The 243,442-nt window shown below is 48.1% G+C and overlaps 10 protein-coding genes across 13 annotated transcripts; 6 read left to right on the top strand and 4 right to left on the bottom strand.

The window, feature by feature from the left end:
• Positions 1-4,707: 4,707 nt before the first annotated feature.
• On the top strand, positions 4,708-11,562 carry PGF (placental growth factor). Its single transcript, XM_066552034.1, has 7 exons — positions 4,708-4,798; positions 4,950-4,989; positions 5,633-5,829; positions 7,270-7,346; positions 8,980-9,009; positions 9,100-9,162; positions 9,866-11,562. The coding sequence occupies exons 1-7, from the start codon at positions 4,733-4,735 to the stop codon at positions 9,885-9,887; spliced, it is 495 nt and encodes a 164-aa protein (XP_066408131.1). The 5' UTR covers positions 4,708-4,732; the 3' UTR covers positions 9,888-11,562.
• A 3,824-nt stretch (positions 11,563-15,386) lies between these two features.
• RPS6KL1 (ribosomal protein S6 kinase like 1) lies at positions 15,387-23,255 on the top strand. Of its 2 annotated transcripts, XM_066552350.1 has the most exons (11): positions 15,602-15,717; positions 15,913-16,037; positions 16,162-16,300; positions 16,881-16,973; positions 17,762-17,809; positions 18,545-18,677; positions 20,036-20,932; positions 21,756-21,845; positions 21,999-22,081; positions 22,366-22,461; positions 22,587-23,255. In XM_066552350.1, exons 3-11 carry the CDS (start codon positions 16,175-16,177, stop codon positions 22,695-22,697), a joined length of 1,677 nt encoding a protein of 558 aa, XP_066408447.1. In that variant the 5' UTR covers positions 15,602-15,717; positions 15,913-16,037; positions 16,162-16,174; the 3' UTR covers positions 22,698-23,255. The 2 variants fall into 2 exon arrangements, with proteins under 2 accessions (XP_066408446.1, XP_066408447.1); XM_066552349.1 differs by lacking the exon at positions 16,162-16,300 and having other exon boundaries at positions 15,387-15,624.
• A 2,433-nt stretch (positions 23,256-25,688) lies between these two features.
• DLST (dihydrolipoamide S-succinyltransferase) lies at positions 25,689-41,649 on the bottom strand. The gene is made up of 15 exons (XM_066552359.1): positions 41,527-41,649; positions 37,016-37,049; positions 35,803-35,851; positions 34,689-34,744; positions 34,260-34,334; positions 33,819-33,874; positions 33,012-33,123; positions 32,371-32,526; positions 32,010-32,095; positions 31,249-31,346; positions 29,259-29,389; positions 28,621-28,694; positions 27,681-27,764; positions 26,992-27,159; positions 25,689-26,546 (listed from the first exon to the last, which is right to left on the bottom strand). The coding sequence occupies exons 1-15, from the start codon at positions 41,593-41,595 to the stop codon at positions 26,412-26,414; spliced, it is 1,383 nt and encodes a 460-aa protein (XP_066408456.1). The 5' UTR covers positions 41,596-41,649; the 3' UTR covers positions 25,689-26,411.
• Positions 41,650-46,590: 4,941 nt separating this feature from the next.
• Positions 46,591-49,979, top strand: PROX2 (prospero homeobox 2). The gene is given in 5 exon segments (XM_066552546.1): positions 46,591-46,601; positions 46,880-48,366; positions 48,937-49,157; positions 49,497-49,694; positions 49,794-49,979. Coding segments are annotated over 5 exon segments (2,103 nt in total).
• A 15,903-nt stretch (positions 49,980-65,882) lies between these two features.
• On the bottom strand, positions 65,883-101,731 carry YLPM1 (YLP motif containing 1). 3 transcript variants are annotated; one of them, XM_066551362.1, is made up of 21 exons: positions 100,703-101,731; positions 95,408-95,644; positions 94,306-94,500; positions 92,328-93,070; positions 87,939-90,251; positions 85,454-85,559; positions 82,648-82,891; positions 81,359-81,451; positions 80,816-80,990; positions 80,512-80,657; positions 79,979-80,166; positions 79,268-79,330; positions 78,849-78,968; positions 78,381-78,557; positions 78,086-78,169; positions 77,776-77,859; positions 76,242-76,328; positions 73,217-73,268; positions 68,290-68,420; positions 66,655-66,834; positions 65,883-66,285 (listed from the first exon to the last, which is right to left on the bottom strand). In XM_066551362.1, the coding sequence occupies exons 1-20, from the start codon at positions 101,729-101,731 to the stop codon at positions 66,688-66,690; spliced, it is 6,414 nt and encodes a 2,137-aa protein (XP_066407459.1). In that variant the 3' UTR covers positions 65,883-66,285; positions 66,655-66,687. The 3 variants fall into 3 exon arrangements, 2 of the variants coding, with proteins under 2 accessions (XP_066407459.1, XP_066407460.1); XM_066551363.1 differs by having other exon boundaries at positions 79,979-80,133; XR_010783774.1 differs by lacking the exons at positions 65,883-66,285; positions 73,217-73,268 and having other exon boundaries at positions 66,722-66,834.
• Positions 101,732-107,324: 5,593 nt separating this feature from the next.
• Positions 107,325-112,361, bottom strand: FCF1 (FCF1 rRNA-processing protein). The gene is made up of 8 exons (XM_066551893.1): positions 112,311-112,361; positions 112,155-112,222; positions 111,945-112,016; positions 111,530-111,678; positions 111,045-111,117; positions 110,611-110,698; positions 110,064-110,158; positions 107,325-107,950 (listed from the first exon to the last, which is right to left on the bottom strand). Exons 1-8 carry the CDS (start codon positions 112,311-112,313, stop codon positions 107,902-107,904), a joined length of 597 nt encoding a protein of 198 aa, XP_066407990.1. The 5' UTR covers positions 112,314-112,361; the 3' UTR covers positions 107,325-107,901.
• A 33-nt stretch (positions 112,362-112,394) lies between these two features.
• Positions 112,395-135,347, top strand: AREL1 (apoptosis resistant E3 ubiquitin protein ligase 1). Its single transcript, XM_066551972.1, has 20 exons — positions 112,395-112,456; positions 117,322-117,583; positions 118,738-118,797; positions 119,452-119,678; positions 121,299-121,536; positions 122,520-122,689; positions 122,768-122,948; positions 123,641-123,888; positions 125,613-125,690; positions 126,197-126,338; positions 126,748-126,869; positions 128,590-128,665; positions 129,063-129,172; positions 129,690-129,869; positions 130,019-130,144; positions 130,333-130,462; positions 130,544-130,602; positions 130,793-130,882; positions 131,850-132,025; positions 132,204-135,347. The coding sequence occupies exons 2-20, from the start codon at positions 117,493-117,495 to the stop codon at positions 132,304-132,306; spliced, it is 2,607 nt and encodes an 868-aa protein (XP_066408069.1). The 5' UTR covers positions 112,395-112,456; positions 117,322-117,492; the 3' UTR covers positions 132,307-135,347.
• A 29,843-nt stretch (positions 135,348-165,190) lies between these two features.
• LTBP2 (latent transforming growth factor beta binding protein 2) lies at positions 165,191-227,342 on the top strand (the record flags this gene model as incomplete). The annotated part of the gene is made up of 34 exons (XM_066552095.1): positions 165,191-165,263; positions 170,914-171,160; positions 189,049-189,230; positions 190,554-190,724; positions 192,291-192,491; positions 192,827-193,095; positions 194,634-194,736; positions 203,288-203,362; positions 206,304-206,426; positions 206,887-207,051; positions 207,879-208,109; positions 208,667-208,689; positions 210,366-210,405; positions 210,822-210,908; positions 211,934-212,059; positions 212,242-212,370; positions 212,768-212,887; positions 213,838-213,957; positions 214,163-214,285; positions 214,485-214,610; positions 216,971-217,093; positions 217,397-217,522; positions 217,620-217,742; positions 217,885-218,016; positions 218,977-219,102; positions 219,824-219,967; positions 220,237-220,428; positions 220,551-220,631; positions 221,233-221,361; positions 221,596-221,736; positions 221,981-222,148; positions 222,636-222,899; positions 223,137-223,286; positions 226,474-227,342. Coding segments are annotated over 34 exons (4,800 nt in total), but the record flags the coding sequence as incomplete, so codon positions are not given.
• A 625-nt stretch (positions 227,343-227,967) lies between these two features.
• Positions 227,968-230,050, bottom strand: NPC2 (NPC intracellular cholesterol transporter 2). Its single transcript, XM_066552160.1, has 4 exons — positions 229,926-230,050; positions 229,738-229,845; positions 229,386-229,558; positions 227,968-228,754 (listed from the first exon to the last, which is right to left on the bottom strand). Exons 1-4 carry the CDS (start codon positions 230,008-230,010, stop codon positions 228,668-228,670), a joined length of 453 nt encoding a protein of 150 aa, XP_066408257.1. The 5' UTR covers positions 230,011-230,050; the 3' UTR covers positions 227,968-228,667.
• Positions 230,051-234,380: 4,330 nt separating this feature from the next.
• Positions 234,381-235,793, top strand: ISCA2 (iron-sulfur cluster assembly 2). The gene is made up of 4 exons (XM_066552164.1): positions 234,381-234,472; positions 234,634-234,802; positions 234,942-235,057; positions 235,251-235,793. The coding sequence occupies exons 1-4, from the start codon at positions 234,387-234,389 to the stop codon at positions 235,423-235,425; spliced, it is 546 nt and encodes a 181-aa protein (XP_066408261.1). The 5' UTR covers positions 234,381-234,386; the 3' UTR covers positions 235,426-235,793.
• The last annotated feature ends 7,649 nt before the right edge of the window (positions 235,794-243,442 follow it).

Raw genomic sequence — 243,442 nt, 5'->3', positions numbered from 1 at the left:
GTTGGGTTCCAGTTTGGCAGAGGAGAAAAGCGCCTGGCAGCCCCTGCCCACCGACAGGCTGGGCTGGGAAAGCTGGAGAGCAGGGGCAGCAGCAGCAGAGCAGCAGTCGGTTTGTGCCTGTGTGCCTCTCCCCTTGTTCAGTGTTCACTGCCTTTTCCCCAGGGTAGATGAAATGTGATTAATGTGCAGAATATGCTTGGTTCTCTGGTGGAAAAGTAACCTCTGTGTCTTTCCTGAGGAGAGGGCTGCTCAGCTCCTGCTGGGAGAATCTCACCCCTCCCACGGTTGCCATTCCCTGTGCCTCCGGCCGGTGCGAGCCCAGGGTGTTCTGTCTCTGCCGGTGGCAGAAGGTCATGCACACTGCTGCACCAGTCTGTCCTGCTCTCAGCCTTGTTTTTCCCAAGCACAGCACTCTACAGCTGCTGGAGAGAAATTCCTGCAGGCTTTCTGGGACTTGAAGCTGCAGCTCCCACCCAGGGCTTCAGGAGAGGAGCTTGGGCAGAGCAGGGTGAGCTGTGCTGTGATTACTGTCTCCGCTTCCTACTCTGGTCTCTCAGGCATTTGGTGTGCATGGGGCTGCTGTTTTGGCATGGTGACTGTGCTCGCTGTCAGGGCTGCTGACTGAACGCTTACCTGTAGATGCCCACGTATGCTTGGGGCTGTGGTGTGGCTCTCCAGTGCCTCATCCTGCTCCAGGGCTGTGCTTTTCTGCAAACACCCATGGCCTGGCCAGTCCCCACAGCATGGGGCTGCCCAGCCGCTGCCACTGAGCACTGAGCCGAGTGGCACTAGGTCTGCCAACACTGATCTGTTCCTGGAATGCTGGCTGGACGAGGGCCGCACACACCCAACCCAGGGCTTGGGTCTGGCAGTCTCAGGGACACCCTTCTTGGTAGCATCGTCCCCACAAGGGATTAGTGTCTGAAAGCAGGACCCAGGCTTGCCAAGGATTCCCCTTGCCTGGGTTCTTTGCCGGGAGTGCTCTCAGGCAGTCCTGGTGCTCATCCCATGTCCCTCCAAAACTCACGTCTGACCTAGGCCAGCCTGCAGTGCCCATGACCCGTGGGGAACAGACCCTGCTGTCCCCAGGCATGGAGCTGGACTGTCAGGTGCCTGCAGGTTTGGTTGTGGGTCCCCAGGGAGGCTGAGCTCCCCTCCCCAGGAACCAAAACAAACAGCAGAGTTCCTGCCACGTGCGGCCGGCACTGACTAAGGCCGGACGCTTCCGTGGGCCGCGGGCCGGGGCTGGGGGCCGCCACCATCGGGGTGCACAGCCCGGCCCATTTCCCCCTATTGTCAGTCTCCCCCTCGGCAAACACATCCCCCTGCACACCTGGGCTGGGACAGGCGCTGACGCCACCGCAGCAGCCGCCAGGGACAGGGGATGTGCTGCCGAGGGCATCTCGGAGTTGGAGCGGCTGCAGCACAGCTCTGAGGAGTCCTTCGGGGCCCAGGTGCCCAGGCAGGTTGTTTGCAAGCTGTTTCCTTGAGGAGCAGCCCTGATTGTTCAGGGGTCATTGGTGCAGCTCTGTTTGCCTGCAAGGGCATTGGAGATCCCTGCATTTCTCAGAAGTCAGCAGCAGTCGGCTGAGAGAGAGGCCTGGGTTACCTGTGCCAAGAGGCTGGAGCTGGGGATGCCCCAGCCAGCCCATTCCCATCCTCATTCTCACTGCGGAGATACAAACTGCAGATGATTGACCTGGTTTATCTCAGCGCTAGCATGGACTGACTCTGTGCTAGTGGAGCTTAGGAGACTCTCAGAGAAGAGATCACAGAAGCAGAGAAAGCAATCAAACAGCGAGGGTGAGACCTGGGGGCTCTGGGATGATGGGCAGGTGTGAGGAGCCCAGTGCCCTACATCCTCCTGCTGCTTTGACCTCAGGAGTCCTGTCACAATGCAGGATATAGGGAGCTGCTGGTGGGGTTCTTGCCTACTGGGGTCAAACACAAGAGTGTGACTGTGCTGGGCACTGGATCATGGATGGACTGGCCCTTCCCTTGGTAGAAGCCTATAGCTTTGACGAGACTGAGTTATCTGTCCTAAATAGCAGCAGAACAAAAATAATGCCCTAAGGATGTCAGAGGTGTTCTCCGAGGGCTTCAGGGGTGACACAGGAGGTCCTGGCTGCAGTCAGTTTAAGAATGATGCAGGGACAAGTTTTTATTGGGTTCTTTCCATGTGAGATGCCAAAGGTGAGATTTTGCAGAGCATAAGATGCCCGTGAGAGAACTCTGATGCTGACATGGGGCTGTTTTATGGAAAAGATTACTTAGGAGGGACCTTCCAGCAATGAGCAGGGTGGGGTTTGCAGGGAAGAGCAGCTGCTTGCTCTGGGCTCCTTCAATGCCCCTGGGCAGCCAGGGCCCCTGCTCTTGCCCCTCACCCTGAAGGTGTAGGAGGCATGGAGGTGACCCTGTTCCCTGGCAGGGCTGTGCCATGGCATGCTTGCAGCTGAGTGCCAGGGCTGGCCTTCCCCACCTGACAGCCAGGGCTCACCCACAGCAAGGACACTCCATCATTCCCCACCCACCTCCTTCCTCAGCTCGGTGAGCAGGGCAGGGAGGTGGCACCAACAGTGCCATATTCGAGGTGATGCTCCCAGTCAGCAGCCACTGCGTGGGGCTCACTGCAGGGAGGCATTTGCTCTTTAAGGAAATGTCTCTGTTTGCCTCATGTCCCTGGCTGGTTCCCTGAGCTTCCTCTGTCCCTTGCTCCCAAATGCGTAACTCTGCTCCCCAGAGCCGAGTGGGAGGCGGCGTAAGGGACATGCTCGTGCATTTATAGCATCGACCTCCAGCCCTGTCCTGCAGCTGGGGAAGGGCACATTTGGCCCCCCAGGGAGGAGCATGGCAGAGGGGAAAGCCAGCAGCTGTGACCCCAGCCAGCTTGATGTTTCTCCCATATGCAGGAGGATGTTGCTGATCACAGGTTACCGGTGTCCAAATATTATTCCTCTTCTCCTGTCTCTGTTCCACATTGCCTAGAAAGTGGATGCTCATCCCAGGAATGTAAACTCTGCCCAAGGCCTCTGAGGAAATAGCTTCAGACTAGGAACAGGACTGCACTCAGCAATTAAGGGCTGGTCTCCCCAGCCACACAGCTCCTGGGGGAGAGCCCTTTGCTCCAGCGCCAGAGGCTGGCCTTGTGTCTGAGAGGTGGCCCCAAGGGACCTTCCTGCAAGGACAGGCATGAGGCCCCGTGTGGTCACAGTCTTTGCAATAACAGGATTCTCTCTGTCCAGTGAGTTGGCAGCAGCTGCTGCTCAGGGTGGCCTCTGCTCTCGGGTGGGAGGAAATGCTCTCTTCACCCCATCTCACAACCATCCCTGGGGAAGTGGGAAGGGGGTCCCCTTGGCCCAGGAGGGTCTGTAGGGTGGCAGAGGGAGACCACAGGCACGCTCCAGTGACCACTTTGAGGATGTTACCTGCTTTTTGCTGCCCGGCCAGGAGAAGGAGCATGAACAGGCACTGACACTGCCACAGCAGCCCCAGCAGCTGCTGAGTTGGTGCTGAGTGATGAACTGCAGCACACCCTCCCCGCGGTGGGGCTGGGAATTCTCTGTGCTTATCTCTGCAGCATCTCCATGCTAATTTGCCAGGCCTTGCTCCAGCAGCTTTGTGACACACTCAGTGGTACCAATGCCTAGAAGCTCCTGACTGAGCCCAGCTCCTGCTGATGCCTGAGTCACCGCCACTTGCATGGCCCAGTGGGGCTGAGGACAGGCAGCTGGCATGTCCTGCATCCCCTGGGGACAGATCCCACAGGGTTGGGAGCAGATCGCTGGCATCCTCATGCTGCAGGGACAGACCTCACATGGTGTTGGGTAGGGAAGCCCTGAAGCAGCCTCCCCACTCTCCCAGGAGGACGTGAATCCTGGCACGGACACAGAGCTCGTTATTTCCCTGGGACCTGCAGCCGTGGGGGATCGTGTTGCCTGTCGGCATCTCATCACACCTCCCATAGTTCCAGCTTCCCTGGCCTCTGGGTCTTAAAAATAGAACAGAAAAGGCCAACAGAGCTCCTTTGGGTTGGCAGAAGGGTTTGACCCAAGACCTGCTGTGCCCCCTTCCCTTCCAAGCTGTAGACCAGAACGAGGATGCTGTCCCTGAGGCTGGGGGGGCTGGAAACCCTTTGGCAGGGGTCCAACGGCAGGGGCTGATGGAACAGGCACAGGGCAGCTTAAGGGGGAAGAGGGTGGGTGGACAGGCATGGGAAGTTTGGGTGGGAACAGGGCATCAGTAGAGGAATGAAGAGGATGGTGGGAAAGGGGCTGTTGTATGGGGGCAGGAGCCAGGTGGGCACACGGGTGGATGGGCATGGGGCAGCGAAAACAGCAAGCCGAGAAGCCCAGCACAGCCCCGGTGGTTCCCGCCGGCCGGGGATTCATCGGGCACGGGACGGTGAATGGAAGCGCCGGGAGAGCCCGATGGAGCGGTGACCGGAGGCGGTGCGGGGGCGCTGGAGGAGAGGGCTCCGCCGCGTCCGGGAGCACCGGCCGTGCCCGCGGCCGCCGGGGCCGGGCACCTGCTCCCGCCCCGCGGCGGGGCCGGGGCGGGGCGGCGGCGGGGCGGTGGCGGTGAAATACGGCGGCGGAGCGGGGCGCGCTCCCATGGCCCGGCGGCGGCGGAGGCGGCACGGCGGGGCCGGCGGCCCGGCGGCGGGGGCGGCATGCCGGGGGCGGCAGGGCGGTAGTGGCGGCGCCGAGTCTGTACCGGGGCGGCGGGAGCGGCGATGCGGCTGCTCGGCGCCTTCCTGCGGCTGCTGGTGGCCGGGACGCTGGGGGCACCGCCCGCCCCGGTGAGAGCCGAGGGGCGGGAGGGGGGTCGGAGCACGGGGCGGCCGCCCGGGGCGGCCGCGAAGGCCGGGACGGCTCCTCCCGGCGCTGGGCGGGGGGCGGCAGCGGATCACCCCGTGCTGCCCCCCCAGAGCTCGCCTTTCCCTCCTGCAGGCCCCGGAGGAACGGGGAACCGTCAGCACGGAGTCTCCCGGTGAGTTGGTAATGGGCGGCCGCCGGTGCCCCGGCTGGGAGGGGGCAGCAACCCAGGGAAGGCTTCGCGCAAGGCCGGGGCGCGTTGGGTACTACCCGGGTCTGTGTTACCTCTGGAGCCCCGTGGTGACAGCCGGGAAGGTAGCCGGGAGCTGTGCCGAGGCTCGGAGCAACCTGACGCCCCCAGCCGTCCTCGGGCACCGGGTACCGCCGCGGGCCGGAGCGGAGCGCAGCCCAGTCCCTAAAGTGCAGCCCCTCCGGTGCCGGCATGCGGGGTGCCGGGCGAGAGAGCTCCACTTCAGCTCTCCCTGCTGGAAAGCCCCAGGGGACGGCTGTCCGGCCGGGCGAGGTGCGGGGGAGCCCCTTCGCGGCGGAGATTGGGGGTGAGCAGAGAGCCTGGGCAGGAGACGGAGCTGGCGGATAGAGGGAGAAAGAGCCTGTCGGGACGGCTGTGTGAGCCCCCGCACAGTGATGTGCACAGTACAGTGACGGACTTACTGGGAGCACAAAGTGGTCCTTTGCTTCCCTGTGCTCCGTGGTGGCTGCAGGACCCCCCCGCGGCTGCTGCACCTGCCCGGCAGCGGCCCGGCTGGGCTCTGCCTCCCTGGGCGCCTCCTGACAGTCCCTATCCCTGTCACTTGCAGTCCTTACCTTTCGGGAGATCTGGAATCGTAGTTTCTGCCGGCCTCTGGAGCAGCTGGTGGACGTCATTACCGAATTCCCCAACGAGGTGGAGTACATTTTCAGACCCTCCTGCGTCTCCCTGCAGCGCTGCGGAGGCTGTTGTGGGGACGAGGGTCTTCGCTGCGTGCCCGTGGAGACGAGCACGGTCACCATGCAGGTACGAGCTGCTGCCGCTGCGGGGCCGGGCCACATGGCTGGAGGGGGGCTCACCGAGCGCCGGGAAGTGAACTTGCAGCTTTGCATCCTCTAGGCATTGTAGCAGTGTGGCTAGCAAGGGAGAGGGCTTACAACTGCTGAAATGCAAGCCAAGCCAGTAGGGTCCCTCTGCCTGCTCTTTGGGCTTGGCCCAGAGGTCAGGTGTCACCCCTGGTGGTACTGGCCTCACTCCCTCCTCCCCTGACTTCTCTCTGTGTGGTCTGTCTGACTCATTGCTGTCATTTTTCCAGACCTTTCCTGTCCTGTGGTGGGGCTGGGGGGGTGTTTCAGTTAGCTGTGGCTGCCTATTGGGACAAAGCAGGTACTACCCTTGAATCAAGGGAGGAGTGAGGCTCTCCTCTGTCAGGTGATGCTCGGGGTGGTGCTGACATGGATGCCCCCACACTGGGGCATGGTGAGCATGAAGGGCTGAGCCAACCGAGTTTTGAGTCACCCCTGTGTGAGCTGTGAGATGCGGGGTGGGAGGTCCTGGGATGTTCAACTCTTCCCCATGTACCAGGCAGCAGCTGTCCTCACACTGCAGCCCCTGCACTGAGCTGCCAGAGATCAACCTGCTGATGCTGCAGGGACCAGGGAAATGCTCTGCTTTGCCATGGATTATGGACTAGGGAATGCCTGCAATAAACCACCAGTGATTTTGGTCTCTGAGGCTGAAAGTGTGTTGGAAGGCAAGATGGCAAAAAGCTCTTGGCTGGGGTGGATCAAAAGCCTGGTGTGAACAGGAGGCAGCTCCCCAAGCACAGGTCTCCCTCTGTGGGAGGGATCCTGCTGCTGTGTGCAGAGTGGAAATGCCAGACACTTCCGCAGGGGCTAGTGTGGATCACAGCAATGATGAATGTATCCTGTAAGGCCCTTGGATGACCAACCTGAACTTCAGGCTGGGCTGTGACATGTAACGGTGCAAATCCTGTACCCCTGGGCTGGAGAGGCACTGTGGTACTGACTCCAGTCAATTCCAACTCAGTGCTGTAGGAAAAGTGTCCAGGAGGAGGCAGCAGCAGTGGGATTGGCCTGAAAAACACAACTGGGAGGATATTTCTGTCAGAGAAGGGAGGTGTGCAAAGGGGTCAGATATGTGAAAATTATCCAGAAAGGTAGAGACTGAAAAATCTTTTCTAAGGCTGGGAACTCCCAGGACCATGGGACTTAAATTAAAGCCCTGAAGACAAGGGGTGGCACTGGCAGAGCCTCCCAAGCTGCCGGGGCAGCTGGGCCTGGCCAGTGCTGCCTACGTGTGGAGGTGGACTCTGTTGTTGGAGGTCTCGAGGAACAGGTTAGACATGCATCTTCCCAAGAACCTAGGGTGGCAAGGCAGTGGCTCAGGAGTCTTTCCAGCCCCCTCCTGCCACTGCCTGAGAAGTAACCTTTGCTCTTCTTTCAGCTCCTGAAGATAAAGCCAAACGGGGAGGCACCCTATGTGGAGATGGCGTTCACCGAGCACAAGCAGTGCGAGTGCAGGTAGGGACTCCTGGGTTCAAGCACGAGCAAGCCTGCCAGCTCACCCTGTGTGTGGTGCAGGGGCACTCTCTGGGCACCCTGGCTGGGCTGGCACCCCTCTTGCTGTCTTTGCACTAGGGCTTGCTGGTGCTTGTGGCCCTTGTCCAGCTGCAGGCTGCAGCACATCTCTGCACCTGCTCCCTGCAGACAACAGGGCGTGTGCCATTGTGAACACAGGTCAGGCTCCATGCACTGTCTGCAGGGCTGTGCTCCCCAAGCCTGCAGCTGCCTTGGCATGCCTGGTCTATGCTCCTTTAGCCAGAGGATCTGCCTGTGGGTAATGGAGCAAGGCTGGTGGCTCTGTGGCAGCAGTTTGGTGTGTGATAGCATGTCCAAGGTGGTGGCTCTGCAGGGAGCTCCATGGCTTGGCATGCCTGGATGTGACTGTGGCCCAAAGAGAAAGCTCAATAGCTGAGTCTTGGGGCCACCATTTAAGGGAGACTACCCCATACAGACCTGGGGATACAGCAAAGGTTTACATCCAAGCCAACAAATGAAAGCTTAAAACACACAGTGCCAGCCTGGCCTGGATATGCAGTGCTGGCCTGGAATGGATGCACAGCACCTGCCTGCCGCAGGCTTCTGGCACCTGTCAACCCCCTGGGGTGCTCACTGTGTCCCAAAAGTGGTGAAAGCCTGGGCAGGATGGGGCCTCTGCAGTGCTGTGGGAGCAGCTCTGGTGCTGCCTGCAGCTGGTCCTTGCTGTAGAGACTCCAGCACTGCCTGCATGGGGGGCCCTGGTCATCACTCTTCATCGTGATCCAAGGGTGATTTAGTATTGTGAAAACTGGGGGATGAGTGTCCTGCTGGGCAGCCATTAGACATGATCCTTTCCTGGAAGAAGATCCTGAGGATTCCCAGATTGGTATTCCCCTGCAGCTTTATGAGCAGCTGTACTGGAGCAAACCCAGCTCCACATGGTCTCTGTCAGTAGATGCAGAAGGGAGAATGGGAAGAAGCAGATATATTACTTGCCTCCTTCTCTGCTTCCAGCTATTTCCCATGCAGGGAATTTCCTAAGCCTTTTGTGCTTTTCCTCCCTAGGGTAACTTTCAGGGGATCTCCTATGAGCACTTGTGCAGGCTGCCCTCTGAAGCAGTTTTTGGCTTCTTCCTAATCTGCTTTCCACACCTGTACATCACTGCCTTTTGTAGTTAGTGTAGGTGTGGCAGATGTCCTGGCTGTGACCCCCACAGGGGAGGTAGGTCATGGCTGAGAACCCGCTACCAGAACTTTGCAGCAAATCCCCCATGTTTGTCACTCAGGATGCTCCACCTTGTTTCACTATGGGATGTGAAACCTGCCACTGGGAGCAGCTAAGGCTGAGCTTGCCCTCCCCAGACTCACTGGCAAAATGTCACATCCCAAGCCAACCAGCCCCTTTGCTGTCTCTGCCTGCTCTCTGCCTGCTGCAACCAGCTCCTGACTGAGGGCTTGATAAGGTCAAGAGAAGAGATATTTTGTCTGTTTTAAACATGAATGATGACAGGTAGATTGTGCAGTGTATTGGGGCATGTCCTGGGGCCAGCTCATGCAGCTCAACATGCAGCATTGCCCAATAACCACTTCTCTCTGTCATTTTCCCACTCTGCAGGCCCCGGCAGGACCTGATGAGGCTGGGAAGGTAAGTGACACCAGGGGCTTTGTTACTGGCTGGGATTGTGGGTCTCATCTCCCACTCATCAACTCTTCTTGTGGTACTTTCCTTCTGAAGGAGGAGGTCCAAGGGCCGAGGTAAGAGAAGACAAGACAAGAAGGGACGGAAAGACTGTGAACTGTAAGTGAGCAGGGGCAGGTATGGGTGGTGTCTTCTGGGTTAATTTTCTTGGGATGTGTCTTCATTAAGCATTTAGATCTTTACTGACACTGTGAGCAGTGAAGGGTTTGTGCAGAGCAGACACAGAAGTAAGCAGGAGGGGACAGTGGCTGTGGGGAAACAGGCCTCCTGCCGAAGACTCAGGAGGTACCTGGTAGTCTCCAGGCTCAGCAGCTCGAAGCTGGGCAGAATGGGGATGGATGGGCTTGGTGACTTGATGGTGTTTTGCTCTATTGCCATCACAGACCGTGCTGGATTTCATGGATCCATGAATTTCCAGTTTCAGCCTCATCTTGCTGCCAGTTGTGTCCTTACTGCTGTCCTTGACTGATTGTTGTTTGGGTAACTCTACTCTTTCCATCCTTTATCTCACTTTCTCAAACTCCTTGCTGTAACAGCACAGGCTGGACTCATTGTGGGCACTTTTGAGGTGTGACACCTGTGGCCAGCAGTTTGCTCTAGCATTTCCCCCTTTTGTCTGAAGGCTGCTGTTGGGGGCTCAGCAGTGCCAGCCCCACCACCCTCACTGCTCCCCACGAAGAGGCTGCCTGCAGGCCCTACCCCTGCAGTTGTGTGTCCCAGGCACAAAGAGGGGGGGCCCAGGGCAGAGCAGGTGAGGCTCCCGTGCTGGCAGTGCTCACCCCGTGCCCTGCTCTCTTTGCAGATGTGGCACACCCCGCAGGTAGCCCCTGCCCTGCCCCAGCCCTGCTCCCACCACTGGGCTGAGCCAGCTGCCCTTGTCCCCAGCGCGGGCACCTGTGGAGTCGTGTCCCTCCAAGCTGCAGCGGGAGCAGGACTCCAGCACGGAAGAGCTGACTGTTACTCTTGCTTGGCCCTGGTGGGAGCACAGCCTGGCACCAAGGACTCCCTTGCCCCATCCGCCCCACTGGCAGCAAGAGAAAAGGACTTGTGACCTGGGGCTGAAGATGAGGAGCTCAAGCAGTGTGCTGGTGTTTGAGGACATTCTAGGGACAATGAGGAGCTAAGCTGGTGCATGTGCTGCTGGAACTGGCTGGGGAGGACAGCATGATGTGGCAGTGAGTGGAGATGGCTCACAAGGCTGCACCTGCAAAACCTCTCTGTCCTGCCAGCACTCTGCAGCTGGGGAGGAAGGAAACCTGGGGCAGGCAAGGCTGTAGGGCTGCATCCGTCCAAGTTTTGGCACGGGGCAGCCCGGGCAGGTGCCAGGGATCTTGCCTGGGAAGCTGTTCTGCTTGGGAACAGGAGGGAACTGGGCTCCTCATGTATTCACAGCTGCATCTCAGCTTTGCCCTGCTCAATAAAAGCTGGTCAGACATGGGAGCTGGCAGCTCCTGTCTGCTTTCCAACAAGGCAGGGGAACTTCCCCATGGGCACCCACTCAGGCTGGAATAGGGCAGTGACCCAGGGTTTGTCCCCATCACCAATCCTGCAGCACCAAGGGACTGCCCTTGGTGTGCTGCTGGAGATGAGCAACCAGCAGGTTGCTCCCTGGGCTGGGGGCTGTTCTTGTACTGGAGTTCAGCTGGGTACTGGGAGACCCTTGGGTGAGCTGCTCTTCCCCTCCACACCACAGTGTGGGACTGGTACCTCTCCCTGTACACCCTGCCCATCCTGTTCTCACCCCTTCTCTTTTTTTGTTTGAAAGCTTCAAACAAAAGACTGGAGGGCAAGATCTGCAAAGGTTTCAAGGTTACCCTTAAATGATGGGACCTGTGGTTTATCCTGCTCTGAGGAACAAGAGTGGAGCCTAACACAGCAAGAATTGGGGTCCAGGGTGGCTCCTAGCCACACCTGACAGGGCTGCCTATGATAGGGGTTACATTATGACTCTCCATAATGCTGGTGTTGCCTGAGGCTGGGGACATGGGGACAGGGCAGAAACCTGCCAGGGAAAGCTGGAGGTGGGTGTTGAGGTTAGTGAACCTGCATACTGCCATCATATAGCAGGGAATTGACTGTGTGAGTTGTAATTGTGCAGCTAGGCATATTGTTCAGGAGCTTGCTGGATCCTTTTGGATCCCATTTCCAGGCATCTATAGTGTCCCGGAGCACAGCAAACATGGCCTTTGCCTCAAAAATAGCTCATGAAGTTCCTCCTTCACTACCTCACAGATGAGGGGAACTCGCTGCTCCCCTTCCCATATCACTCAAAGTCTGTGTGGACCATGTGCTGGCCTGGTCCCCACAGGCTTTCCCTATCACTGTGTGTCATTTCTGCCTGGCTGGCTCTACTCTGAGGCCAAGGAGGACCAAGTGCAGCACTTGAGGATGTATGTGATGGTTTCTGTATTGTCTTTAATACCCCGGTAGTATTACATGTTTAAAAAAGGAAGCTACATAAATCAAGTATGTTAATTAATAAAAATAAGTTTATCAAGACTCATGCTTAGGATTAAAACAAATTCAAACACACTAACACACAGTGGCTTTTCCTGTACACAGTTCCTGGTGTCTCTTTGGCCACTGTCTGGCACTGAGATATTCCAGGCAGTTCTGCCCATCAGACGTGGCAGGGCCAGACCTCTGCCTTGCACAGACCCCTGTGTTGCTTCTCTCCCTCCATCACTCGGGTGCTGTTTGTGGCCTTGTCCCCTGCTCCTCCCGTGGCATGGGGTGCTGGATAGCAAGAATGTGAGTGCTGGGAGGGATATGGCTGTCCCACTGCAGCCATGATGAGCGGAATAGCTGGGGCAGGTCTGGAGCAAGGGGAAACATCGCTTACACAAGAGGTTTGGGAGCTGCAGCTCCAGCTGTCAGGGCTCCCTCCAGCTCCATGGAGGTAACAGGAACCTAATGAGCCCTAGCCCATGAAGTTCCTGTGATTGCTGCAGGCATCACATGCCCAGGGGAGTGCTAGCTCCTTTCCCTGTCCCTGCCAGAGGGGAGAGTCCTCAGACCCTCCTCACTCCAGGGTGGCAGGGACTGCCAGCAGGATCTCCCACCCAATGGAAGGATGAGGATCAGGGTGGGGGACTGCTGCTCTGAGGGGCAGAGGGGTTCCTGGCTTCAGGGCTTGCGTCCAATGCCCATGTTTCCTCTCAAGGGGACCCACCACTGTCTGCCTGTCCCTCTGTGTGGTCCCACTTGTAGCTTTTTTTATACCACTAGCTCCTGGGAGCTCTCCTTGGCCACAGCAGATGTGTGAGCACTCTGACAAGATCAGCTACATCTACAGAACCCCATGTCCCCAGGTACTACAGTGCAGGGCTGTAGGTGCCCTTGTGAAGGGACCCTGACATACCCCAGCCCCAAAGACAGCAGCATCCACCATGGACAGGCAGTAAACATGTTCCAGCCCCAGTGCTCCCAAATCCCTCATCCTTTCCCTGCCTGAGAACCCCTTGCAGCTGTCCCACAGAGCCCAGGAACAACACACCACTGGGTTATCAGTGTCCCTGGGCTCCCTGTGTCTTCCAGCCTTACAGGGCAAAGGTTTGTTTAATAAGGCTTTAGGAGCTGCAGCAAGATGGTTTAGGAGGATAATTATAGGGAGACAAAACATAAAGCAGCCTCATGAACCAGGAAAAAAATTTTACATTTTTTGGGAAGTAACTGTAAAGGTGATGTGGGCATTGGCCCAGAGATGTAGCATTGTAGCTGATGAAGCCCTGATGTTGAAGCTTCCCTGTCACCTCTGGTGTCCCTGAGCACAAGCTGCCATCAGAGCACTGCCACCCAGCAGTGTCTTCCAGCCATGCCCAGGCAGGTCTCCTGCATGTCTCCATGCAAATAAAGAAACACTGAGGTCCTAACTTCTTGATTGTGACTTACAAGTCTTTTGCACCCTCACAAAATTTGGCATAATCCTGCCTGTTGAAGCCAATGATGTTTGCAGTCTCAGCATATTTTAAGCTTTTACCAGCTCTCATGTGTCAATTTTAGCTTGTGAGAAAAAAGGCAGCTCTCACTCCTCTCCCTGCTCTTTGTCTGTGCTGGTTCTGCTTTGGCAGTTCCCACTTCCCAACAAGGAGTACAAGCTCTTCAACAGGTTAATCTAAAAGTAATCCCCCAAATTTAAGGTACTCTGTCCAGCACTGACATGGAAACCTGGAAGCCCACAGGTAAAGGCAGTTGTGCCTCAGGGCTGGTACAAGTCTTCTTCCCTTGCAAGGCTTTTCCTCACAGGAGCATCCTTGAAGCACTCCCCACTGATGCCTTTGGCTCACTCTCTTCTGGCTGCTCCGGACATGTTCAATTAAGAACTTAACTGAGTTTTATACCCTCCTGGTGACTCCTCTTCCCACATCTCCCTGCCACCATCACCTCAATATCCAAACCACTCTACAGATAGATTGTGCTGGATTTTGTGGTTTTCCTGTGCTCTGTCCTCTCCAGGCCCACACAGATCTGCTGAAGCCAGGCAGGTGAGTTGTGCCAGCAGCACCCCTGCTCTCATCCCTGGCTCTCCTTCACTTCTTGCCTGCTCAGACTTTTCACTTCAAGGAGAAGCCTCCAGTCTCTGGTGGGAATTAAAAGACCACAAAGACTGTGGGGTGTAAATAGGGCAGAAAAAATTGGTCTCTGTTAGGCAGAGGCTGGAAAAGGAACCTGGAAGTGTTTTGAGAAGAAACCAAAGAACCAAGTACATCAATTGTGTTTGGGCAGGAAGTTGTCTTACAAAGCAGATGGCTTTGCATCCTCCTAGACCTGGCCTCTGAGGAACAGTCAATACTTTCATACTCCCAAAGAAATGGTCTTTGTAAGAGAGACAGTGTTTGGTGCTGGATGCTGAGCTGAGCTGTGGGCACGGGCTTTACTGCCCTGTGCTGTTGTTCACAGGCTGGGCTGTGCACAAGAGCTGCCCAGGGCACCTGAGCCCAGGGAGGTCCCCTACAAGTGTGTGCAAGGTAACCACAGGTCTGGCACAAAGGGGTGCCCCCTCTGCCAGTCTCACAGCAAGTACCAGGTCCAGCAGGAGCTGGACACAGTGACTGACCAGGCTGGTGTGGCTGTGATGGCACAGCACAGGGCCAGCTCCTGACAGAATGAAAACCCCCATCTTAGGATCTTTTCCTGTTGTAGTGGGACATACACATAGGTTAGCAAGGGATGGACAAAGATGCAGGGGCCTCCCTCTTCCCAGGCAATCTTAGAACAGTTTTTCCAAGGGTATCCCTTAGCTTTCATTCCAGCCCTTCTCCCTTTGCAGGTCCCCTGCCATGCCAGTGGTAAGGCAGTTATTTCATCTGGGACCAACCATCCCACAGACACAGCAAACCAGCTGGCCAGTTGGTAGTAACCACTTGAGCACTCCTGGTTCAGCAAATATCCTTCACTAAGAAGTGCAATGATCTAGCAGGCCCTGCAAGGCCTTCTGGCCTTCCAAAAAGCCAGGCCAGGAGGGCAGGAATACATGTTTCTAGAATAAGCCAAAGACCAGTATTTTTCACACACAAAGCATTTGTTAACCACCAGCTGGGATATTGATTACGCTGTCATTTTGCTGCACCTTAATGCACTTGTGCTGATCCTCCCTGTGCTGTAGATTTAGAATAAGTTGGTAAAACCCGAAGAGTCTGCAAGAGCTGGTAGGTCTGGCTGAGAGCTCAGTGTCAGGGCCAATGGCACTCACTTGAAATAGGAAATCGGGAAGAGCCAGGGGTACCCTGGGCTGGCCGTGGTGAAGTGGCAAGACACTCACCATTGTAACTGTGGCAGTGGGGAGCTGCTGGTATGGGTGCACCTGTCGGCTGGATGGCAGCAACAAAGGCTAATTAAAACACAGCTAATTAAGCGTTATGGGAGGAAGGAAACACGGCTGCGAAGGCACAATTTAATGAACGGGAGCTTGGTTAATTAAGGGCAATTAATGGTGAATAAGGATGATAATAAAGCTAGTGGAGCGACGCCTACCGCGCGTTAACGGGGAGGTGGAGCGCCTGCCTCGGGCGGGGGCGGGACCCCGGCGGGGGGACCCGGGCACGGATCCCGCGGGGGGCGATGATGATGATGATGATGATGATGATGATGATGATGATGATCTCATCCGCGGCCAATCAGCACCGCCCGCCCCTGCCGCGCCCCTGCCGCCCCGCCCGGCGGCGCCGGGGGATGCTGGCGGCGGCGCTGCCCGGGCGCGGTACGGCGGGGCTGGGGGACCGGGGCCCGTGCCGGGGGGGGCACCGCGGGTAAGCGGAGGGGCCGGGGCGGGCGTCGCTCCCCGGCGGAGCGCGCAGCCCCGCTGCCGGTGTCCCGGCGGGGCCATGAGCCGCGCGGAGGCCGAGCCGTGCTCCCGGGCGCTGGCGCAGGCCCGCGTCTACCTGGGGCAGCTGCGGGGCCGCGTGGCGCCCGCGGGGCCCGAGGGCGGCGGGCGCCGGGATTACCTGGTGGAGGCGGCGCGGCAGCTGCGGCTGGCGCTGGAGCGCGACGTCAGCGAGGACTACGAGGAGGCCTTCAACCACTACCAGAACGGCGTGGACGTGCTGCTCCGCGGCGTGCAGGGTGTGTGCGGCCTCCCGGGGGCAGCGGACCGGGGCATCCCTCCGGGGACACCAGCAGGGGCACTGGGGCATTCATACCTGTGAGAGGGCCAAGGTATCCCTGCAGGGAGAATGACGAGGGGACGGGAAAATCCCGCTAGGGGGTGTGTTGAGGGCACTGGGGCATCTGTCCAGGGAGTGCATCCCTACCGGGAGAAGGGCGAGAGGGCTGGGACATCCCCTGGGGACTGTGGCCAGTCCTTCGGGGCCGAGCCAGGCCCCTCACAGCCACCCTTTGCACCGGCCGCAGTTGACCCCAACAAGGAGCGGCGGGAGGCCGTGAAGCGGAAGATCACCCAGTACCTGCGGCGCGCCGAGGAAATCTTCAATTGCCACCTGCAGCGGGCGGCGGGGGGCGGCAGCACCGCTGCCACGGTGAGGGGCTGGCGTGGGGCCGCGCGGGGGGACGACAGCGGTGCCGTGACACCGGGAAACGGGGTGGGGATGGGGACACGCAGATAAAGCAGCCCCAGTGGTCCTCCACGTCTGCCTCTGCCAGATACCACGCTAAGATGTGTGGAGAAAACAGCAGGCACACGGAGCTGCCGAGGGTCCTGACCTGCCAGTGGCTGCAAGGGAGCTGGCAGCTCTTCGCCCTGCCTGGATCAAGGAGCCGAGGTGGGCCCAGGCTCCCCAAGGTGCTTCCAGGACCCCACCCTCCAAAGTGTGTATGCTTAGCTTGCTGCCACCATAGTGGGTATGGACATTTTTGTGGAGACTGAAGCCACTGCAGGGAACCATCCTGTCAAATGTTAGAAATGTCCTCTTCCCATCTGTCATTGTTTCCATCTGCATGGAAACCAAAGGCAGTGGCTGCTTTCTGCATTGTGGGAAGGAGGTGGTTAAAGAAGGGAGAGGGGAGTGAGGCAGGGCAAGGTCAGAGCCTAGTGGGAAGAATGCAGGGAGAAAGACAACTACCTTCCACACAGATCTCCTTAATGTTGAAACAGTCCAGGTCTAGCTTCAAATTTTGGTGTGATTTTTAAATCTGCTGCAAGTGCAAGCTTTCCCTAGAAAATAGATAAATCCAGGGGTTGGCCAAGAAAATAGTTCAGCTGATGTTAGAAATGAATCATGGCCATTGGAGTGTTTTCTTTGCACGTTGACCAGCTGGGCAGTATTTCTGTGTACTCTGGAAAATGCAGGGGCTTTTTTCAGCCACTGTAAAGAACAACAGCATTTCTAGGTCCTACCTCCTCTTCCCTTACCACCCTGCAGGGCTACAGCAGCCTGCGCTTCCGGCCCATCAGGACACTGAGCTCAGCAGTGGAGAACCTGAGACGGTGCAAGGTTGTGGGAGTGATTGATAAGGTAATGACTTCACCTGGAGAGGGGGGGTGAGGCTGGGGCTGGACCAGAGGGAGCATAAGCTGGAGGGTCCTAGCAGCTGGAATGGGGGTGCCAGCCCTAGCACGTCCATCAAGCGATGTTGGGGTATCCATCCACACCATTCCCACCCAGAAAAATTCATAGAAGAGGACTCAAGACCTCTTAAGGAGTTGATTGGGAAATCTGTTAATGTTCCTATCACTTTTGCTTACCATACCTCCCAAGATATTGACAGGAAGGTTTATGCACCTCGTTCTTTCCCACATATGGAATTGTGTTTTGTGCCCAGGTGTCACAATGGTGGCCTCCTGTGGATAATCTAGACTTCAGCAAAAGCTGAACTGTCTGGAAATAAACTAATTAGAAGTTCATTATCTTGGAGTGAAGGTGCCAGACTTACTGTATCCACACACACGGCACATTGCTCTCCACTACTGTTCACACATCTCAGTTTGTCAGGACTGACGGGATCCTCCTGTCCTGCCAAGGCCCAGTTTGAGCCCAGAAAGAGCACTGTGAAACCCTTCAGCGTGAAGGAAATAAAACTGGCATGGAAGCCTCCTCTTGGTTTAATTCCTGCTTCTTGGCTGCATGGCTATCTCCTTGCCAATAACCTGTGTTTTGCCTTTCAAAAACAGGGGTCTGAGCCTCACAAAACTCTTCCAGTTGGGTGGGAGTTTGTTACAGTTCCAGAGATGAGACCCTTGGGTCATTCCTGTAGGCTGTGTGTTGGGTCACCACTTCTGACCATTCTGTATGTACTGTCCCAGGTGCAGATTGTCCAGGATCCAGCCACTGGTGAGACCTTTATACTCAAGGTGAGTGTTTTCAGTTCCATCTGCCTGCTTCTCCCTCTCAGGCTGGGGCCACCTTGTCCAAGCTGATGGCTGGGGCAGATGAGAGGATGACAAATAGCAGCTCTCAGAGGCTGGATGAAGTTCATGGTTCAAAAATCTTCTTTTGGCTGCCTCAACCACCCTCTGTGATCAAAAGGGAAGTAGTTCTCCTTGGCCATCCATTTCTCTGACTTTTAACACTTCAAGCCTGTGTGAAACTGAGTCAACCCCTGAAACAAGTTGTGAGAGGTGCTCATTACAAGTCCTAGAGTATTTTTCAGTGTCCTTGGAACTAACAATGAAGTACTTCATTAACTGTACAAGGAGGATCTGGCACAAGAGGGAGAAGCATAATTTCCAGGGGAGGAGGAGAAAGGGTTGGAATGGCAGGTTCTTCCTGAAGGGAGCAGGGTGGTTGCAGAGGAGTCAGTGCTTTGGAGCAGCTGTGCCCTCTGGGTCCCACAGTGCAGATGGGGAGTGCCCTACCTTGGCAGAGCTTTGCAGAGCCCTGCCTTCTCACAGCTGGGTGCTGGGGACTGACAGAGCTGTAGGAGCCACAAGTTTGTGCAGATGGGGGAGCTCCATCAGGGGTGACCTGGGAGCAGCCATGGGGCTTGGCAGAAGGCACATTCTGCCTGGCCTCCAGCCCTGCCAGGTGCTAGGCTGCACAGAGTCCAAGTCCTGCCATGCTATACCCATCTGCCTGTCCCTCCTCAGAGCCTCCCCAAATCCCATGTTGAGACCCGTGCGCGACAGACCATCATCCCTCATGGGGTCCCCTTCATGGTCAAGCTGTTGTGCTACTATGTGAGTGAGGACTCCATCTTCCTCCATCTGGAGCACGTGCAGGGTGAGTGAGGACAGCCTTGCCTTCCATCTGTGAAACATCCTGGTTTATCCCAAACTGTCCTTTCTTTAAAGCCCAAAGTATGTTTCTCCTCCTGTTTTGGGACTGTTTTTTATGGTGATAATTTAAGCTGTCTTCTCCACAGAAGGGTGGTGGGTACCAGGGCTTGGAGACTTAGTGAACAGAGAAGTTCAGCTGTGAATTGCAGAAGTTTGATAAGAACTGGCTGGGGATGTAACCTAGAAATGGGCCTGTGGAGACCCACAAGAAGAAAGAAATTGTGTGTGGATGTGTTATACAGAAACCAGCCTCAGTCTTTAGAGAGATGAGCCACTGTGCCTCATGGGAGGAGCAGTCATGCCTTTGGGTAATGAAGTTGATGTGATTCAGCATCTTGGAAAGAAAAACCTCTCCATTTTACTGGCATTGTCTGACCATAACAGGAAGGTGATGGAGAAGGAAAACGAAGTGAGGTAGTTCACCTGACTTGTAGAACAAAACCATCTTTTGACAAGACCTTTATGAAACTTTTTTTTTTTTTTTTGGTTACAAAAGGTGAGACTGGATTTTGAGATCATACCAAAGAGAGGAAATGGAAAATTAGGGCTTAAAGGGCAGTGAGCATACTGGGGTTTGGTACATTGAGGAGGCTTACTTGAGGCTGTCCCAGATCCTGGTGAAGAAGTGTATGACAAGGTGGAGGCTTGTCCATGGAACTTGTTTACTCTGCTGGTTGAATGGATGTGTAGGGAGCAGCAGCTGGAGTCCAGTAACAACAAATGGAGGCTGATGTGGAGAACAGGCTCAACTCCTTGTGCACTGCTATAGGCTGAGTTTGCAGAAAGAAGCCAGCACTGAATGTAGTGAGGCTGGGAAGCCCTGGCAACATGCTGTGGGCACCAGGGTCTGCTGCTCTGGCTCCTTGCTGATCCATGGCCTTGTGCCATGCTGTGGGACCTCTCTGGCATTTCTGTCACACAGGAAGGAAAGGCTTTCAGGGGGAAGTGGGGATGGCAGTGGGGTCAGGAGCATGTGTGAATATGCTGCTTGTCTGTGACATGCAAGTGGCAGAGGTGGGATCAAAGAGACTCTGTAGAATGGGGAGAGGGCTGCTAAAGGAGGAGGGAATGGGACTTAGGTGTGCCAGGTCCCAGGGAAGCTGTGGCATTGGGCATGGTGTGCTTGTAGGGCAGGGGTGCATTCTGCATAGACTTGAGCTTTGCTGCTGGGGAGATTTTATGATGCTCCATCATGACCCCACTATGTGGGCTTTGGCCTGGGCCCCTGATTGGGCCATGTCAGCAGTGGGGGAACCAGAGATAATTTCTGCCTCATCACTTGTTCTCCTTTCTGCTTTCCAGGGGGGACACTGTGGTCTCACCTCCGCTCCAAGTACTGTGTCCAGCAGGACTGTGCTGGTTCAAACACCATTCAAGCCCTCCAGCACCACGGCACTGAGGATGGTGTGGGAAACTCCCAGGGTGGCAGCCAAGTATCCATCCTCCCTGTTTGGACAGGCAGTGGCCTCCCAGGCTCTGTGAACTACCAAGTATTGGGAAACACTGATGCCTCACTCCCTCAGGAGCAGTCCCCTGGCCCCACAGACTCTGGCTCAGGGAACCACTGCCAGCTTCTCCTGGCTCCTGCTGGTGGCAGTGGGGCTGCACCTGGAGGACAGGATCTGAGTGTGACACAGACTGTGTCTGGTGGTGTGGACCATTTTCCAGCAGCATCAGCCAAATGCCCTGGCCAGGGCCTGGTTGTCTACCCATGGAATGATCTAACCAGCAGCACAGGCTGCATATCTGAGAGAACAGCCTCCCCACAAGGCCCCAGCTTTCCCCAGGGGCTTGTCCCTGTACCAAAGACTGTGAGAGGGGGCCAGCCAGGGGCAGGGCAGCTGCCAACTAAGAAAGTGTCTGAGGCCTCCCAGGCTCAGCCCCTCCTGACCCTGGGTGAGAGGCAGCTTCCTGCAGGAGTTGCCCTGTCCAGCTCTGGCAAACACAGTGTGCCTGACCCAGCCGTGTGGGAGCCCTCTTGGGGAGTAAGCCTGACCTGTGGCTGCCTCAGCAAACAGCCACCATCAGGACAATGCAGGGCTTTGGCTTCCCATGGGCACAGCCGGAGAGCCTGGGCTGTGAAGGAAGAGCAGGTGCAGCTGTGGGCAGCAGAAATCCTCCTGGCCTTGGAGGGACTTCACCAACAGGGTGTATTGTGCCGGGACCTCAACCCCAGGAACCTGCTGCTTGATTCAGCTGGTAGGTAATGCCCCATGCTGCTGCCCCAAGGAGGAGGAAATTGGTCTCCCAGCTGGGAGACTGCTGCTTCACCCATTTCCAGAAGATGTGGACTTTCTTGTGTTTGCTTTGGAGGAGGGTGGGAGTCTGGGAAGGTTTAGTATTTCTGAAATTGGAAGTTTGATCTCACTTAGGTTTTCCAAGTAATTATTACAAAAGATGGCTCTGCAGCAGGAGAGTCAAGGGCCATAGCCACAGAAATGCATTGCCCCTGCTCCCACGTGGGGGTTGGCTGCCTGGGAAATCCCAGTCTGGGGAAGCTGAGACCAGCTGAACAGTGTCTGAGGTTAGTGGGACTAGTGGGTTATTTTCCCCTGCTTATAGTAACTGCCTGCTGGGGATGTTCTGGAGCTGTCCCATCCCTCTGAGCCATCTTGCTGTCAGTGCAAGTCCCTGCTCAGCTGGCAGCATCTGGAACAAATTGGAGAGCTATAAATTGCTTAAGAAAAGAAAAATGCAGAGAGTTGTGCAAGGAGAAAGCTAACCTTCTCCCCCCCTTCCCCTTTAAAGCCTTCTTCTTCCCTCACCACAGCCTGCAGTGAGATCTGGGAGCTTGGAGCCTGCCCAAGCAGTCTTACCTGTTGTGCACCTGGGGCAAGCACTGGGAGGCCAGTAGAGGGTGTGTGGTGCCAGGGGATGCTCAGTTCCTCTGTGCTCAGGGCATGACAGGCCCCTAGTGCCCTGGCTGCTCCCAGGGGCAGGGATATGGCTTGGCTTTGTGCTATGACCAGAGTCCCCAGTCTTTCCTAATACTCCTGCTTTTGACTCTGGTGCTGCTCTGCAGGTCATGTCCGTCTCACCTTCTTTGGCCAGTGGACAGAGGTGGAGCCCCAGTACTGCAGCCAGGCACGGGAAGAGCTGTACAGTGCTCCAGGTAAGGGATGTGTCCCCTGGCTTCTCCAGCTCGCTGCACAGTGCCTCAAATTAGACAGAGGGGGCTTCTGCAGGCAGTGAGATGTGTCCAGCACAGTGTGGTCACTGGTGCTCCCTGTCTCCAGCTCTAACCCCTCTCTGTCTCTTTCTGCAGAAGTGGGGGGGATCGTGGACCCCACTGAAGCAGCTGACTGCTGGAGCTTTGGCTCTCTCCTGTATGAGTTGCTGACAGGAGTGGTAAGAGGCTGAGGAGCTCTATAAGGAGGACAGGGGAGGAGGAGGCTTAAGGGCTGCCAGCTGTGTGGGGCTGGGAGGGTGCCTTGCCCTGCTGGCACCTCAGTTCTTGGCCAGGTTCCTTTAGACATGCGATTCCCAGTGCCTGTGCATGGTCTCTGGGTGTTAAGGGCCCTGGCTCTTAAATGCTACTGTGTAGAACTGGGGTTGTGTGGCAATGAAGATTCAACAGGGTGCTCCAACTCTCCTTGGTGCCTCTGCTTACCATCACCCTCTGCCTCCTGCAGCCACTCTCCCAAAATCATCCATCAGGGATTCAGCCTCACACCCAGCTGTATCTGCCAAAGGGCCTCAGCCTGGCTGCTACATCGCTGCTCACTGAGGTGAGGGGCTCAGGTGGATGGGGGGGAGAATGGGAATAGAGGTTGGGGAAAGGCAGGGTCCAGCCTGGAACCATTTCCAGTGTCCTCCTCTCCCCATCCTCCTGTCCCATTGCTTTTCTCTGCAGCTCCTGCAGTACAATCCCAAACGACGCTTGGGCTCTGGAAGAGGCGGCATAACAAAGCTGAAGTCTCACTCCTTCTTCAGCACAGTCCCCTGGAACAAGCTGGTGGGCTAGGCAGTCTCTCCTTCCCCCAGGGAGCTGGGCCCTGGGCTACTTCCCTGGCACTTGTGGCACTGGCAGCACTGCCTGCTGGGGAAGGCTTGCCTCAAGGGCTGCCCTGAGCTGGGGGACACGAGATTCTGCAGCCTTACATGTCCTTCTGTCTCTGCTTCTGTTTGCTCCATCTCCAAAGAGGAGGCGTCAGGCTGGACCTGTCTTCTCCAGGTCCTCCCTGGGGGGAACAGGACCCTGGGTGCACTTCCAGGAAGTGGTGGTGTTCCCCTTCTTGGGGCATCTCTTCTTCAGCTCAGCACCCTGCCCTGGAACTCCCTCCCTGTGTTTTTTATCTCTGCTGCTACCACAGTGACCCCCCTGCTCTGTTACGTTTTGTGGCTTTCAAATGCAGCCCCCCTGGGCCCTGCTGGCTGGAGCCCAAGCCTGCGGTCTCTGCCCCTCCCTGACTGCATGTGTGTGTGTGTGTGTGTGGGGGTCATCCCTGCTGCAGGGGTGACACAAGGAGCCCTCTGCTCTTCTCTCCCTGGCCCTCTGAAAAAAATAAACTACTCAGTATCACTTAGAGAATTGTCCTTTTCTTTCTGAGCTGCATCAGCCAGATGTAGGCCAAGTCTGCTGAGTGACAGAGAGCCCCAGATGTGTTTCTGAAACCTGCCTGGGCGCCCTGGGTTGGTGTCACCCCCAGCCATGCGCACCCTGCAGCCAAACCCCAGAAGGTGGCAGCAAGTGTCTGGCCTTCTGTCCTTGTGCTGCTGCCTGCCTCACAGCCTCCCAGGTCTGCACAGCTGTTTGGCTGCAGCTCAGACGTGGGAGAAATGCCTGGGTTGTCTTCCAGCCCTTTGTCATTGTTAGGTGTTGTGGCTCCAGCCTTCCATCCTTCAGCCTTCCAGAATCTTTGTACATGTGGCCTCCTTTCACCTGGCAGGACAGCAGCCCTGCCAACCATGCTTTGAGCACCCTCACTGCTGGTGGACCACACAGTGAGGGTTTAAAGGGGGGAACTCTGAGAGCCAGCACAGAGGGAAGGAGGCTACATGTATAAAGATTCTGGATTAAAGAAAAAGCACAAACACATGTGTCTGCTGACAGCCCAAGGTGGAGGCTGCTGTGCTCAGTGGTGCAAGTAAAAGCTACAGGCTCAAGGATGAGGTGGCAATGGCAGCAGTTCGGTTCTGGCCCTCCTCTCCCAGCACCCCTCACACTGCTCACTTATCTCCCATAGCAAGGAACGACTGGTACCACAGACACGTCTCTGTGGCTGCTGGTTCCAGCTCCTGCCTGCCCACAACAGCAGACACCCTCCCAGGCAGCAGCAGGAGTGCTCATCCACCAGAGGGAAGCAAAGCTCTGGAGAAACTCATCTACACCAGCAAAGGTGGACACCTCAATTGCTGTGCAGAAACTGGAGGACTGAGCAGGAGCAGCTGAGCCTGGGGCTTTTCCTCGCCATGGCAGCCTGCACTGGCTGAACCCTCTAGCTGCACCCTTGCACCCCTGTCCACCAGCTTCCTAGTCCTGTGATTCAGGGGAGGTTCAGGAGGAAGGACCCTGTGTCCAAAGCCACAGCATGGCATCTTGCAACTCAGTGCCATGGGTGTCACCCAAAGAGTCAAAAGAAGTTTCAAGCACTACTCTCTTACAGCAAGCCTTGACAGGGCAGATTAAATAAAGCAGTTTGCATAATTTTAAGAGTTTGACTGTATGTTCCCTTCCTGATTGGTTCGAAGGCTTCATTTATTGCAGCTCCAGACAAAATAAAGGCTTCCCCAGGCTCATGTACAAAGTCAAGGCAGACCCTCTGTATCCTAAACCAGCAGAGAGGCTGAGTGCAAGCAGCATTTTTTAATCAAAACCTTCCCTTTCACTCAACTTATTTGTGCAAGAATTAGACTCTCTACCCTTCCCAGAACAAGGAAGGGATTTTTCCTCTCCCCCTAACCTACCTTAGCCAGGGCCAAGCAAAAAAGCTGACTCTGCACTCTGTTTTTGTCCCTAGCTGCCAGGAAAATGAAGGCATCAGTACCAGGAACTGCCCTCCCTTTCATCTGCTTTGCAGCTGTGAGTGCAATCATTTTCTGTTAGAAGGGGTTGCCCTCTTCAGCTGTAGCTGGGAAGGGTAAACCATCTCTGAAGTTGATGTCAGAGCTGGGAAAACCCTGCCATGATTCAGAAATGATTTTGTGTTGTCCCAACGAGGACATCTTGCTAGGGAAACACCCAGCACCACAGACAGGTTACACTGTCCCTTGTTCTTGTTTCCTTTCTCCCTCTGCAACAGCCTTTCCACACTTGCATGAATTCCAACTCTTCCATTGCAGCAGTAAAAATTCAACTTCTTAAAAACTTTATGAGCCTGTCTCAGGTCTCTCTCTTGTCCATCATGCCCTTTAGCTAATACTGGGAATTCCTCACCATCTATTACAGTTCTGTTGCTAAAAAAGGATGACTTCCAACCCTAAAAACCTCTTTGCTGGGAAAAGCTAATTCTTTGGCAGAGAGTTTGAGGCCACCAGTGTTCACAGGCAGAGAAGACTCAATTTAATACCACCAGCAATGGGCTCAGCTCCCATTGCCTCTTTTCTCTCACCACCAGATAACAGGACTCTTGCACTACACTCAGGATGCTGCTGATGCCAGAGTCCTCACCCACTCAAACACACCCCACCTTGCAGTCGTTGCACAGTTTTATTTCATTTAAAATCCGCTGTGTTAAATATTTTTGTTACAAGTTCTGTGTAGGGGGTAAGAGTAATAGACTCTGCAGGCACTAGCAACCCCCTCACCCCTCAATTCATGTGTGCGCTATCGGATTCAGAACTGCCCCCCTCCCCCCAAACCAGCACCCGTGGGCTGGGATGTACATTTCAGTGAAAGGCCTGGCCCCCCAGCTGGGTGTGGGCTGGGAGCACGCAGGAAGCCAGCAGTCACACCCAGTGAGCTGTGTGCCAAGGACAGCTGCTGGGGGCTGGTTCTCACCCCCCTGTCGGGCATGTAATGGTGAAAGGGCTGTCCCCAGGAACAGTGCTGCCTCCACAGAGGTCACGGGCTCTGCCCACCCCAACAAGAACATTCACACCACCGTGACTGGGCTGGTGAGAGACAATCGCCAAGGGAAAGTAGGGGAGTTGCCACCCTGTGTTACTGTCTGTGGAGGGAGTGTAACCAGGGCACTGCCAGAAGCATGACACCTACCTCAAGCCCTGCTCTGACCAAAACTTTTCCTGCAAGTGGCCTCGGGGTCAGACCCTTGCAAGGCTGATGAGTGTGAAATATTTTCAAGCAAAACATGGACAGTAGCCTTTCCTGTCCTCTCCCTCCCAGGAACCTCAGTGCTAGGCAGTAAAGCTGAACCTGCCATGGAGGGGCAGGGAAGGGTACCCTAGCACAGCAGCAGCAAGCAGTTTCCAGTGGTATAGGACAAGCTGGAGGTGAGCGTTTGGTGCTGTGAGGGAGAGGATGCCACACAGATGGCTCTGGAAAGGCAATGCCATTCAGTGGTTGGCCCACTGCACGGCAAGTTCTCGTGAGATAGTAAACCTTCATTAAACAAAATAAGAAAGGAGGTAGGAGCTATTCCTGTAATTCCCTTTGGAACAGCTCCAATCACAGCGGAGGGAGAAAGACTGGAATGACCCCTGCCAGTTCCTGAATGCCCTGCATCGTCCCTGCTGGTGCTGCCCTGTCCTGGGTGGGTTGTGTGGGGGTGTGGCTGCCCTACAGGTCGAGCAGCAGCACGCGGGGATCCTCCACCGCTGCCTTGATCTTGCGCAGGAAGGTGACGGCCTCTCTGCCGTCGATGAGCCGGTGATCGTAGGTCAGCGCCACGTACATCATCGGCCGCACCTCGATCTGGGCAGGGACAGGGTTAGTGAGCTCAGTGCTCCTGCCTGCATGCTCCCCTCCTGTGAACTCAGGGAAGACCTGGCTTTTTCCCACCCCAGGCCCTCCTGGATTTGTCCTGCATGGCAAAATTATCTACCCACCCACCCAGGATGGGTCCATGCCACATATGAGATAAGGGCTCTTCCTGGAACCGCTCCCTATCACAAAGGCTACAAGCTCCTCCTTCCCACACCTAAGATTATAACCAGTTTGCCCACTCACAGATAGGACAAAGTCCCCTGCACAGCTCAGGCAAGTACCAGGGCCAGCAAAGGTGCCCTATACCCATTAGTCTCTGCTCCTTCTTCACACTGAAGTGTTTCAGAAGTGACACCAACCCCTTAGAAAAAGGTCCTCAGTCTGCTGAGCCCTGTCCTTTGTTCCCTAAAACCTCCTGTGCAGGTCCACCTACCTTGCCTCCCACAGCCACAGGCCTGTCAAAGATGGCATGCATGCCTAAGATGGCAGACTGGGGTGGGTTAATGATAGGTGTTCCAAAGAGTGACCCAAAAACCCCACCATTGCTGATTGTGAAAGTGCCACCATCCATGTCTTCAATGGCCAGTTCATTCTTCCGTGCCTAGAAGTAAAAATAAGGTCTTAGAAAGCCACACAGACCACACAGAGCAAACAACGAGGGTTTGGACATCCACTCTTTCCAGGAATACTGATTGCAAGAGCTTTGCTTATTGATTTGTTCAGCTGAAAACCAACACAAATTGCTCAAAAATGCATCCTGTCTTTAGAGTGAGCATCTAGTGGCTTTGGGGAAGGATTCTCTCGCTTTGCTTCCAACTCCTGCTTTTGCAGGAGACAGACACAGGGACTTCTACCCCAGGGCAGTTCAGCCTTGGCCTCTGAAGACAAAGGTGAAGATACACCATGTCTCTAATGTAGACTGCAGTCTTCTGGATGGGCAACGAGTAGAGCTGTCCTAGAAGGCAAAGGCACAGCCAGCCATGTAACTGGATCACTCCCCACAGCACAACTCAGTGTGTTAGAGGTCAGAGATGATGACACAGAGACCAAATCAATACATGCCAATCCAGCATTTCCAGTTCTTTCCATTCCTCCCAACCCTCTTCAGAAAAATTTCCTTACCTTTTCCCCCAACTCGTAGATAGCACGCTCTATGTCAGCAAAGTTCATGTTTTCTACATTCCTAACCACAGGGACCACCAGACCCTGGGGAGAAGCAAAGTCCATGAATAGCAAATTCAGTGCAGCAACACACAGATAGCTGTCATGCAGCAGGAATCTGGACACAGCCCCAGAGAGCTCCTGCCTCCTCCTTGGCCCACAGCAGCTGGTTGGCAGAGCTGCCTCACACCCTGGTAGCCTGACAGGAAACCTGGCATGACACACATCAAAGGCTGACACCTTAAATTGAGCAATCATCTTTGCCTTTGCTAGCCTATCTCATAAATCAACCAGGTCTGTCTGGAGCCAGCTCCACATTGATAAATTCCCAGGTAAGGCACTGGGAGATTTCAGCTGGCACCTCTTTCTCTCACCTCTTTTTGCTGGGCCTCCCCTAGACTTCGGGAGAAGACAGTGACAGAACTTCAGTCCTTGTCAAACCTCTGCTTCATAGCAGAACCTTCTAATCAAGAAGGTAATTGACTAATTCAACATCTGTAACTCCATCCCATACTCTCCCTGGACAGAAACATCTCTGTGGAACAGCACAGCAAAGTTAGCCAGAGGACAGGACGTTCAGAGATTTTAGTGCCTATGTCATGGATTCATGACAACAAAGGGGTTCCCTAACCTGGCCCTACTCATTAACAACTGAGATCTATATTGACCCAGTTACCAGATCTCTTATTAAGATGAATGTAGTGGTAGAATATTCTTGGTCCTCCACCTTCCCTCAAAACCCATCTCAGCAGTCCATAATGCAGCAGGTGTCTCATTTACAGAATCAGTCTTATCAGTTAATTTCTGCTGCAGCAGAGCACAAAGCTGAGCTGACTCAAAGTATATGATCATCCCATATGAAAGGCTGCAGGAAGCATGGACAAAGCTCCAAGGTACCTACCCGGGGAGTTGCTACAGCAACACTGATGTCCACATAGTCCCTGTACACAATCTCTTTGGTCGTGTCATCAATCACTAGAAAGAGAAAAATCTTGTGTTACATATGCAGAAACTAAGATCAAAGGTTTGACTAGCTAAAAAATCATAACAACTTGCTCACATCTAGCTTAAACATAACTCCAGAGAAGAATGATTCCTTGCTGTACCTGTGGGAGAGGCACCAGGACAGACAGAAAGAAAACAGTCCACACTGCTCAGTCCTCCTCAGTTATTTTCCCCTTGGTTATTCTGTTCTTCTGTTCCAGCAAGCACCTCTGACATGCCCAGGAACTGCACTGCGCCTACAGGAGTCACCTGTACACAACCAGCAGGCTCTGCCCTCTGCAGGCTGCATATGCACGGCCCCAGCCTCACCCCTGGTCACCCCTTCTTAATCGAGCCCCTCTTGGCAAGCTGACCTCTACCTATGTAAGTGGCTTTAGCAAAATCAGCAGCAGCATGCAGGACTGTCCCCATGCTTTCTGTGCATTTGACTTGCTTCTCCAAGCTACTACTCCTGCCATGGACTTGGCCATTGCCTTTACCCCATTTTGCAATGGTCCCTAGATATGCAAGTCACCAGCAAGGGTCACCACTCACCTGCATTCACAACAGGCTGGTCCTGCAGAGCAAAGGCTGCAGCTTTCACAAAAGCTGACATGAAACCTAGCTTCAGGTTGTGCTTTTTCAGAAAGGTATCCTTGTGTACAGCTCTCATCTCCCGGATGTTGCTGTGAAACACACAGTAACGCTGGTAAACCGGGAGTCCAAGAAAACACCATTCCCTCTGAGTAACAGATTTCAGGGCCAGCCCCAAGGATGCAAATCTGCACCACCAAATGGGAGACCTCCAGTCTGCTGCAAAAGCCTTCACATGTGACATAAACATGGATCTAAGGTTCCTGCCAAAGGATCAAACAGAAACTGGTCCTGGACCACGAGCTCCACAGCCAGGGTAAACCTGCAAGGCCCACACTGCCAAGAACAGAAGTAAGGTGTGGCATGGTATATTTCCTGCTTAGGCCTGATGCTGCCACCTATTCTCTGGAGACAACAGTGCTCATACCAGTGTGGCACCACAGACAGCAAATGCAGGTGTGGCTGGACTGACACAGAAGGGTGAAAAACCAGAATTTGGCAAAAGCAGTAAACATGCAGGAAGTAAAATCAAAGTGATCAAAGGAAAAGACCTCAACCACTCTGCAAATTCAGCACCAGACAGCACAACACCACTTTTGTACCCAACTCTCTGGCTTTAGGAGTTGACCGAACATTAAAGGAATTTTCCCAGGAGCTTATGGTAGTGGGTGCCAGTCCACCCATAGCTCTTGACCAGACAAATCACGTTTTCCCACTGTTTCTATTAATCAAAATTGAGGCCATTTACAAAACATCAACCAAGCTGTGGCAAAAAGCTCTGCCTATTCTAGCCTAACATCAGATGCTGTGGAATTGCATAGTTCATCCCTTCCCCCTTCAGAAACCTTCAGTCTTTGAAGAGACATTTTCACCAAGGAGCAGGATTTTCCATGGTTTAGAGTGTTTGTTTTCCTGTGTCTAACCTTGTTTAGAGTTAGGATTACGACCCAAAGACATTAGTGCCTCCCAAGACACAAGGGCTGCAGCCATGAGAATACAACCTGCTATGGAACTGCCTCATTAAGGCCTCCTCCTTTCAGACACTGACCCCCGTGGGAAGCAAGAGGCCCCAGCATAGGTCTTCACAAATCAACTTCACAGTAATCAATCCAAACCACATTACCAGATGCAATGAGAGCCCCAGGCTGGCGTAAAGCGACACCTCAATGAGCCTCTGAGAGGAGATAAAGCTGCAGCACTTCCCTCCAATCAAGATTATTTTGCCAGCCTTATTGTTCTGAGACCCAAATATTTACATGTTTTCTCTTAAGGAGTAGCATAGGATTTCACAAGGCAATTTGATTTGAGCACAATTTCCCCTTAATGCACTGTAACATAAGCTGCCCACCCTCCAAAGACATTAGTGTGCTCACTCCATGCAAGCACTTGAGTCAGGAGCCCCCCACCTGCTTGAGAGGATGGGGAAGGGTGCTGGTCTGTCTCTAGAAAGCTGTACCATCTGACAGCAAAGGCCTTAGGCCTAAGCAATGCCCACCTGAAAGGCTGATGAGCCCTGGAGAACCAACTCACTGCAAGTTAAACACCTCCAAAAGCAGTAACCTAGTGGAGTGGCAGAAAGCAGATGCTGTATCTTGCTGTCTTCTAACAGCGACTATATGCAAGTGATACTAGCCCCTTCTGGTCTTCTGCTCAACATTTACCTGTCTTCTACCAAAAAGCCCACAGAAGAGGAATCAGAAACTACCCCTATTACAAGTAGCAGGTGACTCCCAAGGAACAGGCCATTAGGAAGCTCTGTACCCCCTCATACCACAACACCAATGTGGTTCTGAAGAAGCTGCACAGACTGTGGTACATACCTAAGAAAGAGGGCCCAAAAGACTTGCTGCCAATCTCTCCAAAGAAAACCTGCAAGGTTTTGACTGCTATTTAAAGATTACTGCCTTAATCTGTTTCTACTCATAAAGGGAAAAAGAGGTTTACTCCTCACCTCATATCAATCTCATTGAAAGTGGTCAGCATGGCACAAGTATTCTGAGCCTCTTTCAGCCGCTGAGCAATACGCTGACGCATCCTATTCATTTTCACCTGCAAATTAAAAAGGTATAAGCAGAAGTTGCCTAAAGCTCATCTAAGGGCAAAATGCACAAGAAACTCAAAAGGCTCTCCTCTTGCCATCTGATTGACTAGATGCCTAGGGCCAAGGTTTTCACTCTAAGTCAGGAGACAATAGGCTGAGGAGTTTATTTCACTGCTCAGCTCAACACACAGTTCACTTGAAAAGCAGTGCTGAAATGCATCACAGTACAGCTACTTCTGACCTCTGCATTCCTCAACACCTCCAAGCATGCATAGGTGTCCATGTGGCTAACGTGAGAAGGGCAAGACTGCTAAGAAAGCAGGTTGCTCAACCATGCTCTCTTAAGAATGCACAAGGCAGTTTCAGCAGCCTCAACCCTTTGCTGAGGGCTTGTGGACAAACCAAGCAGATCACACTGAGTCCTTCTGTCCCGAGTCAGCATAACTCAAGACAAGACTTTTGCCTAGAAAAGACCCATGCCAGATAGGTCCAGGCTCTTTCTCCACACCACCTGTAAGCAGTTCCTGCATGTAGAGAATTTTCCCACCTCTCACAGCCCTACTGAGCTGGGTGTGTACAGGTGGATATGGACACATCCGGCAAGCTCCAGCCAGAACAGATTATCACCTAGCAACAGAAGTGCTGGCAAGGTCCCTGCTCCCACAGCTTACCCTATGCTCTGATCTGGCACCTTTGGTGGGCACTGCCTCCCCAGGAGGGGCTGCCGCTGGGGCTGCAGCCGGCTTCACAGCAGACACTGAGGGGAAAAAACACATCAGTCAAAAACAGAAGCCAGGTAGAAAAAGCCCTGAAAGTGTATTTGAGCTCCTTGCTTAAGTGACACAGCATGGAAGCAGCCTTGAATTAGGCTGGGAAGGTGCTAGGCATAGTTGAGCAGTCCAGTCTGGAGCAAGCAGGGTCGTACTGCAGGAGGCCTTCACCACAAATGCCTCTGTTTGATGTCTTTAACCTTATACACTGTCCCCTCAAGCAGAGAGACTCGAGAACAGGAACAAATGGCTGTTGCCTCACCTGGTTTGCTGTCGATGGGCTGAGTTGACACAGGCGGCACTGGTGGCATTGTAGTGGGAATCGGTGCTGCAGCAGGGGGAGGAGCAGGTGCAGCTGCAGGTTCAGGGGCTGCAGGAGGAGGAGGGGCTGCTGCTGGTTTAGCCTTGGCAGGAGCAGCTGAAAGACAAGGAAGAACCATGGTAAGGGCACCAGCTTCCACTGGCAGAGATCTGTGAGTCCAACCAACCTAACAAAAGTAAACCCTCAGGCAGAGTGCCTTTATGTTCTCAGCACTACTGAGCTGACAGAAATCACCAAAAGAGAAAGCGATTGTGAAAGTGTTTTACTCATCAACATCCTTGACCTCCTCGCTGGAGGAGGCTGGATGCTACAGAGAAGAGGGCACAGAAGGGAGTTAGGGGAATTCTCAACTAGTTATAGCTAACAGTTTAGTCTCCTCCAGAGGGAACAAAAGATAAGATCCCCCTCAGAAGGACTAAAATTATGCTTTTCTAATGGACAACAGAATAGGAGTATTTTCTCAGGATCCCTCTACAATGCTTTGCTAAGTGCTAAAAGGCATTTTATTCTAAATGCTTAAATCTTCAGAAAAAACCTGGTGGAAGCACAAGGCCCATGCAAGTTACACATGCCTGACTTACCTCCAGTTTTCCTGAGTTTGAATAGAGGTGTCCCCCCTTCCACTTTGCCACCATCGGGTACCAGAAGGGCTTCAATCACACCAGCTGCTGGGGCTGGAACTTGCACTGATGTCTGAAAAAAAAGAAAGTCAGTGAAATTCTCCCAAACATCAGTTGGAGACCAAGTGCCCAAGAGAAGATGCCAGTATGTGCAGATACACATTGCAATTTGGCACAGACAGCAGCTGTGTCTCACATTATTTGCACCAGTTTTCACACCCTCCACCAGGATTTTGTGCCAATAGTTAGAAGCTTTAGGAGATGCTGGCAGTGTAATGTATAGCCTGATTTCCAGGGTACAGTCAAGAACTACCCACTGCCAGCATCTTCCTGATGGCAAAGCTGAAAACAGAACTCAGCAGAGAATTCAGCAAGAACTTCAAGGCTTAACAGTCCTTTCAGGAGTGGATGAATGTAAAGCCTAAATTTTAAACTATCTGAAGACAACCTATGGCTGGCAGATTTCTCCTTTGTTTAGGCACAAACAGGTTTCAAAACTCAAAGCACTCAAATCAGAAGGAGAAGTAAAATTACAGCTCCAATAAACAACACCACCAGTGATGATTAATCAAATGGATGAATAAGGGTTATCAAGAATTCTCACTTAAGGCACAGCAAGTTTTATACTAGATGAGAAAAGCTTTTCTCCATGAAGAGAGCAGGAGACACAGTCAGGGCCCTGCAGGCTCTAGGAGCTCTTAGCAGGAGAGAAGCCATACAGGGTACCTGTTACAGAACTAGAAAAAGTTTTGGTCCAGGAACTCCTACCTTGTCTGTTTCAATCTCACACACCACTTCATCTTCCGCCACTGTGTCTCCAACAGCTGAATGACAGATATGAAGACCACTGTGAGGAGGGAGGTGTGCTCTGGCCTCCCCTCTTTACCCACAGCAGTTTCCCACACTAACCCATAACTTCTTCATCCCACTTCTCCACAACTTCTAAAGAAAAGACTAGCTCAAGCAATCTACTGCACAGTTAAGAGTCTGATTCCAGCTTAGACATCTCCCTTCATCCAACATTACCCCGACAGAGAGGTGATGAGGCAGTAACTGCAATTCTTAACCCCTTAGGAGAGCTGCAATTAAATGCCTCATTTGTCACAGACTGAAAGGCACAGAGCAGGATGTCAGCCAGTGAACTGTAATGCATCCCCAAGGTGTCCAACACAGCAGTAACAGCGATGAGAATTTCAGGCAATTGCTTACCTTTCTCCCACCTGACATCTCCTTCTGTGACTGACTCTGCAAAGGCTGGTGTGTTCACCGTAACCACGTCATCCCCTGTGAGAGAGACAAACAGACTTGACTGCTTTCAGAGCTAAAAATTTATGGTACTGCTTCATTCTTGTCATCACGACTCTGCTAAAGGGGGTAGGCCATCAGACATCAATTGCTGTCCGTCTCCTTTCTTCAACATTGATCAACATTTAATCACCCGAGAAATTCATATCTGACCGAAAGCCACATTGTGACTGGAATCCAGACAAAATCTTTAGGGCCCTGGGGATATAAACCCTGAGTCATCCATGCAGGCAGGACAGCAGTGAGCCTTGACCAAGGATGGAAGGTAGCTGCTGGCAGGACAGCAAGAGGTAGCAAAAGAAGCATCACGCTGATTCCTGCCTTCTTACTTACTATGTACCGCAGTGGTTCTGAAGTAGCGGACAGTGAAGACACTGGAGCTATTTACTCTGCAGAAAGAGAGAAAAGTATGAACACAGCAGAACATTCCTCTGCAGGCTGCCAGCACCAAGCTCAAGTACAGAATTTACACTTGCTTAACTGATGTGAAAGGCTGCTCAGCTGTTCTGATGTATTTGGTGCAAAGGACTCCTATTTACTATTCAAGCTGCAACAATCCAGCTAGAAAGGAAGCATTACATCCTACCATCACTTCTGCTCTCAGAAACTCAGTGAGAACTGACACTTATGGAATTTCCATTTAGACAGACAACCCAACAGAACCCTCATAGTTTAAATACTGATTAAAGGGTGACCTGGCCAGCCCATACAATGCCCAAGACTAGTGCAGCAACCATTTTTTGTTAAACCTCCAGATTAGGACTGTCATCTCTACAGAAGTTGTTAGATTGCTCCAAAATAAAAGAAAAGCACCATAAATTGCCTATGGCAATGCATCCAAAAACTAGCTATTTCTCTCCACCATGTTTCTTCACAGGGAGCTGGCAATCCCAATCCTAAGGATGATTTTTATATCTACTGACATCATATTTTCAAAACTGAAAAGAACGTGCTTTAGCATTTCCTCTAGCATGGGCTACTTTGAACAAACAAAGGATTTCAAAGTATTTCAGGCTTTTATGCATGTACTCTTAAGGTTATTTCCCCAAATACATTTTTATAAGACCACCTCATTAGTGCAAACCCTGATATATGAACAACAGTGCTGTGAATGACCCCACTTCTCCCAAGAGAAGATCTACCAGGAGACCATCATAGAGCAAACAACACCTCTAGTCAGATAATCAGAGTAGAAATCCATTTATCGCTGGTTTCCTCACTCCTGTCCCTTCCCTGTCCCAGTACCTGGTTGCAGACAGAGCTTGTTTTCAGTTCCCAACCTGCAAAACCTAGATTTTTTTTTAGGGCTAACTCCATACTGCTACAATGTGCACAAGGATTTCATGACAGCCAACCATATTCTGTTCCTCAGACCTCAAATCTTATCATGGCTGGAGCAAGAGCAACCCCAGTCTCCCCACATGACAGTTTTCCTGTGGATACTTACATAAGCTTCCTGCTGTTTGTGTAAGCCAGTCCTTGGCTCCCAGACACACCTGTGAATGAGAAAGGAGTTATATTATGCAGTTGTCCAACCCTCAAGTATCCTCATCAGATAAAAGAAAGCAGAGGACACTGTTGCCCACCCTGAAAGAAGTTTGGGACCAAATGGGGAATATATCCATGCTGAGACACCTCAGTGCCATCAAACCAGCCCAGAGCTTGCCAAGAACAGTGGTTTTGTCTTCATCTAGATTTATAGGGATGGGGAAAACAGTTATAGCTTGACAACAAAGATAATAATGATAACATTGAAATGGGAAAACGAAGCAGAGCATTCAGAGCAAAATCAGGAAAGAGCTATGAGGAACCACCTCCAGAACTGCTGAGTATCCACACCCATATGAAGTATGGAGCAAGGTATCAGCTCTGCAAGAGGCACCCCAGAAAGTCTCGCAGCCCAGAGACAGCTAAGGAGGAAAAAAAGGACTGAAAAGAGAGTGTGGGGCAGAGAATTGAGCCACCATCATCTCTCTTCTCTGCTCACTCCCTGTCCAGAGAAAATTAGTTTCCAAAACTCACAATAGGGAAATATTTGCACAGCTTCCCAGTTTCACATACCCCACTGTCCCCTTCCCACACTGCTCGTATGCCCTGACACTGCATTTTTTATTATGAGCTGGACTCCTGTCCTTTGTCACAGGGCACTGGGCAGTCTTCCAGAATGATCTTAAAGAGAGTCAGCGTAGTAACTGGAGGACATAATTATCTCAAATTACACAATGCCAGAGGGAAGAACCATTTCCTCACTTGATTTTTTAAAAAAGCAGCACAATTTCTACAGCACAGCTAGAAAAAACCAGAGCTCTAAGGAAAAACAGTTTAAGCATCGAAGTGGAGTTCACAGGCACACCAGATCTGACATGTCACTTAATATTCATCCATTATTTTCAAGGGAGCTTTTTAGAGAGCTAGGGCTCTGCAACAGCATGTGCTTTGAGCACTGCAATGCCTGAAATACACTGTGCTGCTGCTGTGAAACCTTCACCAGAGCCAAATGGATCAGGCAGCATGTACCTCAGGCAAGGGAGGCACTCCCATGGAAACTTAGCTCATTCCACTGCTTCTTCACTACAGACTGACAGAAACAAACCCCAATCAGACCTATCACCAACCTCCATCATCAGCTCTGTTCTTTCTAGGTAAAGTGTAAGACTCACCAGACAGAGGGGATCTTGCCAGAGTACAGTTCCCCTGTCAGAGAGAAAAGGATGTATCAGTATTGCAAGAAGACAAACCCATCCTAGAAGGACTTTGTTTTTTCCCTGAGATCTGAATCAGACACAGGATCCACCATTCCCATGCTCCAGTCTGCAGGCATGCCACTTTCCCACAGTGTGCTAGAGCAGGAGAATACCTATGCCCTTCTTTATCCTTTGTCTCCTCCCAGGGTGCTTTATGATGCAGTGATGTTAAATTTGGTGCTTGCATCTTCCAGTTCTTGGTCCAGAAGTTTTGACCTTCTCATGCACTTTCCTCTTTAAGAAGGAACAGATTTCCAATAGAATTTGCTATGAATGAGAAGATAAAGGATACCTACTGGATATGATGATAAAACATCCCATGATGTTTACTCCTACAGTCATGAATGCAGCATCTAGGGGTTTTAAAATTTTTTTCTGAAGCTACAGAGCCTTTGAACTCCCGAAGACCAGAATTCCTCTCGGTGGCAAAATTTCTACTGCTGTCAGTTAGTCAGGAATTCCACATTCTTTGATGTTTCACTTCATACCTGTGTTGATGTTTCACTTCATACCTGTGTAATCATTGACTGCATTCCTAGCTCAGCTTAACAGAGCTCAAAAGTAGAACACATTTCAAAATATTCAATTTCAAAAAATTCAATTACTTCCCTCTACTGTTATTACATATTTCTCTCACATCAAACCTGCAGGATTGGAGAAGATAAGAACTCTTTAAAAGCAATTGGAAAATAGCACTGTAGCCATGATGGAAATGCACTTTACTGACTTAGAATGACCAGCAACTCAAGGGCTCAAAGCACCCTTATCCAACAGCTAAGTTAAAAGTTAGATTTCCTTCACACCTTCAGGATCTGAAGTTTGCATACAAGCCCTGATTTCAGCTTCAGCAAAGCAAGCAGGATGGGATATAACTGACCTTAAATATCAAAATAATTTGAGGAGCTGTGTGGCAAGACAACAGAGACCAAAGACCAGCAATATACTTAAGCTTGGCACACCATCTACAGGACTGACTGCTGCAGCATACAAAAACAGATTCAATGAACACTTTGTATCAAAACTAAGAGGCCTGGAATCAAGCCCTTGGTAGTTTAATTATCCAAGTTTATAAATGGATTTTACTTGTTGGATATTAACTCAGAGACAACTCAATGATCAATGGGCAATTCAACAGGGTTATAATTAGCTGTGCTGAGGATGCAGGCAGCCAGTCTGACTTACTGCTAAGCTCCAGCACAACACCATGCAGCCACCCTGCTCGCCACTTCACTGCAGGGATCAGTGATCCTGAACCAACAGTGCTGCAAAACCAGCTTGTGGCAGGGCCTGCTGAGCCCCTGCCCCAAGTCAGGCTGGGTAAGGGAAAGCAGGAAGCACTGTGCAGACTTGGCAGAGTCATCTTGAATGCTACAATGCCTAATCTTGGTGCAGCACTGACCCTGCTAATTCAGATCTGGTTTGTGTAAAGCCAACTCTAAGCCAGGATCAGCAAGACAAACTCCAGTTTAACTCCACTGGGTCAGCTCTCTAGAGCACCACAATCCTCAGCACTCTGTATTGATCATATTTTTCCCACTTTCTGTAGTGTCCCAGATAGCATGGAGTCAATCACAAATTGAGTATCAAGCAACCTGAGTTCCCCTTTATCCATTAATGTTTCCCTGGGTGCTTTAAGTGGTTAAAGTCATTCCTTGCATGCCAGACAATAAATTGTTAAGAAAGGAACAGCCTCAGACTGATGCAAAACCAGACAATTCTATTTGCTCAGGACCAGCAAACGTGGAGTGAAAACAAAAATAAAAGTTTAGAAGGTCTGTCCTAAAAATAATCACTGTGAGAAAACATCTGCAGCTCTCTTCCACCAGTGGTGTCAAGTCTGTGTTCTACAACTGCAGCAAAATTAAGGAAAAAAATGGTATCACTCTACCCTTTGCCTTTAAGATTAAGAAATTAGGGTAAGAGTTTAATGTGATGAGGAAGCCAGTAATAAAAGATACTGTGATTTCTCTGGCTTACATTCTGCAGAACTGCTGTGTGTCTGTATCTTAACCACAGTACCTCAGATGAACACGCAGCTTCAGGAGACACTGGACAGGGCTGCTTCCTGTTCCCTTTTGCCCCTGAAGGAATCCTTCTGATTGCACCTCTTCCTGGATCACTTGGCTAAATTTGCCCTCTGCCTTCTATTAGAGCTTTTTCAGCGAGAATGGAAATGTTTCAGTTTTGCCACGTGGCATTAGCACTTTGGGTCAGTTTAAAAAGACAGCCTTCATTTGGGGAAAAAAAAAGTCTTGGTCTAATTAGCCAGTGACTCATGTACCAAGTGATTAATATTTCCCTCTCATTTCACATGACTTCTCAGAATTGTTTTTATAACTGTTATTATGTCGAAGTGACCCTGACATGCGCTGCCCAGGCCACACCTTTCAAGGAGCCATCACCTTCCAGCAGGTCACTACACACTGAAATAAAGGATGGCATACATCAGCTACAGCAACAGCCTGTATACCAACAGTAGGGACCAGGTCAGGCAAGGAATCTGATGAACTTGACAGTACAGCTCATTTCAACAGAGGCACACCAGAAGGCCAGTGCTGTGCAGCTCCAACAACAGGCACAGCAGCAATTGGTTCTCCAGCCATGGCTTCTTGAGAGCAAAGCAGCTGCTGCTTTGACAAGGATGAGCACAAAGCCCTGCTACACACAAAAACCCCACTGCATGGCTTTCATGGGTATCAAAACATTATATACAGCACCGGAGGGTAGATGCTGAGATGGGATGGAGATAACAATGCTGAGTGGTGGATACTGTTACTAACAGGCTCAGAACTCTTCCAGCATGAGGGGAGGATCAAACAGGGAAGAAGAAGTTCTTTACCAACTCCTGCTCAGATAAACAGAAGAATTTGATTCTCAAAGCATTTTACACAGCTCCTGATCAAATCTATCTTTTCCAGACTAGCTTTTCTCTGGACTTTTTCACGTAGCCTTCAAGGTCTGCCTACCCCTGCCCTGACTCTTACGTGCTACAGGCTATTGATGCACATTCATGGTTTCTACTTGATATGAATTCAGGACCTCTTCTTTTACAGTCAGTCAAAACCCAGTCAACCTTTCCTCATCCTCAGTGACTCCACTCTTCTCCAATTCAATCCTCCACTTCTGAATTTTGTACATGTCTACTGTGCTCACATCTGCCATCAGAGGTTTGCCAAGTCCTGGAATTTTTTTCCATCTCTCCAAAAAGCCTGCATTACATCATAATCAGAATTTACTTCCTATATCACTGTTCAAATGGAGATCAAACTACTACTATAACTCTTCCAGTACATCTAACAGGTTAACTAGCATTCATCCTAAAACCTCCTGATTTTCAGACTAGTTTTGTAAAAGGCTTGAATATTCCACCTGACTTCTTTCTGTTCTTTATAATTACACAGCACCACTGAGAGCTGACAAAGGTCAAATATCACTAAAATGCCACTTTAATAAGCTTGTGTAAACTGCATTATAATCAATTTGTCTCTACATTTCAAACTGTAGCTTATACAGGTATCAACAACAGGTAAGTTGTTCATAACACAGTTTTACGTGTATACGCACACATTTATAACACAAAGGTGTCTTTACATTACGATCGGTTGTCAACACTTGCTCGCCTACATTTGCAGGATGTCTAAAATCAAGACTCATGCTCAAAGGCTCCAGCTGGTCAGGGGAAGAGAAGCGATCCTTCCCATCCCGAGGGTATGCACACATATGTGTGTGCACATGGAGCTGGGCATGTTTGCTGTTCAAACGGAAGATGTGTGCGGCAGGACACAGGACCCAGCTGGCCAAGGGCAGCCCCAGGGTTAAGCAGCTCCCGGCTCTGTCAGCCCCCGCTGCAGTCAGCAGAGGTTACCACCCTTTGCAGCGGTTCAATGACTGCCCTGAGAACCGAGCACAGAATTTACACAACAAACCGCACACCGGTTTGTGGCCGATCCTGCACCGGGCGCACCCCGGCCGGGGGGGTCTCTGCCAGCGCAGGCCGGTGGCTGCCAGCAGCGAGGGCCCCGAACGCGACAGCCACTGACAGGCGGGGACGGCAGAGCCCGAGAGCGGCGGCGCTCGGAAGCCCTTCCCGCGGGTCAGCCCTGCCCGGTGCCGGGCGCCACCGCCCTTCCCGCGGGTCAGCCCGGCCCGGTGCCGGGCGCCACCGCCCTTCCCGCGGGGCCGGGCCTGGCAGCGGGGCAGCGGCACCCGCGGGGAAGGGGCAGCGCCGCGCTCACCGCGGCCCCTGCTGCGGAACAGCCTCGCCGCCCCTTCCCGTGCCCGGCCCCGCCGTGTCCCCGGGGCGGCGGTGCCCAGCGCCAGGCAGCAGGGGACGCGTCCCGGTGCCCTTGGCGCCGCCGACCTCGCCCGCCCGGCCGCCGCCCTCCCTCGCTGCCCCGCTCCCCGCGGCCGGTGCCCGCGGGCCGTACCTGTCGGAGGGCGCGCAGCGAGCGGCCCAGCGCGCGGCCGAAGCAGCGGGACCGCCACAGCGGCACCATCGCGGCGGCGGCGGCGGCGGCGGCGGCGGGAGGGGCCGCAGGGCGGACACCGGAACCAGGCCCGGCGCGAGGCGGAAGCGCGGGGGGCCGGACCAAGCGCCCAGAGCGGGGGGAGCAGCCGGGGCGGGACCATCGCGGCGGGGCCGGGCTGTGGGGCCGGGCCGGGCCGGGCCGGGCTGCGGGGCTGTGGGGCTGCGGGGCAGGGCCGGGCCGGGCTGCGGGGCTGTGGGGCCGGGCTGGGCTGCGGGGCCGGGCTGTGGAACAGGGCCGGACTGTGGGGCACGGCCGGGCTGCGGGGCAGGGCCAGGCGGGACGGGGCCTGCTCATAATATTGCTGTGTGTTACCATATACGTAATAATATAGGTATTAACACATCCTTTATAATATATGTGATATTGAATACTATTACTTGTAGATGACATACATATATCTCTGTATTACATATGCTTATATAAACACGTATGCGTACATATAGATGTTATTATACGTAATGGCATATATATATGTGTAATAAATAACCCCGTGCATTACGAAGAGTGCCGTTTCATGACGCTGTGCTCTGAAGCAGCCCTGGGTCGCTGCAGGGCAGCTGTGGACGTGTTTTCCCTGCTCACCTTGGCAAACCGCGGTGCTGAGCCGGTGTGTGGTGACATTGCCGCAGGCATCACCCCGTGGGATGCTGCATGGTTAGAATGACCTCATTAGGTCATTCATCATGGCAAACAGGAAAATGAGCCCACAAGTAAGCCCTGTTCTTCAGCTGCACTCTGTATGTTGAAAACATTTGAGAATTCCCCAGCTAGCTTCTGTTTTCTGACTGCTTCCAGGCAGGGAACCACAGGTGGAGGAAAACCCAAGGAACCTATTTACAGATTCTGAGAACCAGCTCAGGATAGTTACAAAGGGCTGTCTGGCAGCCAGGCATCTCTCAAGGAGCCAAGTCTGGATTATGCACATGCGCTTAATTTAGCCACTGCTTAATAATACATGAATGGTTAACTTCAAGCTTCAAAATATGAGATCATTTTCAAAGGAAAGAGGTTGAATAAAAATCAACAGGGGATAGTCTCCGAGGCTTTGAGGATGAGCTGACTGCTCTAATAAAAGGTAACTGAGCCAGAAAGGCTCTCTGCCAGGGATTTCTCTGTGATCTGTCTTTCGAAGACAGATCTTGTTGTTGTTCTTGCCTTGAACAGTATTGACCACCTGATGTCAACTGCCTTTAACCACAGCCTCCTGCCTCCCCAGTGAATACACCAGGCATTGCCATGCTCAGTTAGCCTGTGGAAGCACAGTAGATGAAGCCCCAGGAGTGGCATGCATGGCTAGGCTTTGCCCACCCACCCACAGCTCCTGCATGAGGAGAAGTGTCTGACAACCACTGGTGTGCTGCTGGGGCAGGTGGGTTTGTCCTGGGGCTGGGGCGAGGATGTGCTCAGCTGGGAGCGATGCCAGCTCTGCTGGTGCTGTCTGTAAAGCACCCTGTGACAAACAAGGGACTCCCTGCTGCTGCTTCTCCTGTTGTCCCACTTTTTGCCCATGTCCTATGCTGTAGACCTCCAGGACAGCCAAATTGCCTCCGTGCCCGCATGGTGTGGGATGTGGGAAATACCTGGCTACCTTCCATGGAAGATGGGTAGCTGGTGGGATCTGGGCCAGCTCCTTCCTTGCCTGTGGCACGGCTTGTCAGCCTGCTGTATTTGCATTGTCTCACCAACATTTCACTATCCTGGGTCCTGAATGGGGCTTCCGGCCAAATTCCAGGCCAAAATTGCTCCTCTGGGCCTCTGCCCACCTGGGCAGCCAGCAGCTCGGCACCTGATAGCCCTTGCCTGTCTGGTTCCAGGGGCTACGACTGCGGCACACAGCAGGGAAGGTGGCCGGACGCTGGTGTTGGACCTGACCTCCTGGCTGTCCATCTGCATATTCAGAAGTCGTTTCCAGCTGGTTGGCTGCCTCCGGCCTCCCCACTCCCTCTTTAAAGGCCCTGAGCGCGGCGGGAGGACGCGCCGGCACTGCCTCTGTGGCTCCCGGCGCTCCCGGGGCTGCCCTCGGGCACCGCGCTCCCCGCGCTCCCGGGGCTCCCGGAGCTGCCCTCGGGCACCGCGCCTCCGGGGCTCCCGGGGCTGCTTTTGGGCACCGTGCTCCCCGCGCTCCCGGTGCTCCCGGGGCTGCCCTCGGGCACCGCGCTCCCCGCGCTCCCGGGGCTGCCCTCGGGCACCGCGCTCCCCGCGCTCCCGGGGCTCCCGGAGCTGCCCTCGGGCACCGCGCCTCCGGGGCTCCCGGGGCTGCTTTTGGGCACCGCGCTCCCCGCGCTCCCGGGGCTGCCCTCGGGCACCGCGCTCCCCGCGCTCTCGGTGCTCCCGGGGCTGCCCTCGGGCACCGCGCTCCCGGGGCTGCCCGCGGCTCGGCTCGGGCACCGGTGCCCCCGGCCAGAGCCATGCGGTGGCCGGGGAAGGCTCTGCGGGGAATTGCCGTCCGGAGGGACAGCCCGCGGCTCCGTGCACGGCTGTCCCACCGAGGAGCACCCAGGGAGCCCACGAGGGGCGGCTTCAATTTTGGAGAAGGCACACTGCCCTCGTCTTCTGAGCATCTTCGTTCCGTTCCTTTTTCTTCAGGTAGGAGGAGTCTCGGCTGCTTTTTAGTGTTCTGGAGGGTGGCACTAGTGAAAGCTGCCAGTAAGAGTGGGAACCAAAGCACGCACCCGCTAACTTCGTGGGGAAAGAGCTGCATCAGCAGGAGGAGTTTGCTTAGGGCAGCACCTGCTGGTCCGGCGGTGCCGGGGATGCTGCGAGGGGGAGCCAGCGCCACCCACACCAGGCTGCCGTGGCCTGGGACAGGAGGCTCTGCTCCCTCCCTCCAAATCTCCAGAAGAAAGACCGTGATGCTGGAAATCTCAAGCAGGTGGAGGTCACCTTGCCAGCTCTGAGTTGATCTGTTTAAAAGGGATGTATCACAGGTTCCAGGGGACTGGGAAACCTGAGCCCAGGGGACAGGCAAGCTCCTGACTGACCCTGCTGTTGAGCACAGCAGATGAGAGAAATTGTGAGCAAGTGCCAAAATAAGGTGTTTCTGTAGAAAAACAGTGAGGTTACAGGACCACACCACTGAGGAAGGATTAAGGCTGGATGGAATCTGTGACTGCAGTGTGTTTGCTGTGTGACTGTGCTGGGTGCAGAGGGCAGGCTGAGAGGCAGCTGCAGGCAATGGTCAAGCTTGTAACACAAGGGCAAGGCAGGATGGTGAGAGCTGCTGGCACCCCACCCTTGTGCTGGCTGAGGATAAACTGAGCAGTTTGAAAGGCCCTACACCAGACTCTTAGGAAAATGAAACCCTAATGGTGTGGATGGGTGGGGAGGCAACACAGATCAACATGTGGTGTCAGATAACCCAGAAAATACTTGGTTTGTCAAGACTATGGCTCTGCAAAAGGTAGAGTCTCCCAGGCACCTGCCTGGAATTCAGGGTGTTTGAAGAAAGGCAACCTGCTAAAAACCCCTGAGAAGAAACCCATTTTCTACACTGCCTGGAGGACTTGACCTGGAGCAGCTACAGGGACAGGAGACTGATGGTGTTGAAAATGATCAGGTATTTCTGGGAACAGCAAAAGAATCTCAGACTTTAAAAGGTGTCCGGAAAAGACAAGAGCTGTCCTAATTTAGCTGTGCAAAGCTGCTGCTAATTAATGTGGATAAGGAAGAAACATCCCTCAGGGATGGTTACTGTGTAATCGCCTAGGATACAATGTTTTACACTTTTGCAAAGCTGTGCAAGGGGGGAATGAGCGGAGGGGGTGAATCCCTGCTTGGAGCCAGCATGACAATTTTAAGCCTGAGGCTGCTGGCTCAGTATTTTTTCTCTTCCCTGATAATCCCCATCCTCATTTATTTTATTCAGTGTTTTGCCAAGCCCTTAGGAACCCCATGTTGCATTAGCCTGAACATCTCGATGCATCTTGCTCACAGCAGGTCACACTGCACTTTTACCCTCTCTGTGCCCTCCTCCACCAGGCTCTTTGTGCTGGCCCAGCCCCAGGTGCTGCCACCCTTCCCCGAGCCCTGGGGGCTCTGTGGGGGTGTTGGGGCCAGCAGAGCTGGCAGCACCCATGGCCTAGCTGGCTGTGTCAATACCTTCACCAGGGATGCAGCTGCTCCTCTGCACTCTGCCAGCACCCAGGAGCACCAAACCCACCCTTTGCCCAGGTGTACGTGGCAAAGGGCTCTGCCTGCTGCTCCCTGCCCTCACAGCAGAGTCCACAAGCCCAGAGGGCAGTCTCCCCAAATGCCTCTGGTGCAGATGCAGCTGGTGATGTGGGAAGTTTGTGCTGCCAGGCACTGCCGGGCCCAAAGCAGGTTGTGAAAAATGCCAATCACCTGTTTTTAAAATTTTAAAAGTTTAATAGTAATAAAATGGTTATAAAAATAGTAATACAATTAGAGTAATAATAATTTGGACAATTTGGATTAGGACAATATGAGACAATAGAAACAAAGAGTTATGGACATCCAGGTACCTTTTTCTGGGCAGCATAAGCCCAAAAAAGGACCCTCGTTAACAAAGGATTAACCCTTAAAAACAATAACCTGTTGCATATTCATACACTTCATACATGATGCATAAATTCCATTCAAATACAGGATTCTGTCTGGTCATTGTAAATTTCTTCCTCTGAATCCTAACAGTGCCTTCGAGGTGGGAAGAAGATCATTTCTTCTGATAAGAGGGCAATAAATTCTTTTTCTCTGAAAGATTCAGGTGTCTTGTGGCTGCTATCGTGCTGCGAGTCCTTTCTTAAAAAAAAGTATTCTACATAGCATAATTTCTATTCTAACATTTTTTTCATAACCTAAAACTATATTTAACACACTACTTAAAAGAATTAATACAGCATTACTTTCTAACACAACACATATAATATTAATTTTAATATTTGTGAAAAGCCATTAATAAAATATGCATTTTTCACAAGGTGAAATGTACTCTGGGCACGATGAATGCCTAGCTGGTAGGTGGGTGGTGGGGTGGTGCCCAGGGCATTGCTGCTGTCGTGTGACATCTGGCAGTCTGCTCACAGGTTTTGCAGTGCCTGGAGGTTTCTGTCTGAGTCATTCCCTGGTGAAATAGTTTTTGCAGGGGAGCAGGGATGCCATAGATATCTGGGAGAAAAAAAAATCTCTGGCCCTGTGCTTGGAAAACTGCTCTGTATGAGGTCTTCTTTCTTGCTCTTTCTCCAGTTCCACAGCACTAGCAGGCTGAAACATCAAACATCTGGAAGCCTGCCAGTCTGTCCAGGCAGGAAGAAGATACGATGGACAGCAGGACTGGCTTTGAGCGGGATAGAGACCATGCCACTTCAGGGCATGGCCAGGGGCTGAAATTGGAGCCCTGTTTCCAGACTAACTCTCTCTTGCCTTCCCCCAGTGCATCCCTGATTCCACAGCTCCTCAGCCACACAATGGTTGGCAGGAACATGGATCCCACCATTCTTTTCCCTTCCTCTCAGGCAGTGGCCCTGCCTCATGACTACAAATGTGGTGCATGTCCTGGAGAAGAAGCACAAGCCCTGGCTTTCCCCAGGACCCGTGTCCCAGCTCCCCTGCCCTGTGCTGGTGGTGGGGATGAGCTCTCCAACCAGCACCCACGGGAGCAGCTCTGTGACCAGCACCTACGAGCCAAGCGGGCCAGGGTGGAGAGCATCATCCAGGGCATGAGCCTCCCACCAACCCCGCAGGCATCTGACACGAGCCTGGAGGCAGCTTTTGGGCATGAGAGGGAAAGGGGTGGGGAAATGCCCCAGGAGAGCAAGAGGAAGCCAAGAGTGCCCCAGCAGGGCATGGGGGCAGCTGGAAGAGTGGCTCCCACAGGGGGCAGCTCCCATGCCAAGGGCTGCCAGCAGCTGAAAGAGCAGCTCTGCTTCTTAGAGCAGCAGCTGAGGTGGCTTCAGGAGAAGTTCTACCAAGTCTGTGACTCTGAGGATGCTGCCCAAACACAGGAAGATTCAGAGAAAGTGCAGCCACTGCCTGGAAAGCCTGAAGACAGACTGAACAAGGACAGTGCCACTGCCACCAGCAACCCATGCCGAGTGCCTCTCAGGAGGAGTGTCCTGGAGGCGTGTGGGCTGGAGGAGGCTGAGGACAGAGGTGACACAGGTGGCCTGCCCTCGTCAGTGAGGGTACTCTCACAGGCACTGAAGCACGAGCTGTCTGTGGTGACATGCCAGGTAGTGGACTCTGTCCTGAAGACTCTCTGGCCAAAGGCAGACAGCCACATCCAGAAGCAGCTCCACAGCCTTCCAATGCTGGGGTCAGATGCCAGGAGAGAGTATTCTGCTGGTAGGAAATGCAGAAAGCCACTTGCTAAGCCATCTGCCATGAATGCACCAGGCTCCCTGGGCTCACCCCAGGCTGAGGCCCTGACAGGAGCTTTGGGGAAGAGCCTGGGTTCTTATGCTGCCTCCTTCAGCTCAAAGGGGGTCAGAAAATCCTCTCGGGTACCCAGCATGGGTTATTCCCTGGGCTCAGCCACGCCTGTCCAGCACAGCCAGCTGCTGAGCCAGCTGTTGGGCTATGGCCAGCACAGCCCCTGGGGCAGCGACTCTTGTGAGAGCCCATCTGCTCTGGAGAGGGGTTGTCCAGAGCCCCTCAAGCTGTCCTGGGGATCTGTTAAACTGAGGTCATCGATTGCGAGACAGCAGCAGCACCATCCCCTGCCCCTGAGCCCTGCCAGCATGGAGAGCCTGGCACTGCTGCCAGCTGGCAGGGATGGCCATGGTGAGCTGCCAGCTGCAAATGATGGAACACCCTTTGCCTCGACCCACATATCCTTTGGGGGCAGCTAGAGGTCCCTGGGGAATGTGGTCCCCTTGTCCTCTGGAGCCCTGTCCTCAGCTTGGCACTGCCCCTGCTGGTCACCACAGGGCCAAGGTCCCTGCTGCTCCATAGGGGCTAAACAGGTGTGGGCAGGAAAGGAGCCCTAAGCCACGGAGGGGCACTGCCACTCCTCAGGGTTGGCTAGATGCTGTAGCATAGCTGTGGGTACAAGCCAGGAGCTACCAAGCCTCCTCTTGGGCTGTACTGGGAGTCCTGTCATCTTAAACCATGAGCAGGAGTCTCATAGAAATTCTGGCTCTCACAAGACTGTGAAGTGCTGTGGGGAGCATTAGCTTCCTCAGGGATTCTCAAGGAAAAAACCAGAGGCTGTCCAGCCAAGGATGAACCCCCTCTGCCCCCCTTACAGGCCATGAGTAGCTATTGAGGGCACTGGGCATGGTGTGTCAGGGGTGGTGCTCAGGGACATGCCGAGCTCGGGATTGGCTACGTGCAGGCTTTCCTTGACCCCAGGGCAGATACAGGAGGCGCTGACCCCCGGGCACCTGAAGAAGGCCAAGCTGATGTTTTTCTTCACCCGCTACCCCAGCTCCACTCTGCTGAAGACCTACTTCCTTGACGTGCAGGTAAAAGAGCAGCAGCCAGAACTGCTGCTGGGCAGGGCTCCCATGTGGTGTGGCACCTAGCCTGCCTCCCTGGGAACCATGAGGAAAGGGCTGCTCTTGTGTCCCCCTATCCTGCTGGCAGGAGATGGGGGACAGCACCCATTTATTTCAGCATGGGCTGCCCAGGAGCAGGTGCACAGGGTGGTGGCAGACATGGGCTGTCAGCTCTTCACTCTGTGCAATCGAGTTATTCAGATTAAAGCACCCCATGAATGTGCCTTCTCACTGCAGTGCAGCTGGGATCCGAATCTCAGTGCGGAGAACACCTGGGACACGCTGATGTCATTGCCCCAACTTGGGGCAGGGCTGGGTTTGGGCCAGTCCAGCAGCGCCTGGCTGGGTGTGCAGGGGCTCGTGGGGAGGGAGGATCCAAGCTGGCCTAACACCATCCTCTGGCTGTCCCCCCACCAGTTCAGCCGCTGCATCACCTCCCAGCTCATCAAGTGGTTCAGCAACTTCCGTGAGTTTTACTACATCCAGGTGGAGAAGTTTGCCCGGCAGGCCCTGCTGGAGGGTGTTGTGGATGCTTGCACTCTCCAGGTCTCCCGGGACTCAGAGCTCTTCCGTGCCCTCAACATGCACTACAACAAGGGGAATGACTTTGAGGTGAGGAGGGGGATGGGGGAAAGGGGGTGGTGGTGTTTGTGGGGGTCAGGAGGCACCATGACATGGTGGTGTCACTGGCTGATGCCTGTCTTGCTGCAGGTGCCAGGGCGCTTCCTGGAGGTGGCCAGCCTGACACTACAGGAGTTCTTCAGTGCCGTCAGGGCAGGCAAGGATGCTGACCCCTCCTGGAAGAAACCCATTTACAAAATCATTTCCAAACTGGACAGTGACATCCCAGAAGGGTTCAAAGCTGCTGGCTGCTCTCAGGAACTGCTCCACAGCTGAGTCTCTGTGAAAGCAGCCCTGGGTTGTGTGTGCAGCCACCATGTGCACCTCATGGGCACTCTGTACAGTACCTGTTTTTTGGGGTATTTTCTCTCTGAGAGCCATGCACTCTCTGTAAGACAGCTCCTTAGGCGAGGCCTATCACTTGCCTCATGTGCTGGGATTTTATGCTGCATTGCATATGCTGCATTATGTGCATTTTATTCTGCTGCTCAGAACTGGTGAGGACCACCAGAAGGGAGGGACAGAGATGAAGCCATCAGGTTGGAGCCTGAGAAGTTGCCCTGTCCCAGCTCTCCCTATGATCCTGACTGAGCTGCCTTCATTCTCTCTTCCAGAGGGTCAAAAACCAGGGCAAACAGCCTTGCTGTTTATAAAACAGGAAGAGGTCCTAGTAGTGGGCAAAGTTTCCTTGGCACAGCAGACTAGCGGATGTACTGAGTCCAAAAGCATGACTCAGATTCTGTCCAGATACAACACACCAGTGTCCAAAGAAAACAGCTGGTGAATTCCAGCGCTTCAAGCACTCCATGGGGATAGCTGTTCCTGTCTGGGATATGTAAAAACTATGTTTGTTGTAGCCAACAAGAATAACAGTCTCCTCCACCTCCCCTGTGCTGTTAGACCAGACCCCCCCGTGCAGCTGTGTGCTGTGGCCAAGCAGTGTGTGCTCTCCAGCAGTGTTCTCTGGCATGCTGGAGCTGAGCAGGGTGCACAGCCAGCTCTGCTTGGCACTCCAAAGAGCCTCCATCAGCTCATCACCTGGGAGAACAGCTCCATGTTAAACACCCATCCACGTTCCCTCACATCATGCTCCTGCTTGCAAAACTGCCCCAAGCATCTCTGTTCTGTACTCTGCCCCTGGTGAAAGAGGAGAATGTGATTTGAGATCCATTAGTCCCTGTGGGTTTAACACAAGCTGGGGAAGAACTGGGCCTTGACATCTACAACCACATTGCTGTAAGGGCTGTAAACTCAAGGAAGTTTCTTTACCCTGTGGTCAAGACTTAGAGACCACTTTTCTACCTGATGGAGAAGTGTTTTGTGTTAAGAGCTCTCTAATCCTGACAGTGGTGGCAGTGGAGAGGAAAAGGCTGTGAAGAGGAGGGAGTCCTGACAGAGGCATGGCATGAGGGCACTGGGCGGGCAGTGGTGAGCCACAAGATACTCACACAAAACCCTCAGGGAGAAGAAGACTGGGAAAAGGCCAAGTTAATTTTGGGTGTGCTGTAAGATGTCAGCTGGTACTAGAGTGCAGCAAGTGACTCTTGAGAGGAGAATCACAGCTCCAGCATCAGACAAGTGCATGGGGTGATCCACAGGCAATGCATCTGCAGGAGTAAAGAAGTGGAAACATCAGGACATAATGGGGAGCTCCGAAATAGGGGCAGTTTGATAATGGTTCCCCCCATTACAAGTGTGGCCATGCAGATTTCCTGCTTCTTTTTGTATATTTATTTCTCCAAGTTTGTATATTTTACAACACCAACACCAAATTTACATTATTCCTTTTAAAATAAACACATTGTTTAAGCTACCCCTTTACATCCCTGAAGACCTATTTGATGATGTCTGTTCTAAAGAGTTATCCTAGAAATTTCTGGCTTTTTGTTGGGAAAAATAACACTGCAGAAAAAGGGCAGTCTTTCTGCCAGCACCTCTGTGGGGTCAAGCAGGCCCCACTAACCAACACCAGCTCCTTTAAACCTGCCCCCTCATCCCAGTGCCTCATGGTTAGTCTGCTCTGAAGTGCAACTTGTGAGGATCAGGAAGGGGGGCTGGAGGCACACAGAGCCATATCCCAAAGCTTAAGGGTCTGGACTCAAATGTACAACATCAGATAAATGCTGCTGGTAGTACCATGAATGTGCCATTCCTGCAGGCAATAATGACCCCAGAGCCTAAATAATGCTTTGGATAAGCAAAACCAAAGCTGCTGGAAAGGGGAATGATGGCTGGCTCAGGGAAGGGTCAGCAAATTCATCTGTTCGAGCTAAATAATTAGGGAACATAAGGTACAGGTTTACTGGAGGCATCCTGCTGAAACAAAGCCTTTCACACAGAGTTCCTGGTGGGGGTAGCAGTTTCTTGCTTCCTGTGGTAACATGCAAGTCCATGAGTGTCAGTAAAACAGCAGATGGGGGACTGAGGACAAGACAGTGCCCCAAATCGCAGTCACGCAGTGGCTGAGGTTGTAGGAGATGTCTGGAGGTCATCTTGTCAAACCCCCTGCTCCAGCAGGGCCACTGAGATGGCTGCCCAGGACCATGTCAGAGGGGTTTTAAGTGTCTCTAAGGAGGGAATGTTCGTGAAAGGGTCCTTCCCTCAAACACACATTAATGAAGACATTTAACAGGACTGGACTATTTGCAGCAGTATTTTTGCTCCAGTGGTTGCCCTATAATTACAAGTGGGAACTAAAGAGCTGTGTATTACACTGTTTTTTGGGAAATGTGGGCCAGTATGACCACGACAAACAGCATCTGGCACTAGTTATCCTTTGCCTGTGATGAGGTCTCCCTACTTGTATCCATGGGTTCAATTCTACCCATGTAGATTTCCCATCCAACAAAGATGATAAAAAAACCCCCAAGAAACCCCAAAATAGACAAACAAAAAACCCCCACAACATCCCCCCCAAAACAACAACAACAAAACCAAAACAAACCCCCAGAAAACAAAACAAAAAGGCCCCCAGCACGGCTAGACTGCAAAGGACTCAAGATTACAGGCCACTTGAACCATTGGCTGGCATCTTTTTAACCTCTGTCTACCTTCAGCCAAGTGCGACAGAGACCACAGAAGTGTCAGAGGTGCAGAGGTAGAATCTGCCCATCTTTTTGTCACCCTGTGGTCCTCCTGCAAGCAGAGATCCTGCCTGGGGAGCCTGGAGTGCAGCTGTCTCCTCCAGGGCCACTTGTCTGTTTGGAAGCAAGGGGGTTGCACTCAGACAAGCACAACTCTGCTGCTGAAGCCGAGTGAGCTGAATCAAAGAGCCTTGTGCTCCTATGAGAGCCTTGGAGAGCAGCAGCCAGCTGAGAAAGAAGGAACTCACACTGCCTTCCCTCCTACCTAAGTCACAAAGTACTGATATGGAGAAGGCAGTACATCTGCTGGGAGGTGGGGAAGCTGGAATTACTCCAGGGGCAATGGAGCCTGAAGAGCGAGGGAAATAGGGCGTGAATTCCAACACTGTCCAGTTACTGGTGGGGTTCTGCAGGGCTACAGTCTCTTCAACATCTCAATGACTTAGACTCAGGATCAAAAGAATACTCAGAATACTAAGTTTGCCAGTGTTAACTCCCTTGAGGGCAGAGAGGTCCTGCATAGAGACCTCAACAAATCAGACAGATGGGCACCAGTTGTATGAAGCTGAACAAGGGCAAGAGGTGGACTCTGCACCTGGGATGGGGTAAGCCTGGTTGTGTGTCTCCACCATCCTCAGAAGGTGAAGCAGAGGGGCAGGCACTGATTTCTTCTCTGGTGACCAGTGACAGGACTTGAGGAAATGGCATGAGGCTGAGTCAGTTTAGGTTAGATATCAGGAAAAGGTGTTTTACCCCGGGGGTGGTTGGAAACTGACACAGACTCCCAAGGGAAGTGGTCACAGCCCCAGGCTTAACAGCATTCAAGAATTATTTGAACAATCTCTCAGACATGGTGTAACTCTTGGGGTGTCCTGGGCAGAGAGGGGAGTTGAATTGGATGATCCTGATGAGTCCTTTCCAACTCAGCATATTCTGTGCTTCTTTGAAATGAAGGTTTCACTACCTGTGCTGTGCAGGGTGTGGTGTGTAACATCATTTATGTTCTAGTTGTACCCAAGACATAGAAGCTAGTTTTCAAACAAAGCCTAATGGGTGCCACTACAGAGAGAGTCCTACTGAAAAAGTGAGTCTGCCTGGAGGGCTGAGGGGAGAAGGGAGAGCTGCTGCCCACACAGAGACTATGGTCATGACTCCCAGGCTTGCTGGGCTCTTTCTTCACCATTTCCCACTAATTAGCCAAGGAAGTAATTTGGGTAGTGCAGTCACTACTGCTGAGTTTCATCTTTAAATAAAAAAATCCTTTCCTTCCCTCTATCCAAATTTCTGTGGTATATGCAAAAAGCCCACAGGCACTCATAACTATCTCCTCCGGGAATAATTCCTCAGGGCTATCCTTTTACATTTCCAATTGCATTCCCAGCCCATCCACAACACATGAGTCTACACAGCTATACAGCAGCAAAGGCTGCTAAATATTTAAAATCACTGATTCCTGCCTCCAGGCTGTGGCTGCTGAAAGACAGAGGTGTGACCACACTGACTAAGCTGGCAAGGGCCTGACAGCCCTTATGTACTCCTCTATATTAATACCTACCATAAGAGCCCTTATTACTCACATGTAGCTAAGTAGAGCTTGAAGAAGTTCCTACTGAATGTTTGCCCTATATGCCAAAATAGTTTGGGGGAAATTGACAATAAAATAGAAGAAATAAACAAAAATATGTTTAATGACTTGCATGTGTCTACAGTGACTGAACCAGCCCTAGAAGGTCCCAGATCAAAAAATGTTTGTGAAAGGGTCCTTCCCTTGAACACACATGTCAGATTCTTATTTGACATCAGGGCAGCTCTCCACATAAGTATCCCTTAGTGAGCCAGTGGTCCATGTTCATGAAAACTCAGTATTTGCTGTCCCATTATAAGCACTGGAAGGACAGATTAATACAGTGTACAATTACCACATTTGAGAGATGTGACTTTCCACTGGAGAAGACAGCCCTTCCTCTGCCTCTTGTGCACAGTGCTGCCTGTGCTGCAGACCTAGCACCACCTGGGGAGAAGGTGAAGCAATGCATGGAGACTGTGGAGAGCAGTCCTGAGAATAAAACAGGCTGTGGGTCACTCAGGACAGACTGGTATGTCTAGCTGATAGCAAAAGCTTTTTCCTTTTGCACACCCAGAAATAATGTATTAGTTGAACCATGGACCAGGACATGTGAACTGGGGCTCTGGCAGGTGCCATTGCAGAGCAGCAGCCAGGTGAGCTGTTCTCCCTTGACTTACTCAATGAAAGCCCTGTTTTGCCAGTGGGAAAGGAGCCACAGAGTCATGGCTGCCCTGGCTCATCAGCACAAAAGCTCAGGTGCAGAGATGAGCACGCTGGAGAAGGGAGGCTGGAGCTTTGCCCAGACATGACACCATAGGCTGGACACCATGACAGGGAGGCCATCCTGTAACCCAGGGGCTTTTGAGGGAGATACTCTGATCAAGGGCACACAAAGCAGTGAGCACAGCCAGCCTCTGCTGGAAGCTGTCTCCACCACCCAAACCCCACAGGCTGGTGCTTGTCCTGGATGGGGGTGGCTGGGGTAGGAGAAGAGGACAGACAGGCTGTGAGAGAAAAAGCACACATGTCCATGCATACACATACACCAAACCAATAAATCAGTTTTTAAAGCAGGCCTGATACAGAAGGATTGAGAATGGCTATTCAAGTAAAACCAGGGAGAGCTGTGCACAGATCTGAAGGAAAAGCAGATTTAAGTCAGCACTCAACACTTGTGAGGACAGAGCTCATATTCATATACTAATTCCTTCTTATCTAATGATACTGGTTGCTGGGTGGCAGGTGAAGTCCGATGTTCAATTTTTTCCTTTTTCTGGTAACATACAAACTTTAGACCTAAAATTTGAGAAAATTTCTGTTTTTCTTTCCTTTAGATAGTGTTTAGCATTTTACAGCAAGCAATCCCACCTCTGTCATCATCTTCTGCAGTATTTCTACAGGCTTTCCAAATTTAGTCATGTTATTTGGCACTAGGCTTTTGATTAAAAGTTTATAGGGTAATTTTCACTTTATGTACAAGGGCTAAACACTGTTCTTGTTTTTGCTAATCCAATAAAGCAGGCACTACAGATGACCTACTAAGCAACTCTTAATGACACAGCATAAAGTCCAACTAGCATGAACTGAAATGGCAGCTTTCCTCCTGGTGTTTATTGCTTTCTCTCTAGTTGTTTTACTAGATTTAAAAGGATAATTTTTAAATGTGCCAGTCTGTACCCAACAGCTCAATATTTTTATCTTACTGCAATCATAGAAAATAAGCAGGTAAAACTAAGTGGTGATGTGAAAAGGTGAGTATATGAAAACTACAAATAGAGGAAAAAAATGTGACACTTCAAGGAAGATATTTTACTGCATTTTCCAAAGCACATTTGTGTCACCCATAGCTTTACACAAAGAAATGATAAAAAATACTTTGTATTTTTTAAAAAAATACCTAACATGTACACATATAAACATATATCTATACATCTCAATAGAAAACCTCTCCTCATTTGGTTCTCAGAGAGCAAACACAGAATATACAACAGCTTAAGTAATTGTTTTTTATGTCTAGTTTCCAGGGTTTCAAGAAAAAGTAACCATAAGGAGAATAATAAAAGCCACTAAGAATTCAGGCTCAAGGGAAAAAAGAGGCCAGCCCTATAGATCTCTGCATGTACTGAGTCCCTATTATTGGCATTGCAACCTGTGCTGAAATACAAACAATTACAAAGGCTGGTTTTAGATAAAATGCTTTTGGGATAGTACCTACAGTTACAAAGAGGTAATGCTGTAAAATGGTGTTTTTAAAACCCAGAGTGCTTGCCCCTCTTGCACAATCATTATAAAGCTGAACTATCACCTGTTCATGTTTCCCAATGTCCCAGGCTGCAGCTGTGAGCCCAAAATCTTCAGTTTGTTGGAAGGCTGTGCCCATACAATGGCATTTCCTTCTGAGCACAGAAAACCAGGTGCTTTTTACTTGGCAGTGCTCTTCAAATAACCTCTTGGGAAAGCACAAGCTCCAGTGTAGCACCCAGAGTCACCGCTGCTGTCAGAGCTCCACTGCTCTGTGACTTCAAACAAAACATTTTTTCTGTGACTTCAAACAAAACATTTTTTCTGTGACTTCAAACAAACCACTTATTCTGCAGCTATCTAACCCCTGAGCTTCACAGCAATCACCTCCATTTCTGACTAAACTTTTAATAAGCAATGTAATCCAAAACACCAGGGCAATTCTTACAGGAACTGGAAGGATCAGGAAGTAAGAAACATCATCTCCGTAACGGTCTCGTCAGTGGCAGCATTCATGGCACAGTTCTTGGCTGTAATGAAGTTGTAGCAGACCAGGCCAAGGCGGGAGTGTGTGATCTGGTGAGAAATGTTCTGCTTCAAAAACTTCACAGAGCTTTGATTATTTATTGAAATGTACAGAAGTGACAATACCATACTCACCCATGTGTCAGCATGTAACTGGAGACACGTCCATTAACACTGTATGACTTGCTTGTGTAAGCATCTTCCAAACTGCAATGTAACCAGGATGCTGCTGGCAATGTTTTCTGCATTTGAATAGTCATACTAACCAGGGAAACAAAATCCTTGCAGGTCCTGGGCTTACTCATAAAGATGACTGCACGTCATTTTTTAGAAGGGGCCACCTCATGCCAGGCGGAATTACCTTTGGACTGGTGTTTCTTGACAAGCTACACTGGAGAAGATTGCAGTGGCACAGAGCATCTGCTTGGTGCAGAACAAATTGTTGTTGTGTGAACTATTGAATAGCAAAGACCAAACTACATAATCATCCTTCTCTTGAGCTGCTGTAAGGCTGTTTCTATAAAACTGCTTTGGGTATTTCAAGCAAAAAAAAAAGTAATTTCTTTCCTTTACACCCTCAGCAACACCAATGACTATCCCATTCCCTGGTAACTAGTGGTATTGATATACTCCAACACCACACCACCATTGGTGATGATTTGCCTCCAAATTTATTGCCAATGAAAAGCAAGTTTAGCTCTTCACTGTGTCATGAATCACAGGCCAACACTTATGTGGGAATACTCTAACTTGACAAATAATGAGTATCAAGGCCTCAGTCAGTAACCACAGTTATCAATACAAGATCTTACCTCTCTTAATATTACTGTGTGGCCTGTTATGTTAGCCACAGCCAACCATCCACCTCAGGGCCATCCAACTGTTTTTTCTGCAGAGGCTGTTCTCTGGCAAATAGTGGCAGTAGCGGTCCTTTGTAGAGCAGCTTCTTATTGTAAACGATGCTGGAACCAGTGAGGGAGGTATTCTTTGGGAGCATTGCACTGACATCACCCAAAAGCAGTATGTAGTGCCCCAAAGGCCTATTCAGAAAATTTTACTGTGCCTTGCATCATCCCTGAGACATAGCCATGATCCAAGGATCTTGCTGCTTTGGCAGTTCACAAAACTCAGTTCACCATTTCTCAAAGCTGCTCCTGTAAGCCTTTTGTGCCAGTTCAATTGTATTTATTCAGTCTATTATTGAATGGAATTCAGTCTATTATTGAATATGTTTGCAACCATTCAGTGACTTTTTCCACGGGAAATAAACCATAGAATTGCAAGTCCACACCCAAAACATAACATCTCTAGCACACTGAAAGCTAAAGCCAAGAAAGGATTCTCAGACTTAGAAAATAATAATTAATAAATCTGGGGGAGAAGGAGGTAGAGAGGATAGAGAAATGCAAGTACTGTTGATGTAACTCAGATATCATGCAGGTGTAAAACAGAAATCTGTAGAAGTAATGACAAGGGAAGTATGGCGTTCCAAAAAATCCAGTCCTACCTGGGAAAAATCTACATGTGATAGCTCTAAATCCTGGTACAAATAAAGGAGCACTGAGAATTAACAGGGAGGAAGGTTTTGTGCAGATGCCTCTCCAGTGTCTGTTTTTCCCCATAAGATATTTAAACACAGCTGTAGCACTGGGAATGTGTCCTGCCATGACAACTGATTTCTGCACTGATAAGATTGAGCACACAGTTATGTTATCAATACACTTGACCATACCATGCCTTCAGACACTGGGTGTGCCTCAGCACATGAATCCACATCCCACACAGTTCCAAATGACAAGACACTCATCCATCATCCTGCACAAAGATGGAGCATTCCCCCAAATGCAAATGGAAGAGGGAGATCCAAAAGATCAGTAAAAGAATTGCTTTAAAGGCACCTGAATATTCTTCTCAAGCTACATCTGAACCATATACACTGCAACGAGACTACAACAGGTAGGCTTTGGAGTAAAAATGAGGCTGTTTATGGCCAAGTTAACTTCAGGGCCATCCCTTCAGCCTTACAGCAGACTTTCTCTGGCTATTGAGAGAAGGGAAAGGAGATACAGATAGTTATATTCTTAATAAAGCAACATGTAGATTGCCGACTTCTCGGAAAAGAATATTCATGTTCCTCCTAACTGTAAAGTACCTCCTGCAAACTGTGCAGCACTCATACTGCACATTGAATAGGTTTGCACAAACAGTTGGCATTAGAGCTGCAAGTTTGTTCCATTGTGACAGATCTCCATAGTGCCTCTGGATCCAGCTGAAGTTCTGAGCCTTCTTAGCAGAGAAAAATTAGCAGGTTCTTCTACAAGAAGTATCCTTAGTGTTTTGGCTTGGATACTTATCCTTATTTTTCTTCACTCCAAGAAGAAAAAATCCAAAACCAAAACCCACAAAAGATGCAATAAGAAACTCTGGAAGGCTTCAGAAGCATTATTTCTTACTACAATATATTTAAAGACTTAACACTCCAAAAGCAGATATTAGAAAGTTAAAACCCATTTTCCATTAGAAGTCAGCAGTTGTAAAGGTTTTTAGGAGGATATATATGACCATTTAATTTTGATGCCTCTCACTAAAGCAGAAGAAAGATCTTGTTCCATGTTTATACTCTGCAGGTTCAATGAAGCACAAAATCTTGACTGTGACCTGCAAGTGATATTCTACACAACAGCACAATGTTAATCACTGATTTTTTTTTCATAAAAAGTAGCCTTTCTCTCATGAAGTAGAAGTTACTGGTTTATAACTGTATCAGGCAATATGAAACCAGAAAAATTAAATTATTGTGTAATCAATATAATGTTTTTTCCCCCAATTTAATCCTAACATGAATTCAATGCTTTAGTGCCATCTGATTGTCATTACCTGAAAACTCTTGATTTCTGTGTGACTAATTGAGGAGATCTGGTACCAGACTAGTTGATCTGTCCACACCTTCAAAGAAAAGAATTTGGCAACTGTAGTTCAATGGAAATTGGACCTCAAAGCATAGCAGTAAAGACTCATCACTTGCACGAGAGTTTTGAACATCCACAGATGAATACATTGAAACAATGTAGGTGCTGGTCAGCAAGGTTTTCTGCCCTTCAAACAGTAATATGGTCTCCTCAAAAAACCAGAAGCCACATACATACAAAGGCTTGTACCTGGGTCAGTAACAGCAGTCAAAACTTTTATTACTATTTGCATCAAACTTACCAAAACAGAAAAAAACCCCCCTGAACTGCTGTTTAAGATATCTTGTCATCCACATACAGTGTATGTCACCACTGAAGTAATTTTAAATAGAAATACTGAGTTTCTGCAATTAAAAGCTATTTACACTCTGACACAGGAAGACTCGCTGCTCTGTTCCAGTCCTGTGCTAATTGCAGAGAATTAACATCCTACAAGATTTAAACACAAAACATTTTAGATTTCAAAGACTTTTTTCTTTCCTTTGGTAATGTTTCAGTTTACATGTAACCCTTAAAAAGCTTCTTCAAGACAAACTGCTTTCTAAATCAGCTTGCTCAACTATACTCTTGACCTGCAGGCAAAAAATGGCAGGGATTAATTTAAGATTCTCCTCCATAAACATACTTGCAGCCAGTAGCTAAATCAGACATCTCAGACAGTGGAGCTGCTAGCACATTCTACCCACACAAGACAGATTCCAGCTCTGATAATTAGAGTAAAAGTACCTGAACTCCTTTTCCTTCTTTGGGTTTGGTTTTTTCCCCCCCAAGGACCACTGCAGTTATAATTTCTCTCCAAAGACAGCAACATCACAGGAATTGATGATGACAACCTTGCAGTCTTCAGGTATTTTTAAGAGTACTAACTGTTCAAACAGTAACTTCATATAGGAATATACTGGTAGCAGCAGACAGTTCAGATGCCCTCCTAAAGCACAGCACAAGGAATTTCTTGTGTAAAGCTGAACATCCATTCACACAGGTGTATATTGATCAGTTATGGAAACAAAAGTTGTCCCTGTACACACGTACAAGGGAAACAGTACAGAGAAACACTTGACTGACAGACACTCCAGAGCACAAGGCGTAGGGAGAGGTCTCCCCTCCCAAAAAGATTCAATCTGAGAGTTCTATGAGGTAGAAAAATCTTAGGAAAAAATGAAACTGTGTCATTTCCACCAAGACAACTTTACACCTTTGGTTTTGCATATTGAAATACTAAATCCTACAATTCAAAGAGACTAGAGCCTCCTGTCAAGAAACAGAATAGAATATATAAGCAATTTCAAAACACTTTTGCCTCTCCATTTGCACTAACTTGCTGCCTTTGTTTGGTTACAGTACTTCAGCTTACCTGATTTAAGCAAAATTGTGAATAAAAATACATTCTTCTTCCAAAAAGTATTAATCAGCTAGAAGGTGATAATTCATCTGAATGGAATATTGTTGTTACTAATTTTCCAATCTACATGCAAGAGGAAGACTTAAGGCTCCAGGCTGCAGACTCAGTACCATGCAAATTTGGAAGAGAAATCGCAGTTGCTGGAACACTTCAGATGTAAGAATAAAACAAAGCAGTTTCATCATGAAGAAGTAAGTGATTAATCTTGAGCAAAAATTATAAGTGTTCCTTAGAGTAAACAGTCCTTTAGTTTGTTGAAGGATTCTGACTCACGCATGTAGAAATAGATGAACAGAAGACAAAACAATTTTGATTTAAGTTTTACAAGAGAATAACGATGATTGCCCTAGAGGTTCAAAACCAGAAATGTGCCATTCATATTTTAAATTCTATGAAACTTTTGTTCTTTGTCTTCTCATTTCTATTATGACAAGAAAACTAAGTATAACCACAGTTTAAGAATAGCTGATGCTCCAAGTGTACAGATCTCAAGTGAGATGGTCACCTCTGCTCCTCAAATATTTTTCCTCATAGTATGCAAGTTGTCCTGCTGCAGTTTGATCACAAATGGTCAGTGGACCCAAGATCAGAATTTAGAACTCATTTTCCAGAAGTAATCTGGGAAACATTAAACAGTGAAGTGAGACATAACAGAAAGTACCATGTATCCATCACTATTTAGCTTCCTGAGGATGCATGCCATGCAAACATTCCATAAGCAAAGAAATGCAGTATTGCTTCTCCTTTCCAGTCCTTGAATGCTGAATTACAATACTCCCAGGAGAGCTCCAGGCCTTCAGTTCAGTCAGCTCACAGCTAACTAGCTGCATGCTGCCAGAGACACCACGAACTTCATAGCAAAAAAGCATATTTTGCTTCCAAACCCAGTTCAACCATATTTCTTCAAATCCCAAGGTCTGTCCAGTACTGCGTGGGTGGCAGCAACATGAGATGGCCCAGTCTGCTAAGGGAAATTGTGTCCTAAGGGCAAAAAAAGATTCACCGTGACAGCTGCATTTATATAAATGAACAAAGTATTTTTTCTTCTAGTAATAATAAATTTGTTTAGATGACAGCAAGGTGTCCCACAGGCAGAATTACTTCATTCTTTTCAAAAGGATTTTCAAAGTGTTCCGATGATGCTGAAATCTCAAATTGGGAAAAAGTAATTTTGGCTGTGAGGTCATGTTCTTCTCTCTCACTTGAAAGCACACTACCAACAGACTATACTTCTGTAGGAATCACACTTTCTAATATGACTCGCAATTTACAGTTCTATGATAGTTTTTAACCATTCAACTGCATTAGAGTGGGCTTTTTGGGGATAGGTTCATATATATTTCAGTGTAATGTTACAATTCCACTTTTCCAATTCAACTCTTTCAGAAAAGATTCTACTGAAATCCTCTCAGTATCCCCATTATTACCTAAATGGTTGCTCAGAGATTAGAAGGCTTCTGAAAATATTTTAAACAATGCCTTACAAAGAGAAAAGAGCAGTGATGTAGTCTATGTATCGACAAGCAAGGAAAAACTAATGGACAGGCTTTTTCAAAGATGACTGAAGCAAAGTCCAAAAAATGCCAAACCCAACTTGATGTGTGAAAAGTAAAACTAACTTGTACCAATACCAATTCTTCCCTTCAAAAGACTGGGAACTAATAATGCAAGGTAAGTTATTTATCTTTGTTGATGTAAACATTTGAGGAAACAGAAAAACAAATTTCTAGAACTGACCTAATACTCTCAGCTATTATTTCACTCTTTCTTCCCTAGTCCGACCATCACACTCCATGAGCAATCCTACAGTAAAACACAAGTGACTGAAGATGACAACGGTGCTCTATTCACATAGCACAGCATGTTGCACATTCCCTTCTAAAAACCACATGTACTTCTCTCATGAGACAGGTAGCTTCAATATTAAAAAAGCAAACTGACTTGAAAAAACTGAAGTGTCATAAGAAACTATAATTCACAGAAAATACTGTTTTAACAGTCAACTTTGCTGAGAAGGTAGCAACTCCATTCTGCAGTAGCTGATGTTTTTTCAGAGCTGAATTTTTCAATGTGATGCACAGAAACAGCTAACTTAGAGTTAGCACAGTTGCATGCATGGTCAAAGACGGATCACTACATGAGAGTGCTAGATGCATATCTTCCTATTTAGATATCAATGAAAGCTGGAATTCATTCTGCTCAGTATTGTGAAAGGTTCTACTGACAATTTCAGCAAGCATAAGAGTAAGAGCTAAATCAGGATCAAGACAATGTATTCTGTACTTAAGGACTTCCCAGACAAAAGCAAAATCACTAATCACCAACCTCTGGTTAGGAGCCAAGCAAGGGACTAGCTAGCTATTCTCAGTTCTGCCAGCAGCAATGATGAATTTTTCCTTTTTGCTTGATTTCTTCAGTCACTGAATGTCTGGAGTATGTAGAATCTGCTATAGGTTGTAGTTCTGGCATAAGTTATTTTCTTTCAGAGCCACTTCCCATCAAGAAGTTGAAGAGTGATTTGCTAAGTGTTCAAACCAACTGAAACAAATGGCAAAGATTACGGATATATTGCTATTTCTGTACAAAAGAAGGGGAAAACAACTGAACTTCAGGAAAACAACAAAACCCAAGCCCTTCAGCCTTTTCTGGTCAAACAGTCTGACAACAGTCCACAATGGTATGTTTTCATAACTGAATTTTGCTTTAAACTTCAAGACTGATATATTTTCTGTCAGTTCTCATCAGAGTAAAGTGTATTTTTATGTATATTCTCTGCTCATTTTTCTTTAGTTCTACATGCACCACAGAATAAACAGCATGACATAACCTCTCAGTATTATCTGCTAAAATAATTTCAAAATTTGTAAAACCAGTAGACAATATTATAACTTCTGACAGACACTATCCATTTGAATGCTCCAGAAGTACTCTTTAGTCTGAAAAGAAAAATGTTAGAAAAGGATCTGGTACAGTTGTATTACCAAAAATACAGATAAAATCACTATCAGTTCTTAAGAGTCAAGAAGCAGCATCAACTCACAGTGTGCCACAAGAACTACAGTTTTGTTATAAAAAACTGAGTATAGACTGAAACCCATTTTACACATACCTGAGAGTAACTTATCCAAAGTGAAGCTCACCTGATTTCCACAGCAATACACAGTACTCATTTCTTGTTAACTATTAGTTTTCTTTTGTCAACAATTCTCCGTCACAATTCAAAGAGTACTTACTGAGCAACGTTTTAGAAGCATATATGCTATGTAAAGTAAGTGTATGCAGAAAATGTACATTTAATACCTTCTATTTTAAAAATGCTGCATTCAGGGAGCTCAATTTTCTTGTATTAAACATATTTGGGGCATAATACAAGTTCAGCTATTCCCCTTGTTTACTGAAGAACTTTTAATCATGCACCATGGAGAAGGCTGAGAAGCAGCCAATAAACCAAAACATTAGAATGGCAAACAAACCCATCTATTACAACCATGCTCTCCTTTAACAACCTAAACTATACCACCACACCAGAACAAGCTGATTTACCAACCTAGATGCAAAGTACAATGTAATCACACAACAGAGAAGGAAAATTCAGGACTTCATTTTCTTTCCTCAGAAAGATCAGGAGAAAAATTCAATTCAATATTAAAACAGCAATTATTTTCAAATTTAAAATTCCTGCTATGACATCGTAAATGCAAAGCATTTGCTTTGAAACCTGTGAGGACAAAAGAAAGTTTTCACCAGCAAACTCAATGCTCTGCAGAAGCATCTATGAAGAATCTGTACCACTTTTAGTAGTGTGGACTGTTAGTCACTCATCTTTTTTTGCATCAAGCTTAACGTATTTATCAAAGGAAAAGAAGGGTATAACTTCTGGTCTTTGTCACTTCTTTTAATGATGTATCTCTATGACTCAGTAGACTTATGAATGGAATTAAATACCCTGATAGGGATTAGTGTTGAATAAAAGACATAAGAAGACCAAATTTTCTAGGCTGTCCCTCAGAAAATTCTATAGTACCTGTTTTCATATAGAGCATTAAAGACAAGTTTTTCATACACTGCTACCTTGAACATTACAAAACCACCCAACAGAATTCATACTCACGTAGTAACGAAAATTTGACATAACTGAGAAACTAGGATCCAAACATAATGATATTCCTGCTTTCCAGGAACATGAACTCCTAAAGGCCAGCAAGACCAGAGGTCTTAATGGATCTGTCTATGAGAAGAAGAGCAGGTGAAAAACCTAGAAGACAGGACACATTCCAGAATATGAGCACAGTATGTCTTCCAGGTAAGGATGGTTCTGAGCACTAACATGTGAACACAGACCACATTCAAAACGTCAAACAAAAACCATACTACATGGTCCACCAAGAACACTGAGTTTATAGTGAAATTTATTGTTCTGCTTCCTAATACAATAAGCTACAAGGTACATACAGTATAAAACGAGAACATCCACAGAGCAAAGGTGATAAACATTCTGTGATGGTACAGTGGAGGTAACATCTGTCTAATCCTTCCACTTTATCCCACAAGGAGCAGCTAAAACTACTGACCCTCCCCCTCCCTCCCCTCCAAAAATATTAAAAAGTAAACTTTCTCTCTCACTTAGGAATAGTGGGATTCAATGAGTTTTTTGAGGGCACTGCCAGTTATCTGCCAGTATCTCAAGAAAATTGCTGAAATTAAAGTAACAAAGAAAAACTGTGAAGGTGGGAGTGACATGACCCATGCAAGATGCTCATGACACCTTGGTTCACTTCTCCGCAGAGCAAATGGCCTGTAAAGAAAGGAAAAGTTTGTTATGTCATGTAAACCAGCAATTAACATGGTTAGAATTAAGATATAATAAGCAACATCTGAACTCAACAGGACTAATAGGCACACAGCTAAACTACTCTAAATGGAACCACAAGCTTCCTGTAATAAGGCTGGGAGATCTGAGAGCTGATAATCCTTCCCCCTTTATTGTCAGGTGCTGTACAGAAGGGTGCATGTCAACATAGGCACAGCTGACACCTACTATACAAAGTTTCAAATCAAATAACCTTGTCTGGGAGAATTCTAACAATGGGGTGAACTCAGCCTCAACTCTTGAAAAACAGCAAGGCTACAAACATTGATGGAACAATGGAAGATGAATATTTACCTTAAAGGCACAAAAATCCACTTAACCACTTTTTCATATATACTTGGTGCGGTTGAGGGCTCTCTCAGCAAGGTGACCACTTTCATCTGTTATCTTCTCCCAGTCAGTCTGTCCAACAACAAAACCGATGGCCCTTTTCCTGTCAGCATCTTTTTTTTCTTCTAGATCTGCCCATCGTACCTATGGAGAACATCCTATCAGTACAATAATCTTCCAAGAAATCCAGGTATGAATCTAGGCTTTCCACTGCAAGTAAGAATACAAGAATACTAATTTCTACTAATTTTCCTTAGAACAGGTAAGTATTATTTTTTTTCTGATAGGTAAAGAGGGAAATTATTTTTAACTGAATGGACCAGGTGTTCTACAGAGTAGACAAAAGGTATAGATGATAAGCTTTTTCCATTTCAGTGCTACAGCTCTGAGAGTTGAAGTGTAACTACTACAATTATTTCTCTGTTCAAAGCAACACTTTCTGCGGGAAGAATTATCCAAGACTGTTTTATTTACTGTTACTATTTATTATTATTTACTGTTTTATTTTTCTGGGAAATCTGTCTTTCAAATGCACAATGGAAACATCTAGAAGATGACTATGAAACTACAGAAAGACAGTGTTAAAGAGCAAGTCAGCAATGAATAAATGAATGAAGGACAGTTTTTCTTATCTATCTTCCATGATATATTTATATTTAAAATTTTCCACTATTTCTTTACACTAAGTACCTTTTTCATACATAAGTTATTTCCCCATCTTACATCTCCTTATCTGCACTGCACCTCTTCGTGGCCAACACAGATCCCTTTAATTTATCCTGCTTAACATACACAGTGACACTGCCAAAACAAGACACCAATGGGAGGGAGAGCAACACGAAGGAGGGAGGGAGAGGTGCAATGAAGAAGGGCTCCAGGCTAGAAACTCAGCTGAAACACACCATTGCAGGACAATAAAAAACAGTAAGTGAAAAGCTCTTCTCTGCACACTGATTAGTCTCACTCAGGCCTGTGTGTTACTGGGAAATGTAGCCTTATCAATTATCCGCCAGCACCTCCCTATCCTCAGTCTACTTGGATTTCCCCTGACATTTCTGCTGATAAGCAATGTCAGTTTTCCTCCACCATCATCTCCTCTGCTAGTGCCTTAAGTACCTCCATTTCTCTCAGACATCAAGTACTATCAATTTTCTATTTGACATTACAGAGCAAAACAATACCCAAACACTGACAGCTAATTCAGATTACTGCTAGTGGCAAAAGCTGGTCTTTCTATTTTGCAGAGAGGAAAAAAAAAAAACATTACCACCTCCTTCTATTACATCTTTCATCTCCCTCTATGATTTTCCCCTTTTTTCATGACAGAATTTAAACATGCAGCACTTGGTATTCAGACCGTGTCATGCATAGTTAATCTGTATTATCTACAATTCCTAGCTCTGTTATAACTAATATGTTTACCTCTGGAAGACCCTACTTGCAGGCATAATTTCTTACAGAATCTAATGGAACAGCAAAATGAAAAGGGAGTCAATGAAATTCCCATATTCACAGACAATGAATGACTTGATATAAGCTCTCTTTCACAGAGACCATTAAAGGGTTATATACAGAGAGTGTCATTTGAAAATTTATTACCCTTTTCTTTCCAGGTTCAGAAGCACGTGTATCATAGTCATCTGGAAGCTGCAGATAATCTTCTATTCTGCTGGCAATTGCTTCCCAGTCACGTTTTCTCTTAGTGCCAGTCCGCAAACCATCCAGTTTGTCTGAGAACAAACACAGAGCCTCAGTGTTAAGGGAGATTATTTTTTCTATTATTCACACAAACAAGACGAGAGTGGAAAAGTTTTTAAAAGAACGAGCAGCAGAATTTGTACATCCAGCTTGTCTTGATAGGTGCAATGATGGGAGTTGAAATAAACTAAAGAAGACTCAACACAGTTTTCAAGTTTTATTGATCTTTCATGTTAACTGTGTGGCAATAACACCCAGTGTTGTTTTCTATATGAGGGAGAAAAGGTTTGCTCTTCCAGATCTACATGGAGTCTGCCCTTACAGGTACAACATAGCCAACAATAGCTGGGAACCACAGATCCATCTTTCTGTATTTGAACACAATACTAAAAGGTGTAGCATTTTTCCCAAATTTGGCGATCAATACTGTGTCAAACATTGCATACATGCAGTTTCAGGGAACAAGTGGCAATTATATAACTTAATGCATCAAAGACAAGTTTTTGAGATACTGTTTCTGCTAAACAAAAACGCTCCTTAGAAAGCCTGATCCTCCCCTTTCTTTTTCTCTCCCCATAAGGCAAACCACTTAAAAAGTCTTCCAGGACTGGGAGAAAAATATCTCAATCTTTTCTTTCATGGTGTAAGAGGTCGGTCATGAATATTTGAACAGTACATTTGTCCAACAGTCCTCATTTTCTTCTTTTTCTTATTGAACCGATACATGAGGAGAAACAATTCCGTTCCTAGGTTCTAAAATTTTGTTCCACTTTAGACACTTATTCTCAGTAAAGAAAACAACACCTTCTTGAAATTATGTGGCAAACTGTCTTTGGAAAGGAGATGAAACATTCATTGGAAGATTATGAACAACAAAGCACGAAAAGGAAAACCGGCTCTACAAGTCAAAGGAAATTCTGTTACTTCTGTCGATGTAAACTACCAATTTATAAGTAAACAATTCAAGTATGTGTAGAAGGAACACTATTCTTGGCAATTACATTCATTAAACCATTACCAGTGATGTTAGAAATACTGTTTCAGAAGTCACTGTTGTAATTAAATTCACCCAAAAAGGCCTCAGAAATAGACCAAATACAAGGCAGCATTATTTTCTGGATAGCAGAAGATGATATTCAAAGGTATGTACTTAAAGAAACTCAGTTCAGAGATGAGTTTTTTTACTTAATATGGGAGAGAGAAGAGTAACAATGGAGATAATGTGAGGCAATGGTACTGTAGACATGCTAGTATAATTTAAAGTCCATAAACTAATGAAGTTATTTCTCCCTCACACACCTCAAAACCTTTTAAAGACTCCACCTCTGCCCCATTTCCCTGGAACAGATACAGAACTTCTTCTAATAAAACATTATAATCCCCCTGCTTCTTAAAATAGCCAACATTTAAGAAAAATGTTTGGAATATTTGTATCTATTACATTATTTAGTTAAGGTTCTTCTTTTGCTCTAAGTTAAATCTGCCAAATTTGATGCTCAATCTCCATAGAAAGGCGACACTCCCTCTAGAAGACAAAATTGATTTATACAATATTCCTCTATTACTCCAGCTACATTCAATAAGTGTAGATAATTTGTGGCATTCAGCATTTTCCAGAAAAGAATAACATTGAAAAGGAGATCAACAAACTCATTGAGGAGCATTTAGGAACATGAAAAAGTGAAAACGTAGGAGTTCTCTGTTGGCAAGTACCTGTAGACAGACATATTCCTGTTGGAAGGAAGCTATGATACAAGCTCACCTCATTACCAATGTGAAAGTAAGTTAAGTTTCCCACTCCCTGCTGCACACCAAACAACTGAAAACATTGCCAAGAAATGTGTAATGCCCAAATGTCAGTACAGAGCTCAGAAGCTGTTCTGAATATGCAGTTCCTCTCTGTCCCTTTTTGTTACTGCTACACAGGATTTATTTTAAAAAGATATGTCCTTTCATTATTTGAAGCTGGACTGCTTTTCCAGAGAGGTCTGCTTCCATCCATACTATTGCAGTTCAAGGTACATGTGTCATGCAGCAGACACTACACAAATGTCAAAAACCTGCCACAAAGGATTATTTCAGAATGTTCTTTTCTGAAAATGAGACAAGGTGTCATTTTGTAACACTGTGCTTATGATTATTTATGGCTGATGATTATTTAGTGTTAAACTACTGAACATCATTTTATCATTTCATGTTTAAAAACAACAAAGCAGAAGCATTTCTGAAAACCCACAAAACTTAAAAACTCACCTTTAAAATTTTTAAAGTAACATGTGAAAGCAACTAATTTAATTAGCTCCTTCAAAATCTAAATAAATGAATCAGTTAAATTTTGCCCTTGTTATACAAAAGCCATGAAGTTTTATGTAGAATCCCATTTGTATTCTAGAGCAAATTGTACAACAGTATCAAAGTTTCAGGTACACCAGAGCCCATTTCTCCATTCCTGAAAGTTTGTAGAACTTGCCACTAAGCCACACCTTGAAACAAAGGACTGCACTAAACACTACAGTCAAATTTTAAAAATTAGAGTCGATTACTTTAAATTTCAACATAAGAACCTTTGTGCATTATGCACTGAGAAGACCCATGAATAGACTTTCAGAATGAAATTATGGCTGTGCACAGCATATAAGGAAAGGATAAATCACACACGTACTCAAGAGGAATGTAAGAATAAAGTAAATCTGTGCTAAAGCGAGAGCTCTGGGTCATATGCTTGGCAATTGTCACAAGTCAGTGTTTGCAGTTAGAACTCAAACTTTTCAGACATTTTCTGAGGTTTATTACAATCAGCAAGACCTTACTGTGCTCTCCTGTAAACAACATCTACTCAGAAAGAAAATAAAAAAAAAGCAAAACAAGACTCAGAGCATAATTTTTGGAGTCTGCACGTACATCATTCTGCAAATGTGTGCCCTCTGGGACTAAAGCAATAAACCTAATGGGCAGGCCAGCTCCCAGGAAATAACTCAGTCTTGGAGTAAGTAATGCACACCACAGCTTACATGCCTTTCCAGAAATAATTATAATTGATCATCTACAATGAAGCCTTATTGTGAATTAAATATAGTAACTCTTATTCACAGACTGCAAGTGCTTCTAATGTACTCCTTAAGCTAAATGTTGACTGTCCTGGCAGAGTAATTTTCCAAAGAAACTGCATTTTTTTACATAGGAATGCCTGGCTTTTTTAAAACCTAAGTTCTGTCAGAATTTATTTTTAATCTATAGACTTATATATATATATGAAACTGAATCTAGAGGGTAGTAATAAAAGTAAAATTGTAAATGTGGATTTAATAGAAAGCCCTTCTCAGCACCTGGATCTGTTAGCATCTGTCTTCCAGTATGCTAACATCCAGTCTGTTAAAGGATTATTTCAACAGCTTTGCAAGTATCTTTAGCATAAAAGCGACTCTGCTGCTTGCTCCCCATTTTACATTTAAGTGGAGACCATAAAAAAATCGTGTTTTTTACATGATGGAGTTTTCATTATGGAAGGAAACATAACACAGTTCTTAGCATGAACTTCAGAAATAATTTTACATTATTAAATAAATCATTGCTTAAAAGAAAAATGCAGACCAATCCTAGCTTAATTGTCTAACTGTCTAGCTGTTTGGTATGCCAAAATCATAGAGTACAAGGTGCCTCTGCTTGTACTGCAGGTGCCACATCAACAATATAATCCACAACTATTTCTATGACTTAAAAGAGAGCACAGCAGGAGAAGAGATGGTGTAGCTAAGCCCTTAACAGCAAAAGGTGAAAGGCTGTTTTATGCAAACTAGACCTCCAAACTCTATTTCTATGGTGCAGTTGCGATTTTGGTTATTGGAAAGTTATGATGCACAGGGCTGTACCACACATGAAGAAGCAAACCACAAAATGTTAAGAAATGCTGTGTCCCATTTAGCTATTTGTGACTTCTCATGGACATGATACAAAAAGAGCAGTTCTAAGCAGACTGCCTAGATAAAACCTTCATTTAGAACTTATACTGTTCAGTAAAAAAAACCCCCACAACAAAACTGATCATAATGACCAGAAACCCCCTTCCATGAATAATCCTTTCACCATAGCTGTGGTGCACGCATTTCTGCCTGAAAGTTGCTTTTGACTTTGACAGAATCCTAATATCAGCACTATGAGAACAAAAAAGTACAGCAAAAATTGTGTCCTTGTGCTCCTGGAAAGTCCATTTTACATGCTACTAAGAAGAATTCTATTGCTCCCCTGGAACTGCAAAGCATAATGAACTTTAAACTTTTCAATGCCTAAGATGCTGAAAAGATATACTGACACCTAATCATTCAGAACCAATTTCAAAGCATGCCACTACTTTGTCCTCACAGATGTTAATTTTGAAAAGTGAGAAGCATCTTCAATTCAGTTCAGCTATGAGGCATGTCTCCAAGAATGCAAGAAGTTACTGATGACACTTAGGAAAAAAGGTATGCAATATGAAAGAGAGTACAGTGTGATGTGAGTTGACTCTTTGCTTATATATAAATAATAAACACAGAAAGATGAAGAATATAAATACTGTTTTTTTCAAATTTGAAGACAAAGTACTTTCCTTGACCAAATGAAACAACAATTAATGAATATATAATAGTGATGATTAGAAAGTAGTAAAGTCTCCTGCCTCTAGCAGAAGATGAATTCCTGTTCTGTATAGACGCTTTTGCAGTTTCAGACACATGTATGAAATCAACGCATTTATTTGTCTTTGCAAGGAGGCACAGTAAAAACAAAAATTCAAGTCTTGCACATATCATTAGATACCAACTATAAGAAACAGGAAAAAATAAATACCCACCTAGCTTTGCCTCAGAAGTGTCCATCTCCCATTTGCTTTTCGGAATGTAACCCTAAATCATACACAGAAAGAAGCTCGGAGGATTAGAGAGAGACACACATGCATATCACTTTTGAACTGGAAACAGCATTACAATGGGAGTTCAAGGTATTTCTTTTTGTAAGGCACAATTCTCATTATCAGATGGAGACCAATTACTCGGTATTTCAGAACTTCTGCATCCACTTGCCATTCAGTGATTTCAGTAGCCCTTGCAAATCATTACAAGAGTGCTGCCCTCTGCAAACACAGAACTCCAGAATGAGTCTGACAGACAGCAAACGCACACTGAAGTGTGCAGTTACTGTATTGGATTATTCCAGGTGGCAAAGTCACACAACTTTCAGGCATAAAGAATATTCAAAGCTTTACAAACACAAATGAAAACGTTACCATAAGTTTTTATGAACACATTCCCAGATTTAGTACACAAAAGTTTCACTTACTCCTTTTGAAGGGACATACTAAATTAATGTATGAGTGGTTAATCCACAATTAAACAATTTTTTTTGTTTAAATGAGAGAATCTGCTGAGCCACTAGGATTTAAGTATTACTTTTCATTTTAAAATAGTGCTCTTAGTGCAATGATTCTTATAAAACAATTTTGCCCTACAAATAATGTCACCATGTGTAATGATCTTTAGCCAGTTTATTCTTTGTAAATGAGCATAATGAAAATAAATTTGGCAAAAAGGTATTTATTTTAGTTAGCCTCTTGTTGTATTTTCTTTTTATATTCTTTGACAAGTAAATTGTTACTAAGCAACCCTCATTTCAGCTGTTCAGTTTTGGTATAAAAGTACTTATGTTCCTCTGCAACCACATAAAAAAGCTCAAGGTAGTAAATGGAAGCCCTCCAAGAGAATTTAATTATTTTTTAGAATGTTTTTTAACAGAGAGGGAAAAGAACTACTCTAGAAGATTTCAAGAAGAAAACAAACAATCCACAAACCAGTTTTATTACACTAACTTCTTTCCTGCTTTATTTATAGGTTGCTTCCACTGTGGTAAAAATATATGTGTATTTGTTAATACTATGTGTTACTAAATTCGTGTATTCCAGTAAATTCCAGAGAGCCACACTGCATTTGATTATATTCAGCACTGCTCTTAAAAAAATCCTTGAATGACCTTTTTCTATCAAACATATATCAGTGACTCGAGGTTATCGGATCTCTGGATTTTCTTGGTTTTAATCAAATTTGTAATTAATGCAAACCAAAACAGTTTGTGCTGCAATGTCTCCTTGTAACAAATAAATAAACTTCATGTATATACATATGTTTATACATTTAAACCAAGTTGCACTTTAAAGCTTGCTCAGAGAGTTTACACCACAGCTAAAAGCCTGCATTAAACAAAGTGATGTGGGATACACTGGTGAGAACACTAAGTTAAATGTATCAGTAATTCATACCATCAAGCACAGAAAAGCAGGAATTGTCTGAATGCTACAAACAATCCTATGGGAGTTGATAATAGCAAGAAGAGTGACTTTGATGGTGTGAAATGGCCTATTGTGTGCCGAATCTATACAATATCCTGGTTCTCAAATAGGATAAGCAAAGATTCAGACTTTATCCTTTGATACAAGACAGTTGGATATTTCAAAGACATCTGCCAGATGGCAGGAGCTTCAGACCTCCCTTTTCTCACAGGATTAAATGCAGCAAAATGAATTGCATAACCCTTATCAAATGTTCTCAAAAGGGCAAGAGATAGTGAATACAGTGTCCTGTTCCACTTTCTGTCTGACATAATTCTCTGAGATTAGCCATCTGACTGAATTCAAGAGATTACCCACAGCAGATAATGCTCTTTTTCATATCTTGTGCATCTGAATAGAACACATTCGTATATGCAGATTACTTTTTGCTTTCTCTTTGTCCCAAAGAAAAGGCCTATTGTTATAAGTGCTGTACATTAGGACACTCTCCAGAACCCATAAACACACACATACACACACAGAGTTATGCACAGATGTCTCAAAAGCTAAAGACAACTTTTTCTTTTAACTATAGCTCATGGAAACAGGACTAGCAGCCATATTCTTGTAAACATGGATGCATCTTTGAAATGTTCTAACCACACTTTATGCAGTCTCATTTTCTGCGCCAAAGAATAATTTAGTAAAGAGAATAAATCAGTCATGTTGAAAGAAACAGATGTTTATTAGAATCCACTTTTCCTAAGCTTTTTAAAATTCTGATTTCAATTGCTTTCTGATCTGCCACTCCTGACAAATAGTAAATTTCCATCAAGGAAAAACACTTTGCTCAACTCAAACATTTTTGGTTACTTCCTGTTTATTGAACTTTAACTGCTTGGTTGTGGGCACCAAGATTTGAGACATTCAGCTCATCAAGCACAGACCAGTTGCAGCTCCAACACATACCAAGAAGTTACAGCAGGAAGCCTTTCGTAGCCTTTTAAATACATACCTAAAAAAGCCAGCCCTCAGGGCAATCCTGTAACCTTTATTTATCCAAGAGACCTAATGCCTCACCTTGGAAATTCCACCTGACAAACAAAGTCAGTCAACCGTGGCAGAAAAAGCAGTCTTCATAACTGTTACTATATACTGTGACAGTTGAGGAGAGTTCTTTAGACACATGAAAGGAAATAAGCTAAATTAATCTTTGCCCATTGTTCCCATCCCTCCACTTTGTGTCATTCTTAGATTATCTGGAAGACAGCGCTATTATGTACTGCAATTTAAAATATCTCTATGAGGCATGTTATCATGCTCTATAGACAATACTGTTTGTAGCACATACTCACATATTCTTAGAAATAAATTAGGAAGAAATAATAGGATTTATCATTAAAGTTCTCCTAGAAATGTTTAAGTAAAAAACTGCTAGAAACATGTGTGTTAAGATCGCACTGCTAAGAACGGCAATGGGTTGGCATTTGTAAGACTGAGATTCTCTCTCAGACACATTAATGAACAATTTGTTAGGGATGGCTGATGTGTCTCCTACCAGTTCACTTTCTTCTTCCTCTGCTGTGTCCTTCTTTGCTTCTTCTTTCTGGTCTTCAATATTTGCATCAAAATCCTCCATCTCCACCTGTTCCAAAGCACATGCACAGACTTACAGGGCAGTGTCTGGATTTTAATTATTTTCTTTTTAACAGAATAAGTAGAGATGTCCAAATTCAAATTGAAAAGAAAGGATTCATCTTTGAAAGTATGATGATGCAATATATATGAACCCTGTATCCATTCTGGCTTTCGTAAGAAGCACATTCTCTTCTAGCAACAGAGTGACAAAGAATATTCTTTACAAAGATTTTCTGGGGAAAAGCAAAAATTTTTCATTCCTTCCTTCACATGCATTCATTGTGTTACCACTATCTGTGACAGCAAGATACTTCTCTTGCTTCCCACACAATCACATTTCAAAACTTGCAATCTCAGAAAAAGTTCTTAAACTTGCCATTTTTATATACCTGGAATGGCTACCTCTGCATAGAACACCACTACTGAGCCTTTATCTTTTATGGTTTTTTTTTTAATCACAGTAAAGAATAATAGTAACCACAGAGTTCAGCATAACAACAGAAGAATGAAGACATAACATCTAACTCTGCTCATCTAATGCAATACTGTCTGGGCTCCACAGCTGTACTGGGGACCCATGCATATACTCTGGAATATGTAGAACTCCCCAAGTCTGTACAGTCCTTTACATAATTTGCAACACCTTGTAAATCCCAATCTGCTGTTCTCTGAGCCTACTTTAGAGTGGAACCTTTTGCTGTCCTCTTGAAGATTACTATTTTCCAGTACAAAGAATTTGGAGATGTAATAATAACTTGCTAACATTGCGACAACCTGCAAAGACCCTCTGTCTACTTCAGCAGTTCATCCGTTTCTATGGCTGTGTCAGGAGCTGTTCCAACAGCAACAAGACATGGTTTATTCACAAAGACCACACAACTAAACACTAATTTATGCCCACAGCTCCTCACAACTGCTGAAGAAGGCAACAATACAGTAAGCTGATACACCAAAGATGCATGTCATGGCAAACTGCAAATGAAATGAAAAGGCAATTACAGCCTTCTGCTACATGTTATTTATTTCTTCATTCTCTGCTAAACACCTGTATTTCTCAAAACAAGGACCATGTTCAAATTTGTTTATTTCCTTATCTTACTTTCTCCAACTACTTTCTCAAAATGTGATCTAAATAACTCAGTAACCTGTAAAAAGTGCTGAGCTTCATCTAAAAGTACAAAGTTTCTCTTTAATCTCCTTAATTGATATTCAACAGTTGCTAAGAGCAAAGTGACTTTTGCTCAAAGATGCCCAAGTCTGAGCTTCAAAAAGGTGATAAAAGGTAAAAATATACATTCATGTTTGGGGTAATTCATAATAACAAAATACACTTTCCTGACAGTGATTCTGGCTTTCTAAAGTGCCTTGCTGTGATCACATCTTTGTCAGCTTCATATTTTCAGTAAAGTCACATTGACCTAATCTGCAGTTTTAACAAGCACAGAGATTCTCACCTCTTCAATAGCAGCATCCTGCAACAGAGAACGAATGTCCAGGCGCATCATGTGGCGTGGTGCTGCCTCCCAGTGATCAGACATCTAACAAAACACACAAAAATGAAGCACCTCTAAAAATCTAACAGATTCATTGGAAAATTTGGTTCCTGATTGCTAACAGGATGTATCTGTACTTCAGTAATTTTAATCAATCCCATGAAATAACTACCAGTATTTCTTAGAGGAAAAGTGTAAGCATTATGTAGTCTATAGTTTTCAAACAACAGCAGCCCCAAAGCACAGTATGACTCCAGATGTATATAGTTACCCTGCTGATATCCTTTAGCTTGCGCCCATGAATATTCCTCTTGGAACACGTCTGGTTATCTGCACTCATTTCAGCTAAGTACACCTAAAAAGAAAAAGACTATTAAATATTGTAAATTTTTGGAGCTCTTTGTCTACCTTGTGATACACCCTGCATTTGTACACTTAAAGAAAGGTAAATTTGTAACTGTAAACCACAGCATTTTTCCTGAATGTGGGCGACTTTTCCATTCAAAAGTTTAGAAACATCAGCATATGGCTGTCAGCAAGTTCAAATGCTATTTAGGCTCCATTACCTCAAATCCCTTTGTTTTTGCAGCACTCCAAAACTGTTCAAAGTGTCGCACTCTATCATTGATAGCATCAAGGATAATGAAGGGAAAGAAGCCGTCGTCCAAGGTCTTTTTGAAAGTTTTAAACATGCTGGTACGGTAGGTCTCCTCCATATCAGCCTCATATTCATACTCCATCACCTTTACCAAGGACAAAAGTATTAAGAAAGAGGACATCTATAAAATGGCTAAATTCAACACCTGAATGGCATGACCAGAAAGTACACTGGTGTGGGAAAAACACCTTTCAGGACAGTTTTTAAGAATTTGCTCATACCACCCTAATATAACTCTAAGTTATATTGGCTTGTTTTGAAAAACAGCCCAGAGACCTCTGCACTCTTCCCAACCCACAGACTGGAATTCTGATTGCCACTGTTTTTCCAGAATGTCTTGTTTCTTTGTCAAGAAAAGCAACAGAATTAAGACTACCTTCTTTTTAACTTTTTTTCCTGTATCTGGGTCTCTCTCCTCTTTCTCCACTTCAGTGATAAAGTAGTCATCCAGGCTGAGCACTCTTGGTGCAGGTCCTCCACATTCTACCTCCTTATCCTGGGAAGAAAGCAAAAAAAAGCATATACATTTGCTGTAAAAATTCCATTCTGCTACACTTCAAAATACTTCAAAATCTTAAAAATATTTTTGGTCAACAGCAGTTCCCTGCTCAATAGTAAAAACAAGAAGAGAGTAGTATCCCTCCTGCTTGCTAATACTGGTGGAGATTCACATAGCAAATGAAGACATGGAACATGAAATAACAACAGACTTGAATTCTAGGCAAACAGAAAGCAAACAGTAGAAGCACATGTAAAAGACAAGCAGCGCTACACAGTGAGTGCCTGTTTACATACCCTGATGAGTTTTGCTACATGTGTCTTTCCACTGCCAGGTAACCCTCTCATGATGATCACAATCTGAAACAAAGATCATGTAAGCAGATATGATACTGTACTATATTAACAGACTCTTTTTTGCAAATATTTTCTTCTGGAGAATTATGTGCTGTGGGCTCACAACACATAATTCTCCAGAATTTTGCATATCATCAAGCACTCACTGTCTGTTTTAGAAACCAGGCTGTGAGAAATGGTAGTAGTTGCACCTAATTCAGAGTTTTTGATGTTAATCACCACAGCAGTTTAGGCTGCATGGTATAGATCTGGCTCAGTTCACTAACTTCTTTCATTCAACTGAATGAAACTTACCTAAATGTTTTATAGCCTAAATTGTGTTCTTTCTTATATAATATGGTGCATTGCCAAATCGCTGGGTAAAGACAAGTTTTTCCCCTGATACATCAAAAACCAAAGTGAAGACCTCAGAAGACGGCAAAATACCTTAATATTACACACTAATTTGCTTTGAGCATTCCAATGAAGTTTACCACCTCTGTGGACTCCTAATAGCTATGCTACAACACTCCAGGTGTTTGCAAAGGAACCAAGCTAATTTCCAGAGCTTCCTCAAATGGACACTTGTTCCCAACATATTACATCCACCAGCATTCTATCTGAATACAGACCTTGTTCAAACCGATTGCTGCTTTCAGAATGTAGACTCACCCTCTCTGGCCTGCTATCCCGTCCTGGTGGCTTTAAAATATCATCTACATTTTTAGATTCTGGCTTCCTTTCTACTCGTGGAGCAGGTGGTGGCTGACGAGGCATCGATGGAGCAGAAATAGGAATCCTTTCCTCAGGGTAATTTCTACGATCACCTTCAAATTCCAGTGTTTGGACAGAAGAATTTTCTTAGTTCAGTAAAATAAAAAAATTAGGATGTTCTGAGCTGATTTAAACACCTTCATTATTTTAACTTAAATTAACAGATATGTCCTCATAAATAATTAAAATTTCTAATCTTAAACCTACTGCAATCAAAGACAGTTTTTAGCAGAGTATATAATGGTTTCATTCATGATCTCAACACCACAGAGAAACAAAACTAAATACCACCACCTAAAGAGATTTTCCTGAATTATATATTTTGAACAAACAAATACTGCAAATCAATCTTCTACCAATTAATCTTCACCTCTGCAAGTCCATTATTTTTTATAATATTCTAGCAAGACTTTAAGGTAGAGAAACGGTACCTCCAAACATAGAAGGCCCATGATCATATGCTGGACGATCTGTCTTTCGTTCATATGGTGGTCTGTCAAAACCACCTCGCCTGGAGGATGGATGGTCCTTCTTGTCACGGTAAGACTGAGTCCTTGAAGGTGTGGTAGGAAGAACCCTGCCAAAAAAGTATTTAGTGTATTTTGTGTATTTTTGTGAATTTCCACTGTGGATTCCAGAGTGAAAGGAACATGTACCTCAGAGGCAAAATGGACAGCCTGATACACAATACAGCCTCAACTGTATTGATGTCCATAGTGTTCCAAAACCACGTACCTATCGTCTCGGGGATGCCGCTCCTTGTCAAACCTCTCTCGTTCATAGTCCACAGAGCCTCGATCTCTGTGCAATTCCCGCTCCCTCTTGAAATCCCGATGATCTGTGCTGGAATTACCCTGACGCTCAAAATAAGGCTCACGATCTCTTTCTCTATTGTAGCGACCTGGATGCTCTGAAGGGAGAAACCCATAGAAATCCAAACTACTGTTTTGGAAAAAGAAGGCAACAGGTAAGAGTGCAAAAAAAGTATATGGTATGTGAGCTAGGATGCACTTTATCAGACACTCTTTTCTAAACTGTACAAGAGACAACCATACCATGAAGTCCTACTTAAAGCTACAAACTGAGTTTTTAAAGTGGCTAGGTTATTGACTGCAGTACTCCTCTTGAAAATATAAACTGTTAATCTTATGGACCTCTGAAGAAAATAAAGTGGTTCTAGCTTAAACAAGAGTTACTTAATTTGAACAAGCTTTTAGCATCTTACAACTTTTCTTAAGAGCTAACTAACTCTTTGAAAGCTAGCCAAGCACCTCCTACCTTTTTGAAATGTTTGCCTGTCCGGTAGAGGTTCTGGACGAAGGGTTACCCTCTCCCCATATGGAATCTGTTCCACTTTACTCGTGGTTATATCTGGTTGAAAATAAAAAAAAAATCCTAAGGTTTTAAAACACATGTCTTGTATTTTCTTTCCTCTTGAAAAGTAATCAGTCAAAAGTGACTAGAACAAACTACCATAATTTCTTTTAGTGGAAAATGCAAAAAGAGCTTTATATAAATAAACAGCACCATGGTTTTTAAAGGATGAAGTGGGTTTGTGTGTGTGTATGTAAACCACTCCATCTCAACAATGGGACTTCTGCCTTTTCTGGTGAGTTCAGGTAGCATGCAGTGTCAAAAAATTCTAAACATTAAAATGCTCTGTAAGTTTTAATAACTCACAGAGTTACTGTAATGTCAAGAATAGTAACTGAAAGTCTCACAACAATGACATTTTTCAAACAGCTTTTAGCAAAACATCTACTTAATGGAACAGATATGGCTTCCAGTCCTGTTATGGTACTTTAGAGAGAGAAAAAACAGTCTTTAAATGACAATACACAATTTAAGAACTTCTTTATGACATGATTTCACTCCTCTTAAAGGAGGGAGATCAATTCTATTAAGAACTAGTGTTGAATTTTAGCCTTGGTAAGCTCAATAGTAAAAAGCAGAGCCCTCCACTATTTACCTATGTGTTAAACAACTGTATAGGGTGCATGCCCTTCAGAACCAGACTCTGCCTCCCCCTCTGCCTAGAGGGTACCTCACACCCATTATGCAGTATATAAATAATGCAAACACCAGCCACATTCTGTTTTAAGTCACATCTAAGAACTCTAACCATCTGAAGTACCTTCTAGCCCAGTTATTTCCATACTCACCTACAAAGGGATTAAAGGAAAGTAACACTATCAACCTAAATACAGAACATAACTAGAAGCACATGGGTGCTTCTAGTAAGTACAATAATAAACATTGTACTTACTAGAAGCACCCATGGCTATACACCATTCATGGAATAGTAACCATAGAATATATACTGTTCACCAACATGAAATAGCTCTTTCTAAAAGCATCAAGAAAAACACTAAACTCAGAGTCATAACTGGTTAAAGGTTAGAGACTCCTTATAACTGATCAGCATTACATCATTAATGCACACAAGCCTACACATCAACTGCAGAACATGCATACTTTGCATGGCACACTCCTTAAAAAAAAAACAACAAAACATCAGGAGGACTAATTAGCTCTTTGATACATATCAAATGCACTGTGATACCCACCTCGCCCATGGCCATAATCCACCGTTTGCTGAATGATGGGTGCTTTGGGAACCGCTGGAATAACCGGAGAAAGGGACACTGGTACAGCTGGTGGAATGGAGGTGTGGACAGCAGGTACCTTCACGGGTGAGGACACAGGGGGAGGCATCATGGACTCCTGCTTACACAGCTCGTACTCCATATTGGCACCTTTATCCTCATTTGTGTCCCACAGTCCGTGGAAAGAGTCCTCATCCCAGCGTTCCTGTTCCACAGCAGAAGGTGATGGTTTTAAAGACTGACCATGACTTGGGGTTGTAGTTGGAGTAGAAAGTGGAGCATGTGACCTTGTCATAGGTGTAGTAGGCCTTGCCAGTGGGGCACTTGGTCTTGCCACAGGGGTGGACTGTCTGAACAACACAGGAGGCTTTATAATAACAGCAGGAGAAGGTTTAATAGCTTGGGCTTCTAGTGGTGCCTCTGAAGATAGCTGAGAAGAGACCTAGATGCAGAAAGCACTTTTAATGTAGATCTGCAAACTAACCTTCTCTCATCCTCAGTATGTGCAATGGCAGTTGGTAGTCAAACCATACACATTTTCTAGAACCTCCATGAAGGTGCTACAGGTAGGAAGACTATTTTTTAAAACTGGTGGCCTGATTTAATTTTGCATTTTCTCGCTATGTGAAGGCTTAAACACTACTGATTTTCTTCAAAATAACCTTACCAATTTTAGCTCCAGTAGGCCTATCTCAGTTCAAATGGGTCTACTGTTTATTTCCAAAGACTCCTGCTGTCTGCAAAGATTCCTGCTGTCTGTGTGAAGGCTGAAAATCTGAAAGTAGGGCAGCTTGGTGAGATGCAAAAGGATTGATAAAGCCAGTTGTGGAAACCACTGGAAAAATTCAGAGAGGAGAAATACCTGGAAAAACCTTAATAAAATAAATATTGGAAGAACATAAGAAATTGGAAGGTCTTGCCTAGTCAAAAACCAAACCAAACCAAATCCTTCATGAACCAAACATCCACAAGAAACCCCACACATTACAAGACTTTTCAGCATCAGAGCAGATGCCAAGTTACAGACAGCCTTATTAGCAACATAAAACAAAAATTGCACGACGGTTGTAGATACAAAGGTGAGCTCTGTAATAACATCTCAAAGTCATGGCAGAAATATCTGGAAGGAAGAATTCCATGAAAGACAAAAGTTGTTTGAAAACCTCTAGGCAGACAAGTGAAGTAGTCTGAGATATTTTATTTTGATATTTTCTAACTTCCTAAAGGCATCAACATATCTTGGTAGCAAACCAGCTCCATTATTTTACTTTACAGACACTGTAAACAAGGAAGAGGTCACCTAAGCAAAAAGAAAACTTGCAGTGCCTCATTCATTGCATAACACTTCCCTGGACGGAGGGACAAAAAAAGGTTGGTCTGGCTAAATGTCAGAGCCAGAAGACCTTATGGCTAAATTTATTGGTGTGAGTAACTTTGGGGTTAAGATGTGATGAAGAACAAAGATGGTGCATCAACTCAGATGTCTCCTCCAATACACATTTAACAAAACTGTTTACTCATTCTAGGAATGATTTATAAACCTGAGTTAGCACGACTGCAGAAGTTCAGTTGATTTCTGAATTATCAAAAAACCCAAATATAAGCATCTGAGAACAGTTACCAGAACTGCACAGGAAATTAAGCAGTAGAGGAGTAGTTGCATCACAACAGGATGGAGGTACACAAACATGAGTTTCCAGGCACTTCATTATATTCTAGAAGGTAATAAAAATTCCCAATAAAAACAGCAAACAGAAGGCTAATGCCCATGCTACATTGAAATATCTCCATTTCTGACAGATGTATCCTCAAGTTTTCCCAACTTCAAAGAGGAGATAGCTCCTGGAGTAGGAAAAGCAGTGCAAATTGAAAGAACTTAAGCAAAGAAAAATAGGGTCTTCTTGTGAACCTTACGTCCCTGTTTTGGGAGAGCTCACCTCTTTTCGCACATTATCCTACAGCAATGTAGACTGTTTTATGTGCAACCATCCCTGATGGGTCATACTCAGAAGACATGGTGGACTTGTAGGTGTAGAAGAAGGGATTACAAGGGTCCTCGCCCCTGATAAGTCACAGCTGTACTAATTACCAAAGAAGAATAGCCTTGCCCTTAATGGGGTCTGACTAATAAAGGTAAGTGTGATAGAAGGCATGGGTTGGCCACTCAGGGAGAGCCTTGAGGAAGAGGACCTTGAGGAGGTAGAGAAGGCCTGAGGAAGAAGGAATGATCCAGAGAGACACAAAGAAGAACAAAACAAGGAAGAGAGTTGCTGCTGCAAAAGATCTGCTGCGAGGTCAGTCTGGGTCTGATAGAGTCTACTGTTGGAGCCTGCAGTCATAGCTGAGCTAGGTAAAAGCCTGCAGTCAGAGGCAGCAATGAAATACTTGCAGTCCTATTCCAGCAGGAAATAGCCAGCAGTCAGTCTGTCAGAGAAGCCAACAGCAGGAGTTTGCTGTAGTCAGAGTCGGGATGGCTAAGCTGTAAAGAAGAATAAACCAGGACCCTTTTCAGGTTTTAAATGAGAGTCCGTGCCTTGGCTCATTTCAACCCCTAACGAGAGGTCTGCTGCAACAGACTGAGCAGAAAATGCTTTGGAAAATTTAAAGAAACGAAGAAGTTGTTTTGCCTCAACAGAAGATAGCTAAGGTTGTAAGGATTGCTGGGAAAGCACTCCAGAGAGAAATTTGACCATCAGTGTGTAGAACTGGTTCAACATACATAAACAGTAATTGCTACCAACATGTCATCAGTGTAAGATGAATTTACCTGAAAGGCACCTGGCCTTGTGCTTGTGCTCTGTGATCTTGGAGAGTCTTGGGTGGAAATGTCAGGTTTGAACTCCTTCAACTTCTGTAGCTGTTCTTTTTGCTCCCTGCACATGCATCATAAGAAAGTGTTATCAGTCTATAGCTTAAATGAAAAATTAAAGAAATCAATGCTCATGGTGAGAACATGTATTACACTAGTACCAGAGACGAAACCAAAAGAAGAAAAGAAAAGGACACAGCAGGCTTTATATGGGCAATGCTGTGATTCAGAAATCCCTGTTTCACATCCACCTGCCTAATGGAGGCATTTAGTGTATTAGCTGCACGCTTTTTGATCACAAGTTTCCTGAGACATGTAGTTATGCTTTTGTGCTTTGCCAGAATCACTCCATTTGAACAGTAAAGAGAAAAGCTGATCTTTGGTTTTTGTCAACACCTTCTGCAAGCAAGAAACCCCTTAGAAACACATACCTAAGTGCTCTCAGTTACTTGCTCTGGTTCACATGGTAACAGGATTGAGGCCAACAAAGCACAAGAGATTCCAATATATAAAAAACCAAACAATGAGTCTAACTTTTGCTTCTTTGGTTTATATATCAAAATGCTATTTAATACACAACCAATACATACTCTACAGAGCAGAGAACAGGTTCAGTTGTGAGTACTACAATCACTGGATTACAAAGTTCTAGTGAATATGATTTCCTTTCCCTTCAGTTTTTGTTAGCATTTTTTAATCTAGGTTTTTCAATTGCTAATAACTCTGTGTATTGAAGCAGTTTCTAAATGAAACTGCTAGGAATGGGATACCTCTGTAACAAGGCATAACAGAAACCACACTAACCAGTAATGCATCAGTTCAGTGTTCAGCAGAAGGGGAACTTGGCTCAAAGAAAAGAATCCTCAGCATTTTGTAAATACAAAAGAGTAAACTGAGCACTACACTAGATCACAAATACAGAGCAGGCTGCAGCTGAGACCATGTTGTTTTACACACAATAAAAGCAAAGCCAGATGAAGGCTTTAGTTTTGGAGATGAAAGCAGTTATATACCACACTACTGGTGTAACTCTTGGCTCAAAAAATCCCCATAAAAATTAATAAGTAATCTCCATAAAGTTGTTCCTACTGTTCAGACTTAAATCATTTGCCCATAAGAAACTAATGAGAAGTACCAGTGTAATTAATTTGAAGATTACTCTCATATTCTGTTAAAAATCAGTATCATGTTTATATTTCCCCTTTTTACTGGCTTTGAAAGATGCATATGTAACTACTTTTTACATAAAACATTTTAGTGACTATGTTTAAATTATTCAAGCCCTAATAAATTTCTCTCATAGTGATTCTCAAACTATGTTCCTTAGCCTAAGTGACTGGCTTGCAGCTAGACACAAAAAACAGCAAAACATATGCTGGGCAACAGAGGCAATGGGAAAGTCAGGAAGCTGAAAATAATGTTACTCCAAACTTTTAGCAAATACTACTTTATAACACAGACTTCACAGTTAATAACACCATTGAATTAATCTGACTGTAGTAAGTTATTAAATTATTCAGAATAAAAGTTCTCCCTTTAAAAAAAATTATTTTTCTTGCATTTTGGCATGCATCTAAGACCTTCTATATGGGACAGGTGCTCAGCAATCTTACAAATCTGAAAACAAAACAGTCTGAAGAAAAGTGCAAAACATCTCTATCATGAAATGGATTGAGTTGGGACTTTAAAAATCATCTAGTTCCAGCCTTCCTTTCACTAGATTAGGTTGCTGAAAGCCTCATACAGCCCCATCTCTCCTATTACCAATTTCATAATAAACACTTATTACAGCCTTAGGAAGTCTAGTAGCTGCTTTCTAAAAATGCAGTCTTGATAAACTCTTGCATTCATATCTTCCTAACTGTTATATCACTCCTTTTATGCTGATTCCCAGAACTTAAGATCAACCGAATTTGAGAAAATTGTTCACTGACAATATTTGGTTTCAAATGAGGACTCTCTGTAAAAAACCAAACAAACGAACAAAAACCCACCTATGTTTTAACTTAAAAGTGAGCAATATAAAAAAATTAGGTCTTAAGAACTACATTAATGTAGGTCTTGAGGGGTAAGTACTAAAAAGCAATTATCACTAAGCTCATCTGATACTACCAAAAATACTGAAAAACAATTATCCACATGTTTATTTGAGGATAACAAAAAGATTGATGAGATGATGGGACAGTTCTCTTCCTGGAAAGTGGAGCACATGGAGCATGTGCTCCATACATGGAGCACCATATTCACAGGGAAAGGGACAATCATCTATTTAAGAAAAAAGTCCATCTACAAAAACTGTGGTAAAAGTACTCCAAATAACTTCTTCCACATGAGCTCCTACTATCATGCTGCAGGTAAAAGAAATGAAGCCATTACTGTGTTGATTCAAATGGATCCCACAGAATGGGATTCCTATTCAAAATCACAGAACCAGGTAACTCACCGAAGCATTTTGAGCTCCTGGGCAGCCTTCAGAATTATCTCATGCTGTCTTTGGCTTAGGACCATCACTCCTCCCAAGGACTGGTCAGAGTCCAGGTTTGAATCTGCTCCCAGCATATCAGAGGAATGTGAAGGGGGAGGAAGGGATGTATCTGAGTGGTCATCCAGGGACCTCAGTCTCTCTCCATCATCTGGATACCACCTATCTGACAAGCGTTCCCTCTCCCAGTCAGTCCTTTCAGGAAGGTAGTCTTGCTTCTCCCGCCACGTGTCATATCTCTCCGGATATTCTCGAATCCTAAGCTCGCCCCTGTCTCGGAGATCTCTGTCATAATGATCTCTGTTCCTATCGTCCCTCCACCTATCTTCACGATACCTGTCCAGAGGTGGAAGGGGTGGTAATGGTGGTAGAGGGGGGATATCCAGGTCACGATTCCCCATTTCTCTGTTATCCATAGGTCTCATGTCCCAGTCTCTATCCCATTCTTTGTCTAAATCTTGATCATAAATATCTGAGGATCTTCCAGTTCTATCTAGATCTCTCTCCAGTTCCCTTTCTCTTGGCCTTTTCCAGTCATCCCACCACGAATCTCGTCTGTCGTGATCAGATGATAAAGGAGGTAGTGGTGGTAGGGGAGACAATGGAGGCAGTGAATGGTGGGATTGCAACCTGTCATCTCGATCATACACATGTACAGAATCATCCTGATAATCAGAGTTGTGATCTCTCCAGTATTGTTCTCTTTCCCACTCATCCAACTGCTCATGCTCCAAAGACGGGTCATCTTGACTATCTAAAGGAAATTCCTCCTGCATTGTATCATCTTCGTGACCCCAAGAACCCCTGAATGTTTCATCTCGATGGTACGGAGGCAATTTGTCAGGGTCGTCTCCTAGGTGAATGGGTTTACCCATACTGCCTGTTTCAGATCTTCCTGCTTCCCTCTCATGGCTATCTCCCCTTCTGATGGGACATCTCTCCCGGCTACCTGCCCGCCTGCCCAGGTCCCTCTCCCGGCTACCTGCCCGCCTGATGGGGACCCTCTCCCGGCTACCTGCCCGCCTGACGGGGACCCTCTCCCGGCTACCCGCCCGCCGCATGGGCTCCCTCTCCCGGCTACCTGCCCGCCGCATGGGCTCTCTTTCCCGGCTAGAGGCGCGTCTCACCGGGCCTCTCTCCCGGCTTCCTGCCCGTCCCCTGTCCCAGCTGCCTGTCCGTCCAGGTGGCTCTCTGTCTCGGTTAGAAAATACCCTCTCATGGCTATCTGACCGTCCACCCAGCCCCCTCTCTCGGCTGCCTGACTGTCCATCTGGCATCCTCTCCCTGCTGCCTGACCGTCTATCTGGCATCCTCTCCCTGCTGTCTGCCCTCCTGAACGCTCCCCTGCCACGGATGGATGGCTGCCTAGCCTGCCCCCTGCCTCTGTATACGTATCCTCTACCACGGCCATCGTCCATCCTGCCCATTCCCCGGCCATGGCCATCGTCCATCCTGCCCATTCCCCAACCACCGTCCATCCTTCCCATTCCCCGGCCACCATCCATCCTTCCCATTCCCCGGCCACGGCCCATTCCCCAGCCGCGGCCATCCCCCTGCCCTCTGCCACGGCCCCTTCCTCTGCTTCCTGGTCCCTTTCCTCTATCTTCATGCATGAATGGCCCTTTTCCTCTGCCTTCTGGTCCAGGTAGGCCCTGGGTGCTATCTGAAGCAGTCAACTGGCCATCTGGTGAATCCAAATCCTCATTTCCTTCTGCAGGGGGTACTGTATTCTGGTTCTGAATAGGTGGGGAGGGTGCCTTGGACTCTTCTACTTGCTGGTTGGGATCATGTGAACTCCATGTCCACTTTTTAGGAGGGTCTGAACTAGGTTCTTTGACTTCAGCTTTGGATGGCTCCTGTTGAGTGTTTGTCAGGTCCTCATTTGGCTCAATGGGACCTGTACTCTGTGCGTCAGGAGTAGACTCAGTTCTGCTTACAGACTGCTGATCACCAGCTGTGTCTGTAAAAGGTTCTTTGCTTTCTGACTGTGAGTCTACCTGTGTCTGCTGCTGCTGCTGCTGTCCCAAATGAGGCCTGGGCCCCATCCACCGTGGACCACTAGGTCGGGAACCGTGTCCATGTGATGCATTTGCTGTATAAAATTGTCCTGCTGGTCCTCGTGGGATAGAGCCCCATCTACTTGAAGACTGTCCATCTGTATTCTGTCGGTCGAAACGTGACCTGTATCCTTCTGAGCGCTGGGAATCAAAACGAGGTCCTCTCTGCCTTGAGCCTTCAAACTTGTCATATCCTCTTCCTCGAGGTCCGTCAAATCTACAGATGACACAACAGTAAATGTTATTCAGATGAACATGTCATATTAAAGTCCTATAGATTAATTTCACACAAAATAGAGAACTCATGTCTAAAGTCAAGTTGCTTAGATGTCTGGGATTCACAGTTGTACATCACTAGATGAATCAGGAAGGCCAAAGCATGGCCATCAGCCAGAAAAGAAAGGTCACAGAAAGTGTACCCCTTGGATAAACACAACTGGCAAACTGGTAAAAATGCATGAGGAAAAGACTCGGATACTCAACAACTTTTTTGCCTTAGTCTTCACTGACAACCCTACGCGCCTCCTGAGTGGATGGACTGCAAAACAGGCACTAGGGGTGCAAAGTCACTCCCACAATAAGAGAAGATCAGGTTCATGATGACCTGAAGAACCTGAATATATGTAAGTCTAGGGGACTTGATGAGATACATCCCAGAATACTCAGGGAATTTGCTACCATACTTGCCAAGCCATGATATCTAGAAAATGGTGACAGTCAGTGAAGTACCTGGCAACTGCGAGAAGGAAAATACTGCATCTGTTTTAAAAGAGAGTAGAAAGAAGGACCCTGGAAACTAACCTGTGAGTCTCACCTCTGCCTGGGAAGATCATCCAAGAAGCTAGGCCAAGGCACATGGAGGACAGGGAGGTTATTGGAGACAACCAGCACGGATTCATCAAGGGCAAGCTCTGCCTGATCAACCCAGTGGCCTTCTATGATGGATTGACTAATGGATAAAGGAAGGGCTATCGATGTCATCTGTCTGGACTTTTTTAAGGCCTTTTCTGTGCACCCCCAAAACATCCTTCTTTCTAAAGAGATGGATTTGATGGATGGGACTATTTAGTGGATGAGGAACTGGCAGGATGGTCGCATCTAGAGGATAGGGGACAATGGCTCAACGTCCAGACACAGATCAGTGATACGTGTGTCCCTCAGATGACTGGACACTGTTTTTATCTTCATCAATGACGTAGACAGTGGCACTGAGTGCACCTTCAGCAAGTTTGCAGAGGACACCAAACACTGAGTGGTGTGGGTGACATGCCTGATGGACAGGATGCCATCCAGAGGTGCCTAGAAAAGTTTGAGAAGTAGGCCCATGTGAACACATGAGGGAACCTCATGTGGCCAAGTACAAGGGTCAGGGCAGCCCCCGGTCTCAGTATAGGCTGGGTGATGGAATTGAGAGCAGCCCTGCCAAGAAGGACTTGGGATTACAGTGGATGAAAAGCTGGACATGAACCAGAAATGTCTGCTCACAGCCCAGAAAGACAACCTGGGCCTGAGCTCTAAACCAACACACATAAAAGACATGCACTAGCAAGTAATGAAAACAGTCTGTTCAGAACTGTAAATCCAACAAATCCCCAGAACAGAAACACTTTTTAAAAACTACCAGGAGGTAAAAATGATTCATTTATATAAAGCTCATGTACATTGCTAGCAATTCACAAATTATTATTCATGATTGATCACTTTGGAAGCAAAGAGAAGGGGAATAACCACGAAGATATTACTGTAAAGTCTAGCAGAGTACACAAGGATAGAAACAATTGAGCAGAACACCACTGCCCTTTGATTGTGCAGACATCACACCAACCCATCTAGAACTAACCAGCAGATAGAACAGATGTTGTTTTTAAACCCTGGTATCATGTATTAAAGAAAAACACTCAAAAAACCAAGATCTTGGATTAAATTATATAGCAGGTATAAAATCAGCAAAGACATAAAATATTTACAACAGCTTTCCTATTTTCAAAGAAGGAGCATTGTGTCTTTGTGACTAAAAAGGGGCAGCATCCTCAAGCACTTTACCCCCCCCCAAAAAAAAAGCAAACTACTCTAGATTATGCTCAGGTGAAAGCCATCTATGTATCCTTGCTTTAAAAATATAAATACAGAGAGTATGTATGGTGTACATACATTAAAAACAAAACCTCCACTGAAATACACACTTCCCACAACCTCAAAAAGATTTGAGAAAAAGATATATATTTCATTTCTTAATAAATCTCTGAAAATCTTGTAGCCTGGAATATGTATAAATCAACAAAAATTTTCTTACCTAGGGCCTCTAGGGCCTTCAAAACGTGCTGATCTGGGAGGATCTGGAAGCAATCCACCTGACCTCACTGGTTTATCCTGCACAACAGGCGTGTGTGTCGAAGACACTGCAGAAGTGCCTTTCAGTTCCCCACACTGCTGTTCAGATGAAATATTTACAGTTTGTTTACTAAGATGACCTTGCGATTTTCCATGGTCAGATGAGCCAAAGGATGAACCTGCTTGAGAATGGTAAGGTGAATAGCTAGTTGAACTAGCTATTTTTGATGCATAGGTACCAGGGGTGGGAAGGAGGGCTGGCCTTGGTGTTTCAGTAGCTTGACTGCTTTGAGAACCAGATCCTGAAGGGACAGAGGAATTGGATAACTGAGAAACAGAAGAGAGAGGCGGGGGAACCAGTGGAGGTGTAGTTGAAGGTAAAGTTGGAGGCATAATAGGAATGCCACCTTGACCAGTTTGGGAATATGGAATAAATGGAGGTGGCAGCGACACATTTGCAGGATATTGATTCTTCAGATTTTGGAGTGAGGTCACTTTTTCCTGCAGATGTGACTGAGTAACCTTCATCTGTTCATCCCATGCTTTCCACTGTTTCTCATATTCTTGAAGCTGGTCTTTGTGAGGGTAGGTTTGAAGCTGATGCTGCCACTGCTGGTTCATTGATCGCTCCCAATCTTTATGAAGCTGCTGGAACTGTTTTTGCTGTGCCTCATAATGTCGCAGCTGCATGTCCACTGACATTGTCTGCAATGAGATGACAAGAACAGGTTCAAAATACCTTAGATAGTCAGTTACTCTCAGAGCCGAGTATTTCAGTATCACTTATAATATCACAATTTCTGATGACTTGGGTGCAAGGTTGAGGAAGAACTACACCAAAACAAAAGTGAACACCAACAGTGACATCTAAAGACATTGTGAAAATTTATATATTTTATGACTATAGTCTATATCTATGTATAGAAGACTTGAACAGGACAGCTGAAGAAACCTATAATCTGTATAAACTGTATTATTACTGCATCCTAACAATGGATAAAGCTCAAATCAATCTTCACATATATACATTATGTGTCTATTTCTCAAGGTTTCAGTTTTTGCTATTAATCTGCTCAGGATTGCCTCAGCTGTCTGCCATTATTTTTCTCTAAGCCTTTGCCAGATCTTATTTGCACAAATGAAGCTTCTTTCAAATTCTGTCTTTCGTTATGTGAGGATATCAGGCTTGATTTTGCCTGAGATTTTTAAAGTTTACCCAAAGAGATTAAAAAAAAAACAAATCAAGAACAAACGCAGACAGCCCAACCTACCAAGAAATGTCTAATATACAAACTCCACCAACCCAATAAGAGTTGACTCAACTCTCTAATACTATAATCAACTTCTACTTAAAAGCTTAAAGGTTACAAAAGGTTTCAACTGATTACTTGAGTTAAAAATAATGTGAGATACTGATTTTTAAAACTACATTTCCTGTCTATTTTTGTCATCTACATTTATAATTGTACATATTTATTTTTGTAAAATAGAGCAGCTTCCAAATTACTCTGTGAAATCATCTGTTTACATGACTTTTCTGAATTGTTTCTCCAGTGGCAAAACACTCAAAGCTGAGTAAGTTCAATATTGTGTTCAGCTTTGCTCCTGTATCACCTAGGTACATCCGAAAAAATCTCACAAGAAGTGTAAAACATTGTATTTCTCATCCTACTGAAGCTTCATCACCATCTGCCAATGTTTTTTTCATTCTGAAGTTGAGTGACAGTAGGAAAAAATAAACCTCTATAGGTTTATTTATAAACCTTTATAGGTTTCTTTATAAACCTCCTTGGGCAGAGGATATAAACCTCTACCCAAGCAGAAAAATTAGCCAGACAAATGAGTCAACCATTACAAATTATTCAACTATGTATTTTTCAGCAGAATGTGAGTGCTGGGTCACCCAGGATGTATATCAAACCACCTCCTTAGTGTCTCACCTCTAAGTGTGGAGGCTGTTGCATGATCTGTTGATACTGCTGTACTATCTGCTGCAGCTGAGCGTGCTTCTGCATTATTCTCTGATATTGGAACCCAACCCGCTGATGGGGGTGCTGCTGCCATTGAGCTGCTGCTGCTTGCAATTGCTGCAATCTCAAATCCTCCTCAGGGTCATCAGGAGGTTCAATATTGAGCTACAGAAAAAGGTAAATACTATAAACAAAGGAAAGTTGCATCTGTCAGAAAAAAATACACTAGGTCACTACACATTTTACAGGAACTTTCTCACTGTTCCTTACTTTATCACTCTATTTCAGTGTGCCAGCCACCTACAGCTTTTGGAAGGCTGATTTTATCCCACCTTTTCTGAATGTGAACATGTAGTTTCTTAATGTGAACAGTCTAATCTAAAGGCTAGGCTGATGGCAATTAAGTTATTCATACATAAAGAAACTACCTACAGGAAAGAGAGTAATGAAAATCTGTTATCTGCCACTCAGCAAATGCAATGGGAAACTGGTTTTTCATTATGAGATAAAGTAACTCCAAGTGCATTATTTCTGTCACTTTGTAGGAACCTGCATGCTGTAAGTTAAAGTGGAGCACACACTGTTCAAACATCAATCATGAGCTCCATCTATTATACAGTAACTGTTACTGAGCATGCTGATTAAAAAACCTCTGTGCAAAATTCTCGGCTTTCAGACCAATTCTAACACACAGAGAGAGGGGGAGCCAGAATTCACAAAGTGCCAGAGAGAAATTAAGAAATAGTGTCTTAAACATAGCATTCCTCAAGAACTGAGTACCTACCTGGTTTTGCACTTCGATATCATGAGGTGTTCTCACAGACAATGTTGTGGATGGTGCAAGGGAGTCAGCTCAGACTTGCTTGGTGCATGTGTGGGTGAATATGTAATTTTATATACAAGAAGTGTATTTTCTAATTGGTGCAGCTTTAGCAAATGTTCTTTTTTAAGACTGCTTCACAACATTTAGTTATTGTTACAAAGTATCAAGAGAATTTGATGGCATTAATTTTCCTGGGGTTTTGGCTCAACTAGGACACAAATGGAGTCGCATCACTTTACAAAGCCTTACCTGAGTTTCAGTGGATGTAAGAGAAGACTCCTCTTCTTTGGATGCTGGAGGCAGGGATTCATTAAGAGCAGGAGGTTCAGACTGCTGAGCTGAAGCACTCATTTTCTCTTCTTCAGACTTTGCTCTCTGCTCATCCTTCACTACTGGACTTTTCATCTGCTGCTGTCCCTGAGCATGGGCCTTTGCCCTTTGCTGCAGGCTAAGCAGGTGCTGCTGGTACCAGTATTGCTGCTGTTCCTGTAATAGATGTAGATTTTCTAAGTTTCACAAGAAAAACAATAGAAAATCATTAATGATAGCCATTAGAATCATACTGTAGAAAAGTTTTTAAAACTGTTTTGAGGAAAAACTCACTTCTTCAGCAACAGTATTGCAACGGATATCAGAAAATTAAATCAAAATTCATAAACCGTTACGTGATGCACAGAACCCACAACAGAATTTACTTTTTACCCCAACAAGCTTACTATTCTCTAACTATAGCAAACAATACTAACAAAAATCTGGAGCACAGGCAATAATAAGCAAAATTACTACAGACAAGCTATAAGTACCATGTTTATTGGTTTTAGAGCTTTTTATAACTAAGAATTACAGTAAAGAGAAAAAGAAGGAAATGTACGGAAGAGATGAAGAGGATGAACAGAGAACACAGATATCAAGTAGACTGAAAATGGCAGCTGAGAAATTGTGGTGAAGATATTTGAACAAAGCTATGGAAAGAAAAAGAAGAATCAGAGCCAGTATATACTGAAGATTATGTATAATCTGAATTCTCATTAATTCTGACTCATTCAACAGCTGAAGAGGGAAGTGGATATGGTTCCATCCCAAAAAAATGATCTGTTTAAGAAATAATAAGCTTTCAGTTTTAAATATTTCAGGGTAGAATTAAGAGTACTCAAGGGAGATGACAGAAGCTTCAAAAAGTAAGCTGCCACTAACATAAAGAACAAGACTAGAGATAAGTATCTCAACACTTAAGCAGTAGTGTCTTAAAGAGGCATGAATAAGAACCAACAGTTCTGTATCTCTCTTCCAATATGAGAAACATCTGTCATCAAATTAATAGAAAGACATCTGTGGGAGGCTACTCTTCACCTGACACGGTCTTGTGCCACCAGAGTCCCTACTAGAGATCTCTCTGAGGGCTAAAATTTTGTGGATTCAAGTCATAGCTCAGAAAAATCTACATAGTTTGAAAATAAATACACCATTTACAGCTAAGGCAGCTCCTGTATCCTAGGAAAGTATTGCTATACCCTTGATTTTTAAGTTGTTCTCTTAACATCTGCTTTTAGTCACCATCAAAGACAGAATGATAAAGTACTCTAATTTTTGGTCTAACCTAGTGCAACCATTCTTGTGCTCTCAATTTCATTACCTCTGAGAATCTGTGACTGATCTCCATTCTTTATACCTTCTGTTCTTCCCTTCCATCCAAGCATGCACAGTTAAGAAAAAACACCTATATAAAGCCCAGTCAGAAAAGAATCCAAAGGTGCAGGCATTTCAAAATAAAAGTGTGACAACATCAAAACAGCAAGTGCTGTCTGATGAGATTTCTCACAAGTTAATCACTCTGCCCATCTTAAACAGGTTTAGAAGAAGAGTAACTTTCTGCTAGAAACCTACCTCATGCTCAGATCAGAAATTATGTTTTCTCTTGGTAGGTAACACAAATATGGAGCTGTATTTTTTTTTTTAAATACTTCTGTAACTTGGAAATGAGGTCAATGAAATGAGAGACTATGCTTCACAGACTTTAAATTGATCATGCAACTATTCCTGCCATGAATCTTTTTAACAAGAATATGTCTCAGAAGAGTTCCATAGTTTTGGGTGGAAGATATGCATTTACACTGCAGCACAGACTGTCAGAAACATTCAACAACATGCTGAAATAAGTGCAACTCAAGGGAGGAGCATACTTTCCCAGCTATACAAAGCCTGATTCAATTATCCATCTCAAAAGGCACTCACTATAAGGTGATTTGTCATCATGGTGCTCGGTGCTATGATGGGTGAGCACATGTTCTACTGCCACAAAATTGTTGTCTCCACAGATCCATCTTGTTTCCTCCTCGTTCCACCAACTGGACATAGGGCTAGAACTCATAACATGACATGGGCTTTCCAGAGCTATGGTAATATAATTACCTATTATTTTCAGCAGATGAGTCTGTGACATCTATTACTGTGCTATCTGGAAAGTATAAGAAAAGCAGAAAGGTAGATCTTTACAGCTTAGTTGTAACAAAACAGAAGTGCTAGTGTAGAAAATTTTTCATGATGAAGAATTCAGTTATTGAGTGCTCACCTCCTCACAATGACTTGTCATTCAACTGGACTTGTCATCTTTCAAGTCCAATTATAATCCTTTAGCCCAAGGAAAACACGAGCATCAACAGAGGCCTTTTTCATCTCTGGCTGACCAAGAGACAATGCCTGTTGCATTTTACAGGAACATGAAACCACCACTATCAGCTCCTGGCCACAGGACATAGCACCAAATAAGTTAATGTGAAGTCCACACCAAAGGACTACTCCAAAGCTAATACAGGTGACCTTAGGCCATAACATAATACCTGTTTTGGGGGACACTATGTCCTTTCCAGGTGAAAACTGCAAAAGAATGGTTTAGCACCTTCTACAAAACAAAGGGGCTGTTTAAAGAGAGTGGCAGTCTGTTAAATGATGAGGTTGTAAAGCTGAGGTAGCTTTAACAGATGTAGATTAATGCATATTTATGGGTACAGATATACCCATGCATCCTTGGAGTAGGAAGAGCATTGCCAGCAGGTTGAGGGAGGTGATCCTGTCCCTCTGTTCAGCCCTAGTGAGGCCACACCTGGAGTGCTGTGTCCAGTTCTGGGCTCCTCAACACAAGAGAGACTTGAAGTCCTGGAACAAGTCTAGTGGAGGGCAATGAAGATGCCAAGGGTGTGGAGCGTCTCTCTCTAATAAGAAAAGGCTGAGGGAGCTGGGACTGTTGAGCCATGAGAAGACAACTGAGAGGGGACCTTGTCAATGTACAAAAGTATCTAAAGGGACAAGGAAAGGGGCAATGGGCAGAAACTGATGCACAGGAAGTTCCACCTGAATATGAGATTTTTTACATGCAGGGGACTGAGCACTGTAACAGATTGCCCAGAGAGACTGTGGAGTCTCTCACTGAAGATATTCAAGAACTGTTTGGAATACACAACTCTGTGCCATGTGCTCTGGGATGAACATACTTGAGTGGGGAGGTTGAACCAGATGACCCCTTCTGCTCCCTTCCAACCTTACCCAGTCTGTGATATGGTAAACAAATAGCAGCACACATTACCCAAATATCAGAGGGAACATTAAGGAAATACCACAGTTATTTTAACCAGATTTGACAAAAATCCAGCAATTTAATCAAACTATATACCCACGGAAGAAACTACACTAAGCTCATGATACTATCAAGGCAAAGAACAGTATCTTAGACTGCAAAGGAAAATAATAAAACACCAACTCGTGGCAAATTGCATAATATCTTCTGAGTTAAGAGAAAAACACTGATATATTCGTCTGCAGCCACTGTTACTGTGGGATGAGGAACAGAAATAATTGCTTTCAATTGCCAGTTTAAACAACGGCTTAATAGGATACTACAATGACAAATTATGCTGTTTCCTCGCTTGGCTTTTCAGATTACTAAAAGGCATGAAAGCATCACTACACTTAGCTTTCCTATTTCTTATAGTGTAAAAACTTGTTACTCCAAATCTTGTCTGATTTTACAGCCTAAGATAGCCAAAATTATATCAGTCCGTTATAACAAAGTTATGACCAGGAAAATATATTCCTTTTGAATTAACACTGAACTGTGAATGAGAGCAAGCAAACTACTCAAAATAGAAGCTGCTTGTATAAACACTCATAAACCAGACAATGTAAACTTCAGCAGTGTTCTGCTGCTTCCATGTGTGCACCACAATAAAGTATTATTTGCAACTCTTCTGGAGATATTTTATCACTGAGCTCAATAATTTAAGAAGACAACAAGCTGACTCAATACCAAATTAACACCACTTTCTACACATGACTTTTTGAGGTTTTGCTTTTGTCATTAAAAAATTAAATCTTGTTACCACTGTAAAAGATCAATTAGTACTGTCCAAAAGCTTCATAAAAGTAAGTGAAATGAACTGAAAGCACTACTTTGCCAGGCAGTAGTTATATGGTACAAATGTAAAAATGACATATTCCAGCAATCAGCAAATTTAAAGTGTCAGTCACTTCAATATGACACAATAGGATTTTTGCAAACCTAGCTTCAAATCAGAACCCTAAGATCGATTTACCAAAAAAATAGATTTAAATAAAGGAATTTCAAAGAATGCAGTTCAATTTTGTTCTTGCAGGTGGATGCCAATAAGATAACTCTAAACCCATGCAAAAGCCTCAGTGAATCTGCCTGACCATGTACGCAGCTGAGAGCCTCACAACACTCGTGCCTCGCTGTGCATGCTGAACCTCAAGCCTGGATTGTCCCTGACAATGCAGATGAATGGTCCCATCAAGTTCACTGGAACTGGTCTCATTTAGGAAGTGAAGCACACAAACATTTTGCAGCGTTTTGGCCCTAGTGTAGACATAAAAATCACACAGCTATAACATTTTTCACTTGAAGGCATTGCAGAACATTTCCCTCCAATGCCCTATGGAATTTTATACTGGAAGATCAAGCACGTGTAGCACAAAATGTGGATTAAGTGTAAGTAGAGGGCAAGGTACTGCAACAGAAACATTTTTGCAGCTTTAACTGTGTGTGGTAAGACTAAAATAGTCACCATTCTACACTGATCAGGCAGACAACTGCAACTCAACACCTTAAAAGCAAGTGACATCCTGCAACCTGCAACAAGGAAACAGACTGCTGCATCTCACAACTGGCCAGACAAAGCCAACAGGGGTTAGGGGCGGGTCACACACACGCTGTACTTTGGAATACATTCTCCAGAGACTAAAGCACGCTCAAGAAAATTAAAGCCAGCCAGGATTTACATTTTTCCCTAAACAATTTTTTCTCGGGAAATGACAATTTGTTACATCCCTACCAACCTACCAACACCACTGGATAAATCAGTCTTTATGAAGGTTCCCCTGAGCTGTGCCATTGCCACACTTCTACGGATTGCGTCCAAATCCTTTCAATATTATGCAAATACGGTGTGTTTATTAACCGCCCTTACTCGGGGACCTTTGCAACACTCGGTACCCAGCGGCTCATCGCTACCGCTGCCAGCCGGGCGGCCTTACCTGGGGAGTCATGGTGGAGGGGTCCGGCTGCTCCGTGCCACCGCCCTCCTTGGCGGCACCTTGCGCGGCCTCCGGTGGGGCAGCGGCGGGCGGGGGCAGGGACGTCTGGGGCGGGGGGAAATGAGCCTGCGATGGCTTCACCGGGGGAGGGATGGAGGGGGCCAGGGCGGGCTGGGAAGGAGAGGCCTGGGAGGAGAGCAGGTAGGGCTGGGCATGTGCCATGTAGCCCTGGGCAGGAGGCGGCAGGTAGGGCTGGGAGGCGGTGGCCGTCGGGGGCTCCAGGTAGGAGGGCGGGGGCTCGGAGAAGGAGGGGGGCGGCTGGGAGGGCTGCGCCCGGGGCAGGTAGGGCTGGAGCGGCGGGGACTGGGCGGGGGGCGGCTGGGCGGGGGGCAGGTAAGGCTCGGTCTGGGGCGGCGGCAGGTAGGGCTGGGCGGGGGGCAGGTAGGGCTGGGCGCCGGGCTGCGGGGACTGCGGCGGCGAGGACAGCTCCATGTCCATGGGCACCGGCTCGGCGGGCACCGGCTCGCCCCAGTCGCCGTGCCCGCCCGGCGGCTCCTGCCCGTCACGGTCCCGGGCCGCGGGGGGCGGCTTGCGCGGCGGCGGCTCACGGTGGCCGTACTGCTTCTGGTAGCTGCGGACCGGCGGTGGCACCGGCGGCACCGGCGGCTGCTGCTGCCAGTCGGTGAAGGAGCCGGGCAGCGGCGGCGGTGGCAGCCCCGGCGGGGGCGGGCCTGGCGGCGGCGGGGGACCCAAGAGTACGGACTGCAGCTGCTTCTGGTGCATCTGCTGGAGCTGCTGCAGCTGGGCCAGGTGCTGCTCCTGCAGGCTCAGGAACCCCGAGGAACCGGCGGGCGGCGGCGCGGCGGCGGGGGGCGCGGGCCCCGGCGGCGGGTAGCTGGGGAGCGGCATCGGCGGAACGGCAGGAGGCGGCACGCTGGGAGGAGGGATGGGCAGCGGCGGGGGCGGGATGGAGGTGGGGGGCGGCGGGTAGTGCCCGGCCGCCCCGTACAAGCCCCAGGCCGGGTACATGGCGGAGCGCGGAGCGGACACAGGCCGCGGCGGCGGGCGGCGCACGGCGCCTGCGCGGTGAGGCCCCACCCCCGCCGGGCAGTCAAGCGTGAGCGCCGCGCCAGAGCGCCCCGCTGGGCGGGTGGCAGCGCCGCCTGGCGGACAGCTGCCTGCAGCGTGGGACCGAGGCGAGTCCGGAGCGACAGACAGGCAGACAGACAGACAGACAGACAGACATATCGTGCCCGCCCCGCTCCCCGGGGCAGGAGGCGGGACGGGGCTGGCCACACACGGGAGCCGCTGCGGGCCCGGCGCCGGGGCTTCCGTTGTGTGTACGGTGCCGCCAGGCGCTCCGCAAGCTAGGCTGTGTATAGCGGGCCCGGCGCTCCCGAGGGCCGTGCTGTCCCTGGGGCGGCGATGTAGGTGCCCTCGGTTTGAAGCACGAGTTAAACATACAAATTTGTTCTGCGGGCACTTAGCAATGACTTATGCAGAGTGCTGAACGCCTGTGGCAGGGCAGAGGAGTGTGTGTGTGTGTGTGTGTGTGTGTGTGTGTGTGTGTGTGTGTGTGTGTGTGTGTGTGTGTGTGTGTGTGTGTGTGTGTGTGAATTCCAGTAGCTGGGCAGTGGAGCCTGGCGGCTGCGAGTCCGCAGCACAGCACCCCGGCGGTGCCTCCGCTCCGTCTCCTCTGCAAGCACAGGAACCCTGAGCAATTTTTGTTATGTTCAGTCTCTAGTGCATGCCTGCTGAATCAAGGATCCCTGGCCAGTGGAGAAAGGTGTGGAGGAAAGGTCCTAAGACTTTTCAGTCAGGAGAAATATCAAGAAAATCACATTGTTAGGTAGAGAAGATTTATCCTCTCTGGTGGAAAAGCTAGACTTTATGTTCATTTGTTGTTAAATTTCAGGAAATCCATAGAGGAGATACACCATGAATCTGCAAGAAAATATTTGACTAAATTCAACTGAGATGCAAATCTTTAAGAAAACTATCTTAATTTAATACTTCTAGAACTGCCTTTTCTATTCTTTAGTATCCCTTCTTTTCATTTAGAGGTGATTATTGTTCCTTTTCTGTTTAGGATGGTCTGTTTAGATTTCTCTTGCAGTGAATATGACTTTCAGATAGCATTTGTATTTTTAGCATCTACTGTTCATTATATACCTATACTTAGCATTTATATACCTGAGTTCTATGGGTCAGTTTGCTTGCTAAGTTTTTGAAACCCTGTCCTTCCAATATAGGGAATTTCTGTTGCAAACATCCTTTAATTTATCCTCCTGATCTATTCACTCTACGTGAGTTCTCTTGTGATCAGCTTACTAACAGTTATTTCCTGCAGGCAGGTCTCTCCTACTATTTTTGCTGTTTGTTGTAGTTACTCAATATTGTCAAGAGACTTGTTACTTCCCTTATGAGGGAATATGTGTACCTAAACACTTTCAGGGCAATTGCTTTCCAGCCTACATTGTGGAAGCCAAAATGTAACATCCAAATAACGTGACAGATGCTTTTTCAATGTTCAAATTGGTTTGGGTTGCAGTACAGTTGATTCACACCAGACAAGATAAACTACTTTACCCAATCTACCAAAAAAGCAACCCTCTTAAGTTCACATTATACCCTCTGATTCTTCTATTCAGAATATGTTATTTTTATTCTTTTATTCTGTTCAGTCTGTAACATTAATGGGTGTCAATATGTTGGTTTGAGCTAATTTTTTAAAAATAGCTCATGTTCTTCTTGCTTGTAAACACTATTATACCACATTTTGTTACCCCTCAATTAACCAGTGTCATATTTTGGATCAGCAGCTTAAATTTCTTCATCTAGTATGGCTGTAGTAATCTTAAACCTTCTGGTGGCTCCAGAAAGGAATAGAAATTATTTTCTACCATTCTTTGCATATATTCAGATTTTCTTTATGTGGTGCTCCTGTATGTTCTCTGTCTTCTGAAGCTATGGGAACCTGCTACAGCAGGAGACAGGACATTAGCAGGGAGGCTGAATTCCCTAATTACTAAGAAACACTGTAAGCATCTGATATCTAAGTCCTGTGCAGGTTTAAACCAACTACCAGAGTTGAGTCAGGAAGGAATTTCTCTTCTGGTTTGGACTGACAGAGTTCTGTATTTGTAGGAACATCAAAATATTCTAGTTTACCAAAGTCCTTCCTGTGACAATGATCTTTCCTCCTCTGACACACTGTAACTTGGATTGGACGCTCGGATACCATTGTGTGTGTGGAGTAAACATTTTCCTCTGAACCTGTTTGCTACACAGGTTGTCTGGCATTGCAGAAGTACCTGATCATTCAGGTGGTCCTTTCCTGTCTTATTTATCTTCTGACCAGACTCTTTGAGTTAATAGTCAAGCTTTTTGTCTTACCAATTATACTCAATTAATGAAAATTTCCTGATGGGTGTGCTCACTGCCAATACTTTCTTCTGCTCATCCTCCAACCCTCCTAACACATCTTTAGCAATTGCCTTATACCTATTCCAGATTCCTCCTCCTTTTACTAAAACAAGGCAGAGTAAAAAGAATAAAAGATTTCAGTAAATGAGCACATTTGGTTTGATGCCTACCCACTGTTTGTGCTAAATACATATATTTTCATGAAGTCCCTGCAAAAGGCATTCTGCTGGCAGGTATATGTTCCCCAAATTCATCAGGCTGCTATGGCTTTGACCTCTTCTGTGCCAGAGAGACTGTTTTCAAATGTTACCCTAAGTGTCCATTCCTTTCTTCTTTCTTCTCCAGTCCCCTTCCATTTAGATTAATTCAAATGAATTAATTTGCACTGGAACAATTCTAGTTAACTACTGACTCAAAGAAGTCTTTCAAAACTAGAATTATTCTGAAAAGCAATTTACAGAGATCTAATACTACAACTGTTTCTCAGTCCTCACTTGACTAAACATGAGCTTCAATTGTTCATGACAATACTTTATCATTAGCTTAAAGAAATATGGATTGGATTGAGAGAACAAAACTAAGGATATTATTTTTGAAACGTATGTACTATATACTAACTGTAAAATCTCTCCATTGTTGGCTACTTTCCTCCTGGCTAGATGTGGAGAAAATTAATTTTGATTGTAATAGCCTGGAAGGGGCTAAATTTTCAAAGTGTCAGTATGCTGTTATTTCAGGGATGTTTAATAGGTGAGTCTGCAACAAGCAAAGAGATAGCATGAGAGGAAGGTCTGATGTGTTCCCCAAGTTTCCTGCAGTATGGTGCAGTCAAGGAAGTTTCCTTTCTGTAGAGGTATGGTGCTAGTCAAGGAAATTACCAGGATGTCAAAGCATTTCCCAGAGACAGAAAATTATCTTCACTGCCTGCTGTTCAGCATACAGACAGCTAAGTTTAGCTATTATAGAATTGTTAAGGTTGGAGAAGACCTCCAAGGTCAGAGTCCAACCATCAACACAGCACTGCCTAATCCACCACTAAACCATGTCTCTAAGCACCACATCCACACTTTAACACTTCCAGGCCCAGTGATTCTACCACTTCCCTAGGCAGCCTGCTCCAATGTTTGACCACCTTTTCAGTGAAGCATTTTTTCCCAATATCCAGTCTTCACACGGCACAACTTGAGGCCATTTCCTCTCATCCTGTCACCTGTTATCTGGGAGAAGAGACTGATGCCTGTCGCGGACAACTTTTATGAAAAATCCTTTCCTTAGGATTTTTTCCTCCTGAGAAGCTGAGAGGCCTCAGGAACAAAATGTAAACAATGATTATCTGCTGTTGTGGAATGCAACAGGTAGATCTGTGATTGGTCTCATGTGGTTGTTTGTAATTAATGGCAAATCACAGCCCAACTGGCTTGGACACAGAGCCCGAGCCACAAACCTTTGTTATCATTCTTTTTTTTCCTATTCTTAGCTAGCCTTCTGATGAAACCTTTTCTTCTATTCTTTTAGTATAGTTTTAATGTAATATATATATCATAAAATAATAAACCAAGCCTTCTGAAACATGGAGTCAGATCCTTTGTCTCTTCCCTCATCCAAGAACCCCTGTGAACACCATCACAGATGGCCACCTGGCTACACCCTCCTTTCTGGTAGTTGTAGTGATAAGGTCTCCCCTGAGCCTTCTTTTCTCCAGACTAAGCGCCAGCTCCCTCAGTTGCTTCTCATCAGACTTGTGCTCCAGGCCCTTCCCCAGCTCCACTGCCCTTCTTTGGACATGCTCCAGCACCTCAATGTCTTGTCTTGTGATGAGGGACCCAGAACTAAACACAGGACTCAAGGTGCAGCCTCACCAGCACCAAGTATAGAGGGAGGATCGCCTTCCTAGTCCTGCTGGCCACATTATTTCTGATACAGGCAAGGATGCTGTTGGCCTTTGTGGCCATCTCTACAGCCAAACCAGTGTAAGGGACTGCAGGATAAAGCTCTTAAGGTTTGGAAATTTTCTTAATTATAGCAAGAATATAAATTGTAATATATGGTAGAGATAATTCATGCTATATATGTGTGTATAAAATATTGTGAAACTCCAAAGTTATGTCTTTTGACCACTCTGGCTGGGGCAGTCTCATTCCTATTCGACTAATACCTGGACAACATCAAGATAATATCATGCCTGTTAACCTGTTGATGTATGAATGGGACTGTCCTGGGCTATGATTGTCGACGATGGTTGGAATGTCTCAGCTACTCACAAGATCTGTGCCTGAGATGATTACATCTGCTATGCTCAGGAACTGGTATCACTCTATTACATGTGAATACAAACTCTGCCTGGATGCTCAGACATTTCGGACTCGTCTTTGTTCCTGCACATGTATGGAACCAGTTCTACATGTGAAGAGATACAAAGAAAACGTGCGGTCATCCCTGCCTCAGGCAGAACAAACTGTATATAAGCTGGCTGCTGGAAGCACTCAGCACCCTGGGGACACGCTGTCACTTTGTCAGTGGACCCTAGTTCACTGACACCTGGGGCTGACGCTGTCTTGGCTGTGGTGGTTCTTTTTCAAAATTCTATTTTTTTGTTATCGATCCGATAAATCTTTGTTAAATTTTTCATAAATTTGGCTACCGATTTGATCATTTATAACATAAATTTTCAGTCTTCTCCTGTACTACAGATCCAGCATTTTGGCCAGGAAGTGTGCTTTGGCATGTTGGCTCCTGGTGACCCTCTCCTCACCACACAGCAGAGATTGAAGAGCAAATTATATTGCTAAAAATGAAGGAATAATGGAGGAGATATGAGAATGCTGAGTTATGGCTTTGAAATACTTTTTCCCCTACATTTCTTCATGTGGTTTAATAATTTCTTTTCCCTCCCTCCCTGACCACTTCCTTCCCTGCAGCAAATTCTGCAGGTCTCTGGAAGACTCTTTATCTGCAACTATTGTTATTATTCCTCCACAACGACCGTGCTCCCAGCCCACAATAATACCTTTGCCCATTAGACACTTTCTTTCTTTGTCCCTGATAAATAACAAAAGTGATAAGGCTTTGAGGTGTATAGGACCCAAACAAATAGGAGTGAAAGATTTGTCCCGACCCAACTCTGCCCTGCCCTCCACCACTCTAAATGTAAGGAAAGGACTGGGCTGCCAGCTAACCAAGGACAGAAAGAGCAGTCTGAGAGGACACTTAAACTTCATTCACTGTGCAGTTGAATAAAAGCCTATCAATTCTGAATTAAAATCCAGACTGCTTGTCCAGAGTAAACCACCAACTGGTGCAGATCTGATGTCTTTTCTGCAGAATGCAGATTCTGATTTGACTGAACAGGTGTGAGGTAGCTTCCCAAAGGAATACCTGTCCCAGGTATACTCCAGGTGCAGCAGTAAGAAACTTAAAATCTCTTGTGGTTTCATTCTCAGTCAGAGTTACATCATCAATATTTAATTCAGAATGCTGAAATCATGTTTTCCAATAGTCCTGATGCAGAGCTAGGCACCTTCTTGGTTGTGCTGCCCTCTGTTTCCCATATGCTTCTCCCAGCTGTAGGTAATCAAACCAAGGCAGAGGACGGATGAATAAAACCAGACTCTTCAAAATAGCTTTTTCTTAGAAAAACAAGGTTAAGAAGTCAGTTTGGTGTTATCCACAGTCCTATGAGCAGAGTTCCAACAAAAGAAGAAAGGAGGAGGGTAGAATCAGAAGGACCCTTGTCCTGGCTCACAGTCTGGGCATTGATGGCTTGACTGGACAGGTTAGAATCGAGGCGCTCCATAATCATCTGGCATCCTTTCAATATTGTACCTGAGAAAGAAGGAAAACTTATGAAAACAACCTACTCTACACTGCTCCCCTCCCCACTGTGGTGGTGTGTCTACCCCCTCTTCCTCCTCAGGGCTGCACTACCACCTCAGGGATCCCTGCTAGGCCTTGACCTTTGAGTAATGAGTTAGGTGGTGAAGCATCCCTTGAGCATACCAGGAAGCCTTGCATGATTAAGGTCAGAGAACAGCACTGACTGCACTGGGAACTCCTGTTGCTGGTCTATGGTGAAGGATGAGATTGCCAGTCATCCTCTGACAATCCTATCTAAGTCATGGCCTGAGTGGAATGGTACCAATGTTACCAGAGTTTTGGAAATTCTAGTAGTTACCAATCTGGATTATAGCCAAGGTGTAAAATTTATGCCTGACTAAAAGCAATCATCTTGTGACCCTATAAGCAGTCGTCTTAAGTGAGGCCCTTAGAGCTTTCCTGGACTGCCATGGGCTGCACCAGCACCTCTCTCTGAGCAGAAAGCCTCTTGGGCTCAAGGCTGAGATGGCTGAAGGACCATCACTCAAGCCCTGCCTGTTGAGAAATCAAGAGACATTCCATGTTTCTCACTGAAGCTGAGAGGAATTTTTAACTGGTACCTTTATACATTTACCTATACGTCTATGTCAGTGTGCAAGCATGTGAATTAGCTGAAATAATTTTACTGAGTATAGTATGAATATTGCTTCCTGAAAATATAATTAAGTCACTGTTATAATTGTAGTAAACCCTACTGAATCACTTTATAAATGTTAAATTAGTCAATGTTTAAGTGCTTCCAAAATCTAATTAAGACAGAGACTGTTGACCAAGTCTGAGACTAGGATTGGATGTAGCTGCACCTGGATTCCATCAGGAGTTTGGAAAGCAAGGCAATCCTTACAGAACCTTGTGACTCAATGGGAGGGTCATCCTTTGCATTTCTGGTCTCCATGCACAACATTCTAAAGTGATTTTAAGTCAATTTTCCTTTGTATGTTTCATCCATGTAATGATAGAATGAACCTTGCCATTAAACTCTGTTAAAGTCACACTGCTACAAGCTTATATTAAAAGCTGCTTTTGCTAGTGTACCTTTGACAGTGATTCTTCAAGTGAACTAAAGCATTCATTTGTGACACCCATGCAGCAACAGGCATACAGGTAAACTGAAGAGTCAATTGTTGCATTTCTATCTGCAGCTCAGATCCCCAGGAAGAAAATTACTACTTCCAAAAGTAAAAAGTCTTCATAAGGTTGCTGTTATTCTTCACCTTAAACTCAGCAATCAGACATCTCAAAAACAGAGAAGGAAAAAACCCTGAAGTTTTGCAAGATCTGATTTTAGAATTTAAGAGCAGATCACCACAGAAAATAAATGTTTAGACATTCAACTTATAATTCACAGAATCATTTAGATTGGAAAAGACCTCCAAGATCACTGAGTCCAGCCTTTGGCTGAATATCACCTTGAGAATTAGACCATGGCACTAAGTGCCATGTACAGTTATTTCCTGAACACCCCCAGGGATGGTGACTCCATCACCATCCTTGGCAGCCTTTTCCAAAAGTTTATGGCCACAGTGAATAAGAAGAAAAGGTGATTTGAGAGAAAAATATTTTGAGCCACATTCTAATTATAGATCAGTTAAAACTTTACATATCTATAGCAATCAAGCTCCTGATTTCCAACATGCTGCACTAGTATCCTTCTGAGTTGGTTTGGTTTTTAGTTAAGAAGCAAATTCAGTCTCTTAGCTGAGGGTACACAAAGCTACCAAACAGAATATGGAACAGGAATGGTTCTTTTCTTCAAGAGCCTGTAGAAAGCATTTACCTGGTAGTCCTGCTGCTGCTGGTAAGAAAAACTGATCTATGGAAACACTGGCCTTAAGGAAACCACTGCTTCAGGTAAAGACAAGTGAACATGTAGACTGCAATAAAAATGGGTCTGTGACCAGTCTCTTCCCAGCAGTAGCTGTACTTCAACTTCTTTGTAAACACCAGGCCCTTTACTGCAGCCTGCACTACAGACAATGAAGGAGAGAAGTACATGGTGACAGAGCCCCTGTCAGACAAGGATTGCATTGGGCAGAATTCCTCCCTGTCAGGGGGCCCTTACCTGTGCCTGGAAATATACATTATGGGCACTCCAGGGATTTTTCGTATTCTCCGCTTGAGCTCTTTATCCACTGTGGCCACAATGTAACATTTGTGCTGCAAAAAACCAGAAGGCAAGTCAGATTCAACACCAGTGAACCTCAGAAAGGAGTCATGGCTGACCAAACGTTCCTATTCAGTGAGCTCACTGAACACAAGGAGTCTGAGAGTCCTTAGCAAGGCATTACCAGGACTTATACAGAATTCCACAGCAGACTAATAACATCCTTCTGCCCACCAAAATAGACTCAAGAAATCTCTGAAACTCTGTCCAGCCTTTCGAGCTGACAGCTTTCCCACCCTAAGTGCTTCCTGATGCTGTCCTATACAACAAGAATGCTCAGGGAAGATAATACCTTGCATAAAATAAAGTTGTGTTAGAACTGAAAATGCCCCTTGGTGAGATTTTATAGTTACTCTGTGGGAAATTTAAGTCAGTCAATAATTAGGAGGGTTCAGGAATTTTTTGCAATGTTAGAACAGTATAGAAAATGTCAGGAGGGGAATACCTGAGTGACCCTCTGCACCAAGCAGTCGTCAGCGTAGGTTCCTTTGTGCATACATGGCAAGCGTTCAAACCGAGGGTCCTTGGCAATTCTGTGGGGACATAAAAAGCAGCATCACAGCAATCAGACCAGAGAGTACAGTAACACAGTACGGAGGAACAAGAACACCCCTTTCTGTGATATACAGAACATTGTTCTCAAAATAAGGGATGAAGGGATGGAGTAAATGGTAGACAAAGGTCAAGTGAAATGACCTGCAAAAAAAAAATGCAATTTGTCTAGTTATTATAAATTAAGTATTTCTTAGTACCAAGTTCAGGACCCTGCAACAGCCTAACCACCCTCTAGTGCAGAAGCACCAGTCACAGCAAGTGTTTTTCATTTATTTATATTAAAGCATAAAGTTCTAGAAACAGAGAAGAACACCCTGCACCTACCTTAATGCCACACGGTACTTCTGTCCTAACTTCTCAATTTCACCCATTACACAATCTGTGATACATGGAATACCTAAATGCAAAAAAAAGCCCACATTAAAACAAAGCAGTATTTATTCCCAGACCCCTACATACTGCCCACATGCCCCACAAACATCATGGAACTCCATAATGTATTACTTACAGGGACAACTGATAATGTTGCAAGGTGATAAAATGTAGAGCCACCAAGTTTAACCATGCCATGGTAATTTTAAATTTTTAAGCTATTAGTACTCTACCTTTGCTGAGATTAGCATTTTAAAAATATTACTTGACTGAAACCAGAGACATTGCCAGGGTTACTACAGCTCCATGACTATAGCACATATTCTTTTTGCAATATTTCTGTAATTTTCAGCCAGTGGCATGAGGCTGACAAAGCACATTACGAGCACACTGGCACTGTATGGTCTGAAGAAGCTATGAGTGGTGCAGAAACTCACACTTGGCATAGAGACAGTCCATCATCGACTGCACTAGGTCCAGTTTGGCCTTGATGGAGAAGTTGATGAAGTTAGTGTCAACCAGAATGTGGTAAGGGGGGCCCAGCTGTGTATTATATTGGAAGAACAAGCAAGAAGGATGCTGGGGCCTGCCATGAAGACAAAGAATTAAAATCAGTTAATTGTATTTAACATCACATCCAATCCTACAACTTGCATAGAATGAAAGAAGGGTAATGAGCAGAAAAACCCATCAGGCCTCCTGCTGCCTCCAAAGCACAATCCTTCGGTTTGGGGCACCACTTCTTCAGACAGTATCGCTCAGAAACACCCTCAGCTCCAGCCTGCAGCGTGGCCGGCCCTCCCTCCCTCCTTCCTTCCTTCTCTCCCTCTCCAGTGCCTCGACAGCACTTACACCTCCCGCTCTTTGATGGCACTCGGGTCCTCCTTCTTCTTCACAGGGGCTTTTGCGCGATCCTTCTCTTTACTGCAAACAAACACAGGCATTACTGGGGTACAGGGATAAGGAAGAGCTACCGGCGGCCGAGAGACCTGGGCCGGGACCTCCTCCCGAGCAGGACACGAGGGCGCTCCGGGGCCCGGGCCCAGCCGCAGCCGCACTCACAGGCGCTCGTCCCGGAGGCTGATCATGCGCTTCATGACCGCGTACTTCCGCGCCTTCTTCTGCTTCCCCTGCAAGGACACGGACACACAGCCGCGATCAGCTAAGGAGAGACCCGATCCCAGCCGGAGCCCGCTCCCCAGCCCGCTCCCGGCTCACCATGTCGATCCTGCCGGTCCCGCCGCCGCCGTGTCCCGGGTGCGTCACCGGCCCCGCCCCGGAGCGCGTCACCTCCGGCTGCCAGCGCCGGGCAGCGGCGGCGCGGGGCGGCGACAGCGGGCTCGCGGCCGCCGTCGGAGAGCACGGTAACAGCGGTGTCGCGTTCCCTCCCCGCCACCTCGGGTCCCGGCGCGGGGAACGGGCTCCCGGGGCGGGGGAGCTGCAGCCGCAGCCCTGCCGCCCCGCCGTGACGGGCGTCCCCCGGGGCGACGGCCCCGCTGCCGGCCCGGAGCACCCGCGCTCGGCCTGGTACAGCTGCGGCGGGGTCCCGGCGCGGTCGGCGCGGGATGGCTCCGGGAGGGACGCGGCGGGGCCGGGCAGGGCCGGGGCTCCCGGCGAGCGGGAAGGGCCGGCTCTGCCTGCCCGGCGGCGGCCTCCGGCTCTTCGCTTCGGCTTAGCCCGGCCGTCTGCGCGGCGCTGCGGGTACCGGGGCACGCCGGTAGATGCGGGAGAGCTGGTGCCCCTGGAAGGGCCGTGGGGATTGGTGGCCCCGCCGAGCCCACCGCTGCTGCGGGCTGGATGGGGAACCGCAGCGCCCCAATCGCCCTCCTCCCCATCGTGCTCTCTGTTCAGCAGAGCCGGGACGGTACGGAGGTGTTCAGCCCACCCACCTGAGCTTGCTGGACTGTTTTGGTTTTTTAAGAGTTAATGTAGTAGTGGTGTTGTCACGTTCTAGTTCATGAACTTCTTAATGAAAAGCAGCGGGTTGTCATTATCTTTAGATCTTACCTATATTTGTGATCAGAAGTCTTAGCGAATGAGCTTAATTTTAGCTGTACTTTATGCAGCCATAATGGTGTAGTCTGCAAACTGTCTTTTCTGCACACGAATGGAAATGTTCTTCAAGTTCTCAGGCCGGGTCGGAGGACTTGGTTTCTTGTGCCCTGTGCAGGGAAGGGAGAAGGAAAGGCCTTTCTCATGAAAGCTTCTGGGATTAGTGAGATCTTGTAGCTGTCGGTATCTTCCAAATACAATCGGTTTTAGCTGGTGTGCTGGTCAGAAAAAGCAGCCAATGAGGAATCACTCAGGATTTTTTTCTCTCAGGAGTGGTGACCTCTGTAGAACTGTGACTGATGCTCTGACAATGAGAAAGAAAACGAGACTGAAAGAAATACTGTATTTATTAGGAAAACCACAGCTGAGCTTTCCACCTGAGTGATCATACATAGCTTAACTGTTGGTTGAAGAAATGCAGTTGGTAGAGCTCACATGATGCTGTTCAAGTGACCCTCCCTGGTTTGGGAAGAGAAATAATTGAGGAAGAAGGGGATGATCTGCTTTCCCCACTGATGTGCAGCATGGCAAGTGGCTGAATTTTGTCCTGGCTCAGGAAGCAGATTTGGTGTCAGGATGAGACTGGCCTGAAAGTTGCCATCTGGCTGGCTTGCTGTGTTTGAGGAGGACAGGAGAAGCTGACAGCACTGCTGGTGGTTCATCTGCAATGAAAAGGCCTTAGACTTAAGCGGTTGACAGAAGTCTCTTTTTTATTTGTTTGTTTTCCTGTTGCCACTGTTTTATATAGCTTGTATGTAAATGCATATGACAAATTCCATCCCTAATAAGAGAATGACTGTTTTGTGTAGACACTGACCATAGATGCAGCTTTTGTCCTTGACAGCTGATACTGGATCCTGCTTAGTGCTTTTTGTGCTGACTTTTCAGTTTTCTGTGAATGTATTTTAAAGTTAGGTTCTCACGGGCATTCCTGTTTGTTGGTTTGTGCCTGCTTTACTTAGTGTAAGAAAATACAGTCTCCTTCACTAGAGAATACTCCTCTGTGCGTGGCATGAGACAGACATGCCATTTGTGGTAGACATTTGTGCACATGGATTGAGAGAGATTCTGCACAGAGATAAAGGGTTCTCTTACCTTGATTGGATGAGGTAGTATTAACCTGCAAAAAGGCTTTAAAACAAAATTAAAGGTTTGTTGTTAAGAGAAGAATGGCAATTTATCAGTGCACCAAATAAAACCAAGAGGCACAGCAGATTTCCTAGGAGCTCAGTATATCTGTTCTGTATATCATGCTCCTAGCTGGTTTTGTTGCTGTAGCCACATGAATGTGCCATTCCTATGTCACAGTTCTTCTTGTGTGTGTTACACTTGTGCTTCCTTCTGGAGCTCTGCACTGTGTTCCTCTGGCCTCAACAGCAGCAGTAACACAAACTAAATGTATTCCCATTACTGACCTTCCTTCCCTTGCCGACCTGAAGCAGCAATGGCACTAATGCAGTTCGTTTTATGATTCCATTCTGTCTACCCTGATTATGTCAGTACCTCTCCTTGAGTCAAACGAAGGTGAAGCTTTCAAATCCCCATTTTCCCTGCAGGTGGCAGGAGACCATCGCTTGCTCTGTCCTTGGATCAAGATTACTAAGACCTGTTGGATAATTCAGCACCTTTTTTTCCAGCCTAGCTATGATGGCACCTTACATTGCCACTTTTCAGAATTTATTTCCCGATTTTTACCCAGTAGTTCTTAGCACAGATACTGTTTTAATTCACATCTGCATTCTGTTGAGTGAGTGGCAGTGTATCTTGGATACCACCCACTTGCAGCTAGGTTCTTTACCTCAATGTATTCCAGCTGCAAGAGCACCCTTAGAGCTGCTGGCAGTGAGTAAGCTGGAAGGAAGTTGATTGTATAACAGCCACTTCATCTCTGGTGACCCCCTAGATGGTGTCTTGTTTACCACGTCATGTAGGGATAATAAAATGACAAATTGCTGTGCTGATTAATTAACATAACTGAGATAACTGATGTGTCCAGCAAGTTCAAAAATTCTGCAAACCAGATCAAAAGTTCAGGTTCCAATAGACTTTAAAAACTGTGAAGTTTAAATGATGGATCTTTCTATACTTGAAAGAGAGGCTGTGTGACACAGAAGGCAAGGAGTTGTGGAGTAAAGCAGAAATAGCTTGAGTAAATGAACCCACAGAGGCAGCTTTGTGGGGTTTTTGTAGTGTGAAGAGACTGCTTCTGGAAGATGCTGGAGGGAGATCTTGTAGATTCCTAATATTGATAAGTTTCTGTGAAATTCCCCAGCTGTGTGGGGAGCAGTCACACACCTTCCACAGACAGGCCAAGCTGGAGGAGAGTTTCACCCCGTCATTTGTAGCACATCTTGGATATGTACTGTGAAATAACTAAAATACCAAGGAAATTTCTAGGTCTGTGGTCCTTAACACACAGAAATTTATGAGTTTAGAAAACTGATGCTTTACCTAGGAGGAGAAGGAGAATTTATGCTCTGGGGACTGCAACACGGTTGCAGTGAGGAAAAGTAGAGGAAGGAGGAAAATAGATGAGTGGGTGGGACTTTCCTTGAGATGTGGGTGAGGAAAAGATGTGAAAATCTGGCTGTTTCTGCAGTGCAAAGAAAAAGCTCTGCTCAGGTTTACTGTTTGATTTTCATGTGCGTTAGAAGGGTTAGTAGAAGTGTGTAAAGGCAGCCAGATCTGTATGATTATTGGCATGGAGGGAAATAACAGCCATCTGAAGAGGAAGGCAGAGGAGGGGGATCTAAGGAAGAAGTGACAGCTGAGGTGGTGGCATGGCAGGCGGGAGGAGCACATCACATCCCCAGAAGAGGTGACTATCTTAACAGACAGCTGCCTTGGTGAGCTTGGCTCTGTTTTTTCCATTCTCACTCCTTTAGGTAATCTGTGTTCTGAATGAGCAGATACTGATTGTGTAGGCTCTGTGGTGTTTCTGCTGGCATGTGTCCTGGTTTTTGTGGGCTGCGTCAATCCTTGCTGTTAAATTTTAATTTTTTTTATCTCAATCCTGACAGTAAACTGTAATTTAGTGGATAGTGCTGCTGAAGCTGAAATCCCTTATAAGGATTTCAATTTCCTGAATATCTGAAACAACAGTACCAAACCCAAAATCTAGTTTGCTTTGTGGTTCAAGAATTCTGAAAAACTTTCTTTTATTTTGAGGCTTGACTACAAATAGCCCTTTAAATCTGGGCAAAATTGGTTTGAGAATAGCATATAGCATTTTGTTGGGTATGAAGACTTGAAGGGCTACCTGATTATAGAATGGTTTGGTTTGGAAGAGACCTTAAAGATCATTTGATTCCAACTCCCCTGACATGGGCAGGGATTCCTTCCACTAGAGCAGGCTGTTCAAAGCCCCATGCAAGTTGGTCATGAACACTTCCAAGGAGGAGGCAGCCATAACTTCTCTGGGCAACCTGATCTGGTTCTTCACTACTCATATTGAAGAATTTCTTCCTTATATCTAATCTAAACCTACCCTCTTTCAGTTTGAAGTCCTTCCCTTTGTCCTATCACTACATACCCTTGTAAAAAATCCCCCTGATCTTCTAGTACAGGGGGCAGTTCTTCATTCTCTCAGTCCCTGCATTTGTCTTCTGTGACTTGGTTGGTATGGCTGGAGCAGTTGCTGGTGAAGACTGAGGGGGAAAAGTTGTTGAGTACCTCAGCCTTCTCATTGTCCTGGGTAACCAGGTCTCCTGTTTCCTTCTGGAGGGGGAGCATGTTTTCCCTAGTCTTTCTTTATCACCAATGTACCTATAGAAAGTTTTCATGGAGCCCTTGATATCCCTGGCAAGGTTTAGTTCTATCAGGGCTTTAGCTCTTCTAACCTGATCCTTGGCTGCTGAGATAGTCTCTCTGTATTCCTTCTAGGCTATCAGTCCTTGCTTCCAGCTCCATGAAATCTATGGAAGCAAGGATGTGTTTTGTTCTGTCTTGAATGTGCTAGTTTTAGGGGGTCATGTAATGAAATGAGATTGTGACAGATAGGGGTTGAGGATGTGATGAAGCTTTGCACCTCATCAACAGTGGTGCTTTTATAGCACCTCTCATGGATTTGATGTCTAGTGATGCTCTTGCACCTTGCACCTCTCATGTGTTTCTGCTTGCTAGATTTATCCACAATGTAGACATCTAACGTTTCTCTCTCCTTTTTTTGCTTTTTCAGGAAACCTAGCAAACTGCAGGCTAAAGGAAACAGCACTGCAGGACAACGCTTTTTCCACAAAGAGGAAGAAACTGCTGTGCTCAAGTCCTTATTTTGCAGCAGTGATTCTATGATGCCAGTTCCAAGAGTTACCCTTTCTGTGATAATCTTCTCTATGGCCTCTTCTTGCTGATGTCTGTCCCAGTTCTGGGCACAAAGCGGAAGGATGCTAAAGAATGGGTACCTTCTTTTTGGCTTTTAGAACATGGGCACTTGTGTAAAGGTATGTGGTTGCTCTGTGGTTGGAGGGCTGGACTATGTGCCGAGGCCAGCAAAGGGGATTTGCTGGGCTAGAAAGTTGTGGCTATTGTTGGGGGGAAATACCTGGTTTAAGCTTTCTGCATGCTGATGTCTGTTATTGCTGCTGTTGAGATGACTGATGAATAACTCCCCTTTTGTGTTTGTTTAAAAGAAAAAAAAGGCAGCTTGAATGCACAATGTAGCTTCTCACTAACTGAATGGTGACATGGTGAGCTATATTGTATGCATTACTGTATGCCAAATCCTTTGTCTAATTGTCACACGTGTTCCTTGCTGCTGCTCTTGTTCCATCTGTCAGCTATGTCTTATCAACCCTACAGCATGATGTTCTGGGTGTGGTATTTTTACTACATGTTTGTTTAGCAGTCCCCTCAGTGAAAACTTGAGTCTAGATTGGTGTCTCTTAAAATTGCTGTGAACTTAATAGTGTACAAACAGAAGGTTTTAGCTTTTGTGTTGATCAGTGAGAGTTTCAGCAGAGAAGCTCCACTTCACAGAAGTGAGAAGGGGACTCTTTTCCAGTTGCATTCATATGTTCTGTAGTAGACTTGCAGGGCAAAAATAGGTTCACTGCTGCCCTAGAAGGATTTTGTTTGTTCTGAACAAATGGAGATGGTCTTGTCTGCAACTCTTTTATTCTATAGCTTTTTCTTCCAAGGTTGTTGGTTAAGGTTCAGCCTGTCCATTTTGGTGGTGGCTCTGTAATGTATGCTTTCGTATCAGAGTAGAAAATAACTTCATGGCTTGCAAGTAGGTGTGACAGTTTGGATGAGTGGCTTTGGCCACTGTTGTTGGAGTTGGTGATCCTGCAAAAAATATCTCCTTCCTGCAGAGCCTTAGCCAGAGCCTCCTCTCACTGTTTTCAGAGGGATGATATATTCTCCTCCTTATAGATCCCTGAATCTGAATGGGAATCTGTTACGGAGGGAGAACTGTTAATTGTAGCACATTGTGCTGTTCACATATTTCAATCTTATGGAATAATGCTTTAGGGATGTCCTTGGAGAGGAAGACAAGTGATCAATAGGCATTTTTTTCTGAGGAACCATAGATGAAATTTAGTCCAGTGTGTGTGAGGAAGTCACTAGACTGGACTTGGCCTATTTTGTGTTCTAGATGCAGCTGTGATCCTCGGCTGTGTGTCTCACCGAAGGGACCTGATGTTTTACATTATTGGTAAGTGAAGGAAAGGCTGCCACTGTATTTGATGACCTCTCCATAGGCTTTAGAAGGGTTTCTTGAAAGCCTTTGATTTAATTTTAGTTCAGAGTTTGCCTAACAAACATGAAGTTACTGTCACCCCACACTGTGCCCTCCACCTGGCAGATTTGCCTCTCGACCATTCTTCTTGATCCTTTCATTGGCCTAATTCCTAAGCCATCCCCTTACTTTTTCTTTCGAGAGCTAGTGGAGGGTTGTTGCCTCTGCCATGCTTCTTAATCCGGCCATAATGTGATGTGCAGAAGTTGTCTGCTTATCTGTTTCCCTTAGAGGAATCTCTGTAGTTCTAACTTGCAACTTGAAGGGAATTCCATGTCTCTGTTGGGATGTCTGCAGGCCTTACCTGAAACTCTCTACCACCTTTAACTATTTCCTTTGTTTGCAGTCATTTGCAGAGTTTTAAGAGACTTGATATTTTCTAACCTTACTTGTATCATAACACAGACCATAAATGTTCACACACAATAGCATCTGCCCTAAATACCTAATTTGCATTTGAGTAGAATACCATTAACAGAAAGGTATCTTTGGCTGATGCAGAGGGGATTTTAGAGCGTGACTCAGCCACCTTGGCTTCTGCAACCACCCTTTGTTCTCTCCCTGCTGCAGGTGGGATCACAGTGTCTGTTGTAGCTTTCTTCTTCACCATTAAGTTCCTCTTTGAACTTGCCGCACGTATCGTCAGCTTCCTTCAGCATGAGGACCGGGAGCGCCGAGGGGAGCGGACCATTTATGACTACGTGCGAGGCAACTACCTGGATCCCCGGTCCTGCAAGATCTCCTGGGATTGGAAGGACCCCTATGAGGTGGGCCATAGCATGGCCTTCCGAGTGCATGTAAGGCAATATTTTTGTTTCCATGCAGCTTTGTGGGCAGGAACTCAGAGGTCTGAGTTAGGGGTGGGCTCTTCAAATGTTTTTTTTGTTGTTGTTGGGGCTAAGCCAGATGTAACTGAGGAGTAACTGGCAAGCTATCTGTTTATGTCTTCTGCTCTGTTACAATGTTGCAAATCTCTGTAAGTGTATATTTGAGGTTTGCACTTCTTAAAGTCTAATCTCCCTCTCTTCAGAATCCTCTGAAGAGCCAGAGGAGACCGGGTTTGTCCTGACTGCTGCTTCCTTTGCTGGGGAGTGAGTAGGCTGAGCCTTGCCTTCAACAAACGTGGTGCTATCTTTTGGTTGTGCAGCTGAAGTTGAGGGTGTGGGAATGGGCATTTTACCAACCCAAGAGCTGTAAAGCTTCATGGCCCCTCTCCATTAGCTGCAAAATGGGTTGTTATTCTGTCAGACCTGGAAAAACCTGCAAGGACTCTTGTTTCCCTCTAATCCCAAAAGGCCAAGTCTAGGGGAAGTAAGCTGAGTGGACACAGAGAGTTTGGAGCTATGTGGAGAAAGCTTGAGCAACTTGAAAGGTTTTGTTTGGCTTGTGTGCCTATCTTTCTATCCCACCTTCCCATCCAGGAGGGTATCAAAATAAGAAAAAAGGTTCAGCTAGGTTGCCATACCCATCCCTCTTGGGAAGGTCTAACTCCAGGGCGCAGGCAGTGAAAAAAGCTGGGGGGAAAGGGACTTGTTCTGTTCCTATTATTTAAATTTGTTTCCTTCACCTTGCTGACACTCATGAGCCTTTCCACTTCATGCTTGTGTGCCATTTGCTTGGCCCTTTATTCATCAACAGTAGCTTTGCATACACTAGTTTCTCCTGATGTCAGTCAAGATGCAAACAACTTCAGGCCCACACCCTCCCTTACTTTGAAATGGGGAATAATAATAACTTTTTCCTGACCGCATTCTGCTGATTGCAGATGGTAGGCAGCCTCTGGCCAACAAGCTGCTGGCTCTTGAAGAGCCACTCATACAGAGTTTCAAGGTGTAATTCTTTCCATGTAAGGAACTAGTGGTTGAGGTGTATTACCTTCTGAAATTGTCCAGGAGATCACTTTGGTGATTGAACTGCCTGTGATTTTATCTAACGGGTTGTTTTCATTACGATGCTTCTTAGCAGTAAAGACTGGGTCAGCTCCTTAGGTCAGCATCTTCATCACACTGTTTCCTGTAACAAATTGGTAGGAGTTTTTTCAGAGCTTAGCTGTACAAATGAACAAGATCTGCTTGTTTCTCTCAAAGGGTATGGCTTTACTTTTTTCCTTTTGCTAGTGGGTTCTCATGATTTCTGCTCTAATATTGCACTACAAGTGCAGATGGGAAATGCCTAGAGGCATGTTCTTTTCAGGGCATGCATGTGAACCCCAGCACAAAAGAGAATGGGGCTGTTCAATGCCCACTTGTCCTTGTCCTTGTTCATTTTGGAGAACACAGTCTGTGTGACAGAGCTGTGTATTAATTATTTTTCTTTTTCTCAGCTGAGGTACTTGCCCTTTCCTAAGGCAACTTGTTTTCTCTTCCTCTGTGCGCTGTATGTTCTTTCTGACCTGGACTTCTCTGTTTCCCATGCAGTTATTCTATAAAAATGGGCAACCCTTCCCTGCTCACCGGCCTGTGGGGCTGCAAGTTCACATCTGCCATGTGGAGTTAGCAATTGATATTCCTGTAACCCAGGAAGTTCTTCAAGAGCCCAATTCCAATGTGGTGAAAGTGGCTTTCACTGTGCGCAGGGCTGGGAGATACAAAATCACTGTAAAACTCGGTGGCTTGAATGTGGCCTACAGCCCCTACTACAAGGTTTTTCAGCCAGGTAAGATCTAAGTGGCCCTGTAATGATTCAAAGTAGATTTGGAGGTATTGGAGGCCCTTAGGTAAATGTGTTTCCAGCTAAAAGAGGTAGGTGACAGGGAAAGGGTTACCCTTCACCATTTTCCTCCTGCCATGTGTGGATCCCAGCAACAGACCCATGAGTAAAACATACTTGTGACTACCAGTACATAACAAAACAGAAACTGCTTTACAGAACGAGTCATTAGTGCTACTTCAAATCCCTATCCACTTCTGTCACGTTCTCCATTTTGCAGTTACTTCTTCATAATCCATCTAGTAGTCAGAGAGTGCTTTTGTGAAAATATTGAGTAATTTGTATCTGAGCTGGAGATGCTGTCATAATTTGCCTCTTCTTTTTCTGAGCACCCTACTCTATTCTTGCAAGCTTCTGGAGCAGCTGATACCTTTGATTACACACTTAAAAACATTTCCTTTTTATCCATCTAAAATTTGTTTTCTTCTCCTTCTGATTTTTTGACCCCCCTTGGCTTCTTTAATGTTTCATGCACGTGTCATTGAAAGGACCTCTATTCATTGCTTTGTGAATAGATACAACGCTTGCTAAAATATCCCTTCAGAAAGAAGAAGCTTAGGTTTAACCCAAATAAATTTTGTTTGGTAAGCTGCATTTGCAGGTTTTCTTAGGTGTCAGCTAGCTTACATTTTGTATGTACAGTGGGAGCAAGTTCCTGAGCAGAAAGTTGGAATGGTGGAAAAGCATTCTTTAGAGGACTAGTAACTTAGTTTGCTTAATTAGTATTAACTCTCTGATCCCAGGCACACTCTGTGCCCTACAACATATACTTCAGTGCTCAGATACTTTGCTTTTTTAATGTAGGGGCACAGAATGTGTTTAGATTTGATTCATTTTCAAGGGTATTGTGCCCCTAGTTGCTTTTCTTTTGCTTTTCGTAGCTTTACCTTGGAATTTATGTGACTCTAAATTATTGTTGTCTGCTTCAGGAATGGTTGTTCCCTCCAAAACCAAAATTGTCTGCCATTTCTCCACTCTGGTGCTGACCTGTGGGCAGCAGCACACTCTGCAGATAGCTCCCAGAGATGAGTATGACAATCCCACCAGCAATTCTGTGTCCTTGATAGATGAGCACAATTACAGCCTCTCCATCCATGAGGTGAGTACAACCTCACCCCTTGCTGCTTGTCTTCAGGTGAGCTGGAGAGCTCCTTTTATTAGTTTGTTTTCTGTTTAGCTGGGGCCTCAAGAAGAAGAGAGCTCTGATGTGGTGTTTGAGAAGTCTGTGGTGTCCAATCGGCAGACCTGTGAGGTGTTCTTCCGACTCACCTTGCACTCCAGGGGCTGTTTCCATGCCTGCATCTCCTACCAGAACCAGCCCATAAGCAATGGTGATTTTGACATCATTGTTCTAAGTGGTGAGTTGCGACCTAATCAGTATTCCTTCCCCAGATGTCCTCTTGCAATGTGCTTTGCACACTCATGTAGCAGAGATATCTGCGGCTTCCCTGCAGGCTGGCCATGCTTACTTGCTAAAGGAAAGCCTATTCATTTAAAAATACTAAGGTAAATGAATTTACTTCTAACAAGGGAGGTCTCTGCGAGCTGATACTCTCTGATCCATCAGCAGATAAAAACAAGTGTTTTTCCCCTATTTCAGGAGGTTTACCTCTGAAATTAGGCAATTTTTATTGCTTGCTAGTAGTTGGCATCTGAGCCAGTCATGTATTGTATGTTAAGTTATATGGAGGAAGAACAGCACACGTAACCTATGTGTTTTTTGGGGTTTTTTTACAATGCTGTAATTCCTGGTTTCTTCAGGGGTCAGCCAGGCTTCAGTGTGGCTGTCAAGTGGCTGTACCTTCAGGCTGGTGCTTTGAAAGGGAGGTTCTCTATGCCTTGTTTTTCAACCAGTCACTAAAGACAAACAGCCATCTTTCATCCCACTGCTGGGTTCTCTTTACCAAAATTTCACTTGACCAGGTTTTCCTTTGGATATATAACCTTTTCTTTAAAATCATAGTCACTGATTTGGTGGTGGCCTGCGCATTCTTTTTCATTTTTGTCTCCATTAGGATTTACACAACTCTTTCATGTCTATTTCCCTCAGAGAATGAAAAGAACATTGTAGAACGCAATGTGTCCACCTCAGGTGTCAGTATTTATTTTGAAGCTTACCTTTACGATGCTCCTAGTTACACCAACACTCAGTGGCAACTCCCACCAGTGCACCTGAGCTCCTCCCAGCGCCGTCCCTCCACTGCCATCGAGGATGAAGATGAAGATTCTCCTTCTGACAGCCAGACCCCCGAGAAAGTGAAGAAGCCTAAAAAAGTCTACTGCTATGTGTCACCTAAGGTAGATATCAGAAAGTTGCCACACTTGAGTGCATGTTTAAAGTATGCTGAAACTGAAGAGCTTCCTTGTGCTCTATATCTTAGCTCCAGATTCAGGTGCTTCAGATGTGGTTAAATAAAAGTTTGCTTATGGCAAACATGGAGCTTGTGACTGAGAATAATGTTAAAATAAGCCTTGGAAGTTTTAGGAGTGTGTTTTAGAACTTGAAGCTTTAAGATTGTGTTTTCAGATTTTAGGATCTTTCTAGGTCTGATCCAAGTCCTAATGGAAATTTTCTTGCTGGTTGTTCAATAGATATTCTGTTTGCCTTTCCTTTGCTTTTCTCAGGTCACACCTGCAATTCCTATTCTCAGTTTCTGATACCTGTGAATTTCAACTTAAGAGAATCTCACCTTCTCAGATTTTGTGTCTTTTTCTTGCTTCTGGAATGTTTTGCTGAAAAGGGAAAAAATGGTCAGAGAACAAAGAGTAAATTCCTAAGTAGAAGAAACAGGAGAAACTGAGGGTTGTCTTATAATAAGAATATGTTAACAGTAACTATTTTCCATTATTATTGCCTAAAAGCATTCAGAAACTGGAAAGAAAATATCTCTAAATCTAATAATGCATTTAAATTCATTTTGTTCATCTATCTTTTCAAATGCATTCTGAAAAATGCAGTGATAAATACCAAATTGAAAGACTAATCCAGGAATTGCTTTCTTGCCAAAGGGAGAAAGAGGGCTGGGAAACAGTTGCAGGATGGAGGGAGCTGCTAGAGATTTCTAAATCTGTGCTGCACATGGCTCTAAGAACTGACTTTGAGTGCTATGTCCTTGTGAGCTCAGCATCCTTTCACCCTTGGTGTACTGTTTTGGACTTCCATACTCTTTTCTATTGCATTACCTGGTAAAGTAGATCACCAGAAGTGGGTACTGTTAGAAGCTCCCTTTAGGTGCCAAAGTTGTTAATGTGATTCTTAGCCTTGCATAATTGTATCCCTGGATGTCTCTATGTATAGAAACAGCAGAAAATTGTTACCGTGCTGCTATTTTAAAGAGTTGCTACTCATATTTGGCTTGTTTGTGGACAAATGCTGATGGTCAGCTTTTCCAGTCATTGTAGGTAGGAAGGGTTTGTGCAGGAAATGGTTTTCTTTTGTCTAAAGATGCTAAAATTTCATCTTAACTTGCTCTCCAGAAGACAGGAGTTATGCAGTTAGTCGATTGTTCTGGCAGAAATACACTGAGAGTAAATTTCTGCAAATCTCATGGATTTAGCAATTGCAAGTGCTTTTTAAAAGATGTTTAAAATGATAATGAAAACTGGGGAGTGGTAGGAGTAGTCCGTTGGTGTGACTTTTGGTAAGACCTTTTTGTCAGTGCGTTACAATCTTGTCCTGAATTCAGCTTCTCAAGCGTACTTAAGATTACTTTCCAATGAGGTGGAAAGTAATCTTGGTGACGTTCTGCTGAGCACAGTAGCTTACTGCTGTAAAATCTGTGTCGTGCTGGCATCCCACACGTGTCATGAATGCACGCAGTCAAGTCTTACTGACAAGTTGCTTACACGTCTGTGGAGCTTTAAAGCATTTCTCAAGTATTGTTCCAAATGCTGCAGAAACCTGTTCCTGGTGTTGAAGGGAGGTGTAGCCTTATAGATCTGTCCTCTGCCTCATGTGTTTCAGGGACAGCCCTTAACAGATGTGTAACATTTAACATTTTCTTTTCCTTGTGGTTACTCAGCAATTCTCAGTGAAAGAATTTTACCTGAAGATCATTCCATGGCGCCTTTTCACCTTTAGAGTGTGCCCTGGCACAAAGGTGAGCCTCTTTCCATGTACCTGTCACTGCACCTCCATGCTGTTAGCTTGTCATCCTTGTGAATCAAAGTCTGTTTTTTCCTTTTGAATGGAAGGGCTTCCACCCACAGAACAACATTGTGTGGCATAAATTTCAACTCTGCAATTCCCTCTCACTGCATAAGGTTTGCTAATATTTGTGACTAGGTGCCAGTCCTATCACTCTTTCCTGCCTTTGTCCCAAGGCTAGACAGAAATCTTGATTCCTTTGTATTTTTCTTGGTTATTTTCCTCATAACCTTCCTAAAATGCTGTGATTGTGTCCATTGAAGCCCTCAGAATTGTGTGTGAAGTTTAAAGCAGCTTCCTAAATGGAGTCTGGATGCTTGAAATAGTTTTCCTGTTAACTGCATACATGTCAGGGAGCAGAGAAAGTCTTAAAAGCACAGGTGGTGTTGCTCTGTCTGCTGAACATACTGTGCCTTCTCCATTATGGGTTTATCCTTTCTTGCATCTTTTTGCTGCTAGTTTTCATACCTTGGTCCTGATCCTGTGCACAAATTACTGACACTGGTGGTGGATGATGGAATCCAACCCCCCGTGGAGCTCAGCTGCAAGGAGAGGAACATCTTGGCAGCCACTTTCATTCGCTCTCTGCATAAAAACATAGGTAAAGGGACAGTGAGGTGGGTACAGTAGTCAGGAAGTTAGCACTTGGGTCTGCTAGTTTCCCTGGGGAATAAAGATTGCTGGCACTGAATGACTTCTGATGAGAACTCTGGTTCCTGGAGTATCATGCTCTGTTCCTATTGGTGCTTCCAGTAAATGTACTTCATCACAGCAGCTGTTCCTTTTCAGCTTGGCTTCTCTGTCAGGCTCTTTGAAAGTGCACCTTTGAGTATGAATACCACCAGCAAGATTAATTGCAAAACTACCTTGAGAGTTCTGTCTCCAAACCTTGCCATGGTAAATGCAGTTTTGGGCTGTAAAGCTGATCTGTGCAGTTAATCTTAGGAGTGCTCTGTAGGTGTTTGAGGTGTTGACATCTCAGGCCTCACCCAAGTTGTCACTCTTCTTAGGAGGCTCTGAAACCTTCCAAGACAAAGTGAACTTCTTTCAGCGAGAGCTACGTCAGGTGCACATGAAAAGACCTCACTCGAAGGTCACACTGAAGGTCAGCCGCCACTGCCTGCTGGAGTCGGTGAGTGAACGAGTCCTTTTACCTTAGCCAGGGCTTCCTCCATCCTTCTTATTCTGCTCAGGGCCTAAAGAAGTGCCACATTTCCAGACTGGAATTTGCTAGGGCAGCCATACTGAAAATGGTTAGTTCCTCTGTTTCAAGGCAGCTCTAGAAGAAGTTGTTAAACGTGGGAAAGGACTGCTCAGGGAGGTTGTGGAGTCACCATCCTTGGAAGTGTTCAAGAAATGCCTGCATGTAGCACTTAGTGCCATGGTCTAGTTGACAATCCAGGGACCAGTCAAAGGTTAGAATTGATGATCTCAGAGGTTTTTTCCCAACTTGAGTGATTCTGTAAAAGGATTCATAGCCTGCAAAAGCAGGAAATCTACTCATGCTACTCTGTCCCTACTTTACATTGGAACTCGAGGCCTGGAGAGGGACTGTCTACCTGGACTAGAAATGGGAGCAGAACACAGAGCTCCTGAGTCTTTATCTACTGTTTTTCTGGCACACAGCCATTCAGCAAGATAAGCTGTCAAGTGAGATGTTCCTGAGCTGCATGCAATGAAACTCTTGCATCAACAGGCTACTGGTAGTGGTTCAGAGTGATGATAAAATATTCTGTAGAGTCCCTTAATAAAATCTTCACCATGTCTGACCTGAGGTGTTGTGTTTCCAAAATAGAGCTTAGTCATTCATATAATGCAGTTCTTAAGTTACATTCTAAATACTTTGTATGCTGGGGAAGACTTATTGTTTCCCCCTGTGTCTCACAACAGTAATGTTGCAAAGATGGAAAGAACATTTCTGAGGAAAACAGGAGTGGCTGGGATTTCCCTTGATTTATACTCAGCAAATTTGTGTTTCAGAATATTTTCTGCATGTACCAGCTTGCAGTGTTTATGAGATTATGTTTCAGTTAATAGCTTGGACAAAATTACTTAATTTCTAAACAGTATTTCCATTACTACTTTTTCCTGTTATTTTGGAAATTCCTGCCCTGTCTTGAGCATTGTTACAGTCTAGTAAGACAAAATAAATCTAGTGCCATAATTATAATGATGATGATAATAACAATAAAAATAAATATAAGCTTTAGTGACCAAGGTTGATAGGCACAATGGATGTGTTTAGTCCAGTGGTGTGAGTAGCATGATGCTCTAACCTGTTTGAGGATAAACCAAGCCAAAACTACTTCAGTATGACTGAAGACTACCATGTAGCTTTTAAAATTTTCTCTAACTGGAGTCCAGAATCAGGGCACTGGAAATTTTAGGCACTTGGGGTATTTTATTACTTTTTGCATCGTGACTTGCTGTAAGTATGAACTCAGTAATTCTCTTCAAGCTATTTTGTAGTGCTCTTTGAAACATTCCTATTTTAAATCTAATTCGTGGGCTGAAAGTGCTTTACAGAAATTGCTCCTTCCCACAGGCATTTTAATACTTCAAACAATACTTTACTGCAGCCTTGAGAGTGATATTTCTGTGCTAAGACCTCACACTGGTTTTAAGATGAGCTGTATTTTATGTGGGTAATGTCTCATAACAGAAAATGAGGAATTAGTTTTATGGCTTTGTCAGATAAGAATTAGACCTTAGGTGTTTCTAATTTTTACTTTTTATACTTTCAAGTGCTAGGCTATTGGGGTTTTGTGTTTGCCCATTCAATGTACAGGACTGCATATTGGGTATGGGGTGCCAAGCAGTAACTGTTGTTGCTATTTTCTTCTGTGTTTCAGTCATTTAAAGCAACACGAAATTTTTCTGTTTCTGACTGGAGCAAAAACTTTGAAGTGGTTTTTCAGGATGAAGAAGGTGAGTTATCCTGTGAATAGAAATGCAGAGGAAGCAAAAGGAATGATGGCAGAGTAGTTTTAGTCTGAAATTCTTGTGGCTTTCCAGCCCTTTGATTTTCTCACAGATGTTAGTGAATTATCCTGCTGGTGCTATTCTAGAGCTACTTCACACAGGGACCTGAAGCCTTATGTAAATCCTGTCCCTCTAGCCCTAAAAAAAACCCAACCAAACAAAAAAACCAACTAGGAATAGGTCTTGGAGAGGAACCTATAGTTTTGCAGTCCCTGCTTATTGCCATGTTGCTACAGAGCTGTTCATTGTGATGAACTCTTGTGTTGGGTAATACTGAACAGCATGCATGAAACTCTTGAACTGGTGACCCAATTTGGATGACCAAGCTTGTTTTATTTTGTAGCTCTGGACTGGGGAGGTCCACGCAGAGAGTGGTTTGAGCTCATTTGTAAGGCATTATTTGATACCACCAATCAACTGTTTACTCGCTTTAGTGATAACAACCAGGCCTTGGTGAGTGTATAGTTCCTATGCTGAATGCACAGAAATGTGACCACTGATGGTTAAACAATGCTGCTGTTAAATGCTGTGCAACACTGTGCTACATTACTCTTCTTTAGATTGCTTCCATAATCACTTTCAGTGCCTTTCTCAAAGCTTTGCTTAATGATCTTAACCCACTGAAGTGTCAAAGAACTGGCTGGATGAGCAGTAAGGGGTGGCAAGTCAGCAGGGAAGGCTGGATTTTTGGGCAAGAGGAGGTGACATCAAAATGTTTAGAGGTTTTGTTGGGTCTGAATATTTCAGAATCCATTTCTGCTCTCATACAGCTTCTTTCCTGTGCATGTGAAACATTTCACGTTCCTCTTACACAGGCTTAGGCATTTTATTTCTAATGCTTGGCTTAGAGGACATTACACTAAAGCTCCTTGGCCAGCTTGAGAGATGTAGTGAGTTGAAATGATCCCATATTTGCTATTTGTTCTGGTTAGTGTGGCAGCTGGATATTTCGTTTGCTGTTTCTTTGCAGGTGCATCCTAACCCGGGGCGCCCCACGTATTTACGACTCAAAGTCTATGAGTTCGCGGGCCGCCTGGTGGGGAAGTGTCTGTATGAGTCATCTCTGGGCGGGGCTTACAAACAGCTGGTCCGGGCTCGCTTCACCCGCTCCTTCCTGGCTCAGATCATAGGACTTCGCATGCATTACAAGGTAAAGCTGCCCAGCCCTGTCTGAAGCCTGTGCTGGTTTGGGGAGAAGTTGAATGTTGGTGTAGTAGCAGACACAGAATTCTGGCTAACAATGTAAGGGGTTTTTTTGTTCTTCCTTCTATGCCCTTGCTTTCTTACTCTTTCACACAGTATTTTGAAACAGATGACCCAGAATTCTATAAATCCAAAGTGTGCTTCATACTGAACAATGATGTGAGTGAGATGGACCTGGTTTTTGCTGAAGAGAAGTATAGCAAAACAGGACAGCTGGAGAAGGTGAGGGAAGCAATTCCTGAAAGTGGGAAGGTTTAACCCCTACTCCCTGCAGCAGTGGGAACTCTGCCGTGCCCCAGAAAATTGAGCTTACTCTGGGAAGTAACTCCTTTCTTGTTTTTTTTTGTGGATGGGAGTTCAGGTTTGGGGAATGCTACTGGTCACACTCATGTCAAGTGTTCTGTTTTCAGGTGGTAGAACTAGTGGCAGGAGGGGCTCAAGTACCAGTGACCAATGAAAACAAAATCTTGTACCTAAATCTGCTTGCACAGTACAGGCTGGCGAATCAGGTTAGAGAGGAGGTGGATCACTTCCTGAAAGGTAACCTGCTGCCTGCTCCCTGCTCCTCTCTGCCTTTATGTCCCAGGCCATACCACATGCTGCTCTGCTCTTCTCTTCCAGGTCTTAATGAATTAGTTCCTGAGAATCTCCTGGCTATTTTTGATGAGAATGAGCTTGAGGTAATTGCTGCCTCCCTAAGCAGCTCTACATTTACTTCCCCTCCTGTCTGACAAATTGAGTGCATTCTGGATCTGGGAAAAAACTAAAATGTTTATTGTCTGAGCACTTTAAACATCTGCAATTTGCACAGTAGCTGTTGCCTTGTTTCCTGGGCTCCTGACTTTCTGACTGCAGTCTCTTGCCTTTTAGCTGCTTATGTGTGGTACTGGAGATATCAGTGTCTGTGACTTCAAGGCACATGCTGTAGTGGTAGGAGGATCTTGGCACTTCCGTGAGAAGGTAAATGAAAGGGTTTCTCCTTCCTGCTTGTTGAAACCAGTAATTCCAAATACAGCAGAATTGGTTGGAATTTAGTTTTTCAGAAGGACAAACTGAAAAATTTAGGGGTCAGGTAGGACTGTACACACTATGATATAACGTTTCCCCCTAGACAGATCCCTTCTGACCACTACAGCTGATGCTTAATCAGATACCAGCAAGTAGAAATTGTCAGCAGTGGTCTCTTTAAAAAAATCCACCACAGCTCTAATGAAGAACAGTTCAGCAGGGAGTCAGGAGGAGTTGGTGGGAATTACTGCTACTGAAGATGTTCATGGTGATATACTTATCTCTAAGAGATGCTTGAAAAACATGATTGCAGCCCACATGTAGTGTTTGGAGTTCAGTGCTGTGGTACTACTGATGTAGTAGCCTAAATTTGTACCTCCTAATAGTTCTCATCTCTTTCTGCATTTCCCAGTGGGAGGGGTATGGGAATAGTAGCAGCTTTGTTTAGAAAAATAATGGAAGCTGCCAAAACACCCCAGACGAAAACAGATAGAAACTTGTATTTTCAATCTGTAAACACTGGGATGGTTCCACTTGCCTGCAGAAGTACTGGATGATGTGAAAAACTAAAAAATTAACATAGTGCAAGAAGGAAGTGTGCTTTCTGCATTGTAAACCTACCTCATTGCCTATGCAGGTATTTCTGAAAATAAAATCTCTGTGGGGAGAGCAGAAGCAGAAGAAGCCTTTCTCCTTTAAGGGAGGGGATTGGTGGGAGAGAGTAGTATGGGACACCTCTTAACTGATTAGGAGCTATGTAATACTTGCCTCTATGTGTCACCCTGGTAAAACAAATCAAGTCTAACTGTTAATAGAACACTTGCTTGTGGTTGCAATTGACTGATATTCCTGTAAGTTGCTGATATGCTTGGGTGATTTCCTTGGCTGACCTGTCTTTACCTTTCCTGGTTTGTAACAGGTCATGAGGTGGTTTTGGACTGTGGTCTCCAGTTTCACACAGGAAGAGCTGGCCAGGCTTTTGCAGTTCACTACTGGTTCCTCCCAGCTGCCCCCAGGAGGGTTTGCTGCACTCTGTCCATCTTTCCAGATCATTGCAGCTCCAACTCACAGTACTTTGCCGACAGCCCACACTTGGCAAGTATCCTGGGGTGGTAGGACTTCCTTCCTTGTGCTTTTGGGAATGACACCAGCCAGTTGTGGTGGGCAAACAGTGTAACGTGTGTGATGCTTGTGTCAATCCATCTAAAGGCAGCTAATGGGGGTGGTTCCCTCTCAGACCTAGTTTGAATGGGATTTTTCTTTTTTTTTACAGTTTTAACCAGCTGTGCCTCCCTACTTATGACTCCTATGAAGAAGTGCACAAGATGCTGCAACTAGCTATCAGCGAGGGTTGTGAGGGATTTGGCATGCTGTGATTTCCCCTTCCCAGGGGACCATTTAGCCTCTCAGCTCTTTGTGGCAAGACCCAAGTTCAATCCTCTGCTTGTTCTCCTTCCCCTCACTTGGGCAGTGGAGGCAGAGCAAAGACTCCATGTAAAGGAATTTGTCATCCAGAAGATGTCATGTGGCCTTTCTGTATCCCAAATATGTCATCAAGAGCTCATTTTTCCCCTTTTCCTCATTCTCCCTTTGGTTCAATGTGAAAAAGCAAAAGGACTGGTGCATTTGTCAAGGAGATATTGCACTTGATTTCCATGCACCCTGTATGCCCATCCTTTGTGAGAAGATGAAGTTCATAAGCAGAAGTTAATTGAGGTGCAGGAGATCTGCTGAGCTGCCTTTACTGTAGCTGTCTAGGAGGAAGAGGGAAGACCAGCATGGAGCTCTGCTGGAAGCCTTGGCTCATAGGAAGTCTTAGTAGCTTCCTTTTCCCTGGCTCAACTCCCCCAGTGATGCTCCCTGGTATCTCACTATGATTCGTGAGGGGAATAGAGTTGTCCATCCTTTCAGCACCTGACCCAGAAGGGTTTCTGGTTCTCCTTCTCCATCTTGCTCTGGATGCTGTTGTTGTCTGTGCCACAGAGAAAAAAGGGCAGTATCCACTGGAGGGAGTAACCCAAAGAGGAAAACAATCTAATTGGAGCACAAGTGCTGGCCCTGACAGTGATCCTGTACTACCTCCACCAGGGTCCGGCAGCAGAAGCGCCCTTCTCCAGCAGTGGCTGGTAATTAGCTTCTGCAAACTAACTGGAAGAGGAGTTTCTTCTCCATTGAATGTTTCTGACAGTTGATGTTGCACAGGAAGCTATTCCATGCCCTTGCCTTCTTTTCCCTTCCTCAGGAGAGAGCGTATGGGCATGAGTGTGATCCCTCAATGCTGAGCACCAATGCCTATCCCACATTCACCTTCAGGGTATGTATGTTATGTGCTAACAGTGACAGATCAATAAGCAGCTACAGTGTGCACTGTGCTTGCATTTGTTGTTGGGATGATGGTATTGGGCAGAACATGGTACCTCCACCCCAGCATCCCACAGGATCTTGGCTTCTACCTCTATCATGCAGCAGCCTGAGGCTTCTCTTTCTCTACTGCATTTCAGGCAGAGTGTCCAGGGAGTTGCTGGTGCCTGGAGAGCAGCTAGATTTCCAACCTTCCAACCTTCTTACCATCTTTCTTCATCTTTCATTTCCACATGTTTCATTCAGTGCTGTTAGCTTTCCAGCACAAAATGTTAACTAGAATTTCACTTAAGTGGTCACTCAACAGCTTGCACCCGCCATTGTCTGGCTTGTGGGGAAAGGAGTGGATAGACCAGAATGAGAAGTAAGCTTATGATTGGGGTCTGTTGTAGTTAGCAATCCATTCAGCCCTTCCTAGGGAAGTAAAGGGAAGGGGAATCTGGGAACCTTGATTTTCTTCAGTGAAGCAAAATTAAAGATCTTTGCTTTCTACAGTCTACAAGTAAGTCAAAGGCATGCAAGAGTCATAGTGGGAGAAATGCATTGCTACTACCTGCAATGTAAGCTTTCACTGGATTATGGAATTGCTGGATGCCTTCCAGAATGGACTCTCAGACTGGCATCCCTGAGCTAATTTTAGAACACTGTATTGGATAAAATGTCACATCATCCTCTTCAGTCCCCTTCTGCTGTCCTCAGGCTGATCTGGTCAGACTTGAGCACAGTATGGATATTTTAAGTTAACTCTGTGTGCTATTCAAATATAGCTTATTGAATTAACTGGGAATTTGTGGGAAATATTCTACATCTATAAATGTTTTTAAGGAAGCACCTTAGTCATTCTTGGGCTGAGTGTGTTACTTCTGTACAGAAAAAAAAAAAAAGCCATTTTGGTGCCAAAAAGCAGTCAGCTGAACATTGAGACTACTCAGGGGGATTTCTTTGCCTTGTGAATTCATTCCCTCACTGGCACCGAGGTGCTGTGAGGCTGCCAGCTTGATAGTTGCCACTGTTGTGCTCTGACAGATCACATTAGTAGTGGCTGTTCTCCCTTTTTTAGTGCAGGCTGCATTCTGCAAGGTTCTGACCTTCTTTGGGTGGGAGAGTATGGTACCATTTTATTTATACTGCAGGTGGCTTCCATGGTCAGTAGAGTTACAGCTCCTGTGTTCACCATGCCACCGCTTCAGTGCTTTCCCAGGGGACTGAGAGGAGGTGGTGGTGCTCAGCTTAACTCCACTTTGTTGGGAGGCATGGCTCGGTGTTTTTCCCATATTGTAGCCTCACCTTGTTGAGGATGTTTTCAGTCCTGTAGCTGTGGGCCAGCTCTGACAGTGACATCTCCCTCAGGAATCTTCTCCCTTCTTCTCTTGAACTGGCCTTTTTTTATTCTGAAGATGCTGACCACTGAGTGGACTTCTACTGGAAAGAGCTCCTAATGCTTCTTGTTCCATTGCAGCCAGCACCCAACACTTCCCAGCAGCTGTGAAGATGCCAAGGACTTCCTTCTTAACACAAGTGCAGTCAGAACTGGGATGGGTACTCTTAGTCAACTAAACCCATCCCCTCTGTGTGCACAGGCCCCTAGGCTGCCCCCATGTTCCTGAGTTCCACCACAATATTTCTAAACTTTTCTCTAGCTTTACACCCTTTCCCAGTACAATCACTTTGAATGCTGCCCTTAGTGCTGGCAATGGGGATGTGCTTTGGTCACCTATAGTGTATGTTCCTTCTGGCTCATTACTTCCCTTTTTTACTCCTTATTTATTGCCACTTAATAGAGGCTCTTCAGTAGAAATCATTAGGATCCTGATACCATCTTAGACAGGTTCTCTGTTTCCTGAAGCTGCTTTGAGGTGCAGGGGGCCTGGCTTCAGCCTACACCTGCAGGCCATGTTGCATGTTTATAGAAACCAGGAGCTGTCGATGATACAGGTCAAATCCTACTTCCCTCTGGTGAATTTCTGGCAGAGTTCAGCCAAAATTTGGAAGCCTGTGGTTGTAGTAGCTGATTTTGTAAATAGTTTGTATAATAAATAAAATATTTTAAAAATTATGTCTTTTCAACTCAGCATTCTTTCTGGGCTTTACAGAGGTAATCAAACTGGTGCTGTCTGTGGGCAAGGGGCCTCTCCAGGTCTTGAGATGTCTAGCAGAAGTCTGGTGCAGGGGGGAGGGCATGGTTCTCCACCTGCAGCCTTTCAGGATGACTGACTGAAGCCAGGACCTGTGAGCTTTTGGGAAGAGGCAGGACTCTGGGCTGGGGCTTGCAGACTACTGTGAGGCCTCACTGCAGGTAGGCTGGAAAATGCTGTGAAGCTGCTAATAATGCTAGAAAGATTTTTAAGGACTATTTTATGTAAATTAATAGTGCAGTTGGTGCAATCAGTTTTTTTTCTTATTGTATATTACCTGGCTCTTTGAGCTTCAGGTACTTGAAGAGCTTGTGCTTCACAGTACTGGTCAAGATTAGGTGAAGCCAGCAGAAGAGGGGCTTTGAGTCCTTTACACCTTAAGGATTAAAATCATAACTTTACAACTTGAGATGATTCTGCAAGATGATTCTGTGTCTATTAGGATTTCTGCCTGTGAAATGATGAAACACTATTTCCTGGGCTGTACACAATTTAGCCTGTCCTCAGCCAGCAGAGCAGTGGCTGGCTGTGTGTGTTCCACCACGTAATTAGGTGGATGTTCTCACATGTGAAACCAGCATCTAGTGCTGATTCTGGCTTTCAGGCCACAAGCACTGGCTAAAGAAGAGAGAGTGGTGCATGCAATTCTTAGGGATTGCCTCTAACACTGTGTTGGGTCATGGTATTACTTAAAAGCTCCTGTGGCAACAGAATTGTCTAATGCTGCACTCAGATGAGGGAGGTTTCATAAAACAGTGCTGACATTACAAATACAGAAACTGAAGTTCCAGTGTGCCCTGAAAATTGCAGAGGCTTTGAGTAGAGCTGCTGGAGTTGGGGCCAGAGTATTAAGAGGTGGGTGACTTTGCCAGCAAACTGATATACAGCGAGCCATGTGGACATGCCTTTACATGCCATGACCAGTGCAATTCATAAGAAGGCGGCCAAGTTGAGCCTGGAGTTTTCAGGAACTGTCTGTTTGGGTGTGAGGGAGAGAGCTCAGCATGCTGGATTACTTCAGCATGAAGTAAGTTCTAAAGTTTCAGCTTCTCTTTACAGGATGCATGATATCATCTGGCTGCTCACATTGTTCATCCTGATCTCCAGTTTCTTGTGATTTCTTGGACTGGTGACAGTGCCCTGTTGCTGACTCCACAGCCTCCATTTATCCTGGCACTTGGCACGGAGTTGGGGCTCTGAGAGAAATCATGCCCATGCACTTTGTGCTGGAATCCTACGTGCCCCAGCTTGTATATTCAGCAATAGCAAAGAGTTGATGTCTTTGGATCCTTGATTCCATACAAATCCACTTGCCCTGAGGTGTATCATGATGTGCTGCTTGGAAAAATGCATTTTTGTACATTCAGTTCCTCTGATCAACTTTCTTTGCTTTAGTTGTGGAACTACAAAAAATGAATTTCTGCAGATACCTAAATAAGAAATGGGGGAAATGATGCTTGATTTGGGTAAGACCTGTTCTTACTTTCATAGTGTAATGGCTGAGTTGGTCAGTTGAACCAAGCGGTAATTCCTGGTTCCCATAGTGAATTACTACATTTTGTATGGTTTGAGCTGTTCTGCTACCATCTTGTGTCTGACTGACCTGGCACGTGAGCACAGAAAGAGTTTGAATGTTTGATTAGAGGACCTCTAAAAGGGAAACACTTACGGAAAACAGCTAAGCTGATCAGAACCTCAGCTTGTCTTGGCATCAGCTGTACTGTGCAGAATCTAAGATTTAGAATCTTCCTCTTAAACTCTTTGGTTTTCTCATTTAATGTGTGAGAGACACTAATCTCTGCTTTCCAGAGCATGAAACTTGATTGTAGGAGAGGAGGTGTTACTGCATGAACGTGTTCATTTTTAGACATATTTTGCTGTAACTTCTTTGAAGTAAAACAAAACAGCTGGAGCTGAAGTTCACCCAAAATTCCCGATGAGCTGTTTCCAGCTACCCTTCTGCAGGAATGGAGTGCTACAAAGTGTGTTGAGGTGTGGGCAGTTGCACACAGGGTTGGAAGTGGGGAGTGAGGCTGAGAGCCAAGCCTCTCCACCTTGGTACAAAGCTGCAATGAATACAGGCAAAGGAAGTGGAGCTCTTGCAATGTATGAAGAAACTGGAATTGGCCTAAGATTGTTCCAGGGTTTTCTCTGAGGCACATGAAGGCCAGAGAGAGTTTAGGTGGTTTTGCGAGGAGCGACTCTGCATGGCCAAAACCAAATTCTTCTCACCCTCTTGAGGCAATTTTCTGCTAAGCTGTGAGTATGTTGGCCCATACCAGCCCCTTATTTTGGAGATTTGTGATAACATGATACTGAAGTCCTGTAAACCCATGCAATTTTCTGAGTAATTTTAGAAATCTCATCTCTTACCAGAAGGAGCAGCTGTTTGGGGCTTTCTTGTGCTCTAGTAGCTGAAGTGTGAGGCTGCCTTGAGATAAGATAGTGCTGCTTTCACAGCAGTGGGTGAAGAAATGCAAGGATATAAAATTCCCTGCAGTCCTCTTGGAGGAGGATGAAAGTAGCTGTGGGGGTTTCAGGTTTGTCTGAAGAAGTGGCTTGCTGCATAGAAGCTAGCTCAGATTTGCAGAGGACTTTCTTGGTGGAGTGGAAAAGACTCAGACCACCACTTAAGGAAAATTGGCAGCCTCTTCTTGTCTGTGACTAGAGGAGTCAGCAGGGATATTCAGCCTTCTCCTAGGCCCTTTTATATGGGGAACAACATTCAATACACTGGTAGCAATTGTCTATGTTGTCGAAACTGAAAATTACAGGCAAAAAATGTTGCCCTGGTATCTTCTAGTAAGACATTGAATAGTTGCCTTTGTGCTCACCCATTGAGAGCATATCTCTGACTGCTGTCTTCTGTGTTGACCACTGCTGTCCTATTTCCTTCTGCTCACTCATTTCTTGTCAAGTTCTGTTCTTTCTCTCCATCTTATTCCCCATCCTCAAGAGCCTATGGACTCTCTGTGTCCAGATGTTGCATAGCCCCATGCACAATGGGGCCCTGTTTCAAGATGGGAGCTCCTGGTGCTACACAGTATTGCTATTAAAAACCGAGGGCTTAGTTACAGACAGGGCTGTCAGGGTGGAGGGACTGGGCAGCTCCTGGCTGTTCTTCCAGTGAATCTTTTCGGGTTATAAAAACTCCCATGACACGCTGGTGTGCCGCGCTCCCTGCCTCAGCTCCGTGCTCTGGAGCCTTGCTGCCCGCAGCTTTCCTGGCCGAGCCAAGCTGCCCCGGCCCTGGGATGCTCGGGTGCCCCCCTCGGTGCGGGGACAGTCGCCCTGCGGCAGCTCTGGTGTCCCGGCAGAGCCCGACTGCGGCTGATGGCCACCAGAGGGGGACCGGCAGCTCCCTTTAACAGTGGCCAACTTCAGCTCTCTTGAAACCGTGCAGTTTGACTCGCAGTTGTCTGGGTTTGTTGTTTTGGTTTTGTTTTATCTTTGTTTGTTTGTTTGTTTGTTCAGCAGACCTCTTAATCTAGCAAACAAGTTGGCTGGTAGAGTCTCTTGCTGTGCTTCTACTCCCCAAACTGGGGTGTGTGAGAAGTGAGCATCTAGAAAGCATCTGCACATGTCCGTGTTGCACCATCCCCCTTGGCCTTTTGTTTTCCAACAGGCAACACATTAAAAATGCATGAAAGGAAGCTGGATTTACATATGTATTATTAAGCTGCAGCATTCTCTCAGGAGACTCAGTACAAATAGCTTAGTAAGAGTAATGTGCTTAATATGAATAAACAACAGCAGTAACACTAACCAGATTAGATGTGCTCCCTAAGGCTTTGAGACAGGTTAGTCATCAGTATGTGAGGAGAGAGGGAGTTTTAATGTGTGGACCAGGAAAGCAGAATTGAGCTGGTGCACAGAAAGAGTGGATATTCTCTTTTTAGGACTCATTATAGCATAATGGACTTTTTAAAATTAACTGCAGGCACCTCTAGCCTTTACAGAGAACCTGGGAGAGTGGAAGCTGACGTGAGTTTGGATGAGTTGCAGCAAGTGACTGGAACAGTGCAGTAGCTCCAGGGACAGGAGGGAAAAAGGACCCTGCTACCACCCTCGGGGGGCAACTGCCCTGAAGTGGCCCCTGCACAGGCCAATGCCTTCCTTGAATACTCTTTGCATCAGGTTGTTTTTGAGTAGAGGTGTCTTGGGCCAGCTAACCTTACACTCAGCAGTCAGTGGTGTCAGTAGCCTGTTGGCAATGCCTTTGGAAAATGCTCTAAGAATGCCTTTCTAAGAGGTGGCTCTGCTGTGCTCATCCCCTGTGGTTCCTCCTCCTGGGCAGGTGTGAGCTTCATTTCAGGTTTGAAGGGGCAGAGTGTCAGAGGAGCTGTGTAACAAAGACATTACTGAGGTGTAATGCACTTGATGCTGTGAAGCCAATTCAGGTCTGAAGCTCTGCCTTGGACAGGGCTGCTCCCCAGCAGTGCAAGGAGAAGAGGAAAAGGCACCAGGTCAACAACAGCAGAGGGCTGGAAGGTGGTAAAGAGTCATGGGACTGGTGATGCTGGACTCAAGAGGCATCTTTGGATTCTAGTGCAGAAATGCTTCTGGGCCAGAAGGTACCTGGACCTTCTAACTGCATTTCTCAGCAGGATCCTTGATTCTTAGGTGCTCAATTTAGTGCTGGAGGTTTAGGATTGTATGAGCAGGTAGCCCATGGAGATGGAGAGAGGAACAGAGTTTGATATGAGGTTGTGGTGTTGAAGTTTATAAGAGACTAAAGGAAACACACCACTTCTCATGCCTTTGTCTTGTTGAACAAGGTCAAAGTGACGGCCAGCAGGGATTGAAAGGCAAAAGCATGTGGCTAATCAAAACTGTCTGCTCCACATATGGACTGAGGAAAGCATGAGTTTTCCGGCCTATCCTCCTAAGGGCAGATAAAAGAGTGTGACATGCATGTGGATAATGAAAACATTCATGTCTAAATAAGATTTAAAGCAAATAAACATTCCTGCTTCAGGGCCAAAGCCTGTCTCTGACAGACAGAAGTCAGAAAGGAGGGTTATTTCTGCTTTTCTTGAAGCTGTCCACTGTCTTGTGCTGGATGCTGATCAGGAGGAGTGTTTGGTAGCTGGTGGCCCTAGGCAGGAAGAAGAAGGTAGAAACTCCTTTAATCCTGTCATATATATTGTGCTAATTAGGCTTGAGTCAATTTAATACAGGAGTAAGGAGCAGGCATATCCTTCACAAAACTGGGTGTTAATGTCTTTCCAGAAAACCCCCTCCCATCTAGGGGAGGGCTACCCTCAGCATCCTGCTGTGTCTCTAAGAGGGACTACATGGAGAACTGGCTCTTCCTCCTGCCCTGTGGCCCCAGTGCAGCACTACCATGCTCCTAGTGGGTGTATCACCAAATATGGTGAGAAGTCTTTGACATGTTTCAGAGTGTCTAGGAGTCTGCTGTTAGTCAAATTTTAGTATTGTTTCTCTGTTTGCTGGATAGCTTATTTCCTTTTCACTCTCTGAATTGTTGTATGGGTGTGGGGTGATGACAGAGCCTGAGCCTGGAAGAGAGCTGTGTTGTGGCACTGCATCAGGGAGCCCCACACCTGTGCTCTTACATGTCCTGGAGCTGGCAGATTCATGGCAAGGCGTGTGCACTGCTCCATGAGGCCAGCACCTGCCCCGTGCCCTTCTTGAGCTGTGAAGCCTGCTTGCAGATAAAAGAGTACCTTTGGTCCTCTGTGCCCTCAGCCTAGCACAGGTTTGAGGAGAAGGAGGGTTGTCTCCTGAAGCTCATCCTTGGTGAGCCCCATGGAGATGTGGATGCAGCTGTAGTTCTTCTCTGCCTCCTCACTTTCATGCCTCTCCCTGCATCTCATCCTCTGCCTTTTTCTCTTCCACTATTGCTCCTTCCACTCTGTTTGCCGATATGGCAGTGGAGAAGACAAAGTACCCTGATGAACTCTGGCTTGGCCTTCTCCTGTCTGCCCAGGGAGAGCATTCTCCCCAGTCTTCTCTGCCTTTTGCCTTTCTAATCAGTCATGGTCATTTACCCTGGCACTGTTTGGCAGGGGCTGTCCCTTGGCATCATGAGCAGCCAGGGTCAGCTGTCAGCCTCTGAGCCGTGAGTCTAATGCAACAGAACAGATGTAGGTATTTTTTCCAAGTTTTTCCTGGGCAGCAAGATTAAAGTCTCTGTTCTCAGCTGGGGTCCCCGGTGTAGTCACTTCCCTCTGTGTTACACAACACCCTATTAAGAAGAACAGCACAAACATGTTCATTGGGATCCCTTCCCCCAACCCTACAGGGCCAAGGAACAAAGGCAAGGGAGGTTTCCAAAGGCTGAGGAGCTGTCTGGTCCAGGAGCCCTGGGATAATCTTGCCCAGCTATCCACCTGTGAAAGGGCCCTCCCTCTCTCTGCTGTTCTCCATCCTTGTGATGCCAGGGGTAAGAGGGAACACGGAGGGTGGTGGTGGTGGTAAAAGAGCAGTGGGTCATGTTCTTACATGCATCTGGCTGTAGGCAAACTTGAGTGAGTACCAATGCAGGGAGAAACTATTGTGGCAGCAGCGTCCCTGCCAGGCCTGGTGTCTGCCCATCCCACTGAACTGGAGGCTTCTGAGAGTGTGTGTGTGCATGAGCACCAAGCAAACAACAGCACATGATGAGAAACTCCAAGGGGCTTCTTGGTGCTAGCAAGGCAGAAGGGGAAGGTGCAGTCCATGGTCTAGACTTGCTTGAGTTCAAAGGTGTCATGTCCTGAGACAATCTGTGTCTTCTGATTGTAAAGGCACTGAGAGAACTTGCTGGAAATGGAGGCAGCGTGCTCTCCATAGATGATCCTGAAGTGTCTGGCCACAGAGAGGGGCTGCAGGCACCCTTGGTGAGCAGGAGAGGGCTTCCCCAGCAGACCAAAGGGAGCAGTCAAGTCCATGTGAGCACACGAGGATCTGCCTCTTGTGTGCACCAATTACTTGCTTTAGTGACAAAAGACCATAAATGAACAAGAGAGTTAATTAGGTCTGCAGCAGGCGAGGTCTGGAAGCCTGCAGAGCTGAGAAATTTGGAAAGGGTTCAAAGGCTCAGGGGGAGGAGAAGGCCCTGGAGCTCTGGGTAGCAAAGGTTCTGCTGGTTTTTCCCCTCAGAGAGCACCAAGAAAAAACATCTCTGACCTGAAGGATGGTCCCCAGGAGGGGGAGAGACTAGCTCCTGGCAGCATCTGTTTCTTCAGGCCTCCACTGAAGGCCTTAAACAGCTTGTTAATTCACTGCTTTGTACAGCTGCAGACCCTTCATCATTGCAAGCAAGCCTCCAGGCCGCGTGTGCAGTTGTGAGCCAGCTCCTTCACTGTGGTACTCTGTGCACTGGGGGATCCAGTGAGCTGTCAGCAGGGCTGGGGGGCACACTGCAGCTGTCTGGCCCATGTCTAGTAAAATACTCACAGCAGATCCTTTCCATCTGCTTTGGCCCAAGAGTGACCCTTGCAAACCTCCTCTCCCTTGCAGCCGCCTCAGCAGATGGTGGGAAGGCAGATGGAAAGAGAAATCTCTGAAGCTTTAGCAATAGAAAAGCCTGACCTTGTGATACCTCTCACCCCACCACCCACAGGTGCTGGGTTCTTGCAGTGCCACCTTAACCCCCTGAGCCATGGTCTCTGTGTCCCTTCTCCCACCCCCTTGGAGCACCTCCTGCTCCCTTCTCTGGACCTCAGTGGAGGCTCTGGATGGCATCCAGTTGGAAGAAAGCCTGCCCTAGCTCTGCAAGCAGAGTGGGAAGGGGCAGCCATGTTATGAGGGAAGCTCACAGCATGAGGAGATCTGATGTGCTCTAGGTGATGTCTTCTTGGGGTCTCAGGGTTTATAACTTGGGGCTGAGGGTGTTCAGCTATGGTGAATCACTGCAAACCACGTTGAGCAGCTGGTCTTGACTACCCATTCTTGTACCCTGAAAGCATAAAATCTCCTTTGGGAGTCAGGCAGAGGCTCCTTTCTCTATCTGCAATTGTGGGGACTGCAGGAGTTCAAGGAGGTGAAATGGGATACTTGGCCTGTGGGAACAGTAGAGGAAGTTCCAGCTCAGCAAGGGTGTTGGGGACAGCTGAGTCAAGTATTGCCTGCCAGACTGCACCAGCTGCTCTGGAGCCAGGACTCAAACCTAAGCTTGGTCACTGTTCCAGACTTTTCCTTCACCTCATTTGTTAGTGCTTCAGATGCAAATTCAGTGGCCGGTATGTGGAGGCTTGGTTGGTTTGCAGGGCTCCTGTCCAGCTGCCCTCATTCAATCTGCCTCCCTGGTGGGCCTGGCTGGATGTGAGCACTGCAAAGGTCTTGGAGGGAATGTGTGGGGCATCCAGGCTATAGCACTGTCACCCTTCTCTCTGTGTGATGGCAGTGGCTGGCTTGGACAGAGGACAGGCCCTTCCCAAAACACCAGCAGTGTCAATCCAAGTACAACACAGAGGTGGAAGGTTTGCTCTGCAGAGGCTGTTCACCCCACCTCACATCAGTACACACAGACAGCTCATGAGAGATGACCCTTCTTCCTGCAAAATAGCTTGTGCAGGCAGTGTGGACAAGGAGCAAGAAACAGACTAAAAAGAAATAGCAGGATAATGGAGAAAAGCTTGGAAAGGTCTCCAGGCCTGCAAGTACAAAGATGTCCAGGGGCCGTGTAGAGGGGCTCCACTGTAGGGTTTGGTACCATGCCCAGCCTGAAGCTCTAGCACCATTTAGCAGGCTGGACCAGCCTTGGCCTCAGTCTTGTTTGGCTGGATGAAGCAGTTGTCATCATGTCCCAAGTACAGTATCATCATTGCTTTTTAATTCCTCCAATGAGGTGTTGCAAACAGATATACATGTGCTGTAGCTGTAGTTTGGAATTAGACTTGTCTCTGGGGGCAGGCAGTGATAAGAGCTGTTTGGTTCCCAAACTCTCGTGTTTCTGAACTGGTTTCTAACAAGAGCAGAAGGCACAAAGCTGGGAAGAGGCTGTGCTCCCCACCAGCACAGCCCTATGGTCTGGGAAGGGATGCTAAGCTGGTGATGCCCCCCCAGCAGCTGGGGTTAATAACCACTCTAAGGTATTGGAAGTGTTACCTGACAGCTGCTAATTGGGTTTGCCCTTGTTCAGTGCCTGCCCCTGGGGTTTCCTTGGCAGCTGCATGGGCAGGTCTGGGTCTGTGGACATGGGACCCCTGTGGGAGGAGGCTGCTGTGATAAATGACCATTGGTGAATAAGAGGACAAAGGGTAGGAGGAGAAAGTTGCCAAAGCTGTAACTCCAGTGATGCAGAGGTTCAGCCTGGTTCAGACCTGCTGGCAGGCAGGGAAGGGTCCTTGGCCAGCCAGGGTGTTAACAAGCCGGAGGTGAGCTTGGGTGAACAGGACATCAGGACATGTTGCATAAGTCAGACTTAAAGTTCCCTGGAGAAAGCCTCCAGGGAGATAAATTGTCTTAAGTGTCATCAGCTCTGCAGAGATAATGAGAACCAGAAAACAGCAGGAGGTGAAATGGCACAGACCTGTGAAACCAGGCTTGTGGGCCTGGGATCATCATGGGTCTGTGCTGGCTGCAAGGGCTGGAAGGGAGAGTGGCCGTGGGGTAGTCTGGTACTTATGGAGGGGCTGAAGAGTTAATTCTCCTAAATCTTAGAGGCAATCAACTCTGAAAGAACAAAGTCTTCTTCCCAAGTGATGTCCCCTGCTCCTCACCCCTGCTTCTTCAGTTGTCTTGAACAGAAAGCAAGAAACCAGGGAAACAGCAAGGGCTGGATCTGCTGTCACTGTGTTTGCATGGTCAGGGAGAATGAGGCTCCAGGCTCAGCCTCTTGGCCAGCCTGGGGGTTGAGGGAGCCCCTTGGGACTGGAGCCAGCAAGTGCAGCTAAAAGCATGTGTGGGTCCACAGTGTCACACCCCCAAGAGGGGCACCTCCACCTCCTGTGATGGTGACCAAACCCATTACAGCAAAGTTGGTGGATGAGTACCTGTGTTAGAGGTCAGAAAAGAGTTAAAAATGCTGGAGCAAGTTGCCCAGGGGGGCTGTGGAGCCTCCATCCTTAGAGGGGTTCAAAAACTCAATTGAATGTGACTCCAGCATCCTGGCCTGAGCAGGGGACTGGGCCCTTCTCTAGAGGTCACATCCCACCTCAGCCAGTCTGTGAGTGTGTGGGAGAGCACCAGGGAATGATCTCCACTGCCAGGGCAACCTGCTTGCTTGGCTGTGGCTGAGACGTTCACAGCTGGCTGAGGCAAGGACAGTAGGAACTTTTCTTCTCCTTACCTCCACTGTGAAACCAGAGTGATGGAGTCCTTCACCACTCCCTTACCTGTGCCAGTCCTTGCAGGGCTGTGGTGAGACCTGCAGGGCAGGAGCACTCCAGGGCACAGCAGAGTGCTTTTGGAAGCCATCTCAGCTGGGCCCCACAGTGTAAAACTGACTTGGTTCCACACCCCCCAGTGGGAGGCAGGGCTGTGAAGCAGCTGTGGAAGTTAGGCACCACCTGGCTGTCTTTGGCATTAGGCCTGAGCGGGTGAGGGCAGGCTTATTTCACAGAATAGTGATGAAGTATCTGCAGGGGGTTTGTTTTCCTAGCTGCCTCCCTCCTGGTGCCCTGAAGGCCTGTGGCGAAGGACAGATGTTTGCACTTACACGTGTACATCAAGTGTGTGTCTTCCTCTGCCCACAAAGTGTTCCCAGGCTTGAGAGAAGCTCTGTGTTGGCTGTGAGATCTCAGGCTGGATTAAGTGGCAAAGGCAGATCCTCAGCTTTGGGAAGAGCACACTTGACCTTTGCCTCTACAGGGTTGTGCTCTCCCTTGGGAGGAAGCGTTGGCTCAGCTGCTAAACAAAGTGCTGGCTGTCATGAGCAGGACCTGCTGCCTCAGGGAGGGAGGGCCTGGGCTGGGGGTCAGATTTATAGTCCAGGGGGGAGGAGGAGACAACACACCCATTGACCTATAAGCTTAGAGGTGACCAGCTCAATTTAATGAGAAATGAGAAGTTTTGCTGCCTCCTCTCTCAGTAAAAATACACCATCTGGAATGGTCTGGGCAGATGGGCCCACTGGCACATGCAGAAGCAAAAGGGAATTTTGCTTGGTGAGATCCAAATGATATTTTGAATCCCATTCCCTTATTTTCCAACCTGTTCTCCTCTGTTATGTCTTGCAGTGCCTCTTAACCTGAATTCCTTCTAGCACTTTGTAGGTTCTCAAGTCCCATGGAAGAAGAATCCAGCAGTAGAACTGGGCCCTGGCATGGACTGCAGACAATGTTATATGTGCTCAGTGGAAGGAGCAGCTAAACATGGTGCTTCCCCCTAAGCAGTGACCTATGTACAGCTCTCACATTCATTCAGGTGTTTTCTCCTGCCCTTTCTATGCAATGTGGCTCACTCTAGCACCAGAGGGCCTAGCAAGATATATGGGCAAACACAGAGTGGGTGTGTGGGGTGGTCTCTTTTCCCTTTTCCCTCAAGTTTTAAAACAAACAAATAAAGACATAGAAACTGACTGAGTGCAAAGCACCATAGAAATGTATTTGCATCTTCATCACTACAGGTACACTGTTTGAAGGTTTGGGGTTACTCCTGATCTTCACACCTTTTCCTATCCCCAGGCTCCTCCATTAAATCCTCTTGAATTTGGAACCACTTTGAATTAGTGAGTTTAAAGAGGTAGTTCAATATTACTGAGAGCATGTGAGTTTGGGAGGGAAGATATTCCCTGGGGTGGAGCTGATGGAAGAATCTATGTTTGCCCCAGTCTCCAAATGGCTGAATGGTCTCCAACAGTGCTCAGCCACTAATGTTGGCAGAGTGGTTTCTCTGTCAGGGTGATGGGAGCATAGAGTGGTAGTCAGCACTGCAGGACAGGAATGTTACCTTCACCTGCAGGTGGACTGTCAAATTGGAAGGAGATGAGAGGATTGTTAATCAGTCACTGATTAACATTGGCCCAGACCATCTGAAGATCTTGTGGGAAACAACCATCACGTTGCCAAAGCTCTCCTGCATGCTGGGGCTAGAGCTACATCCTGCCCTCTCAGCTTTACAGGTTGTGTGTGTCTCTTGCCTCTGTCACTCACACACCCCAAAGTATCAGCTGTGTTTCTGTTGGTGTGGGATGACTGGAAAGAGACCAAAATCTGTAGAGTGTGTTACTGAACACTTATGTGGGAGGTCTGTTGTTAGCACCAGTGTGAGTGCTGCACATCTGAGAAACAAATACGATGAGAGAGGCTGTGCACGTGAAACACTCAGGGCAGTGGGGCCTGTTCCTCCTTTAGATCTGCTTGGTGCTGACAAACCCATTAGTGGCAGCTTGGTGTTGCTGCTGAGCAGGACTTTGTTGAGAGAAAAAGCCCTGGAGCCTGTTGGCAGCTGAGCTTTGCACAGGACCAGGCTGGTGGAGTCAGTTACCCCCTCCCAACCCATATGGTGCAGATTCACAATCAATTTTCTGAGCACGTGGAGTTTCTGGGAGACATTTGGCTGAAGTCTAGGCTTTGTGCAGCTGCGTCAGCGGGTTCTGGGGTGGGAAGGGCACTGGATTTCACTTCCCTGTTTCCTTCCTAGAGCCTTGCTGACACAGCTTCCTGGACCACTAGCGTCAGGAAGGGGCAGTTCAGTTTCTAGAGGAAGGTGGGAGGGAGGAGAGGCTCAGCCCAACCTGCACGAGGCGTGAGAAGGGCACCAAACCATCCTTGTAGCCCAGCTGCTTCCTTCACTAAAGCAACCAGACGGAGTTTCTGCCATACTCAGACTGTTTGGAAACATGTTGATAAACTTCCAAATGTCTATTTTACAATCCAGATGTGCTAGTCTTGGCTGTAAACCCTCATCTGAAGAACAGGTGTGCTATAATGTTTCTAGCAGTGGCTCTAAAGCCAGCTGGAGGCTTGAACTGAGCAGGGGCCAAGGGGCTGATGCCATATAGGATATGGATACTAGGGCAGGGACAGGTGAGGCAGAGAGCTGTAGGTCAGCTGTAGTTCACATCAACTAAGTCAGACTGTGAGGGAAGAAAGGGACAAGCCAGAATATCCCTCAGCCCCCAGGCTCTGCTGAGCAGCACTGGAGCTGTCACTGAAGAGGCTGCCCTGCTTGTATGGGTAACACAGATGCATCCCTGGGGTGCATTGGTCTTGCTTGGATCTGTCCTGGTGAGGAGGCACAGGGCTAGAGCTGGCCAGCAGCCTGTGTGATTTCTTTTGACATCCCCAGGAGCTCTATGGTCTGGGAGGCACTGCATGTCTGCTGGCATTGCCATGGGAACTGAAATAAGTGGGGCAGCTGCTTCCTTGGGCCAAACTTCGCATGCACTTTTGTCCTGAAAAGCAGGTGTTCCTTCTGGGCTGGGAAAGGTGTCTTGCTGGGCCTGGATCTGGTTTCTGAAAGCTGGGCTGAGGAGAAGCACAGTGCCAGTGGAAGGACTGGTGGCAGCAGTGGGCTGCCAAAGAGAGGCACCAGTTCTCTGGTGTGGGAAGGACAGCCAGCCCTAGGTGCAGGCTGACAGCAGGGCACAAGGTGCTGATACCAAATCACTCAGTTACACAAGGTGCCTGTGAATTCAGATAGAGGTCTGTGCTCACAGCCTATTGTTCTTCTCCCCAGGTCCCCAAACTTGTTCTCACATGGGATTTTAGCTCCCCTGTTACCTTTTGGAGATTTGTGTAGCCTAAAGCTTTTGTCAGTGATGTTCATACCCTGCATAGCTTCCACAGATCCAGCCAAACCTGCAGGGAAGCAGAGTCTGACTGACAGCAACCTGCCATAGGAGCAGCTGCCTTTGCTGAAAGTGGGCAGCAAGGCTGGGATGTCTCAGGCCAGGGGCCGTATGAGTCCCATCTCCTCGTGGAACAAGAAACCAAAGTGGCATTGAGAGGGATCTCCAGAGACAGCACTTCTCTTGCCACCCGGGGTGGCCCTGGCCATGCTCTGTGCCCAGCCAGGAGCATTCAGGATCCCAATGTCCCTTACGGTGGGCATAAGGCTGGCTAGTGCTGTTGTTTCATTTTCATCTGCTCCCAGATTGCACTCCTGGCTGGGGAAGAACTTTCCTGCCCTATAGCCCTGCCTTCCTTCCTTCCTCCTGATCCTCTGCAGCAGGAGCTACCCACAGAGCAGCCCAGCCTTGCACTGCCTCAAAACAGGCAGTTCTGACCTGATGCTGTTGATGCAGGGATGTTCCCCAGAAATATCAGGAGCTCCTCAGCTCCTTCAGTCCTGCCACCCTCCAGGAGCTTCCCTTGGCTCAGGGGAGCAGAGGGCCTGGCTCTGGGAGGGAGGAAGGAGAGGGTCTCTCCCTCGTCAATGGTGCCAGCTGCCTTCCACAGCTGCCACCTCTGCTGTCAGGGCTTGCCAGCCTTGAGAGAAAGCAGGTGGCCCTTGGGCTCTTGGCACTGCCTAGGGCTTGAGCTGTGCAGGTCATCCTTGCCTGCTCAGATGGGCTGAAATGAGGAAAGTGAGACGGTGGGAAGGCAGAGGCATAGCCTGAAATTGCAGGCCAGAGCTGAGCACAGAGGTAATCATCATCATCAGAGAACATTCTCCCTGCTTTTGTCTTTAGCTCCAAACTCCTCTGGGGGAGGTAGGAGAATCATGAATGCCATCCCTTTAATCATGTTATGGACTTCTGTGCCTGGCATGGCCCCTGTCTGGGTGGGAAGTGGATTCTTCCCCATCTTAAGCTCCTTGCATTTCTCAGAAGATTATGACCTGATGTGGTAAGAAAGGAGGCTTTGCTCATCTTCTCTGCAGATGATCTGCATTTATCTCTTTGTTAGTCTCCCAGTCATCATTATTCTCATTTCCTGTAAGAGTGTGGGTCCTTTCTTAAGGCTCTGTGCCACACCTACATGTAGTCACCACCTGACAGTAGTCAGCATGGCAACTAGTGAGGGAGACTCTGGAGCTGTGATGTCACCAGAGAGCTGGATTCCCAGCCTATGAAGTCATAGCTGGGAAATTGGGTTCTCGGCCTAATCCCAATAATTACCCAATGGGACTGTAAAGTGTCAATGCATTAGTCTCCTGCATGATGACTATTTAAGCTCTAACACATGCCACCTAATAATTGCCACTTTTTTCAGTTCCCTAAGATTCGCTTATTAATAAGCTATTAAACATCCCCTTGAAATCATTGCGTTGTAATGAGCTGAGATCACAGCTCACACAGTGATTGCAGTGCCCAAACTGGTAGGAAAGCACCTAAAAACCTGTGATGGGTGTGAGCCCACAATCTCAGGATGGCAGAGTAATCAAACTAATATGCAGATATAACATCACCCCCACCAATCATTCTTATTTCAGAATCTACCATCATCAGTTCTACTCTGTAATGCAAAGCTGAAGAACTTGAAGTCCAAGGTCCTCATGCCCTTGGCAGCCACAATGAGGTTCTTAAGGAAGGAACAGCAACCTGAAAGAAACTAATTGCTTTTTAGGAAGATTGCTTTGGAATCAGAAGTAGGAATGAAACCACTTTAATCACAAACACGCTGCAGAATTCGAAGTTTGATTCAGGTTTGTTTTTTTCTGATCTCTTTGTTGTTAAGAAATTCAGCATGGGAGGAATTTCTCAGGAAGAGCTTCTTCATCATAGTCTGGGCATTGCCTGGTTTCTTCTGTTCTCACTGCTGGATCGGCTAGTTTGCATCTCTTATATTTTCTATAGGTTGTGGTTTTGTTCAGAAGTGCTGCCTGTGAAGTTGTACCAGACACCAGGAAGAGGGACTTTTCCCTTAGGAGAGCACCTCAGGTTCCCTGCATACCCTCAACCTGCAGTTCCTGCTTCCCTGTTCCCTTCCAGTCTGTGACAGGCTGATGTTCAATAGCTGCCACAGGAATAGCCTCCTGGCATTGAGACCCCAGTGAAAAGGGGAAAAGAAGGTTATGGTAATTCACTATCAGGCCACTTTCCACTGTTTTCAGCAGTGCCCTGACCTCCCAAGAAGAGGGTCACAGCCCATAAAAATGGCAAGATGTTCTGCTCCCTTCTTCCCTTTCCCTTTCCCTTTCCTTCCTTAGTGAGGACAGCTGACAAATGAGTGGAGCAGCTGAAGTCCCCCATCTGGCTGATGTCCTGAGCAGGCTTGTTCCACAGGGAACATGTGATGGGATGGATTTCCTGGTCAGGGCAGCCTCTGTGCTCTTAGGGCATGATCAGGCTTTCCTGATTTTCAGGCCCTGTTCACTGCCATGTGCAGTTCCAGCCACAGGTATTGAAGAAGCAGAGAGGCCAGACCAGCCTCTTGGGAAGAGGGAAGATTGCAGTCAGATCATTTCAAACAGGACTTCATTAATTATAAATGAACAGACTCCCTTGAGCTGCTGTAGCTCTGCATGAGTCACATTTGAACTGAGCATTCTTTTTTTTCTCCTAAGGAGTTGCCAAACGGGCTCTAAACAGTGTGATGGATAAATAAGGAACCAGCTGTGCTCTGCAGCCAGCCCACCCAGGGCATTTCTACAGCAGTAGCCCACAGTAATCTCCTCTCTGCCTCACTCTGCACTCCCATCCCTTGGGTTTTGCCACCTGATCATTCTCTCCAGGTTTCTTTTTCCTGGTGGCATGCCTTTGTGTTCTCTTGTAACCTCTTTCTCAGCATGTGGTCTCAGCCCTTGGCAATGCATGGACACATGCTTAGACAGCAGCATGAGCAAGATCCAGGTGTAGGACACCAGCTGCCTGGTCTGTGCCTCCATCTCAGAGATTGCCCTGGTTAAATGAAAGCAGAAGGAACAATAAAACCAGCAAGTCTTGGCTTTAGACTAGGAACTGGACAATTTCTCTTCTGTTTTCTGACAACAAACCGCTGCTTACACAGCTCTCAGCTGCCTGCTGGCGGCCTCCTCCCAGGGAGAAGCCAAGATGTCCCCAAGGCTCTGAGGGATCCACTATGAGTGCATGGAGGTGGCTGAAGGGCCAGGCCGTGTGTCTGGCTGTGGTGCCTTGTCTGTTGGGTGGGAATGTCTACTTCCCTGGGTGCCCAGAAATATGGGTGTGCTGAGCTGTGTGTATCTCATGGCAAAGGCAATGGGTGCAAATGCTGTCCATGGAGGGTTTGCTGGCTGTATTTGCAAATTCAGAGGCTGCTTTTTCTGCCTCTCTGATGCCCATGGTTACAGGATCCTCTCCAGAGATCTCTCTGTATTACTGCCTTGAAACTGTTTCTCTCTCCAGCTCCCCACAGCTCTCCCTCCTGGTGTGAGACTGCTCTTTTCAGAGAAGCTGTGTGTTCTACCTCTACAAGGCTGGCTCCACACCCCAATTTTTAAGCTGGTGAGGCTGGCCAACCTTTCCCTGCCCTTGAGCCCAGAGCAATGGGAGCACTCCTTCTTCCTCTGCGGGAGCTGCAGGCAGCTTCTGAATCCATGGAATGTGTCCCATCTGCAGTGTGTTACGGGTGTGCTCTCAGCAGAGGAAGAGGCACATGTGGGCTGTGAACCCTTCTGAAGAGGAAGAAAAGGGGCTAATTAATCGAAGGGATACAGTGCCAGGAGCCACATCTGGGGGCCAACTGTCCCTGGAAGCATGGCTCCCAGGTGTTAGCACCCCAAGGGAATTGTGCAGAGCTGGTGTGGACCCAATGGGTGGGGTAATGAAGGTGTGAGGGGGCCTAGCACAGAGGGGCCCCCATCAGCACAGTCTGGAAGAGTCCCTTCTCCCTGTCCTTTGAGAGGGCTCGAGATGATGAGACTTATGTTCGTCTCTCCAGGTCACAGTCTGCTGTGACCCCTCTGCCTCTGGCCCTGTGGCTTTGATCCTCAGCTGCCCAAGCACCCCACCAGGCCTGCCACAGACAGAGCGGGTGAGAAGTGTCATCAATGTCATCAAAGCAGGCCACACTTGCTCCTCTTCTCTGCAGGGTCTGATGAACCCCTTGCTTTCTGAACTGGCTGCCTCATTCAGCTCAGGGCCCTGGCCCTAGAAAGCATGGGCTTGTAGGGGTGCTGCAACTGTGTCTGCCCTCATACTCTCCCCTGGTGCCATTTCTGTCACCTGGAAGGTCACATGGTGAATTAAGGGAAGTGGAGGCAGCAAAAAGCACTTTGAACTGCCTGCCTGAAGGTCATGTCCCCAGAGGTGCCCTGTGCTCCCTGCTGCTGGGGGCTGGGCTATCACACCCTGCTTGCCAGCTTATTGCCCCATCCTCACTCTGCTGCTGCTGATTTCTCTTCCCAAGTGCAGGCTTGAGCTCAGAAGCAAGCAGCCCAACCATCCACACTCTGCCTGGGTGCGTTCCTGAGCAATGAGGTATTTCATGTTTGACTGCTGAGCCCCCACTGTGCTGCATGCTGAAGCTCAACCTGCACTGCACCCCCTGTCCTTCCCCTTTTCTAATGGGGTATGTTTTGGGAATGGCCAAATATCTGCACCCCCTGTCCTTCCCCTTTTCTAATGGGTTATGTTTTGGGAATGGCCAAATATCAGCCATCTGCAAATAACTCCTGTGCCCTCAGCTCCTTATGCCAGACAGCCTCAGGTGGGGGGATTGGGGGCCACTGCCCTCAGCTGGCCCCTGTTCTGCTGCAGCACTCCCGTGGGATCAAATGGCAGCAGCACATCCCTGAAAAGCTGAGGAGTGTTTGCCTGTGAGAGGCAGCAAGGAGCTCAGTGTCCAGCTCCAGGGAGTTACTGTAAACACGGAGCTAAGCTGATTTGAGGAGGGATGCCAGCTCCCTGGGCCAGGCTCCACCACAGCCAGGGGCAGCTGCAAGAGGTGCCAGGGGGCTGTTGATGGTTCTCTTTGCACATCTCATTGCTCAGCCCCATCAGGGGGCACAAGCCCCTGGAGCCCACTACCATCGGTGCCCCAAGTGCAGGCTCCTGTGCACATGTTGTCCCCTGGGGATGCTGAAGTCATCTTCTTCTCTGGGGTGATCCAACACCTCTGGGAAGGAGGAATCCACTTGTGCCCCCTGTTCTGGGGTCTCCTGTTCTGGCTTTGAGCCTACCCTGGCTCTTGGCTGCTTTGTTTATGGCTTTGTTTATGGCATTGATAATTTTCTCATGTCAGGTTTAGGCACAAGCATTCTTTCCACTGCTGCATAAGAAAGTAATTAGGTGAGGATGGAAAGGACATTCTTCTTCCTCAGAACAAAGAAACAAGCCACGGCTGTTAGTGGGCATTGCTTATGACATCCACTGCCATGCAAACCCCTGCCCAAGTGACTGTCCCTGCCCTGACAGGACAGGGAGGTAAACTGATTGCATCCCAGAGAGTGCCAAAGCACCCTCTGAAATTTCTGCCTGCCCTTCAGCTGCCAGCACCAAGGTAAAGCCTGAACCCACTCTGCCCATTATTCTGGTCACACTTGCTCACCTGTGGTTGCCTCCCATCTCCCTCACTTGCCATGCCCAGCCAGAAGAAATGTGCTGAGGTCCTGCTCCACTCCAGACCCAGCATGCTTTCAGGGGGATTCACTCCCTGTGCTTTTGCTCCTTTCCCAGCTCCTCTGCATGCTGGGGGGTAGGCAGCAGTGCTCCTATCTCAAGAAGGAGATGGCTGTGGTCTGAGAGAGTGTAAAAGGCGAGGGGCAATGAGAAGAAGGGAGATGGAACCACTGGTTTCAAATAGGAGAGGCTTTAGGAGCACAACTGCTGGAGGCTGGAGAGACAGAACTGAGTTAGCTGGACAGACCCCTCTGCCACAAAGCTGTTGGAAAGCAGACAGCTTGGTGAGGACCAGGGAGGGCAGCACCTGTAGTAGGAGGCTGAAGGGAGAGGAGCATCAGTGGGATGGGGCTGTAATGGGCTGGAGGAACAGTGGGCACAGAAGAGGAGCCAGTAGTCCTATGTTGCAGTCACCCCACAGATCAAAAGGAACAAAAGAAATCAGATAAAATCATGGACTGATATGACAATTTGCCTTTTAAACCCAGTGGCTGAGCTGCAGCAGCTGGCTGAAGGAGCCCCCTACCCTGCAAGCTGCTGGAAGATGTAAAGGTGCCCCCGAAGGATCACTCTGCACACACAGAGTTCCTTGTGTTCTCCTGCAGACATCCAGCTGCTGCACTCGGGGCCACCACAAGACCCACTGCAGGCACATAATCCAGTGTATCTCCTTCCTGTGAGCATTTCCAGGGCCCTAAAATGTCTCTTTGCATGTAGAGATGCAGCAAGAGGCCTTTAGTCACCCACTAAGGTAACCAGTGCTTCTGTGGGTTGGAATGAGCCCACCCCAAATAAAGGACAGTGTCTGCACTCCAGTGGGAGGATTTGCTCCTTACCCAAGATGGCCAAGAGCAGCAGAATCTGTAGAGATGTGGCAGAGCATGAGGTTAAACTAATGTGTGTGGCTGAAAGGGGATTTGTGCCCCTGTTCTCCCTCCTCCTACTCTTCTCTCAGTCTTCCTCAGCACATATAAAGCAAAGCAGTCATTTTAAGTCCTCCCTTGACCTCTTGGTACTCAAGCAGAGGCAGACGGGGCGGGGGGAAGGACGGGCATCTACTCTAAGCTCCTGGAATATGTCTCCAGAAAGGTCTCTCAGGTTGAAGGACCTGGAGCTTCTGGGTGGGTCTTTTTCTAGCCTGAACTTATGCAAGGAAGATTATAAAACCCTGAATGGGGTTGAGAGGATCCAAGAGCTCTGGAGCCAGCGTGGGATAGCCAACAAGGCTCTTCCCATTGCCGTGCCTTTCTCCTGGTAGATGCGATCCAGAACAGCGAGAGGGCTAGCGGTGCTGATGCAGCTCCAGAAGTGCCCAGATGCTGAGGGGCACCGGTGTATTCTTCTGGCATCCGTGTCTTTTGCTCCGTGCTCTCAAAGCCGGGGTCGCTCCACCTTTCCTGAGCGCTCCCAGCTGCGGCGGGCCCGGCGGGTCGCGGCGGGCCGGGCGGCGGGGCGGGCTGCGGGGGCTGCACGCCGACTGCCGGGCCGGCGGCGGCCGGGTCTCCCTGGCCAGGCAGGGGTTAAGGCTTCTCTGTTGTAGTTTGTTTCCCTTTGCCAAAGTGGGTGTTGCTGGAATGTCTCCTCTCCTAAGAAGGGGGGCCGAGCCGTGTCCTCTGGAGAGGGGGGATGTCAGCATCAAAAAGACACAAAGGGGGAGGTTTCCAAAAATAAAACCCTCCATCCCCTCCAGGCGCTGCCAGTGCCAGAGGCAGGCGCGAAGGTGCTTGGAGCTGCCTGCGGAGCGCGGGATCTCGCTGGCAGCCCGGAGAGCGGGCCGGCCGCCCTTCTCCTCTCCCTCCTCCTGCGGGGGCCGCCCGGCAGCCCTCTCCCCGGCTCAGCACTGCTCTCTGCGCCCCCGGCCCCGGTGGGCGGCAGGTCCCGTCGGAGTCCCGGAACGGGATGGGGCGGTGAGCGGGGGCGGAGAGCCGCCGGTCCCCGCTGCCCCGCGCCCGCCGGGGATGCCAGCCGGGCTCTGAGCGCTCCGCACCGCCCGTCTCCCCTCGCCACCGGCTGACACCATGCGGGGCGCTGCCGCCAGCCTCCTCCCGCTCACCTTCGCCGTCCTCCTGGGCTTCGCCCGCTGCCGGCCGGACTCGGCGGCCAGGCTGGAGCCGGGGGCCGGGGGAGCGGCGCGGCTGCGGAGCCGCGGGGCTGTGCTGGGGGCGGCGGGCAGCGCGAACGGCCTGTCCCCAGCGTCCCGGTCCCCTCCACCGTCACGGCCCCTCCCCGCAGCCCTCCACGTGGATCGCGGCTCCGCGGCCGCCGCGGGGAGCCCGAGCGGTGCCGACGGCCGGAGGCAGCGTCCCGACCGCGGGCTGCCCGCGCCCCGGGGCCAAGCGGGAGATGCCGGGCTCGGTCCCGGCGCGGGGCAGAGAAGCAGGCAGGACTCCTCCCGCCAGCGGCAGGGCAGCGGGCTGAAGGCGCGAGTGGTGCCCCGGGCGAAGGAGCCAAGCGGCAGAGGGAGGATGGCGGGGTAAGTGCTGCGGCCGGGGGGATCCTGCCGGGGGTGCGCAGCGTGAACCCCGGTGGTCCCGGCGCTGGGGAGCCCCGGACGGAGGGGCAGGGTCCCGTCCCGAGCCCCGTGTGCATCCCCATTTCCATCCCACGGGCGCTCCCGGCGCTGCCACGTCCCCCGCGGGATGGCGGGCAGCGTTCCCCGGGACCGGGTCCGGAGCGGCGCAGTGGGACCCCGCTGGATGCTCGCTGTCCTGCGGCGCGTCTGTCCCGCACCGGCGGCCGCGCCGCTCGCAGCCACTCGTGGGTGCGTGTGTGTGTCGGTGTGCACGCAGGCGGGGTGTGCTTCCCGAGTGGGCGTGGGTCGCCGGGCCGCCGTCTGCCAGGCGTGGGGCTGCGTCCTTCAGGCGTGTTGGGATGCAGTGCCCCTGTGGCAGGTCGGGGCCCCGGCCGGCAGACAGCTGCGCGGCAGCGGGCAGTGTCCCCGCTGCCCTCCGGAGCTGCCCTGGGAGGCTGCAGGGTGGGGGACTCCCGAGGGGGATCCAGCATGATTGAGGTGTGAAGGAGCTGGAGGGGCTTGCTTGGCTCTGCGGGACGGAGTGTGTCTGCTGCCGCTCTTGCTGCAGGTACCTGGCCCTCTTGGCTCCTTCCTCCCATAATGGGCCCCTTGTAAGCACTCCACGCCGCAGCTTCCCATGGCTTGAGTTGGCTCAGCCGAAGGAGGCTTCCTATGACTTGCCTGGCAGGGCTGCTTCCAGCTCCAGCCTCTGGCTGCAGCCCTGAGGAGGTGGAGGGGATATCGTATGGCGGGGCCAGCTGCTCGATCGTGAGGGGAGCCTGCCGTCTGTGCAGGGCTGATGGACTCCTCAGCCCAGCGCCCCTTCCTCGGCAGTTCCCTCGCTGTTCCCCCGTGGCTGACGCCCCTCGAGATCAGCTCCTTTGCCCCTTGGACAGGGCTGCCAAAACCATCGCGCAGGAGTTTGACCAGCCCGTGTGGCACTTGTGTGTGTGTCTGCTCTCATGTGAGCCTTGCTAGGGGGATTGCAGGGGCAGGCTCTGGGTTTACAGCCCTCTGACATGGGCAGAAATGTCTTCTTCCAACATCTGGTGGGGAGCTTCACTGGAACACAAAAGGTCTGTCTCTGGGTTTTCTCTCTCCCATACTCATCTCCTTGTAAAGTTTGGAGACAGAAATATTTTCTGTGCCACTCTGTGTACTTTCCTTCAACACATCCACAGAAATACCAAGTTCACTCTACTTATGTTTGATACATAAAGTATCACTAGCAGCTAGGCATATGGGTTCTGACCTTACCCAGCTCATTGTCTTGGCTTGTCAGCCACCCAGAGAGAGAGTCTTGGGAAGATTCAGTCCTGCCCAGTCAGATTTGGACGTTTTTGGGCTCAGAAAGATTCTACCCTTTCTACAGTTGGAATGTTGTCAGTGTTGCTTTGGGATCATGTAGCAGTTTGGTTGAATTGGAGTCATCTGATACCCAGCATGTTTGTTTTCAGACTGCAGCTGCCTCTGGTGACAACAGCTGGCCTGTGCTGCTGTCAGGAGCGTGAGGGCAGCCCCAAGGTTCACACTGTGCTCGGAAGAGCCCTGAACCTTTTTGCAAGTAGCTTTCATCCCTTAATCCAGGATGTAAACAGGGATGGTTGGTCTAGCACTCACAGTTTACCTGTTATTATCTATATCTGAGAGTGCCACTGCCTCCAAGCTCAAAGTAAGGAAGAGCTGTGTCCTAGTGCTGTGCTTCTCATGCAGGCTCTGCTGCACTTTCTGCCTCTGCTCTGCACTGGAAGATCGAGGCTGGGGATACAAAGCTTTCTGCAGTCCCCAAGAGCCTCAGTTCTGCAAAGTGTCTGTAATGGCTTTCTGTCTGTTCTGGACTCCAAAGCATCACTTTGAAGTTTCTCTATAACTTACTGTCTTCAGAGCTTAAGAGAAAGCCTAGCTGCAACAACTGCCCACGAGTAACCACATGGTGCTGCTCCTCATGGAAAGCTAGCTGCTGCTGCCTCCAGCCACTCTGGGAGCCTCTGTCCTTCCACCTCATCCATCTTCTTACACCCCTTGCTGCACCAGACACATTTTCGTCCAGGAAACTCAGGGCCCCTAAAAAACTTCAGTTTGTGATGTTTCATTTTTTTGCCAGGTGAGATATTTTCTGTTCTGCTATTTACACCGAACTCCTGCAAGTCTCTGGTATGACAACCTTCATTTTCCCTTACTCAGGTAACTTTTCAGGCACACTGAACCCCGGTACTATTTATTTATACAATTATTTTGGCTCAAAATCACAACTCCTGCATGTGTTGCCTTTCCAGATTCCCCAATGAGAGCTCTCTGCTAGTACCTTCAGGGGCCCTGCAGAGTTCTGTGGTTGAAAAATCACCTTTTATTGGCACTCTTTTTTTCTAGATAATTATTTTCTCACCTTCTCTGATAGCTGCATACCCAAGATTGAGTTTCTTTCCTGGGGACTCTTTGGATGCCATCCTGCTCAGTCTCTCTCTGACCTTTTTGCAGGTGTGACTTGTACGAACAATTTCATTAATGCATCCAACTTCAAGACTTGCAAGAGCTGGGTTTTAGTATTTTCCCCAGAAGACTCACTGTGAGGTGACTTTTGATATCCCCACAAACATCACAGAAAATTACTGACTTCTGACTCTGAGTGAACAAAACAATCCAGCCCTGAAAACATCACTGCTTTGCTCTGTTCAGCTTAACATCCCTGTTTCTCCATCTCCCCTGACTAGAAGGATTTTCCTCTTGAGTGTTGTGGGGTAGGGTAGCTGTGACTGTACTTGTCTGCTGGATGCATCCCGAATTTGGGGTGGCCAGTCCTGCTGCAAGGACACTGTGGGCATCTCCCTCTACATCCCAGTGTCCCTTGGGATGTGTCCCCCCTTGTTCTTCTGCCCCATGGCTGGGAAGGTGGGTCACAGTGATGAGGAAGGTGGGTGATGGGACAGTAATCTGGGGAAGCCTCTACTTCTGGCACCTGTCTGGACACTTTCAAGGAGCATGTGAGACATTCCAGGGAGCAGGCAGAGAGTCCCAGACTCATTCTTTCTCCCTCTCATTTTCTTTTGGGGCATTCTACACCCCAGTCCACGTTTTATTGCTGTTGTAGACACCATCTGTGGCTGTGTAATCCTGCTTTACCCAGGCTTTGTGGCATATAGGTTCTTGCTGCAATGTGTTTATAGGATTGCTCAGGAGTGGAGGCAGTTAAATGATGGTGTGGACTTGGCAGAGGGTTTTCAGTGACTCATCGATGCCAACAGCCTTTTGCCAATGTTCTTCACTGGGTCTGACAGCAAATATTTCATATGCATTTGGATGAAGTTCACTTTCCTGCAGTAGAAAGGCAGACCTGATGATCTAATGGTCCCTCTGGCCTCTTGTGAGGATGCTGTACATGGTCTGAATGGAGTCAGCATATCTGGCAGCACAGAGTTCTGTGTGAAGCTGAAAGATGATGCATAGATTGCTGTTAAAATAAGTGGTGGAAAAAGGGTTCTACTGAATGCTTCAGAAACAGCATGTGATCATTGCTGTAAAAGCCATGATCTTACTACTGTTTTCTTGTTTTCCTTCCCCCTGGTGCCTGCTTTGGTTGCTTGGTCTTGTTTAAGATAACACTGCAAGATCTTGCAGGCTGTTCTCATCCTGGGTACCTCTGCATGCCTGAGTCTGATGCTGTTGGCAGCCTCTGGCTGCAGCAGCAAAGGAGGAGATGAGGGAGTGGCTTGCAGCAGCTCCTTTGCTCAAGTCCAAGGTTGTGCCAGTGCATCCAGTCAGGGCTATGAATGGTTCTTCAGGGTGCAGGGAGGCTTCATGGCACTAGCTTCAGCTCTGTGGGGAGTTTCAAGGAGCTGTCTATCCCAGAAAAGGAGCAGGTCAGTGAATAGTGCCTGGGAGCTCCTGTACACCAAGCTCAACATGCCAGGGATTATACCTGGGCATGGATGGTGCATGCTAGCCACAGAATGAAGAAAAAGCTTGGTTTGCAGTTGCTGGCTGCTGCCTGTGCTCTTTGGAGACCTCAGGGTGTACCTGGTACTTGAGGCAGAGGCTGAGATGTGGATCCAGTGCCCCACTCTGCATTTTCCCAGAAAAGTACTGAGTTATGCCTTAGGGTTTTCTCTGGTACTGTGGCTATTTAGCTGTCTGAGCTATTCAGTGCTCTTTCTCTTCAAAAAGGGGGAACTGGCTACTGGACATGGTCTCTGTCTGCTTTGGTCTGAGCTGGACTGGGAACTATTTTGGAAGGTGCTAAGTAGCCCATGAGCCCTGAAGCAGCACAGTGTTACAAGCAATCAAGTTCAGTGCCTTTGAATGTTCTCAGCAATGTTTCATTTCACAGGATATGTGCTAGTTGACCTGACCCTTGGGAAGGCAAATACATTATTAAAATCTTCCACTGGTAAGGAGACAGAGATAGGAAATACTGATCGTTTGCTGAAGGCTTGTTTTGGCATCAGTGTTAGGGCTGGGATTAGGGCATCCCATGGAATGTGGCCAATACAAGGTTCAGTGGAACTTCAGTTTGCAAGATCCACATGAGGACATGTCCTCCCTTCTGCTTTGACTGTTGAGTTTCTTTCCAGCTGGGAGAGCTGCTGACCCCTCCACATGCCCATTCATCCTCTGGTCCCCCTGCAGCCCAAGCTGCCCTGGATGAGGGTGTGAGTCATGCTCCCATTTCCTTTCTGCTCTGCTTCCTGTTCCAAGGAGTGGGTAAGCAGGAGAAAACCTGCTCAGGCAGCTGCTGAATGCTTCAAAGTTCTGATCATGGCTCTGGCTTGTGCCATTGTTAGGTCTCCAGGGGCTCGGTGTGTCACAGCACCCAGCAGCTCCTCTTGCTGGGCAGTTCTGCCCAATGCCTTGGAAGTCCTTGTTCCCTGTGCCATGAGGGGTGACCAGAGGCTGCTCAGAGTCTGCAGGTAGCTCCTCAGGAGACACCCCCATTGTGGTGACACCAGACCTGGGGGGACCCTGCCACTTGTTTGTTCTCCAGAAGCAGCCCTGGATGGAGAGGCCAAGGGCGGGACTTGCCCCACAGAAGCCTTGTGCTTGAGCCACATCTTTGCCTAAAGTGTTTGTGGTGTCATGTGCAGCAGGACAAATGGATGTGGAAGCCACTACTCTCTCTCAAGCACCATCCTACAATATTGTAAACATGCCATGTTCCTTAAATTTAATGGGATTATTCTGAATTCTTTGCAAGGCAGTACAAACCCCATGGTGTTCAAACCAGGCAAATGACAACAAAATACTTGAAGTAGAACCAGAAGTGATCAGGAATGGGTCGGATGCAGCAAAGCTCCCATAGCTATTTTCTTGCAGCTGATACTCTTGCTTACCTGTACCTCATGCTCTGTGAGGTCCTGATCACTGGACTTTCATCAGGAAATAGTTGTGGTTCTTCTCTACCCTCCAGCACTACCTACATGTTGTTCCTTCCAACTGCTCATTTCCAGTCTAGGAGGTCCTCCCTGCCTCCATCTGTTCCCATTCTCTTATCCAGGACCTTATGGTAGGAAGGAACATTTCCATCCAGGTATTCCTTCTGCCCCTGCCCCTGAGGGCACCCCTTCCTCCAGGAGCATCACCCTGGTTGGTGCTGGCATCAACACCAACCCCTTCCCCTGGGGCTGGCAGCTCATGTCTGGCAGTGACACAGAGTGGTTCTATTAAGAAGGGATTTGTGCTGAACCCAACGGGATTTCATGACTCCAGGAGTAGCCTTGTCTGCTCAGGCTTGGGCCCCTGTCCATTTGAGCCTCGGATCTTTTTTCCTATGACTGCTGGCTTGGTGTTGGCATTGAGAGCAGCTAGCAACCTGCTCACTCCAGCATGCCTGAGAGATGTAGATAAAATTTAAACATTAATTCCACAAAGAACTAATAGTACAGTTCAAGGCCAAAACAGCTTCTCTGGAGAAGGTAGCTACTTTGCCTACAAGAAACATGATTTTCTGGATAAGTTGAGGTGGGAAAGGGCAAGGCCTTTGCTCACTGAAGAGACTGAATATGACTTATGAGATGTGTTTCACCTGTGCCAAAGGAAGAACGGGAGCTGTGACAGTCTAAGCAAAGCTGCTATGTTGCTGCTTGGAGTAGAGTCCCTCTCAGGACCTTAATTATCCAAAGACCTGCTCCAGCTCAGTAGTTTTCTTTTTACTGATCAGGACACCTTGAAAGTGTTTAAGGCCTTGTGGGCTCTTATGCAGCAAATAAAGGAAGGTTTGGTTTTTTTTTAATGGATGTTTTCTGAGGATGTCTTAAGGAAGAGACTCATACATCTCTTTGAGCTGACAGACAAAATGCTGGAAATTGGTGCTCTTACCCAGCCAGACCAGATATGAGTGTGTGCTAGAATTACTTTGGCTTGTTCTGCTTGCAGGAAGTTGCACCAAGGGAACTTAAATGCTTTCTTCCTATAAAAATTTACCTAGATTAGTACAACATTGATCCTAAAGGACTTTTAAATGATGTGTCTTCTCAGACCACTTTCCTTTCCCACATGTAGCAATTGTACCTCTGCAGGCAGCTTCATTTGTGAACACCAGAACAATCCTTGGCATACCTGCCACCCACTGTCCTTGGCTCTCCTAAAATGTGAGCCCCACAGCTTGAGCCGTGGCACTTCTGGAGTCTCATCTCAGGCCATGTGGATGCAGGAGTCAGGAGGATGCCAGTTTAGAGCAGGACCTTCCTCTGACCCTGCTGTGTTCATGTTAAAGTCAACCCAGAAGACAAATGTGCATGTTTCTGTGATTCCTCTAAATTCTGTCAGCAGCTCTGACTGCCTTGTCCAGCATTAGAAATAAACCATACTTTCCACTTCTTTTCCAGAGGATTTCCAGAGCTTTCTGGCTATTTCTAAGTGTCTATCTTTTGACAACTGTTCTTTCTCATCTACCTTGACATGCAAAGGTTACCTATTTCTAAAATCTTCCCTCCATGATGATTAATACTCTTGGAGAGCACCCTGGGACTTGTTATTCCTTCTCATTATAGACACTTAAATATGATGTGACCAGAGGAAGCAGCATTAGCTGCCTGCTTGGGCATTGCAGAGCACCCCTTAGATGCCCAGAACTGTCTGTGATAGTTGTATGTAGACAGTAATCCCTACCTGAAAACAGACAAGAAAGGAGAGGTGGGGAGGATGTCATTTATATAAGGGCAGTCAAAAAGTAACTGCAGCTAAATCCTGGTTTCAACACTCATGGAAATGATTTTAGCATCTTGGAATTAGTGTAGCTCTGTGCACATCAGGTAGACACAAATTTCATAGCACCAGAGAGTCCTCAGTGCCCTGGGTCACTGCACTAGAGACAGATCACAAAGGCAGGACTGGGGTGCTTGCAAAGGGAGAGCAAGCTGGGGAGCATCCCAGAGTGTGGCTTCTGACGTGCCATCCCTGCCAGGGCAGGGCTGGGCATTGAACAGCAGCAGGCAGCAGCAGTTAGGTGGAGAATGAAGTGTTCTCCTCGGCTGGAGCAGCTCAGGACATTGGCAGGGGCAAGATACTATGACCAAAGTTGAAATCGGGCCAAATTTACACCCTAATACCATGAAGAACCATGAGATCTTTAATGATCTCTGGCTGCTAGCCTCCAATTGCTCTCAGGAGGAAAATGGTTCCTCTGAGTGCTGTGCCAGGAATCCAGCATAATGCCAGTTCAAAAGGGAGCTCCTCTCTCAGGGATTGCTCACACTGCAGCATTCACAATCCTTGAGGGTTTCTTTTCCAAACACTTAAACAACTCGGCCCTTGTCCCATTGGTTTTGATCTCAGCTGCTGGTCCATCTGGAAGGAAATATCAGATGCTGCAGGAAATAATTTTGTGGGTGACTCAGAGGTGATGGCTGCAGCAAGACCTCAGCTTCCCCCTCTCCTAACCACACTGCTTTGTCTCTCTGCTTAGGCCAAATGTCTGTGGCAGACAGTGTTGCCCAGGATGGACCACAGCTCCAGGCACAAACCGCTGCATCAAACGTGAGTATGAGAGTCTCAGCCAGTGCAAGTCTGAGGATGCACCTCTAAAAAAGTGCTTGAATACTTCTGTGACCCCACACACTCCCCATGCAGGGTGCCAGGGCAGGAGATAAATCCTGGGGTCTGTGGAGGCAGTGCCAAAGCCTTGCTGTGGGACTGCCAGGCTATAGGTCAGCTCTTCCTGTCTGCCAGCAAAGTTTTAGTAGAGTAATTATGGTTTTATTTCATTATTGTTATTAGTGTCCATCCATGGCAGGATCTTGTTGGGGCAGGGCATTGCAGTGGCCAATTTGTGCGTGAGTTTTGAGCCTTGGGCTCTCACTTGTCCTGCTTGGAGCAAAGATGGGTCTGTGAGAGTCCCAGCAGCTGGGAACCAGCACACTGGGGCTGTGCTCATGTGGGTAAGCACTGCTGATGCTGAGTGGGGAATCAGGGCTGCAAATTAGATCTGGGTGCTATTAACAAAAGCAATTAATGGATTTGGCACAAGGGCTCGGATGGGTGGGGCTGGAGCGGGGTGCCTAAGATGGCAGTGAGGTGCAGGGTACTCCTGCAGTGCAAAACTGCAGTGCAGTGCCTGGCCAGGACCCTCCTGCCTACCCACAGAGGAAGCATGAAGTGTTCTGCTCACCCAGGCAGCCCTGGTACAGCCCTGTGGGCTGTGGTCATTGTGGGCTCCCTGACACAGCACTGGAAGAGAAGATGTTTGGGTAAGCACCAGTGCAATGCACACCAGAGGCAAGTGAACTGCCTCCATCCTCAATAGCTCCTCAGCTCTGGGCAACCCCTGTGTGACCCCTGTCCCTGACCAGCAGGGCTGCACCAGCAGCTCATCCGTGGCCTTTGCCGGGCCCTGCTGGCCCCATGCACCTGCCTGGTCCCAGGGAGGTGCGGGGCTGCCTGTGGCTCTCTGTTAGCTGGGGGGCAGGAGCATGGGCCGGGGGAATGCCCAGCCCAGAACAGTGACAGCATCTGCCTTTGCTGGGGCGGCAGCAGCAGCTGCCCAGATGTGAAGCAGGGAAGGAGGCCCGGCTTTGTTTGCCGCGGGATCTCACGGCGCTTTGGCCGTGCTGGGGTGATTGCATTAGCGATCCTGTTTGGGAGCAGGGGGCCAAGGGCTGACTCACCTCCCTTCTCCCTCTCCCCCATCCGGCAGAAGCCAAACGGTAGAGAGCGTGCTGTGCTGCCAGACAGTGTCTGTAAACACAGCGCGGGCCAGCCATGGCAGCATCTTTCTCTCATTAGGGATTTTGGTAGGAGCAGTGGATCTGGGCTTGCAGCCACGAAGGCTGCCTGGTGATTGCTCAGGTGCTGAGCCCTTGTTCCCAAGGATTCATTAAAAAGACAGTGTCAACATGATCAGGCCTGACAGTGTCCCCCTGACCGGGGACGGTAAAGCTCAGCCAGGACTTTGGTGGAGACTGGTGATGTGTAAACATAATTTAATTCCCAGCTACCTCCTTCCCTGAGATTTTCTGCTGGAACTCAAGCTCCTGGAGACATACAGCTGTTTTTAAAGCTGCCAAGGCAAGCTGGAAGCCCATCCCCATTAAATTTCTGCACTGTAATGCTGTTTTATGTCTGTTCCCATGGTCTTTGATATGTGGCATATCAAGGAAGTCAGTGGGGTAGAAATGCAGCCAGAGAGAACCTCTTAAGAGTGATGAAAGATGTAAGAATCAGTATTCAGGTGTTGGACAGATACTTGGTTTTCAAGGATTTGAGCCTTGATGCAGCCTGGGTGCAGGAGAGAGGATATGTCAAATTGTTGCCATAATCTACTTCCTCTCACCTACCAAGGGTGGTGGTTTCTTCATTCACCCATGCTTTTGTAGGCACTTTATTCTTTCAATATCCCTGCATATGACTTAACTCCAGCCTTAGGGAAGTGTCTCTCTGTATGTTTCAGATTTGAGGACCAAAGTTGCAGTGAGGACTTGTGGAATTTTCAGACAGTCTGTGACAGGGAAGATAAAAAGAGAAAATAACTTTCCCTGGAGCAACAACATCTCCTGGGAAGGTGGAAATGAGCTAAGGGAGTTTAGGAGGAAGACCTTGCCTATTTGCAGAGATCCCTGTGACCTCTGCCCCCACGCTGCCAGGTGATCCCATTGAGCTGCATACAGGGACTGTACGCCATGAGGCTCCAGAGGTCTTCTCACAGAAGGGGCCTTTAGGGATAGTGAGGTGCATCTGAATGTAGGCCTGAAGGGTTCAACCTCCTGCCTGTTTAACTTTGTTCTGGAGTGAGACTCTGGCCATTATGTTCTTAGTTTGGTGGAGAAGAAACCTGTATACACAAGTAGCCAGATGCCCCCTTGCACTGCCCACATTTTCGGGGCTGCAGTGGCTGCAGCGTACACTTGTCAGTAATTTAGCTGCTGCTTATTAGCTCATCATGCTCAGCCTCCCCATGTTAGTTTATCAGCCTCCACTTTCATCAGCATTATTCATGATAGTTCTTTGCTGCTTCCAGAGATAGTAACCTGGGCTGGGAATGCAGCATGAGCTTTTTTCCTGACATGAATATTTTAAAGTTTAAAAGAAACATTTTTAATCAGTGTGTCAGGAAGGACTAAATAAACTAATGCACTTTCCAATCTTATACAGATGGTCTTGCAGTTAAGATGGTGAATAAAGGTGCAGGGATTCCAGGCTGAGTCTCTGGCTCTGCTGTGGCCTCACAGCGTGACTTCAGACAGTCCCATTAGCATCCCTGGGGCTTTTCCACATCTGCAAAATGACATTCACATGCCTCTTCATTTGTCTTTCTTCTGAACGGTGACTATAGGGTTTTTTGAACCCTGGCTGTTCTTGACTGAAATTCTGTTTCCTCTCTGCTGTTCCTGCATTGCTGTTGATCCACCTCCCTGTCACTCTGCACAGATCTCACTTATGGTAAACTATCCATCCCTTCTGGGTGTGCTCCCACAGTCAGAGCTATAAGTTAGAACTGAGTTTACATACATAACTTTTCCATGAGAAAGTGGACTGAATAGCCCCAGTGGTACAAGTCCTTCAGCAGCTCTGTTTTCCTATGGAGGCCCTAGTTGATGGACAGGTTCCCCTGCATTTTAAATGGAACTGCACAGGAGCTGCTTACAGTGAAGATCTACATCACTCTCCTAGATGAAGAGCATGAGCAGAGCTTCAGGGACTCAGTAATTGAATGTTACCTTGCATGTCATTGCTCAACCCTGGGCCAGGTGTGCCTGCCAAGCAAAGCAGGGCTGAACTTGGTGGCATCCCCCTCTGACAGGCCTGGCTGGGTGGTCAGAGTCATGCCACAGTCATCCCTGCTGTGTGACCTTGCTGGGAGGACTTACCTCATGCACTAAAGACTAGAATTGATCTGTGAGGGCACTGTTAGATGTTCTTGAACAAACTACATTGTCTGTTAGTGATACTTCAGCAGTGTTCCAAGTCTTATTCTTTTATTAAGAGTTTTGGGATGACTATTTTTGTTTCCCCTAATCCCCAGCTCCTGGAAGAGGTGATTACATGAGACTCCAGTGAGAAGAAATGAGTGCCTGTCATCTTAACAGAAACTGTTTATAGTACCCCGAGCTGGGGAGCAACACCTCAAAGTAACCCCTGAGGTCAGAAAACAGAAAGCAAAGAGAAAGATTTCAAATATATGTGTGTATTTTAACCATCTTGTTTCTTCAGCTAATGTTATGGTTTGGGGGGCCTGACTGGTGATTTCACACACTTGTCACTGGCAGTGCTGCCACTGACTGATCTGCTCTCCTTGTATTGCATAGCTGAACTGAGTGAAAACCAGCAAATTTTAAAGCTCTTTCAAGTTATCCCCGAGTCTGTAAAGGCAACTAAGAAGGGGCTTAATCCTAGAGCTGAAATATTTCAGCTAGGGCAGCTCCCCATTGATCCTGCTTGAAGAGATCAGAAGACTAATCCCATTCCCTTCCTCCTCTTCTCTATATAAACTGCCTTAGGGGCTTTTTAGAGTGCCTGGTCACTTATCAGCACTTTCCTGCTGAAGGGTACAGTCGAAGGTGACTCTGTTGGTGGGAGAGGTTGTGAGAACTGCTGTGGTTCCAGGTCCCAGCATCGTGGCTCTGCAGTATTTCAGCATGTGAAGTGGTTGTTTTCAATGGCAGGCTTCCTGGGCTGGTGGCCTTTGTTAAAAAACAGGCATTTATTGGGAGATAACAGTAGGGACTGGCAGCCTATTTAAATCACAGCTGAGTTTTGTATTATAAATTACATCAACTTCTGGAGTGCCAGACTTCCCAGAGACGCTTAATTCCTGCCTGACTAGGACCTTGTCCCTGTTCCAGGCACTGCAGTGTTGGCTGATTTATTTTACTGGGAGATTTCATCAAAACCTCTGGCTTTAACATATACAGACTTACGTGACTTGGGGTCTCCTTTTCCTTGAGATCTCCCTCTCTTCCTGAGTGTTAACATGGTAATAAATGTCACATGAAGCATTCCAGCGAGCATATCCTTGATCTAGTTAGGAAAAGCTGATGGCAGGCTAGTTTTGGGATGAGGGAAGGGTTGTGGGGGCTATGCTGCTGTGAAAGGAATTCAAGTGTCTGCATAAGGACTTCTCTCATTTGATGACAGCAGGATGATGTGTGGATGGCACACAAGGAACGAGCTGTCTGTATGTTTGTTGTCCAGAAGCAGTGTTTCTCACAGGCATGCTTGTATCTCATAGTAGTGGAGAGCACAGCCAGAAGGGGAGGGACATGCTCTTGAAAGCCCTGCAGCTGTGTGTAAAGGTGGTGAGGTGCCCCTGCAGTCTCCCTGGGGCAGTCCTCGGAGAAGGGGTATCAGCAGAAGCAGTGGCTTCATGGGTTAAAACCCATTCACAAGGTCTCCATGTGGCTGGAGTTTAGTGTCCACCTTGTGTTGTCCAACAAGGCTTTATTACCCTTTGACCAGCTGGCACCTTCTTTCTTTGAAGGACAACACTGTTTTCCAGTGCCTTTTCAATTACCCTTGCTCAGAACAATAAGTCCAGTCCTACTGGAGCAATCTGTGGATTCCTGGCTGCCACTGCCTGGGTCATAAACCCAATTTGGCATCTGTTGACTTGGGAAGTGTTAGGGTCCTGTGTATAATTAATAGCACTTTCCTCCCCGGGCACAAACTGAAGCTGATGTGCTGTAATTAGGAACACACAGGCTCAGAGGTTGATTTAGGCATAAGGTTAATGAACTGTAAGTCCCTGTAGCAGTGGAGGAATTTGATTGACTCCAAAATCAGCCGTGGAAGGAAAGCTGGAAAGCACTGAAGGGGACGGGCCAGGGGCACTGTGCAAATCAGATCCCAAAAGAGACTAAAGGTAACATGCAATCCCTTGCTTTGTGAATTAGGACCTATTCCTGTCCAGAGCACTCTGGGCAATGCTGGCAGCCATGTGCTCTCTGCAGGCCATGCTGCTCATTTCTGAACTTTCTGGAATAAGTATTGCTGGAGAAAAGCTCTGCAGAGACCTGTGTGGAGAATAGAGGTGACCTTGTGTTAGGAGCCCACAGCAGTTGTAACACCAAGACCGTAAAGGTCACCTGCCTGTAGAGATGAGATGGGACTGTCCCGGTTGTGCTGCCCCAGCTGGGTGTCACCACCATGGGGCTCAAGTCCTGTGTCCACTAACTGCCTTTCTGTGTCTCCTCAGCTGTCTGCGACCCGCCATGCCAGAACAAGGGCTCCTGCAGCCGCCCCCAGGTCTGTACCTGTCGCTCAGGCTTCCAGGGCTCCCGCTGTGAAGAAGTTGTTCCTGAGCAGGAGTACCACCCGCCTGGTGCCGCTGCTGCTGCCTTCCAGCCCCGCACAGGCTCCCTCCGGAGGAGGACCAGCACAATAGGGCGGGATGCCTCCCCGCACGGGGCTCAGGCGCCCATCCCACGGCACGTCCCAGCTGTGTAAGTCATACCTGAGTCCTGGCATCATGCTGTGCCCATCCCTCAGGCAGATAACACCTTGGTCAGCTGGGCCACGGCCTCTGCTTCATGAGACCAGGCAACCTGGCTCTTGATGAGCACTCCTCCATAGGCTGTGGTAGCTGATATAAGGGGGTCAGGTCCTGCTGTCCCTCCAAGGGACTCAGTTTGTTTCCAGCACTTTGTCACAGTCCCCTGGCTACACAGGAATGTGATGGGCTAATGATGATCCCATGAGGAAGGAGAACTGTGAAGGTCATCAGTTTGCCCTTGTCCTGCTGCTGAATAGCCTTCATGGTAGCAGCAGGGTGGACAGAGGAGTGGTGGGTAAATCTCTTTCCCAAGAGGATATGTTTAGAGCAATATATCCAGGTAGTACCCACAGAAGAGAACATCTAAGGTATGCTTGTAAAAGCTGGTATTAGCAAAACAATGACATTCACAGATGTCTCCTGGCAGAGTCTAGCAATTATTGAGCCATTTGTTCTGTATTTCTGAGTAATTTTGCTTTGGTTTGGGTCATTTTGGTACTCAGGCAGATGCCTGCATATTGGGTACAGAAACAAAGGTGGAGCTGCTGGAGCTCTGAGGTCCATGCAGCGGGGAGTGTGAGGAGTGTGTTAAGCTCAGAATGACAACTGTGGCATCGTCTGGTCTTTTCAGAGAGGAAGGACCTAGTGCTTCAGTGCACCTGCCTCAGATCAGTGCTGAGATGCTCCTGTACCTGGGCTACCACTGCTTCACAAAACTTTGTGTTTTGTGACATCCTGCTGGAGCTGTAGCTGTTTTTACTGAATGAGGCAGTAAAGATGGGAGAGGTGTCTTTCCCTAATAAGCACTACTACTGTGCCAGCAGCTTTTTGGGGATGGAGTATTGAGAGTAGTGCCTGCTACAATAACCCACACATATTACTTGTTTGGGTTTTTTTAGACCATCTCCACTTCTCTATAAGAGTCCATGAATGTGGGAGCAAATTGTTAGACTGCATCACCCCTAAAGGCCCCTGTGTTTCTTGGAGCTGCTCAGTCAATTGCTGGGCCAGAAAGACTGGTTTTGTTGGTAGCCACTAAAGCAGAGAATTTTCTCATGGCTTCCAGGAGGAGCTCCTCTGTCACAATCAGGAAGACATTACAGCAAATTACAGGTGTTTAACCGGGATGTAACTTCAGTTTTTCCTTTATCTTTTCTGAACTTTTGGCTTTCTCTGTCAACATCACTTTGTGCTGCCTGAGGAGAGGGCAATTTGGCCTTTGCTTTTCTATTTTCCTGCAGGTTGTTTCCAACATGCCCATTGCCCCTACAGTAGCTACTGCCTTTCTGTCTCTTTTGAAACAGAGGCAATGCATGGGCTGGAGACAATTCTAGACCCTTGGCTGTGAACAGTTTTGGAGAGGCTCAAATGACTGGCAAAGATTTTACTGGCACCAAGTAGTTTGCTGAAGATGACATATCTTGGTGCCCAAATGGAAGACTATCTAATAGAAACCAAATTGAGGAAAGGCAGAGGTGATGCTGGCAGGGAGAGGTGACCAAGCCCCTGCCATTGCTGCTCTAAGAGAGGCTTGCTGCCCAAGTGAGCACACAGCCCTCTCATGTGCCTGTAATCCTGGGCATTGCTGATGAGTTTCCCTGTGGTGATGACCTCCTCCTACCCCTCTGTGCTACCACTCTGTGAGGAGGGACTGGAGGGGAGGGACAGCAGTGTCCTTGGAGATACAGCACCTGTTGAAGGCTTTCCCTGTAAGGAACATGACCTCAGGCTCCGCACAGAGGACGGAGGGCTGTGCAGGCACTGGCAGAGCATTCTTGCCCAGTCAGTCAGACATAGCAGCTAGCGATCACTGAGCTGGGATTGCTGAATGCCCAGCTGCCCAACGTACCTTAAATCCTCTGGCACTATCCCAAGGAAACAGGACTCCATTAAGGAGTGTGCTCTGCTGTTCCTCCTTCTCTGTCCACGAAGGCCATAGGATGTCACCTTCATCCCATGCTTCAGCAAGAGACTTTGACTATTGTCCTTTGCAATGGCCACAGGTAGGACACCAGGACATGTCCACCACTGACTGCCTTCTGGAGAATCCTGAAGAATTCGCTGAGGCTGCTGTGTGTCTCTCCAAGAGGCAGTTCTCACCACCCCTCTGGGTGCTGTGCTGCCCAGGCAATGTTTACCAGCCCTGCTTTGCAGGCAGGTGGAGGGCTGCCTGCACCCTGCCACTGGTGTGCATTGAAATGCCTCTCTTCAGCCCCTGGGTGTTCTTCTATACAACTCAGTCACTTGGATTTTTTCTGTGGTCTGTGGAACTTAAAACATGGTGTGGTACTGCATAACTTAAAAGCCTTGTTGCTGTTAGAAGAGTAGTTCCCCAAAAGTTTTTGAGTGTCCCTTTCAGCATGTCAACTTCTGGCCTAGCTGCAGAGCCTGTAAGAGTGAGCATCTGCAGCCAAAGGCATGGTCTTGGCCATGCCCTCCCATTGCTTCACTTGTTGGTCCCCACCTGGTCTCTGGGTGAGTTGGCTCAGTTCAGTAAACCAGCAAAAAAATGAACACAGCAAAATCAAAGATAATTTTCTACCACTTCAGTGGACTAAATTGGCTTATTGGAAGATCATGAGACCAAAAGAATTGGAGAGAACTGCATGTCTAGCAGTGAAGGGGAGGAAAGGAGGGGTGGGGAAGTCACTTCTCTAGGTTGGTTATTTGTATCATGAAACCACACTCTTAGACTCGTCTGAACTTGCAGTGACAACATCATCTCTTTCCACTGAAGTGCTTTCTGTGCTTTTGCATGAAGCTCTCTTCATACAGTTTTGTAGCAGCAAAAGCAAGAAGTTTGTCTTAAAAGAGCTAGGTAGTGGTTGTTCATGTTTGCAGTTATGAGGATTGGGTTTTAGGCACTGCAAACTCAGAGCTGCATTCACTTGAGTTCAGTTCACTGTCAAGTGTGAGAGGAACAACTTGGGTTGTCAGGTCCATGGTCTGCTCCAGGATAGGGTGGGTTGTGCTGGTGGATGCTGACTTTTTCTATTCAGCCTGGCATGATTTCACAGGAGCTGGCTTACTTGTCTGATTTGTCAATAAGGAAGAGGTAGAAGAAGTTCTTGAATGGTTCTGTGGATGGAGGACACCGGTGATTCTAGGTCAGTGTTGTGAGAAGACTCTGAGTTCCAGGACAAATACCCAGTCCCCAACCTCCCTGTACATTTGCATTGCTTACAAGCAGGAGTTGCACAAGAGTAGGAGCTTATAGACATCTAAGCCTTGTCTTGCTATTTCAAGACAGGAAATCAATCTTCACATGAGTGAATTTGCATTCTCTTTTTGTTTATTTGCATCTATATTTGCTTTATTTGTGTTTGCTTGTACAGAGCTAACTGTCAGAAGCTCTGAAGCTATACACTAGAACAGTACTATATTAGATTCGCTTTAAACATGCAACAAAACCCATTAATTCACCACAGAGACCTGGTCTCTAAGAAGTAATTGGGTTGCTATTGGTTTCAATGTGTTTTGAAGTGAGTCTTCAGAGAGAGAGTTAAGAGAGCAGCCAGCTGAATTAGTTAGGAACTGCCTGGACTAAAATATTACCCAATTACGTGAGTGATGGGACTGCTTTAAAATTATTTCTTGTCCTCATGTAGTTGGACCTGCTGCTTACCATGACTGCACCTTCATTGTGGGGACTAACTTGGTCTGGAGGTAGGAAATTTTTGGGAGTCTGTAGGGGCCCATAAAGTGTTGGTGAAGAGCATGACCAGACAGCTGCCTGTTTTCATGATTCTGCTTCTGGTATGCACATGCTTCTGGTTCTGCTTCAGAACCACAGTAGTCTTCTGTGGCTTCCCTGCCAGGAGAGCCCAGGAAGCACAGCTGGGACAGCAGAGATGTTACTGTCAGTCCTCTACTCTCAGGTACCTCCTCACCCTTGGTGAGAAGTGGCAGCTCCTTGAGCAACAGGGCTGTACCAGTCATATGCAACCGGTTGTATTGCTTGGTTGGCATTTTCACCTGCCAGATGTGAGGGCTAGTGAATGGGCCTGTGGGCATTCCCACTGTAGCTGTCATAGATCCTTTTCTGGGTGTGCTGGCAGTCTTGGAAAGATGTGGATTGAAGGTCAGCTTGAATGTTGTGCTGAGCACAGGCAACAGTGCTGCAGAGTTACTTGTAGCCCTCAGTGTTTCTGTCTGGAGAGGTACTGGGTAAGAACCACTCCATCCTGGGCTGGCCTCTATGGTGTGCATTCTCTCTTCCTCCTGGGACTAAAGAAGAAGAAGATGTATTCAGTCTTACTTGAGCTCAACCCTTGCCCAGGGAAGGACAAGGCTAGGAGAAAGGCAGCTCTGGGTCTACTTTGCTGACACCAGAGCTGGTGATGCTCCAGCTGTCATCCTGGAAATACAGGCTAAGCAATGAGTACCACTTCCCAAGTTCCTTCAGCAGTCTGTGGTTCAGTGCAGATTTGGAGTCAGGTGTCCAAGAGAGCCTGTGGAGACTTGTAAGCTGCTGCAGAAGCTGAGAGGGCCCCATTCTGTGCTGGGTGGAACAGCAAGTGCTCTGGAGAGCAAAATCCTGGGGGTGTTAGAGGCCCTCCCAGCACGGACTAACTGCAAACCCTCCCTCTTCTTGATCTCAGCCTGAATCTCTGCCTGGAGAAGCAAAGCCCTGATGGATGATTGTGCGGGTGGAGTTGCACCTCAGCCCAGAAGCTGAGCTAAATGGAAACAGCTTTGTTTTCCTAAGGCTGGATTATCAGCAGAATTCATGTTTATTTAGCAGGGAGTGGAAAGGGTTTGTTCCCTTGCCCCTTACCCTCAGGATGGCTGACCAGATGCCTTTGACTCTGGCAGTGTGTGTGGAGGGTCCTGTTGCTGCCACCTGAGAAGGTCCCTTCTGCCAGGGATATATAAATCTGTAGCCAGCCTCTGTGCAAGGGAGCTGTGCTGCCTGGATGGGAGGTGTGTGCTGGGTGATGGCTGCTTGCAAAGCAAGGCATCCTTCCTCTGGGAAGAGAAGCAGAGGTGTCTGGGACCTGCAAAGCATTCCCCCAGCGATGCAGGCAAGGGAAAAGGACATAGCTGTAGTGTAAGGTGCTGAGACACTGTGCAGACAGCTTAATGCAGCTAAGCTCTTGAGGGCAGGGAGCTTCCTGCTCTGAGAGGGTTCTGTTTAGGCAAGGCAGTTGTTGGGAGTTGCCTCGTGTTTTCAGGATGGAAAAGGAAGAAGGCTGAGTTGCAACACGCCTGGCCCACTGATTTCTGATCCCAGACTCTCTGCAGCACCCTGGAGGAGACATCTCCTCCCTTCCTGATGAGAAGAAGTGCTGTATGCAGCCCTTGAGGAGCTGTGGCAAGCGCTCCTGGCCTGGGAACACTGGGAACCTCATGCCAGCAGGCAGGCTCTGCCAAAATCTCTGTTCTCTCTCCTGGAAGCAAAGGATTAGAACAGCAGGGAGCAAACAGATGGGAGGATCTTGAGTGGGTGGCAGAGGTTGCTGGATGGAGAAAGTGTGTTTTCCCCCATTTGAAAATTGTTCTCTTCCATTTGAAAATCCTGTCCTGGTGCTAGTCAAATGTCAAGCATGATCCTTTGCAAAGGGGAGTGGAGCCCATGGATGGATACAAAGCTGTCTGCCCTGGGGTCACCACTTAAACCACGACATTGAGAACTGTGGCTTGGCAAAATCAGCTTGATGAGCTTGTTGTCATTGAGGACTAGCAGATAGAACAAAAAGTTCACTGCAAGGTCACTTGCTTTTTAAAGATGCTGCTCCAAACAGAGGCAGATTTGTCTTAATTGTTAAAGCAGGATCTGGAGCCTCCTGTCTTGCCAGTTTTGAACTTTCCACATTCATGAGAAAAAGGAAAACTTGCTTACTGCCTTACTTGGGCTGCTGACCAGTGTCCAGGACTGTTTATCCACCATATGTCTAGCACTAGCAGGAGGTCTGTACTAGCTACATACTTACTGAATGCATCTTTGCTCTTCTGCTCACTTATGATTGTCACTCAGTCCACATTTATGAGTGTTACAATTTATTAATATCCAAATATCAGAGAAAAAAAAAAGCCAGACTTTGATGAGAAGCATCCCCCTGTTTAAGTGCATTCCTGTGGCATAGGCTGTGGCAGCTTTCCCACTTCATTTGGTATGGGACCAGCCCAGGCGATCCATAGTACACGATGTTGAATTCCCGGGGTAGAACACCGGTGCCAGCCTTGTGCCACTACAGTGTCTATGCTTGTAACTTGAATGGCATCTTTTCTCAGTGCAGATAAGCCCTAACTGCAGCTTTCTAAGGTGCTTCCCTTTGGCAGTATGGTTTTTACAAGGTGGCCAAACATTTACATTCCTTGTTCCAAAGCCAACTTTGAGTAGATATCTGAGACATTGTTAAAAAATTGAAACTAAAAAGCCAGTGCCACTCCGGGTGAGAATATGTGAAAAGGAAAATATGTCACTCAGGACAATGAGATCTCCATAAGCTCCAGATCTAGGCCCCTTTCCTGCTTTGACATAGTCAAAAGTCCTTGGCAAGCTGGATGAGAAGCCTAAAGGAAAAACTCAAGCTACTCAAGAGGAGTGTAAATGCCATTTTTCTTATATTAAAAAACCCCTCTTATTTTTAAATTACATGATATACCTTCTCTAGTCTGGCACCAGATTCAGTTTCTTTATTTTCTAGTGTTTTAAAGTTGTCAGCACCCTTCTGGTTTATATGTTTTATGTATTTACTTTCTGGGGGGTTGCATACCCTTCAGAGCAGCAGGAGAATAGCTGGCTTTCAGGCCCCTTTTCAAAACTCCAAATATGGTCTTTACATTAAACCTGGGTTTTCTGCACCTCCTTGGGAGCCATTCCTATAGCTGAATGCAGCCTTTAGGCAGTTCAAATGCACTTTTCCTTCTAACTGAGAGTGCTGCTACTGTCAGCTCAATCTGAGACTCCATGCAAGAGAGCAGGGTGCAGGGCAAATACATTGTACATGTGGTAGGTAAGGTAGTACAGAAAATCCAGTTTATAGCCTATTTTATATACTATACATATATCATTTGTGACATTTATGACAATACAATTTATGTAGCAGTTGTATAAAAAAGAAAGTTGTTAGAAGAGCACTAAGGCCACATGATCAAATGCTGGGAAGAGTTTTCCTAATGCCTGAATTTGGATTGCCATCTATCTTGCCTTCAGCTCCCTTGTGCCTGTGGATTGCTGCAGTTTCTCATACCTGACTGTGTGTTGCCTTTTTTGGTTTAAACTGGTACTTCACTAAAATCAAAGCTGCTCTCTTTAGTTGTGAATGTTTCACATAAATCACCAGTGCTAGCAGGAAACAAGGGATTAATTGAAGTTGATTTGATACAAGAAGTGGTTGAAATGAAGATCTAAAAGTCTCCATATAAAATCTACTTGTTCTCTTTTCCTTTCTTCAGAAGCATCCTGAGAAATGCTGCCCTGAGTTCTTGGTGCTTGGTGGGTTTGTTACCTTGCTCTCCACACCACCTCATTTTTTTTCCACCTGTGTGAAAGCTCTCATTTAGGCAGAAACTAAACATCTAGACAGGAATTAAGAAGACATTCAGGCTGGAAAAATCTTATCTATCTATTGCTGCTGATGGAAAAATATCCTCTATGCAAGGAAGAAATCTGGAAGGAAAGGCTAAGATTTTTCAGGGTAGAAGTGAAAAGCAAATTAGTCAATGGAGGGTAATTCATGTGGTGCATACCAGAGACTGATGGTGCTTAGGACCCAAGTCAGATGAGTTTTTTTCCCTGTACACCCTGGGCTCCTGCTCTGAGTCAAGGTATTCTTTATTGCCAGAAAAATTGACAAATTGGAAAGAATTCTGAGGGAGGGAGGGAGCTGAGTGGAATGGTTAACAGACCCACATCTGCAAAACTGAGCCAAGTGTTGGCCTTGGAGGATGAGGAACATACTTGGAGGCTGAGGCTATCAGGATGGGGCAGAGTGTATTAGGTTGCCTGTAGCCTTGGCAGGGTGGCCATGGTAATATTTCAATGGTATGGCTTTCTAAAAAGCAATGTGCCAAACTATTCCAGGGATGTAATGACAGGTTGATAATGACACTGGAGCTTTGCCTTCTCCATGACTTTGGAGCTCAGTTGTTGCAGAACTGGAATCCAGGCGCTGCCAAAGCAGGTGCAGGGCTCCACATCCCTTCTCAATGAGGAGTCTGGGAAACCTGTTCCTCCCTTGTAGTCCTTGGTGTGGGTGCTGAGGGCTATGTGAGAGAGGTCTAGAGCAGACTGATGGTCATGGTACTCCTGAAGTCACTGGCTTTGCCATCAGGCATCATGCTGACATGGCCAGGAGTGTTCCTGATTCCCAGACACCCACTAGGCATTTTGCTAGTGAGCACGTAGAGGGATGGAGCCGGTGCAGAACAGTACAGACTAAAAATCACCAGGATGCTCATTCCCTGATCCTCAGCTGGGATGAGGCTTCAAGAATGGATAGCTAAGGTTACATCCCAGCTCAGCTCTCATGGATTGAGTGCTGCAGGTGCAGGAATCCTGTGTGTGGCTGGGGATGGAGCAATGTGAGAAGACCTGACAACACTGAGGTAATAGATCCAAAAGCCAGGACATCCTGCTGGGTGTTTAACCATGATTTTAGCTTAAAATATGTCTTAGATCTACAGTGTTCCCAGGATGAGTGGGAGACCACCTGCTGTAGATGAAAAGCCTTCACTTCTTCAGATGAGAGCACTGCACACATCTCTTCACGTTGTTGCTCTCACGCTGTGTTGTGTGTGTTCAGCCACAAACTCCCCACCCCACTCACATGCCTGGGGTGAGAGAGGCATTTCCAGCCCTCTCTGTGTCCTGTGTAGAGCAGTGGGCAGGCAGCTGGCTCCCCCCACTCCCAGGGGTGCATGTGGGTGCAAGGATGGATAGGCTAAAGTGTTTTCTCAGGGCTTTGAAGCTGGCAGCCTAGTGAAGGGGGTGGGTGTTGCTAGTCAACAAGATGAAAATGAAACTCAAATGTGCTTGTTTTTTCACTGTGTTATGGGGGAGATGAGTGACCTCCCTGCAGCCAATGTTGAGCTTTTCTCTGGCTGATGCCTCTGCAGCAGGTTTCATTAGATGGCAGCCAGGCCCTCAGCTTGCAGCTGTTGTGTCTTGTGGAAACAGAGGGACCTTTGAGATGGAGATCCGTGCTCTGTGTGTACAAGCACAGGTTGATGTGTTGTCCTCTCCTCTTGTATGCCACTGCCCTAAGCACAGATCCTTCCCTGCCAGGTAGGACCCTGTACTGGGGAGTGTGGGGAGCAGGAGAGGGGCAGAGGAGGCGTTGCTGTGGTTGGTGGGGGGTTGAACCTCCCCACCTCGGTGGGGTGGTCACAGTGTGTGGCTGACAGCCCATTGTGTGACTGACAGCCCATTGTGTGACTGACAGCCCAGCTTTGGCTGTGCCAGCAGCTTGTGCCAGGGTTTGTGGTGGAGCACAGGCTGCGGCCATGGCGTGATGGCTGCAGTGAGATGGTGGCACTGATGGAGACCTGCATGTGATGGCAGCTGTTAGGATGCTTCTGCATGTGTCTCTAATCACTAAGGTGTGAGACTGCCTGTGTGACTGCATTTGGCAGCAGTGCTGTGCCTGTTGATTGTGCTGCTCAGCACCAGCCCGCCCCTCCATGCAGCAGGGGAGCCAACTGAGGCAGTTTTGTCACTGTTCCAGCCCAAAGGAGTGTGCAGCTGAGCACCACAGGCCATCCTGGGCAGTTCTGACAGAGAGGTGGTTCCTGGCCTGGTCTCCCTCACCACTGAAATCCTAGTTTTAGTCTATGGAGTGTTCAAGATATGGCCCAAATGTGGCATTTGTAATCAAGTAACCTGGCATGGTTCCTCTGTTGGCTCCACTTGAAGCTCAGAGCAGTTGCAGGCTGCATTTTTATTTTTGGCTTTGGCCTGCACTTCAGCTCTGGAGACAAGCAGATTGCAGACAGGTCTTTATCACATTTGGCATTTGGAAATCATTATTCTGGCCTTTTAATGGGTCAGCACTAAGGTCTGATGGATGCATGGTCTGCAGCTCCTGGTGACCACCTGATGCCATGTCCTTGAGCAGGGCATGTTTCTGCAGCCTCACTGGGCCAGGCAGGTGCTCTTCCCATGCTTGGAGAGTTGGACTTCTTCCAGGGAGTCAGTTGCTCACTGCCTAATACATGAGAGCAAAGAAGAGCATTCAACAGAGTGGCAGGTGGCATGTGTGGCACATGTGGCAAGGGAAGGGCATTTAATGTCAGCAGAGAGCTGTGTGGAGGCATGTGAGCAGCCACTTTGGCTAAGGAGAAAATTGGATCCCAAGAGACTGGTTAAAAAGGACTTGTTAGCTGTCTATGAGCTTAGAGGGGTTCAGTTACATATGTGGTGTCTGGCAACTCCTGAACAGATAAAATTAGAGTTCACAGCCCTCTGTCTCTCTGTTCTCACACAGTACATGGCAGGCTGGGAGCCAGCTAGGATGGCTCTGCAGCACTGGCACTGCTTTGGGGGCCAGAAGAAGGAAGATGCCAAGGTGGTGGTGGTGGTGAAGTCTGAGCTTGGTGGCATGAAGCAGACAGCTGGTGACTCTGCTGCCCCATGGACTTGCACATCTGCTGCTACAGTTTGTAGTGAGAGATTCAGAGAAAACTTGGCCGGCCACTGGCACATATGTCAAGTGGAGCAGGCAGCTGGAGTTACCCCTGCAACATGGCACAGGTGAGAGCCCAAAATAAGAGCCATGTGGGCTCTATGAGAGCTTCTTCGTCACTGTGGTCAAGGATAGGGCTGGCACCTGGGTGCTGGACTGACATGACTCTTGGCATGTGCCAGTGACAGAGTGTAATGTGCATCAGGGAGCCTGACACATGTTCCTGGCCCTGCAGCCCCACTTTGTGAGTACTGTTTGTGCCCTCCCACACAAAGGCAAAAGGTATCATCAGTGACACTCTGCCAACAGCAGCTCTAGAGGTCTTGGAAGGGAAGAAAGATTTGGATGACTTGCACCTTGATGTCCCTGTGATGGTCCAGGTGCCAGTGTCTCATGTCCCATCTTGCATGGCATCTGGCTGTAGGTGTCTGTGGATCTGGAACAAAGGCACTGAGCAGTCATTCTTGTGGCCTTCATGGTACATAGATTCTGCTTGGCTCTCCCAGGAAGGTCTTATTCCTGTAGAGGCTGGCTGATGCTTCTCCAGTGCAGGAGAACTTCCCTTGCTTTCCATCAAATGCTGGGGAGCATGGGCTTCAGACTTCAGGGGCTCCCTCATTTCAATGGTAGGTACCAGGGCTGAAGACACCAGCAGGAGGGACAGCAGGCAGGTTTCAGTGGTAGCAGTTGCTACCACTGGAGATAATAAACTGAGCCAGGATTTATGGACCTAATGTGGGTGAAGTCAGTACCTTGTATGGTGTGGTTTTCCCCCTCCTCCCAGAGTCTTAACAGAGCTGTCTTCCTTGTCATGTTTGTGAGCTAATTGATAATAAACTGGAGTGCTCTCTAAGCAATGCCCCTCCTGTGCCTGAGCCCTGAATCCTTTCTGCCTGCTGAGGAACCTATTTGGAATCCAAGAAAGGGGAAGTTTCTGGTTTGCAGTCAATTTACTGCTTTCCAAGGCTGGCTGCTTCTCTTTCCCCCATAGACACAGATGCTGGTGTTAAGGCTGCCCATTCTTCTGTTACGCTTTAGTGGAAAATCAGCAACTGCTGAGCATTACAAAGGGGGAAGTGAATCACTGATTTTGGTCCCTGTGGCCCCAAGCAGGGAGGGCATCTTGCCAGAGGGACAGGCAGATGGACAAGACAGACACCAAGTATATTGTTCAGCATTTAAAATCCAGGGGAGAACCTGCCTGTTACCCTGGCAGGTTATCAGGGGTTGAGCATGACTCAGTCCCTGTCCTGGCTGAGCCCACTCATGTGGAGATGCACATGCAGGCTGCAGTCTGGAGTAGCTGGGGTGCACTTACCAGTGGCTGCCCTCCATGGGACTCTGCTCCCAGCCCATGGGCAGCACGTGTCCTTTCTGGGTACCTGGAGGCAGCAACTGCATCCCAAGCAGCAAGCTGGTTATATTTGGAGAGATGGAGCTTGTTGGGCTCTGAGATGGGGTTTTCTGGACCCTGGGAAGATATTTTCTTCTCTGAGAGCTGCTTATCTTCAGATTTGTTTTGGCCAGTGCTATTGTTGCCCTTCTGAGAATTGCTCCTTAGGTCTCAATAGTCTCTGTCATCTTTCCTTGATCTTCAGCATGAACATCAGAAGATTTGTTTCCAGCTGGAAGAGTAAATTTCCAATCCTCATCTTTTCTGTCCTTTCCTTGTCTGGGGTTAGTGCCCCTCCCTGCTGACCACACTGCCCAGGACTCACTCTCTCCACAGTGCCTCAAGCCATCCACCCTGCTGTGGTCTGTCAGGCTTTGGCTGGGGAGAGGGTGAGGCAGGCTGGATGAAAAACCAGTAATACTCTTGTGGTACTTGGCTCTGCATTTCTTTTACACAAATAGAAAAAAGCCCCACCGTTTCCCAGCTCACTAGCACTCTGGCCAAAGTCAACAGCTGCATGAAGAGCAGCCGATAGAAGCTAAATCCAGGAAAGACTGAGGTGTTGCTGCTGGGGAGAGGGAAGTGCTTTGAAGAGTTTGCCACCTTTGCCTCCAGCTCCAAGGAGGATGCCTGGTGTTAGGTCACTAAGAGAACAGTTTGCCCACCTGTACTCCCTCTGGCTTTTGCTTACCCAGAGAACCGTGATCACCAGAAGTGATCTGAGATTTGCAAATAGTTTCTATATACAGTGGGTTAGGAAAATAATATTGTTTTCCAGATACCTCAGTCTCAGTGATTTAGACTTGGTTATTGTGACTCTGCATATCTAATCTTGAAATTGCAGGCTTTAAAAAAAACTCTGTGGTTGATTCAGAAAACAGAAGTCCTCCTATCCATCTGTGCAGTTTCTGGGAGTCTGCCAGCTCAGCCCTCAGTGGAGTGACAGGAAATCATTCACCTGCTCTGTTCAGAGAACAGGCACCTTGTAGGTTCATCTGGGACTGGCAGTAGAGCCATGATATCCAGAGCATACAATATTTTTGTACCTTCTCTACTCTGCTAAGACTAAAGTAAATATAGAGCAGGGTGCAAGTGGTACCAAAATTCATTGAAAATAAAATGTTTACACACAAAAATGCTGTGGTGATGTGTGGGATCTCTTGCTGAATGAAATACAAGTGTTATTTGGGTCCTGCAGGGATATGTAGCACAAGAATGTAGGGGACCAGACCTCCCTTAGTTTCTCTTGACTTCTAGCACGTGTCCTCAGGCTTAGAGAGAATCCAGGTCATTGACCTGCACCTCAGAATAGAGCAGCTAAAAGCACTTGTTGGATAGTTTTGAACTGTTGCAGATGTGGGTCAATCTGCACAGCTCCCTCCCATCCCAAATCTCTTAATTTTGATAAGCACCCAATACCTATAGGTGTTTCCATGTGAAGGTGACTGAGGTCTCTCAGCTGGACCTTTCAGCTGGTAGAAATCAGTAGGAATGCTCACACCCATGCTCCTGGAAGGAGAACTCTGCTCCCTCTGCCTTCCCTCCTTGCCCCATGTTCTGTCCTGGATCATTGCCACCGTGAGCTCCAGAGGTGGGTGCTACAGGACAGGAGTCTGCATGTTGATTTTGCCCTACAGGCTGTGCCTGACACAGAGAAAGTTGTCAGCAGCTCTGATGGATGAAGAGCAGGCAGTTGTCTGTAAAAGAAGAGACCACTGCCTCTTTGCAGAGATGTGTGCTGGCCACGTGCCTGGCTGAAGGAGTGGAAGTGAGTGATACCATGTTGGGGGAGGCTGTAAGACTGAATGAATATGAGGCTCTGGGACTTTAAGTGACTGGAACATAGTGCTTGAAGTGTCAAACTCCTCTGCCTCTTCATTGCCTCTTCTCAAGCAGGTGAAGGCATGGAGCATGGTAACACAAGCTCCACACTCTGCTGATTTGGAGCTACCCCATCTGTTTCCCATCCTCACTCTTCCCCCTAGGACAGCCACATCACTGAGAGAACCTGTGGCAGTGCAGATCCCTGGGAACTGGCCAAGCTCTGGCCCTATGTTTATTAGGATCCATGAAGTGGATAGGGATTGCTAATGGCTTCTGATCAGATCTGTACTGCTGTGGTGAGCTCAGGTGTATTTCCTGAGACACTTCAAGCGAGCCAGTCCCTGTCTGCCCAGCATGGACTGACCCTGAAGGTTTGGAGGGAAAAACTCTGTTTTGTTTTCCCTGACCATGAGCCAGCTGCTCAGCATGACAAATTGAGATGGAAGGATGCCTTTTGCCATTGACTTCTGTAGCCCAGGCTTGAATGGTATTACTCAACTCAGTCCACAAATCCCAGTGCTCATCCGCCTAGAATAGAACCAAATAAACAAATTAATTCAAAGCAAATCTCACCCCCCCCACACACCTCCTCCCTGCTTCAACTCACACTGAAATGCTTTGCCAATGAGATCTCACTAGGATGACTTTTCCTCAAGTGTTGCAAACCATAATGTTCCTACTCTGTTTTTCCTTTGTGAAGTTGGCACTGCCCCTTGTAGTAAGGTCATATAATCCCTCTTTCTTTGGAACTGAAATGCTAATGATTATTTTATTTAATGCCCTTCACATGTTGTTGTTATGGGGTTTTGTGGGTTTTGTTACAAAATTTGGTAATCCTAGGAATGACAAGAGATGTTCCTAAAGACAAAGGGTGAAGTTCCTTCGGGCAGGCAGTGCATAGAGCCCAGCCAAGCTGTGCTACTTGCACACAGCATGCTCCCTTTTCTCAAGAGTAGACGTGATGTGAGGGTTTTCAAGCAGAAGAGCTGATATTTCCCTCTGTTATGCTACCTGTCACCTTCACCCAGTGACTCTTCAGATCCCAGGGCTGGCACTAGGACAGTCACTGTGTTTGGGGGAATGCACTTCTTTTCCTCAGGGTGCTTCCATCTCTGCAGTAAAAGACCTTGGAATCCCAGCCATGTTCCCCCATAGGACTGTGCTTGGGATCTCTTACTGGAAGTCAGAGAACAAATGTGCCTGAGCTTCCGAGGTCTGGTAGCTCCTCCCTAGCCTCCCTAGAGTTCCATGTGGCTTTTCCTTTGTCACTAACAAAACTAGCAGTAGCACACCAGGTGACAAAGCAGTACATAACAGGCATCAGAAATTCCTTTTCTGGCTGCAGGGCTGAATTAGGAGCTCAGAAATGTGCGGGCAGGCCATGCCTGGCTGCCCTGGCCATCTGGGGTAGGTGGCACTCTGCAGGATCTCAGGGGAGCTTCTGAAAGGGACTGAGGCAGAACTGAAATAAGGTTCACTTCTCTTTAATTATTCTGGCTAGCCTTGCTGATTATTGAAAAACAAGCATTATTTGCTGTCCTCATCTCAGTTTAGATCTTGATTTTAGCAAGACAAGAAATATTTTTGTCAGCACACTCTCTTCTGCTGAAGGGATGTATTGGGAGTTTGGGAATCCACCACTGAGGTTTTTGCAGAAGGAAGAGATCTATACTGCTGTATGTAGGCCTGCTTTCTAGTAAGGAATCATTTGGCTTCAGTTTGCAGATGTTGTCAGCTCTTTACACCTGGTATTTTGTTCCTGTGGAGAAACCTGTGCCCTCTAATCAGAGCACCTCTTCTTTATCCTAAATTGAAGAGATTGAATATTTTATGTTTCTTACAGAAAGGCATTTTCACTAGTCCCCCAGTTATTTCCACCATGTTTTTTCCTGTATTCTCTCCATATTTTTGACACCCCTTAGAAGATGTGACATATTTTACATCACAGCTAGGGTGATATTATAGCATGTATACACCCTCCTGTGATGAGGACGTGTAGGGAGGCAAAAATACCTCCCTGTTCCTGCAGTGTTTCAATGTCCTAATGTCAGGGCATTGAACTGACAGTTCATATTTAATTGCTTGTCATTAGCCCTGAAATCTTTTCTGAATTGCTGTTTTCCAGGATCATCTCCAACTATCTGCAGCTGCTGCCTGCATTCCTTCTTCCTAGAAGTGTAATCCTGCATTTGGCTCTATTAAAATCCCATGTTGCTTGGATATATTTACCCTCCACAGAGATCCAAACTGCTCTGTGTGATTGCTCTGTTCTCATCACAATACACCACATTGCAAATTTTTGTGTCAGCAGCACACATTATCAATGTCGATTGTATGTTTATTTAGAAATAAAAATATTTATTTCCAGATGAAATTCTTGAATCATGCCAGGCCTCATACTGATCACCCTGGAACCCATCTAATTCCCTCCCCAGTGGCAACTACTTCTTGTGTTCTGTTTCACAGCCAGTTTGTTATTAATTTTGCATGTGCCTGATTGGCATTGTACTGCCTGTTTATTTTTTATGGAAATAGCATAGGCTCTCAGATGGTTGGTGTGCATGTGTCTAATTCTATCAAATTATGAAAATGGACTCCTTTGACAAGAGTGGTTCTTCACAGACCTCCTTGACTTGACATCAGTTTGTATTCCTTTTGTTTAGTTCCCAGATAATTGACCTGTGTGTCATCTTTTCCATTGTTCAGGGCTGATTTTGGGCTTGCTGGCTGACAGTTACCTTGTGTGTTGTTCTTGACCTGCTTGAATACCAGCACAGCATGAGCTCCCTTTCCATCTCCCCAGATCTTATTGTTATTCCAAGCTATCCAAGGAATGTCTGCAAGGCAGAGCTGCTGTCAGCCAATTCTCATTGAATCACCCAGTCCTGTTTGGTTTAGAAATTTGCCTTTCCTGTAGACACTGTAACACATCTCCTGTGCTGACTGTGACAGGGAAGATGGTAAAAACCACAGAATGGGACAGGCCTCTCTGGACACTTCAGTGGGAAGTGCCACTTTTTGCCTCAGCCACTTCATCAGAGATGGAGGTGTCGGACAGGGTATGCAGAAGAGTTGTCAGTACTGAAGTTCAGTTACAGAGGCATCCAAGGCTGGGACTTTCAAAGAAACCCAAGGAGCACGTGGGCAGCCAACTTGTTTTGGCCATTGGCTGTACCAAGCCTTTTTCCTTGCAGGTAGTGCAGGTGAGAGTGAGATGCTTTTGTTGGAAAGCAGAGTACCCTCTTGGAGGCTTAGTGCTGCAGTCAGTAAAAGGAAATGGGAGCAAATGCAGTATATCAAGGTCTTTAACACAAAGAGCTCTGCCTTGTGGCCTACACGGCTTTATAAAAGAGTGTGTATGAGATGTGACCTTGAGAGCTGGATGGCTTCTCTGTGCTTAGTCGCCTGAGAGTACCAAAAGCCATCAATGCATTTAGTGCAGAAAGTTGTAACTGCTCTTACAGACTTGAGTTCTTGGTGATTCTCTCTTGTTTGTGACTCTCAGGGGCCAAGTTTTGTGTATTTGCTTGGTCTGGCCTCTTCTCTGACTGTCTTACTGTTTTTAGTGCTTGTCTGGGGCTGGATAGGCAGGTCCTAAGAAAACTTCCACCATAAGAACACGTGTTTTTGGAGCTGCTTACATTTGCTATGGTCAAGGAACAGACCTTGAGTGTGATGGGCAGTTCTTCAAGGCAGCCAAAGCATCCCTGTGGAAAGACAGCCTGATGTGATGGTACAGAGGGGGTGTCTTGGTGAATACCGTGTCCTGCCAGGCTCAGGTCATGGGGCATGGTTCCTAGAGGGGAACAGTGTGCCATGGTGATGACTGAAAGTAGGGGAGGAGTGGGATCCTGCACAGGTGGATGAATCTCTGTGTCCAGGTGGCAGCTCAGGCAGCTTGGCAGTGAAGCTTGCTGCTGCATTGGTTGACAGGGACTGTGGGTTAGTGCAGTCACTCGTGAGGCATATTGGTCCATTTTTTCTCTTCCACAGGATTCAGAGCAGAATTGGCTCTCCTGTCTCCCCTCAGCACACAGGGTCCTCAAGGACTGTGCGGCGCTACCCAGCCAGCAATGGCCAGCTCACCTCTAATGCACTCCCCAACGGGAATGGACATGAGCAGAGCAGACCTGGCCCACACGCTGTTTCCCAGGAGCACACCTTGTCTGCAAAAGGTAAGGTCTGTAGGGCTGTCACTCTTTTGGGTCTTCTTGGTGGGGTCATGGGAAAGGGCAACACTTTAACTGGGGATTCCCAAGAAACCATGGATTCCCAGGACTGGTGCTGCTCAGTGGGATGAAAAGGGAAGGTCAGCATGGGCATTGCTGGTCTTGGCAAAGAAAGGGGCTCTACTGAAAGAGGACACATCAGGGAAGCAAAATGCTGATGGCTTGAGACGGGAGCCAGGGGATATGACAATTGCATCTCAGAGATGTTGAACATCACCCCAGCCCTGAAGGGGAATTGCCTCAGTCTGTAGGAATGGTGTCTCCCAGCTTACTCCTCAGTCTGAGCAGCTCTCAAGGTCAGATTGTGCAACCAGCATCTATTTCTTCCCTTTGGCTGCTGCCTTGATGCCTTCTGACATGAGCAGGGATTAGGCCAGGCTGCTGGGACATGCAGATGCTAAGCCAAATGCTTTCCCAGCTAGGACAGATGCCAGTTGTCTTCTGCAGCTTGGTTGCCTCCTGAAGCCATGATTCCCCAAGGAGGCACCTCAGCCCCTATGAGTAGGGCCATGAACCTGGCTGAAGCTGTGATCTGAAAGTGGGGATTGAAACAGGGAGTGGGGTGAGCACAGCAAGGACAGCACATGACTGTCCCATTGGGGTGGGATGGAAGGCTCTGGTGTCAAGCCAGCTGGTTACACAACAGTTCTGTCTGTTGACCATATTCCACATGTCCCAGAGAGCTCTGAGTGTGATTTCCCATCATATGGGAGGATGGTGAGGGACCAGAAAAGGACCATAGATAGCTGCAGGAGGTGAGGGGACACTTGTAGGGTGACAATGGTTTTCTTAAGATCTGATGCTCTCTCTTCTAAATGACAGTGTGTTTATGTGAGGAGACTTCCAGTGGTTTAAGAGCAGCCAGTCTTCTGACTACTGATGTGGTTGGAGAAAGAATATTGCTTAAAGTGCCATTGTTCATGTGTTGACCAACTCTTACAGCTGCTGGAGCAGAAAACGGGGTGGAGTGAGCAGGGGCAAGGAGAGGCAGAATCACAGAATTGCAGTCAGCTAGGTTGGAAAAGATCTTTAAGTCAAATCAATGATGTAACACCACCTTTTCAGCTATGCCATGGCACTAGTGCCACATCCAGTCTTTTCTTAAACACCTCCAGGGATGGTGACTCCATCACCTTGGGGAGGGACATAAATCCCTCTTTGCACTGGGAATGCTTTGGAGCTTGAGCTGTGAATGACAGCTTGAGCTGCAATAACAGCTCCCCTGGCCTAGAGATGCTGTTTCCACTTAACACTCTTTTTCTTTCTTAGGGGCCAACCTGACAGAGAAGATTAGGAAGATAAAAATTGTCTTCACACCCACCATCTGCAAACAGACGTGCCAGAGTGGGCGCTGCTACAACAGCTGTGAGAAAGGAGACACCACCACTCTCTACAGCCAAGGGGGGCAGGACCACGATCCCAAATCTGGCTTCCGCATCTGTAAGCACCCCCATGTCCTCCACCTACTTTCTTGCCTGTCTCCCCACTCTATCTTCCTGCCTTTCCTGACTCTACAGACTAAGGGCTTGGGCTGCTGTAGGGAGAGGAAGCAATGGCTATTCTCAGTGCCTTCGAAGGTGTTTTCTGGGGTGTTTGGGGCTTACTCTCTCTCTGGGGGAGGCAGAGAGACTTTGCCTCATTGCTCTCTTTCCTGGGCAAGCAGATCCTGTTTCCATCTCACCCTGGGTAGAGAGGATGTATGTGCTTGAGTCAGGCCTGCAGCCAAGCCTCACCACCTCCTTCTTCTCAGAGCCAGCTCACTGCTTTAGTTGGCATCCAGTCTTGGGGCTGACTTTCATCACCTAATTTCCCCCTGTTCTCTCCTTTCACTCACATGGCAGCCAGGAGAGCTGGCTGCAGGTTGCAAACTGTTCTTATAAACAGGGCTTGCTGAAACCACTGCTCACCCTTCAGAGCCACTGGGATTGCTCATCAAGTCACTGGGATATCCAGCTGTGGGTTGGTCACATTGTCTTGGAGCAAGCTGGTGGGAGAAACATGCTGGACTTGTTGGGACTTGTCCTTTGAGTGCCTCTGTATCACTCAAATTCTTCTACTGAGAGAATGAAAAGTCTTGCTGTTGTGGACACTGATGGAAGATTGTGTTCACAGAAATTTCTGCCTAGGTCCCAGTTCAAACATGTGTCTCCTCTCCTTAAACTGGGTGCTGGGCTTGAGCATATGAGCTTAAAACAGGATGGGTGTTCATCCCCTGGGATGAACCTGACAAGCCATCCAGGAATGTGGAGCAGCAGTGTCTCATCTCATATGAAATGAGTCAGGATAATCCGTCAAGGAATCCCATGTGTTGGTGGAGTTTAGCTCACATTGAGAACTGCTCTGGGTTGCTCCAAGCATGATGAGGTCAGAAAGGACATGACTTTGGTTTCATCTGTGAATGCTTTTTCTGAGCCTGTGCAGATGAATTGCTCCTGCTTATTTTGTCCCACTCCACACTTCTCCCACATGAACTGCTGGCAGGACCAGGGCTGGATGTGAGACAGGCTGTGAGGATGTAGCTCTCTGCCTGTTCTGTCTGCCTCTCCCATCCTGCTGAGTTCCCTTCTGGGCTAGGAGTAAAAACCCTGCCAAGTGGGGAGGGGGCAATGCAGAAGGGAAGAAATTGGGCAAACTTGGCTACATATGGCTGCCATGGCTCCTGACCCACTCCAAGAGATCCTGCTGTGTCAGCAACAACACCTTGGCAGCTCCCCAGGACATGGGTGCCCCAGCCTGGCTGTGGCCCCAGAGCCCAAGGGAGGGTTCATCTTCTTCAAGCCATGCCTCCAGTTGTGAACAGAGCTTGGGGAAGACGGTGTTGTCCAGCAGGGACCTGAGCCTGCCTCCAGGCTGTAAGTGCTGACCCCAGCCCAGTGCTGGGCCTGGTCCTTGGGACATCATGGGGTTAGTGCTGTCCAGGTGCAGCTGCCTGGTGTCCCCCAGCTGCCCTTGGCTAGAGCCAGTGTGTCAGTTTCTCCTCTAAGCAGATCTCTCTTTGCCTTGCAGACTTCTGTCAGATCCCCTGCCTGAATGGAGGGCGCTGTGTGGGCCGCGATGAATGCTGGTGCCCCTCCAACTCCACGGGGAAGTTTTGCCACCTGCCAGCTCCCTCTTTGGAAAAGAAGCAAGGAGGAAGAGGCCCAAAGACCCCAGCTGACAGCTCCATGAGGCACTCCACATATACCCTGCCCTTGTCCAACCAGCTTGGTGAGCATGGCCAATGGCTCCATACTCCACATTTTACTCCTACTTGTGTGCTCCTCAGATCTTCTAACAGGCCTCAGGAAGCCATTACCTCCTTATGCCTGTGGTTTCAGGCCAGGTTGTTAGACAGGAGGTTTCCCTAGTTTCTTGTGGAGATTTTGGTAGGTTTGTCCTCTTTTTAGGCCAGAGAATTATTTTCTCTTAGATGCAGTCTTCCTCTAGATTTCCTGGCGGGCTCAGTCTACCTCTCCTCCCATTTGACTTTGTTCATGATGACACTCTTTGGGTGCCAAATTGTTGCCAGATTGTCACAAATGTGGTGTAAACTCATCTTCCAGCTTCCCTAAACCCTTCTCTGGTGAACGTCCACATCAACCACCCTCCAGAAGCCATTGTGCAAATTCACCAGGTGGCCAGGGTGCGGGGTGATGCAGAGGCGTCGGAGGAGAACAGTGTGGAGGCAGTCCTGGTGCCTCAGCTGGCTGCTGTGCCCTGGTACACCTATTCCCATGGGAATGGGAACAGCATTGCCACTGAGAGCAGACAGCAACAGCAGAGAGCCCCAGGGCTGCTGGGGAGGTGCTTTCGGGAGGTTCTCCATGGGCAGGTAAGAGGACATCTTCAAGTGTTGGTGTATTCCTTGTTGTGGGGTAGGGGAGTGTTGGCTTTTGGCGTATAGAGGGTGGCTTTATTCTGTGAAGCTGTTCAGCATCAGCATGGGCATCGTGCAGGTGCCATGGGCACAGGCAGCAATGTGTTACTACTTGGGAAGAAAAAATTTCCTTGCTTTGATCCAACAGAGAGACCTCACTGCCTTGCCCTGACCAGGCTGTGCCCTGGGGCAGCACAGCCCAGACTTGATGGCTTTCACACACAGTCTGGTTTTAAAAGGGTGCCCTATTTATAGCAACATTTACAGCCACGCTCTGCGATTATTATAGGAAACGTATAAAACATAGGAAAATTCCTTTCCCTCTCAGACGATAAATGGAAGTCTGATTTCCATGGAACCATGCCTTCCTGGAGAGCTCAACTGGGGCTTGGGAAGCAAATGCACGTGAGGGACTTTCTCACCCCTGTCCCACAGTCATTGTAATTTCTTATTTTGTCTTTCCCCATATGTTTCTCTTGCGTCACTGGAAAAGCATTGGAGGTTTTTGGCACCCACAGGAACACCTGTGAGCTCCCCCAGAGCAGTTTGTGCTCAGAGAGACCCCCAGCCTGCCAGTCTGGGACTCAGCCCCCTCCCCACTGCTCCCCAGCCTTTTTGGGGAGGCTGCTCCCAGTTCCCATCCCACCCTTCAGTCACTCCTATCCAAGTCGTTTCTAGCAGAAAATATTCTTAGCCATTCTCTAGTGCAAAAAGAGAGGAGATCAGAACCTGGGGCTGGAAAAGCCCTGCTTCTCTGTGGGGGGATGACAGTGCTGCGACCTTAGGAGCAAAGGGTGATGATGCACAGAGATGCTTACGGATGCCTGGAGAGGCAGTAAGAGATGCTCTAGGGGCGGCAGGGGGTACCCTCGCTGTGCTTACAGCTCACCCAGCTGGGGTGATGCCGTGCCTGGGAGGGGGTGAGGAGCTGGGCGGGGAGTGCCTGCCTCTCCCGCCTGCCTGCCGCAGCCGAGCGCTCGGTATGCAGCGCTGGGCAGGCGGCCACGCGTGCCTGGACGGGCGCCAGCCCCAGCCTGCGGCCCAGCGGCTCCGCTCCGATGGGGGAGCCTGTAATCCAGAGGGCCTTGCCGACACTGGGGGGAAAGAGAGACTCATTCAGCAGAGGAAAGTGCCTGACAACAAGCTCCCTGCCGGGCTGGAGTGGTGCACCCATTTCACAGGCTAATCAGCCAGGCAAGGGGCTGATTCTGGGGCTTTGACAGGTGATATCATCTCTGGTTCATCTCTGCTCTGTTTGATGGCCCCTTCCCCTCTGAAGGGTGCAATCAAGGGAGGTTCTGTCTGCACAACTTTTTACTATCTTAATCCATATCCCTGGTCCCGCTGTGTCCCAGTGGGGAGCTGTGCCAAGAGGGCCGTGCCAGCCTCTGACCCCAGACAGCTGTTCCCTCTGCTGGCTCTGCTGCTGTCCTACCAGCTGGGCACGTTTCCTCTGCTTCCCACAGAAGCCTGATCTGCTCCTCTCTCCACAGTGCACCAACCCCCTGCCAGGGCTTACCAAGCTGGAGGATTGCTGTGGCAGTGTGGGCCTCTTCTGGGGCATGGACCAGTGCCTGGCCTGTCCCCCCCGGCCAGGTGAGTACTGCTGCTGGCCAGGAGCTGGCACAGCATGAGTGACGGCCTGCACCCTCGCTAAGAAAAAGGGCTGCCTCGTGTAGCTGAGGCAAGGAGCAGAGCTTTGGGTCTTGATACACGGCTCTCCTTGGCCCTTGGGGATGGGCAGCATGTCCCAGGTGAGTGCAGGGCCATGCCAGCTGCTGCCCCAGCCCACCAGGGAACAGTGCTCTTGGTTGGGTGCTGGGCCCAGGCTCATGTGGCCAATGGTTCCCACCATGCTAGCCCCATTCAGAGGGAGAAACAGGAAAAAAGCAGGCGTGGGTTTAGGAGGTGCAGTTCTAGGTTGGAGAAGGAGGCTGCAGACTTGGCCCTAAAGAGTTACGGGCTTGCTCTGGGCCCAACACGGGTTTGGCAGGGGCTCTGGAAATAACACTACATCAAACAATTGGCAGGAGCACACCCGGGGTCTGTTCCAGGGGCATGGGCGTCCAGCTCTGTTTCTGCTGCACTTGGGAGCTGGACAGACTGATCCAGCAGGAGATGGGGATTCCTCATCTGCTCCGCTCGGGGAGCTTCATGATGAGCATGGCCCCTTTACCACAGTCACATCCTGTGTTGTGGTGGAGAAGCCATACAGGAGGACTCCTGGCCGGAGAGGAGGCAGTCCCCTGGGCACAATGGCTCCAGCATCCAGTGCTGACTGGCTGTGGTGCAGGGCAAGGTGCACTCACCTGGTGGAATGTGGGCAGGGAGCTGCTCACCTCTTCCCTGCCTGTCTGCCTGCCTGCCCCCTCCCTTTCATTGCTGCCTGCCTGCTCAATCACATCCCTTCACTGGATCAAAGAACTAAACAAAACAGACCCCATGGTTCAGGAGACTTTGGACTCCTGAAGTACAGTGTAGGTATCCAAGGTAGCAGGTTTTGCAAGCAAGTGTGGTGCTGGTGACTTCTAGCTCTGCTCAGAGTTTCTCCTGCTTGCTTACACACACATTCCCAAGAGCTGAATTTGTGTCTCATTATCCTCCCTCAATTCGATTCCTACTCAGCCAGGGGTAGGGCTGACTGGAGCCAAATTCCTTGCAATCACAGACGAGGTTGTCAGCATCCTGGAACCCAGTCCAGATCTTAGGAGCTCTGATTGCTGTCATCTTCCCAAGCTGCATGGCTGTGCTGTGGCCCATGTGCCAGCCCCAAAAAAGTCTTGGGCATTTGTGGTGTGGGGGTGACCCTGGGGTCTGCAGGTTCTGTACAAACAAGGAAATGCCCCACACAGGCCTTAGCCCCTCTTCTTTGTCCCTGACCTTCTTAACCCCAGTCATGGCTTTCTCTTCCCCATCCCACAGCAGTCTCCCTGTTTCTCACCCATCTTTCTGTGACCCCTCCATTAGAAAGCAGGGGGCTGCTTAATACTTCAGTTGGGCTGCAGACTGCTGCAAAAACTCTGCACCTCCTTTCTTCTTCTCCATGCCAGGATGCAAGGTGCTTGCAGAGAATGCAGCCAAAGCTGCAGCAGTGATTTGCTCTGCTGGACTTAGCGCTTCAAAATGTGTCTAATTACAGGCTTCTAAGATGTGAAAACAGACACAAAATACTCCCATGTGCTCCTTGCAGTCAGCCAACCAAATGCACTTAAGACATGACTCCTAGCTGCCAGCAGGCTCCACAGCTCACAGCTCAATGCATGCTCTGTGTCCCAGGAGCAGTTGCAACTCAAGGCAAGTTGTCACTGCTGGTTTTCACTGAGTGAACAGATGTCTGTCTGGCATTATTTTCAGTTTAATTCCAGGGTGCTGTGAAAAATGTATGTGGGTCTTTTGTATTCCTGTGCCACAAGAAATTCCCTCTGGCTTTGGGTGATAAAATTCCTCCTTGGAGACTTAATGGCTCTTGTGATTTTGGCAGGAATTCAGGCTAGTTGAAGGAGCCATTTTCATCCTGTTCTATGGTATACAAGTATCTTGCAGCTTTGGCCATCTCTGGTGTAAGGAGCTGTAAGGCAGACACATGATGGAGGCACCTTAAGAGAGCCCAGGATTGTGGAGTGAGAGGCCCAGGTAGATGGCATGCCTTTCTCTGGCATGTTGTCTTCATACACAAGATAGCTGACACCAGAATGGAGTCAGCAAAACAGATCTTTCTCAGTGACATTACTTCTTTAACAGCACCACCAAACACTGTGACCTGTCATTGCCTTGAGCCTTGTCTGCCAGGGTTTCTAGTTCCATGCCAGTGTGAAGGCATTGTTTTCATCTACTTCCTGCCTGTAGACCATATCCCACACTCACATTCCTTCTGCCTTATGGTGTTGCTGGCCTGTATTGTGCTCACTCAAAGTCACTGGGCTGTAGTTCAGTGATCTGGTGTCTCGTGCACAGAGATAACATGTCCAGTGTATGTTTCCAGCTTTCTTCTTAGCATTGTGATCTTCAGAGACAACTCCTTGCTCTCATGAGTGCCAGGGAAGCACGGAGCAGAGCAGACTTGACAGCATTGGGAATTTAATTCCAGCAACTAGAGACAGAAATGGCAGAAGCTAGTTCAGTGTAAACACTTACAAACGTACAGAAGTGCAGCCAGGCAAGAGCTAGACAAATGGGGAACTTGTTTGGATTGACTGTCTGCCCGAGACACTGATTGTTAGTAGAGTCTGGATACGTCCGGATGTCTCCATCGTCTGCAGCTTTCATGTTTGGTACATGTTTGTGTGTGGAAAGACATCAGAGAAGATGAATAGGAGGCAGGCATCTGTCCGAGCAAACTTACCATGACCAATCCTCGCTATTTTTTATGTTTTATGCTCAGTATCAGAAAAGCCAAGGCACTCAAATGCTTTGTCTGCGTCCTAATGAGACCATGTTAAAAGTTGAGTTCAAAATTAAGGGTTGACCTAGCCAGGAGTCTCTGTAGTGAGTGCTACTTTAGTCTTAGCTATTTCCTTAGGCCATGCTCAGGCTGTGTGGTTTGCTGCTGGGGGGCTGTATGTTGTTAAGTGTCTTCAGAGAAGTGGGCACAGAGGTGAGTGTTCCAGCAGGCTATAGTAGAAGTTCCTGGAGCTCATGCAAGTGAGAACTAAAGATAGGACCCCCATGACATGTCAGAGTCAGCCCAGGGAGAAGGGGGAGAGCCAAGGGCTTGCTCCATGAGCTGTTGGAGCAAAGGCTGGTTGTCGCTGGTCCATGAGAGAAAGAGATGAGCCAGAGACAGGGCCCTGGAGGGTGGCAGGACATCTGCATGCTGCCATGCAGCTGCAGTCCTTCAGCTCTGGCCAGAATTTGGTGGATGAAATGTGTTGTGTTGCAAGATAGGATAAATCAGGTGGAGACATTCAGTGACCCTCCTGGATCTTTTGTATAGGATAAATCAGGTGGAGACATTCAGTGACCCTCCTGGATCTTTTGTACTTGGAGAAAGCAATGGAGCACACACTGAAAGGCTAGAACAGAAGGGTAGGGGCAAACAGGAGCTGGAAGGTAAAACCTGGAGAAGACTGATAGAAGGAAAAGAGAATTAGAGGCTGATGAAGCAGCTGAAGTAGACACACTAGGATGTGACTGAAAGGGAACTCAGGAACAAACACAGTAGTTGAGCAGGGCTGGTGAGGAGCCTGCACTGAAGCAATGTCCTGTCCTGTGGCAAGCTCAGGAGGTGGGGCTAGTAGCAGGTACACTGCTGGGCAGAGCTACTCCTGCTTACCTGCCAGACCATGTGTTATTTTGGGGGATACAGTGGTCTGTGGAAAGAACATGTTGGAACAATATTAAGAGATGGTCTGTAGAAATTAAACCAAATGAGACTGGAGCTACAGGTTGACACATACCCCATGGCAGTTGTGGATTTGGATACTGGTTTTCCTAAAGCCTTGGCCCTTCTCAGGCACATGGGGATAAAGGAAACTGGTAGCAGAGAATTCTGTCCAGAGGGTATCACAGCCCTGCTCTTCTACCTCCTCCCTGTCCATGAGACCACACACCTCTGGAACCAGCAGCATTCCAGGAAAACACCCATATCAGTGGACACCATCTGCAGTACTGCCAGAAGCTACAAGTCTCACCCTTCTGTGCAAATGACAGACTTTCTGGGTGCAGGAGTAAACCTGCATTTTCTAGGTCCTGATTTTTCAGTGCCCCCTGTCCCTTATTTCCAGCTGCAGTCAGCCTGAGCATGTACTGGGTTGTGCACCCACTCATTGTGCTCACTGCAGATCTTCCTGGGCTGCTTTCTCTCCTCCTATGGGTTTTAACTGCATTAAGAAACAAGTCTTTGAAGGCTATTGTTTTGTTTTTATTCCCACTCCACGTGTTTTTTCAAGTTTTTTGTCCTAGAGAAAAGTCTGAATTTCACTGGAAAGTTGGATCTTGTAATGTCTGGCTTGGCACCCGCAGCACTCCCCTAACAGACCTCCCACTGTGAGAGGGGTGGCAGCTCACCCATGGAGCCATCATGTCAGGAACGCCAAATGGCTCTGCAAGCCTCCCCTGCACTCTGCCTGCAGGCATTGAAACAGCCACAGGCAGCCCCTTGGAAATCAGCCTCCTGCTCTGCTCCTGGGAACAGATAGGGTAGGATACAGGAAAAAAATCCCTGGATATATGGGAAGGAGGCTACAGAGGCCACTGTTACCATGTGCCACAGGGAGTCTGTGCAGAACAGTAAAGAAAGGCTGGAGGTGGGGAAAGAAGCTGAAACCTCTGCAAGGTCGTTCCAGTACTACAGAAAGCAATACTTAACCTGGGAAAGCACAACATTTTCAGGAGTGCTTTGTTCTGCACAGTGCTCGTTTTGCTCATCATTCATGTACAGCATTGTTGTAGCAGCACGCAGCAGCACAGTGTTACAAAACTAGGGTTTTTTAGGTACAAAGAATCTTCTTGGAGTTGGAAGCCATCTTGGGAGCAGAATAAGGATCTTTCTGTTGAAACAGTAAATGGCAAAAAGGAAATACCAGAGTCTTTTTCCTTCAAGCATCTTTTGCACCTTCAAGATTTTTACTGATCATGAGTAGAGCCAGAGGACTGCGTTTTGTATCACAGATGTAGCACTGGTGCATGCCCTCCTCACCACTACTATCATAACCCTTGTTGGGGCATTGGAGAAAGTCTTGCTGGAGCCTCCTTACAACAGACCATCCAGAGAGCAGTCATGACAGACCTGGACAGAAGGATTTGTCTCTTTCCCTCTGTCCATTCTGTGTTAGAACTCAGCTGATCCCCACAGCCACAGCCTAACTTCTTGCCATGGCACCTCTAATACATCTCCGGAGGCTGCTGTGGGGCCCAAACTGCTCTGATCTTCTGCCAGTGAGCTCAGCAGCTCATGTCCTCTGTGCAGTGGAGGCTGATCTTCTCTGCTTCACACTAAACCAGGCTGTGGCTTAACTGAGCCCACCACCCCCATTTCTCTAGGTGTCATGAGACCATTCCCTCCGGCTCCTTTGACCTCCCAGGACTAGCAGAGGCATCACAGCCACCCTCAAGGTTTCTCAGTGAGTTGATATCTTTAGTATGGTAGATGGAAAGACTCAAAATAAATGGGCTAGCTTTCAGGAAATGGGCATTTCCTCACTTCTCACCTGACCACAGGCTTGCTTCTTCCCCTTTTAACAGAGTGGTATTGTACGGACTAATGTAATGTCTCATCCAACAAACATTGTCTCACTTTACACCCTTGTGCCTACCACCTCTAGAAGTTTTCCACTTCACCATCACCTTGAGCTTCTCCAGACAATGTTTGGGCAGCCAGAGCTGAGGGTAAAATCTCTTCTCCTAGGAAGTGATGAAAAATTAGCCTAATTGCTTAAAGACTACCCTGCTAGGTGACAAAATCCCTCTGCCCAATTTCCGTTCATTTCCTTTCATATTATGATCTACTTGAGTATTTTTCTAGCTGGGGACAAAGATGCTGGTGGGAGTCCTGGGCTGTGTCTGCTTCACACTCACCTCCTTTCTGAGCCTGTGAGCCTATTGTATGCATGCTCCTTTGTATGAGCCCAGCCCTGACAGGGATGCCTGGTGCTTGCAGAGCTTGCAGAGAGATAGTGGAAGCAATGAGAGCCAAGAGGGACTCCTAATGTGCAGCTTCCTGGTGGCCACATTGGTTTGGCACAGTGTCCTCAGGGCTGAAGTGCCCAGGAGGCAAGGTTCTGAAATCACAGCCTTGAATGAGGAACCAGGGCTCCCTGCCCTCAGCAAGCCTGAAATCTGTCTGCCTGACAGATGCAACTCAGTTGCTCCATCCCTAGCCTCAGGCTCTGGGAGAACCCTTCTTGGAGAGAGTGTAGACAGACACAGGAGAGTGGGGCCCCTTCAGCTCTGGATGTGACAGATTTCTGCCCTCTCTGATCATCAGATTAGCTTTTTCCTTTTGGTGGGTTCCAGAGGAATAGCCTCCCAACAGCTGCATGAGAGAAGGTTGGATGCTGATCACCTTTGCAGAAAACCTAGGTGTCCTAGGCTGTTTTTTTTTCAGGAGGTTTTGACCATCTCTGTTGTTGTTTGGCTACATCTGAGTGTGTGGAAGGAAATAGTCCTCTACTCAAGAAACCAAGCACAAAGCTGAGTTAATAGCTTATATCCTCCTGCAGCCACACACTGTCTTCCCTTGTGGATAGATCCAGGCAGCCTCCAACCAATACTTCAAAACTCTCTTGGTTCCCTCTTGGTACAGAGAGATCTGCTCACATTACATTACAATTGTTCTTTCCAGGGAACATGGGTTTCTTTGCAGAGTTAAGACGTTTGTCCATAGCTTCACAAGTGATTTGCTGAAGTAGAGAGGTTTCTCCAAACTGGAGTTTGGTAAGTGCTAAGGTGGCACAGACCTGCAACTCATCTGCCCACCACTGGCATTTTCTGCCTTGCCCTCTCCCCAGCAGCATCTGTTGGAGGGATGCTGCACAATCTGTTTCTCTGCAAACTTTTCAGAGGGGGAGCATGGCTCTGACACATCATCACTGTTTGATCTCCAGCACGCTTGGCTTCTGCTCAGAGGGCTTGCACATAACAATGGTGCTTCATTTGAGTGTCTGTTATCACATTGTGCTGAGGTTGACAGATGCTTCCAAGCACAGTTAATGCCTGTCGGCAGCCCCAAGCTCACAAGCTATGGTGTGGGAGGACCTGAAATCCCACGGGGGTACTGAACCTGGAGCCCATAAGCCAGAGGGTTTTTTACCTTCCCAGAAGGTTGGAAAGGTACCCTGGGATTCCCAGTATCAACAGGAGCTCCCTCATCCCTATCATCCAGATATTTGTTAGCACTTGCTGCCTACAATTGATGACTAAACTGTAGAAGATAGATTTTTTTTTGTCTTTGTCATTCACTCAGCTGCTGAGGATCAATGTACGCGTGGAAAACCTTGTAGCTTCATTTAATATACCTGAGAAAACCAGGTTTTCTGTTCTCCTTCCTGGTACAGGCTGGTAATGATGTGTTCTCCTGTCTTTTATTTCCTAAGCACCTTTATCTTAGGAGGCTAGTCTCTAACTTTTGCCTTAGAAGAACTGTCCTAGAATGGCTTTAAATTGCTTTATAGAGTTCAAGTGTTCAGGAGAAAGAGTTATGGACATGCCTGCTCTCTGGCCCCAGAATGTGTTCTTAAACTTTGCAGGCTTTCTTTGTGGTCTTAAACTTTGCAGGCTCTTGCCAAGCATCTCCTGCTGTAAGGATGGTCTCAGTTTGTCCCTGGTTCTTGAAGTTGCAATGTGTTAGGAATCCGCCAGACCCTTGATATGACTATTGCCATGGAGGGCTTTCTACATATGACACCAAGGAGAGAGCTACTGATGCCAGGCAGGAGAAATTAAGAGTGGTTGGAATATGCCTGGGCAGTCTCTTAGCTGTTGGATGCACTCCTTGTTCCCAAGCAAAAAGATCCAGAAATTGTAAAAGAAAGCCCACCCTGGGAAAATCCCAACCTTAGGCAAAGTACCCTTCTTCCTACCCCTCCCCACCCCATTCTTACTCACTTCCCAACCCATCCACTCAGATTCCCTTTTCCTTGCTCCAAAATTCAGTGCCTAAATTTGACTTCCTAGGAATTTATGAGCCACATTTTACTTGCCTTTAAAAATTTTGGAGAGGTTTAATTGTGCGTGTTACAGAACATTTTGAAACCCACAAAACTATTTAAAGCAGAAATCTGAATTTTTCTTTGATGAGAGGGATTGGGGCAGGAAATCACATGCAATATAAAAAGAAATGTAATAAACAGGGCCTGAGTTGTTATTTCATCAGCTTGTCAAGAACCTCAGCCATTCCTTTCACTCTGATCTCCCTTGTCATGTGCCACCTGGCTATCCAAACTGACCTAGAAGGAGACAAAGTGACATAGTGGTAGATATGAGGCACAGGCAGCACCTCTGGGTCACCAGTTTGGCACTTGCCAAGAAGCAGAAGACACTGCATGAATAACGTGGCTGCTCTTACCTTTCCCTCTGGCCTGGGAGTCATCAGAAGCCCACCCAAGGCAGGCCTAGGGACACTTTGCCCTCTGGAAGGAAGGCAGAGAAGGGAGGTCACTGGTGGCTGGCTCTAGTGCCACTGTCTCACACTGTTTGCTTTTTTCCCCAGCACACCCTGTGATTGAGAATGGACAGGTGGAGTGTCCCCAGGGATACAAGAGGCTGAACCGGAGCCACTGCCAAGGTAAGGATGCTGCTTTCATCTGTTTTTCTCCTTCTCACATTCACTGTTAGAGCTGAAATTATCTACACAAAATACATTTATCTAAATCCCTGGTATAGCTCTGCAAAGAATGTGACTTAAAAAAATCTCCATGTTCTCATCAAGAATAAAAGAAAACCAGGTAACACAGGACTGCGTGACTCTGCTGACAAGCACAGTGAGCACATAGTTGGGCCAGTACAAGGAAATTCCCCTGTTAAGTCCTACTGACCCAATAAGGACCTGAGTTTGTGTTCTGTTAAATGTGAGTGTAAAAACACTTCTTCCATGGTCTGAAGCCAACAGAAATTCTGTTTCCTAAAAATATTTGTGAAGGTTATCAGCTTGTTCATTTGTTCATTTACAAGTAGGATAGTGCCAATTTGAACATTTACAAGTGGGAGAGTGCCATAAAAGTGATGCCTTCTGTTCTGACTGTGTCAGTTGTTCATGCTGCTAGGCTCCCCTGCCTGCCCCAGGCTGCCAGGATCGATCTGTTTCTCACTTCTGTGGTCCCTCAGTTCCATATGAGGAAGGCACTGATCTCTCCCCTTTTCTCTCTTGTTCATGTTTATTTGGCATTTCTTGGACCCATACTGTGTTTTTCTGTCCTGTGACTAAAGAGGAATTTTATTGTTCCCTTCTCGTGATCCCCGAAAAGCTGAGAGGTGTCATCTCACAGATGCAGCAGGGAGCAAACCCAGGGCTGGCAGTCCAATGACTCATCTCTTTTAGCTGGGACTTTCCACCCTGCTTATTTAATTAATGATTCAACCTGCCCACATTGTCCTGAGGGAGAACTTTTAACAACACAACAACTATTCAGCTTGGTGCTCAGATCTCATCCCTTATGTGGCCACAGACAGTGCTGTGATTATGAGGAGCTACCCAGAGACATAAAATACAAGTAGGGGTAACAAAGCAGCTGGAGCGACTCATGTCAGAAAGCAGAGATCTGCAGTGCCTGCTCTGGATTTCTGTCCCCTGTGGATCAGAGAGGAGCAGAGGGAGATGACAGTGTGGATTTGGCTAGAAAGATGTTTTTGCACAGGAAAAAGCATGAACCAGAGATTTGTGCCTCTGGATACTCCTTTGTAAGCTGGACTGGAGAAGTTCCGTTCTTCAGACACTACTGCTTCAAGGTGCTATTCCCATCTCTACTGTGGCAGCAGGACATGTGTCAGGAAGCCTTAGCACCTCACTTTAGGGCCCAGAATGAGCAATTTGGTGGACAGATGTAGGAGAGGCTACATGGGGTCTTCTTTTGCCAGCCCAGGTAGGAGGGGAGACTACCTGGCTTTGTGGGTTATTGTTAAAAAACTGTGACTGGAGGAGGACCCTGGCAGAAGCCCACTTTGCTCTGTTCAGTATGGACAGAAAGGGTTTTCTCTAGTGCCTTCCAGCAGAGGAAGGCACTAGAGGATTTGGCTGCACTATGTGGTGCAGCAAAATCCTACTCCTCCTTCCTTCTGCAGATTCCTGTGGCATTGGTACCCCTGATTGATTTAACTTCTGGCCTGGTCTTCATGACCCTGTATGTCTTACCTGTGTATGGAGCAGCTGGTGGGATGAATGGAGGAGTTTTAGAGCACAGGAGTGGGGAGGACCTCTAGGTCATTAAGTCTGAACTTCAGCTGTCATTGCTAGCTGTGTGCCTCACAAGACAGCCCCCTCCACCAAGCAGTAGTGCTTTGGCTCTGAGGAATAAGGCAGTGCTGTGAAAGCTGTTCCTGTGTCTTCCACCCCATCCATCTTGAAACAGTTCCTACAGTTCCTAGAGCACCACTGAGTGCTCTGAGGGCACTTGAGGTCTCACCAGGGCCATGTACACTGGCACTGGGACTGCCCTGTGTCTTTGGCCTAGCATCACGTTGGCATTTCTTGGTCTTGGCGGCTCAGAGCTGTCCTGTGAGCAGTGAATGGGCCCTGAACCCTCTCACTGATGGCTTTCACCTCTTAGTTTGCAGTATATGTTCCTGTGGTTTGTCTCAGGGTTGTGCTGAGGTTACTCCCAGTCCTGCTGCTCTGTGTCTCATCCAGCTCTTCCTGCACTGCTTGTGCCTCCTGACACAGCACATTTCATCAGCATTCTGACTGTTTTGGGCCAAGCTCTTTAGTGAAGATAGAAGGCTACATTATTCCATGAGGACACCTTCCTCCTTACTCTCTATCTGAAAACTGCCCTCAGCTCCCCTTAATGCACTTTTTGCCAATGTCTTCTCTGGCTTAGCTCATACATTTGTACATGCTGTTGTAGGAAAGCCTTTACTGCAGGTCAAATGGATGATCCCAATGGTGTTTCCCTAGGATAAACCCAGTTTCTTCCCAAAGACTGTGTCTGATGAGTGCTGAGTCAGGGCTAGAGGCAGAACTTGAGGCAGGGCTTGAATGTGATGACTTCACAATTGCTCACCCTGTTCTTAGAAGAAGGCACAGTGAGCCACAGCTGGCCCACCACCCTTCTGCCTCTGGATGGGATCTGTCAATGCCCTTCCTGCATGCTGGCACCGAGTTTCTCAACAAGGATCCTCTGCAGGTGATAGCTCTATGGAAGCAGTACCAGGAATCAGGAGAAAGGACAGGACTCACCATTCCTGGCTCGCAAACAGCCATGGTAATAGTGACCCTGACAGAGTGGCTCACCGTAGGGGCCACATCTGTTTTACACAAGGACCAAAAAGCAGAGCAGTCATCCACAAGCCATCCTGCAGCTGCAGCAAGCAAGCTCTGCAGATGTGGGACTACTGTCACCACAGAGGTCCCCACAGAGGTCCCCACTGTGCTGCTTGGTGTAGAGGCTGCCTGGGACACCAGCCCAGCTGGGACCCCTTTGGTTCACAGCACCTGAATGGGAGGCACTGCGTAGGGAGTTTAGCTCACCCTCAGCTTCTTCACATCTCACAAGGTTCTCTTCTCTCCACAGATATCAATGAGTGCTTGATGCAGGGCCTCTGCAAAGATGCCGAGTGTATGAACACCCGTGGCAGCTTCCGGTGTACCTGCAAGCCTGGAAGCATGCTAGACCCATCCCGCAGCCATTGCGTCTGTAAGTGCTCCAGGGAACCCCTCGGTCTGGGGAGGGCCCTGAGCAGGACCCCATGGCTGAGTGGAAGCCACAGCGTGCTTCACATCTCCTTTGAGTGTACCTGAGCAGGGTTGTTCTGCACTTTTGTGCGCAATGGGTCCCAGTCATGAATTTATCATTCTCCATGGACATTGCATGGTCCCTGAAGAGGCTGAAGAGAATGTGCATGTGGTGTGGCAGCAGAGAACACAGCCCCCTGGGATGAGAGAACTCCCACATGAGCTGGATTTTTTGGGGATGACACTGTTGGGGTAAAGGCCCAATGGTTGATGGCCAGCGGGTGTCCTGGAGAGAAGACAGGGCAGCCCTTGGGCAGGCTGGGAGGCACAAGCAGAGAAAGAGCCAAGGGAGAGAGCTGAGTGCCCCCATTGTCTCTTGGAGAGCTTGGGCACCCCCGTCCCTGACACGCTGTTTGTTTCAGCGGACAAGGCGGTGTCGATGGAGCAGGGGCTGTGCTACCGCTCGGCAGCCGGAGGCGTGTGCACCCTGCCCCTCCCGCACCGCATCACCCAGCAGATCTGCTGCTGCAGCCGCGTCGGCAAGGGCTGGGGCGACAGCTGCCAGGAGTGCCCCACGCCCGGCTCAGGTGAGATGGGCCTGCTTCGGCTCTGCTCAGGTTACACTGGGGTTGGGGTTTGCCTGGACACAGACTGGGGTTGGGGTTTGCCTGGACACAGACAGCTGCAGGGCCCAGAGCTGAGCAGCACAAATGCTGTCCTGGGAGAAGGTACAGAACCCAGGAAGCAGACCTGGATAATACTAAGAAGATGAAGCAGTCCGTAATGGGAAACCACTCTGTACCACAGGGAGAACACAGCCATGTGTATGCCTGGTTTTATTCAACAGCCCTTTTCTGTCCTACATCTTTTGGTGGGAAGAAAGACAGGTGAGGATGAGTTTGAGTATCTCAGCATGGGATTGAGTGGAAGGAAAAGCACAAAAATCCTCAGGGACCGGAAAAATGTTCAGGTGGTTTGTGCAGAGTATCTTGAGTGCTGTGCAGAGTGCTCAGTGCTGAGGTACTCCAGGTTTGCTTTTATCTGCTCCCTTGGTCAGCTTGGACCTTCCTGTGGCATGATCTCTTTCTACCAGTACTGGCCATGGGAAGGGATTTCATTTTTGGGGTCTGGGAATGCCTGTGAGAAACCCACCCTGCTCTGTGAGCACATTCCTTACAGTTGAAGCATCCATCCACTGCAATTGAGATGTGTTTCTTTAAGAATTTAACTCTTAGAAATTAGAGAAAATTATAGGATTGGGGAAACTGGCACCTGCACTCACATACATGCCTGCCCATCTTCACTCCTTTATTCCGCTGTCCCACTATCATGTCTGGGTATGGTAAGCCAGGTGATCCCTCCACCAGCCTCCAATCTCTGCTTTCTAGAGTTTTGATTTGATTTTCCTTCACAGAGGCCTTCAAGGAAATTTGCCCAGCAGGACATGGCTACACCTACTCCAGCTCTGATATCCGACTGTCAATGAGGAAAGCAGAGACAGAGGAGCTGCCCCTCAGCTTAGAAGAGCAAGGGGAGAACAGCAACTGGACTCTGGACTGGACAGCGAGGAGACAGCAACTGCAGGACAGTCTGCGTGGCAGCATCCAGGAGGCATTCTTCTACCCTGGCACCTCAGCAAGACAGGGTAGTGTGGGGTTCTACTGCTTAAAGCTGCTCCATTTGGGCCCCTAGCAAGGGTGGAAAACTTCTCAGGTCCTGTCATATACCATGGATGCAAAGGGCTGCAAAGGGCTCTGGCTGCAAAGGGCTCCCTACATCTGTATGACTGTAGCGTTCCTGAGGCATGAGGCACTAGGTCTTCAGGTCTTTGGAAAGAAGGTTGAATGTTTGAGGCTTCTGCAACTGCTTCTTTGCAGTTGGTGCTGACTGGCCAGGCTGCCTCCACCAGGACCTCAGGCCTGCGTGGCAAGCCTAGGACTCCAGTCCTTGGGCTTCTGTCCAGCCCAGCTGGAGGGCAGTGTGACCAGCTGCTTGTGCCAGTACTTGCTGGAGCAATTGTTTCTGGGGTCTGCACAGTGCCAGGAGTCCAGGTGTGTTTGCTTTGGGAACAAGCTCTTGCAGACAAATGTGAGGGACTGAATGGCAGTGTCTTAGGGGTGGGGTGAAGTTAGGGCAGTCAGGGTTTGAGGAGGATGCCTATCTGTCTTCTCTCTACTCATCATGCACTGTTTCCTTTTCCAGGTGAAATTTCTCCTGCTGTGCAGGTAAGGTTTGTCTTACTACAGCTTGATGCATCCATGGTAGCTGGATGGGCTGGAAGGGTGATGTCATACAAATTAACTAAAAGAGAGAAGATTTAGATTAGATATTAGGAAGAAGGTCTTTACTGTGAGGGTGGTGAGACACTGGAACAGATTGCCCAGAGAAGTTGTAGATGCCCAAGCCCAGGAAGTTTTCAAGACCAATTTGGATGGGGCTCTGAGCAACCTAGTCCAGTAGAAGGTATCCCTTCCTATGGCAGGGGGCCTGAACTAGATGATCTTTAAGGTCCCTTCCAACCCAAAACATTCTATGATTCTATTCCTGCTTACACTCTTTTACTGTTCAGCCAGGCAGGTATGGGAGTTGTGGCTCCAGCCGTGTCTACACTGCATCTCTCAGGGACTGAAGCTCTAGATGGGAGGGATTATCTGTGATGAACTCAGTCCTAAAGAGCAAAAGGGTGAATTACAGCAAGGATCTATCTCACTATAAAAGGACTTCAAGAAGAATTTTGGTTTGACATTCTGTTCTATGCTGCATATTCAAGTTTGCTCTGCTTTCACTAACTTCAGTTAATATCAGCTGTACTTACACAGCTGAGTTGTGGGCACTCGCTGTCAGACTGGCCTGGCTGTAGGGCTGATGGGCAGCAGGATAAGAGGAACTGCTGTAGTCAGCTTTAGGCATGCTTCTGTCATGGAGCCCAGTGTCCTGCTCAAGCCCAGCTCACCCTGTGTTGAGGTGAGTGCAGCAGAAACACCACTGGAGCAGTCAGGGCAGGAGTCTCCAACACTGGCTGTGTGAATTCACCCTGTCTGATCGAAGCAGCCTGGGGACTGATTTTCTGCTAGGCTCTCCTAGGGCTGTGTGACTTCATTTGAGTCTCAGTTGAAAAATGTGTGCCTCTTGATCCGTGCTGTCAGTAGAGGTTTGGCAATATCCCTCCTGAGCATATCTCTCTGTGCTCTCTTGCTATATCAGCTCATCACTCAGACATATGCAGCATCTCTGAGGGAAGGGACAGTACTGCCATTGTCACTGCTTCATAAACATGAAGTGACTTGGCTCAAGTACATGTGAGAAATCTCAAGATAGGGCAGAAATTTGAACCAAAGCTTCCAAATGTGAAGTCTATGACTTACATTATTCAGTTACCGGTTTTCTTCATCCATTGTGGAAAGCTCCACGGAACAGGGACTTGGGACTCAGGTTGTGCTCCAGCATTTCCTTTGGCAGCCATAGGTTTGCTTGGAGGGGATGCTGAGAAAGAGCTTTTAGCACAAAACACCCTTCTGGTAAGGGAGCACTGTTGAGGCTGGTCAAAGCAGCAGCTGTCCTCAGCCCTCCAGAGCTGCTGGTGACAGTGGCAATATTTACCGTGCCTGGATGACTTTCCTGGCCACCTTGAGGAGATGCCTGCCTGGCAGCAGTGCCCTGGTCTTACCTGCACAGTGTGCTGCCACAGCCCCTCTGTGGGTGGCCCTCAGGACATGACCTGAAGCTGTTTTGCCCAGAATGACAACAGAGGAGCCCTGCCAAATGCACCCAGCTGGGACAGCTTCTTCTCCTAGGATGGCAATCTTGGGGAGAAAAAGGAGCCAGGAGGTGGATGGGAAAATGTCACAGGGGTGCTGCATCCCAGTTCCATGCACAAGAATCCTATGTTTCTGTCCCTCAGGGAACTGCTGATGCCACTGCAGAGCCTGCTGTGCACAGAGGTGAGTGCCAGGCTGGTGGGAGGGCAAGGCACGTGTGGGGAAGAGAATGGGGCAGTGAGGAAAGTGGGGAGACTGGGAGCTCATGCTATGCCCCGAGGGCCACCCCTCTCTTCATGGCAGCCCCCATGTGGGGGGCAGGACAGGCTTCTGGCTGGGCTGGCTGTGGGCAGCACGGAGGACCCCATTACACTGGGTGGCTGATGTGGTGCTATTGGAATGTGGGGAGGTGATGAATATCCAGCAAGTGAAGGAGGCTGTGTTTAATAATAAGATGATAGAATTGCAACCACCCTGCAGCCTCTTCTTATGTTCTTTTTGGTGCTGTGGTTGCCAAGACAGCCAGCACAAGTAAATCTTGGGTTAGCATCTCTGCCTGGGATCAGGTAGCTTGACTTACCTCTTTTCTTCTTCCACAGCAGAGGAAGAGGAGTTCTGGCATGGTCCTCACCAGCCTGGCCCCACTACCACCTGGGATGCTGCTGCTCCAACGCAGGTGCCAGCAGGTGGGTGTGTGTCCACTGGTCATGGGGATTTCCTGCCACAGCGCCTCTGTGCCTGGTACTACAGTGAAATTATGTCCTAAGTTCTGCCCAGGGGCTCTCTCCCTTAACCAGTCTGTTTATCTGCCCACATGCCTCCCTTGACTTCCCAAAGAAAAGTCCCTGACCTGCCACTCTTGTCCCAGCCTGGGCCCAGCTGCTGCCGGCCGCGGGGAGTCACAAGAGCGAAGCTGTATGGGGAGCAAAGCATTTGTATATCCGAGTCCTTCCCCGCCTGCAGCTGCCCTGCCCGGCACAGCGGTGGCTGCCGAGCAGGACAATCCCACACCCGCTCGGTGGCTCTGGCCCCGTGCCCCGGCCGAGCCGTGCGCTGACTCATCGGGCAGGGGGAGCGCAGCGCAGCCATGTGGCCCCCGGGGCGGCTTGTTTACTGCGCCGGAAACAAGGCCGCTGTTGTTCCAGGCTTGCTCAAGTGTCTGGGAGTGTGGTCCCTGCCCTGCGCCGGGGGCTGGAGCACCTTGGGGAGCGGGCCTGGCGGAGGCACCTTGCTGAGGAATGCGTCTCCTCAATAGCCTTTTGTTTGGGTTGGGCTGCCCCCTCATTCCCCCCGCTGGCTTTGTGCCGAGGGGTGTGTGGTGCCTCGCTGCCCCTTCACTGCTGCCTGTGCTCGGCTTAGCAGGGTGGTGCGAGGCGGGGGGCCCTGCTGTCACCCCACAAGGAACGCCATCACAGGTGTCAGGCTCTGCTGCCGGGTCTAGTTTAAGGCATAGAGCTGCAGTGCAGGTGAGTATATACGGCACCGGGGCATGCCAGCTTAGGCCACAGGAGCCCCAGGAGGTGACAGGGTCTGCGATGTCCTCCCTGCTGTCCCGTGGGTGCAGGCTCTCTGAAGGAGAGGAGCAGGCTCAGCATCACTCTCCAAGAAGGGAAAAAGCAGCCTCCTGGTATGGTGCTGGGGACACAAAGCAGACACTAGATTCCATGCACCCTTTTGGTGCTGCTCCCAACCCTGTGCTCTTTCTTTGCAGGGGTCAGTGGCTGTGCCTCCTCACCCCTTTCCTGTGGAGCTGGTGCTTGTGTTCTGACCCCAGAGGGATATAGCTGCTTGTGCCACCCTGGTTACACCTTGGACCCCAGCCACCTCCACTGCATTGGTAGGTTGGCAATTGATGGTCTGACTGCTCTGCCTTCTGGGCCTCAGCAGCCCATTCAGTCCTTCTGGGGAAGGTCTTCTGGCAGCTGTGCTGAGGCCCTGCCCACTGCTGCACTGTGGGGCTGGCAGGGGCTGCAAGCAGAAGGTGGTGACTGCTGGTCTTCCTTCCCTGCCTGGTGGTAGATGAAGATGAGTGTCTGAAAGACCCTTGTGCCGGAAAAGGTCGCTGCATCAATAGTGTGGGCTCCTATTTCTGCCTCTGCTACTCTGGGTACACCCTGGCTGTTTCGGCAGGCAAGCAAAGCTGTGAGGGTAAGTAGTGTTCACCTGGCACAGAGCTGCCATCTCTCCAGGGCCTCTTTGTTCTCTCAACCTCACACTCTCTCATGAATGTGCACACACATGTGCACACCTGCACATCCTCCCTTCCCACAGGCCTGCCATAGACAGCTTGATCATGGCAATCACTCTCTCCTGCTTGCCCGGGGATAGGACCTTGCCCATGATGATCCAGGCAGGAGTCTGTGATGCCAGCCCTGATCACTGCTTCATGGCTAGGAAGATGCTGGGGCAGGTGGGGGATAGAGAAGAGCCCCAGCACAGATCCCTTGGGTAGAGCCAGCTGCAGGGGGTGCAGGTCCTCTCCTGCAGCCAGCCTTCCTGACACTGCTGGGGGAAGAGTCAGGGCTGTCTCCCTGTGTGTTGCCAGACCGAGATGAATGTGAGCAGCCTTCTATCTGCCGAGGACAGCAGTGCATCAACACACCTGGCTCCTACCACTGCCAGTGCAAGGAGGGCTTTGCCATGAGCCCCAGAGGACAGTGTGAAGGTAAAGCTTGCTGCTTCCAGCAACCCCTGCCCCTCCTACCTATTCTATACATGGCTGAACACTTCCTTTTCTCATCACTCTGTGTCTCCTCCTCTAAGGGAGGTAGGACCCTCCCACATTTGTCTGCCCTGTGCCCTCCCCAAGGACTGCCTGTCCTCTCCTTTGACTGCAGGAGGAACAGTCTTTCCTGGGCAGAGGGAATGGAGTTCTCCCAAGATTCTCTCCCATCTCTCCATGGAGTTCCCCAATGACCAGCCCATTCCAGCTTCCCATTATGGAAGGACATGCCTATATATTTTCATGCCACCTTGGCTTTGTCACAAAATTGTCATGCTGGCAGGTGGACTGCAGGGAGAGCAGGCTGCAAAGACTCAGGCCACCCATCCCCATTGCATCCCATTCACAATGGCAAGACCTGGGCCCTTCAAAGCTTTCACTCTTGTCAATGTATGTTGTGCTTGATCAAAGACTCCCCTTTCTCAATAGCTCATCTCCATCACAGAGTGGAGGCTATTTTAGGAGGCAGTACAGGAAACAGGGCATGCACAGAATGCTGCTTCCCCCCACACAGCCTCCGGAAAGCACTTGCCTTAAGGACAACTGAGCTGGAGGTTGCATCCTATTCATAGTTATGAAAGGCCCTGATGAGAAGGCCCTGCACAGATGTTCTCTGATCCCTTTCGCTGCCCATACACATTCCTGGCCTTGGCAACACCCTGCAGCAGTGAGTTTAGCTGCTGACTTATGTCAGCCCTCAGATGTGGGTGTAGGATCCTGAGGGATAGGTGGGGCCAAAAGAGATTTTGTCTAAGCCCCAGAAAACTCATCTCAACTCCTATTGGGTATCACTGTGCCCTGGGGGGAAACTCTGAGGATCCAGCTGGAGAGGACATTGGAGACTGCTGCACTGTTTATCTTTGGGAGCCTGAAAGAACTGTGTTTCTTGGCAGATGTCAACGAGTGCGTGGATCCCAGCTCTTGCCCCAGTGGGAGATGTGTCAATACACTAGGATCCTACCAGTGTGTCAGCTGTGGGGCTGGCTACCGGCCCAAGAACGGAAGATGTATTGGTGAGAAATTTGGGCTGCCTCTGGGCAGCACCCCTGCCCCCCATGGCAGCACTCCCTGTAAGCCTCAAAAGGAGCAGGGGCACAGGCAGCATCTTGCTGCAGTCAGCCAGCCTGTTTGGCCAGAGCATATTGCAGTCATAGCTTGTGTGGAGGGACTGCTCTGAGCACCCTCCCATGCCATGTTGCCTTCTGCTGTGTGACACAGATGTGGATGAGTGTCTCGTGGAGGGGACTTGTGCTCATGGACAGTGTGTCAACCTGGATGGCTCCTTCCGCTGCTCCTGCTACCGTGGCTACGAGCTGGCACCTGATGGGAAGAGCTGCCAAGGTACTAAGGAGCCATGTGTCCAGACACTCTGAACTGTCACACACTCAGTCCAGAGGGTTCCCTAGACTCTCCCTAAGCACTTGGCTCTGGCTGAGTCCTGGCCATCATGCTGGCTAGTTCCCCCAGCACATGTGCCCCTTAGTCATGGTTGCTCTGCATTTTTTCCTCTTATCCCTTTCTCCCTCATGTGTTTATGCAGACATTGATGAATGCACAGCTCGGGCTCCCTGTCCCTCTGGACTCTGCCTCAATACTGAGGGCTCCTATTCCTGCATGTCTTGTGACACCGGCTATGCTGTCTCCAGAGATGGCAGCATGTGTGAAGGTATCCCTTCCCCAGGAACAGAGGAGGGAGTGCTGGAGGAAATGAGGGAAGAGACATTGCCATAGCTGGGTTACTGGTGGGGCAGGAGGTCTTCTTTAGCCTCAGGATCCTTTTCCAGCTCTTTAGCTTCCTGTTCAGCAGAGAGCATGGAAGGTTGCGAGCATATGTCACTTGGAGCAGAAGGAAGGTGATTTTGCTCACACAGGAAGGGATGGGGGGAAGGATTCATGGACCAATGATGATCTAGAAGATGCTGACAAGGCCAGAGGAGTATATGAGGCCTGGAAACATTGGCAGAGTTGTGTGTCTTTTAGTTCAGAACTGTGTGCATATACATCAAATGTAGGTCTTCAACTGAAGGAGAAACCTTGGGTCCACGGCCCATGGAGAGACTGTGAGCACCCAGGTTTCATAATTTTTCTCCAGTCCCTAATATAACTTGGACATGTTTAAAAGGAAAAGCTTAGAACAAGGTCTCTGCTGTGCCAGGTATGCTGGCGGAGACTTAACAGCAGCACTGATTTGTGTTGGTTGCAGTGCTGAGACATGAGAGTGCTCAGTCCCAGCTTTACAGCTCAACTGCCCCAGCACAAGCAGGAAAACTCCATCTCTGATGGCTGACTGGGGGGGGATATCCTGGACTTGAGATGGCTGGATGCAAATTCCCTGTTTGGAGCAAGGGAAGGGAAAGGGCAGAGCTGGCAAAGGTATTTGTTTAAAGAATGGCCACGTGCTGAGAATTTATCTCTGGAGCACTGCAGAGCCCTGCAGCTTGCACGTAGCTGGCAAATGTAAGATCTTGCCTTTGATGTGACTCTCAGAAGGATCCCCCTGTAAGGGGGCCTCCAGGAGGGGAGTAGAGGGAAGTTTTCCTCCCTTAATTCTCTCTGTTTTGATGTCTGAGAAAGCCAGTGTGAAATGAACTAATTTTGCATTTGATTTTTGGGTGTGATGGAAGATCCATGGTTTGATGCCTTACATATGCCCTCCCCTTTTCCCAAGACTCCACATGAGCTGCCCCAGCTCAGCCACCTTGCCCCAGCCATTTCATGAGGGCATCTTATCAGGGTTTGATATTGTTTGGGTCACACTGACCTGATGGCAGGATGGTATGTTCCTCCCTGCCTTGGCTGGTGGCCTTGTCTGTGGATTTAGGTTTCATATTTGAAACATGATAAGGGTTTTGTGATAGTTTTTTTGTAAATAAACTAGATTTTGGTTCCTGTCCAGAAGGATTCAATAATATTGCTTCTTGCAACCCTTTGAGAGTGAAAAACTGGGAATCCTGCCTGAGGTGGTAGGGATTGATGCTCTTTGTGCCTGTGGCATGCTCAGTGCTCTGCAAAGGGGAAAGTGCTCCTCCCTACCTTCAGGAGCTGCCAGTCTCAGGGCTTTACCTCCTGTCAGTGCTGTGTTCTCCCATGCTTGCCCCTACCTCAAGGGCTGCAGGCAGTCTGCTGACATCTTGCAGCCCTCTGTGTGAGGGAAGGTATCCCTCTCTCCTCTGCTGTGAGCAAAATCCTCAGAGTGACAGCAGATTCCAGCCAAGGCCTGGGAGAGTTGGGTGAGAGAGGGTTTGTGGAGAGCTCTGCAGTTGGGTAAGAGTTGTTGTAGGCCCCTGGACAGCTCTTCCACAAGAAGGACATTGTAGACAAGTCTGGCAAGTGAGAAAGCAGAGCCTTGGAAGGCAGGGCTGGTGCTGCGTTGCTCTGCTGATGTTTGCTCTTGTGCAGTTGGCTGAAGGGAGGATTTGTCAACAACTGTGACTCTGCACTGGCCTCTTGGTGGTTGTTGTATGCAGAGCAGAGTTCTGCTGGAGACAGACACTGGGGTTAGCAGTACCCCTGTGCTCACAGAATCACGGAATGTCTAAGGCTGGAGGGGACCTCTGGAGTTCATCTCATCAACACACTGCTCAAGCAGAGCCACCAACAGTTGCCTGCCCAGGACTACATCCAGATAGTTTTTCAGTTTCTCCAAAAAGGGAGACTCCACAATGTCTTTGGGCAACCTAGGCCAGTGCTCTGCCACTGTCACAGAAAGAGTGTTCAGGAAGGACCTCATGTATTTCAGTTTGTGCCCCTTGCCCTTGGTCCTGTCACTGGGCACCACTGACTTGGTGCTGGGATAGTGTTTTGCTGGTCCCTATGATGGAAGGGAGTGAAGACTCTGGGCTGAATCTGCACACCCCAGTAACAGGGAGTCTCTACTCTCTTCTCACTGTGAAGGGATGGTCTGGGAGGACAGCTCAAACCCACTTTGCAGGCCAACAGCTGGGTGATGCTTCTATGGATGGGAATCTTCTCCAGTGGTGGCAAGAGCTGGGGCCTCACTCTGTGCTGTGCCCTTCCTCTTGGCAGATCGGGATGAGTGTGAGGACCCTGCTGTCCAGTGCCTGGGGGGAGAGTGCAGAAACACACCGGGCTCCTATGAGTGCCACTGCCGGACTGGCTTTGAGCTCATCAATGGCACCATATGCAAAGGTATGAACCCCATCCATGCAGCCCTCTGGGTCCAGGACATACTGGATCCCCCTTCTTTCTCAGCAGGGAGGCTGCTGGTGCCAAGGCAAGTGATGCCACCGTGCATGGCACATCCATAAGGCTGTAGTCAAATTTGGGGTCACCATGGAAAGGGAAGCTCTCTGTTTCCATGATGAGAAAATAAGGGGCCAGGAGCCCTTTGAGGGCTGCCTGTAAGAGACTGGGAACAGAGAATCCATGTGGCTTTGGTGAAGGATGTACCCCAGGGCTGGGTGCACCGTCCTGATTCTGCTTCCTCTGCAGATGTGAATGAGTGCCTGAACAGTGAGATCTGTAGTCCCAATGGCGAATGTCTCAACAGTCAAGGATCCTACTTCTGCATTTGTGCTCCTGGCTTCTCAAATGTGGCTGGTGGAGTCAGCTGCCAAGGTGAGTTGTAGGGTGGCAGGAACAAACCTTAGGTCCTGCCCTCTGCTTCCTGCCCTGCTTTGAGATCCAGGCTGATGTTTTTGTCTTGATTTCACAGATGTGGATGAATGTGCAGACAAGTCCCTGTGCTCACAAGGCCAGTGTCTGAACACAGAAGGCTCCTACAGATGCCTGTGTGAAAATGGATTCAAACACTCCCCGGAGACTGACGATTGCGTGGGTGAGAGCTCATTGCTGGTGACTTGTAAGGAGGACTAGCACTGGTTCAAGATCTATGGCCAGCCGAAGCAGACCCAGGTGCTGCATTGAACAAACAGGGTCCCCATCTGACCATCTTCATCGCCTTGCTCTCCTTCCTGCAGATGTGGATGAGTGTAAAGAATATGGGGATGCCATCTGCGGCACGTGGCGGTGCCAGAACAGCCTGGGCTCCTACCGTTGTATCATGGGCTGCCAGCCTGGCTTCCACTGGACCCCCTTGGGTGACTGCATTGGTGAGTACAGCCCTGGCTCTCCCTGCCCCTCACCCTGGCAGGAACAGGGTGCTTGTGGAACATCTCTGCCAGAGGCGCAGGGGAGAAGGAGGAGGAGGAGGAGGAAATGTGTGGCTGGTGGAGAGGCAGATAATGCTGAGAATTTGTTTTCTTGGCTGTGCTGCCTGCTTGCGTCTAGACTTCTCTCTTCCTGGCATCTGGAACAGACACTGCATTGTGCTGCTTTCCGCTTGGGGAGAGTCCTGGGCAGGTTACAGCCATTCCAGGCTGGGGGCTGGACCGCAGCTCCCTGTAAGCTGTGCTTGCTGGGGCCACTGCCAGTCACCTGCCTGGCAGGCCTGGGTGAGTGGAAAGGCTGCTGGTACCAGAGCATGCTAGACTAGTCAGTCTGGGTTTCAAGCCTAGGCTCCAGCAAAGAGGAAAGAGCAAAGGGATTTTTGCATTTTTTGACGCTCCCCCCGGCTCAGGGAAGGTTGCAGCAGGGAGGAGCTGCTGCCAGCCACTGGGCTCTGGGCTGCACTAAGACTCAGCCTTACCACGTGGAGCTGCTCCTGGCCTTGGGAACCTTGGGTTGTGGACACACAGCTGTTCTGACTGCTCCAAGAAAGTTTCCATGCAGTAGCTGGAGCTTGTAGGCTCTGTGTCCCTTTACACCTCTGCAGGAAACTGCTACCCTCAGCCACTCCTGCCAGTCACCTCCCATACTTCCCATCAATTTCCCATTCCCACCCTGCCCCTATTGCTCTTTTCATATGGCTTCTTTGTGGTTCTCCGTGTTGCAAGAAGCTTCTCTTAACATGCACACTCATAGGTAATTGCAGCAGCCAGACCCAGTCCCTCACATCAAGGAAATGCCTGTCCCAGTCCCAGATCTTGGGGTCAGAGCCAAAAGACCTGAGTAGGGGTGTCCATTGGGAGAAGTGGGGACTAGGACAATTCTTGGTTTTGGCTTTGCTGCAGACATTGATGAATGTGCCAATGAGACGCTGTGCGGGAGCCACGGCTTCTGTGAGAACTCGGATGGCTCCTTCCGCTGCCTCTGTGACCGTGGCTATGAGAGCTCACCTTCCGGGCACTACTGCACTGGTGAGTCTGCAGTAAAGGAGAGCCATCCCTGCTGTGTGATGGCTCCCAGACCACAGACAGGGACTGCTGTCACACATTGAGAATCACACACATGGACAGGGCAGCTCATGGAGTCAAAAGCCCTTCCCTTATCACAACAGATCTTTGGGATTGCAAAGGACCAGGCTCTGAAAAAGTGTGTTTAACAGTGAACATGGAGCCCTATTCTGTCCAGGTAGAAAGGAGGTCCTTGAGGGATGGAGACACTGAAGGTGCTACAAAGGTCCTTTAATGGGTGCCTGTAGAGAACAGGCAGGGTGTATTACAAGGAAGAAAGTTTTCATTGTGAAGACGGGCAGGTAGTGGAACTGTTGCCTGTAACGTTTGTTCAGTTGCCATCCTTGGAGATTTTAAAGACCAAAGAAGAAAAAGCTCTGAGCAGCCTGGTGGGATCTTGTAACTGAGTAGGGGGTTGGACTGTAGTCTTCCAAACCTAGACCATTCTGTGATCCAGCAACCCACTGGATTTCAGCAAGCTGGAGTTCAGGCTCTGGATCCACTAAGAGCAGGGCATGAGGCTCCTGCCAGACTTGTGTCGAGCCACAATGTGAATGTAGTTCTCAGCTCGTCCCTAGCAGCTTTCATCTCCCTACTGCAGGGTAGCTTCATGCTGCAGACCATGGACAGGCTGCCCATGTAGAGGCAGGGCTCCTGCTGCCCACTGCTGCTCTTTGCTTTGCAGATGTGAATGAGTGTGAGCTGATGGTGGCCGTGTGCGGAACTGCGCTTTGTGAGAATGTGGAGGGATCCTTCCTGTGCCTCTGCCCCAGTGACCACGAGGAGTACGACACAGAGGCAGGGCAGTGCAAGCCCCGAGCTGCCGTGGGTGAGTAGGCAACTGTGACACAGCATGGGTGGCGGCTAGAGCAGGAGCGTGGTAGCCCTGGCTGGGGAGAGATAAAGATGAGGGGCTGACAGGGCTGTACAAGCCTGCACAGATAATGGGCAAGTGTTAGTCTGGGGAGAGCTCAGGAGCCTGAAAGTGAGGACTTGGGAAGACCACACTGCTGGTGAGGGGTGTGCTCTGGGACCTCCTAGGTGTGGGATGCTGCGTTGGGGTGCCAAGGACCCCATCTCATCTCTGCTGTCTTCTAGAGGGCTCTGACACACGTGCAGCCCACGTCTCTGACAGCGCAGAGCGCAAGCAGTGCTACTACCACATCAGTGACGTCCGCCTGTGTGACAGCGTCCTGGCCAAGAACATCACCAAGGAGGAGTGCTGCTGTACAGTGGGGGCAGCCTGGGGTGACAACTGTGAGACTTACCCCTGCCCCATCCCAGGCACAGGTAGGACTGTGACCCCACCACACCAGGCAGGGCCAGTGCTCTGCCTGCCAGTTCCACCTTGATTGCACTAACGAGCTGCTTCTTTTCTTTCTATCTCCTCTTGGCATCTGTATCTTGGTCAGTGGAGTACCAAGAGATCTGCCCTCTTGGGAAGGGCTATATTCCCCAGGAAGATCTGCTCTCAGGAAAAGTTTCTTTCACAGGTACTAGCACCATTTTCTTTCATTTCTTCCCCAGAGGAAGAGGGAGAGCAGTATGTAAAACCCTGCATGAAAATGCATTGACAAAACTATCTCCCCAGGCCTATCGTGGGGGATGCTAACATCCTGCTGCTGCCTTCCCCATTCCAGAGAAATCCCAGACTGCCAGTATTGTTGAGCTGGAAGTGCCCCTGCCTCCAGTCCTGCCTTGTTGCTGGCAGTCATTCTTTCTTGGTGCAAGTCTCCCATGATGAACCAGGGATGGGGACCATTAAGACACAGCTCTTCCAGTTACTGATTAATCTCCCAGTAGCCAGCTCGCTCAGTCTTTGGCACTTTGCCTCCATGGAGGTTGTGTGCTTAAGATACACATGAATTTGTGAGTGTCCTGCTCACACCATCCCTCCTCCTGCTCTGCCTGGGGGTGCTTCTCCCTCTGCTCCCAAGCATGGGGCCTGTGGGAGAGGTGGGGGGCTCACTCAGGGACCTGTCAGCAATCCAGGCAAGGTGCTGTGACAGCTTTCTGCAGGTATAGCACCCAACACACCTTGCTTCCATGGCTCTGCTTCCTGAGACACTTGCCCTCCCTCCATCCCTCTTTCAGACATGGATGAGTGTGAGATATTTGGCTCTGAGTTCTGCCGCAATGGACAGTGTTTGAACACGGTGCCCGGCTACAAGTGCTTCTGCCGTACAGGATACTTCTATGACTCCAGCAGGCTTGAGTGTGTTGGTAAGATGGCCTCTAAGAGCAGTGGGCACCCCACTGCACACGGGGGGACAGCTGTGCTGCTACACCCAGACTTGTCCCTGCTGGGCCAGGTCTAGGTAACAGGCTTCCTGGCACCCTCCTGGGGAACAAGAGAGGAGGGCCTGAGGGCCATGAGGTCCCCATTTGGGCAGGGAAAGGGTCACATTGCTCATGTCTGCCAGCCTGAAACATTGCCCTGTCCTTGTGTGTGGGCAGATCAGGATGAGTGTCAGAATGAAGTGTACTGCATCAATGGCGAGTGTCTGAACACAGAAGGCTCCTACCACTGTTTCTGCAGCCTCCCTCTTGTGCTGGATGCCACTGGCAATCGGTGTGTGAATTTCTCCAGCAGGGCAGGTGAGCCTGATCCCCCACTGCAGCACACCTTTGCCCCACACATCCTGCCCCATGGCTGGGTCCTCCAAGAGGAGCAGGGGGTGGGGACTTGGTGCCTGGCTGAGGTGTGTCAGCACCAGTACAGGGTGCGGCCAGGGCAGGGAGGGGGCAGAAGCTGGTGCACATGGTCATCTATCTTGGGACAAGATCGACAGGCACTCTTCTGGATGATTTCCATGGCATCCTTTGCTTGTGTCACTCACAGATACCTTGGAGGAGTATGAAATCCACCTGGACGTCTGCTGGCAGACTGTTGCTGACTACATCTGCCAAGACCTGCTGCATGGCCAGCAGACCACGTACACTGAGTGCTGCTGCCGGCTCGGTGAAGCATGGGGCCAGAACTGTGCACTTTGTCCCCACAGGTCCTCTGGTAAGTTGGGTGGCATGGGCAAGCATCTCCCAGCAGAGGTGGGAATGGGCTGGGCTGCCACATGTCATGTCATGCGTAAGATCTCTGCATTGTTGGAGCCAGCCCAAAGAGTAGGTAACCCCACACACACTTCTATAGGGCTGAGCTGCACCAGTGGGTAGAATGTGCCTGAAACTGGTTTGCAGCAAGTCCAGTGTATTTGAGGGGAGAGTTGCCCTGTGCATCCCACTGCTTCTGCACACGTTAGGAGGCAGTGGTAGCTGGGGAAGGGAGCACCCTAGGAATTGGGGTTCTTGCTGTTCAAGAACCTGCTGGCCCCAGATGGAAGCTAGTCTTCTTGACAATAAACAAACTACAGAGCTGCAGCTGTGGAGGGCACTGAAGGCAGGTCTGGCTCAGCTGACCCAGTGTGGATGCACACCCTCTGGCCATATAGTGGACCTTGAGCCAGGCTGCACTGACCCTTCCTTTTCCTCACTACCTGCAGCTGATTTTGCTTTCCTGTGTAATGGGGCCAGTGAAGACAGTGAACGAGGGGGTGAGCTCCGAGAAAGACCTAGGTATGAGTACGGACCGGGCTTGGAAGACCCCCACTATGGCCTTCCCAGTCCCTACTACAACTACCTGGAGTCTGAGTACGGAAGCCCCGAGGCCGGTTTCCCTCGGAGGGTACCCAGCAGTGAGTTTCGTGGCAGCCCTCTCCACCATGGCCCAGCGCGGTCTCCACCCCGCTACCTCCCCGGCCAAACTGGTGAGTACTGGAGACACAGCAGTGCCTCCCCACCCAGACTGTGTCCATGGGGACTGACTGCCTCCTGGTTCCCACCCTGGCCGGGCTGCTCCAGGGCTGGAGCAAGCTCTGTTCCTGGCTGTTCTGAGTCAGTCCTGAGTCAGTCCTGGTCAGTCACTGTCTTGCTGCATGCCCGATATTCCCTGTGTGACTGGGCTGAGGCTCACTCTGCTCTGACTCCGCCTTGCCGCCCTCCAGGTCTCTACGAGGGCTTCGAGGGGCTGCAGGCGGAGGAGTGCGGGATCCTCAACGGCTGCGAGAACGGGCGCTGCGTGCGCGTCCCGGAGGGATACACCTGCGACTGCTTCGACGGCTTCCAGCTGGACATGACCCGCATGGCCTGCGTGGGTGAGTGAGGCCCCGCGTCCCTTGGCCGCGGCTGCTCCCTGCCGGTGCCGGCCGGGACGGCAGCAGGAGCACTCCCGCTCTTCCGATTCCTTCCCATACGGCTGGGAGGGCCCTCGTGGAAGTTCCGCCGGCCACTTTCTGCTGGCAGCTAGGTAAGAGCAGCTTGGGGCATCAGCGAGAGCGGCTGATGTCTCTTGTCTTCTCATACCACTCTTGTACATCACAAGCCATTGTTACTGTGATTAATGTCCTCTGCATTTGCCACTGCCCTGGTGAAATTCCTCACTTTCCACCTTGCCCTATGAGACATGGTTTCTAAATTTTCTCTCTGCATTTCCTCTAAATCCCTATGCCATGTCTCCATCCTTTTCATTATATGTCTCCAAGCCAGTTGAGACCTCAGGCACTCATCAGAGCAGATTAAGACACTCTCTTTTTCCTTAGGCACAGCACTTACTCCAACTCAGGGCATCCTTACTGTACAAAACAATGGTGCAGCTTCTTCATACAGAAACCATGGTCTATACCAGCCCAAATGCAGCTGTGCAAAACAGCAGCCTGAGATGTTACTCCCTCTTCTGCATTTGTGGATTGTTTTCCTTTCATTGGCCAAAATGTTTTGCATTTGCCTTCAATGAATTTTGTCTGGTTGATTTTGTACTGCTACTATATCAGAGTAAGTCTGAACCCTGCAAAGTGCTTGCAGCCTGGTGTCACACACATATTTGTTATTAGCATGGAGATTGTTCCTTTGTCTACCTTAATGACAACATTTGCTTGGAGTAGGGGTAAGGACAGACCACTGCAGCCTGAACTTTAAAGGGTTTTTGTTGTAACAGCCAGGTATTTCTAATTGTCTTTGGAGTGCAGCTGTGTGGTCCATTGTGCAATTGCCACAGTTTAATCTAGAGGGTATTTTCTCAATCTGTTTGAGTGTGTCATGTGAGAGTGTGTTGAAATCCTCACCATGGCCAAGGCACATCATATCCACCACTTCTCCCTTATCTGACAGGCCAGTTATCAGGTCAGGGGAGAGAACCAGATTGGCTTAACGTAATCAGGCCTTAACTGATCTCTACCAGCTATTTAATGATCTTGTTATTCTTTAGAGGGTTATTACTCACAAACCTGAACTGCTTAGGCGTGAGCAGACTATAATTCTGGAGTTTCCCTTCTGTTTTTTTGAAGATGGTTATGAGATTTATCTTTTGTTGCTTTTCTGAGGCCTCCTTTATGCTCCTACCTCAGAAAGAACTGTCAACTTCTAAGGGACTGCAGGCAGCATTAGCACATGAATTTGTGTTGCCACAAACCTTTAGGATGTAACTGCTTTATATCTGATTGTTGAACCTCTCCATCACAGTGTGACCTTTCTCTCCCTGTGCTCCTGCACCCTTGTTTAAACACTTCAAACATGGTCTGTGCCCTGTCTGATCACCACTAAGGTTTTTATGATGGCTGGAACAAAACCCTCGTTAGCTGCTCCAGCCAGCTCAGCTGGCTTTTGTTTTCTCTGTTGATAAGAAATAGACTGACATTCCCCATTGTTTCCCGCTAACATATTTATGGAGCCTTTGCTTGTTGCCTTTTCTATCCTGAACTAACTAGCCCTCATTTTATACTGCAGCCTGTTTTCTTTCCTTGCAGTTCTCTTGCTTGATTCTTAGTCATCACCATGTTTTTACCTCGCTGACTTCAGGCCTTTAGAATATTCCTGCAGCTGCTGCAGCACTTCCCTACGGCAACAGCTTACGCATGCTCTGAAAGTGGGCTGTGTGTCCCCACCCCTGCCCATGTGGGCAAACTCCAGGACTTGGTGCAGACTGCTAGCCACACTATGCTGTTGCTTCTGGCCTTTGGGTCTCTCTGGGCTAAAGTGTCTTTGTTTCATTTCTCCTCTCGATTTGGTGGCCAGACTGCAGCCTGTCTGCTCTTTCAGCTTTTACTTTCCCTTGCTTCTGAGGCTGCAAAGCACATCTCCCTCCCTTGATGTGCCTGACTTCTCCTTGGGCTTCCCAGCAAGCCATCCTGTTCATGGCAATGTCTGATCCTGAGGTTTAGTGTGAGTCCACAGTGTCAGTTCAGCAATTGGTTTGGCTGTGTGTGAAGTCTACCTTGTTCCTCAAGCTCTCTCTTCTCATGTTTCCCCTCTCCATCTTCCTCCTGTGACTGCTGTGCTTTCTCTTATCTCCCTTAAAATTTTGCTTCCAGCATCTCTCGCTGGGGTTGCACTTCTCTTTCTTCGTCAGATGGCCCCCTCCACCTATGCTAGAGATAATCCAAGGTCCCTGGGGTGGCAGAGCACTTTGGTCCTCCCAGGGTCCATTGGCTACCGCTGGGGCCTTCTTTCTCCCTCGGGTGGCCAGCTGAACCCATCAGCTGCTCCCCACTCCCTCTGATCAGTGGGGGTTGAGTCTGGAGTTTGTGGTCAGAAGGGTTGGGCCTGCCTTGGTAGGTGAGGATTTGGGCTCTGTTTGCACCTGTGGGTGTAAACAATGGTTCTGGGCTTGTACATGGGTGCTCTGTCCTGCTCATGGCCCCACCACAAGTGGGTGTATCTCAGGCAGTGTCTGGGTAAGTACATGTAGAAGAGCAGACCTGTCACAGTAGGGCAGCTGCTGTAGGGCTCACGTGCACACTCCAGCCTGACAAACTGGCCAATTGAGCCCTTTGGCACAGTTTTCAGGTTAATAAAATAATCTGTTGTTTGTGCAGCACGAAGTCCCTCTGTGTTTTGGTCCTGGAGGTGATAACTGGCCTCTCAGGGCCACCATCCTTTTCCTGGTTGACCTTGTTGGATCAGAAAAGGACATTTTCCAAGGCTAGAAGTGGCCTTTCCCCCAGATCTTAGGCTACAATAACTTGTTAGCCAAAAGCTGCTACCCAGGGGTGTCACCAGCTGCAGAGCATGGAGGGGCTCTTGTCTGGTGTACATGGGGCAGGGTTCAGTACTGTGCTGAAGGACACTGGGGATGCCACCCTTGGATACTACAGATGCTCTGCAGAAATGCTGAGTGCATGGGAGGCTGGTGGGGTCACTGTGGACATCCTGAAGGTAGTGGTTGGGAGACAGGGCAGGCAGAACCTGTGTGGGAGGGCTAGCGGGGACAGCAGGGGCACAAGGAGATGGCCATGGGCTGGGTCTACTCACTGTGCCACCAGCTCAGCCCAATCTTTCTCCTTGCAGATATCAACGAGTGTGAGGAAGTGGGCAACCCTGAGCCCCTGTGCCGAGGTGGCACCTGCGAGAACACAGAGGGCTCCTACCGCTGCCAATGCTTGCCGGGCTACGTGGCCCTGGCCCGGTCACACCACTGCGTGCCCCAGACAGCCCAGCACCCAGCAGCTGCGTAGCTCTAGGAGAGCAGGGGTGAGGCTGCTCCCCTGCACATGGCTCTGGGACCTGGGAGCACAGAGAAAGGCCTCCCACAGCTGTGGGTGCTTCGAGGCTCTTTGTTCCTTCGCCTTCGAAGTGCACAGCTTCCCCACCATCTCTCTCTATAGGTCAGGGCTGAGCTCCCTGCCTCTGCACCCCTCTTGGCCCTGCCAGCCCCTGCTCTTCCTGCAGCAGAGCCCACCCCAGCCCTCAGCACCTGTCACATTGCTCTGTGTCATGGAGGCTCACAGGACACTTTCCCTTGCCACACAGCCCCTGCCTGTCCCCCTCACCCTGCAAGAAAGGGGGTTCATCTCCCTGCCACTGCTGCACTGACCTAGTGACAAGCCTTACCCACACCGCAGGTGCTGGCCCCACTCCTTGTGAAGCGTCCAGCCCCCAGGCCAGAGCTTAAGATGGGGGTTCCACCCCAGCTTTCTAGAGCTGCTGCCTAACCTTGGGGCATGGGAAAGAGGCCTGAGGGGCCCCAGGGCCAGCTCTCCCTGTGGCCTTTAGCCCTATACTTTGTGCCCCATGCTAGCTGGGCAGGGGGAGGGGAAGCAGGTCCAGCTTCCTTTCTGTAAAGTTGTTGGTGGTTATTTTTTTTAACTGAGTCTGCTGGAAACTTCTCTCATGTTGTTAAATAAAACATTTATTTTGGGCCCCTGTGGCTCAAGACACTGGGGCTTGTCAGAACTATGCTTGTCTTGCCTCTGCCAAGGGCACAGCCATCCCACTTGTAAGCCAATTCTTGGCCCTCTCAGCTGGCACATGGCCTCCTCCTGCTCCCAAACCGGAGTAGGGAGCTTTGCCAGGCCAAATCCCTAGCCCAGCACCAGTGGCAGGAGCCTACTCCAGTCCCTGCAGACACCACGGAAGTTGTAGCCTTGTTCTCACACAAGGGAGCTGCAGCTCCCACGTGAGAAAGTATAGCTTACTGCAGTTGGTAAGGGCTCTCTGGCAGGTCTGGCAGTTGTTTTTCCAGCCCTGGAGCCCTCAGTATGAAGGGCTTTACCTATGCTGCAGCAAGCAAGGCTATGTTCTATGCCACCACCTCTTCAGGGAGCCTTTGCACAATTTCAAGCCTGCATAGGACTAGCAAAGCAAGAGCACAGCCAGACATTGCCAGCTGGATACCGGCAACAGAGATGCTTGGCTGCTTCGAGGTTACCCACACTTAGGCCAGCATACCACATCTATTCATGCCTTCAGCTAAGAAGACCAGCTGAATCCCAACTAGAAGATGCCCAGACATTCTGCTTTTCCTCCTGATCCTCTTCACTCACAGAATACAACACAAGCAGATTTTGTCTAGCCTTTATTAAAAGGAAAGTTATAAAAAGAGATTCAGGAGCTCACAGCAGCTCCAAGTTAGAAGTAGTGCAAAACACTGGTTAGAGAAAGAATCATCCCTGCAGAGACATTGAACACCATTTGGCTTTGCATCCACAAAATGCAAGTTTTCCCAGCTGGAGTCCTGCTGGCTTGAGCAGAAGCCCAGGACATAGCAGGCTGTCAGCTCAGGGAAAGACTCCTCTCCTTCCCTCTGCTTCACTGCATGGATAGCAAATGCAGGTCCTGGGGGCATCCTGATCAAAACAGAGCAGGAGAAACACAGGAGGGTGGATGCAGCCGGCATTCTAAAATAGGCACTGAAGGGTTATCAGGTAGCTCAGACAATAGCCAGGTTCATCACTGAGAAATTCCTTTGTGAGGACAGACAGCTCCATGTCTAACAGATAAAGCGCCTGCCTCCGCAGAGTGGCTGGAGGATGATGCTCAGTCACTGCTGCCCTTTGAGCTGCTAGGAAAACACCCCAGGGGTGTCACCTAAACACAGTACGAGTACTCTGCCAGGGGCTGATCTTGCAAGGAACACAGTGCTGGCTGCTCAGAGGCCGCAGAGCTCTGAAGGAAGCAGTAAGAAATGTTTATTATATAAAAGAATTTGGCCTGTGTTGTTTCCAGTTTTCCCCTCCCCAAACCCTAATAATGGCAGAGCTCCTCAGCTGGTAATCTGCACTGGTATCTTCCAGCAGAACAACATCTGGTCCTGGTCATCTACCAGCTCCCACTTCACAATCAATTTAATCTGAAAGAGAGAGAAGTAGAGGGAAATAACATTCAGGAAATCTTAAGGCAAGGGCATCAGGAGAAAAGTTATCACTTGTATGGAACAAAGAGGTCCTGGGAGCTCTGCACAAAGAGGACAGAGCTGGGGCCTTGTCCTTGTGTGCAGTAGGTGAGCCACGCTCATACACTGATTCCTGGAGCACCATCTGTGGTTGGAGAGCACCCAGTTACATGACACAGGAGGCCTCCACACACTGCACTTGAATTCTCACTCCCTGCAAAAGTAGAGTGCAAGCACCCTGCAGCATCCCTAGCTGAACTGCACGCCAGAGTCAAGCACACCCAGTCTGGGAACATTCAGCTGCAGGCAGCAGGCTCTGGTGGGAAGCACGGTGCAGGAAGCACAGCACAGGAAGATACTGGAGCAGCTGAAGCCACTTCTCAGCTGGAGCTAGGCTGCTTCTTTTGCTGAGCCTGTACCAAAGTGGGAACTTGAAACTAGGGTCATACAGCAAAAAGAACACCAGACTGTGTATGGAGTCTAGTCTGTCACACCAGAAGAGAACAGGTGTCTTCCCTTAAAGGCAGGTGGTGAGACTACTCCAGTATAGGCGGTAGCTGAGAAGCTGACCAGCTGCCTGCATACTTACACTGGGGTACTCGCTCTTCACAGGCAGTTTATTCAGGTAGCTGTAGGAATGGCCCTTCTGAATGGGGCAGTGGATCCCAGACTTGCATCCATCAGGCTCAGGAATAGGGAAGGGTATGTCCACATGCAGCATCTCCCCATACACCCTTGCTTTACTGCCCTGGCTCTCGATCTCTGCAAAACACGGAGAACACACGTATTCCACACGTGCCCTTCACACACCCCAAAGGCTGCAAGAACACAACTAAGGGACACTCTCCCTCCAACCAGATCCTTCTCCAGCCGCCCTTCTCCCCTCCCAGCAGAGGGGATCCCCTGCCCCTGCCCACTCCCGCTGGGGATGTGCTCCTTACTGCTGGCGAAGGTGACGTTGATGCTGTAAGATGTCCCCTTGTGGAGCAGGCAGGGCTGAGTGGGGCAGGGGCTCACGTTCACCTCCTGGATGCTGCCGTCTATGGAACCTGCAAGGAAGAATCGGGATTACCGGGCCGCCTCCGCCTGCTGCTCTCCTCCCGCTGCCCCGCGGGCCGGAGCCACTCACCGCAGTCAACGAAGCGGAGGGGCTCGGCCAGGGCGGTGGCGGCGGCGCCCAGCGCCAGGAGCAGGGCGAGCGGGGAGGGCACCATGGCGGCGGCAGCGGGCACGGCAGCGGCAGCAGCAGCAGCGGCGGCGGCTCCGCGGTGTCACATGAGCGCGGCGGCCCCGCCCGCCGGTCAGCTGGGGCGGGCCCCGCCCGCGGGGCCGGGCCGGAGTCACCGAGCGCTCCCGGCGGGGGGGGACGGGGGAAAGAACCGCCCCCGTGGCCGAGGGCAAGGCTGCCGCCGGGAAAAGGGCGGAGGGGGCCCCTCAGGACAGCTCCTGTCGTGACAGGGGACTACGGGACAGCCCGGGAGTGGTGCTGGTGGTGTGCTGGAGCTACAGCCCTCGGACAGACGGACTGACACCGTCTCCAAAAGCGCTGTCACTGGCCATGCCCACTCCCGGGGTGTCCTGGGACAGTCAGTGTCAAAGGCAGCAGCCAGAGGACAGGCTCAGATACAGGCACTGCTATGGACCGGGAAGGTCTTTTGCTGCCCCTGCTGAAAGGGGATAAAACATAACGCCCACAAAGCTGCTGTGGTAGACTCGTCCGTGGCCCTGTTCGTACATATCCCATACCTCCTGTTCTGCATGTCGAAAGCTGTTTGTGTAGCACAAGTGCCAAGAGTTACATCTGCTGAGTACCTGGCGTGTCTGCCACCTCTCACAGAGCACACAGACGCCAGTTCTGGTTCTCAAACTCGTGAATTGCTAGAGACTCCCTGCTTTGTGCCGTGGATGCCAAGGCAAACCAGATGACGCTTCAGAAAGCATTTGACCCAAGCTGAAGTTTACAACTTTCCACCAATTTCACATGGTAGCAAATTTAAGCCTTTCTGGAATCATGTCAGAATACAGCAGAGAGGCACGTGAATACTGATTTGGTAGGAACGTGGCAGAGCTGACACAGAGTCCCCGCTTCAGACCTCTGTCCCAGTGAGGTGTCTGCCTGCTCAGCTGCAGCTGCACAGCCCAGTGACTCAGAGGTGGCACCTCACACTTTGCTCAGGCCCTCTGCAAAGGGTGTCACATCAGAAAGGGGTGTGGGGCTTTTTAATTTTTTTTTTTTAGATTTCAACTAAGCATTCAGTTTCAAGACGCATGCAGGATACTTACCAAAGCTCTATTAAAAAAAACAACAAAAACCCAAACCAAACAAACAACCCCCCCCCCCCAAAAAAAAAAAACAAAAAAAAAACCACCCTCAAAAAAACTCCTGCTGAGACTAAGCCATGTATTTAACACTACCTAGCACACTTTATAACTGACCCAGATAAAGGCTTTTCCTTGCACATGGAAAGCATGCCCTTCAAAAGGCTTCCCTTATCCACCCTTATCCACATCCTTCAAGTCTTACAGATGGTAAACAAAGTTGCCTATCTGACTGCTGGTAACAGAACTGCTGTCAAGCCAGAGCAACACCATAAAGTGCTGTCACACATTCACAGGATAAGCAGTGCTTGGAATTTGCTTGGGAGCAAATTCCACAGGCCATTAAATCAGGATGCCTCCTGTGAAACAATTCACCAGGTATCTTTGCTTCACAGATGCTTTTACACAATGGCAGTGACTATGTACATACAAGTCAACACATATTTCAAAGGCTTTGAACTAAAAATCATCGCATCTAGGATCCAAATTAACATTTTCACAGAAAATGTTTCCCTCCCTGCACCCCAAAGCAGAGTAGTAAAAAGCCTAATAAGTGTATGTCTGTAAATCTACAGCCAAGGCCTTTACAGAGGAAAGAAGCAGAAACCTTCTGTCCAAGGTTTTTAGCTCATATCATACATTACTATGGTGTCAGTTTTGCAATAACATTACTAAAGCTTAAATTCCCCAGGACAGCATAAGCATCTTGGGCCAAACAGACCTTGCTTTTAGGCACATGCCCCCTGTGACATCTGATAATAGGCATAAGGCTCCAGGTTTCCTTGGAGCCAAAAATTGCTTAAGAAAGATTCAAATCAACTTCAGGCTGATCTCATTATTTTGCAGATGGAGGTGCTTTCAGATTACCAGCATCACAGGGAGCTTATGCTGCACTGCAGAAATACCAGTGGAAAAGGCTAAGAAAGCTAGCAGACAAATTCTCTCCAGCAAGACTGATACTGGACTCGTTAATTTTTGTAGTTCAACCAACTCTATTACACAAGGATAAAGCCTGAAGTTCCACTTCATCAGCCATCTACACCTGATTAATCCAAATCCCTCCAACAGCACAAGCACTTGCAGCTCAGTAAACAAATGTGCTTGCAGGCACTACAGTGGCAATGATATAAGCAGGCAGGTTCTCAAGAAAATCCACATACAGAGACTAATCAATTGAACTGTTCTTTCAGCCAGAACATGTTCCTTTGCTAGATCGTCAGAACTCACATTTAAATTCATCACATCCACTCTTGCATTCAACACCACGCCAGAGGTTTTATTATCACCAGTTTCTGAAGCACTGAAACAAGTTTCATTTCCCTTCAAAATAGATAAAAGATGATTTTAGCATCATATTGCAGAGGAGAAATGAGCAAAAAAGCTAGAAAATTCAACTCTCAGATAAATCTCTTCAATACAGTGTGCTTAAAGAGAGCTAAAGGAATTCCCCAAACCAAGACACCACAAACCAGAATAAGCACAGAAAATCAAAACACAAACTTAAAGACAAATTATGTCTACCTATCAGAAACAAGATGACCAAAAAATTATGAGAATCCAAGAAGGAAGAAAAACTAGATTGTAACTCCATGATAAAAAAGCAACTAACCATCCCTGTACCACATAGCTGACTGAAGGAAAAAATGGCCAGTTGATGAGATGCAAGGGAATAGCTGTTCTCCTTAGTTCATACCCCCCACCTCCTTTTGTCACACAAAAAAGTTGTCCCTAGACCATGAGTCTCTCCTCAGCACAGCAGATTATTAATTATATTAACTGTGAGTGATGTTAGTTGGCCTTTTCCTCATTCTTTCAGTCTGCAGTAATCATTTTAGCAATGTCCCAAAGACCCTTGAAGCTGCTTGCCACACTTCTGTTACTTAACACCTTTCTGTCACTTTAACACAGCAAAAATGAAGGCAACTCCAAATAAGTATCTGTTTTTTGGGGCTACATCCATTCTCCAAAAGGTGTTCGCAGTGAATACAGCCACAACATGGAGAAATGCAGCAAGATCAATCTAATACACCCTACAGGAGTGAGAAAGAAAGCTAATGCAATATGGACAGAAATCAGGCATGATCCCTCTGTGTCTTTGCTCCGAGGAGGTTTTCCTTCCCTCCTCCAAAGTTGTCAGCGTTTGGGATGCCACACTGATAATAATCGAGAAACACCCCAATATGTTTTTATTTAAACATTCAGTGTTCCAATATTCCTGATGAGGATTCATCAACTATTGCAGGTGCCTGCATTAGTACCAGTCCTGCTGGGACCTTGCCTGTGATACTTTCCGGGCTTTATCTAGCATCATTAGAGTAGGCAAAATTAAACAGCTCAAACCAGTCTTTATTTACATGCTCAGGGTGGAACAAAAAGCAAAAGCCCGTGGTTACAGAAGAATCACTTTGCTTGGAGCAGGATGGTGAGAAAGCTAACTGCGACAAGGTCCTGAAATCCTCTGACGGTAAATCACCCCCTCCTGCTGGGATGACAGGTTTTCTTCCACCAGTCTTTCACGCAGTCAGCGTATGACTCTCCACAGGCCTGGCTAGGGCTGAGGAACAGGATTCCTCCCCCAGAAGCACATGAGGAACAAAGAGATAAAACACTCTTTTAACCATGAGCGCTCCGTGATCGACCGGCTAGGTCACTGTCACACGGCAAACGAGCAGGAGGAGCTGAAACCACGGTGGGAGGGCAACGAGCCTCGGGTGGCCGTCGGGGCCTGCCCGGAGTCGGGGGACCCTCGGGGGCCGGGGCCTCCCCCCGCCCTCGCTGCGGTGGGAGGCGAGGGACGGACGGTGTGGGTGTGAGAGCGCCGGGCAAGCGCTCCAACTGGGGACGACTGGCCTCCGGCTGATAAAGGAGAGCAAAGCAGAAAAGCCGGAATAAGGGAGAAACCCTAAAACCCCCGTGTTTGCTCTTCAGCCTACCCAACTCCCCTGCGGTGGCACCTTGATCCTTCTCTGAGTTCTGCTCAGGATAACTTTACGGCTAATCCCGGGACAAGCATGCGCGGACGGGCAGCGCTCGGCGCTTATTTCATTACTCTTCACTGCTTCATGGCTGCAAACACCCCCAAAGGCGAACAGCAGCTTCGTGCCTTTGAGCGCCTGTGACGCGCTCCCCGAAGCTGACGCCAAGCACTGCCCGCGAAGGGGCACGGGCACGGGCACGGGCACGGGCATGGGCACCACCACCGCCACGGCCGCCCCGGTGCCGCCCCGCCGTGGGCGCGGCCGCTCCCGCCCGCTGCAGCCGCACTTCCGCCATGGCGGCGGGGCGGGGCTGGGCCGGCATGGCGGCGCCGGCGGCGCTGCGGCGGTGGTGGATGTTGGCGCTGGGCGGCCGGACGAGGTACCGTTCCCTTGGACACTCGGCCCCTTGCACCCTCCCTCGGGAGCACAGAACGTCCCCGCTGCGCCGCAGGGGGTGGTGGCTGCAGGGGCCGGGCCCGCCGCCCGCTCCGGCGGCGCGGACCCCTCTGAGGCGCCCCCTCTCCCTTCTTCCCGAGGCAGCCGCTGCTCCGCTCCACCGTGCCCAGGCCGAGCCCTGCCGAGGTCCCCGGGCGGCCCTGCCCGCCCCGCTGGCTCCCTGCTGCGCTGGGCGTCGTCCTTCTCCCAGCCGGGCCCGACCGAGAGCGGCCCCAGCGAAGGACAGATCTTCCTCAGCGAGAGCTGCGTGAAGGTGGGGACTCGGGGAGCAGTCTGGTGTCTCTGGAAGGGTTTCCACCCTGCCTGCCCTGCCGTCGCACAGAGGAGACGTTTGAGTGTTCACTGGTTTTTCAGCAGGACTTTTAATCCTCTTCCCTTTTATTTCTTTGCAGAGGCTGCTGGAGATTGCAGAAGGATCAGAGTTTCTCAGGCTGCAGGTTGAAGGAGGTGGCTGCTCTGGCTTCCAGTACAAATTTTCCTTGGACACAGTTATCAATCCCGATGACAGGCAAGGACAGAGGGACATTTTGGTGGTCAGATGTTTCTGTTCTTGGCAAAAACGGCAGGAGGGGCATGTGTGAGATATTAGTGTCTTGCATTGAAGGGAAGATGCCTGTGAGATAAGGAGCATGCTGAGGTTGTGCTTTTCTGTAAGGTCTTTGGCACAGTTAGTGGTTAAATTTGCTGCTTTTTTTTTGCAGGGTGTTTGAACAAGGTGGTGCCCGTGTGGTTGTGGATGTGGACAGCCTGGCCTTTGTGAAAGGATCCATGGTGGATTTCAGCCAAGAGCTGATCCGAAGCTCCTTCCAGGTGGTGAGCAACCCCCAGGCAGAGAAGGGTTGCTCATGTGGAACTTCCTTCTCTATCAAAATCTGACTGGACTTACCATGGATAGACACTGTTTGCAGACACTTTTGGCAGAGGGTTTATGTTTGTTCTTTTCTCTGCTGCTCCCTCTCCCTTACCCTGTGACACAGCTGTTACAGAATAATGCAGCTGTGTGTGTGTTTGCACTGAGCCTGTCTCCAAGACTTACTGGCCTTCCCTTCAGAAACGATGAAGTAACCATGAGCACGCACACAGGAGCATCTTCAGCACCTTGTGAACCACTGGCCAGGTGGTGCTGACTGGCCTGCCCTGTCCTGATTGTGGAACTACTTAACTGTCTCTGCAAGAGAAGGCTGTATATGTATCTGTGTGTGTGTTTATTGAAAGGTCTTACTAAAAAAAGTCTGTGAGGTTGATTGGTATTGCTTGTGCATTTATATGCGGGTAGAACCTGGGTTCTTTCAGGCTAGTGTTGCTTATTCCTTTTCTTCCAAGCAAATGGGACTTGGAGTCTTTCTCACTTGTACTGCTGACTCTCCACTGCCCAGCTTACAGTGGGCTTTTCCAGATGCTTTTCTTTTTTCTTGCTGAACAGGATTCTCGTGGTCCCAGGAACCTGTGGTGGCTTTGCTGTAAGTTCCTGGGATGATGGTTTTTACTTGTTCAGAGTAAGTGAAACCAAAAAAATTGAGGTTGGAAGAATGAATATCTTGTGTCTTTTATATATAAAAATAAGAAAAATCTTTATATATATATATATATATATATATATATATAAAGTACACAGCTCTCTATGCTTCAGTGCTGTTTAAGCCTGACTTGGAATTTTAGGTCATACAAGCGCTCAGGTTTCACAGTGTGGTTCCTGCCTGCTCTTGCCAGGAGGAAGGGAGGTTAAGGTGATAGAGGAGAGTAGGTGTACTGCCTAAGGCAGTCCTTTTGACTTACAGTTGTCTGGAAAGCTTTTCCATAACTTGGTTTATCATTTAGTCTCTGTCTAACATTCATGGTTTAATGAAAGACTGGAACTCCACTCCTTTCTAAGACTCCATGGAATGGGAAGTCTGGAAGTTTCCAGAATAACATCCTTTCGATTAGTCATTTTCTATAGTTTTTTATCTGCCACTAGATGTCTTTTAAGTCAGTGATTCACCTGCTTCTGGATGAAAGGAGAGATGGGGAAGCTATTTTTGTTCCCTCTTTTATGTTTTATCTGATCATAACCAAATTGTTTAAGACTTGAGTCTTTCACGTGAGTGTGGGAGCCCTGCATGACTTTGGTCTCAAAGGAACCGCCTGTGGCAAACGATGAGCTTTTCTAGACCATGCCACAGGCATTTTTTGTTAAGGTTCCTAAAAGCCTTTTTAAGCTATTTAGTAGTGCCTATGTTCAGCACTGTTTTGCCTATTTATTTCTAGTGCTCAGAGCTGATAGCCAGCTAGTTTCAGTTTTGTCTGCAGATGTTACAGGAGCTCACATATGGTCTGCTCTGACTTTGTCACATGGGGATGCACATGGATAGGATGTGGAGCAGTGGCTCTTTCAGTTTAGCCCTTTCCATTTCCTGTAGCAAACAACATCTGCCTATTTATGTTGGTGTTAGAGACAGCTGTCACATTTTGTAAAAGGGACTAAAAGAATGTGGTTACAAGATTTGTCTAAACCCCTTCCAAGGTATTTTAACCCTATCTTTATGCTCCCAGATCTTGAAGGTGGTATCAGCCGGAACTGCCTTTGAAAAGTGTAAGACCTTAAAGCTTGTGTAGGAAGAATACATTAGATAAACTCAATTTCTTTCATCTGGGATAGCTATAAGTAGGGCAGAGGAGTTGCTTTCTGAACCAGGAAGATCCATTCTTGATCCATTTCACACAGACTGACCTAGGTCAAGTCTCTTGAGATCTTTTATGGGAAATAAAAGTGCAGCAGTAGTGCTGGAGAGGTAGCAAGCCAGCAGCTACCAAGGCTTTTCTTCCCTGGCCAAAAGCCAGCCTTCAGCCCCTGTAAACACGCAGGCTTCATCTTGGATTGCTGTTCTTGCTGAATGTAAATGTGCCGTGTCTGTTCAGCCTAGCAGGTTCCACTTGCCTACACTTGCTCTGTGCTGATGCAGTAGATGGAGCAGGTGTTGTCCATGTGGATGCTGCCCCTTGCAGAGGGTGTGCTTCTCACTCCAGGGACTGTGCAGAGCACCAGGCTTCGGTGCCCACCAGTGTCAGCTGCAGCGTTGCTGTGCAGCTGGCATGAGTGCCGTGTTCTGCCCGCGGTTCTGGCAGTACTGCTCTGACTGCACTAGGTGGACCCCTTTCTCCTTGGGACTCACTGCCCTGGACATACACAGGCATTCTGCCCTGAGGCTGGATCTGCTCCACGCAGGACCTGAGCAAGAGCAAAAGTTTCTTTGCAGCTGTCTGTTTTGAAGGCAGGCTGGTATTGCTGCAGTGTGGTCTTCAGATCAGAGAAACTGCTAGGAGCCAGAGAGATTCCAGCCCATACACCATGTTGCCCTTGGCTTCTAGACCTGCTTCTTGGGAGAAGGTGTAACCTATTGGCAAAAGCTACTGGGTTTCCAGTTCCCATTAGGGAATGGGTGCAAAGGGCTGTCTGTCACCTCCAGAGTTGTCCTGCCTCTTTAGAAGTGTGTCAGTACATCAGAACTTCTGTCAATGTTGGGAAGTCAGCAAAGGGGCTCTTGTTGACACAGGGGTACAAAGGTGATCTTGGTGCATTTTGGCTGTGTAGGCAGAAAGGCTAGGTCTTGGATCCTACTGAAAAAGCCTAACCTGTCAAGTTTTGTGCACTGAATAGGTGACAAAGATGGCACCACACTGTAGCCTGTAGGGCAAGACTTGTGCCAAGAGAAGGACACAGAAGATTAGACAGGGAATTTGATGCTGCCTGGACCATGAGGGGCTGCCAAGGCATGTCTGCAGGAGGTCTGCAGTGTGGGAATAGTTGGGAGCCCTTGTACTGAACCACTGAGAAGAAGCTGAAGGAGTTGGAGGTGCTGCCTTCATGCCAAATGAGAAACTGCAGTGGAAAATCTTTCTCTGCTCCCACATAAAGAAGGAGGATTCTCTCAGTTCACCCACCTGACAAGGAGTGAATGATCAAGAAAGATATTTATGGAAACCTTAGGATTTAATTTCAAGGGAAAAGGGCACAATCCTCAGTGTCACTGACAAGAAGGTAGAAGAAGATGGAATAGAAATTCTCCCTTTGGTGAGAGCTTCTGAGAGCTCTGTAGAGACTTGTTGGTAGATGACCAGCATATCCTCAGCCTGTGACTGGCTCTGTTCTTCAGTATCTATCTATCTATCTATCTATCTATCTATCTATCTATCTATCTATCTATCTATCTATCTATCTATCTGTCTGTCTGTCTGTCTATCTGTCTGTCTTTACTGAAGGTCCCACTTCAAGGCCTCAAGCCAGGCAGTGGTAGGGAAAGAGGAGATCTTCGTTATCCCCTTTTTTTGTGGTTTAGGGATATGCATGAGTGCTGTGCTTGTGTTGGTGGGGCCCTGTGGGGTATCATTTACTACAAAGAACATTTTGAGGTGAGGAGCTACAATAGGAGCAATGGCCAACCTAAGGTGAATGTTTGGGTAATAGGAGTCCATCTCACCCACAAACTTTCATCTATAAAATTTCACTAATGTCAGACCTTTCTCTTGTGTCATTATACATCTGTATAGAGCTGTCAGGAAGACAGCTGAGGTTGTGGAACCAGTACACTATGGATGACACCCACTGGGACTTCTGCTTCTCCCACACAGTAGTGTCATTTCTTGCCACTTTAAGGGCTTGTCTGAATCCAGCACGTGGGGGAGGAATCATTGAACAGTGGAGGAGGCAGTAATGGGAAGGCAGAAATGCATGAAAGAAGGCTTCTCTTGTCTGTTTCCCACGCTGGGAAGGCACATGCTTTGTACTAAGATTGCCTTCAACCTTACAAACATTTCAAACATCTGGTGGCAGCTGCAAGTAAAAATCGGAGTTTTTAAAAGTGAGTTTTTACTGTGAACAGTTCCACTGTTCACACTGTAAGCTGGGACTGGTCAGTGGAGTTTAATTGTATTATAGGATGTCCTGAGTTGGAAGGGATCCCCAAGGATCATTGAGTCCTACTCCTGGCCCCACACAGGTTAGCCCCAAGAGTCACATGTACCTGAGAGCATTGTCCAAATGCTTCTTGGACTCTGGCAGGCTTAGTCCTGTAATCATTTCCCCATGGAGCCTAATCCAGTCTCAGTTGCCCTCTGGATGAAGAATCTCTTCCTAATATCTAACCTAAACCTCCCCTGACACAACTTCATGCCATTTCCTTGAGTCCTATCACTGATCACAAAGGAGATCAGTGTCTACCACTGCTCCTCACAAGGAAGTTGTTACTGCAGTGAGGTCTCCCCTCAGTCTGCTCCAGGCTGAACAATGACCAAGTGACCTCAGCCACTCCTCATACAGCTTCCTCTCAAGGCCCTCGCCATCTTCATTGCCCTTCTTTGGACACTCTAAGAGCTTTGTGTCCTTCTTATATTGTGACACCCAGAACTGCCCCCAGCACTGGAGGTGAGGCTGCCCCAGTGCAGAGCAGAGCAGGACAATCCCCTCCCTTGCCTGGCTGGTGATGCTGTGCCTGATGCACCCCAGGGCAGGGCTGGCCCTCCTGGCTGCCAGGGCACTGCTGGCTCAGGTTCAACTTGCCATCAACCAGGACCCCTGGTCCCTTTCCATGGGACTGCTCTTGGGAGTTCAAACAAAAATTCAGAGCAAGTGTGCTGTATTTCCTCATGAGCTGCTACAACACATGCTTAAGGACTGAACCAAACAGTGCCTCCACAAGCAAACACCACCATCAAACTCATTAGCAGAGAGCATGACAGCATGTGCAGTGTTTTGATACTCCCTTTTCTTTGCTTGTTTTCATGCACACCAGCCAAAGCTCTGACCATGCTTCTCTGGAATGGGCCATATCTGCCAGAGAGACTGGCAGTAGAGGAAGGGATAGCCTTGTGTAATGGTGTGTTTGATGCAACTGTCAGCCAGCCTGGATAAAGAACCACCATTCAAGGACACAGAGCATTGGCAAGAATAAACTGCAGCCACCTGTATTGTATCAGACTTCTATTTGGAAAGCTCTTTATTGGCTTCTTTTTTGTGGTTTTTTTTTTCTTTTTCTTTTTTCTTTTTTTTTTTTTTCTTTTATCTATTTTTTTTTCTCTTTTTCTTTTTTTCCTTTTAAATTTTTTTTTCTATTTTCAAATTTTCTTCTTCTTCTTTTTGTTTCTTTTGGTTCGGTTTTTTTTTTTAGAGGATGGATCCTCGAACCAAATGCCATTAGGGGCTAGGTAGAGGCTTAATGGTGCAGTTCAGATCCTGCTGGGTTCTAAGGAATATGTTTGCTCTGCATGGTTTCCAGGATTAGGCTGCAACTGGCTTTGATCTGTGCAGATACCTGCCCAGGAAGCAGCTGAGTAGATCATGAACTTTGGGTTGGTTTAGTATCCAGCTGTGGACAGAAATACTGTGTGAGTCAGCTGAAGCTGTTCATGACAGTGAGATGGGCCATTACACCAAGGCTGTGATTCTGCAGCCCGTGGGGAGCAGTTTGTGTGCAGTGCTTCCTGCCACTGGCCTTCCCAGAATTTGTATGGCTCTTAATATCTCCTGCTTGAGCAATAAGATTTTATGGTCCTAGTCTTTGTTGTTGATTAGAACCCAAGTTTGTGCCCCTGTTTTAATCAGTGCTCATTTACCTTTGGCATCCTTCAGAGGAACAGAATGGTATGTCTTTCAGTTGCCATGGAAACAGTGAGACTAAATGCACATTTCCATGGCAACCTGCCATTATCTTCAGCTCTATCTGTGGGTCTCATTTTCTGACCATGGGGGTGGGGTGGTGAAAATGGAACTTCATCTCTTTAAAAAATTTAAAAAATAAAGAAAGATGGTACCAACACCATCATCACCACCCCCTTTCCTCCTCTGACTCAGGCTTGGGGCTGAGAGAGGCCCATAACTGCTGCCACCATGCCATGCACAAAGGCTCCAAGGTATTCTCTTCAGCTCCTTCTCTTCTTCACCCTCTAAAAATAGATACATTCAGAACAATTTGATGACAATGTTCCAGCACTTCTCTGAATTCTTCGTTTCCTCAACTAATGTTCCTAGCAAAGGCCCTTGAAGTTAATTGAACTTTCCAACAGGTTCCAAAGGTCAAAGTGTCCCAGCTTCTTTTGCTCCAAAGGGCCAAGGGTTAATTACAGGGTCTAAGACTCCAAGGAGAAGAAGCTTTTGTCTGCTGTAACTGGAGGCACCAGGGCACATCATATTAACCTCAGGAGTGAGGGATGTTCTTGCAAGGGGGGCAGCTTTGACTGTGCAGGAGGCAGCACCCATCAGAGAGTAAGGGATGAAAGGAAATGCTTATCTGTTTTGTGTGTGACTCGGGAGATACAGGGCAGAGAAAACAGGGATATGCTTATGATGCATCTAACAGTCCACCACCCAGAAGTGCTTTTGGCCACTGCTAAAATTTCTGCCTCCCCCAGACACTGAGTCAGGAAAAGGACAAAATCTGCTGTACTTTGAGCAATTGCACACAGCTGTTCCTTAAGCCCGCTTTCATTATTCTTGTTCTAGCTGGCTTGACCTTTAGCTAATTCCTTTTATTCATGGTCTAATCTTGGTTACTGAGGGAAAAAGCTTGTGTCTTGCACAGTTCTAGCCTGATGCAATAGTTATCTGGGGAGAGGATGTGGTAGAGCTCTCCTACATCTGCCCCACTAGTCTTTACCACATGCTGAAGCAGAGGATGATAAAGCTTTTTGCATTCAGAAGTCAGCATGGAGACAGAGGTGATCTTCACAACAGGTCTGCCAGTTAATGCAGGTGCTGCTCAAGCACAGTTTTCTTTTCTGTAACAGATCATACATGACAAAGAGCCGTCACAGTCAGCCTGGGTTTGTGCTGTTTGATCAAGGGAAGAACAAAGACCAGCGAGTCTTCTACATTGCTGACCTTGCAGGATTTCAGCAAGATTACTGCCCGTTCACATTGCCAGCGTTTGGCTGGGAGCTATTTCTTGAAAGCACTGAGAATGTTCTCTAAGCTGTGGGGACCTCCTTAGGTGCTGAGCACTGGACAAACTCTGTGTGGTTTGCATGGACAGCAGCTTGCTGGAGGATGTGCTGCTGGTGCTGGGCCAGGCTGGCTTGGCCCCGTGAGGTGTCAAGGTAGAGGGTACAGAGAAGGTTTTGCTGCACATGCTCTGTCTGCTATGGGGAGCTAACCTGCTGTGCAACAGCCTGAGAGCAGATACAGCCTCCTCCTGCTGAGGGCTGCTGAGGGCTGGTGAGTCTGTGCTGTGGGCTAGGACCCACAGGAGTTTTCTGTGCTGGTTCAGTCCTAGCCCTGCAGCTGTGGCTCAGAGCCACACAGCCAGGGTTGCTTGAGGTGCTTCCTCTCCTCTCAAGCAGGCGCTGAGTGAGGGAGTGGCAGGGCCCCCTGTTCAGCTTCTCCTTGGCATCCTGTGCTGTGTCCAGGTGAGCAGGTTGGGCAGGCTGCGTAGCAGGCTTCCCTTCACCTCCCTGCCTGTCCATGCATGATTGCCACAAACTTCAGACATGGAAGATTTACATTAGTATAGAAACTTTAGAGGGAAGAGCTAAAGCATTTGGGGAAAAAAAAATCAGTAGCTGCCTTTGGTGACAAAGGCAGAAGTAATGGGGCAATGCTATTGTTAGCAGAACTTTATCTACCAATGTCTGCAAAAGCTTAGTGGGGAACAGGAAAGCAGTAGGACCGTGTGGCAGATACCTTGGCCTCTTAATAAAATGCTTCCCCCTGCTGCCACTGTCCTATGTTCCCTGATAACAGGCACAGGCAGAAATAGGACTGCCATGGTGAAAGAATTTACTTAATCCTCTTCAAGCTAAGCAAAAATGTATCAGTGAAGAGCTGATTCACAGGGCACAGCTGAATTGCATGAAAGAAAATTGTGCAAATCAAATAGAGCTCAAAGAATTATGAGAGAGCAAAGGCAAAACAGGATGGTTTGTG

Source organism: Molothrus aeneus, chromosome 6 (assembly GCF_037042795.1).
Source record: "Molothrus aeneus isolate 106 chromosome 6, BPBGC_Maene_1.0, whole genome shotgun sequence".
In the NCBI taxonomy this organism is placed as follows: Eukaryota; Metazoa; Chordata; class Aves; order Passeriformes; family Icteridae; genus Molothrus; species Molothrus aeneus.
This window is presented reverse-complemented; position numbering and strand designations above follow the sequence as displayed.

Coding starts and splice junctions, on each gene's coding strand:
- PGF (XM_066552034.1), top strand. CDS start 4,733: ATGCGGCTGCTCGGCGCCTTCCTGCGGCTGCTGGTGGCCGGGACGCTG. Junction 4,990..5,632: donor CGTCAGCACGGAGTCTCCCG/GTGAGTTGGTAA, acceptor TGTCACTTGCAG/TCCTTACCTTTCGGGAGATC. Junction 9,163..9,865: donor GGACGGAAAGACTGTGAACT/GTAAGTGAGCAG, acceptor CTCTCTTTGCAG/ATGTGGCACACCCCGCAGGT.
- YLPM1 (XM_066551362.1), bottom strand. CDS start 101,731: ATGTACCCGGCCTGGGGCTTGTACGGGGCGGCCGGGCACTACCCGCCG. Junction 79,331..79,978: donor GGGATAGCAGGCCAGAGAGG/GTGAGTCTACAT, acceptor TCTTTGTTTCAG/ATTGTGATCATCATGAGAGG. Junction 68,421..73,216: donor CACTTCTGAGGCAAAGCTAG/GTGGGTATTTAT, acceptor GTTTGTTCTCAG/ACAAACTGGATGGTTTGCGG.
- RPS6KL1 (XM_066552349.1), top strand. CDS start 15,387: ATGAGCCGCGCGGAGGCCGAGCCGTGCTCCCGGGCGCTGGCGCAGGCC. Junction 22,082..22,365: donor ATGAGTTGCTGACAGGAGTG/GTAAGAGGCTGA, acceptor TGCCTCCTGCAG/CCACTCTCCCAAAATCATCC. Junction 22,462..22,586: donor CTACATCGCTGCTCACTGAG/GTGAGGGGCTCA, acceptor TTTTCTCTGCAG/CTCCTGCAGTACAATCCCAA.
- DLST (XM_066552359.1), bottom strand. CDS start 41,595: ATGGTGCCGCTGTGGCGGTCCCGCTGCTTCGGCCGCGCGCTGGGCCGC. Junction 32,527..33,011: donor CAAACTCAGGAAAACTGGAG/GTAAGTCAGGCA, acceptor CTTGTCTTTCAG/CTGCTCCTGCCAAGGCTAAA. Junction 28,695..29,258: donor CCAGCCTGTTGTGAATGCAG/GTGAGTGGTGAC, acceptor TTCTCTTTCTAG/TGATTGATGACACGACCAAA.
- FCF1 (XM_066551893.1), bottom strand. Junction 110,699..111,044: donor AAGTACCGTGTGGCATTAAG/GTAGGTGCAGGG, acceptor ATGTCCCCACAG/AATTGCCAAGGACCCTCGGT. Junction 110,159..110,610: donor TGGTGCAGAGGGTCACTCAG/GTATTCCCCTCC, acceptor GGTTTTTTGCAG/CACAAATGTTACATTGTGGC.
- ISCA2 (XM_066552164.1), top strand. CDS start 234,387: ATGGCGGCGGGGCGGGGCTGGGCCGGCATGGCGGCGCCGGCGGCGCTG. Junction 234,473..234,633: donor GCGCTGGGCGGCCGGACGAG/GTACCGTTCCCT, acceptor TTCCCGAGGCAG/CCGCTGCTCCGCTCCACCGT. Junction 235,058..235,250: donor GTTATCAATCCCGATGACAG/GCAAGGACAGAG, acceptor TTTTTTTTGCAG/GGTGTTTGAACAAGGTGGTG.
- NPC2 (XM_066552160.1), bottom strand. CDS start 230,010: ATGGTGCCCTCCCCGCTCGCCCTGCTCCTGGCGCTGGGCGCCGCCGCC. Junction 229,846..229,925: donor CCTCCGCTTCGTTGACTGCG/GTGAGTGGCTCC, acceptor TCTTCCTTGCAG/GTTCCATAGACGGCAGCATC. Junction 228,755..229,385: donor TGAAGAGCGAGTACCCCAGT/GTAAGTATGCAG, acceptor TCTCTCTTTCAG/ATTAAATTGATTGTGAAGTG.
- AREL1 (XM_066551972.1), top strand. CDS start 117,493: ATGTCTGTCCCAGTTCTGGGCACAAAGCGGAAGGATGCTAAAGAATGG. Junction 126,339..126,747: donor CTCTCTGCATAAAAACATAG/GTAAAGGGACAG, acceptor CACTCTTCTTAG/GAGGCTCTGAAACCTTCCAA. Junction 132,026..132,203: donor TTGCCGACAGCCCACACTTG/GCAAGTATCCTG, acceptor TTTTTTTTACAG/TTTTAACCAGCTGTGCCTCC.